The sequence below is a fragment of the Diceros bicornis genome, chromosome 39 (assembly GCF_020826845.1).
Source record: "Diceros bicornis minor isolate mBicDic1 chromosome 39, mDicBic1.mat.cur, whole genome shotgun sequence".
Lineage (NCBI taxonomy): Eukaryota > Metazoa > Chordata > Mammalia > Perissodactyla > Rhinocerotidae > Diceros > Diceros bicornis.
This window is the reverse complement of record NC_080778.1, coordinates 9,701,075-9,988,628: the sequence shown is the minus strand read 5'-3', so window position 1 is coordinate 9,988,628 and position 287,554 is coordinate 9,701,075. Positions and strand designations below refer to the sequence as shown.

The 287,554-nt window shown below is 45.8% G+C and overlaps 4 protein-coding genes across 5 annotated transcripts; 3 read left to right on the top strand and 1 right to left on the bottom strand.

Annotated features, from left to right (window-relative positions):
* Positions 1–16,033: 16,033 nt before the first annotated feature.
* MAS1 (MAS1 proto-oncogene, G protein-coupled receptor) lies at positions 16,034–17,008 on the top strand. Its single transcript, XM_058534304.1, has one exon. The coding sequence runs from the start codon at positions 16,034–16,036 to the stop codon at positions 17,006–17,008; it is 975 nt and encodes a 324-aa protein (XP_058390287.1).
* Positions 17,009–75,737: 58,729 nt separating this feature from the next.
* Positions 75,738–191,845, top strand: IGF2R (insulin like growth factor 2 receptor). The gene is made up of 48 exons (XM_058534045.1): positions 75,738–76,040; positions 96,352–96,491; positions 105,775–105,899; positions 107,459–107,557; positions 112,752–112,884; positions 115,461–115,590; positions 117,416–117,521; positions 120,494–120,656; positions 120,842–121,004; positions 121,856–121,959; positions 127,778–127,942; positions 130,035–130,175; positions 131,374–131,517; positions 132,597–132,734; positions 133,359–133,506; positions 134,041–134,218; positions 134,873–134,988; positions 135,462–135,630; positions 136,920–137,099; positions 140,208–140,309; positions 141,635–141,736; positions 143,173–143,368; positions 146,113–146,283; positions 146,884–147,027; positions 147,333–147,508; positions 147,794–147,881; positions 150,715–150,930; positions 151,702–151,832; positions 152,121–152,218; positions 163,511–163,647; positions 164,749–164,939; positions 166,562–166,688; positions 167,951–168,070; positions 168,397–168,653; positions 168,957–169,175; positions 170,737–170,886; positions 173,324–173,485; positions 174,765–174,972; positions 175,326–175,472; positions 176,511–176,745; positions 177,863–177,999; positions 180,705–180,819; positions 181,761–181,907; positions 182,581–182,768; positions 185,309–185,495; positions 187,938–188,090; positions 189,207–189,276; positions 190,033–191,845. Exons 1-48 carry the CDS (start codon positions 75,892–75,894, stop codon positions 190,447–190,449), a joined length of 7,482 nt encoding a protein of 2,493 aa, XP_058390028.1. The 5' UTR covers positions 75,738–75,891; the 3' UTR covers positions 190,450–191,845.
* A 9,135-nt stretch (positions 191,846–200,980) lies between these two features.
* SLC22A1 (solute carrier family 22 member 1) lies at positions 200,981–231,794 on the top strand. 2 transcript variants are annotated; one of them, XM_058534302.1, is made up of 11 exons: positions 200,981–201,432; positions 206,845–206,948; positions 209,103–209,257; positions 211,824–211,992; positions 213,249–213,363; positions 213,597–213,703; positions 216,997–217,211; positions 220,827–220,935; positions 227,729–227,841; positions 229,243–229,342; positions 231,462–231,572. In XM_058534302.1, exons 1-11 carry the CDS (start codon positions 201,022–201,024, stop codon positions 231,526–231,528), a joined length of 1,665 nt encoding a protein of 554 aa, XP_058390285.1. In that variant the 5' UTR covers positions 200,981–201,021; the 3' UTR covers positions 231,529–231,572. The 2 variants fall into 2 exon arrangements, with proteins under 2 accessions (XP_058390285.1, XP_058390284.1); XM_058534301.1 differs by lacking the exon at positions 227,729–227,841 and having other exon boundaries at positions 231,462–231,794.
* An 18,364-nt stretch (positions 231,795–250,158) lies between these two features.
* Positions 250,159–280,614, bottom strand: SLC22A2 (solute carrier family 22 member 2). Its single transcript, XM_058534300.1, has 11 exons — positions 280,204–280,614; positions 278,701–278,804; positions 273,290–273,444; positions 271,008–271,176; positions 266,482–266,596; positions 264,865–264,971; positions 263,332–263,546; positions 262,360–262,468; positions 261,700–261,812; positions 256,954–257,053; positions 250,159–250,225 (listed from the first exon to the last, which is right to left on the bottom strand). Exons 1-11 carry the CDS (start codon positions 280,612–280,614, stop codon positions 250,159–250,161), a joined length of 1,665 nt encoding a protein of 554 aa, XP_058390283.1.
* Between the last annotated feature and the right edge of the window lie 6,940 nt (positions 280,615–287,554).

Below are 287,554 nucleotides of genomic sequence, written 5' to 3'. Positions count from 1 at the left end.
TCACCTTGTGACTCTCATCAGTTTCCAAATTGGGCAACTTGTTGTTCTCTGCCGGTATGGACAGACTTCTCTGTTCTGTTAGGAGCTGGAAAAAGCAAATTGGTGAGGCTCTCTGTTCTGTTGACTTAAATAATGACGTTGGAGTCTTCCTTCCAGTTGGTCACTCTGCTCAGGGTTTCACAGCCCCCGTAGGGACGGGGTGAAACGTTCACAAAATCTGGACAGTCCCTGAGCTTCTGGGAAGCAGCAAATGTGGAGCAGAGGAGCAGAGCAGATCCTTCTGTCCTGTCTGTCCTCCTTCACTCCTCTTTTGCTTAGGGGGTCTCTTCTCTCCCGACCGTGACTTTGGAACCTTCTCAGGCAGCCTGTTACTTCTCTCCTTGTTGGATTTGCTTTTGTGTGTCTGATCCCCTTCTTTTCTGCCTTGCAGTTTGCTTTAGCCAGTCCTGGGTTTTTTTTTTTTTTTTTTTTTTTTTTTTCCAGTTTCTGATTATCCTTGGGGAAATGCAAGGTTCTTCAGGAGGCTGAACTTCTCCTCTCTTGGAACATCAAAACCAGGTAATGAAAACACACTTCCCACATGGCTTCCCAGAACTGAGTTCACCCGATTTTTTGACTTGCTGCTCAGCACCCGCCTACCCAGTAGATGCCCCGAGCCTCACCTTGTTTTGTCTGTGGCTTGACGGTCTTTAGGAGAAGTCCTCTGGTCTCCCCTTTCTTCTTCCCACCGGACGACAGAGCCACAGGTCTGGCTTCCCACAAGAGCAGTTGGGCTCGCCTTTGGTCTCGCTGCTTACGAAAACAGTCTGAGGAAAGTGTCATATATGGGTTCCTAAGCCTGCTTTCCCGCAGAATCTGCAATTGCCTTCTCGCCCTGTTTTGATCTAATCAGTCCTAGGGGTCCATTACGACTTTGACACAGTAGTGAGGGAATACTTTTGAAAAAGAAAAAATGCTGCCAGGAATGGGGGTGGGTCTTCACCACAGGGCTTGGCTAGTCAAACCATCCAGAATTCTCCTGCTTGGCCTTGGTGCCTTTACATTGGGTTTGTTGAAAAAGGGCCCAGGGGTTAGGGGAAACAGTAACCTGACTGCGTTCGTGAGAATTTGCATCTAACAGAAACAGCTGCTCCCAGGAATAGTCTCCAAACCAGGTTGAGAAGCAATGTGAGCATTGATGTCCCTCGACTCCTGGAACCCAGCTCCTGGGATCTCTCTCCTCCATCGCATCGCGCTTACGCAGTCAAATGGGCATGAGATTCTCTGAAGATGTGCTGTAGAAAGGGAGTGGAAATTTAATTATTGAGCAACATGGCCCTCCCTGTGCGAGTGTATACATACGTCTCATTTAACCATTGCAACTTTTTGCTATAACATGATTAGCTCCATTTTACAGGTGAGAAAACTGAGTCTTAAAGAGCTTGGCAGAGATCACATGGCTGGTTACAGGCTGAATCACGAATTTGAGCTTGTTCTATCTTCTGCTACACTGGTGATTTTGCCCTTTCATGTAGCATTTCTCAGGGTGATCTTTCTCCTTAGTCCTGGCTGACCCTAGTGGTCCAAGAGGGTCAACCACCTCTCATTATCACCAGCTTGTTCCCACTCTGGATCAGCGTGAAGGTTTTCACTTGAGTGTGTCACCGAATGATGCCATTTGAAGCACGGCTTCTGCTGATAAGCGTGGGACCATCTGCTTGGCACATCTCAAATATTTTCAGCAGTGGGAAAGCGGCTCTGATTTCTTCAGAGAAGGGAGGCTGCAGGCATCCTTGGAGGAGATGCTGGGACCAGAGACCCTGCAGGCTGGCGGGGCAGCGGAGCCCCAGGATGCGAAGGGGTTGCCTCCGTGCTGCCACTTCTGACCCTCCCTGACCGAATGGAGCTAGTGAGTCCGCATCTCACTTTTTCATTGTTCAGCTGCTCTTGACAACCAGAGTAAGATTTTCCCTCTTCAAAAAGCTATTCCCTGGGCAAATCTTTCTGTGCTGGTTGTTTTCACAGTGTGTTAGGTGTTTGGTGTGTGTTGGCAAATCCTCTGTCTCCTCCTGCCTTCGTTTTGGAAAATTTGCTTCTCTGCTGGGATAACTGTCTCCCCACATTGTTTTTCAACTTCAGGGTTGAAACTTCTGCATTAGCTTTTTCTTTTTGACTCATGACAGGGGGCAAGAATCTTAGGATCCATTCGTGGAGCTGATGGTGGATTTGGAGGTTTTCAAGGTTGTTTAACTAGATGTTATGAATGATAGAGGAGTCAAGGTTTTAAAAGATTGTTACCACGTTTGATTCCTCTGGGGAAATCACTGGGCTAGAAGCAGTGGGGTATGGCCAGAGGCGAGCTAGATTGATTTTTCTCTGCCTTGCCTTAGTGGGCACCAGCTTTAGTACTGGCTCCTGCTGCCAATAAAGTCAGATGTGCTACCCATGGGTGGGAAGGTGTCTATTAAGAGGAATCTCCAGCTCAGTCTTTTTTGTGAGGAAAATCAGCCCTGAGCTAACATCCATGCCAATCCTCCTCTTTTTGCTGAGGAAGACCGGCTCTGAGCTAACATCTATTGCCAATCCTCCTCCTTTTTTTTTCTCCCCAAAGCCCCAGTAGATAGTTGTGTGTCATAGTTGCACATCCTTCTAGTTGCTGTATATGCGATGCTGCCTCAGCACGGCCGGACAAGCAGTGCGTCGGTGCGCGTCCAGGACTCGGGATCCGAACCCGGGCCGCCAGTAGTGGAGTGCACACAACCAACCACTAAGCCACAGGGCCGGCCCCTCCTGCTCAGTCTTGATGTTTGATGTGAATGTCTTGACGATATTTCCCAGGCAGGTGGGTGAAGGTAAATTGGTAGGGGAATGTGTAGGATGTTGTTGGATTGCTGTGTAGACAGCAATGGGAAGGAGGTAACGAGCCTGCCTCTAGAGCAGAGTTTCTCAACCTTGGCACCAAGGACATTTTGGGCCAGATAAGTCTTTATTGTGGGGGCTGTTCTGTGCATTGTAGGATGTTCAGCAACATCCCTGGCCTCGACCCACTGGATGCCAATAGTGCCCTCCTCTCAGTCGTGACAACCAAAATCTCCAGATGTGCCAAATGTCCCCTTGGGGACAAAATCAGCACCCCCCTTTTGAGACCAGCATTCTAAGTTGATGCTGCTGTACACTTGGAAAAGGAGCAAGAGATTTCTGCTGCTCCACGCAGACGGCTCAGGTGTCCAGAAGCTGGGAATGAGGTGTTTAATACAAGGGCAGATGTCCCAGCCCTGCGCATTCCCATCAGATCCCTTACCTGCCACGGATAGTCCTTCTCACAGAGGGGTTTCTCTTTGTCCGGGTTACTGCACACACACAGAGAGAAGAGTGTGTCCTTTGCTCTGGAGCTGCACACCTGGAAGGTCCAGCCTAGGGTCAGACCTCTCTTTTGGGTTGCTTAGGAACAGGACAAGGTTTCTGATGGCCCACCCGGAAACCCTAGTTTTGTTGGCTTGTCTCTCCTCCCTCCCTTCCTTCCTTCTTTCCTTCCTTCCTTCCTGACTGGGAATCCAGGACCGTGAGAGGACTGTGGCCAACTGAGAATGTGAGAGGAGATGTTTGCTTCTCAGATCTCCAGAGAAACCTCTGGCAAGTATAACTGTATAGCATTGAAAACTCTCTGCCCTATCCCTCAATAAAGCTGCACACCCCACACCTCTGCTTTCTTTGATTCTCTTTGCTTTTCAGTCAGCGCTATTGTCCATGTGTTCCTCTCACTTTCATGGGAGGTAAATGCAGGCAGCAATTTTGAGTAGACCTGCAAAGCCCGCCTCCTTAAACATCTGTAGAGACCACCATGCTGGTGTTCCCTGCCTGCTGATTCATTAGCTCGGTTTAGCACTTCCACGAGACTGGTATTGGCAAAGTGTCTTTCAATCTCTAGCTTTCCTTACACCCCAGCCTTCCAGAAATACATTAAATTGGCAACTGTGCGAAGGCGCTGAGGTTCAGAGGGGCTAAGCTGCTTTGGGGAGGACTCGCATCTAGTGGTTAGTTTGATGGAAAGTGTGGCTCGGAGGCAAAGCAGCCTTAGGCACAGGCGGAATAGCCAGTCACCTCTGCAATGTAATTGGAACAATGTCAAACCTCTCTTCTCAAACATCTCCCTCTCTCTCTCTCTCTCTTTTTTTTGCTGAGGAATATTCACCCTGAGCTATTGCCAATCTTCCTCCTTTTTGGTTTGAGGAAGATTAGCCTTGAGCTAACATCTGTGCCAGTCTTCCACTATTTTGTACGTGGGTCGCAGCCACAGCATGGCTGACGAGTGGCGTATGTCTGCACCTGGGATCTGAACCCGCGAACCCGGGCCGCCGAAGTGCAGCAGGCAGAACCTGACGCCGCGGGGCTGGGCCCTCAAACGTCTCTGTTGCATTCAGATGTCATACTGCCTACAATTCTTTTCATTTTTGCAGGAAGGTGGTGAGTGTTTAGCATACCCTGTATATAGTCAGCCTGGCTGGCCAGGGCTAGTGTGAGGTGTTGGAGCCTGAGCAGGTGAGGAGCACCCATCTGGAGGCAGCCCAAGGGCTGGTGGCAGTGACATGGCAGGATGACGAGGGCATCTGCCTGGGGGGTAGAGGGGACCTGGTGCCTGGTTCACAGCTTCTGATGGGTGAGGAGTGTGTCCCAGGGCAGGGGGCAGTGGCAGTGATGGCCTCTCGTGAAATGAAAGACCCCAACAGAGTGAGGAGGGCATCTGTGCAGGGGTGGGGGACAGCAGTGGTAGATATAGGAGATTTTTTTATGCACAGGTGGGTTGATCAAATAAGTAAATATATCATGGGTAATGGGAGACAGGTTTCTCACCATCAGAGAAGGGAATTACAAATATGGAGAGGAAGAAAACTAAACTGAACTCAGTGGTGTTGGGTCAAAATTGGAAATATTGGTGTGAATTCATTGGTATTCAATATGTAAGAAAGATATAGAAATATAGATGTCAGTGTGTGTATGTACGACTGTGCATATGTATTAATATACATATATTCCTTAGCTCTGTCCACTGAGAGGGCCTGGGAGCAGTGACACCCCAATGGCGGTGGGCACACCCAGATATCTTGGCTTCTAAATACCCCTCTCTACTAAAAGGAACCAGGGCTCGTTGGAGAAATGGTTGATTCTAGGGACTGGGGCAGGGAACATACAAGATGAGTAGCGCCTGATAAAATATCCGGTCTTTTGGCTTGGAAGGCTGGGAATACTGGAGGAAGCATGGAACAGCAGGGAAGGTCTGATTTCTGTTTGGAGCATCAGCTGAGGCAGGTGTGCCACTATGAGAGGCCCAGCTGGAGATATCAGGGCTGCTGGTTAAGGGCCTGGTATTACGGGAGATGTCTGAGTTACAACCATGGATTTGGATATCATCTCTATGCAGCGATAGTTGAAATGAGGGGGTTGGAGGAGGCCACCCAGGAAGAGTCTATAGACTAAGAAGAGAGGAGGGCCAGGAATGGAGCCCTGAGGCCCAAAGGGCAGTGTAAGAAGAGATCCAGGGAAGGAGACAGAGAAGAAACTGCAGGAAGGCAGGAGGAGAGCCAGAGGGAGGAAAGCGTGTCTAGGCAATGGTGTCATCTCAGAGACCTCAGTGAGGAGGATGGAGTAGGATTCCACGGCACACTTTGTATGCGGTGTGTGGGGGGATGAGAACGAGGTCACATCTTACTCCCTTTCAGAGGACTTGTCTAAAAGGGTGATGCTGATGAATGGACCAGTTCTTTTATTATTTTTCAACAGAAATGTTTGTTGATAGTGGTGATGACTATGGATCATTTCATTTCACAGAAGAAAGTGGCATGAGAAGAAACTGAAAACAACTCATCACTGTTGGTTTTTATTGTTGTTATGGGTTTGGCACTGGGTAGATGGTGCCTTAATAAATAGAAATCCACCCTCTAATAAAGAATATCCTTTAATAAACAAAAAGCCCATCCTTTGAGGCTTTTAATAAGAGTCATTACTGACCATCAAGTTGATTGTGGTGATCGCTTCTGGTGACATTAAGGTGATTGTTAAATGTCCCAAAAGTTGTACTGGCCACATATCTGGGTGAGTGGACTTCACACATAAATGAACTGTTGACAAAGCACTGATGTTAGGAGTAGAAATAGTGCTCACTTGAACCTGGTCAGTCCAGGCTCTGGTCTGGCTTGGCTGCTAACTAAATATGTAATATTGGGCTAGTCGTGAGTCAGTTTGCTCAGCTGTAAAATAAAGGGTGGTTTGTGGGATCGACATAATTCCTTCCACTTCTAAACCTTAGTGATCAACAGAGGACAGGCAGATTTGTAACAGTAAGGGAGCGTTTTTAAAAAACTCCAAGCTGCATCCTCTTACATCTTCTATAACATACCCCAGTTTCTGGGGGAAAAGAATTTGTAACATATATGACAAAACGTTATATTTATATGATTCTTGCAACTCAATAAAAGAAATGGGCAAAGAACATGAAAAAATAATCCATCAAAGAAGAAATACGAGTGACTGTTAATATGAAAGAATATCTAAACTCATGAACAATCAAATAAATGCAAATTAAAAAAATATATCTTTTTAATCACCTATCGAATTTTGGAATTTTTAAAAATGGAGATGTGGGGGAAAAAAGCGTATATGTGCTGTGAAAAAAAGCATTCATATACTGTTGATGTCAGTATAAGTGGTACCGTTTTTTGGAAGACAATTTGTTAATACACTTTAAAATCTTGAAAAATATGAATACCCTTTGATCCAGCAATTCCACTTATAGAAATATGTCCTAGGGAACTAATTAAAGATGTGCATAAAATCTGCATCCAAGAAAGCTCATTACAGTGCTTTGTTTTTTTAAAAAGAAATGGTGAAAAATCAGAAGCATCCAGTATGTCCAAGGTTAGAGGATTATTAAAAATAAATTATGGTCCATCCAAAGAGTGCTTATTTTTTTTCAATTACTTTATTGAGATTATAATGGTTTATAACATTGTGCAATTTTAGGTGTACATTATTATTTATCAGTTTCTGTATAGACTGCATAGTGCTCACCAACAATAGTCTAATTTTCATCTGTCAGCATACATATATGCCCCTTTACCCCTTTCACCTACCCCTAGCCCCCTTCCCCTCTGGTAACCACTAATCTGTTCTCTTTATCCATGTGTTTGTTTATCTTCCACATATGCGTGAGATCATGTGGTGTTTGTCTTTTTCTGTCTGGATTATTTCGATTAATGTCATATCCTGAAAGTCCCTCCATGTTGTTGCAAGTGGGACAATTTTGTCTTTTTTTATGGCTGAGTAGTATTCCATTGTATATATATACCACATCTTCTTTATACATTCATCCATAGAAGGGCACTTGGGTTGCTTCCACATCTTGGCTATTGTGAATGATGCTGCAATTAACATAGGGGTGCATAAATCTCTTTGTATTGTTAATTTCAAGTTCTTTGGATAAATACCCAGTAGTGGGATAGCTGGATCGTATGGTATTTCTATTTTTAATTTTTTGAGGAATCTCCATATTATTTTCCGTAGAGGCTGCACCGGTTTGCCTTCCCACCAGCAATGTATCAGGGTTTCATTTTCTCTGCATCCTCTCCAACATTTGTTATTTTATTTTATTTGTTTTGGTGAGGAAGATTAGCCCTGAGCTAACATCTGTTGCCAATCCTCCTCCTTTTGCTGAGGAAGATTGGCCCTGAGCTAACATCTGTGCCCATCTTTCTCTGTTTTATGTGGGATGCTGCCACAGCATGGCTTGAGAAATGGTGTGTATGTCCGTGCCCGGGATCCGAACCTGTGAACCCTGGGCTGCTGAAGCAGAGTACGCAAACTTAACCACTACGCCATCGGGCCAACCCCAACATTTGTTATTTTTTGTCTTGTTAGTTATAGCCATTCTGATGAGTGTAAGGTGACATCTCATTGTAGTTTTGATTTGCATTTCCCTAATAATTAATGATGTTGAACATCTTTTCACGTGTCCATTGGCCATCTGTGTATCTTCAAAGAGTGCCTATTAAAGTCAAATTTTTAAAGTATATGCTGACAGAGAAAATGTTTACAGTATGATAGTGAGTGAAAAAAAGCAGGATACCGAAGCAGATTATAAAATGCAATCTCAATTTTAAGGAAGAGTGTGCATGTGATATATAGAAAAAAGACTACAAGGAAATAGCCCTGAAATGTTGCATCAGGTTAATTTTGAGTAGTGGCTTTATGTGTGATTTTTTCCCACTGAATTTTCTAAATTTTTTACAATGAACACGTATTGTTTTATAATTAGAAAAAAAGGGCACGAAAAGAATTTACAATCCCCCCGTTTTGTGTTATGATTAAACAGACTATAAGATGAGCCGGTTGGGGTGAGCGTCTTTCCAATGGACAAGCCCCTTGTGCACAGCAGGGCGGCTTAATCAGTACCCGAGGCTACTTCACTTCGCAGTGGACTCTGAATGCAGAGCGCACACAGCGACCCGGTCCTACAGTGGCAAAGTCATAATTAGAAATTAAACAAGTCTTTGGCGAAAAAAGTCCCCTATAATACTAGGGAATATTATGCCTTCAACTCCTCAAGTAGGAAGGATTAGAGGCAGACTAGGTTGGAAACATGTAACAGAGAGGCTATAAAAGGTAAGGTCTTAAAAATAGGATCAGGCCCCAGGGCGGAATGGGAAGCGCTCAGGAGTCAGAATCAGGAGCGCCCAGCTTCACAGCGCTTCCTCGAATTAGTCGTGAATGTGTGTATCTCGCAGTCTCTCCAGCTTTCATTTAGTGGTCTATAAAAGGAAGGGGGTTTGCTTAGACCATTGGTTTCCAGACTTTTTTTTAAAGTGAGAGACTGGCTCAGCTTTGAGTTTGAAGTCAGGGGACCTGGGTTCCTGCCCTGGGCAGCTCTGTGATCAGGATCTGTGTGGGCTTTCAGGCTCTGATGCCCGGCAGGGTCCAGGGAGCACCAGACAGGGTGAAGGATGAGTGGTGTGCGCCTGTGCAGCCGTGTGACGCAGCGGCTCTGAACGTGGCCTGCTTCTTAATCCTTAGTTTCTCCCCTAGAAAGTGGGGGCAATACACCCTCCTTATCAGCCTCCCAGTGATTGAAAGATACAAAGGTGGCATGAAGAGAAGACTCTTTGGACCCTAAAGTCCTGCACAGCAGCATTCTCACACGCCAACGTATTGCTTTCTCCCTGGGGACTCTAGGAAAGGAGAGGGAAGAGGCGATGAGAAGCTGCTTCTGTGACGCTGCCAATGGCGCTTCCCAATGATGATGATGGTACCTACTTGACTTTTTGTACTCTGTTCTCAACTGAGATTTCCCCTGCTGCATTGCTGTGTTACTGACCACTGCAGCAGCGTGGAGGGCTGTTAGGATGAGCTCCCTTCCACCCCAGACGGTCACTGCCAGCTAACGTGCAGCATTGCAAATACAATTGCTGTCTGAAAATGGAGCTGCATAAAAAAGATGATTTGCATGTCTGGACAGAGAGGCCACAGTGCTAGGACTGGGTTGACATGGAGACAATGACTTACCCACAGTGGTTAATCCTGCTTCCCCTCGTCCTCTCTGTTTTCTGAGAACCCAACCGTGTGTCAAGCCAAAACTAAATTATTCTGAGCTAGACTGTTCTGTCAGCTAGCAGCAATTACCCTTCTATTCCCCTCACCCTTCCCAAGCCCAAATATCCTAGTCATCCACCGATGGAGAGGAGTCATGTACAAAATGACCAAGGAGCCCGGGTTTGTGGAGTGGTGAATGTGTAGGACCAGCAGCATTCAAGGCACTTCTTGCCATAGCCTCTTTCACTGGAGGGGCTGAAATCCAGTTTGATCTGGTAAGATTGGGAATGCGATTTTTAGCAACGTGTTCATTTAAATGAAACCCCACTATAACAAAACGATTTGGAGAGTCATCGTTAGTTTTTGATGAGAGTTAGTTTGAATGGGATATTTATTTGCTTTCCAATCACATCATGATCAAAATATGCCTCATATGTGATTCGGGAGTTACGCTCTAACCATTCGAGAACTATTTTCATTAACTGTGATAGCCTGGGCTTGAGGTAGTGGTTTTCTTTTATGGGTAACCAGAGTGCATTCTCAGGACTATTGTGATGGGCTTTATTTTTTTAAATAATTCAATAAGTATTTATTGAATGCCCACGCCAAGTGCTGAAGATTCAGACATGAATAAGATAAAGTCTTGTCTTTGAGGAGTTTGCAGATTAGTAGGGGAGATATAATTTTAACTCTACAAGAAGGAACATGATGGCTATGGAGGTAATTAATGAATAACACCAGAGTGGGAGGAGGGCGTATTGGTAAAGGAAGGGATGGCAGTGTGAGAGGCTCGGAAGGATGGATTGGTGCAGGGAACAAGTTGAACAGGAGACGAGGGGACTCATCCCAAGAGTCTAGACCAGAGACATGGGAATAGAAGAGGAGCACATGGTCTAGGTGGCTTCTGCATTTGAAATTTACATTCAGGCAAATACACAGTAATGAATAATGTTCTAAAGATCTCATATGTGTGTGTTACTCTTTGTTTTATGAAGTTCTGCTTGTTAAAAAATGTAGGCCCTCGGGTGCAGGGAATACACAGATGAGTACATCTGGAATCTGCCCTGATGCATGTCACCCGATGCTTCATTCTCAATGGACCATGAACCGCTTTCTTTGTTCTCCGGCTCTCCCAACCGCTGCCCCTCCCATTCCTGATCTCAGTCACTAGTAGTTTCTCTACACAGCCTCATCAGATGGAAAACTCAGTCCCCTGACTCCTCCCTCTTCCTTCCCCTTCTTTGGTCACTGAGGCCTGACCAGTCTTCTCTGAAATATCTCTGGAATCTGTGCTCTCCTTCGGCCATTGTCCTAGTTGGTGTTTCTCACCTGGACTGTTTCTACAGCCCTGTTGGCTTCTTTGCTCCATCCGTTGTTCCCTTCCAGCCAGCCTTTAGACTCTGGCCAGAGTAACCTTTCCAAAACACAGTTCGAGTCATGTCCCAGCCCTGCGTGAAAACATTTAATGGCTCCCTAGAGCAAACGGCAGTGTTTTTCAAACCATGGTCCTGGACCCACCTGCATCAGAATCCCCTGGGCTAGGAAAATTCAGATTCCAGGGCTTTCTGAAACAGTGGGGCCCTGGAATTTGCCTTTTTAATAAGCGACCCCAGGTAATTTTTAGGCACTAAACTTGAATAAGCATAGCCTGTAAAAGAAGTCTGACGTTTAAGGAAGTATGGTAACCAGGTTTTCATGCTGAATTCAGTCCAGCCATTCATTTCTTTACAAAGTCCTTTCTCTGCCCAAGGTCCACCAGAATCCTCAAACCCCACCTGAACATCCTGTGCCCTCCTGCCTCCATGCCTCTATCCATCTGTTCTCTTTTCTTAAAATGCCTTTCTTCCCCTCCTCAGCTAACAAACTCCTACTGACCCTTCAATGCCCAGCCCTGTAAAGCCTTCCTTGAAACCCTGAGTCATTGCTTCCTGCTCTGTGCTTGCCCGGCTCACGGTTAAGGTCTCCTTTATTCCATTTCCCATATTGAATTAGATTTAGTTCTTTCTCCCTGTGCAGAGAACTGTGTCTTATCTATTTCCTTATCCATAACACTTAGGACAGTGGCTGAAACATGTTTGTTTGAAAATGGAGAGAAGGTGATATATCTGCAGAAAGTGAATTTGGTTACTTTGGTTTGACTCTAAAAGGAAAATACAATTTGATCTTAGGCGTCAAAACACCTTTCCTACCTGATTTTTGTGCGGAGTGCATGAGAGCTCTGTTGCACGTAATGAGAGGCGGAAACCTGAAGGAGGTTGTGGTTCAAGGGTGTGAGCAGAGTCAGAAAGATGTTCTTGTCAATTTTCTTAAAAATTCTGATTAGGTCCTGATTTTATTTCTAGTCTTTGGATTAGGTTTGTTATTAAAAGACGAAGACATTTGACTTCCTTGTATAAGGCATTTTGGTTTTCTGATGGCTCTAAACCTGAGCCATCCAGTGTGCTAGCTGCTACCCACAAAAGACTATTGAGCATGTGAGATGTGGCTGGTCTGAAGGAGATGAGCTCTAAGAGTAAAAGGCACCTTGGATTTTGAAGACTTGATGTGAAAAAAAATAACGTAAAATATATCATTTTTTATATTAATTACATGTTGCGGTGATATTTTGAACACATTGCGTTAAATAAAATGTTATTAAAACTCATTTCACCTATTTCTTTTTACTTTTTTATGTGTGGCTACTAGTAAAACTTAAATTACACCTGTGGCTCGTGTTATATTTCTATTGGATAGTGCTGGTCTAGACCCCGTTTACTCTCTATCTTTTTGTACTCCGGATTATTCTTTTTTCTTCTTCTTTCCCTAAAACACCACCACTACCAGCAGCAGCAGCAGCAGCAACAAAACGCCCAGCTCTGAGGCGCATGCCATCCAACTATGTCACCTACCACCCTCCTCTCTGTGACTATCTGCAGATCCCTCAGTCGCTTTCTCAAATCCCTGGAAGATTTTAGCCCTTGGCTCACAGTCACTATTTTCTAAGTCTATTCCTATCTCCAACACTACGTCCCAGTGATTTCAATGTCCATATAGATATTTCAGTGTCCATATAGGTACTCTTCCAGAGCCCTGGCCTCCAGGTCCTGGTCTCCCCTCACATGACCTTGTCCTCCACTGTCCCTCAGCCATTCATCCCCATGGCCATGCTCTACACTTGTCAATACAAATAACCCCAACACCACACGGCCATAATCTCAGTTCCAAGCATCGCATTCTCCAACCCCGCCCCCCACCACCACCATTTTCCAGTTTCTGCCTTTAGTTCCGGCACCTCAGCGGTTCTCGGACACCACTGAGATCTGCAATAGATGGCTCCTATCTCCTGCTCATTGTCCGTCACCTCCCCGAGACCTCACTTTTCTCCTAACTCTGTTGAATTCCATAGTATGTCGTCATAACCACTCCCTTCCATGGGCTTCAATTCCTTTGCCCCCCACTGTCCATTGCACAAGCCTGATAATAGCCAACCCTGGTTAAATCCAACCGTCTTCTTTCTCCGGGTTTGCACCCGGGCAGCTGAACCAGAGCTGGAGAAAAGCCCATGTCATGCTGAATTGTCTCTTTAAATTCATGAGCACCAGCCTGGGCAGGCTCTAAGGTTTGCCTGGCCATCCTGCTCTTTGTGTATTTCCCTAGTCCTTTCCCTCCTTCACTTGATTATTTCACACTTTCCCTCTCTCCTTAAACCCTCAACCTCTCCTTATTCTTAGCTGATGACCTTGCTCCTTACTTTGCTGAAAAAAGAGATACTGTACGTTCGGAAGAGAACTTCTTCTAACATCTAACACTCCCCTGTCACTCTACCCACCTGGCTGCATCTTTAACCAGATCCTCTGTCTTCCCTCTGTTCCCATGAATAAATTATGCTCCTACCTAAGGCCAGCAACTCCTCGGAGCTCTAGATCCCTACCCTCAGGTATCATCCATTGTTTCCTTTCTACCGGATAATTCTCATCAGTTTATCAACTCTCCCTCAACCCCACAGCCCTCTCCAGTTACTGCTCCATTTCTGCTTGAATTTACATTCAAGTTCCATGAGAAGGTTGTCTATACTCACTGTCTCCACTTACTCTCGTCCCATCCTCTCTGGAATCCACCTTGATTAATCAGGCTTTCATTTTCTCTACTCCACCAGAACTTCTCTCATCAAGGTCAACAATGACTCTCCTCTAATGGTCAATTTCCAGTTCTCACGTGACTGGAACTTGCTGTGATGTTAGCACAGTCGATCACACTCCCTTCTCCTTCAAACACTTTCTTTGCTTCCCAGATACCACTCTCTTAGTTGTCTCAGATCCTTGTTTCTCTTGTTTCTTTCTAACCTCTAAACTTTGAAATGTCCCAAGGCTCAGTCCTTGGACCCCTTCTCCTTTTTGATTACTCACATTTCATGGGTAATCTCATTTAGCCTCATGATTTTAAATTCCACCTGTTTGTATACAACACTCACATTTATATCCCCAGCCTACATCTGCCCCCCAACTCCTGACGCCCTACTAGACACCTCCATTTGGCTGTCACATAGGCTTCTTTAACTCCATATGCCCCTCCTAACCGGCTCCACCTGTGCCTTGTCCATTCAGAAAATGGCTAAAAACGTGTTCTCTCTTTCTACGATAACACATATCTTATCCATCAGCAAATCAAATTGTATCCAGAGTCTACCCACGTCTTACTGCCACCACCACACTCTGGTCCGTGACATGGTTCATGCTCTACTTTTCTCAGTGGCACTTATTATGATCTGACATCTATTTATTTGTTGTTGTTGTTATGTTATTTGGTTATTGACTGCCCCCCCCCAATGGCATATAAACTCTAAGAGGTTGGTGCTTTGTGTGTTTCTTTCATTGCTGTATCCCAGTGCTTAGAACAGTGCCTGGCATGGAGTTGGCACTGAATAAATATTTGATGGGTGATTTGGCGGAACATGGCTGTCTTACCTACAAACTTACAACAAACGCTGGTCTCTACAGCAGATCTTTGGTCGGCCATGCTGTGGTATTGTGAATTGCGGTTCTTGTGTTGGGCCCAGAGGGTATTGGGGCCTATATCTTCTGTGTAATTATGAAATGAAAGGAGACTCTGCCCCAGTGAAAACAATTTCCAGTATCTCGTCAGAACAGCTGAGGGAAGTGTTAGTGGGGAGACGGGGGTTCAGGACAGCGGAGGCAGGGACCTCTCCAGGCTCCTGGATCACACCACCGGGGAGGTAACTATCCTTTCACCAGTCCGCCTGCTAGCCCAGGTTTCAGGCACAGCTGTACTGAGTGAAAACCCTGGCCAATGCCAGGGTTCTGCTGACTCAATCCTGGAAACGTCTCATATCATCAGAGACATTCAAGCTCCACAAAATATCACATCTATGTACTGTTCTGCTTCAGGTGAGCTTGTGAGGAAAAGGCAGATATCTACCAATAGAAATATTGTTTTGGTCAGCTTCCTAAACGTTCATTATTTTTTGCACATGTAGGGGCCCTGTTCTGCAAGGACAAAGTTCAAAAAGCAAAGAACAATATTTTAACACCGAAAAAAAAAGTCTAAAGAAAAAAACAGCCAAGGCCAGTGGTGAAAGTGGCTTACGTCTGTTTGTTACATAACAGGAAGAGGGTGTGGGCTGTGCGTGTATTTATTTTGCAGTTTGTAACGTGTGAGGGAAAGTTTCTGAGAATCTTTGCTTTGCGGTCTCAAACGTTTAGCGTTTTTATTGATTTCAGGTTAATGCTTTGTTTAATGTCTGTCAATAGTGTTTTCCTGCCTAGTCTGGCCTATGGTATGTGGATGTGTAAATACCTCTTGTTAAGGCCCGCCATCTGTTGCAGAGTCTTGGTTTACACTGCACACCTAGTCTGAGTACGTGCCCAGCTTTGTCACAGGTATTGAGACTACATAAAATAAAGGCCTTCTAATTGTTCATACTTTCAAAAATATTGGTACACTATTGTACATAATTTTGCTAGCTATTCCCTCTCCTTTACTCATGGCTTATGGCACTTTATGCATTGAAAAACAACAACAACAAGATTGCCCAAACATGTATTCTGTCATGGCATTTTAACGCGATTAACCTTGTCCTTCAGGCCAGGAGATGGAGGCACAGGAGATGAAATGATTTTCAAAATGCCATTCTGAAATCTTGGGCCAGACCAGAAATGCACACCAGGAACTCAGACTCTCTGGCTTTGCCAGACCCCTTGTGGCACTGAAACACAAGCAAATAATAATACAGAAATAAGGGCAATTGGGAGATCAAAAAGTCATTAAATCAATTCTCTTTTCTGGTGAAATGTCTAATTTGATCATCATTAAAAAGAGAATTGTACGGTCTATTAAACTTTTTTTTTGTACAGCATGAAGGTTATGATCCATAGCGGAAATTCTCCCTTTTCCTCCACTTCATCAATTTTCATGGTTTTTTTTTTTTTAAACTTATTTACAGAAAATTACCCAAAGAGCCCCAGCCTGAGGCCTCCTCATGGATGAGTCAAATGCGACATCATTTGTTGAGGAGTCCACAAACGCCTCAACCAGCAGGAACACCTCCGTCGGAGACCCGCATCGGGAGATTCCCATCGTGCACTGGGTAATTATGAGCATCTCCCCACTGGGCTTTGTTGAAAACGGAATTCTCCTCTGGTTCCTCTGCTTCCGGATGAGAAGAAATCCCTTCACAGTCTACATCACCCACTTGTCTATTGCGGACATCTCTCTACTCTTCTGTATTTTTATCCTGTCTGTTGACTATGCTTTAGACTATGAGCTCTCTTCTGGCTATTACTACACAATTGTCACATTATCGGTGACATTTCTGTTTGGCTACAACACGGGCCTCTATCTGCTGACGGCCATTAGTGTGGAGAGGTGCCTGTCCGTCCTGTACCCCATCTGGTACCGATGTCATCGCCCCAAGCACCAGTCGGCATTCGTCTGCGCCCTCCTGTGGGCACTTTCTTGCTTAGTGACCACCATGGAATATGTCATGTGCATTGACAGTGAAGGTGAGAGTCACTCTCGAAGCGACTGCAGGGCGGTGATCATCTTCATAGCCGTTCTGAGCTTCCTGGTCTTCACTCCACTCATGGTGGTTTCCAGCACCATCCTGGTAGTCAAGATCCGAAAGAACACGTGGACAGCCCATTCCTCAAAGCTGTTCATGGTCATCATGGTCACCATCATCATCTTCCTCATTTTCGCCATGCCCATGAGACTCCTTTACCTGCTGTACTATGAGTATTGGTCAACATTCAAGAATTTGCACCACATTTCTCTTCTCTTCTCCACGATCAATAGCAGTGCCAACCCTTTTATTTACTTCTTTGTGGGCAGCAGTAAGAAGAAGCGATTCAAAGAGTCCTTAAAAGTGGTTCTGACCAGGGCTTTCAAAGATGAAATGCAACCCAGGCGCCAAGATGACAATGGTAATGCCGCCACAATTGAGACTGTCGTCTGAGGATGGTGGAGTGACATAGTGGACAAAAATGGTGGGACACAGATAATTTGTAGTTTGTGTTTGGAACACAACTTAAGTATCTCCTCAACATGATACAGAGGGACACCCCATCCTATATGCATGAGACACTAATTAATGATGAGGTTGTACTACTGTATTGTATCTTTTGGAAATGCCTGAATACGTGTTGGACCTCTACCATTTCTGTACCTATCAAAAACATTCTTTCTGTTCCTCCTCAGCTCTTCTGGCAGCATTTTCCCATGAACTATAAAAATTCCTCTGGCAGGAAGGTTTATAACTGTGTACAAGAAAAGGTAACAAAAGTATTTATTGGAACTAGAGGAGGCAGAGCAATGTAGCGGGAGGAACATGGACCTGGGAGTCAGGCGGACTCTGTCATTTGCTGCCTGTGCAACTTCAGGCAAGTGGTTTAACCTCTTGGAGCCTCATTTCCTCACTTATAAAATGGTGACAGTAATAGTCCATACCTCCCGGGCTTGTAGTGAGGATGAAATAGGAAGATAAGGGATGCAAAGCACCTGGCACATGTCAATGTTCAATAAACGTCTGTCTCTCCTCACTCCTTTAAGTGGAAGAAGAAATATATACTTCTCTTTTGTAAAGCACACACACACATACACACACACAGCTCTATCATGTACAAATAGTGTTATTATGTTTTTAAATGTAGAATGTAAATTTAGGAAGGTCTTTCTACTTGCAGCATGAAAGCTTTTCATGGCACATCACTTCTATTGAAAACATCCGCAGATGTTATAAAGTCCAACCAGCCACGTGTTACAGCACTATTTCAAGTTGTGAAAAGAAACGTTGGCCACCAGTAGAGGAGTTTCTCACAGCTTCCTTCCCTTTGTGGGAATCCTAGATGCCATGAAAGTCTGTTTTGAAATCCTTTGCTGGATATACATTTTCATGAACGGAATTTAATTCACAAGTTCATGAGGGTGATGGTGCTTTTGGAGCACCCCCTCCCCGCCCCGCCCAATGAAGTGGTGGGTTATTTATAGCCACCAAGTTCTCACCTGCAGCCAGATGTGGGTTTCTGCCCCTCTGGGCCTCCTCTCCTCCTGAGCATTTCTGTGTGTCATTCCCGGAAGGAGGCTCAGTGGCAGGGGCTGATGAGAGTGTGGCCACATCTTGGAGGGAACACGGACATTTCTCCCCAGACAGATCTTGGCAAGACGTTCTGAGCATCTTAGCGCTCTGCCGCTCACCTGCCATGACCTGTGTCTGTGTCTTTGGGCAGCTTGTCCTGGGTTTTAGCTGGGAAACACATCATGGCCTACTATATAGGCCTAAGTAGTATACTATAGTATACTACTATACTTAGTTTCCTTCTGCCCTGTCTAGACGTCCCCTAAAAATGGCAATGCTTCGTGTGGCTCTGTGGAGAGTCATATGTTCTCACCCATAAATGAGCCCATGAGTATTTATTTTAACTGTCTCTGAAGGGTCAGAGGAGCTGTGATGAAATGATTCTCTGTTGCCACCTGTTTCCTCTCCATCCTCTTCCTTTCAAAAGAAACAATTGCCTGCAGCCATGAGGGCAGCTTCGCTGGGGGTGATGTGCAAGTCTCTCCCACCCAGCCGAGCTCGGATGCAGGCGGCTTTTCAGTGGGTGATGGCCTCTGATTCACAAACCAGGCAGCTTGCTTTCAGGAGCCCAGATGGGTGTGGAGCAATGACATTTAGAATGATCTTGTTTTTGATTGAAAACAGAGCATCTTCATTGGGAAGGAACAGAATACGGAGATCAGAGTCTCTCCTCTGTTTACCATCATCTCTCCCGATGCTGCACTGGCCTCTGGGTTAGTGAAAAAGGGGTCAACCTTGTCTCGTTTCAAAGGGATCTTGGTCTCGAAGAGGTACTTAAAGACTCTTAGAAACAAGGAATTTTCACCCAAGGAATATGGTGAACTAATGGGAAGCCCTCATTTATTGCCTTTCTGCAGATGTAAGGGGGGCATTGAATGTGATAATGAATATAAAAATTCTTCTAACCTTTTAAAGAGTCATGGCTTGCAAAGAAGTAGGATTCAGAGTTTGGCAGTGTTGTAAGAACAAATTTCTCTCTTTATTCACCTAAACCCATCCCCCAAAGTGAACCATAAAGTTAAAATTAAAATGAGGGGCCGGCCCGGTGGCAAAGTGGTTAAGTTCGCGTGCTCTGCTTTGGTGGCCCAGGGTTTGAGGGTTCAGATCCCAGGCGCAGACCTACACACCGCTTATCAAGCCATGCTGTGGCAGACATCCCACATATAAAGTGGAGGAAGATGGGCACGGATGTTAGCCCAGGACCAATCTTCCTCAGCATAAAGAGGAGGATTGGCAACAGATGTAAGCTCAGAGCTAATCTTCCTCACCAAAAAAAAAAAAAAAGAAAGAAAAAGAAAACTGAGAAGATTTAAGTAAATATGCAAATATGGAGAGTAGACCAGATAATTTATACCCATTGGACATTTAGACAATTTGCCTAAGTCATCGTAGATTAGGAGGTGCCATTTCTGAGAATTCCCTGGGCATGGGGAGGAGGTTGTTCGGATATAATGCCCACCCTCGACGAAGGGGAAGGATTTGTAGTGTTCATGCTACAAATGCTCATGGGTGGTCTCTCTGCCAAACTGCAAGATGTGAACAAGGCCCGGATGAGCGAGTGGAAGCCCCTGTGGTCTAGAATAGGAGAAGGAAACAACACAGCTATCTACAGCTCCAAGCTGCGCTCACATCAATGTCAGGAGAGATAAACAAAGTGGTGTGGCAGCAAGGAGAAGGTGAAATCACATCTTTGGCAGTAAAAAGGAATGTTTCATGGAGGTGCCCTTTGGGTTGCTTGAAGGCAGACAGGATTTCAAAAGACTGAGGAGGGAGAGAATTCCAGGCCGAGGGCAAGCGTGAGTGAAGGCAAGGACATGCAGCTCAGGTGAAGCAAGTCCAGTCTCTCTCACTTCCTTGGATTGGCTGGAGAAGTGGTCCTTGGAGACTCAGGCCGGATCATCAGCCCCCTCCTCTCTCTTTGTTGCTATTGTCTTTGGCCTTCTGGCACCACCTTCTTCAAGTTCCTTGGAATTAGGCCCCCAGGCCTTCTCTCCACATCCACTCGCACCATCATCCAGCCATGCAGTGGGTGGCCATTCTAATTTCTTATCTCCACAAGTCCCCCACTGGCCTCCATCTCTGCGTCATCTCAAGTGACCCTCAGCTCCTCTCCTTTCTGAGCTACACTCTGAGCCTTATTGCAACTCAACCCAATCTACTTCTGAAAAGTAAAATCCCACAGTTCCGCCACCTGACCAGGCTCTCCTGTCCCTTACATCATTCACTTTCTTACTCCCACTAGCCATGGGTTTCTACACCACTGAGACCTCTTGTCTGCCCATTGAGTTCACAGGGTCTGCGAGTCCCCTTGGCGTCTTCTCTGTCCCTGTGCAAGCAGACCCCTGGTGTCCCTGGTCCAGTCACCCTCTCTGTGCTGTCCCTGCACCCCCCCTCCTGCTCTTCTGTCCTGGTTGCCTCTGCCCCAAACCACGCTGCCGAGCAGCGCAGAGAACTCCCACAGTAGTCAGATCAGGCTCCTGCAGAGTCATGGTCCTCACAGGCTGGTCCCTCCTCACAGCCCCACGAACCTCATCCCCCATCCTGTGGGCAGCTCTTCCAAACTCCCTCTCTCTCCTCCAACTCTCTGTCTGGCACCTTTTCCTGCACTGTCCCTCTCTCCTCACAACCTTGCTTCATAGGTCACTGAAAAAAACCAACAACTCTCAGATCCTCCCGACCATCTAGGGTGACCTCATCCACACCACTCATTCCTCCTGTTCTCCTGCCTGAAGATTTTTCTCCTCTTCCACATTTCCTGTCTACTGGCCTCCCAGACAAGAATCTTACTCCTGTAGTCGCAACCAAAGTTGTGTTTTTTTTTTTTTTTAAGTAAAAATCCAAGTCCTTACAGCGATCTACAAGGTTCTATGTGACCCGACCCTGTCTAACTCTCGGCCCCTCCTAACTCTCCAGGGTTAGTGTGGCTCCCTCCTCCAGCTACAGCCCCTTCCTTGCAATTCTTTGAAAGTGCCAAATACACTCCTACTCCTGGGCTTTTCACTGGGATGTTTCTTCTTCCTGGAATGCCTCCTCCAGGGTTCTGCTCACCGTCTCTCTTCCCTCGGGCTTCTGGTCAGATGTCACCTCAGGAGGGAGGCGCTCTCTGCCCACCCCACACCCAGTCACCACCCCTCCCTCATCCCCTCCCTGCTGGGCTCAGTTTGTCCTCAGCGCTCATCGCCATCATCGTGTTACACATCCCTCTGCTTGTTTGTCTGTCCTAGAGGATGGCTCCTGAAGGTCAGCGGCTTTCCTTTGTCACAACTATGGCCCCAGCCCCCGGAAGAGCAGGTGCTCCTTGTGCTGTGTGGTGGTGGTGCTGTGGCATAGGTGGTGGCTCCTATGCCCCCTCTCTGGGCAATTTCTTTTCCACATATACACAGGCTCAGCTTGCTCCCATCTTAACCTGGTCAAAAAACGAAAGCCATTCCCTGCAGTCCCGTTCAGCTCCTATCCCGTCTCTCCCTCCCTTTGCAGACAACCTTCTGGAAAGGCTCTTCCACACTCACTGTCCATTATGATTCACCCTTCACACCCAGCCAGCTGACTTGAGACCTCACCACCAGACTGACATTGGCTCAGCTACGAACGTGAGTGACTTCCACATTGCCACATCTGACAGGTTCTTTCTACCTATACCTTTTGGGGTATTTGACATGGCTGACCATACTCTTCTTGAAAATCTCTCTTTTCTTGAATTCTAGTTAGCCACTTTTCCTTTTGGCTCTCACTGTGAATCCCATTCTGCCTATTCGGAGTCTTCTCATCTCTTCCATTGTTCTTCCCTGCTCCTCCCCTAAATGGCCATGTTTCCCATGATTCGGTGGCTGGGCCTCTGCTCTCTCCTTCTGCACACTCTCCCTGAATACCCTGATCCATAATCGCTTATGTATTAATGACCCTCAAATCTACAGTGACCGACAGAATTCTTTGCTGGGCTCCAGTCCTGTATACCCAACCACCTAAGGGACATTTGGACCTGATGCCCTGCAAACACTTCGAATACAACCTGTCCAGTTCCCCCTACCCCCATTCCTCCCATATTTCTTTCTCAGTGGATGACACCACTAGTCATCGTGTCGCGCAGGCCATGCTATTCCCTTCACATAGATTGCCTTTCCCTTTTTTTCATCTAGCAAACTCCATTTATCCATCTACATCCAGCTCATGCAACCGCCTCTCAGGAGCGCCTGCCTGGAACCTGAGTTCCTGGAGGACCATTTCACACCTTCTCTTTCCCAGTCTTTCAACATCTCTTTCCTGCCCTCACTCTCAGCTGATGGTTTGCTTCCGTTTTCACAAGAAATAGAAGCAACCAGAAGAATCTTCCACACCTTATATCATCGTATCTGCTGATCTGGCTGCATCTCTCTGCACATAGGCTTCTCTCCTCTTTGCTCGGGGGGAGCCCACTGTGCCCACCCACACCCACACACAGCTCCCTTCTCCTATTGCCTGCCCAAGGCCATGGCTCCAGCAATTCTGCCCCCTTTACCCTGCATCGTCGATTTCAGTCCAGGCCAAGAGAGGACAGATTTTCAGGAGGCAGGATGGGGGACAGTTGGTGAACCTCATTGGCCTGGATTAGCCTGCCCCCTACCACGCATGCCAGTTGTTTCTCTGTAGACACTGCACTCACTGAGAGAACAAATGGAGAGCCCAACAGTCCACACCACTTCTCCCCTTCCCTGGGCCCTTTGTAGACGGACTCAGAATGATTAGTTTCCTTTATGGGCTTGTGTGAAGAGCACCTGTCAGATGCCTTATGGGGTTCCTACAATTTCAGCACTAGTGAAATAATTCCTTTAGGTTAAATTTTGACTTTTCACTCAACCCCTTGTACAACTACAAATCATCCCACCAAGTCATACATAACTCTTCCTGTGCTTTTCCCCATGGAGAGGAGCTTTCCCCCATGGAGAGGAGCATCACCAGACTAGACACCCAGATGTGAAGACTGCTGAATCAGGGGGTGGAGAGTGGGTGGTGGGGTATGGAAAGGAGGAGGCGGAACCATAAAGTACTTGATCACTTGATGCCACACACAGGAAGCTTCTTTTCTTTTTCTTTCACATTTGACTCCCTAACATTACAAGGTTGTGTGGGGAATCAAAATCCCCCAACATGAAAGCATTGATTACCAAATGTACCACTTATAAAATTGGTTCCCACCAAGCCTCCCTCTCTGCTTAGCACTAGAGTCTCTCTTTCCCTGCCTCACCAACATTTTTGTGGGTCAGTCTTGCAATGTTTGAAAATCGATGCAAACGCAATGCAAACTGACGGCAAATTTCAACTGGTGATCTTACAAAATATTCTGGATTCTGTGAAGTTGGTAAAAGAGGTGTTGAACTGCTGAAGTAACACTAAACTATTGACAAAAGAGCACGGGGCAGAGTTAGACCTGTTAGCAGCTGAATCAGAGGAAAATAAGCAAGGATGGTGATGAGATGAGAGCTCCCAAAAAGAAGAGTTTTAATATCAAATGTATAAGGAAGGCTCTTGGGAAAACTGAAGAAGTCCTCAGGTATTTTTGCAAACATTACCCATTTATTGATATTCAGCGAAATTAACAGTGAAGTAAAGGATGTCATATCATGGTATTACACAATTTTGACAGACAAAAGTATGCCAAAAATTAACTCTTTTCTTAAAAGAGTTGACTTTTCTTAAGACTTGACTTAAAACAATAAGGTATTGTCATTTCTCAAGGTTCTGTGGGTTGATTGAGCTCAGCTGGGTGCTATTCATTTGGGGTCTCTTATGGTCAGCTGCTGGCTGACACCACAGTGATCTGAAGGCTGGACTGGCCGGAACACCAAGATGGCGCACTCACATGGTTGATTGACCAGCGGCTGTGGGGTCAGCTGGAGAGGCCATCCAGAGTTCCTACCCACGGCCTCTTGATGTGGCTAGAGTTTCCTACTACATGGCAACTATGTTCTGAGAGGAACCCAACTGAGAATAAGCTTTTCCAGGAGGCCAAAAATCAACCATTGGTTTCTCATTTGTTTAAAAGAATTAGCATGTGGTTGAAATAGCAATAAGCTTTGATAAAGGCAAAAGAGAAAATTTTTTCATATTTTTAATTTTACTGTTCAAGATAATGTACTAAGCTTCTTTTTCTTCAGGATTTACTATGAAATTTTGATCCTAACTTTAACAAGATTCCCTTTTTTTTTTTTTTTGTGAGGAAGATCAGCCCTGAGCTAACATCCATGCCAATCCTCCTCTTTTTTGCTGAGGAAGACTGGCCCTGAGCTAACATCTATTGCCAATCCTCCTCCTGTTTTTCCCTTTTTCTCCCCAAGGCCCCAGTAGATAGTTGTATGTCATAGTTGCACATTCTCTCTAGTTGCTGTATGTGGGACACAGCCTCAGCATGGCCTGACAAGCGGTGCGTCGGTGAGCGCCCGGGATCCAAACCCGGGCTGCCAGTAGCTGAGCACGCACACTTAACTGCTAAGCCACGGGGCCGGCCCCAACAAGATTCCCTTTTAACAAACTTTTACTAAAACTAGTCATCCTTGGATAGGGAGATCCTCTTGCACTAGTTATGTTTTTAAATGTGTACATACGAATGTTAACACAAAGAGTTGAGTTGTCAAAGCAGATTCAATGTGAATTGTAGATCTTACCCAACAGAAAACTGAAGATTCAAATGATACGGGCAAGTGCAGGCATCTATGAAACATTTTTTTCTGGAGGAGCTCAAAAGGGAGATGCAGTTCCCCAAATGTCCCCTTCTCCTCCGTGAGAACATATTTTAGTTTCAGATTGACTGATGAGTTTTGAGCAATGTAGACAGATATATTGCTCTTGAAGGAAGGTATTTAGGTTTGAGGTCCCTCTGTTTTGTATTCTAATTACTCAGATAGAAAATGTGTATGTGACTACTTCCCCTTCTCCAGTCTTCTGTGCCCCATAAATCTATAAATTCCAAATTTATTTACAATATCCATCTTGACAGATCAGGTATATTCTGCTGAAAATAGGACTAATTCCCTGAGTAGAACACTTCTGCAAAGCAGCCTGACTGAGGTTAGCATCTTTGCAAGGAGCCCTGGTTGAGGTCATTCATTCCCCCAGGCACTCCCTGCAGGGAAGGACTGAGTTACCGGCTAACGCCCTCTTTCTAACACCTCCGCCGACACCAGACTGGAAGTGCTTGAGGCAGAGACCTCATCTTACAAGAAGGGAGAGTGAGAAGGATACTGCACTTGGAGTGAGAAGGCTAGAACTAAGAGCCTGACTTTCTACTTGCTAGCTGTGCAAGCGTCAACAAGTTAATCTCTCTGACCCTTGGCTATCTATATAATCGGTGACTTGGTTGGAGTTTCCCCCAAAGCAGATCCTGAGGCAAGGATTTGGTGCAAGTAATTTATACAAGAGGAGTGTAGAGGGAGTGGAAAATTCAGATAGGGAAGGGAGGAAGCCAACATAGGGAGAGTATGGGGGTCCAGGACAGTGGGGACCCTCTGAGAGATGCATGTAACCCACCACTGGACTGCCCTCCTGGAGGGGCAAAGGTGATGCTGAGCCACCACCTCCTGCCCCTCATAGGCAAGGGTCACTCTTAGAGCGACAATCTCTAGCTCTTCTGGGTGTGTCCTGTGCTCAGGTGCAGCACAGCCCATGGTGAGAACACCTCGAGGCAGAGTCGCTCAGGGAGCCATGGGCAGGTGCAGGATATGCCTGCAGGTGACCTCAGGGTGGCCTCGGGGCTGACTGACAGCATCTGCTCTAAGGGAATAAAAATAACCTGCCTCATAAAGTAGGTGTGCCAAGAAGCATCAAGTATGTGAAACTGTGTAAACTGGAAAACATCAATCAAAAGTCAGTTATTCGGGGCCGGCCCGGTGGCGCAAGCGGTTAAGTGCGCGCGCTCCGCTGCGGCGGCCCGGGGTTCGCTGGTTCGGATCCCGGGCGCGCACCAAAGTACTGCTTGGTAAGCCATGCTGTGGCGGCGTCCCATATAAAGTGGAGGAAGATAGGCACCGATGTTAGCCCAGGGCCGTCTTCCTCAGCAAAAAAAGAGGAGGATTGGCGGACGTTAGCTCAGGGCTGATCTCCTCACAAAAAAAAAAAAAAAAAAAAAAAAAAAAAAAAAAAGTCAGTTATTCGTTGAAGACATCATGCTAAGTGAAATAAGCCAGGCACAAAAGGACAAATACTGTACGATTCCACTGTACGATTCCTTGCTTTCAGTTCCTACAGTAGTCAAGTTCATAGAGACAGAGAGTGGGAGGGTGGTTGCCAGGGGCTGGGGGGAGGGGGAAACGGGGAGTTAGTGTTTATCGGACATAGAGTTTCAGTCTGGGAAGATGAAAATGTTCTGGAGATGGATGGTGGTGATGGGTGCACAACAATGTGAAGGTACTTAATGCCACTGAAGTATACACTTAAAAATGGTTAAAGTGGTAAATTTTATGTTATATGTATTTTTCACACAATAAAAACAATTAGTTCTTATTCTTTCAAGGCACTAGGCGTGCTTCTCAGCATGATTGACAGCGTCTGGCCCAGTGATGGGCACCGAGCCAATAGCATAGTTGATAAAGAATGAAGACAAACTTTCTCAGTCACTCCAGGGGGTGTAGAATGGGCATTATCTCCACTGAGAGCCCAAAGACATGAGGCCAATTAAACAATACATCACAGAACCTGTATTTTCAAATGAGTGCAGTCTCCTTTGAAGCAGCCCCACACCATCTCAGTGAAGCCCCTGCAGAGGGCTGGAGAGTAACCATTTCAGCTTTTCGGACCATATAGTCTGTGTTACAATGACTCAACTCTGCTGTTTTTGTGTGAAAGCAGCTGTAGAAATACGTAAATGAATGAGCATGGGTGTATGCCAATAAAACTTCATTTACAGATACTAAAAATTCAATCTCATGTAATTTTCACATCATAAAAACTTTCCGTTATTTTTCTTCAAACATTTAAAAATGTAAAAAATTATTCTTAGCTTGTAGCCACACCAAAACAAGCAGTGGCTGGGTTTGGTGGCACCTGTACTTTGCCACCCCTGGCCTAGAGTATTTTGGGAATCCCTCTTCTGGAATTGCCTTCAATGTGGCCACAACACACCCATTTACATGCCTGACCTCAGTGGTGACAAATCTTCATTGTTTCCTGGGGATTTCACATTGCATAAGGACCAGCAGACAGCCTGACTCAAATCTGATGGAGAGATTGGTGTAAAGCTGAGAAATTCTGTTTTTGGCAAATCATAAGGTGATACTAGAAATTGAGAGATTTTCTGTGGTAGCTAACTTGTGTGTAAAGATAATTCCATTTCTACGCTCTCAGGGACTATTTTCTTCAGTCATACTCAACTATATTGTCTGAATTCAGAGGGAATTATTGGAGTTTTTCAGAGACCAGGAATGAAGTGTTCATGCATAAGAATTCTTGTTAGATTTTTAGAAGGATAAAGATCTCACATATGGCTTTTGGGTACAGCATGAATAAACTCTAATTGCTAACACATGAAAAACCAGAACATTCCTAATATTGGGTTGATTAGCGCTTGCAAGCTTTGTACCATCACCGTCCTAAACAAGGAACATAAGCCTTGTTCCGAGTTGTGGGATAAATATTTCAGGATATTCTTAATGCAAAGGTCATCATCACACTGACTTATTGATGTATGCTTTTGATCAGAGTGTACCCTTTAGAACGGTTTGCTCTTAGTCAAATGTAGAAAGCCAAAAACATTCCTTAAAACACACAAAACAAAATAAAGTCACAATGAAACATCATTAAAAATCCTTCCACCTCATTAGCTCTGGTTGAGGATGCTTGAAGGTTTATGGGAAATCGAAGTGAGCTCGAGTGCTTCCTACCTTTCTTCTTCCAAGGAGACGGGAAATAGATGAGGCCCGAGGGGCAGAGGGGCCATTTCTCTTCCTGCAAATGACAAACCGACAGAGTGCGTGACAGCGCTGATTGTATTTTTGGAGGGCTAAGCACCCCAAATCTTCCCTTGTATCTCTATAAAGGCAAGACCAAGAACAAGAGCATTTCCTGGTTGAATTTCAAGTTTGAAGGGTCTTCTGTTAGACACACGAAGTAGGAAAACCAATGTTAGTTTTACATGGCCGTCAGCCTGGTGGCCCGGCTCAGGCCTCCACGTCCAGCCATTTTCTCTGGGCCTGCCCTTGAGGAAGGGGAGCACAGCGTCACAGCACCCTGTCCACGATGACCCTCGGAGGATTATCACTCTTAGACAGTCCCTGCTTGCTTTGACTTTTACTTACAGACCTTATTCTCAACTTTCAATCATTTTCCTTTTTCATCTTAAAGTTGGGTGAACTGAAATGAGAGAAGACGATGTCACTGAGGGCAAAGCATTGTTGAGGGCTACAGGCATAACAGAAAAGCTCTCTCCGGGTCCTTGCGCATCCCCTCTTGGCACAGATTGTGGCGCCGTGGAGACTGGAATGAAATTACAACACTGGGGAAGTAGACTGGGAGACACGATGAACCTGTGTCCTCTCTCTCGGGTTACAAGAGATGACCCTCAGTGGCCGGAGGTGCTCATCAGAGCTGGTCAGAGTTCAGCAAAGGGACCGTCAGGGCAGGACGTTGATGTCTTAGGAGCTTAGCAGTGTCTGTTGGATGACTGAGATCTCCACAGTTTTCTCAGGAGGTGTCCCCATAGGGGCCCAGCCCCCACCTCAGGCCACAGCCTGGGATGAGAACAGGGCTTGGCACAGAGAGAGATTTCCTGCTCTAAGTCAGAGGGGCCCCTGGACCGGTTCCTGGTCCACAAGGAGATGAGACTGAGAGGAAGCATTGAGGACATTTTCTAGTCATTTGACAGAATAATCTCATGTCTCTTGAATCTAATGATTGAAATATTAGACATATTTTGTATGACTTTGTTTTTTATTTCACTTTTCAAGTCTTTTTTTTTTTTTTTTTGGTGAGGAAGATTAGCCCTGGCTAACATCTGTGCCCGTCTTCCTCTATTTTGTATGTGGGACACCACCACAGCATGACTTGATTGAGCAGTGTGTAGGTCCGAGCTGGGGATCAGAACCTCTGAACCCCGGGCCGCCAAAGCAGAGTGAGTGAACTTAACCACTATGCCACCAGGCCAGCACCTCATTTATTTTTATTATATTTTGCAAAAGACACGGTCTGCTTTGGATTATTAAAAAAAAAAAAAGGAAGATGTCTCTTGTCACAGATTGTTGGGAAGCACTGCTGCAGGCCCTGTGAACATAGTCTCTATTTCTTCTCCTTTCTCTTTCTGGGGAGTTGTGCTTAACTGCAGAGGCAGGCTAGTGTGTTGTGTTGCACTGTGTAACGCTAGGTCTAAGGAAAAGCAGTCCTCAATAACCTAAAGGGCAGAAAGGGCTTGGGTTTTTATCGAGGAGGCTGAGTTGCTGCAGGAGGCAGAGTGTAGCCGGCTTGCTGTTGTTGACCTGCTGGTCCCTCCATCCCCTGGACACCGTCCAGAGGCTGAGCTGTTGTGGCCTGCTGCCTCTGCGTGCCACCACAATTGCATTCCAGTCATTCTGTGTCTATGCAAAGTCCTGGGCCAGAGTGCAGTTGGACACGCCAAGTTCGCACACTGCACGCATGTCCTGGCTGCTGCGGGACAGGAAGAGGGCACATCTGCCCCTCCCCTTCCCTTGTGAGACCTGGGCCCCTACATTCCACAAATGCTACACATAATGGGACACTAAAGGGACAAGTGCCCATTATGGTCCACGGCTTTGGCTGCCCCACATTCCATACATAGCCCTTTCCCCACTTGTAAGTGTCCCACGCCCTCCGCACCTGTCTCTGCCTCTCTCCCCAGCTCCAAGACTTTCCAGTTATCACATCCAGCTCGAGTCCAGGATGCTTGGGTGACGCCCTTTTCTCTTCCTTTTTCTTGCCCTGGAATCCTTCCTGTGGGTTTAGAGAGAAGCAATCAAACAGAAAACCCCCAAAAGAAGGAAATCCCAGGGTAGCAAATATTCACCATCTGGGTAATTAGCCTCTGAGAAATTGAGATATTTTTCATTCTGTTTACATTCTGTTGAACATCAATCTGCACACCTAAGATGATGCATCCTATGGTACAGTTTTTGCATGATCTATACATGAACCAGTCAATAAAAAATTATATATGACAGGCTATCTGAAATTTTTCAATTCCGTGATTTTTCACAAGAAACAAAGGGGACAAACTTCCTAATTGTTTCTAGAACCTTGGGGAGCTTTAAGTTTGTGTATGTGTGGGACTCCATGTGTTTTAAACAGAAGGGGGAGAGTTGATTTTGTGCGGTGAATTTTCCACATCTTTTATAGCAATGTTCTTTTCTGGAATGTGCGTGAGTTCAGAAGTAAGAACAACTGGGCTTAGCGTTGAGACTTTATTTGCATAAATAATGATACCTACCTCGTGAGAAGTAGAGAGTACGACTACTAACTCAAACAGCTATTTACTGTCTGCCAGACACTTTTCTTAGGGCTTTATGTGTATATCTCATTTAATACTTACAACCTTATAAGTCTGTGCTATTACTATCTCTGTTTTATAGACCAATATCCTTAAACTAGTCAATGGTAGAACAAAGAATTTCCAAGTGTGACAGTCTGCCTCCAGGACTTCTAGTCTTCATCTTACTCAAATGTCAGATTCTTTCCCTTATTGACCAAAGATCCTCTTTCACTCTTCATGCTGAAAAGGAAGTTGAGAAATTTATATGTCATGTGGATGACACGAGGAATCACTGGGGAAAGATTGAGATGTTCCTTCAAGCCTAATATCTTTTCACATCACTAATATCCTAACATCTTTCACAGAGATAAGTAGTGTGGAGTTTAGTTATTAAGAAAACTAAATCTTGATGTTCTGGCTCCTTAATTGTTCCCCTGTCTTCCTCCTCCAGCCCAGCTGCTGTGATTTGGCATGTTATGGTTAAACTGAATGGAAGAAAGGGACCTGGAGCAACTCCAGTGTTCTCATTTCAGGTTTTACCGGAAGGTTCTGCAGGAAGCTGCGCTGCCACTGTCTACAAACAAGACAAGAAGAACCTAGGTAGCAGAGAACTTAGCGCTGGGGCCCGGATACTGTTTCTAGGGAGTGTCTGGACATTCCTGCTTCGTGCGTGGGTCCTTGTCACCCTGTGGTTGTTCCTCCTGAAAGCGGATCCTGTGGACCTGTGCCTTGAAGGACGCCAACGACATAAATGTTTCAGTGCGGAACCTGGCAAGTTGGAGGGTACAGGATGGAAATAGAAGACAGATGGGACTGGAAACATGAAGGGCAGTTCTCAAGCATCCTGAGAAGAATAGGAGAGAAATTAGACGATAAGACATAAGGCGAAAGGACACGACAAAATACTCGAGCAATGAACTAAGAAGAATGAAATTGGTTTGAGAAAGGTAAGAATTAACAGTACACAAAATTATGAATAAAAAGTGCATTATGTAATAATTAGCAGGAATCTATATCTCCTTTCAGCAAAGAACTTAAATATTTTAAAATAAATAAAAAACCTTTATGCACCCTAACTCTGATACCAGCCCAACACAAGGTTGACATAAGGGAAGCCATATTATAGAAAGGAAGCCATATTGTAACTATGAATGACCTCTGATTAACTAACCCAGCTGGATATGCTCCGGCTCACATGTAGTCTAGGTGATTAACAACCACCGTCCAGGAGATATACATGCTCTGTAGATTTTACGGCCCCTGCTGCATATGTACTTCCCAGCTGTGATAAGACAATAATTTTGTTCTTTTGAATTCCTTAGGAATGTAACGACCCCCGGACAGAGATTCTATACTGGTATCCATCATCAATGACAGCTGAAAGGTCTGGTGTGGCGACTCCCAGTCTGGAATGCCAGGGGGTCAACATTCCTGACCCCTCCTCTATAGCCCACTAGCCCCATATAACTGCTCCAAGATTCTGTACCCTTTAAGATGGTTCTTTAGGACACTAGTCCACCATCTTCCAATCAGCTAGCTCATCACTTGATAAAAGTCCTTTTCTACCACCATCTTGCCTCTTGACGGACTGCCTTTTGTTTTACAGAGAGCAGATGGTGCCCTTTGTGCAATAACACCTCCTCTCCAATTTTTGGAGCCCTTTCATTTTCCAGAATGATCCAGGGCAGGCCCACCCATCCTTTTATCCTCAGCAGCAAGTCTCCAGTGAGGCCCCATCTTCAAGAGCTTTTGTCTCTCAGTAACTGTTAAATGAATGAACAAAGAAGGCTTTCAGATTAAAAAAACAAGTAACCTCCTTCCTCTCCTGTGTGCCAGATTCCGCTTTTGAAAATTCCTCCAAGGCAGCCATGACATCCACATTTAATCTACTTACACCTGCATCAACCACCATCCTACATTTTGTCTTTCTCACTCTCTTGCAGCTACCATTTTGTCCCCTGTGTAGGCTACATAATATATCATTCATTTTTGTGTGTTTTTGTATAATAATTGTGTCATAGTCTATGTAGTTTTCTGCCAATTGCTTTTCACTCAGCATTATGCTGAGAGATTCACCTATGCTGCTGTGTGTAGTGTGGTTCATATATTTTGAGTGCTGAAATATATTCCTCTAGGTAAATATTCTACGTTTTATTTATTCTCTTGTTAGTGGACTTTTTGTTTTTTTTAAACTGAAAACATTGCTGTTTAGAAACTTTTCTAAACATGTCTCCTTGTATGCTTGTGCAAGAATTTCTCTTGGGCATACCCTAGACGTAGGATTGCTGGGTCAGATTTACAAAACAATAGCGAAGTGTGTTCTGAAGTGGGGCAGGGCAGATGGAGTGAACCAATTCACACTCCTCCCACAATACACGAGTCCAGATGATCCACTCAGTTGGTACAGAGGATAAAGTTGATCCTCACTATACTTCTCAATGTTTGCCATTCTAGTGGGTGTTATGTGGTATATTGTTGTAGACTTAATTTGCACTTGCTGGATTACTAAAGCTGTTGAGCATCTTTTTGTGGTTACTGGTCATTTATGCTATACTGTATTGAATAGTGTCCTCTCCTCTCCTCAAATTCACGTTCACTCAGAATCTCAGAATGTGACCTTATTTGGAAATAAGGTCTTTGCAGATGTTATTAGTTAAGTTACGATGAGGTCATACTGGATTAGGGTAAGCCCTGAATCCTATGACTGGTGTCCTTATAAGAGGGCTGGATGAAGACAGACACATACAGAGGGAAGATGGCCATGGGAAGACAGAAACAGAAATTGGAGATGTGTCTACAAGCCAAGGAATGCCAAAGATTGCCAGCAACCATCAGAAGCTAGGAAGAGACGAGGAAGGATTCTTCTCTAGAGCCTTCCGAGGGACCATGGCCCTGCTGGCACCTTGAATTTTTTCCACTGGTCAAATTTTCAAAAATCCCTCTGGCAAGTCTTAATTACTTACATTGCCTTAAGTACTATAGCCTTATGTAAGTCTTTATATCTGGTAGGAACATTTCCTCACCATATTCATTTTATTTTGGGGTGATATAGCGAATGCTGCCTGTGCTCTGACCATATCCCTTTGAATTTCTTTATGTTCTTCATTTCACTACCAGTTTTCCCTGGGACCACTTCCTAATAAATCATTTTCACATGTAGCCCTGTGTATCTCTGTCTCAGGGTCCTCTGGGGAACTATTTTAAGACTTTGATATTCCACATACATTTTAGAATATCTTTTCAGGTTACATGAAAATCCTGAGATTTTGTTTGGAATCGTATAGAATATCTGATCAGTTTTGGGGGAGAATTATGCCCTTATGATGATACTGAGCAACGGGCTCACTCTGCTCACCACAGTCTGAGCTAATTAATCACAATGAGTTAGGGATCGAGAAAGGAAGTTTTAATTTGATTAGCTGGCATAATCAGGAAGATGGCGGATTAATGTCTCAAAAAAAATCTTCAAAAATTACAGAATCTTGAGGTAGTTATATAGGGAAAATGGAGGGGATTTTCTTCAGGCATGATGGACTCCAGGGTCTTTCATCGTTCCCTTCTTCTGTCAGTTGTGATGGATATCTCATAGGTGTGTTTCCCGCCGGTGGTCAGCCTGTTCCTGGAAAGAAACTCATGGAACAAACTTTTAATTTATCAGGCTATCAGGGAATACATATGTAAGCAGAGGCCATAAATCAGGAGAGCATGTGAATTTTTTAGAGTACGTGCAGAGCAGCGAGTAGTCACACAGAGGAGGGGCTGGGGCCATTTAGCGTAACAAGATGGCATCAATTATGCTCACTTACAGTGATATTAAATAGTTTTTACACATGAATATAAAATATTTTTTCATTTATAGGTCTTATTTAATAACTTTTAACAGAGTTTTTGTAGTTTTCTGAGTAAAGGTCTTGTACATATTTTATTAGATTTATTTCTAGGCACCCTATAGTTTTTGTTGCTATTGTAAATAGTGGGGATTTTTTTTGTTTTGTTTTAATTTTGCTTCCTAACTGTTGCTAGCGTATAGAAATGCAATAGATTTTTACTCTTGGTCCTATTTTCTTGGTATGCCACATAATTTGTGGCTGAATTGTACACGAGAAATGTGTGTCAGGAGCCCTTTGTCAGTCTAGTGAAGACTACAGACTCCTTCTTAGGAGAATATTTTTAGATGCAGATAACAAAATGCATGGGATTACAAAGAAGCCTTCCAATTATATTGGATTGCAACACAAAGAATCTGGGGTCCATAGACCCCACGTTAAGAACAGTGTAGAAGTTCTGGATGGTGTTATCTCCCCCAGAGAGGGTTGACTGCTAACTCTGGTGAGGCAGATAGAGTGGAGTTTGATCATCTGGGTTTTTTTTTGAGGAATATTGGCCCTGAGCTAACATCTGTTGCCAATCTCCCTCTTTTTTTCTTTTTTCTCCCCCAAAGCCCCAGTATATAGTTGTATATCCTAGCTGTAGGTCCTCCTAGTTCTTCTATGTGGGACACTGCCTCAGCATGACTTGATGAGTGGTGAGTAGATCTGCATCCGAGATCCGAGCCAGCGAACTCCGGGCCACCGAAACAGAATGTGCAAACTTAACCACTATGCCATGGGGATGGCCCCAAGTTTGATCATCTTGATACCATCATGGGCTGAGCTGATTTGAGACTGAACTGTAGTTTTGGAAGGCTTTGTCTTTCTCTGGTTTGCACTCCCCTGCAGGGTGCCCCCTCTAAGAGTCCCAAATAGGGACTTATTTTAGTGTTAGATAACTTGCAACAGAGAAAAATCCAATCACCCAGTATTTTAGGGAGTAATATATTTGGCAGAAGCAAATACATTTGTGCAGATAATAGCCTCAGACAGATTGTAGATATCAAGACATTTAATCACAGGGTTCTGACATTTAAGAACTCGGAGTTTGGAGCCGTGTTGGCTTCCAGAGATAGGCAGAGCTTAATAAGCCAAATAAATTACTCTTTCGTTTTCTGCTGAAAATGCTGTAAATAGCATTTTACAAGTCCTGTCTGTCATCTTTTTATGAGGAACATTAACTATTCCTCTAGCATAATAATTTTGTGAAGGAAAGAGTATTTCTCAATATATTTATTAATTACTAAATAACAAGACGAATGAAAGATCAAAGATCGATTGCCTTCTGTCCTTTCTTTTAGTGATCCAAAAATTTTTTAAAAATATTTTTAATGTACAGTTCTGACCTTTTAGTTAATTTCCATTTGATTTTGGCAACAGAAAGGGTTATATAATAGTGCAGCTTCCTTCCACCAAATAGAGATCTGAGTTTTAAAAAAGTCCAACTATTTAAATTTAGAAATATTCAATGTTTGGTTAAGAAGGAATTTTTTTAGGATTTTATTTTTTTAGAGTAGTTTTAAGTTCATGACAAATTGAGGGGAAGGTACAGAGGTTGCCCATAGGACTCCTGTCCCCTCACATGCACAGCCTCCCCTATTATCCACATCCCCCACTAGAGGACATGTTGGTTACAATTGATGAACCTACAATGACATGTCATAATCACCCAAAGTCCATAGTTTACATTACAGTTCAGTCTTGGTGTTGTCCACTCTATGGGTTTGGACAAATGTATAATGATATATATCCATCATTATAGAATCATTCAGAGTATTTTCACCACCCTAAAAATTCTCTGTGCTCCACCTCTTCATCCCTCTCCTCAACCCCTGGCAACCACTGAACTTTTTACTGTCTCCACAGTTTTGCCGTTTCCAGAATGTCATATAGGTGGAATCATCCAGTATGTGGCCTTATCAGATTGGCTTCTTTCACTTAGTAATGTGCATTTAAGTTTCCTCGAGGTCTTTTCATGGCTTGACAGCTCATTTCTTTTTAGTGCTGAATTATGTTACATTGTCTGGATGGACCACAGTTTATTTATCACCTACTGAAGGACATCTTGGTTGCTTCCAAGTTTTGGTAATTATGAATAAAGCTGTTATAAACATCCATGTGTAGGTTTTTGTGTGGATGTAAGTTTTCAACTCCTTTGGGTAAATACCAAGAAGCACAATTGCTGGATCATATGCTAAGAGTATGTTTAGCTCTGTAAGAAACTGCCAAACTGTCCTCCAAAGTGGTTGTACCGTTTTGCATCCCCACCAGCAATAAGTGAGAGTTCCCATTGCTCCACATCCTTGCCAGCATTTGGTGTTGTCAGTATTCTAGATTTTGGCCATTCTAATAGGCGTGTAGTGGTATCTTATTGCTTTAATTCGCATTTCCTTGATGACATATGATGTTGAGCATCTTTTCACATGCTTATTTGTCATCTGTATATTTTCTTTGGTAAGGTATCTGTTAAGGTCTTTGGCCCGTTTTTACATCAGGTTATTTGCTTTCTTATTGTTGCATATTGTGGATAACAGTCCTTTACCAGATGCGTCTTTTGCAAATATTTTCTCCCAGACTGTGGTTTGTCTTCTCATTCTCTTGACATTGTCTTTCACAGAACAGAAGTTTTTGTTTGTTTGTTTGTTTGTTTTTGGTGAGGAAGATTAACCCTGAGCTAACATCTGTTGCCAATCCTCCTCTTTTTGCTGAGAAAGATTGGCCCTGGGCTAACATCCGCGCCTATCTTCCTCTACTTTATATGTGGGACTCCTGCCACAGCATGGCTTGATAAGTGGTGTGTAGGCCTGCACCTGGGATCTGAACCTGTGAACCCCAGGCTGCCGAAGCGGAGCACACGAACTTAACCATACACCACTGGGCCGGCCCCAGAAGTTTTTAATTTTAATGAAGTCTGGTTTATCAGTTACTTCTTTCAGGAATTATGCAAGAATTTTTCCTTTTTGACATTTTTTTTTACAAACTTGTCTTGTTAAAAAAGAAACAACAATAACTACAGTACAATACTCCTCGTGTTATATTACTTCTATTGCTTAAGGTCGGCTGGAAGAAAAGACAATCCTCCATAGTATGTGGACTCTACCCTGTCTATTCAAATCAGTTCAAACATTGATTTAGCATCTTCTACACACCATGCACTATGTTAAACATAAATAATGTGGTCCTGGCTCAGAGATTCTGTATTTTGTACCCTGCTTGAGTGTAAGTAGCACAAGATTGCTCCATAGGCTAAATGTACCAACAAGTCAGGGATCAAAAACAAAGTAAAACAGAACATTTTTTAAATGAAACTTTCATTTCCGTAAACTTATTTAGCAGTTTGCATATGGAAAAATCTATAAATTATTTTTAATTTCAGCACACACATAAGTTTTGAGTTTTCTGGTTTATTTTTTTATTTTTTATTTTTTTGTGAGGAAAATCAGCCCTGAGCTAACATCCATGCTAATCCTCCTCTTTTTGCTGAGGAAGACCAGCTCTGAGCTAACATCTATTGCCAATCCTCCTCCTTTTTTTTCCCCAAAGCCCCAGTAGATAGTTGTATGCCATAGTTGCACATCCTTCTAGTTGCTGCATGTGGGACGCGGCCTCAGCATGGCCGGACAAGCGGTGTGTCGGTGCGCGCCCGGGATCGAAACCTGGGCCGCCAGTAGCTGAGCACGTGCACTTAACCGCTAAGCCACGGGGCCGGCCCGAGTTTTATGGTTTAGATTGTTCTTATTTTGAAGTTCATAGAGGGCAGATGATGGGCACCATAATCACTTCAGTCCTGGGGACCACTAAAGATCTGCGAGTCATTTGAGTTTAAGTTCTGACTTTGCAAACTTGGTTGAGAGAAGCTTAGAAGTTGGAGACAGGATACTTGCCTGCTTCTCCTCCCCAACACTCTCTCTCCCAGAATTCCTTGGACTAGGGAAAAGAAATTCAAGGAGCATGGAGACAGATTTGATGCAGAGAACATGGTGATTTGAAGGTGATCACACTCTTCCCGAGAGTTTGGACAGGGGTAGGAAGGGTCATGAGAAAGTTCTTCCATGATACAATGAGGATTATTATAGTCAGTTCAAGAGGTTTAAGGCTGATCAAAGAAGAGACAGGACCACGAGATGGCAGTGTTGCACAACAAGCTTTATTGTGTGGCACTTGGACAGGTTGCATTAGGAGGAGAGGTCCCTCACAGCAGGAGACCCTCTAGAGACAGTGGGCACTGGGCCACCACCTGGAAGGGGAAGAGGGTACAGGAACTCCCAGAGGAGAGGAGACTCAGAGGGGGTCTACGTGTCCAGGTGTTGTCACTCAGCAGCAGGATGGGAAGTCTCTGGGTTAGAGAGCTCCCAAGGGCAACAGCAGTTTGGGCTCTGTGATGGTTAATTTTATTTGTCCACTTGACAGGGCCATGGGGTGTCCAGATATTTGGTTAAACATGATTCTGGATGTGTCTATGAGGATGTTTCTGGATAAGATGAGCATTTTAACTGTTAGACTGAGTAAAGCAGATGCCATCCCAGTGTGGGTGGGCCTCCTCCAATCTATTGGAGGCCTGAATAGAACAAAAAGGCTAAGTAAGGGAGAATTTGTTCTCTCTGCCTGACTGCCTTCAAGCTGGGACATTGGTCTTATCCTGCCTTTGGACTTGGACTTGAACTGAAGCTTACATCAGCAGCTCTCCTGGGTCTCCAGCTTGCCAACTGCAAATCTTGGGACTTAGCTTCCATAACTGCATGAGCCAATTCCTTATAATAAATATATATATATATCTCCTATTGGTTCTGTTTCTCTGGAGAACCCTGACTAATACAGGGTCTTTTATAGTTACAGGGTTTGTCTTATCTATGGCTAGCAGATGTTAGGTGCAGTTTTGTGAGGAACGTAAAATGAGTAGTCTCTAAATGGCTAAAAAATATGTGTATTTGGACTATATGTAAAGCAACTGAACGTGCGAGAATTTGAGTTTTGTGCCAGTGCGCCTTGAGCTAATAGTCCTATCCTGCTGTGAAGAAGAAAACAATATAGGGACCATTGTAAGCCAATGCACAGGAACCATGTCTGGCCCATTTATATAACGACTATGGAGGAAAGAGGAAGGTCCCAAATTAGTAAACGTCTTAGTAGCTAACTGTGCTTTACCTAATTCTGGAGTCTTCTCTGTCAAGGGATGGCGATGAGCTGGGGGTCTTACATTTCATGTGAACTCTCTATCATCCTTGCTTGTCCACACCACACCAGCCTGGAGAAGGAAGCAAGGGCTCAAGTAACCATAGCAACAGTAACAAAAATAGGTGCATCTTCTCAGCCACCATCTATGTCCTTACTTTTCCTGGCAGAGTCCCAGGCGGTTCCACGTGCTCTCCTTGGCTGGCAGCCACGTGAGTCCATCTACTGCAGCCACTGGCGTGTTCGCTTAATAATGTTTTTTTTCTGATTAAAACATATTTAAAGCTTATTATACAGGATATGGGAAGTAGAAAAATTCAAAGAGGGAATTAAGTGACCCATACCAGAGATAACTACTAACATTTTTATGTACTTCCCCTTAGTTTTTTTAAAGGCATATTTATAAATATTTAACATCATTATTGTTTTGTATTCAGTTTTTTCACCTTAAATTAAATCATATGATTTTCCTGTGTCATTAAATATGTTTTAGAAGCATAATTTTTAATTCCAGAATAAAATTGCATGCCATGGTTGTAGCATAATTTGTCCAGTTGTTAGATATTCAGATTGGTTCCCACTTTGCCCATTGATAACAAGAGTGAGGACACTGGCTGCCCCCACTGACACTGCTCCAGATGAGGCTGGGAAGGGCTCTCTCCCTATCAGTCTTCATACTTTTAGGCATCAAAGAACATGAAAGTACTTTCTTGGTTTCTTTCTGTATCTCTGATCTTACAACATTTCATTAATCTCATTCTACCAAGAGGGTACCAGCCCTCTTCTGAGAAATGTTGAAGCTGCCAAAGCCAACAAACCAAACTGACTGGGAAAGAATAGAAGAGCTGGGCTGACTGGAGGTTGGCAGAGCTGGCAATTGAGGCACTACCTCAACAGGAACACTGTACTAACGCCTGGTTTGTATTCCATTCTAAGATGTGCTATGAATCTTTGAAAGTTATTCTTGATCTGAAAGGGCACTTCTCTGTCTGAGAAGGTCATGCCCTTCAATCAAGTGGATATCTTTGCAGAAGATATTCATATGGACCTAGAGGAGAAAGGCATGCCCCTGGGCTGGCTATACTTGAAACTGATCAGTGACTACGCAGTTCAGTGGCAGCTCCTGTAGCCAGTGGCCAGGCAGCCAAGGCAGGGGTTCAAAGACCCCAGTCCCCCATCATTTAGGGGGGTGAGTAGCTGCTTTACTTGCTAAGGCAGATCACATTCATCTTCTTTTGCTGCTTCAGGGCCCACTTTATCAGACCCAACCCAAACTCAGCGCCACCCACAGCATCTCAGTGGTTAGTTGGTTAGAAATGATGAGAGTCTGCGTGGCCAGCCCATGAGGACTCGTCCTGGTCAGTATCTCTGGGTTGGACAGCACTGAAAGCAGCTGCTGCTCTAGCATCAGATGTAGTTTTCCCAGCGTCACTGCAAGGAATAGAAATTTCCATTTGTAAAATGTATTGAACAGCAATCCGGAACTGCAACAAACCTTTCTCTGATTGAAAACTGCGGAAAAAAGAGAGATTGTCGTGAACTTAAAAGAAATTTTTGACACAATGGAAAAAAATGTTCGCATAAATTTGACTTGGAGGGAGTGCATCATTCTCTGAAAAAGCCCACAGATTGGCCTGATGCCAAAGATCCTGGTTTCACAGATGCTGGAAAGGAGATGCTCAGCCGCCCAACTCCTCCTCCCCTGTGGTCTCCTCAGAACGTTTTACAAAATCTGTGTCGCAGCATATCAGAACTCAAGCGTGATCTCCTTTTCTGGTGCGGTGTCCCTTTTTTCTCCTGGGGTTTGCCTGAAAGGAAACTCAGCACCAGGGTCTCAGATCTCTTGGTAAGCTTCAGTCCAGGACTGGCTAGCATCATTCCTACATTGGCATGATGCTCAGGTGCTTTATGCCTGATCATTCTATATCGGTTTCAGCGGGCCACCAAGAAGCCTTCTTTGCCAAATGATCAACAATGGCAATCTTCCTACTTCACCATGTAGACAGGCCTGGGTCGGGTGGAAAACCTGCAGGCTACAGGGCAGGAGCTGGGGGTGATCCGGAGAAGGCTACAGGTGCTCAGTGGATGCCAAAAAGGCAGGTGATCCAACAGAGGCAGCGCCGTGAAGAGGCCCAGGGAGCGCATGTGAAAGGGCCCAGGGAGGGGTCAGAATCCAGGAACCTGGGAGTCAGACAGAGGGGTCTCAGACCTAAAGAGGGTTGGGGAGACAGGGGTGGAGAGTGGGAAGGAGGAATGAGGGGGTGGGTCCCTGGGCTGTTTTGTCCCTTTCTTTGGGGACACTGCATTTATTTGAGAGACAGCAGAACGTGGTGATGATGGGGAAGCCGACGTTGGAGGCTTTGCCTGAGTCCGTGTTCTAGCTGTACTAGCCCACTAGCTAGTTCCTCCAAACGAGTGCCTTGCCCCCCGTGACGCAGCTTCCTTATCGAACAGCCGGGATGACTCGAATAGCGCTCATCTCCATGCAGTGGTGAGGATTCAGCGTTGCTCCATGTGAAGCACTCGGAATGTGGCGCACAGTAAGCTCTGCGTAGCCTCGTTATCATCGCTTCCAAGCCCGCGGGGCCTCCGCTGTGGGCGAGGGGAAGTGGTTATGGGCGCGGAAAGGGCCCAGACCCTCACCCACGCGTTTATTCAACACCTTGACACAGCTCTCCTGCACGTCGTCTTGCTTGCTCACCACGTGAGGTTGCAGGGCAGCAATTATTACTTTTATTCTACACAGGAGAAGCTGAGGCTCAGAGAGGGTAATGAAACCGGCAGTTAGCCATTGACGATTAAGTAGCTAGGAACTAAAGTTTTTTTCCTTTTTTGCAATTCCTGGTTATAGCTTTTAGCTGTTTACCCTCCCCTTGTTAACTGTGCTGCTTAGGCAATATGCTGTCTGACTCCCACTAGGTTCCTATAGGTAACATCTCCCTGGAGCCCGGGTTACCATGGTAATGGGTGTTTGAGCTGTTTTTCAGGAATTAGAGCCCCTTTTCCACTTCAGGCCTGTTGAGACCACCAACTCATCAACTGGGCCCGTGCACACGTCCGATAAGTGACCTTTTGAAGTCAAGAGGCTAAAAACTCCACCCTGGGGTCATGCTAATGCTGCCATTTTTTTTTTTTTTTTTTGTGAGGAAGATCAGCCCTGAGCTAACATCCATGCTAATCCTCCTCTTTTTGCTGAGGAAGACCTGCTCTGAGCTAACATCTATTGCCAATCCTCCTCCTTTTTTTCCCCCAAAGCCCCAGTAGATAGTTGTATGTCACAGTTGCACATCCTTCTAGTTGCTGTATGTGGGACGTGGCCTCAGCATGGCTGGAGAAACGGTGCGTCCGTGTGCGCCCGGGATCCGAACCCGGGCTGCCGGTAGCGGAGCTCGCGCACCTAACCACTAAGCCACCAGGCCGGCCCTAACGCTGCCATTTTGTGAACAGGCATCCCATGAAGAGGCATGGAGTCTGACTACCCTTGCACAGATCATCAATTACCTCACCTCTCCTCACCTCCAATCATCTGTCTCTACACTGCAGACCACCTTGCCCCCACCTCATAAATATCCCTGAGTCCCCATTATCAGGGAGACTTGAGACTTGTTCTCCCATTTTCCTCACTTGGCTGCCTTGTGATTAAACCCCCTCTCTGCTACAATCTCGTCTTCTCGGTGTTTGGCTTTCTGGGTGACAAGCAAAAACAGACCTGGTTCAGTAACAATAACTTGCTTTGAGTCACACAGCAAGACTTGGCTTTGTACTTAACTTTCTCTCTTCTATCTGCAACTTCCCTCCTCCCCTGCCCTCTTGACCCTCGTAGAACTGTAGCCATGCTTATGCCTAAGAGCACGCCTGATGAAATGAAAAGTAGAAGGCAATGCAGGAGGCAAATGCCAGAAGCTATTTTCCAAGGGTCTGACAAGCGCCGTGTTAGTTACTCGTCAGGGCCTCACTCCATGATGCAGCCACTCTGAGGGCACCAGGATAACTGTGAGGTCAATGAGCAGCTGTGTTCCTGTGACCTCAGGAAACCACTTTCACATCTCCTGCTGCCCTCTTGGAAGCTCCCGGAGCTCCTGGACCACAGGTGGGCTTGACAGAAATCACGTGATGAAGTAAGGAAGCCTGCAGGAGACCTCAGCTTGACTTATAGCGCTGAGCCTAGCAGGGCGCCCAGCACAAACCTGACCCCTCCAGCTACTTGTTTATTTATGCGTAAAAGAGGGCATTTAACTATATAAGCTCAAAGCTTTTTCCCAGTGAGAGAGCCTCCATTTCCACCTCTTTGTATGAAAAGACCCTTATGACTTTATAGCATAAAGAAGAGAAAGAGAGAGAGAGAAAGAGAGGACGGAAATAAAAACCAAAACTTAATTCTCCTTTTTCTTTCGTTAACAGGTTCATATTTGCTATTCTGTTGTTCTTGATTGTGGGAGTAATTCAAAGTCCCAAATATGCAAAAACCAGTTGGAAATGTTTTAAAAGGGCAGCCAAACAGGCATTTCTCTTCCAAATAACAAGTTTGATTCCACTGTTGGGTTTTTTTTAAACTTTTGTTTATCTCCACTAATTATTTAACTTGGATTTTAATGCTTTCTCACTGAATAAATATTCCTAAATAGGTTAAAAGAACGGAGAAATAAGATCATCCAAAAACACTGGTCATACAACGTACTCTACTGATGAGTCCTGGGTTGGGGATGAAGGAACTTTGTTTTGCTTCTGACCCTGCCATGGAGTGGTGCCTTTGGAAGCCATTTGCCTCCTTGCGCCTGTTTCTTCCTCTGTCAGATTAAGTGGGTTGGCCTCTCAGGTGGGCAATTATTATTTTGGGGATGTTTCTGTCTCTTTCTCGTCTGGGCACAGGACCCTGGGTTTCCTTTGGATAACCACGCCTCTTCCACCATCATGGGCCCCATGCCGCATGAAAGTCCTTGAGGAGACTTTCAATATCTGCCCTTCTTATCTTCAATTAAACCAGGGAAAATGACACGCACAATCAGGGTTGGGAGAAGGAGGAACAGATGGAAGGAAAGGTTTTTGCACCCAGAAAGGTGGGAGAAATCAAAATACACTCACTTCTGCAATACTGAGTATCTAAGGACCATCTCCCAGCTTGAAGAAATAAACAAATGCCCAATCAAACAGGAGCATCTGGAAGGTCGAGGTGTAACAGCTAGATTTTAGGTTAGCCTGAGGGAAGGCATTTTAGGGAAAGGAAGCAATATTGTAACTGTAATCATGACTCACCAGTCTCTGAGAATGCACTCTAGCCTGCACGTAGCCTAGATGATTAAGCACCTCTCACTTTTGCAAAATACATGATCTGCTAGTTCTATGACTCTTGCTCACGTATATCTCCCAGCTGTGATAAGGGCAACTTTGTTCTCTGAGTTCCCCAGGAACATGATGACCTCCAGAAAGAAAAACTCTGTTGTTACCCGTCACAAATGACAGAAGAAAGAGATAATGTGGCTCCTTGAAGTTCGTCACACTGTATGATTAACATCCCTAAACCCCTCCTTCCCTGCACATTTCCCCTATATAACTGCCTCAAGATTCTGTATGACTTTAAGATGGTTCTTTAGGACACTAGTCCACCATCTTCCGATTGTGCTAGCTGATCGCATAAACTTTCCTTTCTCAACCACCGACTTGTTTGCAATTGATTGGCACTGGATTGTGGCGAGCAGAATGAGCCCCTTTTTGCTTAGTTACAGAGGTTAATGGTCATTTTTCAGTTGGGAAGATAATAAACAAAGAGGATGATTACTTCTTAGAACTGCAGTGTTATTTTTCAGCAGTTTTAGTAAAACTTCCCTTTCCCTAACTTTTCTTTCAAATGGCTATTTAAAAATAACGTTTTAATTTTAGAATAGTTCTATGTTTACAGTTTGTGAAGATAGGACAGAGAGATTCCATATACGCTACTTCCCTAACTTTTTATTCAAACTTTCCAGTGCCTGGCTGCCAGGCTCGGAGAGATTGTCAGTATCGTGCCCCTTGTGTACACGGACAGCGGAGACAGCCTCTTCTGCTACTTCCTTTTTAGTATATAGCTGACTCACAATTTTTAAAGCAGAGGGATTGGGAGTGATGTTGGAAGAAGGAAGGGGAAGGAAAAGGAGTAGGTCCAGTAAATTCTTTAACGTTCTCAAATTTTATTTTAATGGTTAATTTCAGTCTCACTAGCTGCAAATCGTTACAGAAACTGCTAGCAAGTGTCCGACTGGATGACCCGTGCCACGAACACAAGCAGTCCTCCTTCCTACAGGAAGACACGTCTCCCTGCCCCTGGGAGTGGCCGCATGGGGCCGTGAGCAGCTTGGTTCGGGCGCTGGTTTGGGCAGTGAGGTGCAAATGGTGGATGTTTTCTGCAGAGTTTTTGTCATTTATATTCCCCATGCAGGCCCAGAATATTCTCTGCTGCAACCTGTGTGGCAACTGTTCTAACACCCATTGAGCGAAAAGTGAACATGCTGACCTCTGAGAAGAGCATGCAGAATTTTCCCTTGTCCTGGGAAGGGAAGAGGGAAATGCAGACTCTTCAGGATGGAATGAACCTCGGGGTTGTTGTGTTTTTTTTGCTAAGGAAGATTAGCCTTGAGCTAACATCTGTTGCCAATCTTCCTCTTTTTGCTTAAGGAAGATTCGCCCTGAGCTGACATCTGTGCCAATCTTCCTCTATTTTGTACGTGGGTCGCCGCCACAGCATGGCCACTGACAAGTGGTGCAGGTCCGTGCCTAGGAACTGAACATGGGCTGCTAAAGCGGAGCGCGCCAAACTTAACCACCAGGCCACAGGGCCAGACCCTCGGGGCCATTTCTTAAGCTTCTTATCACACTTTTAATTCCTCTACTGCAATCAAAACATTGGCATAAAGATAGACGAACAGATCAGTGGATCAGAAGAGAGAGTCCAGAAATAAACCCATGGATATGTGGACAACCGATCTTTGACAAAGGCGCAAAAGCAATGCAGTGGAGAAAGAACAGTCTTTTCAACACATGGTGCCAGGAAAATTGCATATCCACATGCAAAAAGATGAACTTGGATCCATAATGAACAATATACAAAAATTATCTCAAATTAGATCATAGACCTAGATGTAAAACCTAAAACTATAAAACTTCTAGAAGAAAGCAGAAGAGAAAATCTGTTACCTTGGGTTAGGCAAAAATGTCTTACCTACAACACCAAAAGCACAATTCATAAAATAACAAATTGATAAACCATACTTCATCTAAATTAAAAACTCTGCTCTTCAAAAGATTCTGTAAAGAGAATGAAAAGATAAACCATAGACAGGGAGGAAATCTTTGCAAAGCCTATGTCTGATAAGAACTTGCATTCAGAATATATAAAGAACTCTCAAAACTCAGCAATAAATAAACAACCCAATTTTCAAATGGGCAAAAGATTTGAACAGACACTTCATCAAAGACTATATAAGGATGGTAAATAATCACATGAAAAGATGCTCAGCATCACTAGACATTAGGAAAATGCAAACTAAGACCAGGAGGTAACACTACACGCCACTTAGAATGACTAAAATTAAAAAGACTAACCATATGAAGTGCTGGTGAGGATATGGAAAAAGTGGAACTCTCAGACACTGCTGGCAGAAATGTAAAATAGTGTGACCATTTTTGAAAACAGTTTAGTACTATCTTAAAAAGTTAGACATACACCTAGCATATGATCCATCCATCCCACTCCTAGGTATTTTTCTAGGAAAAAAGAAGATATATGTCCGAGGATATGTACACAGATGTTCATAGCAGACAGCCCAAATATCCATCAACAGGAGAAGGAATCAACAAACAGTGGTACATGGAATATTACTCAGCAATAAAAAGGAATGAATTATTGATATATGTAACAACATTGATGAATCTCAAAATCAGTATCCTGAGTGAAAGAATCCAGACAAGAAGGAGTACATACTGTATGATTCCATTTGTATTAAAACCTGGAAAATGCAAACCAGTCTCTAGTAACAGAAAGCAGGTCAGTGGTTGCTTGGGGGGAGCAGGGAGAGAGGGATTAAAGAGAGGCACAGGAAACTCCTTCTAGGAAGGGATGAGTATTTTCACTACCTTGACCAGGCTGATGCTTTCATGGGTGGATACGTATATCAAGACTAATCAAGTTGTCCACTTTAAATGGACATATTGTATGTCAATATGCAATTTATGGCATGCCAATGATACCTCAACAAAGCTATTTAAATTTTTAAAAATTCCTCTGCTGAACAACGCCCAGAGCTTTTCAGCAAAGTTCCCTTCATCAAAATCAGAGATGAGGCGGCGCCAAAAGCTGCAAACTGAAAGAGTTCTTTGTACCGAATGAGCAGATTCTCGAGCCACATGAGTTATCTGTGGCGGGATCAGTCAGAGGGACTGGGCGAGGGGATGGAGAAGAGCTGGGCTGGTGGGCACGTCAAGAGCCTTCACTTCATCTCTGAGCTGAGTGTCATCTGTGAGATGGTGGCCTTGGACAGGTTGATCTCTAATATCCGAGACTTCATGATATGGTGGAAATACCCTTCGATTCTCCATTGGACAAATCTGTATTTGAACTTTGACTCCACCACGCACTGGTCTTTGCGTTGTTGCCCTTGACCTCTTTGACCCTGGGCATCCTCAGGCAACACGGGGGTGGGGTGGGGATTATTAACCCCTGGCGGGCTGTGGGGAGGATTAATGCATTGATGTTGAAGAGCGCCTGGGCGGGAGCAGATAGTCAACATGTGCTTGTTTTCTTCCTTGCCCTTGTTCCACTGGATGTGAATCTCAGGCCACCAAGTCAGAGATGCAAGACGTCAGATTTTTTCTCTACTTTTCTGGGACTGAATTTAATTTCTTCTTGGAGCCATCAATCCACTGGAGAGTAGAAGTCAACCCATTTGGTTGGTGACTTTCCTCGAGTAACTTCTAAGTTGTGGAGGGTTTACGTGGGGCTGTGGTAGGGGTGGGGTCTGGGTCTTGCCCTTGCAGGGGTTGGCTCAGATGTCTTGACTGGCCTTTGAGGGCTGATCCACACGGCTCACAGTTGAGTTGTGCCTCGTGGGACCTAGCCTTCTGCAGGCCCCGCTCTCCTTGGCCTCCTCCACGCCCCATTCAGGGAGGCAGTTGGCCCGGAAGTTAGAGATATGGCCTGGAGACTGCTTGGATCTGAAGCCCGGCCCCACCGTTTCTTAGAAAGGGCAGAAACTTTGTTTTCATTTCTGAAAACAAAGGGGATTGAAATAATTTAGCTCATAGGATGGTTGTGAAAATCAAATGAGTCAGAACTTAAAACAGTGCCTGGAACTTGGCGAGTCTTGGATAAATGACATTTATTTTGTCATGCTGGAGTGTGGGGGCCCCGTCTGTCCTTGTATCTGGGCTCTTGGTCTCTCCAGGCTCCCCCAGGAAAGGTGGCACCTGGCCCCTCTGATCTTATCTCCCCCAAACGATCTGGGGGTTCCAAGGGATGGAGAGGGCAAGGCCCAGGACCCCATCACAATCTACTCACTTAAGGCTCCCCTCTCCAGAAAGGGTCCCTCTGGGAATTTGTATCCAGTCTTGGGGAGAAAGTGTAAGGGCAGAACGCCTTGCTGCTCCTCCTCGTGCTTTGTTCTAAAAAAATACATTCCAAAAAATACCTCCACCAGGGCCTTAAGTCTCAAAGACAAGCATGGGCTTCTTTGCTGTCTCCATTCTGCTTGATGTGGAGCATCAGTGATGAGCCACACATGCGGGTACCCCATGACTGAATGCGGGAGGCTCACGGGGACAGGGACATGCAGGGGGTACCCTTGGTTAACATCTCCAGATGTCAGCCTCTGCCTGGTTCTCTGGGGTCTAAGAGCAGGTGCTTGGTGCAGAGGGGAAGTTGCCAGTAGAAGCCACCCTGTCACCCTCGCCCCTACAAGTACTGAAGCTGGGATGGCTGCATTAGACTTCTCCCTGCAGGAGACCAGACCTGCGCGGTCAGAATCTCTGGCAGTGGGCTCAGGAGATGGGCATCACCTCTTATCTAATGCCCTTTGCAAAAGTCAGAGCTCAGCAGACAGAGGTGAGGATGCCCCAGGAGTAGAATCAGTTCCAACTCTATTTTCTTCTGGAGACATGTCTTGTTCTCTAAGGCAGCTTAACAGGTAAGCTAATGATGTTTTGGAAGATAACGCAAGCTGAGAAACATATACTGAGGAGCAATGCCATCCTGCCACCTTGTGGTAATATCATTCTGTGAACGCTCTTTGTAACTGTGGCCTGTAACCTAGAGACTATTAGGGAGCACTGATTTTCCTGAAAATGATCAGTGTGTAATCCTACACAATGTCTTATTAACTACCACTACACTCTCTACGAAAAACAGATTATTTAAATATAAAATGTATCATTAAGATCAACCTTTGAGGTATATGAGACTTAAAGTACTCATTCAACAAACGTTCATCTTCCTATATGCAAGGAGCAGCGCTAGGCTCTGGGGAAAAATATAAATATAGTCTCTGTCCTCAATGAGCTTAAAATATGCCAGAGGATAAGGACATTTTACATAAATATCTATATTACAAGGCAAAAAAAGTATGCGTCATACAAGGAGCTTTGGTTGAGCAGGGAAAGAAGTTGACGACGGCGTGGGAAACTGGGAAAGGTCAATGAGGGAGGTGGCATCTGAGCCCAGGGAGTCACCAAATATCTTTGAGTAAAGCAGGGACATGGAGGATCTGTGTGGTAGAGAGTTCATTTGACTAGTAGTGGCAAGCAGTGATCAGCAAAAACTTTTGATCGTGCGCCACTAAAAATCAAACAAAAACAGTGAGCGTGCATTCCACTAAAAGTATTTTATTTATAAATTATAAGCATTTACGGATATAGCATGTACGTTATAAGGCCTATATTAAAAGGAATAGACTAGAATAATAAAGAGAGTAGCCCTAGTACTTTCTTCTTGCTTCCCCTCAGACTGTCAGGCCCACCCCAGTTTGGACGTCGCTGGCGTAGACTGGTATGGATGGGAAGATGGAGCAAAGAGAATCAGAGAGACTCTTGCAGGCAAGAGGTGAGATGGACCTAAGTGAGCTGGAGACAGAACGTGAGAACAGGGACAGACCTTTAGAGACAGAACTAGAGAATTGCCAGGAGTGTAGGGAGAAAGAATTGTTAATGGTAATTCTGAGTTGTTTTGTTTTGAAATCACATGCTGTTGGCAAGATGGTGAATCCCTTACTGAAAGAAAGAATATAGAAGAAAAGGCAGGTTTCAGGAGAAGAAAATGAGCTTGTTTTGTACATGTTGAGTGCTAAGTACCAGTGAAATTTGTTTAGCTGTCCACAGGACTCTGGAAATTTCTTTTCGGAAGTCCAGAGTGGAGTAGTGTCATCTGATTCAGAGGTGATGGCCAACTGTAGGACGTATGAAGTTACCCAGGGAAAGACTGTAGAGTGAGAAGAAAACAGAGCCAGGGACAGACTCCCAAGGAAGCCAACTCCGAGGGGCAGATTCAGCACAAGTTCCCTGGGAAAGACTCGGAGACAGAGAATTGCCGGCAGGTGTGTTGGGAGGCGTCTCAGGATCAACACTTGTAGGGGAGTGAGGAAGGAGGATGGGGTGGAGGGAGAAGTTGAACAGTGATGTGGTTTCAACAGGTCTCAGCCAATCCCTCAGGAGCTCTGAATCGGGATGGCCCTTTGAGAGGTGTGTCGCGGTGTGCCGGCCTGGTTCCTACTGGCTCGTGGGAGTGGCTGCGTGCATCTCGTCCTGGCTCCTCACTCAGTGACAGCAGGTTGATCTTGAAATTGGCCACGGTGGAAGAATTTACACCACAGAAATCACCCAACGTTACAAATTTTCTTGCCAGCTCATCTCTTGGCACAAGGAGACCTGGTGGCCACTGTGGCCCCAGTGGAAGCCTTTCTTCTTTGGGAACTGGGCTTCACACTCTACAGATCCAAGATCCTCTGGGGCCCATTCATCCAACTTTTACCAAGTGTGTTCCGTGTGTAATGTTCTTCAGGCTGCAAGAAAATGAGTCTGACTTTCTGTTTGGAAGGGGTTGACCCATTAGCCCATGGTTTGGACTCAGAACAAGGACACAGCTGCCTCCCTGAGTGCTACCTTTGGTGAATGGAGATTGTCCTCTCTCACTAACAAGAGGAGGATCAAGAAGAAATGTGATTCCTTCTGTCCCAACAGGCCTGGTAGAGAGTAATTGGGCCACCTCCGTAACTAACATCGTATGCTTGTCAACGTTAGGGATGGGGCTTTTCAGCCTGTTTATTGTATAATACTTCCTTTTCCATTAGTTAGTAAAGCATATTCTCTTAAGTAAACTACGTCACAGATAATATCGCATTTTCGTCACAGACCTTCCCTGTTTATTATACACCCCCACCCTGTTTTAGAGTTTCTAGCCCTGATTTTTAGATAATTCAAGGTATCTCTATTTCTGGGGTATGAAATTCTCAACATGAAATTGATTTTAATTCACTTAAAATGCCACACTACACAATTATTAATGGTGGAGAAGCGTAGAAAGGGAAGAGGATTATTTTTAATTTTATTTATTTTTCTTCCCCCAAAGCCCCAGTAGATAGTTGTATGTCATAGCTGCACATCCTTCTAGTTGCTGTATGTGGGACGCAGCCTCAGCATGGCCAGAGAAGCAGTGTGTCGCTTCGCGCCCGGGATCCGAACCCAGGCCGCCAGCAGTGGAGCGTCCGCACTTAACCGCTAAGCCACGGGGCCGGCCCGGAAGAGGATTATTTGAACGAACAAGAGAATGACGTCATCATTCCTAAAATATTGAGAGTGATCCTAATAGGCTGGGTCTTATTCTTTAATTGCTCGGGGGGTGCTATTTTTAATTTTTTTGAGGAAGATTGGCCCCGAGCTAACATCTGCTGCCAGTCTTCCTCTTTTTCTTTTTTCTCCCCAAAGCCCCAGTACATAGTTGTATATCCTAGCTGTAGGTCCTTCTAATTCTTCCATGTGGGACACCGCCTCAGCATGGCTTGATGAGTGGTGAGTGGGTCTGTGACCAGGATTCGAACTGGTGAACCCTGGGCTGCCAAAGCAGAATGCAGGAACTTGACCGCTACGCCACTGGGCTGGCCCCAAGGGGATGTTATTTTTGCCTCTGTAACTAGGTTGTCAATTCTTTGATGCTTCTGACTTTCTGTGGTGTTTAGCCCAGCTGAGGAAAGCTAGAAGGCTGGTGATAGCAAATGGTGGATTGAATCACTTGATTCTTTTTTTAAAGAACAAAGTTTTTTTTCCTTCCCCACAGCCCCAGTACATAGTTGTGTATTCCGGTTGTAGGTCCTTCTAGTTCTTCTATGCGAGCTGCCGCCACAGCATGGCTACTGACAGATAAGTGGTGTGGTTCCACGCTAGGGAACCGAACCAGGGCTGCCAAAGCAGAGCGTGTGGAATTTTAACCAGTAGGCCACCAGGGCTGGTTCTGAATCACTTGATTCTTGCCAGAGAAGGATTCACCGAGCACTTCCTGGATGGACTTGATTTTCAGCTTCATATTGCATAGGCCATAACAGATTATTCTACTGTATGACCCAACCCTTTATGTTAGGCTGTTTTACCAAATGCCTAATCTAAAAGCTTCCTCTTGGCATTTATCCCTCTTTTCTCACTCTGTGCTCAGGAAAAATAAACATACTCACTTGAGAATGTTACTTTCCTGTTCATTTATTTTTCAACTATTTTATTGAACTCTTCTTATGTGCGCAGCATTGCATTAGTCACTCAGAGGCCATGGTGATGAATATATTCCTGGCTTAAAGGGGCTATGACTCCAACTGGTACAATACAAGGGTATTATCCAGAATAGGTATGTTGGAAAAACCTTTTCAACTCCATTCTGTAGGTGCCTGGTCTTTATTATTATTATTATTTAAACAGGTTATTGAGATACAATTCACATACTATACAATTCATCTATTTAAAGTGTACAATTCAATGGTTTTTTAGTATATTCACAGATATATGTAAACATCACCATAGTCAATTTTAGAACATTTTCCTCACCTCGAAAGAAACCCCATGCCTTTTAGCTACCATCCCCCTGTCCCCTCACCATTCCCCTCCCCATTCCTAAGCAACCACTAATCTACTTTCTCTATAGATTTCCCCTTTATGGATATTTCGTATAAATGGAATTATACAATATGTGTTTTTTTTTTGTCTGGCTTCCTTCACACTTAGCATGATGTTTTCAAGGTTCATCCACGTTGTAGCATGTATCAGTATTTCATTTGTTTTTATAGCCAAACAATATTCCATTGTATGGATATACCGCATTTTATTTACCCATTTGTTAGTTGATGGACATTTGGGTTCTTTCCACCATTTGGCTATTACGAGTAATGCTGCTATAAACACAAGTTTTTGTGTGGACATCTGTTGTCATTTCTCTTGAGTATGTACCTAGGAGTGAAATTGCTGGGTCATGTGGTAATCATTTGAGAAACTGCTGGACTGTTTTCCAAAGTGGCTGCACCAGTTTATATTTCCACCAGGAAGCGTATGAGGGTTCCAATTTCTCCACATCCTTGTCAATACTTCTTATTATGTCACTTTTTGATTTTAGCCATCTTATGAGCGTGAAGTGGTATCTTGTGGTTTTGGTTTGCATTTCCATAATGGTTAATGATATTGAGCATCTTTGCATGTGCTCATTGGCTATTTGTATATCTTCCCTAGAGAAATGTCTATTTAGGTCCTTTGCCCATTTTTTAATTGGGTTATTTGTCTTTTTATAAATGAGTTGTCAGAAGGTGCCTGGCCTTTAAGGGGAGCCAATCTTTAAAGCAGCCTACACCAGTCTGGGGTCACATGATACTTAGGAGTTTCACATATGTATCATGTTATTTTTAAACATTTCCAAAAAGTGTACATACACCAATCATGAGCTCTCATAGAGTAATTAAACTCTCAGTTTCCTTTCCTACAGTCAAAAATTATTACAACCCAGAGTGGTTACACGAGTTACGTCATTCTCATCAGGAGCTGATGGCATGGAGGGTCCGGAGTGAGATTGATGGCCCTGACACAGTGGACAAAGCCACACCTCAGGCAGCCGCAGTTCCTGAACTGGACATATCCAACATGCGTTTAGCCTCAGATAAGAATATAAAGTGACGCGCCAAATCTTAGCAGTGCTTACCATCATTTATTCATTCAGTGGACATTTTGTTGGTGGTGAACTACGAGAACAATTTGGGAAATAATTGACTTCATTTATCTCTTCTGCAAATGTGCACTTTCTTATTTGAAAAGAGATCAACTGTATTATTGTTACTCCTTAGCATTCTTCAAGCTTCCATTTTCCCAAACCATGTTATCATTTATTCTGCTCCCTCCAGGGTCTTCTTTAGCAAATCTGCGACTTGTATAAAGTATGAGGTTATTATTTGGACACATTGTTCTATTTGGAACTTCACTAATGGAGGACCCGACAACCACGGTTATTGAAGCTTTGCGAGCCCTCTTCCCATTGATATCCTCTGGTATCCTGCTTATACCCAACCCCCTCTGCCCCTAAATCATGGACACTACTTCCTTTTCTATTATGGAAGAATTTTAAAGCTGTAGTAAATGTTGTCCTCTCTGGATAGTTTTGTCTAGTATATGTGTGTGTTCCCACTCTCCTCTCTTGACCACAGTATTTGTTTTCTCTCCCATGTTGTCATGGTATGCTCCTTTTGCAAAGCCTTCTCTAAATCTGCCGAGCAGAGTGACTCATTTCTAACCTTGAACTTCCAGTGCACATTCTGGAGTCCTTAATTATGCTGCTTGGTTAATTTGTTTGCTTATTTATCCATTCATTCAACAAATATTTGGCAGGTGCCTACTATAGGCAGGTGCTATGCTAGGACTAGAGGTACCACTGTGAACACAACAGGCAAAATCCCTCCGCCTCCCCACATGCAGCTTATAGTCTAGTGGGTGCAACTTATCATAAATAAACAAGTGACAGTAATGTGTGAAAAGCTAAGTGAACAAGAAAAGAAAAGAGTGCTGAGATTGAAAATAGGAGGTAGAGAGAACAACTATTTAGATCAGTTGCAGCTGGCTTCACCAAATTTGAGAAGGCGCCAGATTCCTCTGCTGGTGTGGGAAAGTGTTCCTGGCAGAAGAAACTGTATACACATAAACCTTGAGTCAAGAAAGAACTTGGCGAGTGCGCCATTCACAAAGGAGACCAGCGGGACAAAAAGTAGTGAGAGAGGAGGAGGTGGAACCAGAGGAGGAACAGGTTCATGGTCTTGTGCGCCAGAGGCCAGAGCTTGGATTAATTCACAAGTGCAATGGGAAACCATTAGAACATTTTAGCAGGAGATTGCCATGACCCCATAAGAGGCATAAATTTCTCCATCCATAAACGCGGGTGTGCAGAAATGTGATTTGTCTAAAATTGAATTCAACTTAGCTGACAATTTTTTGTTTCTTCTGATGGAGGAGAACCTCATCTTGCCATAATTCATTCAGTTGCCTCTGGTTTACAACAGTCTCTTTCGGGAAACCTCTCAGTTAACTGGATTTCTCTCCAACTTCTCTCCCTTCTCCTTTCTCCCTATGTGGTGTCTGGGTTCAGGGGAGGCTCCCACACGGTCCTGGTGTGGAGAGGTGCTTTGTGGTCTGTGGCCATCTTGTTCTTGCTGGCCTCCAAGGAGATACACAGTCCCACAAAGCCACCAGAATTGGGCTGCCTTTTTTGGTCTCTGTCCCAATTGAGAGCCCCTATGGGACCCACCCTAACCTATTTTGGTCGTTTCTTTGCTGCCCCACCTGCGCCCTGTGAAGCTTCTCTCAGCCCACCTTCCTAAGCATCTCAGCATTGCTACCCACCACTCAGGCGCCCTGTGTGCACAGAAATTCTCTTTGGGGTTTGCAGCCTGGAGGTCTTCGCCCCGAGAGCCAGAAATTCTTCAGTGTACCTGGGGTTCTATCACACTTTCTGTGCTCTCCCATTCCAGCAGTCAGCTCAGGAGGTAGGGTGCTGGATCCCTTCTCAGGGACCACCCCCTCCCCAGCATCTAAATTATTAATGACTCTCAATTTCCTCTTTCTCACCTGCAGGTTGAGTTCTGCCTTTTGAGTGGCAGCTGGCTCTTGTGGGCTTCCACATGTTTCCCAATGTTAACAAACAAAATTCAACTGAGTAAGCTTTAAAGATCTTATTGGCTTTATTCAATGATTCATGAATGGGGCAGCATCCCATCTAGCAGATAGAAAGGAGCTCCGAGGAGCTGTACAAAATGAAAGACTTTTACAGGCAGAGGGGAGCAGGACAAGGAAGTCCTACTATCAAAAAGTGGATTGGCTGTGGCAAGGTCACTTCCTTTAGGGGACGAGAGGGGTCTATCGGGCAGATGACCTCATCAGTGCTGACCCAGTGATTGACTGGTTCAAGATTTCATTCCTGGGAGAGGCTGAAACTGTAATTAACCTAGGTATTAAGTCTCGGTTTGGGGATGTGGGGCTTAGCATAAGTGACTCCTTTTTGGGCCCATTGTCTCTCTCTCTCTCTCTCTTTTTTTTTTTTTGTGAGGAAGATCAGCCCTGAGCTAACATCTGCCCATCCTCCTCTTTTTGCTGAGGAAGACTGGCCCCGGGCTAACATCTGTGCCCATCTTCCTCCACTTTATATGGGACGCCGCCACAGCATGGCCGGAGAAGCGGTGTGTTGGTGCGCGCCTGGGATCCGAACCCGGCCTGCCAGCAGCAGAGCACGCACACTTAACTGCTACACCACCCGGCTGGCCCCCTGTTGTCTCTTTTTTAACACCGTTCTGAAGGCAGAGTTACTCCAGTCCTGGGAGTGTAATAGGGTCAGCATATTCCACGTGAGGGGTTAAAAATTGGTTCCACCAAAGCCCGCCTTGGTCAAAGGTGAGATTTCCCTTCATCCCTCCCAGACCCTGCCCTCAGGATGCTTATCCCACAAGCACCTCTGTCCTATGTTCTAGGGGACTTAGGAGCATGCTGGGCCCTCTGACAACGGATTGGGAAGTCTGGAGGCACAGATGCGAGTTGACTAAAACCAGCTACTTGGCAAGCAACAAGCAGGCTGGTGGTCCTCATCAAAGTGCAGCCGGGGGCCAGCCCGGTGGTGTAGTGGTTAAGTTCATGGGCTCTGCTTTGGTGGCCTAGAGTTCACGGGTTTGGATCCTGGGGTGTGGACTTATACACTGCTTGTCAAGCCATGCTGTGGAGGCGTCCCATGTACAAAATAGAGGAAGACTGGCACAGATGTCAGCTCAGGGCCAGTCTTCCTCACAAAAACAAAAAACAAAAAACAAAAAAAAAACAGGCAGCCAGAGGCTGGTCTCTCCACGCTTTTCAGACTCAAGGCTGCCTGAGGCCCACTCTAGGCTTTCTCCGTGTCTCTCTCTCTCTCTCTCTCTGTCTGTCTGTCTGTTACTCCCTTCTCTGAGCCAACCTCCCTTTTCTCTCCGCTTCCTCAGCTCCCAGCACATTTTATCTCAGCTCTGGGAGGCCCAAGCCTGCTCTGAAAATCTGCATCTGAATCTTTACGTCTGGCCCTGAGGCGGTGGATCCTGGGCCCAGCAGCCAAGTGTTTGCAAACTTTGTTCCTGCTCTGAAGTGGGTGACTCAGGCCCACGGGGCAGGAAGGAGAGGGCCCTGAGTTACTTGAGAAGGACTTTCAGGTGGGGGTGGGGTGGAGAGCTGAGAGGGAAGTTCACTGGCAAGTGCTTTGAAATCTGATTCTAGAGCATTCTAAACATTCTAAAACTTCCCAGTGCAAAGGACAGAGGAAGGCCAGTCTGGAGGCTAGAGCTGGTGGTGGCCGGGCCTGGAGGCGGCCCTGGGGACAAGAAAACATAAATATAATGATTTGTTTTGTATTTATAGACCTGGCTATATCGCGTGTGCCTCTGTGTTAGGGACCTTATTTCATTATTTCAAGGACCCTTGGGGACTAGCTCTGCATATTTGTGGAATTTATAAATTCTATTTCAGTCCATTAACCTTCTCCAATCCTTCAGGGTCATCTGGATTATATTCTCGTTCTGCCCAGGACTAGCCATTCCATATAAATTTTGATTAATGGCAATAACTCGCCAAAGAAAGCAGATGTCTTTTGTAAACACACTCAGGATCTATTTTGTCTCCTGAATAGCGGTCTCCCGAGGGAATACCTCCAGGAAGGGGCCTGTTTGTAAGTGATTAGACAGTTAACGAAGCCTGCACAATTCAAGGCAAATGTGCATTTGCTGTTAATTCTTGAAAGTGTCTACTTTCTGTCTTAAGCCTAAAGCCAGCAAGTCCCAGCGTTTGTTGGGGAAAATCAGTCCAATTAGCCTTGGCAGAGCCCCTGCAAGCTGTCTCCCTTATTTACCAAAAAGAAGAGATTTGCTGGAGGAATGCCCAGGTCAATGGGAGACACACCCCACGCACTTGTGCGCCTCTTGCCGAGATTTCCTGTCTCTTTGGTGGCAGAGCTGCCCCTGCTGTGTGAGCAATGGCCCCAGCTGCGGTGAGTCTGAGGGACAGGAAAACGTGAAGCAATAATCCAGATACAATTAGCCCATGCCACTCAGCCTTTGCTAACTGCTGTAACCACGACCCCTGTAGCATACTCTTGGGAAACAGAAAATCATTGTGAGAATTGCTCAACGGAGCTATTTCACAAACTCTAGAATAGAATCACTCAGAACAAAGCACAGCATTCAAGGTGGAACATCAAATGCGGAGTGAGGGGACAGCTAGAACAGCTGGTTTGCAGGGACCGTTTTCTGGAGGAGCAGCCTGTCGCTGTGGACATTTTTCTTAACCTAAAGGAAGATGGATTCTTCCATGAGAGTGTCTGCAGGCCTGGAGTGGGGGAAGGTGTTGGTCTTGCTTGCCAGGCAATTGTCATGTTAAATAACACTGGCTGGATGTATTTAATTAGACCCATCAGAAAAATGTATTCGAAAGTCAAAGGGCGTCCTCACCTCTGCTCACATGGCTTCATAACAAAGATCATGAAGATTGTGAGGTGACTTATGAATGAATGTGGGTGAGGTGATGTCACACAGGGCACTTGAAAAGTAAGCACAGAAACATCTAGTTATATCTACTAATATTTACCATATTCAAAACTAAAACAGATTTTTTTTCCCCCGAGGAAGATTTACCCTGAGCTAGCTTCTGTGCCAATCTTCCTCTATTTTGTATGTGTGTCACCGCCATAGCATGGCCACCGACAAGAGGTGTAGGTCTGTGCCCAGGAACCGAACCCGGGCCACTGAAGCAGAGCGCACCAAACTTAACCACTAGGCCATGGGGCTGGCCCCTAAAACAAGAAATTTTGAAAATGCTGGAATCCTGAAACCCTCATGCCGTGAGCTGACAAAGGTGACATCGTCACATCTCAGGTAGCCTCTGGAAAGCACTGCTGTGCACGTGTGAATGAGCGAAAAAGGCAAAGCATACTCTATTATTATAAAGATAGCTTAGACTTCACGGATACCTTGAAAAGGTCTCAGGCCTCTCAGGGGTTCCCAGACCACACTTCGAGAACTGCTGACATAGAGAAATGTAAATGGCTCCTGGGTCCTTGCGGGACTGGATGCCACTGAGGAACTGAATTCTGCACACAGGGGGCCACTCAGTTAGCGTTGTTTAGTTTTCAATCTACAGCCTAGAGAAAGATTTGCAGCAGAATGTGGAAAAGAAGAGGATTCCCATTTTACAGAGATTAAAAATATGTCCCCCAGAGCAGGTTTCCAGCAAGAAAGCAGCAAACTTGAATGTCAAGTTTACTTCCACTAATTCTTAGTCTACTTTTTTATGGGCATTCAACAAATGGTTTGGCCACTGATATTTAAAAACCGTTACCACACCTATATACCATTTATTGAGCACTTAACGTGTACGGAGCATGTGGAAGTTCTTTACCAAGTGCCCTCTCTGTGTTCAGGACAGTGCTAGGCACTTGACAGCCATCCATCATTATTCGTATTTTACAAGTTAGGAAATTACAGTTGAGGGAGGTTAAGTAAATCATCCAGAGGGCTCAGCTAGAATGTAGGAAAGCAGGGTTTCAAACCCAGGACACCTTTTTGAAAGCCCAAGTGCTTAATCACAAAACCATAGTGTATTGCATAAACACCCCTGTGCATTCAAGGGCCTATGGGAAAATGCTCACACGTCTAGACCCATGTCACCAGTCAATCTCTATTGCCATGTCGATTCAACATCCAATAGCGGAGTGTTTTTACATGCTTGGTATTCTACTAGACCCTGTGGAGGACACAAAAATCATATAAAATATATTGAGCCAGCCCTGATGGCCTAGTGGTTAAAGTTTGGTACCCTCTGCTTTGGTGGCCCAGGTTCAGTTCCCGGTCGTGGAACCACACCACTCGTCTGTCAGTAGGCATACTGTGGCGGCAGCTCACAGAAGAGCTAGAAGGACCTACAACTAGAATATACAACCACGTACTGGGGCTTTGGGGAGGAGAAAAAAAAAAGAGGAAGATTGGCAACAGTTGTTAGCTCAGGGCGACTCTTTACCAGAAAAAAAAAAATCACAAAAAATATAGCCCCTGCCTTTGAGTTTACCAAAATAAATGCACAAAAATGGAAAGTTAGCTAATGATACAAGTTAGTATATGGTAAATGCCAAACAAAAGGAGTGTCTTTGGCATTCAGAGCAGGGAGGCCACTGGGGCCCGAGGGGTCAACCGAGGCATCATGGAGAAAGAGGATTTTGTACTGGGCTTAGAGGAAAGATAGCTGGCTTCTAGGAAAAAAGAATGGAATTGGAATTAGAAACTAGCCTTAGCTGGAGTCCCAGTTCTGTCATCAATCAAATGTGTGAACTCGAGCCAGTACAGAACTTCCAGGGCACGAGGACAGCAGTGCAGCGGTGACATCTCCAGGCATGCTGGTGCCAGCTCTAGTTCACCAGTCTTACCGCTGGGCAGCTGGTTGTCCCTTTCCTCAGTCATGCCCAACATGCACATCCCCAGAGTCCTGCCACCCAACGTGGCACGTCCCTCCCTCGGAATTGGCCTCTCAGCCAGCAGCCCTGTGTAGACACGAGCTTCTGGCAGGCTCACACTTTCCATAGTTTTGAACTGAGTTGTCCTCCCCGAATCTCCCTTGAAATCTCACAGATCCGTACAACTCCAAGCTCCTCCATTTCCTTGTTCTACAACCTTGGGCAAGTTGCTTTAATCTCTTGTGAAGCTCAGTTTGCTCACGTGTAAAATGAAGATAACAATGCCTTACACGGTAGTTGTGAAGGTTAATGACTGTCAGTCATCCAGGACAAGACTTGGCACTTTGTAGGTTCCTGATAAATTAGAATGGCTCTTTATTATCCAACTCCGGTGTACTGTACCTACGACATAGTTGCAAGCAACACAAGCTGTGAAATGTTATATTGGATTAATTTATTTCTTTGTTTCAAATTTCAAATCATCATGGAACTGGGTCATCATGGAAAGATAAAAAAATACTGCTAGTTGTGCTAAACCTCCCCAGAGAGAGTGGGGAGAGAATGAAACTGCGAGCATTTCAACTTTACAAAGTACTCAGCACCTTTTGATTTTAATAAATAACCACAAATCCCTATTTGTACCTTTTGATGCTAGAGAATATTACTTATGAGGACTAGTAATTTCTAGGATGTAATGATTTAGTCAGGGGCAGAAGTTGAATAGTCAAAGAAGACCGATTTTTGACTCTAGTCCCATATTCCTCAAACTCAAGTTTCCCCATTGCTATTTTCCAGAAAAGGATGGAAAGAAGGAAGGGAGGGAGGGAAGCAGGGAGGGAGGGAGGGAAAGAGGAGGGAAGGACAGAAGAAAGGAGGGAGGAAGGGAGGGAGGAAGAAAGGAAGGAAGGAAGGGAGGGAGAGAGGGGGAAAGGAAGCGAGGGAGGAAAGGAAGGGAAGAAAGGAGGGAGTGAGGGAAGAAGGAAGGAAAGGACACTGCTTTCTAAGAACCTTCGCCTGCTCCTGTGGTGGTTGTTAGGATGCTCTACTTCGCCACTGTGACTTGCTAACAACTACTGTTGGTTTCTTTCCACCAAGTTTTTTCTTATGTCAGTCGGGAATCTCAAGCTAAGAGAAGGAAAAGATTGCAATTTTTTTTTTTAATTACTGAAGAGAGCTGAAGGATTTTCATTTGCAATGGAACATGGGCTTCAAAGGCATGTGTATAAAGTCAAGGCAACTGAGACCCAGTGATGATTTAGGGGAGGGGTTTTTGGTGATGATTTCAATATTACCAATATTCATATTGGCAGAGTTTTATTATTTGCATGCCCCGGTCACACACATTATCCCATTTAGGTCCCATAACTACCCTTTGAATGGGGTTTTCACTTAGAATGCCTTTAGCGGAGATAACAGATGACCCAATTCCTAGCTAATATAGAGAAGTTGGAAATTTTTTTGAGCTCACATGAAAAGAAGTCTGGAGAAAGGCTTCTCTCTCCCATCCATGTTGTCAAATTGTTCCCAAGGTTGGTGGGACAATCGCTAGTGGTAAATGTTTCCTTGTCCATCCCTGGGGTAGAGAGAGGCTGGCTTTGTGCAGCAGCATTTTCTTAAGAGCAAGGAGGCTGGTTTCCCAGAAGCCTCCAGTAACCCTCTCCTCATGTCTCATGGGCACAGAATGGCTTAGGCATGCGCGTTTCTGAATTAATACGGCCCAGGGGACAGACAGCTTAGATTGGCTTAGATTCCTCAGCTGGGATGTAATAGATATTGAACACTCAACCACAATGTCCTCTACATGTGTCCATTTTCTAGATCAGGGGTTGGCAGACTATAGCCCTTAGACCAAGTCTGGCTGACCGCCTGTTTTCGTAAACAAAGTTTTATTGGAATACAGCCACGCTCATTTGCTTGTGTAGATTTATAGCTGCTTTCATGTTACAAAAATAGGGCTGAATAGTTGTGACAGAGACCATGTGGTCCGCAAAGCCTAAAATATTTGCCATCTGGCCCTTACTAGAAAGTTTGTGGACCCTTGTTTTAGGTGAAGAAAGTGTGGTTGAATTAAATGACCTCCAAAATTGAAGAGCCAATAAGAGGCAGAGACTAGATTCTAATTCAGATGCCTGAAGCTGTCTCTGCTACCAGCCCTGCTGAGAGAATTTCTTGGGACACCCTTGCATTTTTTGTGTTGTTTGCCAATGCAGCCTTTTATACACAGCAACAGTGATATAGGCCTGCTGAAATAAACATGTCTATACCGACTCATTCAGTTCTTAGGAACAATGAATTCACATGCTTCTATAAATAAAGAGTAGGTGGGGGCATGAGAAAACTAATGGGATATTTTACAATTCATCATAATAAGTTTGACTCCTCATCAAAAAAATACACAAACACCAACTGGAGTAGGAATAAAAATTGTCAGTAACCATTGAGATAAAAGCAAAGATTTTCAAAAAATAACTTCACAGAGATGAAATGCTGATTTATGTTACTTTGATAAGTTTTATTCACAGAAAGTTAGCTTTTAAAATGAGGGAAGGGGCCAGCCCCATGGCCTAGTGGTTAAGTTTGGTGTGCTTCGCTTCGTGGCCTGGGTTCGGTTCCTGCGTGCGGACCTACACCACTTGTTGGCTGCCATGCAGTGGCGGCGACCCACATACAAAATAGAGGAAGACTGACATAGATGTTAGCTCAGGGCAAATCTTCCTCAAGTGAAAAGAGGAAGATTGGCAACAGATGTTAGCCCAGGGCAAGTCATCCTTAGCAAAAAAATAAAAAATAAATGAATAATAAATAAATAAAAATGAGGGAAAAAATTGTGAAATCAATGAATACAGTATTCACAAAAAAGATACACCTATGCTATCTGTTTTTCTTGTATTGTGCCTTTAATATCCCTCCCCACATTTACTTTTTCAGCCCCTCACATTCCCCTCTGACTTTCTGTAGTAGCCAATCTACTAGATGGCTCCATTCACCCTCAACTTTTGGTGTTCGTGCTTTTGTGTAGTTCCCACATAATGTAAGGGTTGGTCTGTGTGACTAAGAGAACGTGGCCAAAGTGAGGGTGTGCAGCTCTAAAGCTTTGTCATAGAAGGCATGGTAACTTCTACCTTGGTTTCTTGGATTGCTTGCTCCGGGGAAACCCAGTCACCATCCCATGTTCAAGCAGCCCTGTGGAGAGGTCCCCATGGAGAGGAACCGAGGGCTCCCACCGACAGCAACACCAACTTGCTAGCCACATGAATGAGCACCTTGGAAGTACATCCATCCCTGGTCAAATCTTCAGATGATTGCAACCTTGGCTCACATCCTACTGCAACCTTAGGAGAGACCCTGAGCCAGAACTGCCCTGCTGACCCACAGAAAGTGTGAGATAATAAATGCTTATTGCTACTTTAAGTTTTCAAGTTTTGGGGTAATTTCTTAAGGTGTAATAGATAAGTAATATACATTTCTTCCATATTAGATTAAAAAAATGGTGGTACAGTAGGCAGGAGGTCAGAAAGGATAGCGATGAAACAAAGGACAAAGAAGGAGGCTAAGTAAGAAGTCAAGGGCTGGCCCCATGGCCTAGTGGTTAAGTTAAGTGCACTCCACTTCAGTGGCCTGGGTTAGGTTCCCAGGCACAGACCTAGACCACTCGTCAGCGGCCATGTTGTGGCGGCAACCCACATGTAAAGTGGAGGAAGACTGGCACAGATGTTAGCTCAGGGCGAAACTTCCTCAGGAAAAAAAAAAAGAAGTCAAATGAAGGGAAAAAAAGAAGGTATCTCCAGATTTTTCAGAGTTGTGCAAGTTCACTATTCTGATACCAATAACAGTAGGTAGCTTTTCTGTGTGCCAGACACTGTGGTGGTATCTATAAGTACACTTTCTTTAAGGGACCGTGGGTTCTCGTTTCTTGGAGATTTTAAAACTTGATAGGGTAAGGGGAAAATGCTGAAAATATCTCTGTGTGTGTTATAGACATAAAAGAGATACTCTTTCTCATTTCCCTCTTTCATTTAGTTTTCCCACTCATTCAAAATATCTGCTCTGGGCACTGAGCTGTCACTGTTCTAGGCACTGGGATCTACCAGGAGCAAAACAGAGTCACAGAGCTGGTGTTCTAGGGGGACTTCCTCTTTTTCAGTGGATGGCATCACCAAATACCCAGTCATCCTACCAGAAACCTGGGAGTCATCCTAATGCTTCTCTTTTCCAACCTCCACAGTGAGTCCCCGGCAATTCCTGCTGTTCTGCATCCCCCTGCTGCTGTCTTCCTGTGAACGTCCATCCTTCTCACCTGGTAGATCTGTTTCCTGGGGCTGCTGTAATCAACTACCACACCACTACCTGGGTGGCTTAGAGTAACCAAAATTTATTGTCTCACAGTTCTGAAAGCCAGAAGTCCAAGATCAAGGTGTTGGCAGGGCCATGCTCCCTCTGAAGGCTCTTGGAAGGGTCTGTTCCAGGCCTCTCTCCTGGCTTCTGGTGGTTCCTTGACTTGTGGCAGCATCACTCCAATCTTCATATGGCGTTCTCCCTGTGTGCATGTCTGCCTCCTCACGTGATGTTCTTTTTATAAGGTATTAAGAAAGAGACAACAGGTCCCAAATGGAGTCACTTATGCTAAGCTCCATGTCACCAAACTGAGACTTAATTCCTAACTCGATTATAGTGTCAGCCTCTCCCAGGAATGGAATCTTAAACCAGTTAATCTGGAATTGCCTACTCCCCACTGGTGAGGTCATCTGCCCAATAGACCCCTGCCGTCCCCTAAAGGAGGGTGACCTTGCCACAATCAATCTGCCTTTTACTAGTATGACTTCCTTGTCCTGCTCCCCTCTGCCTGTAAGTCTTTCATTTTGTACAGATCCTTGGAGCTCCTTTCTATCTGCTAGATGGGATGCTGCCCAATTCATGAATCGTTGAATAAAGCAAGTAAGGTCTTTAAACTCTGCTCAGTTGAATTTTGTATTATAACAAAGGACACCTGTCATGTTGGATTAGGGGCCCACCCTACTGCAGAATGACCTCATCTTAACTAACTACATCTGCAACAACTCCGTTTCCAAACAAGGTCACATTCTGAGGGACTAAGGGTTGGGACTTTAACGTCTTTTTTGGTTACACAATTCAGCCCATAACACCTGGGTTATGTCACAGGCCTTCAACCAGGCTCCCTGCCTCAGGTAATCCCTCACACCTATCCTTCACTCAGTGGTCAGTGTGATCTGCCTAAAACGAAAATTGGATTATGTGGCAACCCAGCTAAAAATCCCCCTGAGTTTCCCCTCTCTTTGGCAAAGCATGAAGTTCTCCTCACTAGCCCCGTCCCCTCCACCCCTTCACTCTCACCTGTGTTCTGGCTACATCAGCTCAAATCATCTCCTTTGGGACTCCCTCTGATTCCTCCAGATTGAGTTAAACTTAGAGGAAATTCTCTGTCTCCCTTAGTTCCCTGCAGGTAATTACCTACCTACTTATCACACTGAGTAGTAAATCGTTTACTAAATCGTTTGCTTACTTGCCTCTCTTTTTAAATCTGTGAGTCCCTTGAGACAGGAACTGTGCCTTCTTTGTACTCCTAGTGCTGAGTATAGTATTAATTAAAAAATAAGTATTCCGGGGGCCGGCCCGGTGGCGCAAGCGGTTAAGTGCGCGCGCTCCGCTGCGGCGGCCCGGGGTTCGCTGGTTCGGATCCCGGGCGCGCACCGACGCACTGCTTGGTAAGCCATGCTGTGGCGGCGTCCCATATAAAGTGGAGGAAGATAGGCACCGACGTTAGCCCAGGGCCGTCTTCCTCAGCGAAAAAAAGAGGAGGATTGGCGGATGTTAGCTCAGGGCTGATCGCCTCACAAAAAAAAAAAAAAAAAAAAAAAAAAAAAAAAAAATAAGTATTCCATATATGTTTGTTGAATTAACTTTACTGTCTTCTCTTGGAATTATGCCTTTTTCAGAGAGTGAGGAGAGAAGAGAAAGATGCTGGTCCAATGGGTCACGTGGTTCCTGTGATCGTTTTATGAGAGGACTCACTCATACAGAGTCTTGGTAATACAGATCTAAGGGTTTATATTTATTCATGAGCTCCTTGACTCTCCTTGTAGAGGACATTACAAACTAAGGAAACCACAGTACATATCTTGAGTCAGATAATGGTTTGTTTACAAGGACACTGTCTGTTTTCCCATCCTCTCACTTACATGAGGTTATCTTGCTTCTTAGCAGAAGAACTTAAAGAATGGAGGTCTCTAATCTGAGGACTTTTCTTTCCAACCACCAACCTAAAAGTGATCTTTTTGCTGGAGTTGCTCACGACACAGCTGCCATCACTCATTTTCATATGTGCTTCTCATAATCTACTCCACAGAGTTCTCCAGAGGAACTTCACATGAACTTTCTCTTCCCTCTTGGTTCCTACGAATCCCTTCAGTTCTCTTTCTATGTGTCTGCTCCATTTCTGCCTTGTTTTCTCTTCTCCATAAATATGGTGCTCCCCAAGGGTGGCAAATTGCATTTTCCAAAGATGGCCACACCTTGATATTTATCCTATTCCACATTCTCTATATGCCTGACACTCTCCCGTTGACAGCTGGGGTCTAGGGTTCCTCCCCTTAAATGTGGGCAGGGACTAGTGACTGCCCTGAAAAATAGTGCACACCAAAATTGGTGTTATGTGACTTTCAAACTGAGTCCACCTCTCTCCCTCCTCTCTCTCTCTCTCTGCTTGATTTGGAGCCCAGCCACCATGTTTGAAAGGAGCTCAGGCCACATGTGGAGGCCACACGCAGGCATTCTGGCTCAGGTCTCAGCTGACAGCCAGCACCAACCCTCAGACATGGGGGTGAATGAGTGTTCTGATGACTCCGGTCCTGAACCTTTGAATCTTCTAGCTGAGGGCCAGAAGTCAAGGACTAGAAAGGAGCCATCCCTCCTGGGCCCTGTCTGAATTCCTGACCCACAGAAACTTGTGAGAATTAATGAGTGATGATTATTATTTTAAGTCGCTAAATTTGAGGGTCATCAATTACACTCCAATAGGTCACTAATGCACCAAGAATCTGTTTTCTCTTTTGTTCTCTCCCTGGGTGATTTTATTCACTTTGCTGATATCCAGTTATCCCTCTCATCACCAACTCTCCTGTCTTTGCAAGTGTCTCCCTCATAATCACTTCCAGCTCCAACTTCTTGTCCACGTTTAGGGTAGTACCACCAGTTGCCTACCAGGCATCACCTCCTGCATGGTCCTGAGACTTGCTATTGCACAGAAAGACACTTAGCATCTTTCTCCTCAAAGTCCTTTCTCTTCTTCTGTTCCCTCTTTTTGTTCTTGGCAGCACCAACCTTCCCATCCAAAAACTTTAAGTATCATTGATGCCTTCTTTTCTATCTGTCCTACCCAACCAGTTGCTAAGTGTTGCATTGAATCAGTTGGTATGCTTTTGGCTGCAAGTAAGGCAAAAGCCAACTAAACATGGTGTAGCAGTCTGGTTCCAATCAGGAGATGGAAACAGGGGATGTTTAATATAAAGAATTATTAACTATGACAAAAGAGCAACTATAAGATATAAGGAAACTCTATATGGTTCCCTAGGGCTGAGGGAGAGGACCCAGGAAGGACAGGCTTGGAAGGGGTCCAGATCTCATTGGAGAAGTGTGGTTCAGCTCACTAGATAGCACAGAAGTTCTCTGGAGTGGCCAGGCTGGAGCTGGTCTGCAGTAGGTCACCCTCCAGCAGGCAGGTAGGGGAGCAGGTGATCAGCAACCAGTGGTGTGGATGTGCTGGACACAGCAGGAGAATCTCTTCTCCTGCAGTGTCCCTCCAGAGTATGTTCTACCCAGAAAGCTTAGCATCACGCTCACTTTAAAGGAGAACTACTTTCAAGTATTCTTTTATCACAGAGCATATATTGAAAGGTGCATTTGGAGCTAAGAGGTAATAAATTATTAACTAACACACTTGGCTTAGGCAAATTTATTTATCGTGTCACAAAGCAAATGGTCAGATACTGGCCAGTTCTAGGGTTTTGGTGAAGTGGTCAACAATATCATCAAAGATCCTGATATTTTCCATCTTTCTCCCACTGTGTTGGCTGTATCTTCCCTCAGAGTTACAAGGGGCTATAGCAGCTGCAAGTGCCTTATACAGACAGTACTGCATCCAAAAACAGGAGAATTTCCTCCTTTGCATCGCTTTTTATTGGAGAGGAAAACGTTTTGCAGAAGGTCCCAAGAGACTTCCCATCAATTTCCATTGTCAGGATTCGGTCATATGCCCTCCTTCTGGTTGTAAGAATGGCTGGGAGGCAAGGGTCTCACATCTTTGGCCTCTTTACTGGGAGGTGGGCTTTGCCAGCAAAGAAGGGAATGCCTGCAGGAAGGCAGTCAACCATATCTGCCTCATTCCTCTATCCAGCTCCCCCTCCATTCCCACGGCCGCTACCCTAGGCGGTCACAAGGTACCCAGGAGCCCTATGTGGTCACAAGGCCTGAGTTAACCAATTTACTCTTAATTAGTTAATTAGTCAAGTTAATTAATTAATTGGTTAAGTTGATTAGTTAAGAATTAACTGTTGGCCAGGTGTTAACTAATTGGGAACTGGGTGTTCTTGGGGAAGAACAAAAGGCTTTCTGTTGTTTCTTTTGTCACCCTAATTCTGATACCGTTTTTTTTTTTTTTTTTTTTTTTTTGTGAGGGAGATCAGCTCTGAGCTAACACCCATGCTAATCCTCCTCTTTTTGCTGAGGAAGACCGGCTCTGAGCTAACATCCATTGCCAATCCTCCTCCTCCTTTTTTTTTCCCCCAAAGCCCCAGTAGATAGTTGTACGTCATAGTCGCACATCCTTCTAGTTGCTGTTATGTGGGACGCGGCCTCAGCATGGCCGGAGAAGCGGTGCGTTGGTGCGCACCCGGGATCCGAACCTGGGCCGCCATTAGTGGAGTGCGCGCACTTAACCGCTAAGCCACAGGGCTGGCTCTGATACTTTTATTAAAACAGTTTCTACTCCATTCTACAACCAGATGGATTTTCCTGAAGTGTAACTGTGAATATCTCTCTCTCAGGCTCTAAATCCCCCAGTGAAAAGGAAGTTTATAGTTAAAATCATGAGCTTTTAGAGCCAGCTCTGATGGCCTAGTGGTTAAACTTCAGTGTGCTCTGCTTCAGTGGTCTGGGCCCAGTTCCCGGGCATGGAACCACACCACCCGTCTGTCAGTAGCCATGCTGTGGCAGCAGCTCACGTACAAGAACTAGAAGGACTTACAACTAGAATATACAACTATGTACTGGGGCTTTGCGGAGGGAAAAGAAAATCGTGCCTTTTTGTACCAAATCATACAGTTCACATTGAAGCTCTGTCTCTTACTAATTGCATGACCTTGGGTGAGGTATTTAATTTCTTTATGCCTGACTTTCTCATCTTTTAAGTGAGAATAATCAAAGTACCTGTCTCATAGGTATCCTATGAAAAGTAAATGATATAATACAGGAATGGTTTTTGACACACAATGAGTCTTCAATAAGTATTATTTTGTCAGCTATTATTGTTTTGCACTTTATAGCCAATTAAATCTAAATTTCTTCGGTGGATCATTTAAGATCCTGCAGGAGCTGACCCCCATAAAATTTTTCCAAACATATTAAAATGGACTATCTCCCCTACTAAGCCATGATCTACTTGAAGGAAGATTATATTTTGTAAGGCCAGGATTTAGCATAATCTTTGGCCAAAGTAGTTTCTCTCTATTTCCATGTGTTTTTTACTCAAGCAAAAGGCCTTGTTCATGACACAGCTTCTGTCTTTTTCTACCTGTGACTTGCTCTTGCTGTTCTCCTGTCTGCAATGTCCTTTCTCTATATTCCCCTACCCCCACCTCATCCTTCCAGGCTCAACTCAAAAGCAATCTCTTCCATGATGGGGTCTCTTTCCCAGCTCTCATTTGAAAAATGTCAAACCTCTAGAAAAGTTGAAAGCATAGTACAGGAGTGCTGACATACTGCTCACCTACATTTAGCAGTTGTTAATATTTCTGACATCTGCTTTCTATATATGCATATATCCTTTTCTTTTCTGAACCATTTGAAAGTTGCCCACATCATGACATTTTACAGTCAGCACACATCACCTTAGAACAAGGATGTTCTCCTAGAAAATCACAATATCGTGATCTCACCCAAGGAATTTAACATTGATTCAATAATATTATTGACTATACTTTTTTTTTCTGGGCAAACAGATTACTTTATTTATCACTGTAGGAATCACAAAATGCCCAAAAGGAATGACAATGTGCCTTGGGAGTCTTTGAGTCGAATTATACTCTTCTCTGGGTGTTCAGAAAAGTTTCTGGAATTTTGTTGCACACTCTGCCTGAGTTTCAGAGAGAGCTCTGAGCACCATCAGTCTGATAGCTTGTGGATTGCATTCCAAATGGGGCACCCCAGTGGCTTTACTGGCAGCTACCATTGCTCTAGACACCAAGCAGGAACACCTGCAGCAGCAGCATATGTCTATCCTTGATGTGTCACCTGAGCTTGTGCTTCTGAAGCAGGGCCAAGTGTCAAGCGCAAGAAGATTGAGCCTTCACAATGATGTAGCGGTTGGAGCATCTGGATTCCGAGCCTGGGTCCATCCTATTATTGTGCAGTGTATCCGTGTTCTAGGACTGTTGTCACAAACTACCACTTTTAAGCGGTGTTTTAGGGGCCTTAAAACAACAGAAATTTATAGTCTCAGTTCTGGAGGCTAGAAGTCCAAAATCAAGGTGTTGGGAGGCCCATGCTCTCTCTGAAGGCTCTAGGGGAGAATTAGTTCCTTGCCTTTCTCCTAGCTCCTGGTATTACCGCCAATCGTTGGCGTTCCTTGGCTTGCAGATACATCACTCCTCCATTCTCATATGGCCGTCTTCTCCCTGTGTCTCTCTGTGTCTCTAGTCTACTTCATATAAGGACACTAGTCATACTGGATTGAGCCCACTGTAATCCAGTATGATCTGATGTTAACTAATTACATCTGCAAAGACTATATTTTCAAATAAGGTCACATTCTAAAGTAATGGAGGTTAGGACTTCAACATATCTTTTTAGGGACATAACTCAAGCCATAACATAGGGTCTTGGGCTAACATCTCTGAGTCTCTGTTTTCTCAAAGGTTTGCTGCAAAATTTAAATGAAATACAGGGGTGTTAACACCCTATTCCATTTGACTTTAGAGTTTCTAACATAAAATTTATATTCAGATTTTTCCAATTATACCCAAGTGTCCCTTATACATTCTTTTTTTTGGGTGCCAGGCTCCAATTAAGGGTCATGCATTGCATTTTGGTGTCTTGCCTCTTTGTTCTCCTTTAATCCAGGATGGTGGTTCTCAAACCTTCATGTGTATGAGAATCTCTCAGAGAGCTTGTTAAAACAATTTTCTGGGGCCCATCTCCAAAGATTTGGAGTCAGTAGGTGGGTGTGGAGCACATGAATTGGCATTTCTAACAAGCTGGCAGGTGATGCCAAAACTACTGGTCCAAGGACCACATGTTTGAGAACCACTGATCTCGAACAGAGATTGGTAAACATTTTCTGTAGAGGGTGAGATGGTAAAATACTTTAGGCATTGTGGGCTCTGTTGCAACTACTCGATTCTGCCACTGTAGGAAAGCAGCCACAGAATACATAAACAAATGGGTGCAGCTATGTTCCAATAAAACTTTATATATGAAACAGCTACCTGGCCAGAGTTGGCCATCAGCCTGTTGTTTGCTACCCTTATCTAGAACAGCACTCCTGCTTTTTTGGGGCGGGAGGGGTGGTCTTTCAGAGCATTGACATTTTTGAATTGTACAGTTCAGTTTTCTTGTAGAATGTTTCATAATATGGATTTGATTGTTTTATTCTTTTTTTCTTTTTAGTGAGGAAAATTGGCCCTCAGCTAACATTTGTTGCTAATCTTCCTCTACTATTTTGTATGTGGGACGCCACCACAGCATGGCTTGATGAGTGGTGTGTAGGCCTGCTTCCGGGATCTGAACCCATGAACCCCGGGCTGCCAAAGTGGAGCGTGCAAACTTAACCACTACACCACTGGGCTGGGCCCGATGATTGCTTTATTCTGATTAGATTTAGGTTAACATCTTGGCAAGAATACCACATAAGTGATATTGTGTCCTATAGGGGAAAATTGTGAAAGACTTTGAAATGGACCAAAATATTATTGGCTAGCTTCAATGGAAAGCTAGGCATTGCCTAGTGTACTCTTCTGGGTTATCTGATTCTATGTGGGTTTGTGCCTTTCATTTTCTTTGAGCTATTTTACAACTCTGTAAATTGTAGAATACTGATGGTAAGGCCTATGATTCTTGTCTTTAGAAATGCAAATTGTGTCCATCGGACATGCAGTTGATTTTTGACCTATGGATATTGAGCAATCTTCCCTCTATTAGGCAACTGACCTTGGGCATTCCTGACTGCCTACACACACCGTTGGATCCTCTTTGGATTCTCTTCTGAACCAGTTGTAACATGTTACTGGTTCTCTCATGAATTAAAGAGTTGTTACATCTTTGACACATACTTATTTGACATCTGCATCTGAGTCACGATTACATTCTCTTTTAAATATTATCCTTTTGCAGTATTTTTCATTGCATCGCTTCAGGAAGCAGAAAATGTTAGTTTTTCCAAATATCGGTGATACTAATTTTAATGACTTGATTAAGGTGGTTCTACCAGACCTTTCTATTGTAAGATATATTTTCTCTTTATTAGGCAAATATACTTTGAGACAAAGTGAATATTTTGGTTTGCAATAATGTCCTACCTTATAGTTTTAGTATCCACTGAAGATCTTTGCCTGTAACAATGATACAAGTGAAATTGCAAAATATGAACCCTTTCTTGATGCCCACAGTTGGACATCTGAGCACTCCCTTTGAGCCACTGCAACATTTTCTTTTCTTGGGTTGTATTACTCTTTGGCAGTATAGCAAAGTGGCTAAGCCACAGGCTCTGGGACTGTCTGACTTGGACGCAAACCCTGGTTTTTTCACTTACCAGCTGCATGCCCAGCAAGTCATTTAATCTCTCTGTGCTTCAGTTTCCTTATCTGTAAAATGGGTGCAATATAGATACTTCTCTTATAGGATTGTGTTAGGATTAAATGAGCTAAATCAAAGCACCAGAACGTTACCTGGCACATAATTACCTGCTCAATAAATGTTAGCTATTATTGAAGCATGATTATTTGTCTGCGTTTGTATCCCTGCTTTGCCATATCGCAAAGTGTCTTCAGGGAAGTTACTTAACATCTCTGTGCCTTCCTTCCTCATCTGTAACAAGGTTCCCGCCTCATAGGTTTCTGGATTCATGCTTGTTAAGTGCTAGCAGTGTCTGGTACGGAGTAAGCATTAAAAAAAGACAAGCTGTTACCACCATGATTATTCTGTATCTTTTTATTTGCTTTAAGAGAAGGTAAATTTTTTGACAAATCTGAGAAGATTTGTCTTCTTACTTCCACTGTGCCTAGCTCGGAGCCATTCACATAGTACGGCTTTAACAAAATACTTGAGTGGAAGAATTAATAAAGCTTTGTTGAGCGGCACTCGAGGGATAGTTAGACTTTCCGCCTCCTTTCTATTTCACGGTCCTGTATTCGTGCCTCCTTCCTTATTGCAGCAAGCCCACGCTTGGGAAAGAACATCCCACAGAAGGTTGTGAGAGGCCAAAAGTTGGAACCTCCCGCACAGGGCTCGGGGATTTGACTCGGCATGGCAGGAAAAGTGTGTCCCCATTCGCCACGGATCCAAAGCCACACACAGCTGTGCGGTGGCACTGACGGCTGGGCACTTAATCTAAGCCTTTTTATTTTCCCCTGTCTGTCGGTCAAGGGTGGGAAACGGTTACTCCAAGTTAGGAAGCGCACGCGTCTGGAGCCAGAGTGCGCGCCAGGGGAAACTGAGGCCGAGACCCCCTCACCTGCGCCCGCCGCGCCGCTTCCTGGTCGGCGCGTGCCGCGCTCACGTGACCGAGCTGGGCGGGGCCGGCGGGCGGGGATCACCTGAACAAGGGAGTCATGTGAGCGGGGCGGGGGAGGGGGCGGTGCCGGGCGCGGTCACGTGACGCGGTTCCGGGGCCGCCGCCGCCGAGCCCAGCCGAGCCGCGCGCCCCTGGGCACTCGCTCCGCTCGCGCTCCTGGTGCTGCTCCTGCCCCTCTCCGTCTCCGTCTCCGCCTCCGCCCTGGCGGCGCGACCACGTCCCGGGCGCGGCCCCCGGCGGCCGAGTGCCGCTGGTCCCGCGGCCGCGGTGCAGCCCGGGCCCGGCGCGATGGGAGCCGCCGCCGGCCGGAGCGCCCACCTGGGGCCCGCGCTCGCCGGCCGCCCGCCGCGCTCCCTGCTCCTGCTGCAGCTGCTGCTGCTCGTCTGGGCCCCGGGGGCCGCGCGGGCCCAGGGCTCCGAGTTCCCCGAGCTGTGCAGGTGGGTGGCCCGCCGGGGCGCAGGCTTCGCTCGCGGTGCCCCGGGCGCGCGCCGGGACTGGGTGGGGGCCGGGGGCGCTCGGGGAGGGGGCCGGGGTGCCCAAGTCTCCTCTAGACCGGGCTGGGGCTCCCCGCCCCCGAGGGAAAGTTGCCCGCGTGGTGCCCAAGGCTGAAAGACTAGGGGTGCTGCGCGCGGGCGGGGGGCGCGGGGGGCGCGACATCCTGGCGCTGGCCCCAGGAGGCCGCTGCCTGGCCACTTGTGGCTATCACTAAGTCCGAGGTGGCTTTGTGTCCGAGCGGCCGGCGGCCCGGAACCGTCCGGGGCACACACTGCGGGCAGCCTCCCGCCCAGCGCCTGCCCCCTCGCAGCGGTGCGCCTGCGAAAGTTGGAGGACGTAGGAACTACAGCTCCGCTTTGTTCCCGCTCCACGTTGTCCTCAAAGTTCCATTAGCGGGGCTTTGGAGAGGCCCCTGAGTGTGGAAAGACTCCCCCGCGCGAATGGCCTTGGAGTTAGGGGGGGGTTGGTTTCACTTGCTGGTTCATTTCCTCAGTGCGGTGTTCCATTTTCTCTTTATAGTAGTTTTTCTTCAGAAGGTGACTTTTGTTTTCTTTTTGATCAGGGGAGCGGGGGGTGGTCATCCTGTATTGGCTTTCACGACTTTATCCTTCACTTCTCCGAACCTAACTTCCTGTCTAGTTGCTCACATGATGTCGTTGTCTCCGGAGTGGATTATTCTCGTGGAGTCTTGCTCTGGGAACCATGACTGTATAATCGCTAGACCCATCGAGGGCTGTTGGTGTCCGGCCATGGCCAGGAGGCCCGGGGCTGGGGAACTGCCAATTCCGAGAATTTTCTGACCAACCTTCTCTGGACTGTTTTGAATGATGGAAAATCCAGCTTTTATTTATTTTTTAATCTTTGGTGGAAAGCAAGCAGGAGGAAGAGTTCTGAAAGAATAGTGAGCGATCAGCAGTTCTCCCTGGCACTAGCAAGTTACTTCTTAGAATGAAGTGAATTTGAGCCCACTTTGTGCTGATCTTTGAGTTTGTGGTGGAGTTTATGGGGTTCTTATTCCCTTCTATCAGAGATGGTCTTATTAGCACCCCTGAGTTCAGAATTTGCAGAAATTATCATTCTAAGAAGAATGAGGCAGAGCTTACAGTAAAACTCTTTGGAAAGGACTATATTCTTTATTTCTTTTCCCTTTTTTGGAAGGGAAGAGGGGGAGTTTGCTGTATGTTAGTTTATAGGCCAGTTAGCTGCCCTATGATACATAGTTACTCAAGTAATGAGCGTGGTACAGCAAGAAGGCAGGCAACTGATACAAGGTCAGGCTGCAACTGACATTTAAAGGAGGGAGTTTTGGAATAATGGCTGCTGTGACCAAACACATCCATAAGAAATGAACTTAGCTGGGCTGGTGGTGTGGAAGTCTTGGTCTTGTTAGCAAATTGGAATTTATTTCTTAGGAGTTAAAGTTCAAGTTGGCCTCAAGGGCAGACCCATATTCTGTGGCTGATGCTGGGGGCCCTTCCTTTTGTGTTAGGTTAGTCATCACTGCGTTTTGAACCTGCATTCATTGACCTCACCTCCAGGTGGAACACGGCCTCTTGGTCCAGTAGGAAATAGCCTTTGTATTTTTAAATACTCCTGCCCACAGTCACATGTGGACGTAACTTAGTGAATGCTGAAATGTTCTGAAGGGTGATATGCATTGTTAGTATGATAAATGTGCCCTCTGCATCTTTAGAATATTTTAAAGTTGGTACGTTTGGTTTGTCTGCCAGGTTTCCTTAGGACAGCAAACCGCGCATTCTCTGCAGAGGTGGGCTTGCTCGCGTTTGTTTCCCTTGTTACTGCTCTGTGGTTTCGCACTGAGACTTCTCCAGAGCTGTATTGAATCTACTTTAAACTCAATACCTGCAAAGTGAAGTTTTTCCTGTTCCTGTTTTCAATGGCTACTTGGCTTAAATACTTGTTAAAATTTTTGGGGGGAGGAAGGGTCAAAAATCTGTGTAGTACTTTTATAACACTCGCCAAAAGTTCCTTAACTCTAGTGGATATTTGAAGAATGGGAATGTGAGCTGATCATCTTTTTAATACCAAGTATCACCAAAGCAGGATGTGTTAAGCTGCCTTTTTACTCCATCCCTGGCCATCCATTTAGCTGAAATGTACATAACTCACCCCAGTCTCCACTATGAGTGTGGAAAGTAGACTTCTGCAAGTGTTACTGTGTGTGTGTGTGCAGCTTGGTCACATGGCTGCAGTCCTCGATAGACACAGGATCACAGTTCCAAATGTTTGTAAATTCCTTGTTTGTACTACGGAACACATTTTTCCATTGAAAACCATCTTGTTCCTTGTGGTTTGGTGCCTAGGGCAGAACCCAGATCCCTGTCATCCATCTCAACGGGTTTGGAGTGCCCAGGCATGGTACAGCTTCAACGAGACCCTTGTGGTCAATTCTCATCATCTCCAAAAAATGGAGTTGGGTTTCCAGGGAAACATCCCCTCCTCCCAAGCCCAGGTCTCTAAAGCCCCACAGGGTACATTACATCTACAGTCCCTTAGGACCAACCGGGGGAGTCAGGGGTGCGTGCAGGGCACCATGTGGGCCCTCGGGTGAGGGCAAAGCTTCAGGGCCAGCTGTGGCCCTGATGACTCGTGGAGTCAGGGTGGTGGGCAGGGGTGCAGTGCCTGGGGCAGTCAGTTATTGGGAGGGAGGAAGGCGAGTGGAGGAGCTCTCAGCAGCAGCTTTGATTACATCTGTGCACATGGAGAGAACAGGTCTCTGCCAGTCGCGCCCTGAAAAGCAGGGACAACAAAGGCAAGTTTCCCACAGTGTGTCTGGCTCTGCGCAGCGCTTTCAGTAAGTGCTTGTCCTGTGGAGACACTCAGTCACGTGTGTTCTAAGTGGGAGGATTGCTGCCCCAGGTGAGTCTCGTGCTGTGGGAGAAGTTGGGGAGCCTGAGTCACTCAGCTGTTTCTTGGGAGGTGGTGCGCTAGCAGAAAGAACTGGAGGCCACTGTGACCAGCTGTGGGACTGGCAGGTCCAGAGGTCCGAAGGGGTCTTGTGCTGGTGAGGGATGCCTGCAGGTCATTGGGGCAGGACCAGAGAGAGCAAGAGGAGAAGGGGCCCAGAGGAAGAGGGGGCAGAGGCTGGGCCACACAGAGTCACCAAAAGTGACCCAGATGCTCTCCACTAGTCAGTAGCTTTACTCATTACTGTATGATTTACACTTTGTAAAATGCCACCTCACGTATTTAATAGGTGAGTTTCCACCCTTTAGGTGTTAGCATCCTTAATTAGTGAGGTCGTAACAGTTTGTACTAGTTATAAAACAATGCATTGGGCTGGTTTGATTTAAGTAGTTAAGTAATTTAAAAGTTATTCCGAACAAATTTCCCCCTAGTTGTTTGGATATAAATGCTGGAAAGGCTGGAAAGGTTTTATTATGTTGTGGACAAGAGAATAACGAAGCCGGCTGGGAGTTAAGGTTGATTTAGTTGCTGTCTCTAAGGAGATTTTTTTTTCCTGCGATTTTTCTGAAGGAATGATGCTTATCTGCCTAATTTGGGCCACATGTTAAACCTGGACCACATCCATTTGTGTGTATGCATTTCTTGCAACAATAAGTGTGTGTAGATGCCCAAGATTCTTCATTATGGGTACATGAGATCTCATGCATTAATTCTTAGAGTAGCATCCTGACAAATTCCCAGGAAGTGAATTCCTAATTGGGCTTCACATCTTTTATCAGTGCTTCATAGAGGGATTTTTAAAAGGGAGGGTTGAGAAAAATAATTTAGATGTTCTCATCTTTGTTTTGATCTCGGCATATAAAACCGTATGGTACTAGGCAGAGAGAATTCAACAGGGCTAGTGGCAGAAAGTAGCTGATTACTTTGCAGTTACTGTTGTTTTTCTTCTTTTTCTGTTCTTTTTCCTTTGAATTGTCCCAGCCACGGAGACCTCTTGTTAATGCCTCCACTGGTCATGGATGTTGTATGAGGAGGGGAAGTAGCTGAAATTGGGTATACTTAGGAGTCCTCCTGTTTTCCTCAGCACTGACTCGTGACCAGGGAGGGACAGAGGCCTGAATTTATCCTTTATTCCTGGCAAGGTGACACAGAACTCATTTATTCTCCAAGTATTTCTTAAGCAGAGAAAAAAACTAGGAGGGATCAGAGCTGGAATGGAGATACCATAAACAGAACGCCACACTGGGTTCCTGGAAGACTGCTGGCCACGACTGCTCTCCCCAGGGAGCCAGCAACCATGAACACCCTCCTCTCCTTATTTTTGTTAATTTTTAAATAATGTGTAATCTCAGTTTTGATTTTCTCTTTGATTCAAGAGTAATCTAGACGTTACTAGTTTTTGGCTATTATGAATAAAGCTGTTGTGAATATTTATGTACAAGATTTTGTGTGGACATGTGCATTCCTTTTTTTCTTGGGTAGATAATGTAGGAGTGGGATTTCTCAATGGATCGTGAGTGTTTACCTTCATAGGAGCTGTCAGACTGAATTCCAGAGTGGTTGGCTATTTTGCATTCCCACCAGCAATATGTGAGAGTTCCAGTTGTTCTGCATCCTTGTTAACACTTGATCTTATCAGTCTTTTAAATTTTAGCCAATCTGGTGGGTTTGTAATGGTATCTCAGTGTTAAAAAATTTCTTTAAAGAGTTTTAAGAGTTTTTTATGTATTCTGGATACAAGTCCTTTCTTAGGTATGGGTAATGTGTATTATGAATATTTTTTCCCAGTCTTTGGCTTGCCGTTTCATTTTCTTAGTATATCCTTAGAAGAACAGATATTTTTTAATTTCAGTGAACTTTATCTTTTTTTTTTATGGTTTGTAGACTAAGAAATCTGTGCCTTCCCCAAGATTTCTTAGCCTCAGCCCTATTGATATTTGGGCTGGATAATTCTTTGTTGTGGAGACTGTCTTGTGCAGTGTAGGCTATTAAGCAGCATCCCTGGCCTCTGCCCATTAGATGCCAAGAGTAGCTGCCCCCCCCACCCTCGCCCCACTTGTGACAAACTGTCTCTAGGCATCTTAAATGACCCCTGCTGGGCAAAATTACCTCCAGTTGAGAACCACTCATCTACTCTAAGGTCAGACAGATTTTCTTCTGTGATTTTTTTCTAGAAGTGTTACAGTTTTAACTTTTATGTTTAGCCCTATGATCAATTTTTTGAGTTAATTTTTATGTATGATATGAGGAAAGGGTGAAAGTTAACTTTTTTCCATGACTGTATCTAGTTCTATTTGCTAATATTTTATGTAGAATGCTCACAGCTGTGAGATTGGGCTGTAATTTTCTTTGCTGTGCTGTTCTTGGCTGAGTTTAGTATGTTTGTCTGATGGAAAGAGCTAGTTAGCTTTTATTTTATTTACAGTATTTTATTTACAGTATTTTATATGCTGTGGAACAGTTTTGTATAAGATGGACATGTTTTCTTCCTTAAATTTCGGTAGAACTCACCAGTAAAACTATCTGGGCCTGATGCCATTAAGGAGATGGAGTATAGTGGAGGAGGTGTTTTGATTACCATTTGTTTTATCTACTTTATTTTTCTAGTCAGATTTTCTGCTTTTTCTTGAGCCAGTTTTGGTACTCTGTATTTTCCTAGAAAATTGTCATTTTAGTTATATATTCATATACACATATGTAGCATGCTACTCTTACACTTTTGAAAATACTCTATCTGTAAATTAAAAAAATTCCTGATATTTATTTGTGCATTTTTTCCTTAATCATATTTACTAAAGATTTGTCTACCTTTTCTAGTCTTTTCGAAAGAACTAGCATTTTGTCTTGTTTACCATTTCTATCACCATTTACTTTGGATTTTAGTAATTTCTGCCCTATCGCTAACTTTTACCTCATTTTCCTTTTCCAGTTTGAGTTGAAAGCTTAGATCTTTTATTTTAAATCATTTTATATAATTAAGAGATGAATTTAAAGCTGTATTTTTTTTGTCCTGAGGACCATACCACTCATAGGTTTTGATGTAAAGTTTTTATCCTTTAATTCTAAACATTTCCTTCTTGGACCCAAAAGTTCTAAATATTTCTGTTTCTTGGACCCACTAACTTTTAAAAATCTTTTTTCCCTGGGTAAATGGATTCCCCCCCCCCCCCCACCTTGTGGCCAGTAATTGTGGTGGAATTATTGACACTTCCTTTGTGGCCTAGCACCTAGTCAAGTAGGGAATGTTCTATATGTTTGGAAAAAATGTTCTCTTTTTGGGTCAAAGTTTCATTAATTGTGCTGTTCAGCTTTTCTTTACTGTGACTTATTCTTTGTCCTGCTTGATTTGTCTTTAATGCTTTGTATCTGGTTACCACTTTGGACAGGGTTCCAGAAGAATATCTCATCTCCTGTCCCGTAGGTTAGCGAGTCTCCTGTTGTTCTAAGCTCTTCAGCTTTTCTGTTGATTTTTTTTTTTTATTTCAACAAGGTCTCCAATTGATGTGTACAGTAGTGCCCCCTTATCTATGGAGGATACACTCCAAGACCCTCAATGGATGCCTGAAACGGCAGATAGTTTCCAACCCTATATAGACTGTTTTTTCCTATACATACATACCTATGATAAAGCTTAATTCATAAGTTAAGCACAGTAAAAGATTAACAACAATAACTTAGAATAAAATAGAATAATTATAACAATTTATTATAATAAAAATTACCATAGATCTTAGCAATCTCAGCATATGATTTTTTTTCTTATTAAGTTGAAAACTTTCACCTTTTCACTTAAAGTAAGCCCTTTACGGCTTCTCTCTGGCATATCCGAATTGCCAGCATCACTACTCTTGCGCTTTGGTGCCGTTATTAAGTAAAATAAGGGTCACTTGAACACAAGTGCTGTGGTACCATGACAGTCGATCTGATAACCGAGATGGCTGCTAAGTGACTAATGGTTGGGTAGTGTATACAGTGTGGATCCGCCGGACAAAGGGACTTGTTATGTCCCAGGTTGGACGGAGCGGGATGGCGTGAGATTTTGTCATGCTACTCAGAATGGCGCACAATTTAAAACTTAGGAATTGTTTATTTCTGGAATTTTCCACTTAATATTTTTGGACTGTGGTTGACCGCGGGTAACAGTAGAATTGTAGAAATTGTAGAAAGCGAAACCATGGATTAGGGGGGGACTGCTGTATTCACAGCTGCATGTTCTCTCTTCGTGCATGCCACCGCTTTCGTTACCCCTCGGAAGATGTCTCGTAAGGTTCTGCTCTGATTGCTCCGTTAATTCTCTTTCCTTGGGCCCAGTTTCTCTGTTGGGGTTTGTCATCTTGTTTTCACGGTGTTGGTGCCCTGCTGACGACTGGTGATTCCTGGCTGTACTCTTTGCAGTAAGGCTCCTGTTGGGCATCTGTGGCCTCTCCTCATGCAGCTGTGCAGGGCGGGGCTGGGAGCCGTTGTTGGCACTTGGCTGTCAATTGTTTTCGAGGAGATAAGGGCTGGGCAGGGCGTTCCTCTGGCTGGTGTGTCTCTGTGGCTGGTCTTGAGTCTTAGGTCCTTTTCCACCTGCCCCAGTGTCACCCCAGCCCTGTTCCTGCCAGGAGACAGCTGCTAAAACCATGTTGATGTCGATGGGCAGAGTGCAGTGTGTTCTGCCTGCAGCTGGAGACGGGAGAGCTGGATTATTGAGTTGGCTGTGGCAAATCACTTCTGTTCTCTGGATCTGTTTCCTCCTGAGAGAGATGGGAGTGAAGTTTGGAAGTCCCTGTCCTGGTTTTGAATCTGGACGCCTCCCTTTACTAGTTGTAAGGTCTCGGGCCATTTCCGGGTCCTGTGAGGTCTTAATTCCCTTTGGTGTCCTTTTGGTGCGACCCTGTTTTGAGGGTTGGTGTGAGGATTAGAATGTAGTTAAGTGCCTGGCCGGTCCTCATGCTCATAAATGGTGGTGGCAGTGACTGCTTTTATCTATAGGTTAGAGTTGCTCTGTTAGATGAGTGATATTTTTAGCCCATTGCTCTGCACCCCCGCCTTCTCCGTTAGTGCCTTGGGAGCATTTCTTCTTTACCTCTTGTATACATGGGCACTCCACCTAAGAGTCCTTTTGAGAAAGAAACCTTTACGTCATTTAAAAAAGTTTTACAACCACTGGACTCTGTGATTCTCAGGGTCCATTTTTGCATCCACAATTCTGTGGTTCTGAGGTATGTGTCCTTCAGGATTCCTTCAGTGCGAGTAGCAGAAAGTCCACCTCAAATTCCCTTAAACCAGGAGGAGCTGGATGGCCGGAGGTGTGGGATGTGGGCGGGTGCCAGGTGCCATATGTTGGGGCAGGCCCTGGGCCCTGGGCCCTTCTTGGCAGTTTTCTTGGCTTAACCTCCTTCCTGTGGTGACTGCAGCAGTTCCACATCCAGGGAGGAAGAGAGAGCCTCCTTGTGCATCTCCTGCAGGAGTCAAGAAGCCCCAGCTGACTTCTGCCTGGGGGTCAGTGGTCAGAAGGGGCTCCTGGGCGCACTTAGACCCCGCCCGGCTTCCCTGGAAGGAGGGAACGGGTGCTGGCCTGGATTCCAGGGCGTCTGTTGGAGGTGGGAACAGGGAAGGAGAACGCAAGCCCGTGGGATGGATGTAAAAGCACTTGGTAAACTCCACTTTGCTGTGCAACTTAGAAACCAGCTGCTGCTGGCTAGGTTTTGAGGTGCCCAAAGCAGTGTGTCATCTGCCTATTTCTGGCTCTGTGTTCACCAGCGCAGGGGGCAGGTCGGTGTGAATCCTCCACAGTGGGGGAAAATCCCAGTCCCTCTAGTTCCTGCGAACATGAAACTTGACCTTCACATCAGCTAGAGACCTTGGGTAGGATTTTTCTTTTTTTGTTTTATGGGCTCTTAGATCTCCTGGGGCAGCCGTCCTTCGGTAAACATATGGAGGGCAGCTTCCTCTGGGCCAGGGAGCAGATTCCTACAAGTATTACTGTTCACAGGGAGCGAGGAGAGTTGTAGGAAATCAGAGAGATTGTGAAAGTATTAATTTTCGTTTTGTTTTAGGATATGGAGGAAAAAATTAAGGAATGTGGAAACAGTGAAAAGTGGCCTTTGAAATTTTGTTGCCAGTGGGCGGCCTGGGAGGAAAGTTGAGGGGCTGTCTTCTTAACTGGAACCTTTGGGCTTTAAGGCCGAGAATATTCTTCACACATACGCGTGTGTTGTGTGATAAAATGTGCGAGTGCACGGAGACAGCTCATGCAGGAGTAGATTGACTGTTGGATTTTGATTGTGTGTAAAATTAATTTGTTGCCATCTGTAGGATCATCTCTAGTCTAAAACCAGTTCTACATTTTAAAACACTGTTTTGTACTAAAAACACAAAACTCCCCAAGCACTCCCTGCTTCTCGCCCCCGGGCTGCAAATAGCAGCGCAAACCACCAGAATGGAAGTGCTGAAGAAGTGGGTTCCTAGAAGTGACACCAGTGTCTCCAGTGAGTCATCCTTGTGGTTCCTCTGAGGCTTCTCCACCTGCTGTCCGCCACAGAAGTGTTACCACAACGGATAGCAGCAGCCTGGATCTCTCCTGTATCTTTAGAGTTGACCCTTTAGAGGAGGCAGTGTGGGTTGGGCACTGTGGTTGACACGCTGAGGCGGGGAAGAGGAGCTGCGGGCCGGGGCTGTTTTACGTAGGCTGCACTATCCCGGGGTCTTTCTGTTAGGTGACATTCAAGCCGACCATGAAGGAAGTGAGGGAGTGAACTATGCGTCTTTCGGGGGGAAGAGCATCAAATGGCTCTGGCAGGGAGCACGGCTGACATAGTTGGGAAATGGTGAAGGAGCCATTGTGACTGGAGCAGCATGAGAGACTGAGAGAATGGAAGGAGAGGACTGGAGAGAAGGCAGAGAATTATCTGGGGCCAGGTCCTATAGGCCATTGTAATGACTCCGGCTTTTATTCTGAGGGAGGTGGGAGCCCTGGGAGGATTTTGAGCAGAGGAGTGACATAGGGTGGGGGGTGGCCAAAAGGGGAAGCTGGGGTTTTTAATAGACCAGGTAAGAAGTGGTAACAGTTGGGACCAGGGTTGTAGCAATGGGTGTGGTGAAAAGTGGTCAGATCCTGGATATTCTGAATGTACAGCTGATAGGATTTGCTGATGATTGGATATGGGATGTGAGGAGAGAAAGAAGAGAAAGGATGACTCTTAGGTGTTTGGTCTGAGCAGTTGAAAGGATGGAGTTGCCGTTGTCAGAGATGGAGAGGGTTGTGGGAAATGTGAGTTTTGGGGGAAGAGGAGTTTGGCTTGGCCATGTTGATGTTGAGACGTCTACTGGACATCCAGGTGGGAGGTTGAGTGGGCAGTTAGAGCTGTGTCTTTGGGTTTAGGGCAGTGTCTTGGGCTGGGGAAATCAGTTTGGGAGCTGCCATCATATAGAGAAAACCACTGGATGACATATTGATGGAGGCAAAGTCTGAGGTACAGTCATGCATCGCTTAACGACAGGGATATGTTCTGAGAAATGTGTCATTAGGTGATTTTGTTGTTGTGTGAACATCACAGAGTGCACTTACGCAAACCTTGGTGGTGTAGCCTACTACACACCTAGGCTACCTGGTACTCATGTTATGGGACTACTGTCGTATATGCGGTCCATCATTGACTGAAGCATCGTTATTCGGCGCATGACTGTGCTCAGTTCTTAGAGGTCTGCTAGATGACAGGGAACAGCAGAGGAGGCTGACGAGGAGCTGCCAGGGAGCTGGGACAGGAACCAAGAGAGAGCGATGTGGGGGAAGCCCAGGGAAGAGCGTGCTGTAAGAAGAGAGTGGTCAGGTGCTGAGCACCCAGAAATGCGAACACCCAGAATTGACCAGTGGGTTTTGCAGTGCAGGGGTCTTTGGTGGCTGCGACACAGGTTTTGGTGGAGAGGTGGGAAAAGCCTGGTTGGATTCAAGGGAAAATGGGAGGATAGGATGTGGGGACAGCAGGTTTGGACCACCCTTACAAGAAGTTCACTGTAAGAGGGATCAGAGAAATGGGTGGGATGTGGAGACAAGGGAGTGTTGTAACAAGTGGGATATAGCACAAAAGGTTTGTATACCGAGGGGAATGGTCTAGCACAGGGAGAAAAATTGGTGATCCAGGGGGAAGGGAGAGAAGGAGGGAGAAGAGAGAGAGGAGACAAAAACAAGTAGGTGAGAAGGGCTGGGAGCCAGGGCACAGGGGGGAAGGCAGACTATGTGAGGACGATGCTACTAGGCTGGTAGGTTTGATGGAAACTTGGAAGTTTCTAGTTCAGCTTCCTCAGTGAATTAGGACTCAAGGTCTCTGCTAAGGGTAGTGACTTAGAACAGCTGCTTGTTCTCATCAGGTTACATTTTGGTTGGTGACGCCTTTACTGTGGCCATGTGGTGGAGATAACACAAGCTCTGGGGTGGAACAGGCCTCTTTCAAATGCTGACTTTGCCACTTGTTGAGGTTTTGACGGGAGGCAAGGTCAATGCCCTCAGTAGGCCATTGTTCCGTGTCCGTGAAGGAGGGCGCAGCACCTGCCTGGAGAGACTGGGCGGAGGTCGAGTGATGGTGTTCGCAGATTCGTGCAGCGAAAGTGTGGGGCGTAGAGTCACTCAACAAATGTTCCCCTTATTCTTCTTAAAAGCTTTTAAGGGTTAGGTAAGATAATGCTGTTCTTTTTAAATGAAGCCTTTTGTAAAGGTGATACTGACTTGGCACTAAAGGGGTATGCTGTGTGTTTGTTTCCTTTTCCCAGCTGGGTGTTAGGTTTTGCTGAGCCGGACGTGCCAGCCTGACATTTGACCCCAGCATCTTCAAAGCAGAGCCTTTTCTCCTGTGTCAGCCGCATTGGCCTGGTGAATATGCTAGTAGGATAGCGGCTTCATGAGCATCGTGAACTAGCCAGCTGAGTGCCCAGAAATAAGGAAGGCAGACCTTCCCCTGTAGGTAGGGCTCTGAGGGATGGGCACTGGGTCTGGGAAGGTTTTCTGGGATGTTGGTGACGGCCGACTAGGGGACTGAGCATTAAGATTTGAATTCTATGCTGAGGGCTGGGTTGACTTTAAAGGCAGTTGAATTCAGACATCCATATAATCAATCCAACCCTTCCTTATGCATATGAGGAATGAAGGATGAGAGCATTTAGATAATTACTCTGATTTAAATAAAAATTGTTACGGAGCAGGGTTTAGGGTTGAAATACTGGCCTGCATCCTGGTATCATGCAGTTGATCTGAGCAGAAATGCCACCGGTGTCGCAGAGGAAGGACAGGCCGGTCCTTTGTGGTAGCTGTATGTTGTGGCGGAGCGCTTGCTGATTTACTAAGAATTCCACACTTGGCATTTCAGTGAAACCTCTTTAGGAAGAGTGTGTCCTGTCCTTTTCCCCTTGCTACGCTGCCAGAAGTTCCAGATTCATCAGGCCTCTGTTCTGGTGGCAGCTGGTGGCCACATGGTGCAGGCTTGGGTTGGCCTGAAGTGGCTGGCCTGTCCTGCGAGAGCCCAGAAGGCAGCTGGTGTGTGCATGTGCGTGCGTGTGTGTGTCCCCGTGGCCTGAGCACCCCTGGCCTGTCCTGAGAGATCCCAGGAGGCAGCTGGTGTGTGTGTGCGTGTGTGTCCCGAGCCCCTGGTCTTTGTCTTGAACTCCCTCAGCCCTGTGGAGATGGCCCAAGACAAGGCCTGCCCCCTGCCTCCCTCTCTCCTCTCCAGTTCCTTGCCAGTGTCATGTGACATTCCTTTAGGCGGCCCCAAGCCAACTTACCTTTTTTTGTAAACTTAATTTTTAAGCCGTCTGAATCCTTCTATTGATCCAGATGAAAGCCTTAGATCATAGTCTCTCGAAAGCTCTGCTTTCCTGGTCTCGATTTTCCTCACAGTGACCTTGCAGGGGCTCAGTCGCGTAGACGAGGAAGTTGGGGCTCAGAGAGATTAAGCACGTCCCACACAGCTGGTCAGACCGGTGCGGGGTTCAGGGCCCGGTCTGGGGGTTCTTTCCACCGTTGCCATGGTGGCTTCCCGAGTGAAGCTCGCCTCTCTTTTACATTATCTCTGTCAGTCACTCCTGACGCTGGTTTTGAAAGCATCATTGGGCCCCCATGCCCACACCCTGGCGCCTTGGGCTCTGGTGCTGACTTAACAGCCTTGCTTCCAGCCGGATACCTCTCTAGCCAACTGGCTTCCTGCTCCCAGACCCTGTGTAACTACCAGGGAAAACCAAAGACTGATGTTTGGCACATCCTTGCTTTTTTTTTGCAGGCCCTGTATCTTGATCCACAGCTTTGTGGGTTTGCTAGAATAGGAAGTGAAGTACTTCCTATATGAGCTCTGGCTGTGCCGTGTCAGGCTCATGTGCTGCCCAGTCTTCATATCAGGGTGGGGATTTATCGTGCCACATCAGATTTTTCTCTTCTAGTGTCAGCAGCAGAAAGTTGTTGACAACAGTGGCTACATTATGCTTTGGACATTCTGCTGCAAATGTCCGTTTGGGAAACCCTGCCTCTTTCTATGCCCTCCTTTCTCCCTGTCCCTCTCAACCCCCTTCTTAGTTTAGGAGACTGTTCCAGACTTTTGAAGGTTAGTGGGCTGGGTGTGTGAGCTGAGAAACTATCTGATAATGATAAGGGGCAGTAGTGAGCCAAATGATTTCCTGAATGTTCTGTTGGAGGACTTGGATGCAGGCCAAATGCAGGAAAATCTTTTTGGATGTTCACGTTGGAAAGACTTTGCATTCCCCTTATCCCCAAAGTTTTGCTGCTCTCTCTAGATTCAGAAAAACATTCCTCTAGCCAGTGACCGTCTTTGTGAATTTAGCTCGTATATCACCAACTGGGTTTTTTTTTTTTTTAAAAGAAACCAAATTATAGATTCACACATGCTTATTAATTTCATTACTGGTTCCATTGTACCTCTACCCTGCTTTATATACCGATAATTGTAGGCCAGTAATAAAATGTTTAATAGCCACATGACCATTACCATAACCCCAGGACTCAGGGAGTGAGGGAACGAAGGTGTTTTTCGAAAGACTGTGGCTCTGTGACAGTCCACGAGGAAGGGACAGAATGAGAGTTCTTGGAACTGTTTTGTGTTGGAGGGAAGGAACTCAGCATTCTAAGATTTTTTTCTTTAGGGATTGGGCATACCATACATTTTATCATTGAATTTTATAGACTTTATTCTAGATGTTAGCTGTTTTAAGAATGAAAGAACCCCAAATTATATTTTGCAAGGTATTGCAGTTTTGTAGGTATTCAGTGATGACACATGAAAACTTGAGAGGTGTCACAGTAAGACATCAGTGTCAAATAGTTTAAAAATATTGTTTGGTTGTACCCCTCCAGCCTTTTCTTCTGACTTCTCTTTCTTCTGGACAGACATGGATACTTCATTCAGTGGAGATGGCTCTGTGTTTCTCTTCTCTAAGCTTCCTGAACTCGAGGCAGATTTGCTGCCCCTAGATTGGTTCAGCCCTGACCAGGATGGCTTCTGAACGTGGTGTTTGCTGGAGCAGTGTTGGGAAAGTAGAAACGCCTTCCTGTCTCTGCGTTGGTTGACAGTATGCCACTTGTGTGCTTCCTTCTCATTGGGAATCTACCATCACCTTTGAGGATATTATGAAACTTAAACCGAGTGAGGTTAAAATGGGACCTCTGTGCCGCTGAACAGCCGCAGACTGACTGCAGTAGTAGTACAAAATGGTTTCAGCAGAGGCCATGGGATTGTAGTCGGGGGCAGACAGTCTTAAGCTTTCTTTAACTAAGAGAACGACCCAGCCTGTGTGCTCAGCTTACACAGTGAAATTAATTGCCTGTGTCCAGGGCATATTGCAGTCACAGAATTCACCTTAAAATCAGAGATCTCTTAAAGTCATTTGCTTTGGGTGTGACTTCTCCTCTGCCCCATTCCCTGCTGGCTCTGATGGTTTGATTGTGGGATGTTCCCCAGTTACTGATGACACTCACTATGGGACTGTTGGTGGGGTTTTCGGAGGGCAGCTCTGTGGTAAGCTAAGGAGTCATTTTAAAGGAGAGTGAAGCTGAGATGAGGAGAATGGGATAGATGTGTTCCTTCTTAGTGGAATCCTCAACCAGCTTGGGTACAAAAGTGAGGCGAGTGCACCAGGGGGAAGGAGAGGGCTCGGAATTGATCCTCCTTTGGAAACCAGTCTGGTGAGGGAAGAGAGGCTGTAGTAGGCGCTGCCTTTGGTGTTTGGCAGTTCACGCGGTGCAAAACAGAAAGCAGAACTGGACAGAGGGTACAGAGCAGCAGAAGTTTAAAACTTGGGGAAGAAGTTGAGCTGGGAAGAGTAGATGATTGTTGATCAGCGTGACGCGGGGTAGCCCAGATTTTCAGAGAGTTCGCCGCTTCTCAGGGGCCACTGTCAGATGGACTCACTCTGGAAATCTTTATGCCAACCTGGAATCTGTGATTCTAGTGGCATTTATTGTGACAAGATTTAAACTCTAAAGTTTGGTGGGATGGTTTGCCAGGTTCAGTATTGTACCTCAAACTAAATATTTTCTGAAAAGGTAAAAAAACTTAAAAACATTGGTTCTATGCGAGGCAGTTGAAGCATTTGCCCTTGGGGCTCAGGCGGACCTGGGCGTACTCCAGGCCTTGTCATTTCATAACCGTGTGATGCTGGGCAGGGCCCTTGACCTGTCTGGGCCTTGGAATCTTTGACCTTCCAGCTGAGGAACTTGGGAGAGTGGAATAATGGCGTCCAGTGCTGGGGTCGCTTTGCCCCGTGGATGTCGGCACCTGTGGTGACAGTTGTGCTGTGATGTGTTCTTAGTCCCCTGGCCCGCTTTCCTCCTCCACCCGTCAGTCAATATTGATTCTGTGCCTGCCAGTCGTTGTTCTGGGAAGGAGGGCGTTCCTGTCCAGAGTAGCTGTAGTTGGAGACACCTAAGGAGATCTAGCCCCGAGTGTGGGAACTACCAGAAGAGCTGGCGTCAAGCTGTGGATGCAGGGGGGACAAGCCCCCGCGGTCCAGGGGACTTAACTCGTGTTCGTGTGTATCTAGAGTTGTCAGGTTGGCTTTGAAATGAACTTGGATTTTTTGAGAGTGGGAGAGGGACATTTTGCACTCTGGAAAATGAGGTAGAATGGCAAGAATTTTGCTTGCATTTGCTAATTTTCAAAGCCAGGATTCTTGCACAGATGGTTTTGTGTCCAGAAGAGCAGTTCTAACCGGGCTTAGCCTGCCTCCTTCGAGGATATTAACTGAATTTCGCAAGGCTGGGACAGTGGGCAGGGCTTCTGGGTGATGTTTCCCATCGACCAGCAGCTGCTGCTTTGGACCTTTGTGGTTTTCCCTGCCCCACCTCCCTGCATCCTGTTGTTTCCCTCAGATGAGCTGGAGTATGGCATAGAGCCATAGTGACTTTTAGAAGACGTGGAGTGTTAGAGGTTCAAGCAAATGCCCACTGAGTGTACATACTTCTCCTGCTGCAGGAGATGCTGGTAGAGCACATATATTTAAAAACATTTTTGTGTATGTGTATGAGTGAGGACTACGTTTCCACACAGCTTGCAAATATTTTCTTCCAGAGGTTTTGTTTCTTGCTAAAAAATTTTAAATTTTGATATTACAGCTTAGTTTTCTCTTTGATCTAATCTGTTGGTCTCATTTTTTTCCTATCAGTTTTTTTTTTCTCAAGTCTTTACTGGTATAAGCTCAAACAGCTTGGTCTTGAATGTAGACTTTTTTGTGAATCTCAGCCAAATGGTCTTACTTGGCTGTGAAATAAGTCATACTGTTGGGTTTCCTAGTTTTTGCTGTACATGTTCACTTCAGGTAGAGAATTTTCTGGTGGACAAACTTGGACAAAAGTTTATTATTCCTCGAAGATATCATTAAATTTTATTGCGTCTGTAGTACTTTTATTGCTTCTGAAACCATTCTCTGGTTCTAGAATATGATCATGGTGCTTTTAAACTTCAGCATAAATTTAAAGAATGGTTTCAGCCTAGGCCATTCTGGTGGTTTGGCCTTTCATGTGGCAAAGAGTCTAGAATCATCTAGTTTCAAACACATGATTTTTTTAAAAAGCGCTTTCAGATATTTATATGACTTTCAAGTTTGTTGTGAAATAGTCTTTAAAAAATATTTCCTGCTCGTGGAAGCATATCTAAATGACAGTTTAACTAGAGTGCATACCGAAATACATAATAGTTTTTGAAGTATGCTCCAGGAGTTTTCACATAGATTGTTTCAACTGAATGATTATTCCTGAGCTCCTAATGATACAGGGCGCCAGGCATGTTCATCTGTTTTAAAGCAGACATACATCTGTTGGAATCAGAATGTGTTAAGTGCTGATGGCCTGCAGATGCCTGGGTGGTGTAGTTTAGAGACATGCCGTGGCCATTCTTTCATTTTTAAGTGATATGACTAAGGGCTCTTCACCCAAGTGCTGTAGGTTGAGTATGTGAGGGGCATGGGAGGCGCCAGCCTGAAGGGAGCTGCCCTGTGATACGTGGTTAGATCAGCCCCCTGAAAAAAGCCAGCACTCAAGTCCTGTCAGAGGATCCTCCCTACTCCCATCACCACTGATCATTTTGAGAAATCTTGACAAAGCAAATATGAAATGCAAATAGAGAAAAGAAATAACATCAAATAGAGCAACATTTTTCTTTTTAGAGACCCTGATTTCCAGATAATCAGGACAACATCCCCCGTTTTACTCTTTTTCATCTCTTTTCTGCTCTCCAAACACACACTCTTTTCATTTACCTTATTTAAATATCACCTTTGCAAAAACCGTGGATTTCTGTTTTTAAGAAAGGCATAGCATTGTAGGTCCTATGCGATTTCTTTAGTTCTTTAGAGTTGATTCCTCCTGGTTGACTCATTCTAAAATGATACCTTTATGTACCTCTCTCGTATACTTAGGATTGTGAAACACTTTAATGATGCCACTGCCAAGGTTTTAAATTTGATGTTTAGTATCCTGGAAAAACTTAGTCATGGCTCCTGAATAAGACATTAGTGTTATTCCTTAATTAACCATAATTAATAGAAAAGTTTTACTAATACTTTGCAAATAAAAACACTTGATATTTTATTTGTTTGTTTGTTTTTTTTGTGAGGAAGATCAGCCCTGAGCTAACATCAATGCCAATCCTCCTCTTTTTGCTGAGGAACACCGGCCGTGAGCTAACATCTATTGCCAATCCTCCTCCTTTTTTTCCTCTTTTCTCCCCAAAGCCCCAGTAGATAGTTGTATGTCATAGTTGCACATCCTTCTAGTTGCTGTATGTGGGACGTTGCCTCAGCATGGCTGGACAAGCGGTGCGTCAGTGCCCGCCCAGGATCCGAACCCGGGCCGCCAGTAGCGGAGCGCACACACTTAACTGCTAAGCCACGGGGCCAGCCCCACACTTAATATTTTAAAGAAAGATGCATAGTGTCTTCAAATGGCCTTCCTTTGCGTCAAGTACGAAATCAAAACTGCTTCCTTTAATCTGCAAGGCCCCTGTGTGGCCAGGTGTCCCCAGCGCCTTGCCCTCACTTGCCGCTGCTCTCCTCGTCCACCTCGCTCCCACATCGCCCTCCTTTCCTTCCCACCAGTGTGCTGAGTTCATTCCAGCCTCAAGACCTCCCAGTGGCTAGTCTGTGTGCTGGAATATTCTTCCCACCATATCGCCCTCTAGGTTGCCCCTTTTTGTCATTCAAGTCCCAGGGCAAAGATCAGCTCAGAAGACTTCCCAGTCTAAGTAGCTATTTGGTTGTTTCCTATGACATTATGCTATTTTGTTTTTGTCAGAGCTCACAGATACTAGTAGGTGGAATTATTTTGTGAATTTGTTTACCTGTTTCTTTTTGTCCTCCCCTGGAATATACACTCCAGGAGGGCGGGGACTTCTTGTCTCTTTTGATCATTGCTGTACTTGTTGCTGCCTCTACTGATGACTTTCTCATGCCTGGTAATACTCGGGTTATTTTCTTGTGCCTGACTTAAGTTAGGAGACAACTCTGAGGTGTCACTGACCGAGAAGCTGAGTTCACTGTAACTGCTTTCGAGCCTGGCGACACCCCAAGCTGGGCGCTCACCAAGCACACTGGCCTGTTTTTCAGGTTTCTAGCAGTTCAGTGGCTGTAAGAACTTCCAGGGGACGCCAACCTGCCTGAATGCTGACGTGTGTTTGTGTCCCTTGGCTTGTTAGCAGGTGAATCTGATCGGTCCCAGACCTAGGTTCAGGAGAATGCTGCGCTCCTTGCCTACCAACAGCCCCGTTGTTGGGGTTCCTCCATTGCTGGACGGGGCAGTGGGGAGACTGCTTCTAGCAGGGAGAAGTGTGTTGCCTGGGTTTTGTGCCAAGTCATTGCCCTGCTGTCCTGCTGCCTGGTGGACGGGGAGCTCTGGGATGTGGACTGCTGCTTCCATGAGGGAGTGCTTTCTGTCATCAGGGTGGTGCTGCTCTGGGTAGGTAAACTCCTGATGCACACAAGTGGTCTCAGGGCCTAGCGACCTCGAGGTCTCACCCCCAGGCCCTCCACAACTCCTGGGTAGGCCGAGCCTAAGCAATTCTGATTTAGTCTATCTCCCTTTCATCAGTGCTGTGGCATTAATACAGTACCTTTGCATTTTGCAGGGGACTTTTTAGTCGGTTTCCTCATTCCTTGTCTCCACCCTGGCTGAGGACATTATCCCCCTTTTACAAAGTGGACAAAACACTGTCTCTGGGAAGAGTGGAGAACTGAGAATAATTGTTTTGACAAAACTGACAAACCATTGTTTTGTCCCAAGGATGCAGACTGGTTCATTAACAATTACCCACTGATGCAGTGGGTCCACCTAAAGTCAGTTTTGTCTGATTTTGAATCAGATCATTGCCCCATTACACAACTTCACCTTATCAGTTCAGATCTGAACTCTAGCTGTAAAAGGTAAAACCAGAAGTAGAACTGTCTTTCATGCCATAACTAGTTTTTAAGTAAAATAAAGTTAAAAACAGTCCTGTGGCTTTTCAGCATTCCACTGTGATTGGAGAGGTTACTATCTTACATTCAACATGATTCTGGAGCAGTTACTTCTCTGAGTTGATATTCTTAAATTAATGGTAGAGTTTTAAGTATTTTGATGATCCTAGAGTCCTGAGGCGGCTTCAGAGTGGGTTGAACCAGAGCGAGATGGTATTTAGTGGTTTCTGCCCTGGCTTCTGTTCAACTTCACATAGTTTGACTTGAGTATTTTTGGCTAATGAAAGTGGGTCTTCTAGGCTGTGGTCATCTTAAGCAAATGTGGCTTGAATGTAAAACTAGAGAGAAGTTTAATTATTGGCAGATCAGTGACAGTGACAAATTATTTTTCTTCCTTTCTAGTTACACGTGGGAAGCTGTTGATACCAAGAATAACGTGCTTTATAAAATCAGCATCTGTGGAAATGTGGGTATCACCGAGTGTGGGCCGTCGAGTGCTGTTTGTATGCACGACTTGAAGAAAAACAGCTATCATTCCGTGGGTGAGTAAAACTGCCCTTAAATTACTGAATGAACAGAATGATCCCAAGTTTGCAGAAGGACTCTATGTATATATAGCTATCTACACGATTATATATGCTTATAATATATAATATACATTTTATGTTTTATAAGTTAAAAGTGGTAACAATTTAAATGTCCACTGTGAGATTAAATTAGGTTACTTCCATCTAGTGGATACAATATGGTTGATCATTTTGAAGAATTATGCACCTGTGTATTTATTGCTAGAGAAGGATGTTTCCCATATAGCTCTGCCTTCTCATGTTTTTCTTAAACCCTGTCTTTACTCTTCTCCCTCCTTTACCACTTTTCCTCTAGTGCCCAGCCCCCTTCCCTTCCTTGTATCTTTCTGCTTCTTCTGTGGTGGTTTGATTCTTAGGCAGTCTGTATCACTTTAGGTCAGAGATGGTCGTTGGTGTTAGGCTTACAGTAAAATTAAATGGCCCTAAATAGCCAATCCCAGAGAAAAAAGTGCAGACCTTTCTTTCCTAAGGCTCATTTCATTTCCCCAAATGCCTTCCCTTTGGGTCGTGATCCCATTCCTCTGGTGAAGATGACGAGTCCAAGTGGACTGACCGCTCTACTAGGTTACATGGAGTGGGAGAGGGGCAAGGGAGAGACGTAGGGCAGATGTAAAAGCAGCTGACGTCGTCCTGGGATTTGGTGTTGCGAATATCTGTGGTGACCTTTGACTAGGACACTTTGAATGGTGAGGTCTGATGGTGAGGGACAGTCATGAAACAGAGACAGCACGTGACAGGGGACGGTGTGGTAGCGAGAAGCGGATACTAGGGAGGTTTTTGGAATTGGGAGAGGCCGGCTTACTGTGGTAGCTCCGTCTGTCATTTCAAATGGAAATTCCTAAACGCAGTGAAAAGGGCTTTTTAGAAAGTAATGTTTAGAGTAGGAGAGTAAGGTTCGTGACGTCTGCCGGTTGAGGCCCAACTCCTGTTTGGTTTTCCCCTCTCCCAACATGGAGACTGTCTAGACTGAAAACACTGGTGACAGGGATTTGAGGCCCAGGATAGAGATGTGAGAAGGACCAGGTGGTTCTGAACTCTTGGGTCAGACAAGTTTTATTATTTTGTGATATCCTTAAAAAACTTGCAAATGACATTGCCTGTTTCCTGGTTTCCATCTTTTGACGATTCATGGAGAGAGGCTGTACGTGGGCCTTCTAGCCAGCGTGACTCAGGTTTGCAGAAAGAGGAAAAGTAGTTTCCTCTTGACTTTGTTATAATACTTGACTGTAGTATTTTTGGCTAATGAAAGTGTGTCTTCTAGTTTGTGGTAGTTTAATGTAACAGACAGAGACCAGGTGCAGACAAGTTACTAGGAGGATGATTTGTGGGCTGGGCGTGGCTGGACAGAATTTGAGAATGACCAAGTTAGGTAGGCTCTGAAAGCCAGGCAGGAGAGTTATTTTCCGAGGTAGGTAGTAGATCTATTGTAGATTCTTTGTGATGGTAAACGGGGCGGTGATGTGATAACATGCTTTATCTTTAGAAAGTGTCTTTAGAAAGCTGGGCCTTTTAGAAAGCTGGATGAAATAGGAGAGGTTGGTTAAAGGGGAGAGGCCAAAGGTAACTAGTGACTTAAAAGCTGAGTTATAAGTTAAGTTGACGGTGATATAAACCAGCAGTTTCCGATCTCATTTGACTCCCAGACACACGACAGATGCTTCTCCCGGGGCCTCACACTCCCAAAGGGAGAGAATGGGGCCATTGATGTGCACTTGCAGCACCAGCAGGTGCTGCCCTGTCCTTCAGCTCAGGAGCAAAATATGTGAGTGAGTAAGAGTGACGTTAGTGTTCGCACAGAGATAATCGCGAATCAGACCTAATCTGGCTAATATGTTATACAGTATTTCTATTGTATAATTTATTATTATAAATCTAGTTTTATAACTAAATAATAACTAAATTTGTCATGCACTTATGTGCCAGGCGTTATGTTTTGAAGTAAAATGTCTCATTGAATTCATTCAGCAACTTTTTGAGGTAGGTGATTTCATTTCCCTCGTTTTATAAACGGAGAAACCCAAGCACGGAATGGATAAGCCGCTTGCCAGAGGTGGTACGGTTGTGGGTTTGGATGCTGGCAGGCCAGCTCCAGAGCCTGTGAGCTGATTCCAGGCTGTGTTGTCCTGTGAGTCACAGGGTCACATCATATGGTTGTAGAGCTAAGATGGCAAGTCTGAACTCCTGGCTCCAAAAGGACAACTGAGAAACTAACTTCTTATGAACGTGCTAGAAAGGAAAAATGTGAATTTTGAAAACAGCTACAAAATCTGGAGCTCCCCATAGATCACAGGAAGAGAAGAGCTAGTACAGCAGTAGATCCAAATATATATGAAAACTTAACGTATAACCAAAAATTGGGTACAATTAAGCTCTTTGTCTGTTAGGAAACAGCGTTAGACTTCTCCTTCAAAGTAATTTTAGTTAAAAGTAAAAAGACAATAGAACATGGGGAAAAAACCTAGTAAAATAGAAATATAATCTAGAGGAGGTAAGAGCTTCTCTTAATAAATGATAAGAAAGACAACCCAGGAAAAAAAGGGCGAAGTCTAAGAATGGGCAATTCACAAAAGAAGAAATTTGGATGGTCAATACCACTTCATTAGTAAGCCAGGTGTGAATGCGAATCAAAGCAGTAATGAAATCTCATTTTTCCTCAAATTGTCAGAGGTTTAAATGGTTGAATCATAGAGTGCTGGCAAGGAGCCTAGAAACGGGCACGTTCACATATTGCTATGGGAAGATGGTTGTCTGTAACCCTTTTGGGAAGATAATTGTTGATGTGAGTTTCATACTGCCCATAAGGGCAGCTTTTGTCCTTAGAAATGAATATTAAGACTTCAACTTTGGTTTAAACAATATTACATTATTTTTGATTTAAAAAATCATCCAATCAGTTCTTCCTTAGGCAAATGATATTGTTAGGTATATAAATCTAGCAGACTTCTGCACTCCTTTTTATGGGACCTGTGAACAACATTGGTTCTATCTACAACCTAGTTGAATCATCTATACCACATTTTAAAATGATTTATGCATTTTAGAAGTTTTATTTCCTTTTAAAGTACTTCAGGTGTCTGATCTGACAATTAAAACTTTAAGTAGTAATAATAATTCTTATAAATTTAATAGTTTAAGCTTAGAAATATGATAAACCTGACGTTCTCTTAGATGTTCTAATGCTGTGTCACAGGTCTAAATCAATTGCTCAGTTATAACCTTTGAATTGCAGTTATAACATTAAACATTGCAAGGATGTAAAAATACCGAATATGTTCACGTTCCTCCTAACATCCCAAATGTTAATACTATGGTTTTAAAGTAATCTTTCTGAGGGTTAAAGCTACATATCCACTTCAGGAAGCCTGTTACCAGCCCATTTAACTGATGTAATGTACCCATCAGGGAAGTGTTGATTGAGGTTACTTACCACCAGCGCCTGGGATTCTGACTGCTTCTTATTGGTGGCCTGCGTAGGGTGCAGTGAATCCGATTGTAGCCGTTGTGTCAAGTGACTTCCTTTACTCTGAGGAGCCTGGCTTCTGACTCCAGGCGATATTCGTGTTCTCTGGTTCTTGTGTGCGCTCACAGAAATCTACAACAGCCATCCAGGTTGATCAGTGGGTTGAATTTTGCATCTCTGACTATTACGATGTGAAAATATCTTTTCCTCTTAAGCCCTGTATTCTTTCATTTTCTTAAAACCGTATAGTTCTACTGGATATTTAAGATGAAATCTGGTTGAGTTTTAGATATAATTCGTGTTTTTGTCTCATTTATGGTGTCTTCTGATAGTCTGGCAATATCTGTGAAATTTTAAAACATATATTCCCATAACCTACTTTTGTAAATCTTGCCAGTAGAGGACTTAGTACCGTATATAGATTTTTGTACAATTTTTTTTGGTAGCATTGTTAATTATGACAGATAGGCTGGAACAGCCTAAATGTATGGGTATGGTTCAATAAATTCTAGTATATTTTATTCTGATTTACTTGGTTAGATGACATCTTCAAAGAAAGATGTATAAATTATATTTTAAAACAGTCAACATTTAATATTCATTTATTTGTTTATAACAAATATTTGAATGAATCAGTCACTGAAACAGACAAAAACCCCTTTTCTCACGGGGCTTGCATCCTAATGAGTGGAGAGACAGAAGCAAACACTGGCTAAACAGTATGTTCCCATGTGATGAATGCTGTGAAAAAGAGAAGGAAGGAGAGTCCGGAGTGCTGGGGGGATCTCAGGAGAGTACGTGTTCAGGAATATTAATAGGGTTAAGTGTTGCTGAGAAATTGACATTTAAGCAAAGACTTGGAGCTGAGGGAGTGAGTCACATGGCTCTCTGGGGGAACAGCCAGCACAGGGGACAAGGGGCAGTATCTGAGGGGGTAATCAGTGGTAGCAAGAATAGAAATCTCTTTTTAAAGAGTGTTAATATAAAGAGGAGCAGAAATACGAGGCAATAGCTGGAGGGAAAAATAGGTAGAGAGGATTCTCTTGTAAATTGGTGAAATAACGTGCACAGTACGCGTTGAAGGACACGATACAATAAAGAAGGGAAAGTGGATAGCGAGTGGGACCGAGACGTGCTGGAGCACGTCTGTGACTAGCACGGAGAGGGCTGTCTGCCTGTCTGGCAGGCTCTGATCGATGTGTTGGGGAGGCCTGGCGGCCGCGCGAGGGGCCCAGAGGCCGCCTGCGGAGTTGGGATGGCCAGGCCGTGCAGCCTCAGCGAGGCCGAGTTGCGAGCTCGGCTGGGCTCGGCCGCGGACGCCGAGGGTTGCAGGCGAGGCCTGGCAGGCCCGGAGCGCGGCCTGGTCTGGCGGGCTCTGGTGAGCGCTGCCTGGCGCGCAGGGTCTGCAGGACCCTGCGCGGCCTGGCCTGGAGAGCGTGGCCGGGTCTGGCGGGTACGGGCGAGCGTGGCCTGGCGGGCCTGGCGCGCAGGGTCTGGAGGACCCGACGCGGCCTGGCCTGGAGAGCGTGGCCGGGTCTGGCGGGGACGGGCGAGCGTGGCCGGGTGGGCCCTCGGGTGCGCAGGGTCGGGAGGACCTGGCGCGGCCTGGGCTGCGGAGCGTGGCTGGGTCTGGCGGGTCCGGGCGAGCGCGGCCTGGTCTGGCGGGCCCGGGCGAGCGCGGCCTGGAGGGCCCGGCCTGGCGAGCGCTGTCTGGCGGGCCCAGCGCGTGGTCTGGCGGACCCGGCGCGGTCTGGCGGACCCGGCCTGGAGAGCGCCGTCTGGCGGACCCGCCACGGCCTGGCGGGCCCGGCCAGCGCGGTTTGGTCTGGCGGGCCCAGGCGAGCGCGGCCCGGTCTGGCGGGCTCGGCCTGGAGACCGCGGTCCAGTGGGCCTGTCGTGCGCAGCCTGGCCTGGAGGACCGGGCCTGGAGAGCGCGGCCTGGAGGACCCGGCGCGGTCTAGTCTCGTGGGGTCTCGCCAGTGCGGTCTGGTCTGGTGGGCCCGGGCGAGCTCGGCCTGGTCTGGCGGAGCCGCCCTGGAGAGCGCGGTCTGGAGGACCCGGCACGGTCTGGCGGGCCCTGGCGAGCGCGGCCTGGCGGGCCTGGTACGCAGGGTCTGAAGGACCCGGCGCGGCCTGGCCTGGAGAGGGCGGCCTGGTCTGGCGGACCCGGCCTGGAGAGCGCCGTCTGGTGGGCCCGGCGCTCGGGGTCTGGGTTGGAGGACCCGGCCTGGAGAGCGCGGTCTGGAGGACCTGGCGCGTGCGGCCCGGCGCGCGCCGGAGGACCCGGCGCGATCTGGCGGGCCCGGCGAGCGCGGCCTGGTCTGGCGGGCCCAGCGAGCGCGGCCTGGTCTGGCCGACTCGGCCTGGAGAGCGCGGTCTGGAGGCCCTGGCGCGCGCGGTCTGGCGGGCCTGGCGCGGTCCGGCGGGCCCAGCGCGCGGTCTGGAGGACCCAGCGCGCGGTCTGGCGGGCCCAGCGCGCGGTCTGGCGGACCCAGTGCGGTCTGGCGGACCCGGCCTGGAGAGCGCGGTCTGGAGGACCCGGGGTGGCCGGGCGGGCCTGGGCGAGCGCGGCCTGGTCTGGTGGACCCGGCCTGGAGACCGCGGTCTGGCGGGCCTGGCGCGCGCAGCCTGGTCTGGAGGACCCGGCCTGGAGAGCGCGGCCTGGAGGACCCGGCGCGGTCTGGTCTGGTGGGGCCCCGCCAGGGCGGTCTGGTCTGGCGGACCCGGCCTGGAGAGCGTGGTCTGGCGGGCCCGGCGCGCGGTCTGGAGGACCCGGCGCGGTCTGGCGGGCCCGGCGAGCGCGGCCCAGCCCATTTGGCGCCGTCCTCGGGAGCTGGCCGTGGGCCTGGCGTGCTGGCCGCCGCCCCGCAGTCCTCGCCCGGCTCTCGTCTGGGGAGGACGGCCAGGCTGGCCGGTTGCCGCGGTTGTCTGCCGCGGTTCGCTGCGGCCTCTCCCCGAATGCCCGGGGCGGCAGCCGCTCGCGGCTGCGGGGTGGATCGGGCAGAGGAAGAAGGCGAGGTGGACGGGCGGGCGCGATGCCGATGAGGCCTGGCGCTGAGGGATGCCAGTGCCCCGCGTAGCGGCGGCCAGGGCCTTCCTCGTTTCCTTTGCAGGGCGGGCCTAGCAGTTACGGGGAGCCCCCGGCAGCTCTGGGCACAGGGCCGGAAGGGGCCGCCGTGTGGGGGGACAGGAGACGTGGGGGAGGGTCTTCAAGGTGGGGGGCCGCGGCCCGGGAGCGCCCCCTTCTGGCCGCAGCGCGCGCCGCTTCCCGCCCGCCCTCCGTGTCTCCTGGAGCGCAGCGCTGCAGGGGCGCAGAGGCCCCGCCCCGTCTCCCGGCCCGGACACACCCGCTGTGGGCGGGGCCAGAGCTCTGTCCGCCGGACGCTGTCCTTGGTCCCGGAGCCTCGGCAGGGCTTCTGCACCCTCTTGGCCGAGAAAAAGATTTTCGAACAGACCCCTGGAGTTTGAGGCAGAGAAGGATGATTCCTGCAGACCTGTGCACTTAGGCAGGCAGGAGAAAGAACCGCGTACTGTCAGCCCGGTGCTGTGGGCGCAGCTCTGAAACCTGTTACCTCATCCCCATTGGCATCTTAATTCCCACCCCTCTCCACTTTTTTCTTTTTTTTCTGTTTTTTTGTTTTAAAGATTTCAGGTGTTTGTATCAAATTGGACCAGTTATAATTCTGAGTTCATGATATGCACTCATCACTAATCCATGGGCTAACCTTTTTCTTTTTGTTTTTTAATTAGTCGTTTTGGATAATGTAATGAACACCATCTCTAACAAAATCTAGGAACCTGACAGTAACTACTATCTGTGTGTTCCCCCATCCCTCTGTCTCTCTTCATTGGAAGTGATCATTAGCCCACATCCTGTATTTAAATTTTCTCCCTCTGTCTCTGTTTCTGTCTTAAAAGTCTGTGTGTGTATGCGATGTTTTTTAACAGAAAATGTATATCACGCTATGTGTAAGTTTTTGGGACGTAAGTGGTAACAGCAATATTATACTGCTAAAAGTCAACCGAATTGTTATCTTTCGCTGTGGTTTATTTCTTCTAACTCATAATATTGTGGGGATCTACCAAAGTTAACTGATTCCCTCTTCTGTTGCTGGGCGTTGGGGTTGTATCCAGGTTTTTCTAGTGTGAAGAACACGACATGTTCACGTTCTTTCACATGTTTTTTGTTATATGTATATGTGCAAGGTTTTCTGTATGTAAGAGTTGGATAGCTAGGTCATAGGGTACGTGAATGTTCAATTTTAGGACGTGTGCCATGCTGACTTCGGTAGTGGTTGTACCAGTTCACGCTCCACCAGCAACACAGGAGAGCTCTGGACCATCTCTCCTCCAACACTTGGTATTTAATTTTTGTCAATGGAGTGGCTGTAATTGGTGTGTCATGTGGTTTTGATTTGCAATTCCTTGATTACCAGTGATGTTGAACATCTTTTCATATCTTTATCAACATATGTCTTTCTTCTACTTGTGAAATCGTGTCTTGTCCATTTTATATTGGGTTGTCTATTGCATGTGACCTATTCTTTCTCTCTAGAAGCTTTAGAATTTTCTTTTTGCCTTTGATATTAAAATTCACCACAACGTGACTAGGTGTGGGTTTCTCCTTCTCTCTCCTTTTTGTGTGCTCTCTGTCAGAGGTCATTTATTTTCATTTATTTCCTAGAATTATAAAAAAATTTTTTTTTGTTTTTTTGTGTGTGTGTGTATATTCTTGATGCCAGTTCTTTGCCAGCTCTGTGTATCTCCAGGTTTATAACTTGTTTCTGTTTTCCTTAAGGTATTTTTTGATGACTGTAAACTTTTAAATTTAGTAAATGAAATTTATTGGGTTTCTTTTGTAGTTAATGCTTTTGAGTCTTAAGAAATATTTTCCCACATTAAGATCTAAAAGATAATTATATTTTCTACTAAGAGTTTTGAAGTTTGGTTTTTGATGTTTACATCTTTAATCTGTTTAGAGTTGATTTTTGTATACAGTGGTAGGTAGGGATCCAATTTTATCTTTTTTCCATAAGGATTGCCATTTTGTTTTCAGTTCCATTTATCAAACAGTCTCTTGTTTGTCCACTGAACTGATACATTACCTCTGTCATACTTCAAAGTTTGATTCACACGAATGTCCCTTGGTCTGTATTTTAGTCTGTTTGTCAGTTTTTCTGTTGGTATGCCAACTACCATCATGTTGATACTGTATAAACTTTTGTTCTGGACTATTACAATATCTTAGGCAAACTGAGACGTGATCACCTACTTTTGGGCCGTTGTAAAAATTTTGATTTCATAGCGTGTATGATATTTCAGCAGCCAAGTTGTATATTCTGATTTATTTTTTGAAGATTTCCCCGGTGCAAGATGCACGGGGAAAGGGATGGTGAGGGACGAGACAAGAGTGGAGACAAGGGGACCAATTAGGAGGCTATTGCCAGAGTACAGGTGAGAGATGATAGTGGTTTTAGTAGTAACAGAGATGGGGAGATGTGGACGGATTTGAGATGGAGGTTGAACCAAGAGAACTTTCTGATGTATTGAATGTAGTAGATGAGAGAAAGATGGGACTCTGTAATGTGTTGGAGGCTTGACCAGCTAGGCAGATGAGGATGCCATTCCAGAGATGGAGAATTCTGGGGAAGGGACAGTTTGTAAGTTTATAAGCTTTCAGATGAATTATAGCACCACTTTTAATTTGCTTATGCTTGGAAATAGCTTTACGATTATGAATGTTCTATAGCTTGTTTATGCTTTTTCCTCTCCAAATAGGTGACTCTGGTTTGAAAAACGCAACCAGATCTCTTCTGGAATTCAACACAATGGCGAGCTGTGAGCCGAAAAGCACGAATCACCACTTCCAGAGTAGCATCACCTTCCTATGTGGGAAGACCTTGGTGAGTCCACACAGAGTCACTTTATCATCTTTTCTTTTGTTAACAATGTTTGCCCCTTGGGCATTCTTGCTGTAAGTGGTATTCCAGGAACAACAACTGAGCAGAATTAAAAACACAAACAAGCAGAAACCCAACCAAGTCACCATTGGCATTAAGAATCAATAAGTAAACAAATCCTAAGCCTATAGTTATAACGCTAAGTGGAACTTGACCCACATCCTATGTAAAACTACAATTCAAGGTGATTAGTGTGTTTCAACTCAGAGCACTGTTTAATGTTTATGTTGCAGGCATAATTTTTTTCTTTCTAAAACCTCTTCTCCCAGCATTTTATTTTGATAGTTTTTAGAGCAATGTGTTTATTTTTTAATGTTTTTCTTTCCTCATTTACGTTAAGTTGGAGAGACCAACATCTATCTAGGAGAAGCCTTGGCCAGTGGATAATGGGGTTCCTAACCTTTTAGGGTATCACTAGTGTTGAAAGGGGACATACTTATTTAAAGCATGATGCTTGTTCTTACTCTCTGCATATTTATGTGACTTTTTGGTTTTAATCTTTAGTATTTAGAAAGGGACTTCCAGTAAATAATTGCTAGCTTTTAGGAAAAGCAGTTTGTGTACAAATCCTATAAATATTCTCAAACCAGAGAAAGAACCTAAGTGTTTAGAAAAATCAGGTTGAGTGAAACTCACGTGGCTACCAGACTCCTTTAAAATGTGATTTTAGAATTTGGTGCTGTGACTACTGCATCTTCAGGCCGGTAATGTCTCATCTGAAGAACTTAAAAAATAGAGCTTATATTGTTAATTTTAGACCAGCCCATCAATTGCACTATCGTCCATGTTGAAACTTTGGGGAAAAAATCTGTCTGCAGCAGTATGAAATGTGGAGATCTGTGTTACAGAATAAGCCAGCTGCTGTTTTAATTTTAACTAATTTCCTCCAAGGATTCTGTGTTCACCGCACGAGAACCAGAATTTCGAGGAACCTCTTAGATTTGCACATGGGCGTGTAGAGGTAAATTCCTGCCGTGTCATGTGTCACCCAGCAATGCTGTGGTGACCAGTTTGGAGTCAGCCCTGGTCGCAGTGTGTCGGGAGGGGCTGCCCTCGTGTGTGGGGGCGTCTGGAGCAAGGCTGGTGTACAAACTCGGCCGGGACCAGATGGGCCTCCTCCCTCGGCTTACAGGATGCATGAGGTCACATTTTCTGGCTTTGGTTTGTTGGCATTGGTTAGAGAACATTTGGAGTTTGAGACTGCAAGGAGACTGAGGATTACGTCCCATGAATTTACTGTACTTGCATAGTTGGGGCAGTGGAACAGTTGGGGACCCATTATGCCAGAATTCCAACGTGATTTCACGAAGCTTTTGTCTCAGAATTTTTGGGTTTGGGAACTTCCTGATGACCTCGTTTAACTAAAACAGTTGCGTTGCCCACCCCCCTCCTCACCCTGCTTTGCTACTTTAAAATTTTTCGTTAAGCTTTACTGTTTTAACTTTAAAAAAGAAAACTTTACAGTATGCAGCGTGGTAACTTATTTTTATTGTTTTGAATAGGGAACTCCTGAATTTGTAACTGCAGCAGACTGTGTGCATTACTTCGAGTGGAGGACTACTGCAGCCTGCAAGAAAGACATCTTTAAAGCTAATAAAGAGGTGACAAGGGGACTTCACGGTTACAGGCTTGCGAAGTGCATCCTGGGACCCTTAAGATTTGAAATACTGGCACAGATCTTTTGGAGTGGAAACGTTTTTCAGTTTTCAAACTCCATTTGCGCAGAGATACCACGTGATTTAATTGTTGAAATCATGTTGGGTGGTTCTTATTTTTAGGACAGGGCATTTAAAATATCGCAGGACGTGATTGGAAGTAGGATGGCTCACCAATCTAAGGCAAATTACTTCTTGGTTTCTGGTGCTGTGTAACTCAGTAACTAATGACTGTGGTCGAGCTTGGGTTTAGATTATTCATTACCTGCAGGTGCCATCTGCTCAGCCATGGGCTGGCTTCTGGATCCAGGCCAACTGTCCCTAAGCCCTTCACCTCTCTGCCTGCTGACCTCAGAGACCAGATAACTGTTATCGTTACTTTCACTCTTTCTCTGACATTGGGTCAAGTCATTCTTGGCAATTTAATGCAGCATCCTCTTCCCTTGCTTTGAGACTCTGAGGCTGGCTCTGCCACATGGCTTTCCCCGGCAATGGAGGGGAGCAGACAGCGGTTCCCTCAAACACCTCTCCCCTCCCACCACCCTGGGTCTGAAAGATGGTTTCCTGTGCTCACCTAGACTACAGTCTCTGTGGATTGGTTCTTCTCACTGTTCCCACCACCCTGGGTCTGAAAGATGGTTTCCTGTGCTCACCTAGACTACAGTCTCTGTGGATTGGTTCTTCTCACTGTTCCCACCACCCTGGGTCTGAAAGATGGTTTCCTGTGCTCACCTAGACTACAGTCTCTGTGGATTGGTTCTTCTCACTGTTCTCCATTAGGTTTCTGTTCTGAAGAGTTGAGTTGAAACACTCTCTTAGGCGCTAGGAACTGACAAAAGGGAGTAATCAGTCATTTTCAACTGACGACCTAATACCATGCCGTTTAAGAAGGGCAAAAGAGATGTTTGTTTTTAAAAAATAAAACCAAATCAAGTTCTGAATAATAAACTAGCACTGATTTTTCAAATATGACAATCTGTAAAAGAAGACAGTTTGATACGGAGATGGAAGAGGCAAAATGCATGAAGAGAGCACGAGGAATGCTCAGTGAGAAAAAAGGTCCAAGTGTGGAAGGAGTTAGGCCTACTACAACGACACTGATATTTAGGAGATAGTGTCTAATTTAAATTTTAAAACTTGGGTTCAACTGTTTGCCAGGACACAGTGAGTGGCAAGAAAAGCATCTCAGAACCGCAGAGGGGTGGCCTTCTGGAGACCCCAGACCTCTGCAGGCCTCACGCCTGTTCCCGTGGGCCCTGATTCTTCAACCCGAGACTGATACCCATTTTTCCTGTTTTAACTGAGCATCCTCTTCTTTTGCTTTGCTGACCTGATAGTTGTGTCTCCTGCCACCTATGGAAAAATTGCTTTCATAAATAAATAAATAGCCACTTGTTTCTGTTTTCTTTGTGTTTTGGGTCAGAAGTCACAAAGTACAGCCTGTGGGCCAAATCCTGCCCCTGGCCGGTGTTTGTGCAGCCTTAAGAACGGGTTTTACATTTTTACAGGATTGTCCAAAAGCAAAGAATACACAGCAGAGACCTATGTAACTCACAAAGCCTAAAATATTTACTCACTGACCCTTTACAGAACAAGTGTGCCGACCCCTGTTCTAAATTGTTTTTTGGGGTGGGAGTGAGGAGGTATAGTCTCTGTTTTTGTCAAAATGGTGACGTTTAATGTCTCTTAGGAGCTGATGTAGAGGTGCATGAGAAATGCTGCATTGTGTTCTCAATGCTCATCTCTTGAGATCTGGTTGACAGCTGGGCTTTATTCGTTCAGTTTTCATTTATTGAGGGCCTCTTGTGGGCTAAACAGTAGGAATGTGATTACATTTTGAAAGGATTCTTGCTTTCAGCAAGCCCGTAAACTAACGATATGGAGGGCATATCCATATTCAGGATCTGAATTTATTTCTGCTTTAGGTACAGATAAATTAGACAGGAAGAACTGAAAAGCATGATGGCTTCTGAAAAAGCAGAGCTGTCACCGTTGGCAAATCATAATAAGGCATATTCCCTTTTCTCTGTCTTCAGTAGGATCTGATCACATGGTATAACTTCAAAAATGAAATGCTTTTTGTACTTGCAAACACTCACCATTTCTTAAAAAAAGAAAAATCCAGATTTGATTTAGTATCAGTGTGGTCTTGATTTCCACATCTTACTGATGTCTCCTCCTTTCTTTTGTTTTGCTTTGTTGGAGTTAGAATGATTTGATGGGCAAAGATCACGGTAGCTCCAAACAGTGCCTTTTAAAACTACCAGTATAATGCTTGTTGGGTGGATTCTGACAGGGTTATTTAGATAATAATTTCTTTAAAACTTTGTGGACATACGTCCCCTACCATAGCACTTTTGGGAACACAGAAAATTCGGAACTGGCATGCTAGTGGTCTTAGCAAAGTGACATAGATATGGTTGATATCCATACACTGTTAACAAGGTTGACTCAGTGTGTGGTGTGTGAGGCTGGCGGGGCCCTCTGTCCCTGGCGACCTCATCCCTGCTCTTATGAATGTCTTCATTGCTTGGCTCAGTGGAGCAGGAAGCAGAACTTTCCCCAGGAGCCTTGACTGTTTTTCCGATGTACGCTCCAGTTCTGTGAGGCACTGTGCTGGGCGTGTCTTCTGTTTCTTCCTGGGGTAGAGAGAGGCCAGAAGTTGCTAACTGCATTGAGCTGTGGGGCTTGCTTACTGAAACCCCTCAGGCCTTTCGGTGAAGCTGAGCTAGTTTCAGAATTACAGTTCTTTCGGCCGTGGCCCCCATCCCTTCCTGCCCTCTGCCAGCTTGCTCCCTTTCCTTCACAGGCTCTCATTTTGTAGCTGGAGAGTTGCTGCTCGTCTCCTGTTCTAACCCGTCAGCCGAATTGCTCCCTGCCTCGAGTTAATGTATTATCTTGCTGGAGGATGGCAAGCTTTAGATATGCAGGGTTGTGGACACTGTGGTGACTTTTCAGTGGACCCTAATCACAGTCTGCAGTTACAGCTTTCTTTCGTTTTAATGGCCTTTCTGCGGATGTAGCGTTAGGCATGGCTGAAGGTGCCAGCCTCCTCAGTTAGCGGGCTCTCTGATCAGCGTTGGAGGCCATGGGAGACTTTGCTTTAAGGATCTGGCTGAAATGAGTCATGTGTCCCCTGGGGCTGTGAGGAGGTGCAAGCTGTTTGATTTAATCTGTTGGCTCTCCATGAAGTCTCTGAAAGCAGGCCTGGGGAAAAGGGCTAGTGGGTCAGAGCATTCCTGCAGGGTGAGAGCATCTTTCCAAGAAACGTTTCAAAGCTAAATATTAAGCAGTTAACTTTTGTAAGTAGACCTACCAGTCTAAATGGCAAAATTTTAGGAAAATTGTCCATAGAAAGTGATGAAACCAACTACTTTGAAATGATTGCAGAGAACATGAATTTTTAGAATATTCCTTGGCAGGGGCGATTAAAAGGATACCAGTGTTTTATTTTGGAATTAAGACTTACAGGAGTGTTTCAAAGAAAGACATAGCAGTAGACGGTGTTAACTAGGTGACCAGGGCCTTTTTACTCTTGGACACATCTCTTGGGCTTGGACGCTTTGCCTTCACAGATAGGCAGAGCTTTTAAAGCACGAGGTCATGCCAACTGTAATGGGTTCCTTGACATTTTAAACATAAGAGGCCGTTAGTTCATAGAGGTGAGAGGGTGGTCATAAGTTAGAATCCAGTTAAGGGTGGATTAGATGCCCAGAGGAGAGACTTCTCTTTGTATGTTACTGAGCAGGTGTTTCATGAGCCCCTGTTAGGTTCTAGGCATTGTCCCAAGACTTGCTTAGGGCCACAGCGGTGACAGAGCCCCTGTCCTCAGGGAGTGTATACTCAAGTCAGCAGGTGGCGGTGCCTGGTAAGACACCTCAGTGCTATGAAGACAAAGGAGGCAGGGGAAGGCACAGAGAGAGGTGGAGAGCACTATTTTAGATGAAAATGTTAGAAAAGGCCTCACTGAGCAGGTGATGTTTCATCTGAGACCTGGGTGAGGTGAGAGGGAGCCACGTGGATATCAGGGAAACATTCCAGATGGAGGGAGCATCCAGTTCCACAGGGCTGGGCTGCACCTAGAGGCTGCATGGCTGGGTGGAGTGGTCCATGAGGTCGGAGACCGCGGAGGAGCTGGCATTCTATTCTCAGTTGATGGGAAGCTGTGGGGGGATTTGAGCTGGGAGTGATGTGATCTTATGTAATTTTAAAAGAGTTGATCTGGTGGTTGTGGAGACGTGGGCTGGGGGTGTAGGGGGCATGTAAGCTGGAACCAGGGGACCAGTTAAAAGAGATTGTCGCAGGCAAAGATTACGGCAGTTTGGACCATGGTGGTAATCGTGGAGGTGGTGAGAAGTTGATTGATCCAGGATTCGGTTTGAAGGTAGACCCAACAGGACTTGCTAATGGTTTGGGTATGGAGTGTCCGGCGTCCAGGATGACCTTAAGGTCATGCCTGAGCAACTGGCTGAATGATTGGTCTGTAGTGAGATGGGGAGCACAAGGGTTAAGAGCAGGTTTTGGAGGATAAATTAAAGCGTGTTTTAAATATGTTAAATTTGAGATGCTTTTATGTATCCAAGTGACGGTGGTAAATAACAACAACAAATAACACTTGTGTCAACTTACCAGGAACTGCACCAAGAGCTTTATAAATATATTAACTCGTTCAGTCCTTATAACAACAGTATGAAGTAATTACTAATATTATTCCCATTAGACATATGAGGAAACTGAGGCACAGAGGTTAGATTGGCTCATGGACATATTAAGGGTCTCACCAGAGTTTGGACCCAAGCATTTTGTCTCCAGAGTCTGTTCATAGACACAGTTCTTCTGTGGTTGGCTGTGAAGTCTGGAGTTGAGGGAAGAGGTCACGACTAGGGACATGCATTTGGGAATCATTGGCAGGTATTTAAGGTCATGCACGAGATCACCAAGGGAATGAGTGTAGACAGGGAAGACTGAAACACTTGTCAGCCTTTGCTTTGCTGCTTCTGTCATCAGGGCCATCACTGCCTGATAGAGACCCTAAGGAATGGAGACCAAGGTTATATGGCATTGGTCATAGGCTTTGCTGAGCCACTAGCCCCAAGAAGGTGTGTGTGGAAGACTCACTTTTTCTCTTCCTCTCTTCCAGGTGCCATGCTACGCATTTGATGAAGAGTTGAAGAAGCATGATTTAAACCCACTGATCAAGATAAGCGGCGGTTACTTGGTGGATGACTCTGACCCCGACACTTCTCTCTTCATCAACGTTTGTAGAGACATAGGTCTGAATCTTTGTGGGCGTGGGGGTGGTGGTGTGAAGGATTTCCTAGGAGACTTCAGTATCTTTGCCCTCCCACCGTATTCCTATTTGAAGATGCATGTCACTGATGAGGCCCTCAAAGAAAGCTTTTGTCATGAAAGATATTCTCTATGCACATCCCGACCCCTTGGCCCCCAGTCAATTCTGATCCCATCGCAAATTCCGTCCGAACTATTGGTCCGTCCCACTGTGTTCTCTCTGCCAGATACTTTGGGTTTCAAGATTCTGCAGTAAATCTGACTCCCCATGAGATGGAGAGGAGAATGGGTTGATTGGGTGTGCTGGGTTGCTGAGATCTGCTGGAGCAGAATGGAGTCAGAGTTCCTGGAGGGGCCGTGGTCAGGAAGGTCGCTCTTGCTGGCTGTGTGTACCTACGTCTCTTGGCTTTGCAGGCTGGGTGGAAGGGAGAAAGGGATGACCAAAGGCCTCGGGCACTTGGCCATGATGCATATTTCAAGCCGGGCTGACTTCTTGCCTGGCTTTCTCTGTAGGTGCCAGAACTGGTGCAGGAACCTTGGGTGTCTTTGCTAAATTAACTGAAGGCTGTAAATGGTCTTTATCTAAAAAGGGTCACAAGAAGTTTTACTACGCCTTTGCATGTTCTATCAGTGATTTCTAAAATCTAGCTTGATGTTCCCTCCAAGGGCTATGAGTTGTTAGTCCCGGCGGCCAGGACTTGTCTTTCTGCTGTGGTAGCAGTGAAAATCATGAGTAAATTTTGCCTGGAATTAACTAATAAAGTGATCATTTTTAGTGTTTTCCTACATTCCTTTTTCTCACGTAGTACAGAGGACTTTGGCCTTAGAAAAGTTTGGAAAAAATTTTAAATATAAAATCAATACATGGGTAGTAGGCACATGAATGTTAATTTATAATTATTCTTTAAATGGTATGTCTATATTATATACCATTTTTGTTTATTATTTCTAAACAGTTTTAAAAAGTGAATATACCACATACATGGCTCACCAAAAGCGACCAGTGATAGTTTTAGATTTTTTGTGTCAGTTAAAGTCATTCTTTTGTTCTCCAAGGACAGCTTTTAATGTTCTTTTGGAAAAAGGCAGATAGACAAAGTCTTTGTGTTAAATGAGTCTGTGACTCAAATTTGAGTATCAAGTTGAAGAGTTATAGATTTTTGAATTCTGAAATAATATGCCATTTTAGGTTTGGAAAACCTTTAGATTTCTTAGTCTTTTTATCATTTTGAGGATTATCCTAATTCACTGGATATATTCTTATAAAAGTTTTTTCTATCCAGTTTACTGTCAGTTTAAGTTGAACTTCAGTGACTTTGAGTCACACCAAAGGTGCCCCAGTTTTTGCCCAGACATTCTGCATCCCCAGGACATTGCCCCAGACCTCAAACTGTGTTTGAAAGTGACCCTCAAAACCTTAGAAATTGTAGATTCACTGCTGTATGCTTAACTCCTTGCACACCCAGGGGTACTTGCCTTACACTTTTTCTTTGGTACATCGAGCAGTCTGTCTAGTGTTGTGTCACTGTGAGAGCAGGGGCCCATGATACCCCACATTCTCCATGGGGCCTAAAACTGCTCATTAGGGAGATTTCGCTGTACAGGCTTGAGACCTAAAGGTTGTCTTTTCTTTTCATCAGCTGGTGCCTCCTCTCAGCAGCCAGGAGAAGATATGGTCACCCTACCCCCTTGGGTTGATAAAGCTTTAATTAAAGCCCAAGCTGAGTGATATTTACTCATTTGTGGGGGAGCTGTTTTTTGAACCCCTGTTGTGTGGTAGGCACTGAATGACGGCATTGACCACACAGAAGTTCCCTTTCTCCTGGAGCTTATAGTCAAGTGGAAGGAGATGCATAGTAAATAAGTAAACCTTATAATGTGTAAGATAGATGATGATAAAAGGGACGCATTGTAAGGGACACTCAGCTGTAATTGTCATGGCTGTTGCTGCTGGCAGTCCAGAAGGTCTGGGTGTTCTTTTCTTTAATCCTCCCCCAACCCTGTGAGGTAGGGCACTGGCGATTGGATAGTTCTGTAGCTAGGCCAAAGTTATACAGATCGTAAGTAGTGGATCTAAGATCTGAACCCAGAAGGTCTGTGGGTTCTTTCCACTAATCTACTCATCTTCCCACTAACCCACGGAAAGCCTGCATTTCTAGTCCATTTGTAGCTTGAAAGGGGATAATGCTAAAGTTAGTGTGTCTCTAGGAGAGAGGGGGGATGTTCCTGAACTACGAATAACACGATAGTCCCTGTTTATTGGTACCTCTTGTATACCAGGTGCAGAGTGAGCGCCATACATTCCTTCTCCCAGCAGCCCTGCAGGGCGGGTGGGCCTATACTCATTCCACTCATTCAGAGAGGTCACCAGCTTGCGCAAGGTCACGGAATGGGATGTGATCCTAGCTCTTTTTTCTTTGCAATCTTCTACTACCTTATGTTACTTACGGAGGCTTTCAAGAATTCAATCGTTTTTTTAAAGGGACCTGAGCCTAAGGTTGAGTGTGCTTGCCACTCCTGACGCGTAGTCTGATTCAGTGTCATGCGTAACGTTTTACAGACTCGCTACGGGACTCAAATCTGCAGCTGCGTGCCTGCCCCACCGGCGCCGCCGCCTGCCTGGTGAGAGGCGACCAGGCGTTCGATGTTGGCCAGCCCAAGGAGGGCCTGAAGCTCGTGAGCAAGGACAGGTCGGTCTGCCGTTGGTGTTTGTAATCCTCAGCAGGAGCCTGGCTTTGCAGGGAGTTGCAAGAACATCCCTTTTCAACAGGGCCTGAGATAGTCCCTGCAAAATGACCATTTCATGTCTGCTTGTAAAGTCATTAGTCATTGCTGTGAGTCACAGAGGCTGGTTTGCTTGTTGCCTTTCTAACCACTTGTCTCTGCGAGCGGTAAAAATGTGTATCATGATCCAGCCGTATCCATACGTGTATTCAGGTCATGAAATAATGCCTACCCTGAGGTGTGTTCTGACATTTTCTGTGCCACGTCACGCCTGCAGTTGATTTTGTGTCCGTAATTTTCTGTTCTTTGAAAACACCGTGCCGGAGGGCGAGAGGCAGGAGGGGCATTTTGCTGGCATCCTTCCAGGGCACTGAGTTTGCTTCCTGCCTGGGGCATGGTGGGCACCCTAGTTCCCAGGGTGGGGGGCGGTTTGTGTCTCGTAATAAGCTGTGCTGTCTACGCACGCTTTTCTCCTGCCTTTGTACCCTGTCTTGGCAGAGAGATGTTTTTCTCCATTGTGTCATGCATGACCCCATCCTGAACTTGCATCAAGAATTTTGATTTTCTCCCCGTTCCAAGGGGCTTTGGTAGATGCCTCGTTGCGTCTTGCTCTAGTCTGGAACTAGTGGTGTGTCAGGGCGTGCAATTATACAAGACCAGCGCTCTAACCACTGGGCTACAGAGCCCACTTAGGGCATGCCATTATAGATCGCACTTCTGTCCACAGGAAACACTGGAGCATAACCTTGGTGTAAAAATGTGTGGGACATGTCCATATGTGTGTCTGTGTTAGTTTGCCAGGGCTGCTGTAACAAAGTACCACAAACAGAGTGGCTTCAACCACAGAAATGTATTTCCTCTCAGCTCTGGAGGCCAGAAGGCCAAGGTGTCGGTTGGCAGGGTTGGTTTCTTCTGAGCCTCTCTCCTCTCTCCTTGATGTGTAGACGGCCATCTTCTCCCTGTGTCCTTTCCTCTGTGTGTCCATGTCCTGGTCTCCTCTTAGAAGACCAGTCGAATCTGATTGGCGGCCACCGTAATGACATCATTTTAACTTAGTCATGTCTTTAAAGACCCTCCCTCCAAATACAGTCACATGTTGGGGTGCTGGGGGTTGGGCCTTCAACATATGAATTTCGGGGGGACACAATTCAGCCTGTAACATTGTGTTAAGAGACAGATGGGTGATTCTTCATCCCACGAGGGCTAGAGAGGACTCCGACCGTCCTCAGAGAGAAGGAAGGTTGCCTGTTGTTGGTTCTGCGGCCGGCGCCCCAGGAGCGGTAGGCACATCCCGCAGCGAGGCTGGCACGCCCGCCGGTGGCTCCGGGCTCTTCCCCACTGTGGGAGGCTGTGGCGGCCGCGCGCCCGGCCGTCTTCAGGTTAAGAACAGAAAACATCTTTGACTCGCACTTGGAAGTTGTTGTTAGAGAGGAAGTGGTCGTGCAGCCTGGGGCAGAAACCCGCTTTGCCTGCGCGGCTGGGTTTGTTTTGTTTTGTTAGATCATTTGTCGTTTTTGTTTGTTTTACTCAAACAGCTCTTCTTAGTCTTTCAGTTTACTTGTTCGTTTTATTTGTTTATTTTAACAAGAAATAGCGCTCCTTGAAATCTACTTTAAATTTTGTTTTCAAATGGAAATGAGAGTTATTTTGTACTGTGGCTTCTTTTATATTTTAATATCTCTTCTCTCCCCCCTTACCCCCAAATGAGTGTGCTGAACGCTCAGGGCAGCAGGTTAATTTGAATGTAATTTATACGTATGTGACGCTCTTTTCTTAATATGTGCCGTCCAGGCTTGTTCTGAGTTATGTGAAAGAAGAGGCAGCCAAGCCAGACTTCTGTGACGGTCACAGCCCGGCGGTGACGATCACATTTGTCTGCCCGTCGGAGCGCAGAGAGGTGAGTGGCCTGACTTAGGATGACTCCCCAGTGGCTTGCGTGAGCTTGGCTACCTGAGTGTCAGCATGAATCTGGGGTCGAGGCCTGGGGTTGGGGCTGGGTGGAGGGTCTGGGTGCAGGAATGGGGGAGCAATAGAAAGATGCATCGGTGGAATATCCGGGAAGACCTGCCTCCTGGGGTAGACTCTGCTGCCCGCGTGGGTGAGTCTCTAGAGGGGAGAACAGCTTGGTGTTTGCTTTTTCTCAACCACCCGGAGAGGCCTTTACACATGTTAATGTAGGATGGTGTTTTGTTCTCGCATCGCGTGAGATGATTTTAGTGGTTCATGGAGAGATTTTTAAAATTTTTGTAGTTATGCTGATTTGCATGAGTATTTGAAAAACCATACGCCTAATCCCCGACCTGTGCTTTCATGGCTATTATTTCTTAGTATGAAGCAAGGTAAAAATAGCTAATGGTTTATAGAAACATAGTGAGAAATGAGTAGCACAGGTGGCATGCAGACCTGGCAGAAGTTGTGTGGGCCAGCAGCTGAAGTTTGGAGGGTACTGATGTAGGGGAATGATGGCCAGAAGGAAGGTTCCTGCAGTCTTACAGCGGAGCACTTCATCCCCTCCCTGCCTGCCTAACCCCCTTCTGACACTCGCAGGCAGATTGATTGTTCTGTTCTCTGGCTGTTTACTGGGTTCTCGTACAGTTGTAAATTCCTTAAGGAGAGGGCCTGAGTCCAGCTCGTCCTTGGGCCGTGTGCCCAGCAGTGCTACACGTGTCCCCAAAGTCTAAGTGCTTTAGCAGATGTGGGGTGCTAATGGAAGGGGGACATCCCCTACACAGGAAGGGTAGGGCTTTCCTCTAATTTACTTCTGCCTTCTTGTTAACAGAATGAAGTAGGAGGAGCTGCATTCTTTTGCCAGGGAACCATCCTCCCCCTCCCCACAAACAAACGTGGAATTTCCTCTGCCTTGGGCTGGCGGCTGGCCTTTTCTGTGTGTGCGGGATATGGAGTCAAAAGTGCAGGCCAGGCTGGCTTTCCAGTTTACGTTCCCAGACTTCCAGGGCCACGTGGTGGCAGCTTAATGAAGACCAGACTGTCCCACCAGTAGTCGACGTTGGTTCTGAATGTGATGTTGAGGAATATTTATTTATACTTTCCATTGTGCCTACGGATGGGAATTGAATCTTTTAAGCCTGATGAGGCATTCTAAGCTGGCGGTGGTGTTAAGTGTTTTTCTTTCTTATTTGTTCTGCATTCAGTAAGAATCACTTTATACTCTCACAGTGAAGAGAATTGGGACTTTCCCTCCTTTCTTCTCCGTGGGATACGAGACACTTAGTGGTATTAGATGGGGAGGCTGATTTGTTTTTAGCAGAGCTGGAGGTTCGTTTCCAGCTTCACTGTCACTGGGTAGAACTTGGGTTACCCATGATACCTTAATACTTGAAGGTTTATGTAAGCATTTATGCTGGCTCATCGAATGCTTTTAGGAGCTGGGATTTTAGTAGACATTCATCTTGTCCTTTTAAAAAAGATCCTTTTAAAAAAGCTTTATTGAGTTTATATGCTATAAAATTCACCTGTTTTTTTTTTGCTGAGGAAGGGTTGCCCTGAGCTAACATCTATTGCCAATCTTCCTCTTTTTGCTTGAGGAATATTCGCCCTGAGCTAACATCTGTGCCAGTCTTCCTCTATTTTGTACGTGGGTCACTGCCACAGCATGGCCTGATGAGTGGTGTAGGTCCATGTGTGGGCTGCTGAAGTGGAGTGCGCTGAACTTGACCACTAGGTCATGGGGCCAGCTCTAAAATTCACCTGTTTTAAGTATAATTTATTGGTGGTTAGTATATTAACAGAATTATGCAACCATTGCCACAATCTCACATTGGGACATTTCCACCCCCTTCCTCCTCCAAAGAAAACTTGTGCCTGGTTGTAGTCACTCCCATTCCTACCCCCGCCCTGGCCACCACTAGTCTACTTTCTGTCTCTACAGACTTGCCTTTTCTGGACATCTCATAGATGTGAATCATACACTGTGTGGCCTTTTGTGTCCGACTTCTCCCACTTAGTGTTTGGCACCAAATCACTATATGTCAGACTGCCCTGAGCGGAGTGGTTAAAGCATTGATTTTGAGTCAGCCAGACAGGGCTGGACTTGTAACTCTGTGGCTTAGTAGTCATGTGACCTGTTTGTAAACCCGGCGCTTAGTACTGTGCCTGGCACGTTGCAGGCGCTCGGGAAACAGTTGCACCAAACTGGAGTGATGGTCTAGAAGGGGCCCACCCATTCCTGATACTAAGACCAGTAAGATGTTTCTCCCAAGGATGATTAAAAAGACGACCCTGCCCTCCAGTGAGCAGTGACCTCAGCATCCTTCCCAGTTCACACCACAGAGGAGCGTCAGAACTCATCTTTGTTAGAGTAGTTCTCTGACGGCAAAGTGACAGAATCCAAGCTTGTGGTGGGTGGTGCCTCAGCTTTACCCAGGGGCAGGAGCAGATTTGAGTCCAGCTGAGGTGGTGCCCAAGACCCCTTTGATGATCTTAGGAAAGCAGTTGGGGACCATTTCCCCAGACGCGCACATGCACGGTGAAATCCACTCAGCTTTGGGGGTTCACGTGGCCAAGGCTCAGTAGCACCTCTGATCAAAAGGAGTGATGGACCACACACCCGTCACACGTCATGACTGCTTGTCACGGTCGTGCTTGTCAGGTGACATTGAGTTCAGGGCGAGCTCACTGGCTCAAGCTTTGAATGTGACTCTTGAAAGTGACCGGAAAGGTTGCAAGTAAATGGAGTTGTGATAAGTCAGACCATGGAAGCATGTTAGGGGAAAACACAATTCTACAACGGGAACAGAAAAATGTAGAAACCCAACAGCATACCTTTGAGCTTTCCAGAAGCAGGGAAAATCTGCGTTTGAGATGCATTTCAGAAAATGAATTTTGCTCCTTTCACACCTTTCCTATTAGGGCACCATTCCCAAGCTCACAGCTAAATCCAACTGCCGCTACGAAGTCGAGTGGATCACTGAGTATGCCTGCCACAGAGATTATCTGGAAAGTAGAAACTGCGCTCTGAGCAACGAGCAGCATGACATCGCCATTGACCTCCAGCCGCTCAGCCTGGGCCCAGGTGAGTGGGTGCCACAGAAATAAGGAAGTGGGGGCGGGAACAAGAGTGCCGGGACCACATTAACCCCTGCAGCTGGGGTGGGTGTTTCAGAAATACAGGTTTAGGTTCGGCTGACTTAATGCTGTAACTTTGTAACACCTGTAGACGTTAACAAAGCCTCTTCTTATTTATTCTCCTTTCTTTAGCTGCATATACTTCAGATGGACAGGAATATACTTTTTATTTGAGTATCTGTGGAGAAGCTGAAGTGCAGGTCTGTAATAAGAAAGGAGCTACAGTTTGCCAAGAGAAAAAGTCCGGCTCCCCTCAAGTTAAAGTGGCAGGAAGATACCAGAATCAAACCCTCCGGTGTGTAAACCGCCTTCTTGTGATTTTCGAGTGCATTTGTGTATATTCTTGTGAGACGTAACTGACCCCTCTCCTCGTTTTCCTCCTTCCGTTTTCCACACAGCACGGGAAAATCAGTTAAGCCAGCGTCCCTTCCTATTTGACTTCGGCAAGTTGCCACTTGTCACTAAACAGTTGGCTGTTTTCCCTGGCTTTACGATAAGAATGCTTCTGTTAAAACTGTTCACTTTGTACTCTGTTGTTTGTCAGGAACCGTACTATAGGAAGTTGGTTTGCAGTTGATACAGCTTTTGTATTTTAAAATTTATGTTTCCGAGGAGTTTTGATTTTTCTCTGGCAGCTTGAGAATCTGAAACGCCGTTAGCATTACATAAAAGTTTTAAACAGCTAAAAAAAATGCATTCGGTGTAGTTCTTGCAACCCTTAGCTTGGTAATTAGCTTCACAAAAGCATTATGAAAATGTAGTTCTCTGAAAATAAGTGTTGTCCAGGATGGCTTGGGTAAGATGTGTGTATGACAGTTGCTGGACAAACTGTGTGCTTTTTGGGCACTCTTAGGCATTATTTATTTTGTACAAAATTCAACAATGAGAGCAGAAGAGTCTTCATGCTCACGACAAAACCTTCAGCGCTTTCTTTCAGCTCGTTATTACTTTAAAGTGAGAGGACGACAAGCTGGTCCATTTGGACGTCGTTTCCTTTATACATTTTTCCCCCGCTGGTGAGAGAGCTTGCTGTTTTATGTCAGTCCTGGTTGGTTGATGGTATGCAAAAGGCTTAATGTAGAAATGTTTAAAAATACACGTTTCTGTCTTAGTTCTAATGTGTGTATGCATATTACAAATATCTAGATACTCCGACGGAGACCTCACCTTGATATATTTTGGAGGCGATGAATGCAGCTCCGGCTTTCAACGGATGAGCGTCATCAACTTTGAGTGCAATAAAACCGCAGGTGAGTGTTCCCTGGGGTTCAGTCCACACTCTTCGTATCGATGGGCGCGTGTGCTCTTGGAAGTGGAATGCTGAATGGAGCAGTCAGACGTCCTCCTGCGGACATGGCCCTCTCCAGTCCCCAGACCAGGTTTTTCTTTTGCAGCGACTAGGAGTACCCCCACCCCCACCCGCCAATGACACATACATCCTGTTTCCATTTTCCTCTGCGCTCTGTTTGTTTTGGGAAGGGGCCCAACACTGGGCTTGCTGGGAAAGGCTTTCTGTCTTGAGTTCTGTCTCACACCAGAGCGCGTACAGATCCAGCAAGGTGGGTTACTCACTGACTTCGAATGGGTTGTCACTAATCAGCTCCTCTTTTATGAAGTAAATTTCAAGATAACTGTTTTTGCCAATAGTGGTCCTGTGGTAGAGGCTGGATTTTGGGATCGCAAAAGGTCACAGGGCAAGTTTAAGTGGAACATTTGGTTTTTCTGAGTGATTAGAAGCTTCCTTGAAGTCATGATGGCACTGGCATTTCAAGAAGCCGTGCTGCTTTTCGTGTCTTGAAGATCCTGGACACAGTTTGCATCTGTAGAGAGGTGATGGGATCCCATCACCATCAGAGAGCCGTCCTGTCCATGGACCTCCCAGCTGTGACCCCAGGCGCCCCACATGCTGACCAAGCCTCAGCACAGAGCTCTCGTCCTGGAGCCGGCTGGTTCCAGCCCCATCTGTGTGCGGCCAGCACAAGCACACACAGCTGCCCTACCCCTGAGGGTCTCCCTGGCCCTTCATTCTGTTTGTTTTGTGTGTTTCTATGGCAGAGCTTTTGACCAATTGGTCATGGGACAGGTTCCTACATGATTCACCGCAGGGTCTGGGGGAGGCAGCTGTGCATGACGTGGACTGGGCTCCAGAAGCTTGTTCTGTGATGGTGAAGGAGGTAGGAGGGGTTGTGATCAATACCGAGCTCTATAAACTGCCTAGAGAGCAGGCAAAGAAGGAGCCTAGGGTGAAGCCGACAGCAAGGCTTTATGTCAGAGCCCCCGTTTGCTCCTCTTGTCGCGTCTGCGCTTGCTTTACTGCGGTCCACGGGCTCCCTTGTTGTCCGTCAGCCCCCTCCCTCCTCCACACGCCCTCGCTTACACTGGAATCTGTTTGCTGGCCCTTTTGATAAGTTTCATGTTCTCAGCTGATTCGTCCAACACACATTTTATTAGTACTGATTTGCTCAGACCCTACGAGGCCTGAGCATGCTGTGATGACTGAGGGCTGTCAAGGCTTTTACAGACTAGAAGCAGAGAGAAAAGGAAAGTGATGATGGTAGGGCTGGGTAATGCTGGCTGGACGAGAGCTACCGGTAAGGACTGTCAGCCGGTGCTTTGTCAGGAGGGAGGCACCGAGGTCAGTGGTCTGGGTGGCCATGAGGATCAAGGCAGTTGGGAAAATAGGAGTGCTGCTTGAGTGAGCCCTACAGGGGGAGTAGGAGTGAGCCAGGTGCAGAAGTGGGGTGGCTGTGGGGACCGGGCTTAAGGGAACAGCTCATGCAAAGGCAGGAATTTGGGTAGCTGTGAGCAGGTCAGAGCTATGTATTCAGGACGTGGCTAAAGATGCCTCTAAAAAGGAGAGTGGAGCAGCATCAAGAAAAGCTTGTATGTCCTGCAAAGGAGTCGGACTTTTTCTAGAAATCACTGTGAAGTGCCAAGGACTTTAAGCCAGGGGGTGACATGAATCTGATTTGGGTGTGGCCTTTGGATTCATCTCCTGTCTGGTTTGAGTGCCCTGCTGCCCCCACTCCCAGATTCTCCATCTTTCTTCCATCAGCCTTACCTCCTCCAAGCTTTTAGGAGACCTTCTCTCGGTTATACTCTGAGTCTCTGGGAAATGCAGCCTGCTTCTTATCCCACGTCCCCAGATCTTCTGGTGGGGCTGGACGGGGCTGCCTGTCCACTCCCCAGCCGGGTCTCCTGGACTCCTCTGCTGGTTGGGCTGCTCTGCTGTCGGGAGACTTCTGTGGGCCAAGTCTCCCTGTGACCTTGTCATTACCTCTCTGGCCCTGTTCTGTTCTGGGCTTTTTATAAATGACTTGGCTGAGGTCTTTGAGAGTGCGCTGATCTCATTTGGGCTCACTGGGAAGAATAGAATAATGATCCAGAAAGATCCCAGCAGATGAGGACGAGATGGAGAAGGGTGTGTAGTCAGGGCCTCAGGGAAGAGGTGTGGGCATCTGAGAGTTGTGCTTGGAGGCTAAAGCCCAAGTGAGCTGAGGCTTGAAAGAAATACTAGAGGCCATTGTTGTTCCTCTTTTACTATTTACTATAAAATTTTTTCGAACATATAAGTAGAAAGAAGATTATAATGAAAATTTATATGCCCGCCACTCAGGTTCAGCAGTCGTTAATGTTTTGCCAAATTTGCTACATATAAACCATATGTCACTGATGGATCATAACGTTACGCTCCACCCCAACTCCACGAGAGGGCATTCCTTCCCGCGACCTCAGAGTCGTCGTCAGACCTGACCAAATTAACAACGATGCCCTCATGCCAAAGACTGTCTTACTAGGCTGATTTTGTTATGATTATGACAAGGAGACCAGACAGAGAGATGTTAGATGTTTTCTGGGAAATTTCGAGCCTGTTCTCAGGCTGGAGTTGGATTATAAAATATGTAAGACTCCTTCCAGCTCTGTGATTCAGAGCAAAGTGTATGTACTACACCATGTATGCTATATGTACTATATATACTAATATACTGTGTATTACATGTGCTATATAATTGTATGTATTATAAAATTGTTTCATTATTGCTTTGTTCGATTTTAAATTGAGTTTTTAGAGTAAACCCTTTGGTGGATTCTGTTCATTGGGTAAACGTAATAATGTGTTTTTGCGTGTGAATAGGTGTTACTTGGCTGTGTACTGTAATAAAATGTGGTTTATAGTTTAACTTGGATTTCCAGGAAGGGAAATTTATTTATGCTTATGAATCTCAGGTCCATGCATTTTCAAGACACAGAGGTGCATAAATTTATTCTTTTAGCTATAATATTTTTTTAACCATTTGTTTCAATAACTTACATATAGTTTGCAGTAATGTGATACCTTATTAATGGTGATCCTGTCAAATAAGGACATTAGATCATTTTTTGGGCAGAATGATGTATTAGGATAGGCTAGTACAAAACTATCCACAAATTTAAGGGGCTCATTACATTAAAGGTTTATTTCCTTTAGTTCAGTGCAGGTAGGTCACTGAAGGGCTAGAGGTGGGGGCTCTGCCCAAGTGGTCGTTCAGGGACCTTTGCACTTTCCATCTTGTGTTGCTGCCACCTGTAGACTAGGCTTCCAAGGACTCTGCAGAATGGGAACTGCAATTTTCTTTTTTTTGGTGAGGAAGATTATCCCTGAGCTAACATCTGTTGCCAATTCTCCTCTTTTTGCTGAGGAAGATTGGCCCTGGGCTACCATCCGTGCCCATCTTCCTCTATTTTGTATGGGACGCCTGCCACAGCATGGCTTGATAAGTGATGCGTGGGTCTGCTCCCAGGATCCGAGCCTGCGAACCTCGGGCCGCCAAAGCAGAGCACGCGAACTTAACCGCTATGCCACCGGGCCGGCCCTGCAATTTTTTTTAATGGGCCAGAACTAAGTGGTATGGCCCAACCTCAAAGGCAGGGAGACTGGGAAATGTAGCTTAGCTGTGCATCTAGAGGGAAAATTTAAACCAGTTTGGTGAGTAGGTAGCATTGTCTTTGCTGCAGAGCAGTGGAGGAACGGGTGCTGCTGCCTGCTACTTAGGCAGAGAGCTCCTTGGTTCCAGTGGAAAATTCCACTTTCCCTTCAGCTGGTTGTGGAATCCAAATACCATGAGGCCCTGTAAAGTGGTGTGCTGGGGAATGAACCGTGGAGGCTGGAGAGCCAGGATGGCGCTTTCAGGCTTGTTTGATTGATGGAGAGGTTGCGGAAAGCTTATACTAATCATTCTGATGGATGGAAACTGTAGGAGGCCCCAGGAATAGGAGTCCGGAAGGCAGAGCCCATTGTGTTTAAAAACAAATAAACAAATGTGGTTTGCTAGAGGGGGGTCATAGCTTACTGTTCTCCTAAAGTTCTTTGAGGAATTAAATAAGAATACAGGTAAGCTGCATGCCAGTGGTTTTTTAAAATCCACTCTCCCTGCAGGTCATTTGTCAATTTCAGATGCAAAACCCAACCAAAGTAGGGATGGGTGCTAGAACCATTCCTATGGTTATGAATTTAATTATTTAATCTTTTGTAAACTTATCTGGTAAAAGAAAAACACAGTGAATGCTTCAATTTTACGGAAACACAGACATTTCCAAATACTGAAATATGAATCCAGTAGGAGTAAACTTTATGTAAATCATGTGGGTGGAGTGAAAAGAGGGAAATAAGCTTCATTGCTCAGCCGATAGTACATGGGCAGGGCGCGGTGGTCCCAGCTAGAGCGGGTGGGCTCTGCATTGGGAGCACTGCTTAAGAAAGAAAAACCCACAGTAGTATAGAGTATTGCCTTATGGTTATGAGCCTGGCTTTGGGGCCAGACTAAGTTTGATTCCTGGCTTCTCTGCTTTCTAGCTATGAAATCATAGGCAAATTATTTAGCCCCCCATAATCTACAAAATAGGGCTAAAATTGTACCTGTGCCATAGGATTTTTAGGATCTAATACGCCCATGTATATCAAGTCCTTAACCCAGAGCCTGTTTTCTGCAGCCAGCCCTCATGGCACTTAGGTGGTTGGTTAATGCCAGGCTCAGACAGTGCTCGGCACAGGTTTGCTGCTGTTGCTGGTATTATAATGTTTATAATATTAACGATTTCATAGAAATTGCAATTGAAGCATCATTTGCCCTTGGTACAAAATATTATTTCCCTTTGCTTTAGAACATTGTGCACTTTAGGGCACCAAACATCAAGAGAGGCAAATCATGTAGGAAGTCCAGAGGAGAATTATTAAACCATCAAGGGATGGAAAACAGAGCTTTGTGCCAGCGGTCCATCAGCTTGGAACGGCGAGGGGATAGTATTTCTAGTAAGGGAAAAATCAACAAAGTTCGCTGAATCCCAGGCTGCATCGGCTACGGAAGTGGCCCATGAATAGCTGGCTTCCAGACCAGAGCCGAGCTGTCAGGGCTCACGGTTGGGAAACCTGTGGGGCTCCTGCGAGGCGGTGGGCGAGGAGGCTGTTGATTTGAGTCAAGTGTTCGAGACACATGTACTGATGAAGTCCCGAGGACTGAGGATGCTGGCACCATCTGGATATGTGCCTCTAACTTTGCGAGGGTACACAGATGGCAGCACGCTTCCAGTGGAGTGACTGTAGACGTTATCACTCTCCCTTTCATTGTAGGGATGAGTCCCAGGGAACTGACGTTGCTCACTATCGTGTCATCAAGCCAATGGGACTCCTGTAACTAGAGCTCTGGTATGAGCCAGAGAATGTTCATGAGCCTGTTGGAGGCTGACCACAGCCCGGAGCTGCAGAGCCCTGCCTGGTGGCTCACACGTTCCTCGTTAGCACTCCTTTCATGTCCCTGTTGAACATGTTGTAAACAGCCTGATGGCCGATTGAGACCAGCCACCCAAGATGAAAGGGACGTAGGACTGCCATTGAGGGATTTATGTTTGTCTGAAATTCAGTAGAAGCCACTCTCACCTCTGACCCCTCTCGTCTCTGGGGTTTGGGACTTTAGTTTGTTTAATTGTACAGTTAGCATTGCTGTCCTATTTGTTATTTCTTCCCTTGCTCCTTGGACATTCCTAGGTTTCGGTCACATAAGGGAGTGTTATTTTCCTTTTCAAATTGCACAGGTAACGATGGGAAAGGAGCTCCTGTCTTCACGGGGGAGGCTGATTGCACCTACTTCTTCACGTGGGACACGAAGTATGCCTGTGTGAAGGAGAAGGAGGACCTCCTGTGCAGCGTCAGCGACGGGAAGAAGCGGTACGACCTGTCTGCCCTGGCTCGGCACTCAGGTAGGGCTCTCCTGCCCTCGCATGGCTCAGTCATGTGCTCACGGGAACATTCTCTTGCCTCTCTCCTGGTGAATGCGTTTGGAGATGCTGTTGCTATTTTCTTTAATTGTATCGCGGCCTTTCCCCCCCTTCTCATTTGTCAATATGAATTATTAGAAATGACACTGAATTAGGAGGCAAAATATCTGACTTTCAGGTCGACATTACCATTTTCTGGTTGGGACACTTGAGCTAATCTTATCATAGTTTAGTGAAAACTGCCAAGTGTCTCCTGTGTGCCAGGCCTTGTGCTTTGTGATTAGAAACTTTTTTTTTTTTTTTAAATTTAAACTCGTGTTGCTAGGAGAGTAGGTCTTTTAAGAACTTTTAAGTTCTCATCTCACACACACAAAAATTTGTCACTGTGTATGGTGATGGATGTTAACTAAACTTACTGTGGTAATCATTTTGCAAAATATACATATATCCAGTCGTTATAGTGTACATCTAAAACTAATACAATGTATATGTCAGTTATATCTCAATAAAAAATATTTAAACTCTTACAACAGCCTTCAAGTAGGCAGTGCTCCCACTTAACACATGGGCTGTCAGGCCTGGAGGATTAAACATTTGTTGTGGAGGTTGGTGGGCTGTTTGTGCCCTTTGACCCCTTGCTTTCTCCTTTTGTCTCCTGGCCTCTTTTCCCATCTCTAAAATGGGATCAGCATTACCTGTCCAGCCTCAGATTCTTTTGTGAGGCTGCAAGGAGAATGGATGTGGGAGCCCTTGGGATGTGCAGCGCTGAGTTAGCGTGAGGTGGGGTTGTCAGCGAGGCCTGGCTCACGGTGAGGACCAGCGCAGGTGAATGTGTTCATTACCCAGCAAGTGCTTGCTCAGCATGTGTGATGTGGCGGCGCTGGACCAGGTGCTGGGCACACAGTGCTGACGAGCCTGCCCCTGCCCCATGGGCCTTAAGGTTCAGCAGGGGCCAGAGAAGACTGAGTAGTAAGAATGGGGGCTTCCAATAGGGATAACCCAATCTAGTCGGGAAGTTTCTAGTTTTACCCTTTTAGCAGCCCTGGAATTGGGTATATATAGAAGCGAGTTGCATCTGTGGAGTGGAGATAATACCTAACGCAGAGAGAATGCCTTGCCTAAAGTCACAGAATTGCCAGCTGCCATAGGAACGGGTTGCTCATGTGTTTTGAGTCCCATCTGGTCTGGAAAGCACAATATTAGGAGGAGGAATTTCTCTTCTGTGGAGTGTTTGAGAGCTTTCCTTTGAACCCGGGACCTCCGTTATAAATGCTCTGGATGAATGAGTTGCCTCGGAAGTCAGTGTTTGTGTTTCGGTAGTTTGGCACCCTTCAAGCTGCTGGGAATGGAGCCATGGTTCAGTTCTGGTGCCTGTGTGCTCCTGAAGAGATTGGTTTCTGCACAATGGGAAGAGCTCTACCTCTGAGCGGAGGCTGGTTTGAGGACTGTGTGGCTGCATCCAGCTGTGTTGACTTGAGCAAGGTGCCTCCCTTCTCAGGCCCCGGTTTTCTCGCAGTAAACCAAGTGGTGGTGTTAGATCCCTTTAGTCAACATTTTTTTCCCCTAAGCTTTTAAGTACAAGACACAACCTAGTATCCGGTGGCACCAGCACTCACTTGGCTTGGGTGGAAGGGTGGTAGGTTTCTCTTCGCCGCACAGGCCTTCTCGGTGGTCTGAAGAAGGTGCATTACTGATGGCGTGACGTTCTGCTGGGTACTAAGGCACGGGCTGCTCTCCTGATTTGCTGCGTCCTTTTCTGATCGTGTACTTTGGGGCTTGGGAGAATTCTGCTGTTTAATTCTCTGCCCCTGCTCCGTTAGCCTACTCTTCTGAGGAGGTATTGGGCATGGTTTGTTTTTGTCACGTAGAGCAGAAGCCTCAGAATCCCGGTGAGTTTCTGTGCCTTCAGGCTGCTTGGGTCCAGAAACGTGAGTGTCTGAGGTTCAGCGACCACATGCTTATTAGTGAGCTTTGGGTTTTTACCTTTGGCTTAATCAGAATTTATGGTGTGACTCACGGAGAAATAATCACTGCCTTTGGCTAAAAGAAGATTTTTTTTTTTTTTTTGTTACAGAACCGGAACAGAATTGGGAAGCCGTGGATGGCAGCCAGAGGGAAACAGAAAAGAGGCATTTCTTCATTAATATCTGCCACAGAGTGCTGCAGGAAGGCAAGGCGAGAGGCTGTCCTGAAGACGCAGCCGTGTGCTCTGTGGGTGAGTTGTGAGAGTCTAGGTGATGGTCTTCCTGAAGGCAGGCAGAACCTGGCTGCATCCAGGTGGGAGTGAATTACAGAATCTTTCTGCGGTTCATCTAAGCCTTCTCTCTCTGGGTTCAGTATGTAAAGAATGCTAAAGAAAAAAATGTGACGACTCAAAAGTAGGTAACTGCATGGTGCTCTCTGGAAACTGTAGAACCTCAGGTGTCCTGAAGTTGGTCAGACCCCTCCGATGTTGGTTCACGCCATGACTGGTAACAGAAAGAACCGTGTTGGAAAATACTTGATTATCTTTTTACTTTGTAACTTGAAGAATAACATTGCTAGTACTTGTATAAAATGGATTCTGATTTTTTAACAAGTTTACCGCCTAAAATTGTCCAAAAGTTATGGCTTAAAGCAAGTGGAGTCTTGTATTGTAGCCTTTGTTTAAGAGTCTTTGTATGCCTTAGGTACCTTTTCTGTAATTGTGCTGGTCTTGTGGCTGTCCTGCAGAAACTTCTCAATCTGATATAGAGAGTTAGCATGTCAACTGTTTGTCACTTAAGACTCATTTCAAAAATGACAGGCTGTGAGAGTCATTAGGATGTGTTAGAAACATTATATAATGAGCTGTGAACCCAGGTTGGATTGTAGGAGTTACCCCCGTCTTCAGAATTCATGGTGTGTCTATGCATGTCCATGCCTTCATTTAAGAAGGATTTGGAACAGAGTTTTAGTATTTTATAGTAAAAAGCTACTGAACCAAGACTTAAATGGTCACCTCCTTGGCTTGCTGAACAGGTTTAGTTAGTTTCTGCTTTGGTCATGGGACAAACTCTAGCCCCTGGCTGTGCTTTCAAAAGACCTTGCGTCTCAGGGGAGCTGGGGCCCCGAAAATGGGGCACAGTGTTACTTTATGGGATGGCATGATGTACGTGCATGCCTTTTTGCCTCTCGTGCCCGTAGAGGACGTTGTTTTTCATTCTCATGCTTTCCTGCTAAGCCTGGAGGTGGCTTTCGAGTGTGGCTGCCACTGCCTGGTCAAACTTGTCACTAAAGAAAAACCCTCTGACAATCAGGGCCAGGCTAGGTGGGCCGGGGAAGGGACCACGGCACACCTGCTGGGTCTTGGCTGATTTTTCATACCTCCTCGTCTGCATCATCATCATTTTTAGTCGTGTCTTCTGTTTTTCCCCTTTCTTTCTCTTTTCCAGATAAGAGTGGAAGTAAAAATCTGGGCAAATTCGTTTCTTCTCCCACAAAAGAGAAAGGAAACATTCAGCTCTCTTATTCAGATGGTGATGTTTGTGGTCCTGACAAGAAAATAAAAACTAACATCACACTTGTGTGCAAGCCAGGTAAAAAAATCTAAAAAAAAAAGAAAAAGATGAAATATGTTAGTGGCTTTTGCCAGAGGACTTCATCATTTCTGTTTCTCATGGCCACTGCCAAGATGATGAGGTGGAAAGTGGTGGTGCCGAGCTCAGGTTCCAGGTTTTTTTTAGCGGTGGTCAATTGGATTTGATCCCCCGGCCCTACCCAAAACCAGGCCAGAAATGGAGAAACCACGTGGCGTCTGAGGGAGTCATGTAATTTTCCAGATGAGTTACGGGTCTCCACACGGCTTCCTCTTCCTCAGCACTGATACAGAGTGATCGTGCAGGCTGCTGAACTTCCTCCAAAGAGGGAAAGTCATAAAAGGTTTAAAGATGTCTGTGATCTCGTCATTGAACACAATGCTCCTCTTCGCTTACCTTTATTTATAGGTTTACATTGTTTTCACAGGGTTGAAATCTGTTTATGTTCACATATTTTTATGGTCCTCAAAACATCGTATTTTGTAAATACTCTTCTGCGTTTCAGTTGTACTTATAATTTTTAGGGACTTCCTGGTTGATAATGGCTTGGTTTTACTATTTTAAACATTTCCCTTTTGGATTGATTGCCTGTTTCCAGTTTGTAAGTGTGCTGTCTCCACCTCCCATTGAAATATTTCCTTTGGGTAAATTCCCAGCTGTGGGATAGATCAAGGGCTAGGACTATTTTTTTTTTTTGTTGGATTGTGGTAAAATATACACAATATAAAATTTACCAGTTTTAAGAAATTGTAGTAAAATACACATAACATGAAATTCACCATTTTAACTCTTTTTCAGTGTGCAGTCAGTGGCGTTAAGTACATTTACATTGTTGTGCAACCATCACCACCATCTGTCTCCAGGACTTTTTCATCATCCCCAACTGAAATCTGTGCCCACTAAACACTCCCCCTTTCCCTCCCCCAGCCCCCGGCAGCCCCCTTTTTTTCTGCCTCTAAGTTTGACTACTCTAGGAACCTCATATAAGTGGAATCACATAGTATTTGTTAGGATTATTTGTAGAAAAAGGGAAGGTTTTCGAGAACTGTTAGTGATAGATCTTTCTTTCCCCTTGACAGGTGATCTAGAAAGTCCTCCGGTGTTGCGAACCTCTGGGGATAACGGTTGTTTCTACGAGTTTGAGTGGCACACGGCCGCTGCCTGCGTGCTGTCTAGGACGGAGGGTGACAACTGCACAGTCTTTGATTCCCAGGCAGGTGTGTGTCTCAGCAGCACCTTGCTCGTTTAGTGTTACCTGGAACTGCTTGGATTTTCATTTTTTTCTTCAATATTTTCTATGTGTGTTTTAGAGATAGCCTGCTTTAGAATTATATAAATACTGTTTGACCAAAATTCTGAAAATCTGATGTTTGAGGCTCGAGAGAATGAAAAACCTATCTTAAGTTGATGGTTGAGGTAGGTCTGCTGAATGCAAAACCTGAAGGTCACAAGGAAATAAATTATGTTTAAAAAGCCTTTTCACATGAGTTTCTGGCCAAGAAACCCACTCTAGGGAGACTTTTCAAGAAGGTCATCGTATTGTGGTCATGCCGCTTTGAAGATACTGGTTGTTTATTTGACCCGTAATTATGGGCTTTGAATGGGTTTTTAAGTTAACGCAGTAAAACGGGAAAGGTGGTGGTGAATCTGTCTCCCAGGGAAACGTGAGTAAGTGTAGTTCTGGGGGCGGAAGGGAAAGGCATCTTTTCTGCCTTTTCGTGTCTCCCTGCCGTGGGGCAGTTTCTGGAAGAATCTCTCTCCTTGAAGCGGCAAGTGGAGGTCACCCTTCTTGACTGTTCTGACTGACCTTCCATACTTGGATTGTTTTCACTCTTTCTTAGGGTTTTCTTTTGATTTGTCACCTCTCACAAAGAAAAATGGCAGCTATAAAGTTGAGACAGAGAAGTATGACTTTTACATCAATGTTTGTGGTGCAGTCTCTGGGCCCTCCTGTCAGCCAGATGCAGGATCCTGTCAGGTGGCAAAAAGGCAAGTAATGATTTTCAGTTATGGGTTTTTCCTTGGGTATCTTGTGCTAACAGATATTTCATTCAGGAATAGGGGTGTTCCCTGCTGTCGTCATTGTTTTACGACGAGCATTTAAACACCCAACAGACTGGCCTAAAAACTGGAGGATGCTGGGAGTTTAATTTCCCAGAGGAGCAGGCCAGACCCTTGGCAAAGAAGCGTGGATTTACAGAATGCCTTATTTCTGTGTAGTTTGTTCTCAGTGTTAGAGATTTATGTGTATTTTTCTCTATTCAGTGCAGTATTACTTCAAATGAAGTGAGTTGTTACTTGAACCAGCTGTGCCAAGAGTGGGTTGGGGACTGGGGTGGGACCACGTTGCCCCCCAGCCCCCTGCCCTTGGGAATCCTCATTCGGGATCAGGGTGATCAGCAACCCTGGGTCCTGGTCACTGTCCCTCCACCACTGCTCGGTAGCCCATCCTTCAGTGTTGCGGCATTACAGCACTTCTGGACTTGGCATCTTTTCTGAGAGACATTTGTTTGTTTATTTCAGTGATAAGAAGTCCTGGAACTTGGGACTGAGTAATGCTAAGCTTTCATATTACGATGGGATGATCCAGTTGAACTACAGAGACGGTACGCCCTATAATAATGAAAAGCACACACCCAGGGCTACACTGATCACCTTTCTGTGTGACCGAGATGCTGGAGTGGGTGTCCCCGAGTATCAGGTAGGAACTGTGCCGTGTGTACATGGGTGTGCCTCTCACTGACGAGGGCAGAGAGGGAGGGAACATCAGTCTCATAGAGGCAGAAAGAAGAAAAAGTGGTTACGGGAGTGCTCGTGGCTTTTCCGAGTGAGACGAGGCTCTAATCGTAGGTGAGAATACGAGCTGGGGTTCGCTGGAGCTACATCGTCCGTCAGGTTGTCTGGCTCCCCGAGACTTAACCAGGAGGCTTCGTGGGCCCTTTATTTACGAGCAGAGCTTTTATTAGTCTGGTTTCCTGGCCACATCATCATCTCCTGTGATTTTAATCTTTTTCGATTTCCCAGGGTACATAGGTGGTATTCATTTTCTGAGCTGTTTATTCAGTGGGCCATACACCTCAATGATAGCCCGCAGCCCTGTTGGTTTGTGGTATAAAACACACAAAAGCATCCAAAAAATCCCTCATTCTTGCTTAGCAAGAATTTAGATTTCCATCTAAATTTATTACCGAGCACTATTCTTTTTGATAAAATGAAAGGAGATGGGAAAAGTAAATTTTCTTTTATACAGTTTTTATTTGCAAAAAATGCCCGTCATTCTTTTAATGCTGGCTTTGTGCAACATTTCTCTTTCTTTTTGCTGTCCCTCTTGTTTCTGTCCTTGTCATGCGATTAGGAAGAAGATAACTCTACCTACAACTTCCGGTGGTACACCAGGTACGCCTGCCCGGAGGAGCCTCTGGAGTGCGTGGTGACCGACCCCTCCACGCTGGAGCAGTACGATCTGTCCAGGTGAGGCAGGGTCAGCCTGCCCTCGGCCTCGGCCCGGGTCCACTGTCATGCTGAGGTCGTTCAGGCCTTGCTGGTGAGCATGGAACTGAGCCAGTGAGCACGGAACTGAGCCAGTGAGTCATGTTCTGGGGTGCAGGACTGAGACGGGGAATTTCAAGCAGAATGGACTCTAATAATAGTCTGGTGGTCTGTGATATCAACCAGTCTTTGCCACAGTGAAGCTTCAGTCTTCAGCTGCTTCATTTCAAACAGTGCTGTCAATACAGAGGTGGGAGAGCAGTTCAAGGTCTGCTGAACACTGAGTTTAGTGAAGGTTAAGTGTCCTTGTGGGCATCATGAGTCATGGCGAGCCCACTTCTGTTGTTTGATTGGTAGGGCGGGTTTCATTGTACGTTTCTCTAACTACTTAGAGATGTATTGTCAGACTGAAGTCTGTGAGCATGAAAAGCATCCATTTTGCCTTGAAATTTCAGGCTAGCAAAATCGGAAGGTGGTCTTGGAGGGAACTGGTATGCCCTGGACAACGCAGGAGACCGAAGCACGTGGAGGAAATATTATATAAACGTGTGTCGGCCTCTGAACCCTGTGCCGGGCTGTGATCGATACGCATCGGCTTGCCAGATGAAATATGACAACCGTGAAGTGAGTCTGCCTCCCCCGCATGGCTCCTTCTTCCTGAGCACGTGACATAGTGGGTGGAGGGGGTTATTTTGGGACTCCCAGATCAAAGTAGGCCTGGCTGCTGAAGCGAAGCCCTCGGTGTAATCTCATCTGCCCCCCCACAGATGCGATTATTCTGGAGTCAGTGTTCAGATTTAAAACTTAAAAACATGCCTTGGTGCTGGTGACCTTCAGTCACAGCACAGGGCAGAGGAAGCTCCAAACCGTGTGTCTAGCCTAAATTCAGAAGCGGCTTTGAGTGATCAGCAGACATCTGTAAAGAATAGCTTTTGCTTCCAAAAACTCTTGCTTCTGGCTAATTAGGGGGAAACCGGCTTGGGAGAGTCACTCTTGGTGAACTAGAGCCACATGTTGGCTCTCACGCGGGCGCCAAGCTGCGCTTCATCATCCCGTCGCACACTGTTACTGCCAGAACTTTGGTGTGTTTTCTTGTGCTCGTTGTATGCGCTGAATCCTAAAATAAAGATGTATGTGTGCGTCTTTAAAAATAGCATGTGGGGAGCATGCTTTTCCTGGCGTGTGTTACATGGCGGCTTGGGGTGTTGTAAAGAAGGCTGGCGGCGCACCCTGGTGGTGAAGAGTTAGGTTCCGTGTTGTGCGTATGGACACACGTATGTGTGTGTGTTCTTTGTTGGAGCGAATGCCTCAAAGTACAGTCAGTCCTCATTCACAGATTCTGTATTTGGGAACTCACCTGCTCGCTAACATTTATTGTAACTCCAAATCAGTACTTGCAGCGCTTTCACAGGCATTTGTGGATGTGTGCCAAGTGGCCCAATATGGATGGTCCCCTCTAAGGCAGAACAGGGTGACACTCTGCGTTCTTGTCTAAGCTCCCCTACTGAGATGACCAGAGGATGGAGGAGACGTGAGGGGGCAGGGCCAGAAGCTCCTGGCTCTGGGTCAGGTGGACCGGGTTGGGATCCCCACTCTGGTGCCTGTTATTAGCGAGGTGGCCTCGAACAAGTCACTTAGCACGCCTGAACCTCATTTTCTGTTTTGTAACATAAAGAAAATAGAATCTACCAGCATGAGTTGTTTTTAGGGTTTAAGATCATAATCTATGTGAGATGTGTACACATAGGTGTCTATTTCCCTAGGAATGATGGTTCTGTGATTGCTAATTCAGTGTTCGTGGCAACTTTATAGACCATAAGTACTTCAAGTAATGAGAATCAACGGTATCAGTGATGAAGGTATGAGTTGTTTTCTCATTGGAGGGAAAACCTAACGGACACGTGTGTTTGCAGGGGTCATTTTCTGAGATTGTCTCCATCAGTAACTTGGGAGTCGCCAAGACGGGCCCCACGGTGGAGGACAGCGGCAGCCTCCTGTTAGAGTACGTGGACGGCTCAGCCTGCACCACCAGCGATGGGAGACAGACCAACTACACCACCAGGATCCATCTCGTCTGTTCCAGGGGCAGCCTGGTAAGGCGCTGCTTGTCGCCGACGGCCTGGGTTGTTCTGGGTTCTTTGTGACTGAGTACCACCTGCCATGTCTCCCTCCTGATGGAGATGAATGAGTCTGGGGGTGGGTGGAGGGATTAGGTTGCTCTTAATTCTTTAGGTCCGCGTGATATAACGTGAGGAGACAAGACGTGTGGCAGTGGTGCTCTTGTGGCTGTGCTCTCTGAGGTGTAAGCCTCATCTCTTTCTGCCGGGGTGTGACATACACTGTGTGGTGGTCTGTAGACGAGAGTTTTCTCTCTGAGTGGCATAGACTCTGACCTGCCTGTTAGTTCTTGGTGACTTGGTGATCTGAGGATCACGGCAGCAGAACCGGTCTTAGAGATGGTTTGGTCCAAACCCCAAAGTTCACAGATGAGGAAACAGAGGCTCGGTGCAGCTTAGGCCTGTGGACAAACACTGAGGGATAGATGTGTGTCTCAGTGGCAAAACAGGAATGCGACATGAAGGCCGGGCAATAGAAGGTGATGGGGATTGCTTTTGGCCCGGAGTTCCTTAGCTGGGGCAGAATACAAAAGAAAACTCCCAATAAAAGTGCTTTGGGGTCATTCTGTGTGGTCCCAATTGCTTTTTTTTTAAAAAAAAATTATGGTAAAAAATATATAACATAAAATATAGCATTTTAACCATTTTTAGGTATACAGTTTAGCAGTGGTATTCAGTACATTCACAATGGTGTGCACCTATCGCCGGTATCCGTTTCCAGAACTTTATCATGCTAAACCCAATTACTTTTTTACCTAGAATTTTATGTTTATACCTGAGTCATGTGTTTTATGAATAATTGCCAAACTATTAGATAAATGCAAAGTGCAGATACTGTTATTTGTGTTTATTATCCAATCAATTCTTTAAAAGTCCACTTTTTTTTTTGACGAAGATTGACCCTGAGGTAACATCTGTTGCCAGTCCTCATCCTTTTTTCCTTTTTTCTCCCCAAAGCCCTAGTGAATAGTTGTATGTAATAGTTATCCATGCTTCTAGTTGCTCCATGTGGGACGCTGCCTCAGCATGGCTTGATGAGTGGTGTATAGGTCCGTGCCCAGGGTCCGAACCCTGGGCAAACCCCAGGCCGCCGAAGCAGAGTGCGCAAACTTAACTGCTACACCACTGGGCTGGCCCCTAAAAGTCCACTTTTTAAGGTCTGTTACAGCTTTCTCTAGCTTCTTTGAAATGAACTAGCAAAATGCGTTCACCTCTTTCACCAATCCAGTGGACTTTGTCATGTACATGCCAGTCGTCGTGCAGACCCCAAGTTCTCTATGTTGTTTGCCAACACATGATTTTTTCCAAGAGATAATTTCTTTACAGTTCAAGAAGGTCTCTCCGATAAGAGAATGAAATTACTAGCTGGCTGAACGTGGGTGGGTCTGTGTTGTGCAAGGAAGGGTTTTATAACTGAGGCTATAAACAAACACTTCTTGATTAGTCTGAGCTTGACTTTCCCGTTTTCTTCCCTCAGTCACAGAGAGGAATCCTGGTTGCCCAGCCCGGCCCTTGGCACGTCTGGGCACGTCTTGCATCCCCTCCTTGGAGCCTGGCCCATGGCCTCCCCTTCCCCTCTCTGGTTTCTGGTTGCCATGGAGATACTGGACAATGCCAGGAAGTTCGCTTGGAGCTTTAGTTTTTCAGCTTTCCTGTAACACCTTGTTTGGACAATGTCTTTTAGTTTTCAGAGCAATTTCACATCGTCACGTATCTCTCAGCCCTTGTGCAGGGCCTGGTCAAATACTGTGGACCCAGCAGATTCTCAGTGAATAACGAAGGTCATGTCCGCAGTGGGTTCTGTGAGTCACGGTGGATTAGAGCTGTTACTTTAAGCATCCACCTTGTGAGGCAGAAGTGACAGGCATGTGTTGATTTTTGCTGTTGGAGACCCTGAGGCTGAGAGGGTGGGGTCTAGGTCAGAGGGCACCTGGTGGGTAAGGTGTGGGCTTGGGTTCATGTGACTGTCATTTCTTTCGCCTGTGAGCCGAGAGAGGCGGCTTAACTTCCCTGTGCCTCAGTTTCCTCATCTGGTTATAGATGGTGGGTAATTACAGAACCTGGTTCGTGGGGTCATTGTGAGGCTCAGTTGAGAAACGCTAATAAAACTCTTAGTGCCGTGCCTGGTGTGTGATAAACGCCCTCCAGATCTGAGCTGCTGTGACTGTGGTGAGGCGGTGCTCTCACAGAAGGGGGTATGGCGCATGTTTTGGGCACTTTTTATGGAAACATACCCAGAAAAGTGCACAGATGGTGAGTTACTAACAGCTGGGTGAATTTTCACAGATTGAACACACCTGTGTAACCAGACCCCCCCCCCCCCCCCCCCGCCCCAATCCAGAAACAGAACACTAGCAGCACCCAGAAGCCCCTCTGTGCCCCCTTCTGGTCACGTCTCAACTCCTGTCCTGACCTCTAACCCCATAGATCAGTTTTGCCTATTTTTTTTTTCCTTTGGTGAGGAAGATTGGCCCTGAGCTAATCCGTTGTCAATCCTCCTCTTTTTGCTGAGGAAGACTGGCCCTGGGCTAACATCTGTGCCTGTCTTCCTCTACTTTATATGTGGGACGCCGCTACAGCATGGCTTGATGAGCGCTGCATAGGTCCGTGCCTAGGATCTGAACCTAGGAACCCCAGGCCGCTGAAGTGGAACGTGTGAACTTAACCACTACGCCACCACGCAGGCCCTTAGTTTTGCCTATTTTTGAGCTCACATAGATGAGATCATACGTGCTGTAGTCCTTTGTGTCTGGCTTCTTGCGTTCTTCACTCTTGGTGTGGAGCGTTTCCAAAAGCATGGATGTGGACTCCAACCTAGGTTTGCATCCAAGTCTCCCGTTTACTGCTGGTGTGATCTCAGGTGCATTTCTTAGCATCCAAGCATGAGAGGTAATATCTCCTTGATAGGAATAATGAGAACATTAAGTTATAATTAGATAATGCACGTTAAGCCCCCAGCCTGTCCCTGGCACATAGTAAACACTGAGTAGGTTTGGCTGTTTTTATGTATGAGGCCAGAATTCTTTTGGTTAGATCAAGTTCCATTTTCTCGTATTGACTGTTACCCTGGCTTTGACTTTTCAGAGTACCCATCCCATATTCTCTCTCAGTTGGGAGTGTGTGGTCACTATCCTGTGGAATACAGAGGCTGCCTGTCCCATCCAGATAATGACAGACTCAGACCAGGTACGTGTGCTGTCCCGGGCCTCTCGCCCAGCTGCCCCAGGTGTCCGGCTCTGCACTCAGCCCTTCTCTCGTGCTTCTGAATCTGTTACCAGTGTCACCATTGCCTCTTGCATTCCTCTCCCCCAGCCCTGGCTCCTGGATCCTGGGACAAGAACCAGGACCCTTAGTTGAATGCCAGATGGCTATAGATTCCTTCCTTTTTCTCCATCCCACTGTTCTTTTATCGTGGCTGTGGCACCCCAGTGGGCTCTGGGACTTCTCCATTGCTGCAGAGAGCTGATTGGTTAATATATCACTCTAACACCTAAAACATTTCAGTCCCCATCATCTGTAGGATACAGCCGATCTGTTGTAATGTGTCGTCATCTATAGGATACAGCCCTCATGATTTAATGTGATGTTGTCTACAGGATACAGCCTATATGTTTTAAAATGATAGTCAAGGTTTTAATGCTCCGATTCCAGCCACATTCCTACTGTCTCCCCTCCCTCAGCTGTGTACCCACCGCAGTCCTAGGCTCCCCCCGCTCTCTGCCCTTGGTACACGCTCTTGCTGTCGGGTGAGCCATCTCCTGCAGGGTGTAGCAGCAAGCCGCTTGTTGTTTTCATAGCACTGGGTGTTTTCTTTATGATGGGACGAATTCCCCTTCCTCCCTTTATTAAGTCTCTGCTAGGTGCAGACCCTTTGACGGGAGACCAGGCTCACCCACAGGGTCCTGGACTCATGGGTGCTCGGGGAGGTTGGGGATGTTACGGTGCCGTACCCCATCCACGGTCAGTACTTTCTAGGGTGTGGCTGGTGCTCCATTCCCTGCATATGGTGGATGGGGCAGAACAAAGATCCAGGTGTGGTGGGAGGGGAGGGTTTGTTACTTCTCCTAGAAGAGGAGACGAGACAGTGAGGTACTCTGTCATTCCTCCCATCGTTGCCTTTAGGTGAATAATTGAGGCAGAGAACGGAACATTTAAACCAACTTCTTCAAGTTGTTTTTTTATAAAAAGTTATGTTATGAGTCTCTCATGATTCCTAACTTTTCCCTTGGGGTTGACAGTGGTCGTCTTATTCAGGTAAATAGAGTAGCCGTAAGAGCTTGCAGGGGAGTTTAATATCTCTGAGCCAGTGTGACACTGGGGCACACTTCAGGTGCTGTGCTGTGTCTGAAGGGGCTGGTGAGTACACAGGGCTGCTTTTCTGAGGGTTTAATGTCAGTGGAGAAGCACATGGGTTTGTGAAGCCCATACGTGCAGGTTTTGGAAGTGCCCTGTGTGCGCCATGTTCTCATGGAGTTGGTTGAACGTGTCTCTGTCCCCTCTTGTTCCTGCAGGCCTGCTCCATCAGGGATCCTAACAGTGGGTTTGTGTTTGATCTTAACCCCCTGAACAAGTCCCAAGGATACATGGTCTCAGGCGTTGGGAAGACTTTTGTGGTAAGAGTTACAGGGTGGATTCCAGTTTGCTTTGACACAATGAGGACAGAGTGTGTTCAAGTCACCTGCAGCTGGTGGCTGGGGAGGCTGGTGTCCTCAGGAATTGCCCAGGGTGCTGTGATGGCAGCAGCTCTCACCCAGGAGGAGACAAGAGAATCCAGATTTAAGGGGGAAATGAGGTAAAACCATCACTCCCGTCCTGGTACAGTGCAGACATGAGGGAGTTGTTCTTCAGAAAACAAATTATTCCGAATCTGTTGCTGTGTGTCTAGAGTGGTGATCCCAGGTCAGCAGCACCAGCATCACCTGAGAACTCCGTAAGGAACATGCTAGAAGCGATGAACCCTGTAGAGAACAGGCTAGAAAAGATGGAACCTGTAGAGAACATGCTAGAAGCAGGCAGAGAGGCTCTGCCTTGTGCCCTGGCAAGGGTGTTAGGAGGTGGCAGGTGCACATCATGGCTCTCAGTTGCAGACAACAGGGACAGACTCTGGATAACAAAGTAGAAGTGGGGTTGATTAGAAGGGCATCTGGGCTCCTGGGAGACAGGGCATAGCCAGCGTGCTGCCATCTGCTTAGGACACCACTACCCACCAGCCAACTGCAGTCATGCACAGCATAACGACCTTTCAGTCAAGGACGGACCGCATATATGATGGTGGTCCCATAGGTTAGTACCACAGAGCCTAGGTGTGTATTGGCCACACCGTCTAGGTTTGTGTTAAGTACACTGTATGTTCGCACAATAATGAAATCACCTAACGACGCATTTCTCAGAACGTATCCCCATCGTTAAGCGACACATGACTATACTTGGCATTGTACTAACTGGCCATTTCTTAAGTAGGAAACTTTGATCTTTAAGAAAAACACTTTCTGTACTTAGTCCTTAGTTTTGTATACATTGTCCATGAATACTTAACAGGTACAGAGAGGTCTTTCTTTTCTGCGTCTTCATACCGAAGAGCATAGTCTAGTTAATTTTCACAACTACAGTGAACTTAACTGAATTTAAATGGAATGATATCAACATCTTTAAGAAGTATAAGGGTATCACATATTTACTTTTAACATGACTTCAGCTATCTATACTTTCTCTAATATAATTGAAAACACTATAAAATTTTCGCTTATATCTATTCTCCCTGTTATATATGGCGCGTTATTATATGCAATATATGTCCTGCATTTAGAGATGCGAGGCTATATAAATAAACATGTGTAACGAGCCTTAGAGGCAATTTATAGGCATTGCCATTTGGAATTTAATTTTTGCCTTGTGATCTAACTTTAGGGTTTAACCGCCCAAAGAGGGAAAGTTGATAACTTGAATAATAAATAACAACTGTTTGGCCTGGCAGTGTTTGAGGGCCCTTGTTTGTGGTGAGTTCTGCAGCCTGAGTTGGTTTGTATGGTTCTCACTGTCTGGCCTGCAGTTTAACGTGTGTGGCACGATGCCAGTCTGTGGGACCTTAGATGGAAAACCGGCTTCTGGCTGTGAAGCAGAAACCCAGACAGAAGAGCCCGAGAATGTGAAGCCAGAAAGGCTGGTTGGATTGGAGAAAAGCCTCCAGCTGTCCACCGAGGGCTTTATAACTCTGACCTACAAAGGGCCTCCTACCTCTGCCAAAGGTGAGCTCAGACCATGTTGTTTTTGCAGCTAACAACTGTCCGTAGATCTTTCTGAATATGTAACATAAGGGCAAAGTCCTCTTGCTGCCCTCCCACCACTGGGCCACAGGGGCACCACACTTACACATCCTCTGGTTGGGTTCTCCCAGGTCCCTTACATCAGGCACCTCCAGTTGTGCCTCTGACGTGGAATGTGTTCACTCCTTATCGTGTTTCAGGTACTGAAGAAGTGATGGGTGAAGATAATAAAACTTTTGTTTTTTCCTAAATTTCTCTCTCTCCTCCATTCTTCCACTTAATTTTCATTGTATCTTTAAATACAATTTTGCTGTGTTAGATTTGTTAACATTTCTACTCTTTTCTGCAGCCATGTTGTGGCGACAGAAACTTAGTCGCCATTTTTGGTATCAGAAAGTGTGAGGCCAAGTCCGAGACCTTTGGGATGACCATGGTGGGGTACAGTGACAGCCATTGTGTATCGAGCACTTCCTGTGTGCCGGTCCTGTGTTAAAATGCTGTCTATGCGTTAGCTGGTTGATCCTCACACCAGCCCTGTGCTTCTTACTCCTCATTTGTACTCAGGCCTTTCTGCTTAACCACCTCCTCACTTTACAGGTGACGAGGCCCTGAACATCCCTGTTCCCTGGACAAAGCCAGTAGCTCATTGGTGGGCAGAGCCAGGGTTAGGATCTGGGTCTCTTGCCCCTATTCCTGGCTCTGCCAGTTAATGCATGTCCGTTTTGCAGGTGGGGAACCTGAGGCCCACAGAGGCGCTGTGATTTGCCCAGGGTCACACAGCTAGTAATCAGCAGGGCTGAGATTTGAGTCCATGTCTGTCTGACTTCTAAACCTGTTCTCTTCCCCATCACACTGTGGAAAACTCGGGAGGAGGCAGTGATGTGATGTGGTTGCCCAGAATACTAATGCCATCTTAGACGATGGCAGTAGAAGTTAGTGTCTGGAAGGGAGAGGGTGATGGCTCTGCTCTCCTGGGTTTGTGACAGTCTGCAGTCATCGGTGAATTTTGTGTTTCACAAAATCTGTTTGCCTCAAGCTAACAGATACTAAAACTTGTAGCACACCAGGAAGAGACCTATTAGGACAGCAAAGAATAATTTCAGGATTCCTAGGAAGGGCGGTTTAAGATTTGGGAATCTTTTTAACTTCAACGACATGAAACATGGGTCTAGGGACTGCTGTCAGATCTTGGAAGGGTTGTCCTTCAGAAAAGGAATTAGGCTTATTCTGTATCATTTGCTGGGGAGGATTTGGACCAAAGACTGAAGTTACAGGGAGAAATTTTGGGTGGTCAAAGGAGAACATTTTAGTAGAGCTGGGTGCTGGTAATCCTTTGCTTTACAGATAGAGAGTTCTTCAACTCTTGATCGTAGAGTGAGCACTCGTTCACTTGAGTATCCAAAAAATAACATGCTTCCTTCTTTTTAATAATTCTTTTGCTCTTCAGTTTCAGAGCACTGTTTGAAAATGAGATAGATTAGGCATTTGTATATGATTTCTTTTTCTTGCTCTAATTTGGAAAATAATCCTCTGTTTCTTACAGGGTTACCGATGTAGTCGTGTGGTTAACGACCACTAACATTTACTCACTGCTGGGTTTGCATCCAGGCGCCAGCGCTCTGGGGGGCTCAGCCCATTTATGTAACCAGCTCTTAAACCTGTGTTACCCTAGGCTTGCACTTAACTTCTCTTTGCTTCAGTTTTCTCCTATATTAAATGGAGGTGATACCATGACCTCTCACCTCCGTGGACTACTGTGGGGGTCAATGCATTGATGACTGTGGGGTTCTTTGCTCAGTGCAGCCTCTGGCCCTGCACACCACCGTGGGCCCCCTTGCTGCAGGAGCCTTCTTGTTGGTCGTCCAGCTTTTGCCCTCGACCCCTCCCCAGCCCCCCAAATGGTCTGTGTTCAGCACAGCAGTCAGATGATATTTTCAGTGTTAGATCATGTCACTCCCAGCTCAGACCCTCCAGGGCGCCACCTGCACCCAGAGTAGAAGCCAGCCCCCTCACAGTGGCCGAGGGACACTTGCCACTTCTCTCTGACGGGATCACCATGCACTCTCTTGCTCAGTCCTGCTCACCTCCTGTTTCTGAAACCATTAGGCGCACTCTTTTCCTTCGTCAGATGTCAGCTCTGATGTCACCTTCTCAGTGAGCCCAGCCACCACATTTAAACTCATCACACTTTGTCTCCACCACCTTTAGGGTTCTTACGTCCCATCACTGCTGCGTTTTCTTCCTTTGGTAGCTTCTCGCCGCCTGACGTGCCACAGACTGTGTTTAATTTGCTTTCTCTTGGGGGTGCTAGACTGGAAAGTCAGCTCCCGGGAGGGTGAGGGTTTTCTTCTGTTTCTTTCTCCCCTGTGTGTAGTAGGAACTTAGTAAATACTGTTGAATAAACCAGTAAAGGAGAGTTACATTGTTTTCTAATGTTTGCATTGACGAACAGATGTATTTTCGGGACTGTAAGAATGCCAAGACATAGGTTCATGGTGTAAAAGCGTTGCTGTGTGGGTCACTATGGCAATGAACGTGGCCACTTTGTAGTTCAGATCCGATCCTTTGAAGCAGACTCAGCGCTGCAAGGTAATTGCTTGAGAGGGCGGCATGAGGCTTGTTTGGGGGGAAGGGGGAGCGCGTCGTCCGGCTGCTGTACTGTGCTACGGGGTGCGCTGTGCTGTGATCGCTGCTGTTGCTTAAAATCTGGCCTTCTTGTTCCCCAGGGACTGCTGATGCTTTCATCATCCGCTTCGTTTGCAATGATGACCTTTACCCAGGAACCCCCAAATTCCTGCATCAAGACATTGACTCTGGCCTGAAGCTCCGAAACACTTACTTTGAGTTTGAAACTGCGTTGGCCTGCGTACCTTCTCCAGTGGATTGCCAAGTCACGGGTATGGCCGAGAGGACAAGGAGTTAAGAGGCCCGTGTGTGTGCATGAGTGTATATGCATGTGTATGTGCATGTCTGTGTGGGGTGTATGTGTGTGTTTTATTTTACAGGAAGCATGACGCTTGTGTTATATAATTTCTTTGGTGCCTAGAGTTGTAATATTTCTCTTGAAGAGAATTTGGATATATAATTAATGGTTTTAAGCTTTATTTTGGAATCAGAAGCTGCTTAAGAACAGAAAACTCAAGGGAAAAAATAAAATACTGTCAGAGCTTCTTATTTGAGGCAGGAAAAAAGAAAAAGATGTTAAAGCTCTGTAAAGTGTACCCCAGATGCTGAACAGTGTCCCCAGAACCCCTCATTCTCGGTGGGTTGGTCCCGCACCTCCACATCAAGGGTGTGTCATTGGGAAGGGTGGTTTCGAGGATCAGAGCGAGTGTATGTTTCTGTAGGAAAAGCCTCTTGGCTTCCTGTGAATCTCCCTATTTTTCTGTTATGAATGTCAAGTTGGCACATCATCAGTCTTCAGTCAGGGTTGAAAGGTGGTGCCCCAAAGCTAACAAGAAAGTAGGAGTATCCAACATGGTTCCATTGTGTTTCAGACCTCGCTGGAAATGAGTATGATCTGAGTGGCTTAAGCAAAGTCAAGAAGCCTTGGACTGCTGTCGACACCTTGGCTGATGGAAAAAAAAGAACTTTCTATCTGAGTGTCTGCAATCCTCTCCCTTATATTCCTGGGTGCCGTGGTGAGTTTAGGGTTTTTTTTTTTTTTTAATAATTTTATGTATTTATTTTTTCCCCCAAAGCCCCAGTAGATAGCTGTATGTCATAGTTGCACATCCTTCTAGTTGCTGTACGTGGGACGTGGCCTCAGCATGGCTGGAGAAGTGGTGCGTCGGTGTGCACCCGGGATCCGAACCCGGGGCCTCCAGCAGCGGAGCGCGCACTTAACCGCTAAGCCACGGGGCTGGCCCGAGTTTAGGGGTTTTGACTCAAGTTCCCTCTGCCGCTCCTCCCATCCCCCCACCAACAGATTTCCTGTCTCTTTCAGGCAGTGCAGTGGGATCTTGCCTGGTGTCAGAAGATAACAACTTTAACCTGGGCGTGGTGCAGATCAGTCCTCAAGTTGCAGCTAACGGGTCCCTGAGCATTGTCTATGTCAATGGTGACAAGTGTGGAAACCAGCGCTTCTCCACCAGGATAACACTTGAGTGTGCTCAGATATCAGTGCGTGTGCCAACGCATGATGAATGTCTTGTCTGTCAGCCTTTCCATCTCCCATGTCCGTTTAGTCTCTGTATCTTCTGTCTAATTCAGAACTTGCCTGTATTTTTATGAGGTTTAGGCCTTCAGTAGGGTTTGACTAGAATGTAGTGTTTCCCCCAGGGTTTTACATGTTTATATAACTTCACATGGAGGTTAAAAGTTGGGTATTAATTGTGGCTATCTTTTGACTGATTTTTCTTTTTTTTTTAAATAAATCAAAAAATAAGCTGTTGGTTTCTATTATAGGGATCACCAACATTCCAGCTTCAGGATAATTGTGAATACGTGTTTGTCTGGAGAACGGTGGAAGCCTGTCCCATCGTCAGAGTGGAAGGTAAGGGCCCAGCTCACGAATGGTTGTAAACGTATGAAGTATCACACATCCTAAACTGCATCTTAGATACGAAATCTTGTAATAACGGCCACCTGCGTGATCATGAAATGCTTGTTAGTGGATGGATAATTTTTTATCCAGGAGTTCTGTTACTCCACTACATTGCTAACTTTACCAGTAACGTTTTCTTCACGGACCTGGATTGGTGGGTTATTAGCTTCTCACACTTGAAAACATTAACTTGGGATTTTGTTTTGTTTTGTTAGATTAAGCAGATCTTTATCCTGTGACGTAGGCTTTTCTAGAAAGCTGTTTCCCAGGCAGTTTGTATTACATATGCGGGCATACCTCAGAGATATTGTGGGTTCAGTTCCAGACCACCTTAATAAAGCAGCTTACACAAATTTTTTGGTGTCCCAGTACATATAAAAGTTATGTTTACACTATACTGTAGTCTTTTAAGTGTGCAACGGCATTTTGTCTAAAAAAATAACGTACGTACCCTAATTAAAAAATATTGCTAAAAAATGCTAACTATCATCTGAGCCTTCAGCAAGTTGTAATCTTTTTGCTGGTGGAGGATCTTGCCTAGATGTTGATGGCTGCTGACTGACCAGGCAGGTGGTTGCTGAGGGTTGGGGTGGCTGTGGCAATTTCTAAAAATAAGCCAGCAATGAAGTTTGCTGCATCGATTGACTCTTCCTTTCACAGACGATTTCTCTGTAGCATGTGATGCTGTTTGATAGCGTTTTACCCACAATAGTACTTCTTTCAAAACTGGAGTCGGTCCTCCAGTTTTGCTGTTACTGCTTTGTCAACTAAATTTATACTCTTTATCCTTTGTTGTCATTTCAACAGTCTTCACAGCATCTTCCTCAGGAGTGGATTCCATCTGAAGAAACCACTTTCTTTGCTCATCCATGAGAAACAACTCCTCACCTGTTAAAGTTTTATCATGAGATTGCAGCAATTCAGTCACATCTTTAGGCTTTACTTCAAATTCTAGTTTTCTTGCTATTTCTGCCACATCTGCAGTTAGTTCCTCCAGTGAAGTCTTGGACTCCTCATTCCTGAGGGTTGGAATCAGCTTCTTCCAAACTCCTGTTAATGTTGATATTTTGACCTCTTCCCATGAATCTTAAATGTTCATAGTGGCATCTAGAATGCTGAATCCTTTCCAGAGGGTTTTCAATTGACTTTGCCCAGATCCATCAGAGGAATCACTATCTATGGCAGCTATAGCCTTATGAAATGTATTTCTTAAGTAATAAGACTTAAAAGTTGAAATTACTTTTGGATCCATGGACTGCAGATTGGATGTTGTGTTAGCAGCAACGAAAACAACATGAATCTCGTACCTGTCCATCAGAGCTTTTGGGTGACCAGGTGCATTGTCAGTGAGCAGTAATATTTTGAAAGGAATCTTTTTTCCTGAGCAGTAGGTCTCAACAGTGGGCTTAAAAAATTCAGTAAACCACGTTGTGAAGAGATGTGCTGTCATCCAGGCTTTGTTCCATTTATAGAGCACAGGCAGAGTAGATTTAGCATAATTCTTAAGGGCTCTAGGATTTTTGGAGTGGTAAACGAGCATTGGCTTCAACATTAGCCCCTAACAAGAGAGTCAGCCTGTCCTTTGAAGCTGGCCGTTGACTTCTCCTCTCTCGCTATGGAAGTCCTAGATAGCATCTTCTTCTGATATAAGGCTGTTTTGTCTATATTGAAAATCTGTTGTTTAGTGTCATTAATTAGTGTCATTAACGTTCGTTAATGATCTTAGCTAAATCTTCCGGATAACTAGCTGCAGCTTCTACATCAGCACTTGCTGCTTCACCTTGTACTTTTATGTTATGGAGAATGGCTTGTTTCCTTAAACCTCATGAACCAACCTCTGCTAGCTTCAGACTTTTCTTCTGCAGCTTTCTCACCTCTCTCAGCCTTCACAGAGTTGAAGAGAGTTAAGGTCTTGCTCTGGATTAGGCTTTGGCTTAAAGGAATGTTGTGCCTGGTTTAATCTTCTATCCAGACGCTAAAACTTTCTCCATGTCAGCAATAAGGCTGTTTCTCTATCTTGTCATTCATGTGTTCACTAGAGTAGCACTTGTAATTTCCTTCAAGAACTTCTCCTTTGCATTCACAACTTGGCTAACTGTTTGGTGCAGGAGACCTAGCTCTTGGCTTATCTTGACTTTCAACATGCCTTCCTCACTAAGCCTAATCATTTCCAGCTTTTGATTTCAAGTGAGAGATGTGTGACTCTTCCTTTCACTTTAACTCTTAGAGACCATTGTCACTAAGTGGCCTACTTGGCCTAATTTCAATACTGTTGTGTCTCAGGGAAGAGGGAGGCCTGAGGAGAGGGAGAAAGATGGGGTCAGTGGAGTAGTCAGAACACACCGAACATTTATTGATGAAGTCTCCTGTCTTATCTGGCCATGGTTCATGGCCCAGCAAAACAATTACAGTAGTACATCAAAGATCACTGATCACAGATCACCATAACAAATATAATAATAATGAAAATGTTTGAAATATTGTGAGAATTACCAAAATGTGACACAGACACAAAGTGAGCAAATGCTGTTGGGAAAATGGTGCCAATAGACTTGCTCGATATGGGGTTGCCACAAACCTTCAATTTGTAAAAAACACAATATCTGTGAAGTGCAGTAAAACAAAGTGTGCCTGTACAAACAAAACGAGATAATGTTGAAATGATGTTTAATGCCTATTTTGAGACAGGACTTACCTGATTAAAAATTGTGAAACTTTTTGCCTGCAGATGTGAATGAGTGTGTAATGGCACTTGCCCTTCACTTCTCGTGTGTTCTTGCAGGAGACAACTGTGAGGTGAAGGACCCAAGGCATGGCCACTTATACGACCTGAAGCCTCTTGCCCTGAATGACACCATCGTGAGTGCCGGCGAATACACTTATTATTTCCGGGTCTGTGGAAGGCTGTCCTCAGGTATCTGCTCAACCAGCGACAGGTCCAAGGTGATCTCATCGTGTCAGGAAAAGCGGGGATCCCAGGGATTTCAGAAAGTGGCAGGTACCATGGTTTTTTCTTCTACTCTTGTTGCAAAAGAATGGGATTACGTGTTTGGGATGTTATGCTAAAGATGACATCTTTTTTGAGTAGGAAGAGTGACGGCTGTGTTCTGGTGAAGTAGCGTATTCATGATGGTTCTGATTTTGATTTTCTTAATCAGAACACATACTGACGAATGTTGTTGGAGTTTATTTCATTCTTATTTAGCAGTACTGGTTAATGATTCTAAGATCCTATTTCTTTTCTTTATGACAACACTGGGACACACTGAACTAGCCAGTAATGGACGTTCTGAGGTAGTACTTTCTAGAATTGAGTCCAAGGGGACACATTTAGTGTAGGGTTTGGCTGTAAAGCTTATAAAGGGCAGGCTGTTGGTCGTCATACTGTCTCAACAGCTGGGCAAAGTAATAAGTTTAGGAACATTTCAAAAATAAGCTGAAGGAGCTGTGGTGGTGAGTCTGGGCAGCCCTCGGGGGCCGTGTTGTGGAAGTGACATCCACTTAGCTGATCAGGCTGAGGAACGTCTGCATGTCATGGTGCCCGTGGTTAGTCTGTAACATCGCCACCTTGGATGGGAGGAGGCCTGGTTTGACTCTTCCTACAGTGTAATATGACAGGGAGTGGGTGGTCCAGTGCTGGTAGGCGAGACATACTTGATCTTCTAACTGTTTATTCAGGATGCGGGACGTGACGTGTCTGCTATGATGAGCGTGGCGACCTGGGGGCTTCCTGAACCGATCCTTGTTTGATTAGCTTCTTCTTGAACAGGTCTCCTTACTCAGAAGGTGACTTATGAGAATGGGCTGTTGAAAATGAACTACACTGGGGGGGACACCTGCCATAAGGTGTACCAGCGCTCCACAACCATCTTCTTCTCCTGTGACCGCAGCACGCAGAAGGTGAGTGTGCGCAGAGCTGCGGGGAAGTCTGTGTGGCGGTGCGGGGCGCTGCTTCACCCTCCTCCTGCTGCCTTGTCTTTATAGGATGAATCTGTTCTCGAGCCTCGTAAAATCTCCTGATGAACTTAGTTTAGATACATTATTTATAGAAAATATGTTGAAACCTTGATTAATTTGTATAGATTTTAATGAACATAACCATCCTTTACTATTTTCATCCTTAAAACTCAAAGTATAAACGAATGGAAGTCTCCCATTTTATGTATGTGTCTCTCTGAACTTTTCTAGCCAGTATTTCTCAGGGAGACTTCGGATTGCTCCTACTTGTTCGAGTGGCGAACCCAGTATGCCTGCCCACCTTTTGACCTGACCGAATGTTCATTCAAGTAAGTCGAGGCCTATGTTGATGCTTGTAGACAGTCAGATTAACTTGATACGATTGTGCTTTAGTCGTTCATGGTCTGGGGGACTGAGGATTAGATCAGTCAAGTGATTTCTCTAAGCCTTAGTTCCTTAAAAATGAGGAGTCAGATTAGGTTAGCACCCAAATCCTTGCTGTGATTATTGTGCGTCAGGATGCATACGGGGAAGGGATTGGAGTCAAAACAAAACCTTGCATGATTCACAGGTGTAAGTGGAGTAGTGACCAGGTCACCTGACCTCTGACCCTCCCGCGAACACTGCTTGTCTGGGGACACGACGATGAAGGAGGCATGGAGAGGGCAATGGCAGAGATGCACGGGCTGGGGTGTCAGAGAGAGCACGGGGGGATGACACCCAACCTGCAGGTTCTTGGTGGCCGTCACTGGCTCTTGATCTCCGTTACCTGAGGCTCAAATATGCTTTTGAAGTCGGGTGCTTGGCAGCTCCTGAGATGAGGTGGAGGTTTTCATTGTGTGTGAATTTCAACAGTCACCCTTGAAACTGTTAGAAAGTAGTCATCTTGGGTCCTGACCCTGGAGATTTTGGTTTTGTAGGTCTACAGTTCTGAATATTTAAGGGACATGTTGACAGTTCTACTGTGTGAGAACCCACTCTGAAAAGAATCACTGAGTTATAGCATCCTATCCTGGGGAAAAATTGAGTCATTTCCGTGTTTCCTTCCATCCTTTATTCTGTTTTGTTTTCTTCTTTTATTTAGGTAAAATAATACATTTTTGAGGTTTTAGTAAAGTATGGAAATGCATACATTTTAGTCATCTATGTTTAGTAACTTTAAATCCTAATTTAAATTTAGTAATGTTACCTTTTCCAGTTAATGCTTCATAAGCATTTTCATGTGAAACAAATTCACTTCTCATTTCTAATGAATGTGAGCTGTTTTTCCAAGTAGACATCCCTGATTTACTTAGCCATTCTCTTACTGTCATTTGAGACTATCTTCAGCTTTCTGATATTTGTGTACAAGGAGTGTTAGTTTGATATTCTCTGCACGTAAAGCTTTTTTCCCCAAAATATTTTTATGTCAAGGGAAAATTGAATTATCGGTTAAAATGAAAGCTTATACATGTATGTTGTAATAAATTCACAAGAGTACAAAAATGTATCAAATGAAGTAAGCTTCCCCTACTCCCATCCTCTCACCTCAGTCTCATTCTGCCTTTTACCATATCTTCTTGTGGTTCTTTCTGGAGCCTTCCATGACTCTAAATGATACATATACACCTGTTTGTCAATCTCAAATGGTAACTATTGATCTTTGTCTTAAAAGATGAGAAATGTAATTCACATGTGCTCTTCTCCTCTCTACCCTGCTCCACCTTTGTTAGTTCCATTTTTATTTCTTCTAATGGCCACCTCTAGAATATTAGATACTACGCTCCAAGCTCTATTTCTTGTTCCATCACCTTTAGACAACGTCTCTTTACTTCCTGCAGTGTAAGATGAGGGCCTCAGATGCTGCCTCCCCCCGATTCTCCTTCTCCTCGGCTTCTACTCCCCCCTGCTGTTCCTCCCGCCCGCTGCTCCTCCCTTCCTGCCTCTCCTCCGCACTCTGCTTCTCCTCTCCCTCTGCTTCTCACTGCTGCCACCTTAATGTCAACAAACTGTTGCTGGCACATTGTCAAGGTTTAGAACATTTATATTCTGTTTGGTAACTCTAACGGTCTTCCTAATTTTATTCGCAGAGTGATTCTAAAGAATTAAACACTAATAAGCAGCATTTACAATATTGCATAAGTGTCATTTACTGAAAACTCACAAGGTATGATGGGCCTGCTCTTTCGGTTATCTTTCGTTCCCTGAATTATAATTCATTTTCTTTTAATGGGTGCCTTAAACATGCATTCTTGATTTAACAAAAAGCTAAAGTTACTGAGGAGCTCTGCCCATCTCTCCAACAATGAAGTAAGGTGGCACGTGTTAGCGTTGGACACTGTGTCCCCATCTCCATGGGACTGTTGTCTAGTGTTTCAATTCTGACTTGTTTTCTTACCTCTCAAAGAAGTCATGATTGTGGTTTTTTAAAAAATAATCATCAGTTGCTTGACTGTATAAATTTTGTTTTATGAAAAGAAAGAGAAATAAATATTAGTTTCTTTGACTTACTCTTCTTTTCGCATCTTATTCCTTCCTTTTGACATAATTTTCCTTCTTTAAGTGCTTGGTTTAGTAGAATGCTACTCATAGTGCTGGTTTGCAAACTACTTGCTACTGGTCTCTGATGAAATAAGCAACAGAATGTAAACCAGCAGTGTCGCCTTGCACACTGTCAATGAAGGAACCAGTGTATCAATTCATTGGTTTATCTTCTGGCTTCTTACACATTTCTCACTGGTCCTGGGATACAAACCACACTTTTTTTTTTTTTTTTTGTGAGGAAGACCGGCCCTGAGCTAGCATCCGATGCCAATCTTCCTCTTTTTTGCTGAGGAAGGTTGGCCATGGGCTAACATCTGTGCCTGTCTTCCTCTGCTTTACATGGGACGCCGCCACAGCATGGCTTAACAAGTGGTGTGTCAGTGCGCACCCGGGATCCGAACCTGTGAACACTGGGCCACTGAAGCGGAGCACGCGCACTCAACTGCTGCGCCACGGGGCTGGCCCCCAAACTGCACTTTTGAGTAACACTGCTTGGTAGTTCTAACAGAGAGTCTGCAGAATTAAAATCTTGGTTTTATTTGGAAAGGCTTAATTTTATCCTCACTAGCTGGGTACAGAATTCTAGATTAACAGTTTTTTGTCAGCGCTTTGGAGGTAATCCAGCATCTCCTGGTGCATCTTATTGCTTGTTAAGAGTCCACCCTCTGTCAGCCAGCTTTTCTCTCTCTCTCTCTACTTTTTTTCTTGTGTTTGTTCTGCAGTCTCAGTATGATTTGTTTAGGTGTGGTTTTATTATTATTTATGTTGTTTGGAAGTTGGTGCTTTCTAAAACTGAAGATGCGTGTTGGTTATTTATTTTGGAATATTTGCAATTATTATATCTTTGAATGTTGCCTCTAACCTATTCTGTCTCTTTTCTTTTGGAACTTCTATTAATCATGTCTTACACCTTCCCATTCTTCCTACTATGTCTTTTAATATCTTTTTCATCTGTTTCTGTACTTTTTTTTGTTTAATTTCCTTAAACCTATTTTCCAATTTACTGATTCTCGTATCAGCTGATTTTAATTTGCTGTTTGGACTGTTTGTTGCCTTTTTAATTTTTGTGACTGTACTTTTCATTCTAGGAGTTCTATTTGCTACTCTTTCTCCCCACCTCAGCTTTATTGAGGTATAATTAACAAATAAAAAAATTTATATATCTAAGGTGTACAACTTGATGTTTTACTCTATGTATACATTGTGAAATGATCACCACAATCAAGCTAATTAACATATCCATCACCTCATATAGTTACCATTTTTATATGTGTAGTAAGAACATTTAAGATCTACCTTCTTAGCAGATTTTTAAAATTATTTTATTGAGGTCACATTGGTTTATGACATTATGTAATTTCAGGTGTACATTACTATATATCAGTTTCTGTATAGACTACATCATACTCAGCACCAGTAGCCTAGTTTTTAATCTGTCACCATACATATGTGCCCTCTTAACTCCTTTTGCTCACTCTCCCCACCGCCTTCCCTCTGGTAACCACTAATCTGTTCTCTTTATCCATGTGTTTATCTTCCACATATGAGTGAAATCATATGGTGTTTGTCTTTCTGTCTGGCTTATTTCGCTTAACATCATACTTTCAGGGTCCATCCATGTCGTTGCAAATGGAATGATTGTCTTTTTTATGGCTGAATAGTATTCCATTGTATATATATGCCACATCTTTATCAATTCATTAGTTGATGGGCACTTGGATTGCTTCCACGTCTTGGCTATTGTGAATAATTCTACAGTGAATATAGGGGTGCATATATCTCTTTTGTACTGTTGATTTCATGTTCTGTGGATAAATACCCAGAAGTGGGATAGCAGGATTATATGGTATTTCTATTTTTAATTTTTTGAGCAGTCTCCTTAACTGTTTTCCGTAGTGGCTGCACCAATTTGCATTCCCATCAGCAGTGTATGAGGATTCCCTTTTCTCCACATCCTCTCCAACACTTATTATTTCTCGTCTTGTTAATTATAGCCATTATGATGAGTGTGTGAGGTGATATCTTATTGTAGTTTTGATTTGCATTTCCCTAATAATTAGTGATGTTGAACATCTTTTCATGTTCCTGTTGGCCATCTGTATATCTTCTTTGGAAAAATATCTGTTCATATCCTCTGTCCATTTTTTGATTGGGTTGTTTGTTTTTTGTCATTGAGTTGTATGAGTTCTGTATGTCTTTTGGAAATTAACCCCTTTTCGGATGTATGATTTGCAAATATTTTCTCCCAGTTGGTGGGTTGTCTTCATTTTGTTCATGGTTCCTTTGCCTTGCAGAAGGTTTTTAGTCTGATGTAGTCCCATTTGTTTATTTTTTCTTTTGTTTCCCTTGCTGGAGTAGACATGGTATTCGACAACATGCTAAGACAGATGTCAGAGTGTACTGCCTATATTTTCTTCAAGGAGTTTTATGGTTTCAGGTTTTACATTCAAGTCATTAATCCATTTGGAGTTAATTTTTGTGTATGGTGTAAGATAATGGTCTACTTTCATCCTTTTGCATGTGGCTGTCCAGTTTTCCCAGCACCATTTATTGAAGAGACTTTCTTTTTTCCATTGTATGTTCTTGGCTCCTTTGTCAAAGATTAGCTGTCCATAGATGTGTGGTTTTATTTCTGGGCTTTCAGTTCTGTTCCAGTGATCTGTGTGTCTATTTTTGTGCCAGTACCATGCTGTTTTGATTACTATAGCTTTGTAGTCATGTTTTGAAGTCAGGAATTGTGATGCCCCCAGCTTTGTTCTTGTTTCTCAGGATTGCTTTGGGTATTCGGGGACTTTTTTGTTGTTTCATATAAATTTTAGGATTTCTTTGTTCTACTTCCATGAAGAATGTCATTGGGATTCTGATTGGGATTGCATTGAATCTGTAGATTGCTTTAGGTAATGTGGACATTTTAACTATGTTTATTCTTCCAATGCGTGAGCATGGAATATCTTTCCATTTCTCTGTGCTGTCTTTGATTTCTTTCAATAACGTCTTATAGTTTTCAGTGTATAGGTCTTTCACCTCCTTGGTTAAGTTTATTCCTAGATATTTTGTTCTTTTTGTTGTGATTGTAAATGGGATTGTATTCTTGATTTCTCTTTCTGCTAGTTTGTTATTAGTGTATAGAAATGCAACTGCTTTTTGTAAGTTGATTTTGTACCCTGCAACTTTGCTGTAGTTGTTGATTATTGCTAATAGTTTCCTGGTGGATTCTTTAGGGTTTTCTGTTTATAGAATCACATCATCCACAAACAGAGTTTTACTTCTTCCTTTCCAATTTGGATCTTTTTCATTTCTTTTCGTTGCTTAGTTGCTCTGGCCAAAACATCCAGTACTATATTGAATAGGAGTGGTGAGAGTGGGCACCCTTGTTTTGTTCCTGCTCTCAGAGGGATGGCTTTCAGTTTTTCACTGTTAAGTATGATGTTGGCTGTGGGTTTGTCATATGTGGCCTTTATTATGTTGAGGTACTTTCTTTCTTTACCCATTTTATTGAGAGTTTTTATCATAAATGGATGTTGGATCTTGTCAAATGCTTTCTCTGCATCTATTGAGATGATCATGTGATTTTTATTCCTCATTTTGTTAATGTGGTGTATCATGTTGGTTGATTTGTAGGTGTTGAACCATCTCTATCTGCGTCCCTGGTGTAAATCCCACTTGATCATGGTGTATGATCCTTTTAATATATTGCTGTATTTGATTTGCCAATATTTGTTGAGGATTTTGGATCTATGTTCATCAGTGATATCAGCCTGTAATTTTCCTTCTTTATGTTGTCCTTGTCTGGTTTTGATAGCAGGGTAATGTTGGCCTCGTAGAATGACTTAGGAAGCATTCCATCTTCTTCAGTTTTTTGGAATCATTTGAGATGGATAGGTATTAAATCTTCTTTGAATGTTTGGTAAAATTCTCCAGAGAAGCCATCTGGGCCTGGACTTTTGTTTTTTGGGAGGTTTTTGATTACTGTTTCAATCTGTTTACTTGTGATTTGTCTATTCAGATTCTCTGTTTCTTCTTGATTTGGTTTTGGGAGATTGTATGAGTCTAAGAATTTATCCATTTCTTCTAGGTTATCCAATTTGTTGGCATATAGTTTTTCATAGTATTCTCTTATAATCCTTGGTATTTCTGTGGTATCTGTTGTAATTTCTCCTCTTTCATTTTTAATTTTATTTATTTGAGGCTTCTCTCTTTTTTTTTCTTAGTGAGTCTGGCTAAGGATTTGTCAATTTTGTTTATCTTCTCAAAGAACCATCTGTTAGTTTCATTGATTCTTTCTGTTGTTTTTTTAGTGTCTATTTCATTTATTTCTGCTCTCATTTTTATTATTTCCCTCCTTCTGCTTTGGGCTTTGTTCTTCTTTTTCCAGTTCTATTAGGTGTAGTTTAAGATTGCTTATTTGAGATTTTTCTTTTTTGTTGAGGTAGGCCTGTATTGCTATAAATTTCCCTCTGAACACTGCTTTTGCTGCATCCCATAAGAGTTAGTATGTTGTCTTTTCATTTTCATTTGTCTCTGGGTATTTTTTGATTTCTTGTTTGATTTCTTCATTGATCCCAATGGTTGTTCAGTAGCGTGTTGTTTAGTCTCCACATATTTGTGACTTTCCAAGCCCTTTTCTTGTAGTTGATTTCTAGTTTCATAGCATTGTGGTTGGAAAAGATGCTTGATATGATTTCAGTCTTCTTAAATTTATTGAGGCTTGCCTTGTTTCCCAACATATGATCTGTCTTTGAGAATGTTCCATGTGCATTTGAGAAGAATGTGTATTTTGCTGTTTTGGGGTACAATGTTCTATATATATCGATTAAGTCCATCTGGTCTAGTATTTCATTTAAGACCACTGTTTCTTTATTGACTTTCCGTCTGGATGATCTGTCCATTGATGTAAATGGGGTATTGAGGTCCCTTACTATTATTGTATTGCTGTTAATTTCTCCCTTTAGGTCTGTTAATAGTTGCTTTATATACTTTGGTGCTCCTGTGTTAAGTGCATATACGTTCATAAGTGTTATGTCCTCTTGGTGGAATGTCCCTCTTATCATTATATACTGCACCTCTTTGTCTCTCATTGTCTTTTTTATCTTGAAGTCTGCTTTGTCTGATATAAGTTTGGCAGCACTTGCTTCCTTTTGCTTGCTGTTTGCTTAGAATATCGTCTCCCATCCCTTGACCCTGAGCCTGTGTTTGTCTTTAGAGCTGAGAGTTGTGTTTCCTGGAGGCAACATATCATTGTCTCTTGTTTGTTAATCCATGCAGCCCCTCTCTGTCTTTTGATTGGAGAATTCAATCCATTTACATTTAGAGTGATTATTGATATATGAGTGCTTAATACTACCATTTTATGTCTTGTTTTCTGGTTGTTCTATATTTCCATTGTTTCTTTTGTTTTGTACTTCTGACTACCATTTCAGTTTGGTGGTTTTCCATTATGGTTTTCTCAGTTTTCTCTTTATTTATGATTTCTTGCTCTGCTCTAATTTTTTTAGTGGTTACTATGAGGTTTGTATAAAAGATTTCATAGTTGAGATAGTCTGTTTTCTAATAGCTTGTTATCTCCATTAGCCTAAGCAGGTTCTACTGGTATCTTCTTCCCCTTCTGAGTCATTGTTGTCACAAATTGTTCTTTTCTGTGTGGTGAGTTTGTGACTAAATTGAAGTGTTTGTAGTTATTTTTGATGCTTTCCTTCCGTTTGTTTTTTATGTCATAATTGTTTACTAACCTAATCTGATATAGAGCTGCAATTTTCTGATTCTATCTGTCTCTTTATCTCATTGCTCAAAGTATTGTAAACCTTTGCTTTTTAGTTTCAGATGGGAGGGCTCCTTTCAATGTTTCTTGTAAGGCAGGCCTAGTGGTGATGAACTCTCTCAGCTTTTGTTTATCTGGGAAAGCTTTTATTTCTCCTTCATATCTGAAGGATAGTTTTGCTGGATAGAGTATTCTTGGCTGAAAGATTTTGTCTTTCAGTATTTTGAATATATCATTCCATCCTCTCCTAGCCTGTAAGGTTTCTGCTGAGAAATTCACTGAAAGCATGTTAGAGATTCCTTTGTAGGTTATTTTCTTCTGCCTTGCTGCCCTTAACATTTTTTGTCATTGAGTTTTACCAGTTTTACTAGTATATGCCTTGGAGAAGGTCTTTTAGCATTGATGTAATTAGGAGTTCTATTCGTTTCATGTAGTTGTAAGTCGAGTTCCTTCCCCAGGTTTGGGAAGTTCTCAGCTATTATTTCTTTGAACAAGCTCTCTACTCCTTTCTCCCTCTGTTCTCCCTCTGGAATACCTATAATCCTCATATTGCTTTTCCTAATTGAGTCAGATATTTCTCAGAGAATGTCTTCATTTCTTTTTAGTCTTAGTTCTCTCTCCTCCATCTAAAGCGTTTCTATATTTCTGTCCTGTAAATTTCTAATTCTCTCTTCCATAATGTCAGCTCTATTTTATGGATTCTTGATTATTTTTTATCTCATTAATTGTGTTCATTTCCAGAATTTCTGTTTGGTTTTTTTTAAGAGCTTCAATCTCTTTGGTGAAGTATTCCTTCTGCTCACTAATTTTATTCCTGAGCTCATTGAACTGTCTTTCTGAGTTTTCTTGTAACTTGTTGAGTTTCTTTATGACAGCTATTTTGAATTCTCTGTCATTTAGGTTGTAAATTTCTGTGAGTTCAGGATTTCTGGAGACTTGTCATTTTCGTTTTGCTCTGAAGGGTTACTGTAGTTATTCATGGTGTTTGATGAACTGATCCTTTGCTGGCGCATTTGTGGTAGTATCAGGTCACAGATTCCACCTGCCACCACTGGGGGGCTGGCGGGGGCAAGAGCTGTGTTTTCTGATCCTGCCCTGTCTGCTGGAAGTTGTTCCACTAGGGCTCCCTTGTGTTTGCGTGCTGGCCGCAGCCACTTGGCAGGTCACACTCGCACACGCAGGCAGGGCCTCTGTGTTCTGCTGGGCAGGTTGCTGTGGTGCAGGGCCACTGTGCTCAGCAGGGGACTGGCTGACTGGTGTGCTAGGCAGAAGGGGAGGGGTGCTTTCTTTCACACATGGGCCAGCTCTGTGCTCATGGGAGGCTCTGCTAAGCTGCTGCGCTTGGTGGGGGCTCCTTCATGGGGGCTGAGCAGTGCTACTCAGTGGGGAGCGTTCCCATGGGCAGGGCTGCTGCTGCACAGTGGGCACTCCTGTGGCTACCACTCTGAACGCATTTGTGCACAGGCCAGCTTGCCCCCGCCTCCTCTTACAGTTGCACTGGCTGCTGTGTGAGGAATCGCGACCTAGATCGCTGCCACTGGGGTGGGGGAGGGGGTCTGCGTCCGCTCACCTAGTTCCACTGCTTCCTGGGGATCCAGTCCCCTCACCTTCAGATTTATGGCTGCGTGGATCTCTCAGGTGTTCTATGGTGCCTGTGTAGGGAATCTTCTGTTGGTTAATGAATGTCATTTAGTTGTAACTTAGAGGGGAGAGAGAAAGGGAACAGTTCACTCTGCCATAATGCTGACGTCGCTGTTGCTCATTCTTAATTTATCACCCCCCCCTTTCCTCTCGAATGTCATATACTTTTATTATAGTTTTAATTCCTTTTTTTAGGTCTTTAATCACTTTACATAAGTTTCTATCAGATATTCCTTATCTGAAGTTTTTGAGGATCTGATTCTGCAAACACCTGCATTTCCCACAGATTCCAGTATCTGTTAATAACCTTGTCTTTTGTTCCTTTCTCTCTCACATCCCATTATGGTCCATCAACCCTCAAAATGTCTAGATTTCTCTCTTCTAGAAGCAGTGCACCACCCTCGTTCAAGCTGTCTTCCTCTTGCACCTGTGTAACTGCAGTAGCCTCTCAGTGGTCTCCTGCTCCTGTCCCTGACACTCATTGGATTAGTCCAGCACAACGATTAGAGTGATCTTGTTAAAATTGTCAGGTCAGGCCACTGTTTTGCTGAAACCCTTGAATGCAGTGATTCCCCTTTCTCATTTGGAATTACAAGCTAAAGTTGTTACTGTGAGCTAAAAGACTCCACCTGATGTTACACCTGTATCATCTCTACCTTCATCCCTGCTTCCCCCGTTTCACTCCCTCACATTCGCTCTGCTCCCACCTCTCGGGGCCCTTTGCTCTTGCTACTCCCTCTGCCTGTGCTGTTCCTTACCTGCCTGTGCTGTTCCTTACGTGGTGCCTGGGTGTCTAGCTATTCCATGTCTTTCAGAGTTTACTCAGACGTCACCTCAATTAGGTCTTCTCTGAACGCTCTGTCTAAAATCTCAACTCTCCCACCTCCCCCAAACTTCATATCCTCCTTTCCTGCCTTTTTTCATCCTCAGCTCTAATTGCCGTCTGATAGACTGTACATTTTTAAACATTTATCCTGATTATGGTCTTTTTCTTCCACTAGTAACTTCTGTAAACTTCGTAAGATGGGTGATTTTTATCCATTTCGTTCTTGCAATACCCTCAGCTCAGCACGTATTTTTTTAGATGAATGAGTGATTTTTGTCCTCCTCTGATATGTTAAGACTTCCTAATGAAGTGGCATCTGTGACTGTTCATTGGTCTTCTTTTGGACCGGGCGCTCCACGGGGACAGGATGTTTGTCTTTCTCACCATGAACACTGTACCTGGTCTGGGGTTGGTTTTCAGTAACTGTGCGTATTCAGGATTTGAGTAGTAAGCAAACCTCTAGCCTGAGCAGAAGGGTCAATTCAAGCACGTTTTGGTTTTAGTGACCATTGGTGGCCCCAGGTTTTGACAGTAGGTGGTGGTCTGTGCTGTGGGTGCTCCATGTGTCTTAGCTGTAAATTCTTGTCTTCTCGCTGGCCTGAGCATGCAGCGCACTTACTTTTCAGACCTGGTGTTTGCTTTTTTTTGTTAATATATAATTTTGTTGAACTAAGTCTTAAAGTTTCCTCAAGTTGTTGCTGATTCTGACCGGAAGTGGGAGAGGGTTCATCTAAAGTCTGTTCCCGGCTGAGATCTGATTCCTAGGATGTCAGGGATAGACTGTGCCTTAGATACTTGCACCGTTCCACATCGAGTGCTACGTCTTCAGTTAGAATACAATTGAACCTAACTGCAATGTTCTCTTTCCTTCAGAGATGGGGCTGGCAACAACTTTGACCTCTCATCCCTGTCGAGGTACAGTGACAACTGGGAAGCGGTCACGAGGACAGGGGCCACTGAGCACTACCTCATCAACGTTTGCAAGTCTCTGTCTCCACAGCCTGGCTCGGGTGAGAGAGGGCACTACTGGCTTGTAGTGAATTTATGGGGGTAGATCAAGTAGGAATGGGATTCTTGGAAGGTGCATTCCTCTCTGACACGTGAATGGTTTGGTCAAGAAGTGGCAGGAGGAATTACTTCAGGGTCTTAATGACCGATCCCTGGTGTGGTGCAGGAGAAATCAGTGCAGAAGGCTCTGCTGGGAACATGATAACCTTTTTTGAACATGAGGAGATGGTGGTAGGTAGAGATAATCATGGTGGCAGATAATTCTTCTCAGCAGGGTAGGTGATACAGGGTGTGAAATGGAGATCTGGGAACATGCCCTCTGTACGTAGTGGGAGTAAGTGGGTGGGGGGTCCTTTTATGATGCAGGGGCCAACTCACCCAAGCCCTGAGTGCCAGTGATGAGACTAGAATTCACTTGTGCACGTGGGACCAGGAGCAATATACAGTGATCTTGGTGCCACCCATGGCCTCTTGGAATCCTAAAGATAAAACTTGTCCTGTTTTCCTGTACTTTTATACAGCCCCACCCACATCTTATATGGCTCAACTCAAAGTGGGCACTGTTTTTTTAACTACAGAGAATGGTTTTCATCCTCTTTGTGGTTTGAGGCCATTGGGCCCACTTCCCCTTGCTCTGTGTGCTGGGCAGATTAGGTGGCACTGTGGTTCTTAATCCATGAAGGGGGACTAATTCTTTACCCACAGCAGATGGCACGGACATTTCGGAGACTGGGAAATGAGCGGAGTTCTTGGTGACTTCTTGAATGAAGATAGCACATGAATGTAGCCTTTTAAAATGTTCTGTTGGCTTACTCTGGGTATTTCAGCTGTATCATATGTGGGGTTCAGAAATAATTCAGGCTCTTACACCTTGGATTCTCCCCATACTCCATGCCTACCCCCAATCATCTATGGTAAAACAGCATTGAATTGAGTGAGAACTCATGTGGTGTCATTGTCATCTGACTTATTTGAAAGAAATAGCTGATATCTTGGAGTGATTGTTAGAATCAGTATGTAGTGTGTCTGACATCACTTGCCAGATAAATTCTAGACTGGAAAATCACTGAAGGTAACTCTTAATTGTACCCGTGGTGTTGCAGAGCCGTGCCCTCTGGAAGCAGCCGCGTGTCTGCTGAGTGGCTCCAAGCGCGTGAACCTTGGCAGGGTGAGGGATGGTCCCCAGTGGAGAGATGGTGCAACTGTCCTGAAGTACGTCGATGGTGACATGTGTCCAGACCAGATCCGGAAAAAGTCCACCACCATCCGATTCACCTGCAGTGAGAGCCAAGTTGTAAGTGACATCGCTTTCTCGGCCTCGGATGCAGCTTTGGGGACAGTACGAATCCAAGGGAGTGAGACTGACGTCTTGTCTCCCTTGGGGTGTGAGTTGAGGAGCTCCGGATGACCCGGCTTCACAAAGGGTGAGAGAGCAGCATCTCCTCGGCCCTGTGGGCCGTGGAGTACCTTCTTTGGCTCCTGGGGATGCTGACCTGGCAGCTCTAGTTTCAAAATTAGTTGGTTCTCTTTAAAGTTTGACTCAGATCCCCCAAAGGCTGCAGAGAAAACTAATATTTGACAACATGCCCTTTTTCTTCACGGAGGCAACTTGAGAAACACAGAAGGTTGGACAGACCTGATTCAAAGGTAGCTCTTCCGCTTCCTAGCTGTGTGACTTGGTTAAATGCTTAACCACTCTAAACTGTTCACTCGTTAGTAACACGCGATATACCGATCCTGCCGAGCTGTTGTGAGGTTGAGAGAGAAGAGGTGTCATTTCTGGTGTCTGGTGGGTGTGAGTAAATGGTTGCTAGTCCCATCTCTGTGACCTGTGATGTGATTCTTTCCCCTAATGGGTTGGTATGTGCAGTTAAGCAGGTGTGGACTGAATTAATGATTGCTCTGGACTGTTTTTCACTACAGAAACATCTCCGCATGTGGGGTTAAGGTGTCAGATTAGGGTTATAGCTAAATTTGGGAAAAAGATCACACTGGACTGGCCCACTCCGTGTTAAGATGGATTGTCCACTCTCTCCAGCTGTGTTCGGCCCCAGTGGTAGGAGGAGCCCAATACGAGGCAGGCTGGGGAGCCTGAGGCCTGCCCTCTGACGGCAGTAGCCGCTGAGGTTGCTTTTCAGGGAGACTGTGCAGTGGCTTAGCCTAGACCTGTGAGCTGCTGGGGTCTGGAAACCTGGGCTGCAGTAAGACTTCCTCAAATGTGTAACTGAGCAGAGAGGCTCATGGCAGAGCAAGAAAGAGCTGACCGACACGTGGAAGGGAAAGTGAGGATAGTGCGTGAGGGGCTCTGCACGTGGGTGCCCAGGAGGCTGGACTACAGTGTGGGCTTGTCGGGGCCGGGCAGTGAGGCCGTGGGGGCTTTATCTGGGAAGGCGTGGACTGCAGGAGGAATCTGACCAGTTCTGTGGTGGACGAGAAGCGTTTGAGATGTCTGGAGCAGGCCTTAGCCAGTGCCCGGGGAGGGATTGGTGGTCTTCGTGACCACTTCTCTTGGCGGGTCTTCTTGTTTTGTCCATGACAACAGATTTTGGTTCATTTGTTTTTTCAGAATGTTATCAGTTATATTTACTCATTTGTGCCTCACAGTAGCCCTTTGGGCATCCTTTGCCTACCCTGTCTGCAACCCTGTCTCATGCCTTAGCTGTAGGAAAACCCCCCTGGTCCCCCAAGCGGATTCTGGCTCTCACTTCCCTGTATGAGTGAAGCCCCCAGTGATATCTCAGGAACAAATCCTCACCCTTTGCTTTTCCTCACTCTGCTCCTCATCCCATAAACACGCTAAGACGGAAATGTCACATGCGTGTGGTGTGTGGCAAAGAAGTTCCCACTTGATGCAAGTTACATGATTATGACATCGAACGTGTGCCCTATCAGCAACCATCTGTCCTCTGCTTGTAGAACTCCAGGCCCATGTTCATCAGTGCCGTGGAGGACTGCGAGTACACCTTCTCCTGGCCCACCACAGCCGCCTGTCCCGTGAGGAGGAATGTGCACGACAACTGCCAAGTCACCAACCCTGCCACAGGTGAGACACTGCCAGTCACCACCCCCCTCACCCCCACAGTGAGGGACACCTCCAGTCACCACCTCCCTCACCCCCCACAGTGAGAGACACCACCAGTCACCACCCCTTCACCCCCACAATGAGGGACACTGCCAGTCACCACCCCCCACCCCCACAGTGAGGGACACCGCCACTCACCACCCCCTCACCCCCACAGTGAGGGACACTGCCAGTCACCACCCCCCTCACCCCCACAGTGAGGGACACCGCCAGTCACCATTCCTCCACCCCCACAGTGAGGGACACCGTCAGTCACCACCCCCCTCACCCCCACAGTGAGGGACACCGCCAGTCACCACCCCCCCCACCCCCACAGTGAGGGACACCGCCAGTCACCACCCCCTCACCCCCACAGTGAGGGACACCGCCACTCACCACCCCCTCACCCCCACAGTGAGGGACACTGCCAGTCACCATCCCCCTCACCCCCACAGTGAGGGACACCGTCAGTCACCCCCCCACCCCCATAGTGAGGGACACTGATAGTCACCTGCCCCCCTTCCCCCCCTGCCTCCCTCGTGCCAAATGCACACACAGAGGACAGAATGCTGCTGCCTAGGGGTGCCCTGGTGCCCCAGCTTCACACTGGGTCCCTCACTGTGTGTTGGGGGTGGTGGTGACTTGGGAGTGTCTCACTCCCAATGTGAATGTTTGACGTTTTCTCTGGGATTTGCCCACTCGTGTTGACGAGTATTTCTCCTTAAGTGGAGAAGAAACTGCCCATCTCCCTGAAAGCTGTGCTCCCTGTAGCTCCTGTTCCTGAGGTTGCCAGTCCCACCAGCTCTGGCCTAGTAGAGCTGGTTAGAGTCAGTCTCCTTGTTCCTTTTCAGAGTTAACATGGGGGCAGCTAGGAGACTCTGAATCTCTGCACTGGGGACCCAGAAAGGCACAGGTGGCAGTTGGAGGAATGCTATGGGGCCCTCCCGATTCCCACCGGAATTCCAGTGGCTGCTGTGGCCCAGCCCCAGGAGGAGGAGGAGGATGCTATGAGCTGCTATCTTCTGGGGAAAGATGGGCCATATCATAAATTTCGGGACTGATGGCCTCATGATACAGACAGGCTGGTTGGGAGCATTTTTAGGGCCCTGTCAGTGAAAGGGGCAGTGACTTGGGGTGAGAGGTCAGAAGTCCTGATGGCAGCAGGATCCATGTGTTGAGTGTGTTGGTGATGGGCCTCCCGAGTCTGAGCCTCCTGTGGTCACCGTGTCCCCCTCCTCTTGCAGGACACCTGTTTGATCTGAGCTCTTTAAGTGGCAGAGCTGGCCACACTGCAGCCTACAGTGAGAAGGGACTCGTCTTCATCAGCATCTGTGGGGAGAATGAAAACTGCTCCCCTGGCGTGGGTAAGGGCTGCGACTTTCACCTGTAGTCTGCCTCTCTGTCCCTAGGGTCGTCCTTGGCCTCCATGTTCCTATGGTAGAAGAGATGAGCAGCAGTGAAGCTCAAACGCCTTCATTTCCTGCAGCAGTCAGCTTATATGGGGGGAAGTACGTGGCCCCGTGATGAATTATTAGATGTATGACACTTGCTAAAACCACATGGGATACTCAGAATTATGAGTATTAGCTGTGAATATGAAAGTCTGGATTTGTGGAAAGTTCTCATGAGAAAATTGGTCATTTGAGTTCATAATTGTGTGTTTTTTCCTCCCCCTTCACATTTGGTACAGGGGCCTGCTTTGGGCAGACCAGGATCAGTGTGGGCAAGGCAAACAAGAGGCTGACCTACGTGGATCAGGTCTTGCAGCTGGAGTATGAGGACGGATCCCCTTGTCCTTCCAAATCCGGCCTGACCTACAAGAGTGTGATCAGCTTTGTGTGTAGGCCTGAGGCCAGGCCCACCAACAGGCCCATGCTCATCTCCCTCGACAAGCAGACGTGCACGCTCTTCTTCTCCTGGCACACGCCTCTGGCCTGCGAGCAGGTGGTGAGTCTGGGGCTGGGCACATGTGACATCTGAGAAACCCACAGCCCAGATGCACCCAGGTTCCATCACCAGTTTTATTGATGTTCACGTGGTTGCCAGCAGATACCCAGTGTATCTCATCCACTCCTGATGGTCTCAATAATAATTGGTTCAAAGTGCCCAAGGTTATATAACCGAGTATATGGGGACATTAAGCCACGCTTAGTGCTTTTTTTTGCTCAGCTTTTCAATTCTTGTGGGTAACTGAATGGTGATTAGGAATATTTTATTGTAGACTCCAATGAGGTCTTTCCTATTTAATAGACGGAATGTTCCGTAAGAAACGGAAGCTCCATTATTGACTTGTCTCCCCTCATCCACCGCACTGGGGGTTACGAAGCATATGATGAGAGCGAGGATGACGACTCTGACACCAACCCCGACTTCTACATCAATATCTGCCAGCCACTAAATCCTATGCACGGGGTGCCTTGTCCTGCCGGAGCCGCTGTGTGCAAAGTTCCCGTCGATGGTGCCCCTATAGTAAGTATGGGAAATCCAAGGGTGGAAACAATTTTTGCAAGATTTTTAACACTGACCTTCATGTTGTGTTTCTTGCTTTCAATGGAGAGAGTTACTCAAGCAGAGAGAATGGAGAAATGAGCTGGGACTGTGTAGGTTCTGGGTTCAGTAGAAGAAGATTAATGTAAGGATTTGTGCGTTGAGCCATCAGCTGATAATGGTGGCCAGGGGGTCTTTGAGCTGTGGAAGAAAATGTGAACATGTGTACAGATATATTCTTTTGTACCATGTTGGGAGTCTCAAGGTCAAGAAATTTTTATGTAAAGTCTCAAGAAACGACATTGGCAAAGCTTGATGTCCTTGTTTGAAATGCATGTCTTATGTAATTAAAATGCTTCTGAGATGTTGGCACTTTCTTTGGTAAATGAGTTATAATTAAGGGCAATAGCTAAATATTCTGCCTGGAAAGTTTGGTTTTATACTAGTATTTTTTAGAATAGATCTGGATCTTTAAAAATTGTTTTCATGAGTTATCTCCATGTTTTGTCAAATCCTTGGTATGTTTTATTATTTGACATGCATCTCAAAAGTGGCCTATTTTTATATTTCTATCTGTATGTTTTGAATAGTGATATCTAGGTATTTAGATGTCTTTTTAAAAGATGGACAATATCTGTGGCATTGAGAAACACTGGGAGTGGGTAGGGGTATTGGCCATGATATAAATTTAACAAAGCCATGGGTACGTGAGAAATGGTGAGCCTGGATAAAGCAACTCTTAGTTGGAAGCATGTTTGTATCATCCTTTCCAGCAGTGCAGGTTGGGATCCTTGATGTGAGTCACTTTCTGAGAGGTCTGATCTGCTGTATTTTCCTGCTTGACTACTCTTTTTTAGATTTTAAAAATTATAGTAAGTTTTCTGATTGGACAGTGTCGTTGCGGTCTGAACATGCCCCACCGTGGTGAATAAAGAGTGTTGTGGCTTCATTCACACACACGCACTCATCACGCATATACTGTTCACCTTTCTTTCAGTCATCTGTTTATTTACTCATAGATACTTACTGAGCAGCCAGTGTTTGTCAGGGGCTGTGCTAAGCAATAAAGGTGATGGTAAGTGACAAAGCCCTGTGCCCTCCCCGAGGGTGTACCAAAGGGCACTGCTGTATAAACAGACCATCCCAGTGCAGTGCTCGGCATGAGGAGATGGCTCAGTACTGGGGCTGATGTGTGGGTTCCTGCCTTCCGGCCGTCAGGTGATAGAAGTCTTTGCAGTGTTCTTGATATGACTGGAGAGAGAAATTTCTATTGCCTGGAATCTTTGAAAATTGACTCTGGGTAGAAATAGAACCAGTGTTACTAACTGTAGGATCAAAGCTGATAACCACTGAACTCAGAGGTTTCTGCGTAGCATCTGAATGTTAGAACTTCTCGAGTGAGGTGCTGTTAACCCAGTTTCTTTAGATGCTACTCATTTTCAAAATGGATAAGGTCATTTTTGCAATTGTTATTAGCTCTTATTCCACAAACCTGGGGAACAGTGAATTTCCTGACGTATTTTTTGCTTTTTTCTTCGTGTAGGATATTGGCCGAGTCGCAGGACCTCCAATCCTCAATCCCATAGCCAATGAAGTTTACTTGAATTTTGAAAGTAGTACTCCTTGCTTAGCAGACAGGCATTTCAACTACACATCGCTGATCGCATTTCACTGTAAGAGAGGTGTGAGCATGGTAAGTGTGCCGCCTGTTTACAATCTAGAGGCTACAGTAAGGATTAGCGAGCCAGAGGCTGGAAACCCATAAAGCATGTTTCCAGTCTAAGGTTGCCTGTATACGAAATGTCTACCTTGGATCATACGGTACATCAGTGGTGCATCTGAGTAGCTTAAAACCAGTAACTTAGCAATGCATAAGGTCACCATGAGTTAACAGGGCAGATTTTGCATGTAGGGACTCACTATAATTTAAAAACATGAAAGACTTGAGTATAGAAGTGGCATTCAGCTTTGCCTACCAATGTATAAAAGTGTCATAATTTCGTTTTTCTTTTTTAACTATGACATTGCTGATTTTGTTCTTATTGGGAAGTTAGACTTTTAGCAGCTGTAATCATTCAAGATATAATCTAAAATTCAAGAGTTAGCAAACACAACAAGACCTCTGGAATCAAAATACAACAAATCATACATTTTACTTCTAAGGAGGGTATTGACTTCTGTTTTCTTTGCATTTTAAAAATAGTACTGGCTTCAGTTTTAACAATAATAATGAGGACTGTTTTGTCATAAAGAGTTTCTGCATGTGTTTTCACTTGACCTGTCTCTGTGAACTGGAGATAAATTGGTAGATTATGGCTGCCATTTCACAGTGATTCAGAACGGCTGGGTGACATGCCTGATGTCATGTAGCTCTGCAGTGGCTCTGGGCCCCTGCCTGCTGCTCGGATGGAGAGCTCTTTGCTCCAAGCAGCCCGGCTCCACAACCCCTTATCTGTGCTTCTGAGGTCCATAAAACTCTGATAATTTACAGTTCTTTGACATGAATGAACTGAGGCTACTTATGGTCCAGATTTGTCCTAATGGGAATATTCATACATCTTGCTGCAGAAATATTAATGTGCTTGATTACAGGACTCTGTGTGTGTGTGTCTGTGTGTGGGTGTGTGTGTTAGTTATGTATTAGAAATATATATCCCCAATTGCCTCTTAAAATCCTGAAGATGATGAATTCTAAGGCTCATCTGGCCCTAGGAGTTCAGATAATGGATTATGGTTCTGTAATGTGTCTTGTAATTTCAGTAAGAGGACTTCCTCAATTCTTGACCTGTAGTAGGAAAAGGAGCCATGGCTGCCAGGTATGGGTGTGTTGACAGTGGCAGGAAGTGACCTGGCAGCTGCCTGACAAGGAGGGACAGTACAGTAATTGAGAGAGGGGGCAAGACCAAACCATTGCTGTCTGGGGCCTCTCTATATAGAGACCCAAAGCACTGCAAAGCCCTGGGGCGTGTCCCTCTTCACTAACTGTTGGGCGGAAAGATAATTGTGAGTTATCAAGGCAAGGCGGAGTGTGGTCAGTCAGCTCCTTTTGTCTCCTTATACACCATCTGCACGTTGATGTGGGTGTGTCTGCACACGCATCTATAGGCGCCCACCCTATAAAGCAGCATGGCTTAATCTGTAGAAAGGCTTCCATTTGCGGTAATGTTCCATTCTTAAAAGGAGATTATCTTTTAAAGATCCTGCACCTGTGAGGAACGCTTGGACCGCATAAAGAAGGTGGGACTGCTTATCTATAAAACTGCTGGCAGGTCTTCAGGGTGGGTGTACACTGGACTTGCTGATTCTCAGAGCAGCTGCTTGTTGCGAGTGATCAGCATTTATTTGTTTTTAGAAACGAGGGCTCTCCCGCTGAATGTGGATTCCAGTTTTGGAAAAATGTTAAAGAGATTTTCTTCCCCTGTGATTTTTGTCTTCGGTGGAAATACTTTTTCCACTTGAGTTTCTAGGAACAAAAGATCCTCAGCAGCCGCTAAAAATGAAATACCTGACCAGCTGCCTCATTTGTTTTTGTGGTCGTTGTTGAGCGAGGGAGGGAGTAAATGCATTGGTTCAGGATACTTGGCCTGTGGAATGTCTGGCTGTGTGGTGTGTCACCCTTATTGTAAATCTCCTCAGTTTCTAGAAATGGCGGAGTGGAGATGTCGCTTATGAGCATACTGGAGCACTTGCCTCCCTCCTGGGTGATGACAAGCTTTCATTTTCGCACACCTCTCTGTCATGACATTTGAAGACCTCTCCTTTTCTTCCTTTGAGCTGGTAGCACAGAGCATTGAGACTGTCTGTCTCTTTAAGTACTGGGCGATGGCCTGGAGTCCCCGAGGGGTTCCGGGTGTGCAGGCAAGGCTGCCTGCCAGTGCCGTAAGGGCAATATTGGTTCCTTGCAGCTGGTAATGACAACTGCCCCTCCCTTTTGGAGACAGGCTGCTGTGGGTCACCCAGAGCGCCTGGCCGTCTGCGCGCCTGTGTCCACAGACACTCTTTCCCAGGGGTAGTAACGATGCTCGCAGTCCCAGGGGCAGGTGTCTCTGGCGCTTGCTGGGGCTGAAGAGCGGTGCGAGGATGCTGTACCCAACCCACGTTTCCGAGACCTGTGCTCTTCTTCAAAACAGGGAACCCCTAAGCTACTGAGGACCAGCGAATGTGACTTTGTGTTCGAGTGGGAGACCCCGCTTGTCTGTCCTGATGAAGTGAGAACAGAGGGCTGCTCCCTGACGGATGAACAGCTGTACTACAGCTTCAACTTGTCCAGCCTTTCCAAGAGCACCTTCAAGGTAATGCCACTCACCTGGAGCCCGGGGATCTCAGGACGCAGTGGCCTCAGTTCTTTCTGATAGCCTCTTGTGTTTTAGGTAACATGGCATTTGTGACTGCTGGAGGATATGTGGTCACCGAGACAGTGCATGGCGGGGTGGTGGTCTTAGCCCCCGTCCTGGGTACACAGGGTCAGCCTCTCAGGGGCGGGTTCTGGACTGCGTGGCTGACCAGTCACAGCTGGCACTTGAGTTGTGCCTCACGGTTCAGTGTTTCGTTCCTTACGGCTTCATGAGGATTAAATGACCCAGTGAGGTCAGCAGGGGGACCCTTCACATTGCGGATGGAGAATAGGAGGTGCTTCGGGGACACATACGTGACCATGTACCCATGAGGGGCAGGGCCAGGTCGAGTGCGGCTGGCAGAGGCCACATGGAATTCCCCCTTTGTCTCCAGCCTGGCTTTGGGTAAAGAGGTGGCTATTTCACTGGCCACAGAGGCAATGGGTGGAGGGAGCTAGGAGATTCCCCTGGCTTGAGATGCATTTGGTCCTATCTTGCTCTCCCGGCCTGCGTGTCGTGGACTGTTTGTTATGTTGATGAGGCTGTGGTCAGCTTGGGTCACTGGTGATCAGGGTGCCTTAGACCTCTAGGCCTGTGATCTAGATGTTACCAAATCACATGGCTGTGGACCATGCCCATGAGATCCCAGCCCCTCCCTGGGGACGGCAGCTGGTGAGTGGTGAGCTCTGAATCATGTGCCCGGATGCCAGTGCCCTGAATCCTGTAATGGAGACCTTGCCCGGGCACAGGCCCTCCTGACAGGTGCACGGCAGGTGTGAGCCTGCAGAGGGCGGAGTGGCGAGGAAGGGAAGGTGCACATTTATTTACGGAGCATCCACTCTGTGCTTGTTAACTCAGTCCTCACCACTCCTCACATTACAGGTGGGGAGACGTGGGCTTTACGAAGAGGGTGAGCTGCCTGAGGTCTCTCGGCTGGCTCGTTACCCCAGCCCGGCTGCAGAGGACTGCCAGCACTGAGTCTGCCACCAAAAGGGGGCAGGAGAAAGAAGGAGGCTGGGCCTGGGGGTGGAGGGAGGTGTGGATCCTTCAGTGGCCAGAGGGAGATGCCCAGACAGCAGGCAGGGCATTGGCCCCCTGAGGAAGGCTGGGGCTCGAGGGAAGGGAGGTGAACGCTGAGGTTCCATGCACAGCACGCGGGGTGAGCCCCACTCCCTGCCCTGATCGCCCTGTCCGCCTGAAGACGCATTCACAGCCATGCATGATCCCATCTGTCTAGGTGACTCGAGACTCGCGCACTTACAGTGTGGGGGTGTGCACCGCCGCGGCAGGCCTGGACCAAGGAGGCTGTAAGGACGGAGGTGTCTGTCTGCTGTCCGGGAGCAAGGGGGCATCTTTTGGACGGCTGGCATCGATGACACTGGACTACAGGCACCAGGACGAAGCTGTCATTTTAAGTTACGCCAACGGAGATAATTGCCCTCCAGGTAAATCTTTGCATGGGGCGAGTCTTACATTCCTGGTAAACATGAAATTAGACCTGGCAGCGGGAGAAAACTGGGGAATGAAGCTCCACATCTTGTGAGTGCTGAGAACTTGGATTGGACCATGGGACGTTACGTCCTGACAGCCCTGAGTGCACGTGGTCAGGCCTTGAAACACACTCTGGCCTGTGAACTGCTTGTCACGTTGTGGCCGAGAGGCCTGGTGGTCCCCAAGGTGGCTTAAGGTGACTGCTTCCATAGGGGATCCTCGTTGGGCGATCCTAAGTGATTGCACGTGGCAAGCACAGTCAGTGTCGTTTTGGCAATCTGGGTTATGCAGATCTTCTTTTTTCCAGAAACTGATGAAGGTGAACCCTGTGTGTTCCCCTTCATATTCAATGGGAAGAGCTATGAGGATTGTGTCGTGGAGAGCAGGGCGAAGCTGTGGTGCTCTACAACTGCAAACTACGACAGAGACCACGAGTGGGGATTTTGTACATACCGTAAGTGGGAGAGCTCCGTGTCTGGGCACAGACTGGTGCGGTAGACCAGCGTACGCTCAAGCCTTGCTTCATAGGAAGCTCAGATGTTTGTGGCGCTCCCAGTTAATGGCAATATTTCTGTTGTGTATAATTTTTTATTTTCAGGGCTATTTTCTATAAAGAAAGGACATTTTTAATCGCGTCATGGGATGTATTGAGTAACCATATACATAGACCACAGCAGAGCTGGGTTGAGATGCAAACCCTGGGTAGTCACCCACGTCCACTCACTAGCTCGAGGGACCTGTGTCCACATAGCAGTTGTCAGCAGTGGTGATTCACATTCATGCCTCAGCAAAATTGATACCCGTTGTGGGTCTGCAGGGTGGCGAGTGAGTCATCAGGAGTAGCAGTGGTTTCGTTCATTGACTTTCTGCTCTGGGGTGGGCACGGGGCAGGGGCTGGGGGTCTCATGGTGAGCCAGACTTTGTGCCCTTGCTCCTGTGATGCTTAGAGACCAGTGACATGAGCACATCCTACTAAAGTGCGTCGCGCAGACAGATGTGAGTTCCTAAGGAAAGTGAGGTGAGATAAACGCATGAAACATTATTTAATTTTTGCAAATGATCAGGGAACAAAATGATATATATTAGTGAATTACAAATGCTAAATTTACAGGGGACTACTATCATTTTGTTTTGAGGCTTATTCTGACAGGACCTTTCTCCTGGTCTGTTGGATGACACATTTTTGGATAATTACAGGTGTCTTACTGTTTCTCTTTTTATTTTTTGTTACCATTTGTACATTAGTCAAATATTGAATACCTGTCTACAAGGAATTGGGCTAGTGCTGCGGGGTTAAGAAGTGCAGTAAGAGACCCTGTGCCTTGAGCGAACTTGGTCTATTTAGGGTTAAGATAATGCGTGAATGAAACCAAAGGAGGTCCAGCGTGGAGCGGTGGGCAGGGTTAGTAAGACCTGAGCATAGGGAGCGGAGTTTAAGAAAACCGTGAGACACAGGCTGTGGTCTGACAGTTTTTCTACTCGCTGCTGCCAGCAAACGCCGCCCGGACGTCTACCATCATCTTTAAGTGCGACGAAGATGCTGACATCGGGAGACCACAGGTCTTGAGTGAAGTTCGTGGGTGTGAGGTGACATTTGAGTGGAAAACAAAAGTCGTCTGCCCTCCGAAGAAGATGGAGTGCAAGTTCATCCAGAAGCACAAGACCTATGACCTCCGGCTGCTCTCCTCCCTCACCGGGTCCTGGTTCTTTGTCCAGGAAGGAGCCTCGTGAGTACCCTTCGCCGCTCGCCCGCGACGTGGTGCTCTCAGCGTGCAGGAACTTGACACCCTTGACGGTAGTGGGCCCATCGTGGTCCACCTCGATTCTAAGGGCGGGACCGCCGTGTGAATCTGATGCTCACGGTGGCTTGAATGCCTCTCTGCTCCTGGGAGCAGCCCAGAGGTGTCAGCCTGTGCATGGTAGGCAATTTTGAAGGCAGAGATGAACAGAAATCGGGCTTCAGAACCAAGAAGCTGGTTGTCAGCTGTTGGTCTGATCATTTAGTCCCGATTTGATTTATATTTGTGAATGGCAGCCATCCATGGCTGGGTTTACGGAGCTGTTAATTTCTCAGCTCTTGGGCATGAACTCCTTAGGCTGTACTGGCCCGAGGTTCCTTAATTGTACCGACTGCTCCACGTGTGGAACGCTTGCTCTCTGCCAGGTGTGCTTAATCTGTCAGTCCTCACCGCAGAGGGGAGCATGGACTTGGAGGACCTAAGTAACCTTAAGTAAGGTGAACAGCTCACCAAGATTTGAGCCACTGCCTGTCCCAACTCGAAAGCCCTTTTTCTAAACCACACGGCGTCTCAGGATTTGCTCCGAGTGCCTGGTTGACGTCCTCCCTTCTTCTGTAATCGGCCCCTCTTTGCCCTTCCTTTCTTTCTTTTTTTTTTTGTGAGGAAGATCAGTCCTGAGCTAACATCCATGCTAATCCTCCTCTTTTTGCTGAGGAAGACCGGCTCTGAGCTAACGTCTATTGCCAATCCTCCTTTTTCCCCCAAAGCCCCAGTAGATAGTTGTATGTCATAGCTGCACATCCTTCTAGTTGCTGTATGTGGGACGCGGCCTCAGCATGGCGGGAGAAGCGGTGCGTCAGTGCACGCCCGGGATCTGAACCCGGGCCGCCAGCAGCGGAGCGTGAGCACTTAACCACTAAGCCACGGGGCCGTCCCCCCTTTCTTTCTTTGAAAATCTCTCAGTGCTGTGTTCAGAGGTGCCGTGGGACCCTTGGATTTCAGAACGATTACTTCTTGTGAAGTAACGGACAGAGCTGCACCTGAGGGTGTCAGGGCGGAGACTGAGATTGGCTCCCTCTCCCCCATTCCTGTGCATCTTTTATAGGTACTATATCAACCTGTGTCAGAAAATATACAAGGGGCCCCTCCACTGCTCTGACAGAGCCAGCGTTTGTAGAAGGAGCGCATCTGGCGAGGTCCAGGTCTTGGGGCTTGTCCACACGCAGAGGCTGGATGTCTCAGGTAAGGCCTCGGGGCCCTGTCACACGTGGTTATTGGGGCTGCGTCTGAGTTGGGAAGGTGAGGGCATCCTCCTGTGACTGGGAGGGGTCAACACAGGCTGGTTGAAACTTCCAGATACTATTCCTGTGACTGTTTCTCAGGCATTTGGGCAACTCCGGGAATATTAGAATAGTACTCCTTCATGTTCTCTGGGACGCCAGGTCCTAGTGTGTGTGCAGAAGGCTCAGCTCACTCGGGAATGTGCTTCCACCCAGGAGGAGTCAGGGTGTCAAAGGTTCCTCTGAATCCTGGCTCTGGCTGTGGGCTGAGCGCCTGAGCCTGCATATACATACGTGAGTGTTTATTCGGGAAAGCCAAACTATTACACGAGAACTTGGTAGAGAGAATTCAGGGATCCATTGTTGTAATGTCTTAATTTGGAAAATAATAATGAAACTCTTTTTAATAGTGTTAATAGAAAATTCATCTTGCGTTTGGTTGTTGAGTGAAGGAGTCTACCTCTCATTATTTAAAGGAGGAGGGTAGGACTTTTGTAGTTTAGGAACAATTGGGCTATGTTAGGGGGCCAGTAAGGAAAAGACATACACCTTTGCCTGTTAGACTAGAGTGGAGTCCCCGAGTTGTCCTGGTTAAACCATAGGGTCACTTAAGTCGCGCTTAGCAGAGCTCGACCTGTTGACATGGAGAAAGGAAATTCTGAGGGAACCGCTGCCCCTCTTGACAAAAATCAGATTCTGCAGGTTGGTTGTGCGGGAGAGTCGCCCCACAGACGGGAGCGGCCGGACCTCTCAGCCCGTGATTTGCCCTCCTTTGGAGATTCTGAGTTGTTGCCACCATTTCCACATGGCACACAAAGGGCCGGGGGTTGAGGAGGTCTCTCTCCTGCAGTCTCAGAGTTATGTGTGGGTGTTTGACCAGTCCTGCCCTCGGTTTCCCACAGCCAGCTGAGAGAGTGGCTAGAATGGTTAAGGCTTCACTGGAAGTGTAGCAGTAATCTCTCAGTCCCCAACACACTGGGTGGGTTCTTACTCTGGGGCCCCAACAGGACAGCTGTCTAAGGACAACCAGTGTCCCCACGGTTCATTTAAGGGGGATGCACCCATATGGGGGTGGAGAAACAGATTCTTTGTTCCGAGAACTACCTTTTACAACAGGTGTGCTCTCTATATGTGTAATGCTCAGCAGCTTTGTGGGTGGGTGTTCAAGTCCATTTCACAGATGGGGCAGCTGAGGCATGGAAGGTTGAGTGTATTGCCCAATGAGTCTGGGGCGTCCACATTTTTGAGGCCTCCACTTGTTTGGTTACATACCACAGCAGTTTAAGAATTTCTTTCTTTTTTTTTTTTTTTTTTGTGAGGAAGATCAGCCCTGAGCTAACATCCATGCTAATCCTCCTCTTTTTGCTGAGGAAGACCAGCTCTGAGCTAACATCTATTGCCAATCCTCCTCCCCTTGCCCCCACCAAAGCCCCAGTAGATAGTTGTATGTTATAGTTGCACATCCTTCTAGTTGCTGTATGTGGGACGCGACCTCAGCATGGCCGGAGAAGCGGTGTGTCTGTGCACGCCCGGATCCGAACCCGGTCCGCCAGTAGCGGAGTGGGCACACTTAACCGCTAAGCCGCGGGGCCAGCCCAGAATTTCTCTTTAAAGCTGTGGAACTCTTGAAAATTGTATACAGAACCCCAATATTGAAAACAGATTCACCCTGCCCAGCTTTGAATTTGGGCGAGCGGAGGCTGGTCCTCACCTCTTACCTGCGGTGAGCCGTCCCCGTCCCTCGGCTGTGTCCCGTGGAGAACACGTGGGAAGCTGCTGTGGCAGTCCTGTTGTTTCCTCTGCAGCCCCTGCTTCGGGCGCACGTGTGTGAGAGTCGGGGGCTGGAGAATGCATGCCCGTCCTGGGGACCTGCCCTGTGCCCCCAGAGCCATTATCTCTCTGCTGAGCCAGGCTGGTCTCAGTCCACCCCCAGGGCGCTCCAGGCAGCCACTCACAGTAGCTTGGCACCAGCATGAGAGTTGACCTGGTCGCCACGCTGTGAGATTTGCAGCTAAAAGCGTGTGCTCACTTGCCTCGCAGACCCTGCGAGTTAGGGTCTTCAGCTGTTCCTTTTACCATGTCATTTTCAGAAGCGGAAAGAGCTCGACGTAGAGCCAGGAGACCCGAGAAAACCAGAATTGTTCTGTCTCTGGCCTTTTGCTTTGTAGGGTGGAGGTCTAGGACCTGCCCTGTTATTACTGGGAGCTCAGATGAGGGGACAGGTCGGGAAGGCACCTAAAGTGACAACAGAAATTGTACAAAAGTGGAGCAGGGGTGACAGCTGCCGTGAACTGAGGTCCTGTTGTAGGCACACATCGTGAGGGCATTTTCTATACACCATACACCTAGGAAGCCTGCACACTTGGGTGGTATTCCTGTTGCACACGTGAGGAGGCCGAGGCTCAGAAGGTCAGCGGTGTGGAGTCATGAACCTCGTGAGCTGGGCGGTTGGGATTTGAACTCGAGTCTTGCTCTTTTGGTGCAAGTAGTGGTGCGGGCCGGGAGGCGGTCACTGAGCTTGGGAGGTGCTGATAACCCGGGCGATAAGTCTTCAGAGAGCCAAACATTTGTTCTGGCCTGGTCCTTAATATAGATTTTGACTTCTGACGTCAGAGGTTTTTATAATGCACCAGAAATAACGTCAGTTCCATTATTTGTGTGTTTCAGGTGATAGAGTCATTGTAACTTACTCAAAAGGTTATCGGTGTGGTGAGAATAAGACTGCGTCTGCCGTCATAGAGTTGACCTGTGCGAAGACGGTGGGCAGACCTGCGTTTGAGAGGTGAGAGCACTGGGGTCTCAGAGGGGGACGATGGAGAGTGCCGGGAGCTTCCGCCCCGTGGTTTTCACTTGTGGGTTGGGGACTATGTGCAGGGGAGAGAGTGTTTGGGTTGTCACACTAGGGAGAGGTCTGGCTGCTGGCCTGGGGTCGGGGCCAGGGCTGCCGATTGTCTTGAAGTGCAGGGCTGTGCTGCACAAGGAGGAATTCCGTGCTGGGACGCACTATTCTACCACTCTGTGAAGCAGTGTGTCACTGGCCTCCATCTTGGAATGACATGTAGAACAAAAGGCTGTTGAAGTGGCCTGTCTGGGACCCACGAACTGGATGCTCTTGGATTATACTAGAAGTCTCCAGGCAACTCCATATCTGGTGTTAGGGGGAGTTTGGCCAACAGAGGGAGGATATGAGCTGCTGTTGTGGACCAACTGGTTCTTTCCAGAAGCTGGGCTTGGAAAAAGGGAGACCCAGGAATTGTCCAAGGATTTAATCAATTTATGAGTCTGAAAATAAGATAAAATTGTGAAATAAAAATTCACTTGTAAAATGAAAATTCAAAAATCTAGGAGCAAATTTTTCCAGCTTTTAACTGTTGCGGAGGTTCTGCATTTTAAGAAAATCTGTATTGAATACGTGCCTACTTTTTCACGTTGTGGATGTGCTAGCCAGTCACCTTCCCTGTCATGGTGTTGAGAAAAGTGAATAAAATAGCCGGCTTAGCCCAGAGCTGCCTACCCATCACGAGGGGTGGGGAGGGCTCAGTGCTGGGGGGCTCCCGGGGAGGCCTCGGAACCCAGAACTGGCTGGAGCCCTGAGAGCCCGCGAGCGTCTGCAGTCTTCAGGGCGCCTAAGGCTTCATGTGCTAGTCACCACCGCGCAGTCCCGAGCCTGGCGGGCATGACCGCCGTCTGTCATCACTGCCATCCGCTCTGGCCTCCTTCCAGGTTTGACATCGACAGCTGCACCTACCACTTCAGCTGGGACTCACGGGCGGCGTGTGCTGTGAGGCCTCAGGAGGTGCAGGTGGTGAACGGGACCATCACCAACCCTGTAACCGGCAAGAACTTCAGCCTCGGGGATATTTATTTTAAGTAAGTGAAAGTGTCCTTTGAGAACTGAAACGTATTCAGAATTAAGCCAGCGGTTCATACCTTTCCCTGGTGGGTGCGATGCAGGATAAATAGGCCCGTGTGTCTTAGCTACTGTTTCTAGGGAGTCGCCATATTTTGCTTAAATGGAGGGAAAGCATTACCCAAGTGTTACGTTTTCACACCAAAGATGGGGAATTCTCTTGAGTGTAAAAATAAAGTCACGTCCCCTCTTCTTCCTCCTCCCTGCCCCCCACCTTCATGATAAGCCCAGGGGTCAAAGCTGAAACCTTCTGAAACAGTTTTTGATCAGGACTCTTCTGGGCTTACCAATTTGTGGGGAAAAAAGTCGGTTTCTCAGCAGCGTCACTGAGGTGGTTCCTGGGGTCTAGTGGCCGTGCCCGGGGCAGGGTGAGGTGGGAGTGGTGCCGGACACAGCCTTGGAGAAAGGCTCACTGAAGCTCAGCACGTGGGCGGGGCAGGGGTAATAAGACAATGCAGGTGGAAGTCGGTGCCCCCAGAATCTCTGTGGGCTCGTGGAAGCACCGCCCAGGCTAGGAAGGCAGGAGAGAGGCGGCGTCCTGCAGCCCTGCTGGTGTCCCCAGGACTCTGGGTCTGGAATAAATGGCTCTCTTGAAGAACTGCCAGAGTCACTTGATCTTTTCTGTCTCTTCAGGCTCTTCAGTGCCTCTGGGGACATGAGAACGAACGGGGACAAGTACCTGTATGAAATCCAGCTCTCCTCCATCACAAGCTCCACAAACCCTGCGTGCTCCGGGGCCAACATATGCCAGGTTAAACCGAATGACCAGCACTTCAGTAGGAAAGTCGGGACTTCTGATAAAACCAAATACTACGTTCAAGGTAATTGCTCTCGGTTAATGGTCCATGTTTCACTTCCTCGGAGGAAGAGCTTTAAAATTCTCGTGAACAGCCCTCTCCAGTTGAAATCTTAGATAAACTTTGAAACAAAAGCCCTCATCTGACTCTGTCCTGATATGCAGTCATCAAAATGGACTGAACGGTGTGTGTAAGCCTTGAACATTTCACTGCAGGCGAATTTACCTCAGTTAACGGACAAACGAGAAACCAAACCTGGTCTAAACCAGAGGTGGTGAGCTGGGGGTGGAGGTAGAAATTTCCTTTGATCTGCTTTCAGTTATGATACTTCTTTATTGTGAAACTTCAGAAATTACTATAGAAGGGTAAGAGGTTTATGTTTGTCAGAAAGACGAAAAGAAAAGAGAGAGAGACCTGGCCTGAGCATTAGACGTGGGCGTGGAGGAAGCACGATACTGTGCTGATGGAGGCGGTGTCGTTTGTTCCTTGTTGACCATTTAAGATGTTTCCAGGAGGTAGCTCATGGGTTTTTGGTTTTAACAACTAGTCTTTTGCTGTACACCTTTTCATGATTTGATTTTTAAACCAAGTCAACATACTAGCTTTTTAAAAAGTTAAAGTGTGTTTTAAAAAACCAGCCGACTCTGATGTAAAGGGCTACGGAGAGATTCCAAGACGAGGAGAAGCGGCTCCTGCCCGCATCGTGGTGGCTGGAGACGTGCATGTTTCCATGCTCAGGTGCTGCCCAGTTATTGCAGTTAGCAGTGCCTGACAGGCCAGCAGAGAGACTCGCCAGGCAAGCCTGACTCACTGGCGTGATTCCATCTTGTGAACTAAGTCCCTGTAGTTCTCCATTCTTTTCCAGTAATTCTGAGTCAGATGCCGGAATTGTGCATGGGCTGGCTTGGGCCTTTGCTGTGCTTGGTAAATGTTGACTGACTGCAAGACTGCTTTGAAAGCCTTCAAGGCTCCCTGTTAATGCAGAGAAGGAAAGTCTAACCTCTTTTGAACACAGCCTGGAAAATTTTGACTGATCCCACGTACCAATAGGAGCTGCTTCTATTGGTAGAAGACCAACAGAAGTCTTAGAGGCTGCTGGTGCTACAAATGCACCCAGATTCAGCCATCCCATTATTCACGAGTTCCCACAGTTGTCATACCATCTTTCTACGTGCATTCCCTGTGCTGGAATGCCACGTCCCACCCCACCTTCCTCATCCCTTAAACCCTAGCCCGTGTGTCCCGTTCTTGGCAAAGCCCACCTCTCCTCAACCCCAGGGTCACTGCCTCCCTCTGTGTCTGCAGCGGTGGTCAAGCTCCACACCACAGCCCTGGTCAAGTCGTCTAGTTACTAGTGGAAGAGCCTTGACGTTCATAAGGCATGTGTCTGGTAGGCTCCCTGCAGTCCCCAAATGTCATAACGTGTGTGTGTGCCTTTGTGTATTCGTGGTTGATAAAATCCCTTTTGGACCTTTTCACTTTCTTTGTTCACCAGCACTAGAAAGTAGGTTTAGTTTTAAGACTGCTTTTCACCTTTCGTGAAGAAATGCAGTTTAAATCTCTTCATGAGTTTTTTCACTCATTTGAGGGGGCAGGAACAGGAAACCACAAAGCCCTGTCTCTAGCTGAGACACAGAGCAGCCATCTTGGCTCCCTCACTAGCACGTCAATTTGCACCCGCACGCCAGCCTTGTGGGACAGTCCGTTCAGGTCGTGCCTCAGCCAGTTCCAGGTGAGGACATGTGGGGCCTTCCTGAGCCCAGCCTGCCCAGCCCAGGTCTCAGGGCTCCCCTGTTTGTGGCCTCACACACTAAACCCCCTGGTGCTCCAGTGGTGGCTGACTGTGAGGTGTGTGAGCCATCTACCAAGTTGGGAGGGGGCAGAGTCTGCACCAGGCTCCCTCACTTCTGAAACCAACTGCAGGTTCGAGGGGCTCTCATCACCACAATCAGGTTGAGTAATTCACTAGAAGGAGCTGTTATAGTCACGGTTGCAGTTTATACAGTGAAAGGATATGGATTACAATCAGCCGTGGGAGGAAGCCCAGAGGATGGAGTCCGGGAGGAAGGCACACGCTTCTGTTGTTCTCTCTCCGTGGATCAGGATGTGTTAGGTTCCCAGCATCAATGTGTGACAACACGCACGGAGTATCACTAACCAGGAAGCTCACTGGCAACTCAGTGTCCAGGGGTTTTGTTGGGGTTCCATTGTGGGCTTGATTGGTTGGTTGGTTGGTTGGTTGGTTGGCTGGTTGGTTGGTTGCCCACACAGTCTATCTCATTCTCCGGGTGGGCTTATACCATGTGGCCAGCCCCCGCTCCAAATCATATTGTTAGCATTGGGCAAGATTCCAGTCTTTCTCACATGCTGAATTAGGGCAGGGGCTCCATGATACATGTCCAGCCTGTGAAGAAGAGCGCATGTGGACACTTGATGAAGGACTCTTATGTCTGCTTTTAAGTCTATGCAGACTTTTCACAGACTATGAAAAGTTTAACTCTGCCTGTTACTGAAACGTCAATGGTAATAGTGCTCTGGTTGTGTCTATGCCTTCCTTTTGACAGATGGCGATCTAGATGTGGTGTTTGCCTCGTCCTCTAAGTGTGGAAAAGATAAGACAAAGTCTGTCTCTTCTACCATCTTCTTCCACTGTGATCCTTTGGTGAAGGAGGGCATCCCTGAATTCAGTCACGAGACTGCTGACTGCCAGTACCTCTTCTCCTGGTACACCTCTGCCGTGTGTCCTCTGAGGTAAGTGTGGTGGCCTGCCGTTGGCACGAGCTTGCTGTCAGTCACTTTCCTCTTTGTATGAGCACTTACAACTGTACCCCTACCCCCTCTCTCAAAACTTAGCCCAAGCGTGAGTTCGTATGTGTGTTTTTTTCTTCCCGGTGTTTTATTGTGGCATCTTCAAACATGCACAAAAGACAGAGAAAGAGATAGAGGTAAACCCCACACAGCCAGTGTCCTTGGCCTTCACGCTTGGCCAGCATCGCCAACACCCACCACTCCCAGTAGCATTGGCCGTCTGCCCTCGTGTGCACTGCGGGCTGTGAGCACCTCTCACACTTTACTTCCACGTGTGTTCCCAGCCGATGCTTCCCCTCATTGGCTCTGGAACCAGGGGCCGTGTCTCATCTTTGTGTTCCCAGTACGTCTTTTCTTTGTGTTCTAGTACAAATTATTATATGGTAAACTGCACTTTAACTTGAGTGAAGTATTTTCTATGCTTGAATGAGTGAACAACTTGTTCTACAGATCTGGAAATCACTGTTGGCCAGGTTTTCATGGGAAGTCACGGGAATACGTTTCTGCTCTGAGGGCTTTCTGGCGAAGGAGGGGCCGTTGTGGCCTCCGTGTGGCTTTGGGGAACCTGCCTCTTCCCATGCCCCATGGCCTTTGTTCCTTGGCCCAGCTATGTTGTCGTGTGTAAAGAACCTTGTCCAGAACAGAATGTTCTAAGTTGTTTTCCTCTTGGATTTATTTTCCTCCTATTTCGTCCAGGCCATCATCTTATAGAAGCTTTTCATTGTCTGTCCTAAGATCAGGAGAAAAATGAGTTCTTGCCATATAATTTTTTCCTGCATCTCCTGAGAAAGGGATCTTGTAGTCTGCAGAAAACAATGGTAGGGACAATGAGGGGAGATTCCAGGTCACATCTTTTAGATCTTAAATCAGTTTTCTCTTTTACTTTCTGTGGGTGCTAGCCCAGCAGAAAAAAACAAAAGTCAGGTTTGTCCTGAATTTTCCAGGAACACTGACGTAAGGCAATTCTCAACAAATTTCTAAACATTGGTGCCGTGTAAATGACATAGACAATGCAATTAAGAGCTGATAACAAGAAATTAACTGAAAAGTAGAAAAACATTTGGAGACTAAAACATACTTCTAAATAATTCATGGTTCCCAGAAGAAACCAAAAGTAGAAATCAGAACACACTTGGAACTGAATGATCACGAACAGATCATCTACATCCATGCTGGGGTGCATCTGCCGTGTGTCTGTGTTCCCTGAACTGGTTCTGACTCAGCCAGTTTCTGGCTTTGAGGGCAGAGTCTGCCGAGCTCTCAAACATGTCTGTCATGATGTGGTGTCCCCACCTGAGCAGGCGGTGACAAATGTGTCCAAGCTGGAACTGAGTGCTGAGTTCTTCTTGATGTTTTTGAACCAGATTCTTTGGCTTAAGCTGAATTTTGACTCAGAGCTGTTACCCCTATGTGGTCAAGCCGTTGGTTGCCCTCTGACCCAGTTATTTCAGTTAAATACTTTTCTGAATTAACAGCCGGCATCCGCGGTGTCCACCTTCATTACGTGTGTGGCCTGTTGAATTTCCCTCTTGTAACCAAGCAGTCCGGATATTTCTGTTCTCTGCCTCTCGGGGCCAGGGGTAATTTGTGTTACGTGCTTCTGTTGCTGTTGGTGAGTGGCTCGGACTGACTGAGGGCCAGAAAGATCATCAGAGAGATCGTAAGTGTCATCATTATACGAACATGTAATTATCTGAGCAGAAAGGGAAGTCAGTTGAGGTGTTTCTAATTTTTATCAGTTATTATCATTACTTTCCTTGAGTGTTTAATGTCGTGGAGATGTAATTGCTTTTTCCTGTACCTGAGTGGGCATTGTGAATTCTTAGCTGATTGTATAGCTGCTGTGTTCGTCACTAGCCCTGCCTCCTGGGACTTAACAGGCCTCGATAGACAGTGACTTGACAGGGTGTCTGTTCCCTCAACCCCTGTGAAACATGGAGGCCGTGCCCCAACGTGAGATGTTGGGAAGGAGAAGCTGCTGTCCGGGCTGTGCTCACTATTTCTTCCCAGAGAAGACAGCTGCGGGCTGAGAGACAAGTGCGGCCAGCTTGTCCCTCAGTGTCTTTGCTGCAGGAGCACCTCTGTCCCTGGAGAGCCCTTTAGTGGGATAAGCAAGGATGGGGGAGGAGGCTGTGTTCCTCAAGCTCGACTCTTCTCCTTTCCTTAATAACTGTTCTTGTAGCTTGAGGCAGTGCCTTCTGACGTGTTTTCCAACACTCCCGCCTAAACTCATCATCAGAAGAGCTTGTCCGTTGCTCTTCTCCACGTCTGGTGGATCTCATGTTATCGTGTGGAGTTTGCAAAGTCAGAGCCATTCCCCGAGTTGGGGATTGCTGGGGTTGTCACTCTGGCGGCATGGTACTGAGTGATGTGGCTTCCTTCCAGGGTGGGCTTCGACAGCGAGAGTGCCGAAGGGGAGAAGCCAGAGCACAAGGGGCTCTCGGAGAGAAGCCAGGCCGTCGGGGCGGTCCTCAGCCTGCTGCTGGTGGCGCTCACTGCCTGTCTGCTGACCCTGCTGCTCTATAAAAAGGAGCGACGGTAAGGAGAGGGAAGCATGTGGGCCGCATGGCCAGTGGTTCAAAATGAAACCTGGGCTTGTCTTGTTTTATTTTTTGAGCCTAACAGCAGCCAAAGTCCTGAAGTTCTAAGTTGAAACTCTTTGGAGATGTCTCCAAAGTTGTGTTTTGTAAATGAGTGCTTTTCTATGACGGAGTGTCTGTCCCGTCTGACCAGAGCCATAGAACCTGTCCCAGGGACACAAGTCAGGCCTGGTGCTCATGTCACACAGCAGATGCTCTTCGGGCTGTCAGCCTGGCCCGCCCGTTTCTGGGACGTTGGTGTCTGGATGTGTCCAAAGATGGACAGAAAATTAAACACTCCCTTCCATGAGCAGACGTCCTTCTGATCTGCCCTTCTCCCCTGTCCCCCGTCCTCCCATCATAAAAATGAGCATTTCTTTGGCACCTGCTCTGTGCCAGGTACAACACCATCCTCTTGGCTCCCCTTTGCTGGGTGAAGGGGCTCGTCACTTATCAGGTGTGGCTGTCCAGTGGATTTTCATGTCATGCGTGAAGGAGGCACAGAGCCTGAGAGCCCTGTGGGTGGTGGCCCAGGGGCGGAGGAGCAGGCCAGCTCTGGTGCTCCCCGCAGTCTCTCTTGTCTACCAGGCAAGCCATAACCGAGTGAGAGTGGGGGTCGAGAAGTACTGACTACGGCCATCCCTGACCTGGAGAGGCCGTCAGTGGGATGTAGGATTGGGCAGAAGGTCTGGGTGTGAGCCGGCCTTGGGTTAGTCACGTGGCACACGTAATCTCAGCGCAGCCTTGGAGTAGCGGGAGAGTGTGGTCCCATCACATCCACACATGAAAAAGTGGAAGCACAGATCTTCGATAACTTGCTCTAGCCCTTACTAAACCACAAAGAGGTGGAGCAGGATTTGAGTCCACTTCTGTCTGATTCCAAAGTGTTCTTCTCGCTGAACTGGTTCATAACCCTGCTGTGGTGGGTTGAGCATGCCTGTGCCCTGGGGGGGTGTGCTTGTGGGGGGTGCATCCTTCTCTGTTGGCCGCTCCAGGTGGCAGAGCTGGGGCGCAGCTGGCTGGGCGGGACTTGGGCCCTGTGGTTCCACCTGAAGTACCTGTGGTCTCCTTCCAGGGAGACAGTGATGAGCAAGCTCACCAATTGCTGTAGGAGAGGAGCCGACGTGTCCTACAAGTACTCAAAGGTAATTCCTGCCCCCCCTCCCCCACGTCGAGCATCTCATATTGTTACAGTGTCAGTCAGGGATGGTAAGACAGGCGTCATCACAGGCAACCTGAAAGAGAAGAGGGAAAACTTTCCCCGTTGCTTTTAACGCCAAAACACTTTTTGTCTTTTTTTCCAAGTTTTTCTCATCGTGGTTGCAGCTGATTTCCTTTGAGCGTTTAAGGTTTAGGTTACTTTGACTGTTTTGGCTGTTCCAAAAAAATATAGAATCATGAAAATTTTTGTGCATCTGGCACATATTTGGGTGATTTCCTTCAGATAAATTTCCAGAGAAGAGGCATTATTTGGGCCAAAGGGCATAAATATGCTTGTGGCTCTTGATACATACTGCCAAATGGCTGTCTAGAAGGCTTATCTCAGACTCATCCATGCGTCCTTCGTGTGGCTTCTCTTATTCACCACACGTCCCCTCCCTGCCACACAAGGGCACCTGGCTCTTAATGAGAAGCCGGAGGAGCCCGTCTCCGAGCACTGCCAGCTTGTCGCTGGCCTGCTTTCCTGTCACCTGTGACACTGTCTGCCTTGGTTGGGTCTTAGCAGGAGCCAGCGGTTGCCAGTCCTGGCTTCCTCTGCCTGGTGGGGGACTCAGGAACGTGGTGGCTCTGGAGGGTAGGGAAGATGGTCCCCGACTCGGGGTGGGTCATGGAAGGAGGGTCACGGAGGAGCAGAACAGGGTCTCTGATGGGCTCCACGGTCTCTGCTTGGTCCCTGGCAGGTAAACAAGGAGGAGGAGGTGGATGAGCATGAAACAGAGTGGCTGATGGAAGAGGTCCAGTTGCCGACCCCAAGGCCCGGGAAGGAAGGGCAGGAGAACGGCCATATTACCACCAAGTCCGTGAAAGCCGAAGCCCTCACGTCCCTGCACGGGGACGACCAGGACAGCGAGGATGAGGTCCTGACCATCCCGGAGGTGAAGGTCCACTCGAGCAGAGGGACTGGGGCAGAGAGCGCACAGCAGATGAGAAGCCCACCGAGGAAGGCGCTCTGGGAGAGAGCGGACGACAGGGTGGGGCTGGTGAGCGGGGAGAAGGCCAGGCGGGGGAAGCCCAAGAATGCACAGCAAAAGGCCGTGAACTCTGGCAACCTGGCGTCCTTCCACGACGACAGTGACGAGGACCTCTTACACGTCTAACTCCCAGTGCCTACAGGGGTACGTGGGTCTGCACAGCCAGGCACCTCCAACCAAATAAGACTTCAGCTCAATGATGCTTCTATCATTTTTGCCTTTAACAAAAACTGTTTCAAAAGGGAGAGCTTTTGTGAGGGGGAGAGGGTGAGGAGGTCAGGTGCGCTCGTCCGTGATCGTTTATATCATTGGGATGAGGCATCACTCCAGTGGCCAAAGGCCATGCCTGGGCCCCGGCTATTGTCCCAAGTCCTCATTTAAAAGCACGGCTACCGAGCGCTTCATAACATGTGCCCGGGCCAGACGCATCTCCGAACAGAGGGCTGTATTTGAAAGACACCCTTGCTGCTTTAGGCCCTGTAGGGTATTTGACCATTATATTTTAGCATTTAATTCTCTCCTCCTATTTATTGACTTTGACAATTACTCAGGTTTGCGAAAAAGGAAAAAAACAAAACCCAGCAGTTTTCTTCCTGCCGGCGGGGGGTAATGTACTGGTTCATCCATTGTCAGAAGGGGAAGCTGTCGGCGTCGGATGGTTTCACATGAGATCTTGAACTGGTCAATAATGTAGCCTCTGAGTTAGAATGCTCCATTCTCTTTCCCTCTCTGCTTCCTGTTTCTTAAGGGAACACGCATGTGCACGCACACACACGTGCAGGGTCCCTGAGTGCCTAGACGTGGAGGGTTCACCTGTTCTATGCCTTTAGTCAGTAATTGCTGCAGTTTCTTGCATGCCATCTTCCATCCTAGGTGCACAGAGCACACTTATCAGTATTTCTTTCGCCAGCTGGTGAATTCAGCCAACTCACCCAAAGATTGATTTTTGTGTGTGTGTATGAGAATGGAGTTGAGATGTCAGAGAAGATAGCTTTTCTCCAGTTTCGGGATATAGGTCTCCCCTCTTCAGGTTCTCATGATACCACCTTTACTGTGCTTATTTTTTTAAGAAAAAAAGTGTTTATCAACCATTTGACCTATAAGAAGCCTTAATTTGCACAGTGCGTGACTCACGGAAATTGCGTGAAAGTTGATGGGCCAGAATCTCGCCCCTAACGTTGCACTTGGATTCCGGCTCTGGGAGGTGCCGAGGTCGGCCTCTCAGTGCTGCAGGCCGGAGGGCAGCACTGCTGGCCCTCCCTGCCTCTTGGCTCCTTTCTTGAAGTGTTTGATGAATGACTTTTCTCACGTTATGGAATTGTACATAGACTCAGTGGTATTCATATACTGAAAAGCGAACCGCTCTACAGAATTCCTTGGTTTGTACTCAGTTTGGCTGGCTTATTTGATTTCCACATGAGTGTATTTTTAAAAATTGATTTCTTTCCTCATTTTTTCCAATCAAATTTACTGTAATATAAAGTATTCAACAATTTCAATAAAAGATAAATTATTAACTGGGTGTTACTACTTTTTCTCCTTGATAGTGAAAAGCCTCTGAGCTGGTTGCCAGTCTGCCTGCGGTCTGTCCTTCCTGTGAAGTTACAGAGATGTTGAGGTTTTCCTGCGGTGTCCCAGCTGACCCGTCACGAGCAGCCCTTCCCTTTTCTCTCTCTGTCTTTCCCGTATGTAGGTGTAAGTCCAGGTCCTCCTCGCCTTCATCTTGATCTGATTTCTTCCCTCTTTCCGAGAAAGCAGACCTCAGGGCATTCCCTGTTTGCCGTAACAGCCACCGTGGGGTGCAGATTCCGAGGACACCAGAGAGCGTCATGGTAGGCAGCCCAGCCGAACATGGGGGTGTTTTCTTGTGCACAAATTCAGTCTTCCTTCTGAAATTACTGAGTAGTACGGGAGCATCCTAGGTGTAACGTGGAAGCAGACAAAGTGGAAAGTGACTGTAGCGTCAGAACCAGCCTTCTGGGAGCGGGCATCCTTCCCGTCTCTCCTTCTCTAATTACCAACCGGAGTGATTTTTTTTTTTTTTTTAAGGACTTTACAACGTCTCTCCTGAGGCAGTCACTCCAGGGTCTTATAAAGGTGTATGTGATGACCCAGGAGTCGCTGGTCCTCGGACATTGTGTCCATGGGCTGTTCTTCGAGCCACCCCTTCCCACTAAGACCTTCCCTCTCAGGATGGGCACTTGCAGGGACCCGCTGGCCCTGTTGGTAAACTTGATGGGGGGAAGGTTCTTCGTCTGCACCCCGGGCTGCCTGCCTGTGTGCACAGCTCATGGGCAGCCCGCAGAGGGCCAGAGGAGTGACCGCTGCATGTATGAGGGCATCTGCTTGAGTAGAGTAATAGATAATCCAGATACTCTTCACTCCTCAGCCCCTGAAAACAGACTAACCGTCCTTGCTAGCTCTTGTCGTAGGTAGTTTTAGGAAAACACGCCCTGACAGCAAGTAGGAATTAGAGTCTTTTCAGAGAAATGATTTCATTGATGAGCAACCCTGATACTTTGTATCCTTTTAACCACTTTTTCTATGCCCTTTTTTTGAGACTGTCCATTCAATGGCAGAGAAGTGAGTAAGTGGGGCCTAGGGACGGTATAGGCAAACCCCGTGCTAAGGAGATCCACGATAAAGAGGAAACCTGGGTCTTACATGAACGTTTTAAAAGCATTCGAAACCAGTTCTTCACCAACCACTAAAATAACACATTGCACGTGACGAGTCCTTTAGGAAGATTGACAGCCACTTGGGCATTTAAAAAAATACTTTGCGGGCCGGCCCCGTGGCTTAGTGGTTAAGTGCGCGCGCTCCGATGCTGGCGGCCCGGGTTCAGATCCCGGGCGCGCGCCGAGGCACCACTTCTCTGTCCATCCTGAGGCTGAGTCCCACATGCAGCAACTAGAAGGATGTGCATCTATGACATACGACTATCTACTGGGGCTTTGGGGGAAAAAATAAATAAATAAAGTCTTTAAATAAATAAATAAATAAATACTTTGCGATAGTCCGATCCTTTGTACGAGTTAAAGACTAATGGGCACGTACGTCTTATGTCTCTTCTTGGGGATCAGGTCACGAGGGGATAGCGTGTTGGGGGCAGGTGGTATGGACGAGGTTAGATTTAAATAAATCCACCAGCTTCTGAAGAATACCTACAACTCAGTGACATGTACACAACACAGTTTCTTAATTCTCCAGCTGTACTTCATTGACTGGGGTTAGCCTTTCACGCCCTCAAGGTAAACTTACTCTGCATCCTGGGAGAGCTGGGCTGCTGTGGCTGCTGCACTGCTGAGGGCGCTGGGCTGGGCGGCCTGGCCAGGTGGTCCTGCCTCCCCTGTCCGAGTCTGGGCAGGCTGAAGTGTCAGCATTCTGGGCAGAAGGGTGATGCTGTGCAGGCCCAGAGGCAAGACAGCCGTGTTGAGTTTGGGGACAGAGTGGCTGGGGGACAGGAGAGGTAAGGCTGAAGCCGGCCTCGAAGTTGAAGTGTCTGGGTTTGCTTTAAGCGCCGCAGAGTAGAAGAAAGAGAGAAATGAAGACACTTCAACACCCAGAGGGCAGCGCTGGGTGGGCTGCCCTGGCTGTGCAGACACTGGAAGCCTCAGGCTCTCAGCCTGGAAGGAAGTGCTGTCCTGGAGGAATTATAAGGTGTTCTCCTTAAAGATGCTATCTCCAAATAAGGTCACATTCTGAGGCACTGGGATTAGGGCTTAAACATCGGAATTTGAGGAGGGGACACAGTTCAGCCCATAATGGGTAGAAACGCTGTCCCGAGGGACTGCAATGCACCCGGGAGGTGGAGGACACAGACGCTTTTTGAGCTGGCTTTTAGGGACCCCTGAACATCCCTTAAGGAGACCCTTTCCGTGCGTGCACGCACACATGCGTGCACACACAGTGCTAGTGTGTCCGTAAAAATGGATTCATTCATACATTTAAGAACTCTTTATTGACTGCCTTCTATCTGCTGGGCACAGTGGAGCTTGGAGGTTGTGAGCAAAATAGAGTGTTTCTAAGGCCTATGATCCTGAGTCCCTTCTCTTAACTGTCTTTTCTGTGTGGGGTTTTCACCAGGGACCAGCCTGGGAAATGCATTTATTCCAAGATGGGGAGTTAGTGCACATCTGGGAGGACACTAGCCATTGAAATCTCTTCCCCCTGGTGTCGTAACAATGGCTGCAGATTTGCCCTGAACTCTCACCCTGAGCCAGGGCCTGAGCTTTAAGTCCTTCATCTGCCCATGGGGTCCACACATCACCTGCTTTGGTATGGCCCACACGCTAAGAATGGGCTTTACATTTTTAAAGGGCTGGAAAAAATTGAAGAATATTACACGACACATGAAAATCAGGTGAAATTAAAATTTCGATGTCCCGAAATGAAGCTTATTGGAAGCCCCCGTGCTCATTCACTTACGTCTCATCTAGGGCTGCTTTCGCACTGGGACTGCGGAGTTGAACAGTTGGGTCAGAGACCATATGGCCCACAAAGGCCCCAAAGCCTGAAACACTTACCACCTGGCCCTTTACAGAAAAGCTTGCCACCCCTAGATCTTGCGTACTTCGCCCAACCACGCCACGAAGGAGGAGCAGTTGTTGGCTCATTTTGCAGTCGAGAGCATTGCACGCAGCTTGGTACTGAGGGAGGCGGATTTGAAAGGGCTCGCTGATTCCAAAGCGCCTCACCCATATGCTGTCCACGTGCTCTTTGGGCATCTCCAGCGTCACAGCAGCCTCCAGACTTGTCCTCTGTCTGTTAAGGGCAAGCCCATCCTTTCAGATGCTCAGGCCGAAAGCCCTGGAGTCTCTGGCCTCCTCTCTCTGGCTCTCACACCCCCATCCAGTCTGTTAGCACATCCCTTCATCTCTGCCTTCAAATGACATCCAGAGTTTGCTTCTTTCCACCACCACTGCTGCCACTTGGCCCCAGCCACCTGTGCCCCGGCCACCTGGCCCCAGCCACCTGCACCCAGGCTGAGCGACTGCCCCAGCCTCCTGGTAGCCCTTTGCCTTTGCTGCCTGCGCCAGTTTTCAACACAGCGGCGGCTCAATCCTTTCAAACCTGAGCCACATCACTCCGCTCCCGGCTGACTGTCTCCCGTGGCTCCCCTGGCCTTCAGAGCAAAGCCCTAGTCCTGGCAGGGCTGCAGGGCCTTGTGACCAGGCCCATTGTCCCTCTGATGTGTATCATTTTGGCCTTTTCGCTGGCTCTCTGGCAGCCACACTGGCATCCTCGCTAGTCCTACATAGTTCAAAGTAGGTCCCGCCCAGGCCTCTGCTCTCGCTGTTCCCTCTCTCGGCAACACTCTTCCTCCTGCCTCCCCCAGGGCTCAATGTCACCTCCAAGAGGCCCTCCTGACCACGCACTTTAAGATCCAAGCCCCCGCCTTCCTATCTCCCTTCCCTGTTAATATTTCCTCCGTAGCACCTGCCAGCTGAGTCTTCATATTTATTTTCCAATTATGGATCTCTGCTCTGAGACGTTTGTTTCTCTGTTCACTGCTGTGTGCTCAGTGCCAAGAGCAGAGCCTGGCAGACAGTAGGCTCTGCGTGTTTGTGCAATGAATGAGTGCACGGGGTCCTCTGTGGGGACAGGGTGGCTGGGAAGCTGAGGGCCGAGCAGGTTCTCTTGGGCAAGGCTTCGACACTGACGTCTTGAGGACCTGAGCCCAGGCTACCTGGGTCCTAGAATGTTCCCTCCCATTTGGGACTGGAACTGAGAGCTGGAGACCCAGGTGACGGCCCTGGCTCCTGCCTAACTGTGGCGTGCTGGGCGAGCCCGTGTTCCCGGGACCTCCAGCCCCAGTGGTGACCTCTGTGAGCACTGGGCCCTCTGAGCTCTGAAGGTGGGGACAGTAAGTAGGGATTTAATGTGTGGCTTCATTTCATATGTGTGCTGGAACAGATAGGCACAAGAAGATTGTCATGGGCAAGCGAGGCAGACTCAGGCCATTGGGTCAGACTGTCCCAATGTCTGGAGAGGGAAAGAGGAGGCAGAGGGCCCCCCTGCCTTGTCCTCTGACAGAGGCCCGGGAGGGAGTGTCCTGCTCGTCTGCCTTCTGCATCAGTGGGTTTTTTTTTTTCTTTTGTGAGGAAGATCAGCCCTGAGCTAACATCCATGCCTATCCTCCTCTTTTTTTTGCTGAGGAAGACTGGCCCTGGGCTAACATCCGTGCCCATCTTCCTCCACTTTATATGGGATGCTGCCACAGCATGGCCGGAGAAGCGGTGCGTCAGTGCGCACCCGGGATCCGAACCTGGGCAGCCAGCAGCGGAGCGCGCGCACTTAACCGCTAAGCCACGGGGCCGGCCCCATCAGTGGGGTTTTGGTGTGGGGAAAGCAGAGTCATCAGAGCCAGTTCCTGACATCGAGGAGGAGCCTGGGGTGTGGGGAACAGTCTGTGCCCATAAGAAAGGCTGTGCCTTTGATGACCCGGCCAAGAGCCTCGCCATGGGTTCCCATGCTGTTTCCTCGCTTCTGGGTGCTTCCACACGCCTCATCCTAGTTCATCACCTGTCCCGTGATGGCCTCAACAGAAGGGTGATGTCTGGAGAAGCTGCTGGGGGTTAGGGCTGTGAGGAGAGGTCTACCCCACCACAGCAGTCCCCTCCTGATGGCACAGAGAGGGAAACAGCAAACCCCGGGGCCTGGTGAGGAGGCCCACAGCCCAGGACAGCCACGGGGCCTGAGCCCAGCCCGGGGAGGAGGGGTGCCCAGCAGCAGGAGCTTCCACCCTGGGCAGCGGCCGCCTCGGACCCCGGATCACTGGCGGGCAGCAGGCAATTCTGTTTGTCCATAGCTCTTCGGGCAGGGAGTGGTCAGCCCAGTCGTGCTGAAAGTCACTTCATTGTGAGGTTCACCTGGACTCTGTGCAGTGCCTGGGGAGCCCCCAGGGGCGGGGTTTCGCACAAAAATCTGGGTTCACCCCTGAAGCTGTCTCTTCCTTCTCTGTTTCCTAAAAGTGAGCCCAGCAGCCCAGCCCCAGGTCCCGCTCCTGTGGTTGGTTTTACCCACCCCCGCATCTCCTCACTGGCCTCAGGAAGTACCAAGGCAGGGTGGGGGTGGGGGGTGAACTGACCTGGAACAAATGAAACGTATCAGCATGAAATCTGCGTGTAACTGGGCATTGGGCCAGTTGAATTGCTGCACAGGGAGTTCCGGAAAATGGGTCACTAGCGATAGGGCTTTCAGGGAATTAACTTCTTGAGAAATGGAGAGAGCCAGTTGCATGACTGCAGACAGGGGACTGAGCTCTCAGGCCTTGGCTTCTTGTCCCTAACATATAGGTGACTCAGGGGTTCTTGCAAGGATCACATGAGACAGTGAGTAGTGTGCTCAGCGAGGTACCTGGCCCATCATCCTAGATGCTCAGCAGGACCGTGGCACTGGGCCTTTCCCAGTTGGCCTCTGTCGCAGTCCTCAGTCGCTTCTCTCTTTTGCAATTTTGGTTACCCGGGATGTCCCAGCCACCCCTACGTGGAACCAGGGGCTGAGAGATGGGGGAAACGGAGTGATGCAGGGGTGAGGTTAGGGCCTCCCTGATCTCTGGTCCAAGCGAAAGAAAGAGTGCTCAGCCAGCTGAGAAGCAGGGAAGGGCAACTCCCACCCGGAGCCTGGTGGCTGCTCTCTCCACAGAAAGAGAGAGCGGTGGGCGTCAGGCCTGGCCTGGCCTGGAATGGCGGCTGGGGAGGTGGGGACAGGGAGGGCCCTGCTTTCTCCCCAGGATGTGTTGAAAGCATGACCTTCGAACCCTGGCTGCTTCCCAAGCAGAGGACTCATGTCAGGGGATCCAGCACATTCGGGGCCGGTTGTGCTAGAAAAAGCCAGTAGTCTTCCTCTTGTGTGTCTCCCTTACTACTCACATGGAAGACTTCACTTCTGGTCACCAAATGTGTGGACTTTCCCCCCACACCAAGCAATTCTCTGTGACACCTGCTGGGTGTCCTTCAATTTAACTCAATTCTGACACTGTCTACCTGGAGATAGTACCAGATCCTACAGGTTAAGGGCTCAGTCCCACGAGACTGCCCCACACTTCGGATGCCAATCACAAGTAGTGGGTCCCCAGGTTACCCACAATTCTGTCTGACTTGGCTACAAATAGGGGTTCCCATGACCTCCTCTCCCTTGGATTCAGTCATTTGCCGGAAGAGCTCACAGAACTCAGGGAAACACTTACTTACATTGACCAGTTTATTAAAGGATGTGCTGAAGGACACAGATGAACAGCCAGATGAAGGGATATGCAGGGTGAGGTCTGGGAGGGTCCCAAGTGCAGGAGCTTCTGTCCCTGTGGAGGTGGGAAGGTGGGATGGGTTACCCTCCCAGGACGTGGATGTGTTCACCAACCTGGAAGCTCCCCGAACCCCATGCTATTGGGATGTTTATGGAGGCTTCATCGTGTAGGCATCACTGATCGTTAACTCAATTTGCAGCCCTTCTCCCTTCTCCAGAGAATGGGGGACGGGGCTGAAAATTCTAGGCTTCTTATCATGGCTTGGTCTTTCCAGTGACCAGCCCCCATCCAGGAGCGATCCAGGAGCCCACCCAGAGTTGCCTCATTAGGACAAAAGATACTCCTATCACCAGGAAATTACAAGGGTTTTAGGAGCTCCTGCCAGGAACCAGGGGCAGCCACGGGTGCTGAGACCTGCTTTTGGGGCTGTTTGCCCCTGGCCCTCTTCCTTCCCTCCCTCCCAGACTGAGTCCTGACACTTCTGGAGAAGAAGACACGTCGAGAAGGGGCTTGCAGAGCTGCAGCCCCCTGAGGTGAGTTGTGATTTCCACACAACCAGCCGGTGCCCCGCTGGGCTTGCAGCCAGCTCCCAGTGCCCACGGAGCAGAGGTGAGAGTCCCAGCATCAGAAGGGCCAACTTGGCACCTGTGCATCTGTTTATCTCCTGTGTGCACAACTCGTGCCCTTAGTGTCACGAGTTCTCCTAGGGCTGAACTGGGGCAGGGGTGGTGCAGGCAGGGCGTTTCTGCCTGGTGGCACTTTGAAGTCATCTATCGGCAACTGTGGCCAGGGCCTGCGGGGTCCCACCCCTGTGCCGAGACAGGCCCCGTGGCCTGGTTTCCTGGGACTCAGGTTGCTCCACAAGCAGCTAGGAGCCTGCCCAGGGAGGTAATGATGCTAGGTGATGTCCCACGTGGGTCCTGGAAAACCTGGCCATCCTAAGTTGGGGGGAGGACGTGGGGAGATGGGTCCTGGGTCAGACTCGCGCCCCCCAGGCTGGAGGACTGGTTAACTGGACACCCAGAGGCTGCTTTCCAGTGCAGCCCATGGTGCTGGGCTGCTGACTGCAGTATGCAGGTCCCGGCTCTGCTGCTCACTTTTGGGTGACTTTGGGCAAGTCACCTCACCATTCTCAGCCTCGAGTCCCTCGTAGTGTAATGCGGGAACAAGATGAGAGAGTCTCCTCCTGTGTTTCTGGGGTGGAGGCTGGGGACCAGATGCCACCTCCCGGCTCTGTCCCCTGGTGAGCAGGCCTCATGCTCTGTGTTTCCCTGGAGTGACTCAGGAAGGAGGCCTGGGGACTGGGGAACCCGGCTACCACAGGCTGCCCGTCTGCCCCCACCCGCAGTACAGCCACGGGGCAGGCGTGTGGGCTGCCGAGCCTCAGAGCCCAGCACAGGTGTCCCGGAGGGGCTGTTGTTGGGTGTGTGTGGAGCATGGTGAGCAGCCGAGGGGCTTGTGGACAGGGCTGCCCTCAGGCCCACACAGAGCAGGGCTGCGCTCACCCCTCCGGGCCTTTCAAGTCCCTGCTGCTCCCAGGAGCCAGTGCTATTGCTTCTGTCTATCGCTGTGTAGCCACATTGTCACTAACTCAGCTGCATAAAGCCACACACACTTGTCTCCCAGTTTCTGGAGGTGTAGGAGGGAGGCTGCAGCATAGCGGGATGCTCTGCAGTGGATGTTCATCTGGGGAGAGGTCCCCTTCCAGCTCATGTGGTTGCTGCGGTTGTAGGACTGAGGGTGTCAGGTCCTTGCTGCCTGTCAGCCAGGGGCGCCCTCAGCACCTTGCCATGGGGGCCTCCCCCACAGAGCTGCTTCCTTCCTCAAAGCCAGCAAGGGGGAGAGGGAGTCCCAGCAGACGGCCATCACAACCTTATATGATGGAATCACGGGAGTGGCATCGCCACATTTGCTGTATTCCATTGGGGACACGCCAGTCTCAGGTCCCTGCGTGCTCAAGGGTGCAAACGCCAGGAGGCAGTGGGACGCGGGGCCGACTAGTTAAAGGAATGTGAGCTGCAGGGTTTCACTGACCCTGTAGCCGTACCTAGCAGTCGGTTTGCTGTCTTTGCTTTATCTGGATTATAAAAAATGTTTTAAATAGGTGAACTCTTAGGAAGTGCCCTAAAGAGACTGTGGGAGGTTTCGAGGTGCCCCACACTCTCTCCTCTCGTTCTGATTCCAGAGAATGAGGACCTGAGCTGAAGGTGATTTGCTCTCTTGCCAAGCAAACAATTTGGCCATCATCCTCTGCCTTCCACCCTCGCCCTGAACCGGCACTGGGGGGTAAAAGATTATTTCTGCTTGGTCAGCTTCCAGGTGATCATGCTTGGACAGCAACTTGATTTCAGACCAGCCTATTGCAGAGAAAGCCACATAAAACATTGACCCCAGCCAGCCGCTGCAGCCCGAAGCAGTCTGGTCAAGGCGATGACAGTGCTGGCCCAGCCATGCCCACCGTGGATGATGTTCTGGACAAGGTCGGGGAGTTTGGCTGGTTCCAGAAGCAAGTCTTCCTGATCCTATGCCTGATCTCAGCTGCCTTTGCCCCCATCTACGTGGGCATCGTCTTCCTGGCCTTCACCCCGGACCACCGCTGCCTGAGCCCCGGGGTGGCCGAGCTGAGCCGGCGATGTGGCTGGAGCCTGGCCGAGGAGCTGAACTACACGGTGCCGGGCCCGGGTCCGGCGGGCGACGCCTTCCCCCGCCAGTGCCGCCGCTACGAGGTGGACTGGAACCAGAGCGCCCTCGGCTGCGAGGACCCGCTGGCCGGCCTGGCCACCAACAGGAGCCACCTGCCGCTGGGCCCCTGTCAGCACGGCTGGGTGTACGACACGCCCGGCTCCTCCATCGTGACCGAGGTTAGAGCAGGCTCTGTGTTTTGGGGAACGTGTGGGTTTCAGGGGCAGGGAAGAAATTTAAAACAAATCCTATGAGGTTCAGTTTCACATCAGGAGGGGAGTTAGCTTCACTGAGCACTTAGCACGCATCCTGGGCGTTCTGCATTCTTCCCTTGTTTAATCTCCACAGACTCTGGGTGTTGGAGGAGGAAGCCGAGGGTCAGAGAGACCATCGCAAGCCAGGCTGAGCCAGTTTGTTTGGACGTGGGTCTATGGGACGGGGGTTCCTCTTCTTCCTGAACCACTAGCTTCTCCAAGAGCCTACAGAGTTCACTTGGGGTACAGCTTCCCCACTATTAGAATTGTGGGTCCCTTCCCTTCACTCAAGAGTCATGGACACATGACAGCTGAACAGTGGCCGCTGAGGAGGTGAGGGCAGCCTGGCTTTGAAGTCAGACTGAAACCCAGCCATGCCCCGAATGAGCTGAGCATCACTGAGTAGATTACTGTCTCTCTGAGCCTTAGTTGCCTCATCAGTAAACCAGGGATGATGATGACATGCCTCACAGGATTGTGAAATTTAGTGGAGGACTGTCCAAGTGCTGACCAAACATGAACTGAGTTACGCTAGGTGGTCCCGTTGGTGGCCTTTGGGACAGGGTGGCAGTGTCAAAGGGCCTTGCTTGGACAGATGAATGCGTTATTTGAGCATTTTGCTTTGAGACTATTTTAGTAAAAAGACACCAGACTTTTTTCCCTCATGGACCCTTTGAAAGTCTCCAGTGTGACAGGCGTGGGCACTTGGAAACTGGCATCGAGGTCAGCTGGCGAAGCCACGGCCCGAACCTGTGCAGAGGATCTGTGTTAGCAACGCTCGGGCTGGGCGAGGGCGCTGCTTGCCTGGAACAGGAGGTAGCTTAGTGGCTCAGCGTCCAACATTTGAGGCTGTCACAGCAGGAAAGCGCAGTGTCCTCTCCTCCTGTCCAATCAGCACACTCTCCAGGAGGAGAGGACAGAGCAGTGAGGCCCCCCCAGAGAAGCAGGAGCTGGTGCCACTTGCTTTATGTGCCATCATGTGAACATCTGGTCTCCAAGGCGTCCTCCAGCGACAGATGACCAATCAGATGACTCGCCTCCCAGGGATCCTGAACTGTCCAATATTCTTGCTGGGAATCTAGAAGCTGACCAAGACGGGGAAGCATTTGTTCTCTGTGACCGAGACATACTCTGCTTGTACAGGATCAGACGCAATCATTCAAGCATTCACTCCTCCGTCAGTTCATTCAATAAACGTGTTCTGAGCTCTTCCTCTGTTCTAGCACTGGACGTGATTCTGGGAGGGAGACAGAGAAGGAAGCTATGAGGTTCCCTCAAGGGGTCTGCAGTCTCCAGCGAGTGGGAGGAGAGGGGGTGGTGAGACTAAGACCAGCACCCAAGACCACACGTGGGCAAATGCAGAGGAGTCAGCAGGCTCTCAGAAGGGGATCTTAGCTGCTGAGCTGAGCAGGGCTCTTTTGGAAGGAGGTGGCATTTGAATGGAGCCTCGGGTGGTATTTTGAGGAGCAAGGACAGGGAACAGGATGGGGAGGGAAAGCTGGAGCCAAAGCTCAGGGAGAGGGCGTGTGTGCTAGTTTAGGGAGCAATGAGTTGTTAAATTTGTTCAAATTCAGGGTCCTGTACGGGAGTCGTCGGAGAGAAAAGTAGTGATGTCTCACTTCTGGGCCAGAGCACAGAGTCCTTATACAAGATCCCCAGATAAAATGTAGGATGCCCAGTAAAATTTGAATTTCAGATAAATGACGAACCATTTTTTTAGGATAATTATGTCCCAGACAGTGTGTAATCTTTGATACTGATAACTGAGGCTGAGAATACAAATATTGCATGGGGCATACTTATCCTAGAAAAAAAATGTCGTTTATCTGACGTTCAAGTTCAACTGGACACCTTGTTTTTTTTGCTGAGGAAGATTAGCCCTGAGCTAACATCTGTGCCAATCTTCCTCTATTTTGTATGTGCCTCACTGCCACGGCATGGCCACAAACAAGTGGTGTATGCCCATGCCCAGGAACCGAACCCAGGCCGCCAAAGCGGAGGGAGCCGAACTTAACCACTAGGCCACTGGGCCAGCCCCTGGACACCTTCTATTTTTTTTATGCTAAATCTGGCAACCCTGCCTTCATGCCAGATGAGGGAGTTTGGTCTTGTTTAGGCAGAAGAGCAAGATGATCCTAGCTGGACCTTGGAAATGGTTGGACAGAGGGTGGTGGCAAGGTGGGGCTTCCCCAGAGGTAGGGAGAGCTTGAGGCTGACAAATGAGCGCCTGTGAGAAATGTCAACCATCATAGTTGTCACAGGAGCAAAAGGAAGAACCAATTTAAGAGACATGGGCTTGGCATGGGTGGGGGAGAGGGAGGGACCCAATTTGCCTGAGGGTTCTGGCTGGGGGGCGATGGGCGAACAGAGCTCCTGACAGCTGAGGCTGGAACACAGAAGTAGTGGTTTGGGCAGGTGGAGGAGGCTGGCGAGGTGGTGGCCTAGGCCGGGGCAGCAGACATGGTGGGGAGGGGACAGATGCAAGAGGACCGACTGGCTATCTTGGCTGATAGGGAGTGGACTTCCTGGTGACCCAGGATCTGAATGTGGTTGAGGGCTGAGAGAATCCTGGAGCCGTTGTTCACAGTGAGTGAGGAGGAGGTGGTGTAGGAGAAAGAGCTCATTTTGGGACATGCCGAGTTCAGAGGGCGGTGGGAGTCGTTGGGGATATTACAGGTGGTGAGACGCATGGGGCCTCTAGGGCAGGAGAAATTGGCTCCTGGAAGGAGTGGGCTCACTTTAATTCTCCCTTCTGATTGCTTCAAAACTGCCCTTGCCTCCACTCCTCATCCTAAGCTTATTTGGGGGGAATTCACCTTAGTTATTCATTTCTGCAGAAGTAATCTTTAACTTAGCCTTGCCTTGGACATTGGAGCTTGCTTAAGGGAGGCTGATAAGCCAACTTGTTTAAACACCCAGCTCCACTCCCCTCCAAGCCGGGGACAGGGGTCAGGGGTCTGTTGGGGAAGAAACGTGCGTGTCCCCTGACTTCTGACTCCCCCTGTCGGGATGCCCTGTCCTCTCAGCCGCAGCCTCAGCCACAGCCCCACACCAGGCCAGGGGGCCACTGTCTTCCCCTGACAGTGAACATGAAAGTTCTCAGACTGAGGTGACAGAGGTGCTTATGTTTCCAAACTTGCCTGATCCTGGGGATCAGCTGGACTCTGATCCGTGACCTGCTGAGGCAGGATCCATAGGAATCTGTATTCTAACAAGGAACCTGGGAGATTCTTGTGACCAGACGAGCTTGGTGAACATTGTCCAAGACACAAGGCCCTGGCCCTGGTGAGAGCCCAGCAGGAGCAGTGAGCGGGCCTAGGGCCCCATCCATGGGGTGGGGGTGGGGGCAGTGGTCGGGCGTGAGTTTGGGAGCGCAGGGGCATGACAGGTTTACACGCCTTGCAGTGAGCCTAGACAGAGCTCCTCAGTGTAGCCTGGGCCAGAGATCTCAGAGGGGGCGGTGTAGGCAGGTAAGGCCAGACGCCCATTCCTCTAGCTCTGTGAGAGCTCTGGCTTCACACAGGACAAGATGGCACCCGGGGTGTTCCAGGAAGGGCAGCAGGGACATCTAGAGACACTGATGGCAAAGATTAGAACAAAAGTCAAAAAACCTGTGGCTTTAGTGAAACCTAATATCACAGAACGTCGTCTTGGGCAATGTAGGTGGAGGCTGCAAAGAGACAGTTGGGCGGTTGGAGCTGCAGACTCCAGGACAGCCAGATAACACCCAGGAGTGGTCTGTCCTGGGTGCGCTAATGGCTGGGCCCCTGGAGGCTGGTAAACCAAAGAACCACAGGAGAAGCTCCATGGGGAGCTTTCAGCTGAATTTTGAAGGGAATAAACATTGGCTTAGTAGCGACAATGGGAGGGATGCTGAGTGGTAGCTTGTCAAGCCTCCCAGAGCTGAGCTACTCATGGGGGCAGACAGTGGGATCCGGGCATAAGACAGAAAATAGGACAGCTCATTCTTAGTTTCTGAAAGTCAGGTGGTAACATGGAGTTTTACCTATATTTTATTTTAAAAAGTGCTCGTGTCATGGAAGACGGAACCCCAGGCTGGCTGAGCACGGAGCCCTGGGGATCTTAATGATTGACCCCTGGGGCTGGGACAAGGTCATGGCTCAGACTGGCAACTTTAGAGATTTGAATGGTGGGTAATAAAACCTCCATTTAAAAAGTTAAATGATTTCTTATTTACCCAAACCGTTTTCACAAGATTTCTCCCCTTCAATGCTCACAGTAGCTCTGTGAGTGTGACAGGACAGACAATACACCTGTTTCAGACTGGGACACTGAGGCCCTCAGTTGCTAAGTGACTGCCCTGCCACCACATCCCACAGTGTCATCTGGTAGGGTGGAGCCATGAATCCCAAGGAAATAGAGCGGTGCAAGGAGACAGGGGGAGGAAGGAAGGAAGGACGTGTCTCTGGACACCACCCAGAAAGGGCTGTGCCAGGCCTGGGGAGGGGTGAGGGCCCCTTCAGACCCTCTGGTCTCCCTGGAGCTCCATCTTTCCTTCTGTCCTCTCTGCGCACTAAAGAGGAAGTGGTGATGCTCCTGCATTCTGGCCTTCCGCCAGGCTCAGTCATGTGCCAGCATCACCCACGTCTGTGCCGGGTACGGGGGGACTTCCCCTAAGCTCTAAACCTAAAATAAAGCCCTTCCCCAGGCAGGGCTCCTGCTTCCGCCTCTGCCTCTCCCCCTCTGCCCTCTGCTCTCCTGGCTCTTGGCGCATCGGATCCTCCAAGTCCGCTGCTCTCCCTCGGTCCTGAGGTCCCGCTGCACACCGCGCTAGAGCACGTGCTGTTCCCAAGAAGGCCCACCTTCTCGCCTCTGTGTCTTTGCTCAGCTCTTCTCACATTGGCCACACGCAGCTCCGTCAGTTGAGACAGAATTTACATAATTATTGGTGGAATGTACATAATTAAATATGTACTTAATTACGGGCTTTTGACCCCTTCTGGAAGACATATATTTATTTTGCTACATTTCTGTTTTTAGAAAATTACTTGGCTGTATTTCTTCTTAGTAAACCTATCTATTAGCCATGTTGTCTTTGATAAGCGACTATCAATGGCAAAGCGCATGACAACAGCCTCTTCAATGAATAAACAGTGAGGGTAAAGCAAAGATATTAGACATAGAATGATATTGACTGAGATTCACCAGAAGCTGTGAATTTGTCTTATGCAAATGTGGTAAGAGAGAAGGATGAGACACCCAGGATGCTGCATTTTGTGTTCTGCATTTACTTAGTTCAAAGAGAGGATGGAAGGTGTAGTTTGACTTACAAACGGTCTTGTGTTTCCTGCCCCTCCAACCCCGGTGTGACCGCAGTTCAACCTGGTGTGTGATGACTCCTGGAAGGTGGACCTCTTTCAGTCCTGTGTGAATGTGGGCTTCTTCCTGGGCTCTCTGGGCATCGGCTACATTGCAGACAGGTAGGTAAAGGCCAATCTGACTAACCTAGTGTCAACCCCATGAGGAGAATGGATTTTAGGGGACAGTGATGGAAGACTATGGCCCGCTGGAATCTCTTATAGAAGTTGATGGAGTCAAGACATGTAGCTAGTGCTCTGGACAACTGTGGGGCAGCAAGACTGGGAAAGGTGGGGACTTAGGAGGGATTTCAGAGGTCAAAACTGCATGCAGCCTGTAGGGTTGGGGTAGGGGCTGAGGGAAAGAGGGATAAAGCCCTGGTTTGTGCTTCAAGCAGATGGGTGGAAGCGGGGCCATCTTTGAGATGGGACAGAGTGGGTTAGGAACAGACTGTGCTGCAGCTCTTTGTGGGGTGAAGGGGGTGGAAGCAATCAACAGTTCTATCTTAGAAGTGTTGCGATTGGAGATGTGTTCAGAGCAGCCTGTGACACACAGGAAAGATGTCAAGTAGCTAGTAGGATATATGAGTTGCACTCAGAAGAGAGATTTGGGCTGGGGTTAACTATTTGGGATTTATCCCCTGTAATTGTTATTTAAAGCTATGAACTATGTTTGAGAGAAGCTGGAAGAGACTATATTGAGAGAAGTTTAACATGTAGACGTTGGTCAGTGTGATGCCATAAAGAAGGAGAGGAGACTGGTCCAAGGACGAGGAGTGGTCAAAATCCACGGACGTGGTGGCCACGAGTACCCATGGCAAGGACGTGTCAGTGGAAGGTTGAAGAAAAATGAGAGATGAGGAAGTGGAGTTCGTGTGTGTGGACAACTCTTTAAAAGGAGTTGGGTGTTGGGACCGGCCCCGTGGCTTAGCAGTTAAGTGCGCGTGCTCCGCTACTGGCGGCCCGGGTTTGGATCCCGGGTGCGCACCGACGCACCGCTTTTCCGGCCATGCTTAGGCCGCGTCCCACATACAGCAACTAGAAGGATGTGCAACTATGACATACAACTATCTACTGGGGCTTTGGGGAGAAAAAGGGAAAAAAAGGAGGAGGATTGGCAATAGATGTTAGCTCAGGGCTGGTCTTCCTCAGCAAAAAGAGGAGGATTGGCATGGATGTTAGCTCAGGGTTGATCTTCCTTACAAAAAAACAAAAAACAAAAAAACAAAAACGGCTAAAAAAACAAAAAAAAAGGAGTTGGATGTAAAGGCCAGCTGAAGTGGGGATGAACTGGAGAGACGGAGGGTCCAAGATGAGGATGACCTCAGCGTGGAGGGAGTGAGGGACCAAGGGGGCATATGCAGGGGGCTGGGCCCGAGAGCAGAGGGTGAAGGGCCTTTGGCAGGAGATGCAGGACAAAAGGTGGAGGAGATGGATGCTGATGCTGTTAGGTCTGAACATTCTGGGGTGAGAAGATGTGGGTTTCTGACGAGAAGTTTCCATATTGAGTAAAGGATGAGGAAATTTGTTGGCTGGCGTGGGGTGGCGCTGGGAAGGGGCAGGAGGTTTGAGGCCAGAAGACATGGAGTAGAGAAATGAAGTAGACATGTTGGAGTCTAGGAAGGAGGATGGCAGCAAAGCAGAGGGTTTGTTGGACCAGGGAGAGATCCCAGGTGTGGGGCGAGGTCACTGGGACCGAATATGAGGGTGGTCCCTTGCTTCCTTGCCTTCCTACCAGAGAATGTGGGATAAGATTTAAAAGATGGAGTCAATAAAGTACGATACTTGAGTGAGACTTTAGCAAGTAATTTGCCCATTTCTTTCATGAAAAAAGGAAAGGAAAAAGATTCCTTGATAGTTATACTATTAGAACTGAATATTTTTCCAGAAAAATTTTTATGATCACGGATAAGACTACATGGGGGGAAAAGCCTGGTTTCTGGTGCACGCTGTTAAATCTTGTTAATAATACAGCCTGTTAAAAACAAAGATAAGGAGAGGAGGCAAATGTGAGAACTGGGAGAGTCGCTGAAGGAGGCCACCCACCCTTGGCTGAGACGCCATGTTGCTGGGAGCCATCAGGATTCCCCTCTGGAGTGTCGTAATTAACCTTGCAAGGTCGGGCCTTGTGGAGGGGCAGTGATGTCCGACAGACCCCACAGTCCCTCAGGAAAGCAGTGACTTGTCCCCTGACTGGAACCCTTGCTGTCTCATTGTGCCCATCTGACCCCACATACTCAGCCCCCCGCCTCACCTCCTGTCTCCCTGCCTCTGAAGGTTTGGCCGTAAAGTATGTCTCCTGGCCACCACCCTCATCAGCGCCATCTCGGGCGTCCTCACGGCCATCGCGCCAGACTACACATCCCTGCTGTTCTTCCGCCTGCTGCAGGGGCTGGTCAGCAAGGGCAACTGGGCCGCTGGCTACACCCTGAGTGAGTACCCACTGGCCCCAGGCGTCCACAAGCCTAAGGAACCACGGAGTCAGGCAGTGGCATAGAATGGGGTGGAAGGCGTCTAGAGAAATTGTGGCAACTCTAATTGTGTTTACTGTCTGTGGTGTGGAGACGGCCTCCTTTTCTTTCTTTGTTTTTTTTTTTGGTCTGAGAGACACTTGAATGACTACTTGAACAGATAAGTGTTTCCACATCAACTAATCTATTTGGGAACAAAAAGATCACATGTCCATGTGTTTACAGCAGTGGGGGGAGCAGGCAGGGGAGAGTATTCTAACATTTTAAATGTGAAAGAACCAGCATCTCCCAAAAGGAACACATCCAACTCACCTGGTTTGAAGGACACTCAAGAGTTAGGAGAAAAGGCATAAGAAGAAATAACAGAAGAGATAAACATCATGATTTAAAAAAATGAAGTGTAAACCAACACAAGTAATTCTATATACTAACTTGTTTTTCTTTCAAATTTTGCATGAAGGGTAAGAATAGGAAATGGAAAATACTTTCTTGGAGGAAAGTAATATAAAAGAGTCATCTGTGCTTTCCTCAGCCAGTGGATGGGGCACATCAGATACCAGTGAGGTTAATCCACGTTTTTTGCTCATTTGTGGAGAACAGAAAGATCCTTGTCTTGGCATCTCTGAAAACTCTGTCCTGTGACCTGGCCTTCTGAGAAATAGCTCATGAGGGCCAAGAGAAATCCTGTTCCTCCCTTGAGAAACCATGAACACGTTGGTTAAGTTTAGTGAGTTCCACACGTATTTATCAAGAGTCTTGTCATCTGTATGCTAAATATGCATTATTTGGCACACGGTTAAAAGGATTATCTTGGGGTCAAGTCCACGCCCCACAGTGACCAGCTGTGTGATCTTGGGCAAGTTCATAATCTCTCTGTGCCTCCATATCCTCAAAGTGGGGATGCTCATGCCATAAGGAGGTGGTGAAATGCACTGAGTCTACCTTAGAGCAATGCCTGCCCCGAAATCGTCCCTGCAGCATTGCTGCTGCTGTGTGGCGGGCATGTGTGACAGGGCTGTGGGCACCACGATAGAAAAGGTGCCCTTCCTCCCTTCAGGGAGCTCAAAGGCTAGAGAGAGAGGCAGACAGACACCAAAGGGGGGATTATGTGATGGAGTGAGAGCTACAGCAACGTACGTTCCTCCCATGGCTTCCCCACCTGCTTACAGGTCACACACTCCCTGCTCCTCTGCTGGCGGCTCCTTCTCAGTCTCCTTTATTGGCTCCTCCTCTTCTCCTCGACCCCTCAACGTGGCAGGACCCACGACTTTGCCCTCCCCCATCCCCAAACCTGTTCCACCTGCAGCCTGCCCCCTACCCCCCGGTCTGCAAAGTGCTCTCAGTCCAGACGCCCAGGCCACAGTCTCGCGGTCAGCGTGGCCTCCGCTTTCCCTTATAGCCCATCTCCACCCATCAGGGAGTCTGCTGTCGGCTTTACTTTCAAAATACATCCAGAACCCCGCCCATCTCACTCCTCTGCTGCTCTCACGGGGTCCAAGCCTCCACCGTCGCTTCACCTCCACGTTGGTCTCCCTGCGGCACCCGCCGTCAGCGGCAGAGTGAGCCTTAAAACAGACACGGGATCAGGCCACTCCTCTGCTGCAGGGGCTCTCCGTTTCAGGCAGTAAGAGTCAATGTTCTCCTCACGCCCTAGAAGGAGGGCCTCGCCCACTATCCTGCTGAACTCAGCTCCCAGTCACCTTCCTTCTCACGAGACCCCTCCAGCCACATGATCCATCATCTCCTTATGGTTCTTCAACCGCACCTCAGGGCTACCGCACTGTTGTTCCCTCTGCCTGGAACTCTTGTCCCCCGTTACCTGCGGCTGACTCTTTCATCTCCTTTAGGTCTTTCTCACATTTCATCCATGAGGTCTACCCCACCACTCCCTGAAAAATGGCAACTCCTCCACCCTCGACTGTCCTGATTCCCCTTCTGCCATTTAACTTCTGTTCCTCCACAGCACGACCTGGCATATAACCTGCTCCTTTGTGGTGGGTGTCGTCTGCCGTCTCCCACGAAAATGTGAGGTCGCAAGGGCAGGACTGAGTTCACGATACTCCCAAACACCCAGAAGAGTGCCAGGTCCCCCGCAGGCACTCAAAGATACTTGTTAGTTAATGTGCTCTCCTGGGGTCGTGGAAAACATTCTAGCTCAGTCTGAGCTCAGAGGAGGAAGGCTCTAGGGAGGAGAGCCCTGTAGACTGAAGCATGAAGAGCAGAACTGTAGACTGCAAGGGAAGAGATTAACAAAAAGGATGGCTAGAGAAAAAACGGGGACAAGACAGCAGGGTGTATGTTGGGGAGACTTGAGCCGAGTTTTATCAGCCTGACACGGGAAAGAAGGTAGGACTGAGCCTGGTTATCATTTGGGGGCAGAGAAATGGAGGCCACACAGAGAGGAGGCTGGGAGCAGGTGGTGGACGCAAGGCTCGGGGGCTCGCGAGGAGAAAAGGAAGGGACTGGGGATGCGAGCGCCTGGCTTCACCTTCTAGGAGCCTGCGTCGTGACATGTCTCTTGTTTCAGTCACAGAATTTGTGGGCCCGGGCTACAGAAGAACGGTGGCGATCCTCTACCAGGTGGCCTTCACGGTGGGGCTGGTGCTGCTCTCCGGGCTGGCCTATGTCCTTCCTCACTGGCGGTGGCTGCAGCTGACTGTCTCTCTGCCCACCTTCCTCTTCCTGCTCTACTACTGGTACTGCGTCCACCCCTTGTCCTCTCCCGGGACCACGAGCCGTTAACCGAGGACCGCGTGCTCACCTTGGCCCGTATTCCAAACGGCCGTGGTGGCCACAAGCACAGGCACGGGCATGCTCCCGACACCCAGTGTGCCATTTGGGGTCTTCTAATGTTATAGGGTGGCTCCCAGTGGGGACCTACCCTCAAACAGAGCCTCTGTAAATTTGCATCCCCTTACATAGAGGCGTGTGACGCTACGAGTCAGACAAAAATCCATCTTGCCACAGAGATGGCATTTGCTCTTTGTTGAATGAATGAATGGATGAATGAAATGTTCTTGGCGAATGTGCACATTAAGCCGTTATGAGAAAAACCAGTCCAGATGAGGTGTTAATCTGATTAGCTGTCAGCACTCAGCCGGCCCTGAAGGGAGAGGCAACAGGACAGACGAGTTTTTATTGTGGGAGAGGGAAGAGGGAGCAGCAGAGGGGGCTGTGGAGAGAAACATCTCATCCACGCACCTTTTGTCACATTTTGCTGAGGGTGAATCTTATCTGTGGGTGACACTGAAGTAAACCCGATCTCTCTAAACGAAGGCTGGCCTCTAAGTGTTGTGCATTTATGGTCTGGAAGAGCCTGCTCTCTACTTGTCAGGGTGAAACAAGGGGCTGTCCAGTGTGAAAGGACCCCCTGGCTGAGTCTTGATGGTTGGGCAGGATGGGACTACCCCATGCGTTTTCAGAAGACCTTATGCCAGAGATTTCCAATCTTTGAGTTGTCACATCCTTGCCCCATTTGAAATCGACAGCATGGTGTCTACTTGATGTTAAAGGAAAGTGAATACAGCTTATTTTGTTTGGGAAATATTTTGAGACTTGTTCAACAGCCGTGGTATTGCATGGAGACATCCTGCTGTAATGCAAGGTTGGGGGGAGACTGTGGAGCATCTATGGTGTGCAAGAAATTTCCCAGGGCCACAAGGGCTGCCAGCTTCCAGGAGAGAATGGGACCCCTGCTCCGTGGAATGAAGGCTACATAGGAAGCAATGGCTCCCTTTTGGTCTGTAAGTCTTAGCAGGTGGCACTGAGAGTATGAGTGACCGACAGAGTTCATGGGCCACCCAGGCCAGCACACGATGACCCCAGAGCCTGGTCCACTAGCTGCTTGAGGAATTACAGTCCCAACGTGAGGAAGGCAGGCGTCGCTCTGATCAGGGCTTAACATCAGACGAGCTCTGGGGAAAGGCCAAGTCGTAATGCTCTGTGTCTGCAGGTGTGTGCCCGAGTCTCCCCGATGGCTGTTATCGCAAAAGAGGGACACTCAAGCAATAAAAATAATGGACCATATCGCCCAGAAGAACAGGAAACTGTCTCCTGCTGATCTAAAGGTGACAAGCTAGCAAGCGGTTTCTAGTGTCACTGAACTGTGGGTTGGGTTTATGACTTAGAAAATGCCTCTGGGGCTGCCTCGAGAAGCAAGGGGCGCTGGTGGAATTTGGGGTGATGGGTGCAGGGTGCAGCCATGGTGATGGCCGACCTCAGCATGTGTGGTGGGCTCTGAGGGCTCTTTCTGTTCCTGGCGGCTTAAATGTGGCTGATGCTCTGACTCCCTCCCTCCTAGATGCTCTCTCTCGAAGAGGATATCACTGAGAAGCTGAGCCCTTCATTCGCAGACTTGTTCCGCACGCCGCGCCTGAGGAAGAACACCTTCATCCTCATGTACTTGTGGTAAGGGGCCTTTCCTACGCCTCCCCAGACGGAATCAGTGTGCTGGCCCGCACGCTGGGGTACCAGGTAAAGACAGGGGGACAATGCATGTGGAAAAAGAGAAGCATGAGAGGGAATGTTAAACCAGTTTTCGAATGGTCAAAGAGCACTCAGAAAGACCTCCTTATTTCTCCCTTGAGGACTGGTTAATGGGGCAAAGGCCTCATTTTAGGAAGAAGTGTGTGTTACACAACAGAGGTCAACAGTAAGATGATCGAAATACGACGAAGGGTTCCCAAGGCTGTCTCAAATGCCACGCGTCTCGTCTTTTGAGAATAGCCAAGTCTTGACTTAGCATCAGAAGACGGATGAGATTTCAGTGGCTCTTGGTGCTTCCAAGGAGGAAGATTCCTTCCTCATATCTTAGAACTTCATAGACCTTGCCCAAGAGTGTCTGTGCTTTTATCATCCACAGATTAGGAAACTCACGTACACATATGGATTCACCCATGTACCCCTTGCCCACCCCAGGGCTCTGCATCTCCCTCCCAGGTTGCTATCTCAAGGAGGCGTCCCCCACCCCATTTCCTCAGAGGACATTATATCAGTTCCCCAACATCAGGGCTTTCTCCTCAAAGTGAAGGGGGTTCTTTAATTACTCCCCAACAGCTAGGGCTGAGTAGCTGGACTCTGGGCTCCCCCTTCAGCTGGAGCTGCTCTGCACCAGTATTGTTTACACTTCCATGTAAGGTTCTATGGGAACTGAGAGTTTGAACGAATAGGGTGGTGCCTGGCACATAGCAGCCCCTCAGTAAATATTTGCTGAGGGTTGAATGAATAACCACTGTTCCTCAGAATCCATCCTAAGTTCTTCAGACAGCAGCCGGGCTCTCCATGCCCTCTCCTTGGCTCACCAATCACCCCGTGTCTCCAAGCTTGCTCCCGGGGTCCTGCGCCCAGCCACGTGAGGGGCCCCGGAGCCTTTGCAAACACCCAGTGCCTGGTGCGTTTCTATTGATACTCAGTATTCGGTTCAGCAACGGCTCTTCTGAGTAGAGGCCCGGGACCACTGAGGATAGGAGAATTGCTCCCTCTCCATCCTCTAATGCCCTCCTCCCAAGGTGGTGCTCTTGACTCCGCTGCTCTCTTACACCCTGCCACCCAATCCTTTGGTAAATTCTGCTCTATCTTGAAAATATATTCAGAATCTGCCATTTCTCATCACCTGCACTCTTGGCTCCCTGTCTGAGCAGCATAATCTCCAGCCCATGCTATTGCAGCAGGCTCCTAGCTGGTCTGTCTTCTCCCCTCCTGTCCCCTCTTAGGCTCTGCTCACGAAGTGGGCAAAGCATCCTTTTAAAGCGTAACAGACCAGGTCGCTCCCCTGTTCACAACCTCCCCCCTCCTAATCCACTGAGAATAAAACCAAATCTCTTTCCGTGGCGTACAAAGGCCTCCCCCGATCTGGCCCTGGACACCTTCTCCCACCTCCTTCTTTCTTACAGTGACGCAGGATGCGTGCCCACCACTTCCTGGCCGTGTGACTTTCAGGAACCTTCATAATGTCTCTGTGACTCAGTTTCCTCATCAGCAAATGGGAGTAATGAGAGTCCCTATCTCACAGGGATGTTGGGAGAATTAATGAGATCGTGTGTGTAAAGAGCTTAGAACCATGTCCGACAAACGCCGGAAATGATCGTACCACCACCAGTTATTCTAACATGTACATGCAATTCATGGGTTCTGTCAGAAGATGGCAGCCCTGCACATTTGTTAACTGTTGGACAGGAAAAGCAAGGTTCTCCATTCCTTTCTCGGAAATCAATCTCTTTATCAGTAATATGTGACTGTTCCCATTCAACTGGCTCACCAGTATGCAGGGGGCACCCAGCTTATCTAGACCCGCTGAGCTGAAGCCAGCGCCTGCCTTTCTGTGGTCTTGACCCTTTTCTGTGGTCTTGACCCTTTTCTCTGGTCGGGAATGATTTGGGACTAGATAAAACAGCATCCCAATGCTTCTCTGGGTGCAGCTGTATCAGACGAGGGGGTATTTTAATGAAAAACATCAGCTGTGACCTCAGTTTGGGAGCTGATAGGCAATTTGCATGCTGGGATAAGACCGCTATTTCTTATCAACCAAAATCTCTTCTCACAGTGTAAATACTGGGATAATCATTAAATGTTTCTAGCCTCCAAAATTATATAGTTTTGCCAAAAATGACACATGGGACTCTCTAAATTCTCCCTTGAGTGAGAGCAACTTAGCTGGCCCCCATCGGTCTGTTATCTGTGACGTTGCTGGTCTTTCCTTGATAGGGATGGAGGGGTTTGTGGCCGGATACAGGGTGGAAGAGAGTCAGGGAACAGTGTTGTTAGGGACAGCGCGATGTGGAGGAGGGAGCAACGCGAGGCTGGGAAGGCTTGGCCGGGTCTCTGCTCTGCTGTGCTCCAGACACTTGACCTTGGAAAGGTGATGGTTTTTAACAGGATGATGGTGATGATGACAACAAAAACCCATGTTTACCAGGCGCTTACTCTGTGGCAGGAGCTATACTAAGCACTTATTGTGGGAGAGGGAGGAGGGGGCAGCAGAGGGGGCTGTGGAGAGAAATATCTCAGTCACACACCTTTTGTCACTGTTTGCTGAGGGCAGATCTTATCTGTGGGAGACACTGAAGTAGACCCGATCTCTCTAAACGAAGGCTGGCCTACATGAGTTGTACATTTATGATCAGGAAGAGCCTGCTGTCTCCTTGCCAGAGTGAAGCAAGGGGCTGTCCAGTGTGAAAGGACCCTCTGGGGGCATCTCGTTGGTCGGGCAGGGTGGGACTATGCCTGTGCATTTTCGGAAGACCTTATTCCATTTACTGATGAGGGAATTGAGGCACAGAGAGGTTAGCTAAGTTACTTAAGGCCACACAGCTCATACAGCAGTCTGATTCCCGAACCTGCCCTTCCCCTCGTGGGCCTGTTGGAGCATCAGATAGGTAGAGCATGTGCGGGGCTCAGCGCAGGGCCAGGCACCTGGGTCTGCAGTGAACAGGGGCAGTCATCGTCAGCGTTCTCTAGGACACGTGGGTATATCCTGTAAGCCACACTCTCACATAAATCGTAAAGGAGATTTTCACCGAGGGCCCCTCCCGGACACCCTTCCTGATTTTTATCCCCACCTCTCATGTTGCTCCAGGACATTCTAAATCGAGTGACTCCTATTTCTCCCCAGCTTGTAAGGTCCTTTGTCCTCCCCGCCAGAACCCTGGCTCTCTCCTCCTCCACGGAGCTTGCCTCTGACCCGGTTTCTCCTCTTTGCTCAGGTTCACCAGCTCTGTGCTCTATCAGGGCCTCATCATGCACGTGGGCGCCACCGGCGGGAACCTCTACCTGGATTTCTTTTACTCTGCTCTGGTGGAATTCCCAGCGGCCTTCGCCATCCTCGTCACCATCGACCGCGTCGGCCGCATCTACCCATTGGCCGTGTCAAATCTGGTGGCGGGGACAGCCTGCTTCGTCATGATTTTTATCTCACATGGTGAGTTTTCATCATCTTCCAGGGAACCAGATCGTGGGAAGAGTGTTTTAACTCGTTGATAAGCCCCTGGAACAAGAACAAGGACAAAGACAGAGTATTACCTTAGCCTGCAACTGTTTTTCCTTCTTAAATTTTAAATAGAGGTCTAACATACATGTAATGGGAAAATTATAAGTGTAGAAACCAATGGATTTTTACATATGTATGTACCTGGGTACCATGACCTAGATAAAGACAGGACATTTCCAATACCTCAGAAGGTTCCCCCATGCTCCTTGACAATTCATACTCACCACCCCCTACCAAGATCACCACTGCTCTGGTCTCTGTCATCATAGATTAGTTTTGACTGTTCTCGAACTTCATACAAATGGAACCACACTGAATGCACTTTTCCTATTTCCTCTCTTCATCCGCTCATCATTACATCTCTGAGATTCACCCATGTTGAGAGTGTAGTTCATACTTTTTCATTATTGTGTAGCATTCCATTGTATGAATTCCATACTATTGATCCATTCCACTATTGATTGACACTTGCATGGTTTACAGTGTCTGCCTATTGGGATTAAAGCTGCAGAGAACATTCCGAGCATGTCTTTTTGTGGACACTCATTTCCCTGTGGTACAAGTCTGCAAGTGCATTTGCTGGGTCCGAGGGCAGCATATATTTAGTTTTAGTAGACACAGCCAAATAGCTTTCCAAAATGCTTGGGCCAATTTACACTCCCACTGGCGATGCACGAGCCTTCCGATTGTTCCACATCCTCACCAACACGTGGTACTGCTGGGCTTTTTCATACAGCCATTTTGGTGGATGTGTACTTCAGCCCATAATTCTTACAAGCCAAGATAAGCCAAAGCAGAACAATTGTAGCCACTTTTAATTTGAGTCCCTAAATTGCCTTTCACATTTGTGCCTTTTGGAAATGTTGTTAAATAAATACCGAGGCGGATTTGCTATTTTCTGTTTTTATTGCTTGTGCTCTGCCCTTGCTGGTTTAATGAGTTATGTTGGCTTTGGTGCAGGGTATTGTGGGAAATGTCTCATACAATCCGTATTCTCAAGAACCGTGCTGTGTAGGTCAGGCTGGAAATAGACACAGGTGGGAAAAGAAAGCTCCGTTTTCTTCTCTCTCCTTGTGTGGGGAGAGAACAAGAGACAGGAAAGTGGGCAGAGTGCATCTGAAATTGATTTTGCCCATTTTCTTTCCCACCTCCCTATTTCTGGAATCCCAGTAAGATGTAACGAATGGGCAGATTTTTTTTTTTTTTTTTTTTTGCAGGGAAAGATTCACCCTAAGTTAACATCTGCCTCCTTTTTTCCTCCCCCACAAAGCCTCAGTACGTAGTTGTGTATTATTGTAAGTCCTTCTGGTTCTTCCATGTGAGCTGTAGCCACAGCATGGCTACTGACAGACCAGTGGTGTAGTTCCACTCTTAGGAACCGAACCTTGGCTGCCAAAGCGGAGCGCACCAAACTTTAACCACGAGGCCATTAGGGCTGGCTCTGGGCAGATTTTTCTTTTTTTAAAGTAACAGCACTGAGTGCCGAGAAGGAGCCTGAGGTCTGATCAATTATCTCAGGTTTGAGCCCAAATTATCACTTGGGCAGGGCTCAGGCATCATGCCCTCTGCTCTCGCCCCCCCCCACCTGGGCAGGGCCCAGACGTTATGCCCTCTGGTCCTGCCCCCGGACCCTCCTCACAGCTTCCACCCTCTCCACTTGCCTCTACTTGGTCATTATCACGTTAGGTGACAAACATTCATTCCTTCCTCCAGGAAATAGTTCAAGTATCTTCTATATGGCCAGCAGGCGTCCAGGCCCTAGGATCTCAGCAGTGAGCAAAGCAGAGAAAGTTCCTGCTTCGTGGAGCTTACATTCTAGAGGGAGAAGAGAAAGGTGAAGAGGGAAGGACAGTTAATTCTTTGTGCTGTGGTCCGGGCAGCCTTAGGAGACCTGAATGTAGGGGGAAGGAACTCGGTAAACATCTGGGGAAGGAGCTTTCCAGGCAGGAAACAGCAAGTGTGAGGACCCTGAGGAGGGGAGAGCTGGGTGTTGGAGGAGCAGCAGGAATCCTCGTGACCAGAACTGGGTGAGCAGGGGTAAGAGCGGTTGGAGTGAGGTCAGGAGTTGGCAGGGGACAGCTGTGGCTTATATGCCGAGCGTGGCAGGAAACCCCTGTGGCTGTGAGCAGGGAAGTGACGTCACCTGACTGCAGTTCTGACGGTCCCTCTGGGGCTGTAGAGAGTGGTCGCTGGGTGCCTGTGGGGAGCAATGGCAGTTCTCTGAGGGAGATGCTGCGCATGTCCAGTAGAGCATCTCACCAGATTAAAGACCCCAGAATTTGCAAGCAAGGCCCTCCCTGTAGGTATCAAGTGAGCTCTTTGTCTGTTATCTTTTGGAAGCTGGTGGGGGTGTCGTCCTTATCTGAAGGCTTGGCTTGTGTTCTCCACCAGGCAGAGAGCAGCACGAGGCTGGGAGAGGCTGCATTGGACCTGGGGGGCAAGCTCATTCCTAAGGCCACTGTGTCCCCTCTCCTTTGAGCCTCACACTGGCTGAGTGAAATGAAGCATGTCCTCCATGAGTAGCCAGGATCTGGGGACAAGGGTCAAGATGACATGTCTGTGACCCCAGAGGCTTTATTAGTGAGGTGGCATGTCACAGGAGCCACTACATTTTAGTGTTTGGGGTAATCCAGGTGAAATGGATAATGGTGCCCAATTCTTTGATCAGTCCCCAAAAGGAAGAGGGCTTCCCGGACCTTCACATAATCAAGAACTCATAGCCATGGGGCCAGCCCCCTAGGCTAGTGGTTAAGTTTGGTGCACTCTGCTTCGACTGCCTGGGTTCAGTTCCCAGGCACAGACCTACACCACTCATCAGCAGCCATGCTGTGGCGGCGACCCACATACACCATAGAGGAAGATTGGCACAGATGTTAGCTCAGGGTGAATCTTCCTCAGCAAAAAAAATAAATAAATAAAAGAACTCATAGCCATCTGCTAGGATGAGACAAGGGTTTGCTTCCCTCATGCTCGCTCTCTGAGACATTACGAAAGATGTTTGGTTAAAAAATGTGTTTGGAAATGAACATTAGATTGAGGATGAGAAATCTGGTCTCAGTTCCAGGACTACTGTCTACTGACTGAGGACCTACTGTGTTTCAGGCACTGTGTGGGCAATGACACTATTGCATGATAATTAAAAAGCCACATTTATGGAGTGGTCATGGTGGACATTTGACATATATTATCTCGAAATCTCACAACAACCCATAAGCTGGGTATAATTATTCCCATTTTACAGTTGAGGAAACTGAGGCACAAAGAAATAAACAGCTTCCTTAAGTCACGCAGCTGACAGGAGGCAGAGCTGAGATTCAAAAAGCACACTCTTTCCTCTGCACTGTGGAGTCTTCCCTCACGTGTCATCATCCTGAAATCTCTCAGGACTCAGTTTACTTATCCCAAAATGAAAGGCTTAGATAAGACAATCTTCCTGGTCCTTCCACCTCTAAGGTGTAAGCTTCCTAACGGGGCTTCTCGAGAGAGGTCACTCCCTGGGCACAGTTGCCACTCGCCTTCCACACCTTCTCTGCATTTCCCCTCCAGATATACACTGGCTGAACGTCGCAGTAGCTTGCGTTGGCCGGATGGGAATCACCATTGCGTTCCAAATGGTGTGTCTGGTGAATGCAGAACTGTATCCGACTTTCATCAGGTAAGTAGCCATGGGACTAGCTGTGCACTGGCCAGGCTCCCTGGGGACCAGCATTTCCATGACAGTCCCTCAAGGTGCCCCCAGGGCTGACCAGTTTGGACATTGAGATGGGAGTTGGGCATCAAAGAGATGGTCAATGCCTGATTACAGCAGAGGACATGAAATGGGAAGGTTCAGCTGACCAAGGGTCACGCTGTGCTCTGGACAGAGAACAGAGGAGAGAGCGCTGGACAGGGAGGGGAGGCTTACGAGCGGTATACACTTCAGCAGCTCCATTGACACCTCGGGACATAACTTGCTTAAACAGCAGTTCATATTTGTTTAGTGATGTACAAAGTATTTCCAGACACGCGGTGGGGATAAGATCGTTGTTATCCCCATTTTACACACGAGGAAGCTGAACTGTGGAAAGAGAAAGAGACCTCCCAAGAGTCAGCCAGCTAGAAAGTGGCAGGGCGTCCTTCTGACCTTGACGCTGCTGCTTTTCCTGTGACGACACAATACTTCGTAACAGCACTGGGAGACTTATTGCTTAAAGTCGAGTTTATTGATGTAGGATTTTCTTAGAGCAAAATTCACTCTAAAATGCACATTTTGATGACTTTTGATTATATGTGCATCTAGTAACCGCCACCACATTCAATATGGAGAGGTTTCCATCACCTCCAAACATTTCCTCGTCTCTCTTTGTAGGTCAATCTCCTCCCCTCTCCAACTCCAGCCCTGGCAACCACTGATCTGGTTTCTCTCCCTATGGTTTTACCTTTTCCAGAATGTTCTGTAAAAGTAATAATATGGCAGGTAGCCTTCTATGTCTGGCCTCTTTCACTTAGCATAATAGGATCCATCCACATTGCTGCGTGTATCAAGGCTTCGTTCCTTCTAGCTGCCAAGTGGTATTCCAGCGTGTGGACGATGCACCATGATTTGTTTGTCCTTTTCCCAGTTCGTGGACATTTGAACTGTTTCCAGTTTGGGGTGATTATGATACAGCTGCTAATAAACATTCACGTACCGGTCTTTCATTTCTCTTGGGTAAAAACTTAGGAGTGTGTCATATGGTAAGCATGTGTTTAAATTTATGAGAAACTATGGAAATGATTTGCAAAGTGGCTGCACCATTTTATATTCCGCCAGCCACGTGTGAGGGATCTGGTTGTTCTATACCCTCATCAGCGCTTGGTATTGTCAGTTTAAAAAAAATTTTTAAGTCATTCTTGGAGGTGGTGGTATTATTGTGACTTTAATTTACATTTTCCTAATTACTAACAATGTTGAGTATCTTTGTGTGTACTTATTGCCATCTATATCTTAGAAGACTTAGTTTAAATGAAAATTATTTTTATTATAAAAGTAATTAACTACTTTAAAGTTTTAATTCTGACCTTTGTCAGAATTTGACGTATGTCCTTAAACTCCTCTTTTCCTCTCTATAAACTATTTCCTCTCCCCATGTCATCAGACCAAGGGTTTCTAAGAACTATTCCAGCTCCCCAGTCTCCTCTTACACCTGCGCAGCTCTCTGAGCCTCTCTGTAAGCCAGAAGACACAAGGATGACTCTGATTCACTCTTTTCTCTTTCCCACCTGACTTTTATTAATAGACCCTGTCTTACACTCTTGTTTGTAAAAGGTTGTTGGACTACGTACAAAGAGATGAAGGCAAATTAAAGAGAAAGTCTACCTTTGGCAGTCCTGAGCCCAGAGTCTAATAGCCAGGCCAAACATTTCCATTGTCCTGGCCACCAGACCCAGGGGACTGATTCAAAACGTTAACTGTCAAAGGTCCTGAGTGCCTGGTCCCATGTTGGGGAAGGACAAGTAACCCGTCCCCGAAGAACCCTTGTCAATCGTGGAGAGAAGCTGCTGGATGAGGATGCTCAGTAACTAGGAAGGGAAGCCAGATGTTCAGAAACAACTTTAAACTTGATACCCAGACACACAAAAGGAAGACAGTCATGAAAGTTCTGGTACTTTCAATCTATGCAATCAAATCTAAATTGCTAAAAAAAAAAAAAAGAAAAGGATTATTCTGTTACTTTATTACTTTATAAGCACTTCAAACTCCAATAGTTACTATTTAAACCATTTTGACCCTGCTTCTTATGCACAGGAGACTTTAGGATTGAACAGCATCCTCCTTCTACCTGTCTGCAGCACATATTGTCAAGAACATTCGGCATCAGTATGCACTGCCTTGTGTTGAAAGTGTCTTTCCATTTTTACCTCCTCACTATATTATGAGCTCCTTGAAAGCAGGAACTGCGTATCCTACTCCTCTCTACCTCCTGAAACTATTCTATAGCTGTGCTAACTAGTCACTTAGCGATTGTAGAATGACTGAGTGAAGTGCTGCAGATACGTAAATTTTAAATAAAGGACCCAGTTCCTTACTTCTTCTAGCTTCTGTGTGCTTATCACAATTTCTTCTTTTTTAAGACTTATTTTCTTAAAATAGTAAAAAATAATGGTGTCTTTTCTTTCTCCTCTTGGAAATCACACCAAAGCTAGTAGAAGAACAAAAAGAAAAAACCTGCAAATGCCATCTTTGAAACTAAGATGACCCTGAAAGACAATATGTAGGAAGGGCTGCCTAATGCAATGAGGTATAAGAGGGTCTAGAAGATTCCAGGGAGGCACACTTATGACAACAAATTTTAGACAAGACCAGCAGTTTTCCAAAGTAGGAAACGTACCTTGAAGGGTACAACCCACGATCTCTTGATTGGAGTAACAGGATGGATGTAGGGGCTGGAGGCGTAAGCTTCCTTGCCTGCGTCATGTAGCTGGAGGTGAAGCAGAGAGAGCAAAGCTGTGAGAGAACATTCAGGAAACTTTGAGATAGCAGGGTGCTGTGTGGCAGGTAAAGGAGAGAAACCTCACATGGTGAGGAGTTCTGAAGCCCTGAAGATTGGGAGTAAGAGAGACCAAAGCATCTGATCACATACAACCCGGGTCACAAAGAGAATTTCTACTAGCCTAGCATGTGGCCTGGTCCCTCCCCACCAATCCATCTGAAACGGCTGATACAGGAAGAAACCGCAGTGTTAAAAAGTGCATAATAAACAAAAAAGTAACTCGCCCAGGAGCTATACAAATCTATCATGAAGTAAAAGGGGAAAAGGAACAGGAAAATCAAATGGGAAATGAAGAATTCTCACCAGAAAAATATTGTCACAGAACAGATGAAAAGTGTAACCAAATATACTACAATCAAATGCAAAATATTAATGAATCAGTTATCTCTATAAAATCAGAGTTTAAAGCAGAGATATACATTCTTGGGAAAATGTGCGACAAGACAATAGAAGAAGTTGAAGCCAGCTCAGGAAAGAAATAAAGAAGAAAAATGAAAACATTTGAGAAATGAAAACCAATTTGAAAGCAGTACACAGGAGAATTGATACAGTAAGGGAAGGCAAGACAGGGCTAAGAACTGCAAAATAAGAGCCAGCCCTGATGGCCTAGTGGTTAAAGTTTGGCATGCTCTGCTTTGGTGGCCCGGGTTTGATTCCTGGGCACAGAACCACACCACTTGTCTGTCAGTAGCCATGCTGTGGTGGTGGCTCACAGAGGAGAACTAGAAGGACTTGCAACTGGAATATACAACTATGTACTGGGGATCTGAGGAGGAAAAAAAAAAAGAGGAAGATTGGCAACAGATGTTAGCTTAGGGTGAATCTTTCCCAGGTAAAAAAAAAAAAAAAAAAAGAATTGCAAAATAAAATTGAAATAAGCAAAGACTTTAAAAGGCTTAGAAGTTATGTGTGTGTATGTATATATCTCAAAGAAGATAACTGAAATAATGAAACAAAAAGACTTTTAAGAAACCTCTGGAAATAAAAGAATGCTTGAATCTATGCTTTGATAGGGGCACACTGTGTAACAGGAAAAACTGACCCAGAATGAACAATACTAAAGAATATTGTAGTTAAGTGACTATACTTCAGAGAGAAAGACTCATCAGGCACTCAAGATGAAAGTTTATGTCACATGTATAGGGAGAAACTCCAATTGATAGCATTTGATGAAGACAGTGAAACAATGACCTACAATGACCTCAAGGGAAGAAAGTGTAACCCAATGAATTTTATCCAGTCAAACCCTCATTCCTATATAAAAACAGCAGCAAATCATTTAGAAATATCTCAAAGAATGTGGTTCCTATGAACCGTTTCCAAAAAAGCTATTAGAGAAGAAACTCAGTAAACACAATAATAAATGGAGTAATTTGTCAGAATTTATTGGTGGTGATCACTGAATGTGACATTAAAATGAATGTGGTTTTGGCTACAGAACAGACTGTAAATGTCATAAATCTGAATATAAAGAAATGCTATAACTAATGAAGATTGGAAAGGGAAGGGAGAGAGAATGTTGGAGGTAGTGTAATACACTGATTTCCTCAATACACTGTCTCCAGCTTGCAAAAAAAATGTATCATTAAAATCTTATAAATTAAGTAGTATTAATAGGTATATTTTAAGATATAAAGGTAAACACTAAAAATAATGATATAAGTAACTAAAATCAATGCATGGAGAGGAATGGTTTGAGTCAGAAGTAGAAATATATTAATTTTATAATTGTTCACAATAGGAAGTTAATCAATACTGTCTAGAAAAATAGAGCATTAAGTGTACTAAGTAAAGTTATAAAGGTAATCATTTGAATAAAAATACAAACCTTCCAAATTATCAGAAAAAAATATACATAACCAACACATATTGAAAGATAAAAGACACTAGAAACAATAAAAACCATGACATAAAAGCTAATGACAGAATTAAGACCAAACATTTCTGACACAAATAAATGTGAAGAGGCTCAACTCCTCTACTGAAAACAAACAAACAAACAAAAACAGAAGACTCGGTTGTAAATATTTTAGGCTTTGTGGGCCACATGTGGTCTCTGTTGCATATTCTTTTCTTTTCTTCTTCTTCTTTTTTTTTTTTTTTAACTCTTTAAATATGTAAAAACCATTCTTAAGTTAAAGGCAATAACAATGCTGGATTTGGTCCATGGGCTATAGTGTGTTGACCCCTGATTGAAAGCAAAAATAACATCGTGTTGTGGGATTTATAACTTAGGTAGAAGTAAAATTGTGCAAAGGCTTGGAGGAGAGAAATGCAAGTGTACCGTTGTAAGGTTCATATACAATCCATGAAGTGGAATAATATCACGTGAAGGTAGACTGTGCTGAGTTAAAGATGTGTACTGTACCTAAAGCAAAAAATAAAAAACAAAATAAAGAGTTTTAGCTAGTAAGCCAACAAAGAAGATAAAACAGAATCATTTAAAATACTCAAGTCGTAAGAAGGCAGAAAAAGAGGAAAAGGGTAACAAGGAAGAGATGGAACAAAAAGAAAACAAATAGCAAGATGATAGATTTAAACCCAACCATGTCAGTAATCACAAGAAATATAAATGGTCTAAACACCTAGTTAAAAGGCAGAGATTGTCAGATTGGACAAACAAGTGAGACCCAACTGTATGCTGTCTACAAGAAACTTACTTTAAATTTAACGGCAGAGATAGTTTAAAAGTAAAAGGATGGAAAAAGATGTTATAAACAGAGATAGTGTAAGAGTAAAAGAATGGAAAAAGATATTCCATGTGAACACTAATCAAAAGAAAGCTGGGGTGGCCATATTCATATAAGACAGAGTAGATTTCAGGGGCAGGCCCCGTGGCTTAGCGGTTAAGTGCACGCACTCCGCTACTGGTGGCCCTAGTTTGGATCTCGGGCGCGCACCAACACACTGCTTCTCCGGCCATGCTGAGGCAGCGTCCCACATACAGCAACTAGAAAGATGTGCAACTATGACATACAACTATGTACTGGGGCTTTGGGGAAAAAAAGGAGGAGGATTGGCAATAGATGTTAGCTCAGAGCTGGTCTTCATCAGCAAAAAGAGGAGGATTGGCATGGATGTTAGCTCAGGGCTGATCTTCCTCACACAAAAAAAAATTAGAAAAAAAAAAGACAGAGTAGATTTCAGAGCAAAGACTATCACTAGGAATGAAAAGGGTCATTTCAAATAGTTTCTCTCTGTTTCCCCTCTAGCTTTTTTTGTCCTCCATTTCTTAATACCGTCTCTCTACCGTTCCCTGTCTCTCCATGTGAAAGAAAAAACTCTACTCACACCAACTAATTCTTCAATTCTCCAAACACCAACTGGGTGTCCCATAATTCAGTTCTGACATTAACTACCTGGAATTAGTGCAGACCCCACAGGTTAAGGGTGAAGTCCCACAAGACTGCCCCCAATTCAGACACCAATTGTAAGCCCTGTATTGTCCCCCTGTACTTCTGATCAACTGGCTATAAATCAAAATTCCCATGACCTCCTCCTTGAGTTTATTAATTTGCTATAATGGCTCATAGAACTCAGGGAAATACTTACATTTACTGGTTTATTATAAAGGGTATAATAAAGGATATAAATGAACAGCCAGATGAAGAGGTACACAGGGTGAGATCTGAAAGGGTCCCGAGCACAGGAGCTTGTGTCCCTGTGGAGTTGGGGTGTGCCACCCTCCTGGCACATGGATGTATTCACCAACTTAGAAGCTCTCTGAATCCCATAGTTTAGAGTTTTTGTGGAGGCTGCATTATGTACGCATGGTTGATTAAATCACTCGCCACTGGTGAGTAACTCCGTCTCCAGCCCCTCTCCCCTCCCTGAAACTTGGGGTGGGCACTGTGTTTGGATCTAACTAGGATCAGGTTAACATTTGGAAAATTGAATCACAGAAATGTCATCTTTTTGTTCTCCTTATTTTATCAGGAACCTTGGAGTGATGGTGTGTTCCTCCCTGTGTGATCTGGGTGGGATCATTGCCCCCTTCCTGGTCTTCAGGCTGATGGAGGTTTGGCAAGGCTTGCCACTCACGTTGTTTGGTAAGACTCCATGGGACATTTATTATTCCTTCTTTCCAACCTAATCACTCAGTAACTATTTGATGAATGAGTGATATCCCTCAGTGAGTTTCCTGAAGGCGAGGAGGGTATCTGCTCTTCTGTGGTCTCTTGGCTCACTCTGTCGTGCTTCATGGGAAAGATAAGATGCTATCCCTAGAAGGTGAGCCAGAGGTTTAAGTCCTGTGGCTCCAGAGTCCAATAATTCATCCTACAGGACAGAATCTGAGAGAACTTTTGACCCAGCCTCCTGCTTTCTTATATATTTGACTCTCAATTTTTGTGCATTTAATATGTAATTGCTGGAGGTTTGAAGATGCTAAGTTATCATCCCTCTTCTGCTTCTGGATCTTAAGAATTGAGAACAGATGATGCAGGAGACAAATGGGAATCAAAGTTTAGTATCAGCTTTGTTACTGATAAAGTTGGATTAGAGAAGGAGGAGGGGACTCTTCCTTCTCTCCCCAAACCTAGACCTTGGGACTTCTAAGACCCTGCTTACCACTTGGGGGAAGGCAAAATGACTGTCCACCGTGCAAAGAGCTGCCATGCCTGGGCCCAGGCGAATCCATGAGGGGGAGGGAGGAAGAGAGAGAGAGACAGAGAAGAGAGTGAGAGGGAGGAAGAGAGAGGGAGAGAGAGTGGGAGAGTAACAAGAGAGGCACACACTGCCCACACATATTACCTATGCTCCATGTCATAGATATATAATATAATATTAATATATAGTAACTATAATATACACTATATATAAAATAATACATAATGTTATTTTATATATTATAATATATAGTATATATAATATATAGTATTATGATAATTATACTATATAATATACTATATATGCTAAATAATATATACGTAGATTATAATAATAGTATATATAATAATAGTAATATGTAGTAACTATAATTATATTATCACATATATAGTAACTATAATATATAAAAATAATATATAATATAATCACATATATTTTATATATTATATATTATATAATATGTATATTATATAATATGTATAGTAACTATATTTATTGTTACTATATGTAAATACTATATTGTATTATATAGTATTATAGATATAGTAATTAGTCGAAATCGAGTTTCGCACTGTTCTTGAGGTACTCGAATCATTAAATCCCCTAACACTTCAACAGCAGTTACTGTGGAACTTCATCTTTGCAGAGAAGTGAAATGCAGGCAAGGTCCCCTTCTCTGACTCTGGCATTCGCCCGGTCACTACCGCTTCGGGGTGGGGCTGCTCCCGACCGGGGCTGCCCGTGCCGCAGGGTGCGGGCCGCTGCTTAGCCGGCGCCGCGGGCGCCGTGAGCGGCAGCGGGGGCTGCGCCGTGACGCCCCGCGCGCTCTGTCTGTCTCGCAGCGGCGATCGGCCTGGTTGCCGGGGCAGCGACGCTGCTTCTTCCCGAGACCAAGGGGGCGGCGTTGCCGGAGACCATCGAGGACGCGGAGAGCTTCCGGAGGTGAGTCCCGGGTGCTCGGGGACGCGCGCGCGCGTCCGACCTGGCCTCCGGAGTCGTCAACGCGCTGCATCTCCTGGATCTTGAAGATTCGGGAGCGCTTTCCAGGCCTCGTCTCCTGTGTGACTCCCGGAGCCGCCGCACGGTAGCCGCTGGCCTCCTCGGGAAAGGACGGAGAGCAGGCACGCGCCTCCGGTTGGCGGTCGCTGTTCTCCCCCGCCGCGCCGAGGACCGTTCGTCTGTGGTGCTGACTGTAGGGGCACCAAGATCCCGGCTCAGCCCGAGTCAATGGCTCTGAGCTGGGAGCTTCTTTAAATCAGCCGTCTGTCCTTTTAGCAATTGTTGGCTCAGATTCCTTGGTGACTTTCTTCATGAGGAATGACTTCAAACATTCATTCTCGTGACAGGGACAACTGCTTTAATGGGGTCTCAGATTCTCCTCTTAAAGCAATAAAACAGGGGAAGAAGAAACAGTGCTGGATGAGGTGATCTCTCAGGCCCCTGCCCAAGCGCGGTCTGTGGATCCCGTAGTAAGGACACACGTGTCCCTGTGAAGTAGAGAGAAGAGTCTGTGGGGTCATAAAGACCTGTGTTCACATCCCGGCATCGTCACCTACTTGGGCACGTGACTTTGGGCGTGTCATTGAACGCTACAGAAACTTTATTTCTGTGCCTGAAAAATAGCCACAAATAACGCTTAATTTAGAGGGTTGCTGTGAAAATTCAATGAGCTAAAGTAGGCAACGGTGGCTAATCAATTGCCCGGCACATGGCAGGTGCTCACAGATTTTCCCCAGGCTTCTTGCATATTGTGTGATTTCCTCAGTGGTCCTCAAACTTAGTATGCAGAAGAATCACAAAGGGAGCTTACAAAAATGCAGCTTCCTGGGCCTTCTAGGTTTTCAACTTAGTAAATGAATAGCTGAACCCAGGAATCTGTGCTTTTAATAAGCTCTGCTCACGATGTTGGTTCAGGCGCTCTATAAACCTCACTTTGGGAAATTCTGCGGTTCTCGGTACTGATAAGGGACACTCTATTTTAACTATTAACACATTTTGTAGTTGCTGACAATATGCTTCTTTTTGGTCCCAAGTGGTAGAATATATAGCTAATGTTGATTACCTGATTTTCAAATGTTTCATTATAATTTGTTGATAGACACGTTATCATCTTTTGGGATGTTCGCTTTATCCCTTCACTCTGTCATCATAACATTTCCTGCCCTGCCAGAGGAGGCCGGCTGCTCCTGCTCTGAGCCCACACCTCCCTATACATCCTCTGTTCTCAATAATACTCCTCACAATTCGTAATAATTGCTTTTTTCATTAGCTGTCTTCTCCACTATACTAATTCCATACGCAGTAGGCACAGTCTATTGCCAGAGAGATCATTTCAATTACTCCTTCCCTACTTTCCAGGGAAAACATCAGGGAATGAGAGTGATAGTAACACTAGCTAACATTTATGGAGTGCTCACAGCAGGTCGACTTCACTGAAAGCTTCATGTGCATCCTCACCCCATCCTCTCAAAACCTTGTGAGGCAGCTACTATTGTTATCATACCTGTTCTACAGATGACGGAAATAATGACAGGTACCCCAGATGCAAAACGAAATGTGGCCTACAATGTGACGGAGTTAGGTAGCAACATAATAGATGCTCTACTTCGAAGGTGGGCAGACTCTTTCCATAAGGCGCCAAAGTAAATATTTCAGGCTTGGGGCCATACGGTCTTCGTCGCCACTACTCAGCTCAACAGCATGCAAGTAGCCATAGACAACACATCAACGAATAGGTGTCAGTAAAGCTTTATCTATGGACATTGAAATCTGAATTTTATCTAATTTTCAAGTGTCAAGAAATAATATTTTCATTTTGATTTTTAAAACTATTTAAAAATGTAGGAAACCATTCTTAGCTCACAGGCCATAGAGAAATGGGCTGCAAGCCGGAACTGGCCGACAGGCCATGGTTTGCTGACTCCTTTTCTTCCTCGCTTGGTATCCTTGTTCTCTTTTTATTTTGAGACTTATTCCCGCGTACAACTTTGCAACAGTTTCTTAATTGAGACGTTGATGGTTTATTTTTTTTAACTTTAATTTTTATTTCTGGTTGTCACAGAAAAGCAAAGCCCAAAGAAAAGACGATTTACCTTCAGGTCCAAACATCAGAATCCCAAGGAACCTGAGAGAGATGCTTCCCTGGGGACCAAGTGGCAGAGATGAAAACGGAGTTCTCATCTGGAGAAACGCTCAGAAGCCCTTATTTCTCCGTACTCTTCCTCATACTTGCTTGCCCCCAAATCAATATTAGTCTTAAAGAACACTAAATATGCTTTCTTTTATTTTATTTTCTTTCTTTTAAGTCTCCCCAAGCCCTGGCTATCTTTTATCTACTTGTCCTTTCTAGTGAGAACTGTTGGTGGTTATCAGGTACTTAAATTAAGTTTGTTGAAGATCCAATAGAATTAAAATATTGCTATAAATGAGGCCTCTGTAACTGGTTTTCTGGAATAAGTATTGTTTTATTCACTTTCTGAAAGAAAAGGTCTTTGTATTTGTAGGTATCCATGTTGGAAAAAGTATTTCAAAATGTAGATTTGGGGGAGGGCACTTGGTCTATAAATATGGTGACTCTTCTAGCAAACTATATCCCATTCACATTTACATATACATGATGGAACAAAAAACATGACCTTCACTCGAAGGCCAGAAGTACTAGATGGCCTTTCTAGGGAAGAAGTTTTGGCCACCTATGTTCCAGGAATATTTGATTCTATTTTACTCTTGGTTTTGGTTCTTGGTGATTCTAGAAGATAAACTCATAGGCCAACAATGAAATACCATGGTAAATGTATCAAAAAGAGTTCGGTTTACTACAAGTTATGTGCTTCTTGAACCCTTTTGTTACTGGGGTTTTTTTGTTACACAAAAAAACTTCATTTTAAAATTTCTTTATCTGTAGAACAAACCACAAAGACAACATAGTAGCCAGCCTTCAGAGGACCTTGGAAAAAAAGTTTCTAATGCAAATTGGAGGCATGATGAAATACATGTGGTTGTATTATACACACTTTCGGCCTGATCTGGCCTCAGGGACTTGAGATCATGGTGTTCAGTCCTGAGCAGCGCATTGATCTCCCTTTGAGAATGGCCATGGTCTGCTTGGAAATCTGAAACTTTGCCCTTGGCAAAAAAAAAAAAAAAAGAAAAAAGGCCTTGTCTTCCTAACTCTATTTTAAAACACATCTGGCTACATGCAGGGGACCAGTGCTTCATTTCGGCTTCTCCAGAGCAAAGCTCTTACCCTGTATCTTATACTTTCTGACCATGGTGATTATACCCTTTCTTGGTAAAAAATATGTAAATTGCAGGCTCTGAATCATTTTTTTCAAATCTGTATTAAAAATGTTCTCTCTCATCTTCCTTAGAATCTTTTGGCAAAACTTCTGAGGAAGACTTTAAACAAAGAGGGATCGTCGTTAAAAACAACAGCAATAGCCCCCGCCACCCCCCCGCTTTCTCGATGCTCTAGGACATGTCTGAACAAACTGGACACGCGCTGTTCTTGTAGGAGAAAGCGCAGCCGGTGTTTGCTTAAAGAGCACAGCGGTTTGCCACCAATCTCAGTGCCTTTGACAGTGAAGAAGGGCTTGTGTCTATGGATGAGGGAGCAGCCCCCGCTGGGGTCTGTTTACCTGCTCTCCCGAGGGAGGAGGGTCAGTCCAGGTGACCAGTTTTAAGGTGGAGCCTGACTGAAGAAAGCGTATTTGAATGTTGCCCAAGGTGTCAGGGAGGTGACACTGGCCTCCTTTCCTTCCTTCCTTCCTTGCTGTGGCTACGATGGAGCCAGAGTCAATCCAGATAGAGTTGGGGTGGGGGAGTCCGTCGGGCAGTGTGAAGGCAGAAATAAATTGGTCACAGAGACAGATGGCATTTAAATACTTGGAAAGCCTGGGAGGTGTGACACAGGCATCGAAATGTGAGAAGCTCCTGGGACGGGCGTGGCAGCGAGGCGCCAAGGGTCTTGAAAATATTTCTAATTTCACTCCGTAGCTGAGGCTGTCTCTGCTATCGCTCTGCCTGCTTCCAGAGCCTGTGGGACCATCTCGTGTGCACTTCAGGCATCTGGATTTTAGTCTCCCATACATAATTTGCTAAAGAAAAAATTTAAGATTAGAAGAAGGGTTGCCAGGGCTAGACCTAGGGACAAGAAAAATTTCAAATTCAGGAAGAGTGGGGAAATGTTTTCACCAAAGAGCAAGGACTGTCAGAGATGTCTAAGGTGATATTAAAAAGACAAAGATGCCTAAATATGGAGGGTTTGCCATGGCTAAGCAAAGACAATTTCAACATCATAAAAATACTAATTATAGTCAATTGGAACAAGTTGATACTATAAAAAGAGTCATAATTCCATGATAATACTCAAAAGGAACAAATAATAGGAACTGTGCCAAAAAAGAGATCACATGAGTTTCTAATAAAGTTTATGAAACGTTCTGTTAATTGTTCAATGCAACTAATGTGATTCCTCAAGGTTAGATTAACACCCAGGTTAACAGTATAAATAAGAAACAGATGTAGGGAGGAAATGAAGCATGTTTAAAATATTTAATGTCTATGGTTTGATCATTTTAAATTAAAATATGTTGGCCGGGGGCCGGCCCGGTGGCGCAAGTGGTTAAGTGCACTCACTCCGCTGCGGTGGTCCGGGGTTCGCCGGTTCGGATCCCGGGTGCACACCAATGCACCGCTTGTCAAGCCATGCTGTGGCGGCATCCCATACAAAGCAGAGGAAGATGGGCATGGATGTTAGCCCAGGGCCAGTCTTCCTCAGCAAAAAGAGGAGGATTGGCAGATGTTAGCTCAGGGCTGAGCCTCCTCACACACACACAAAAAAATGTTGGCCATCCAGAATTAAAGAGACCTAGAAACCAAGGTCAAATCTTTCGGGGGCTCAATCCAAGTTGAAGAATAGAGAATGTAGACCTGCTTGGTTCACACGGGAAAGGATGGCCTGTCAGAGATGGAGGCCTGGCAGAGGGGAGAGGAGGCCCATGGGCATTGCCTCAATTGTGACTCCCAATGCCAGCTCCCAATGCTGCCATGGGCTTGACTGCCCAATGAGCCAAATCATTGTGCCTTGGGCAGAAATAGTCACAGAATTGTTTATACCCTTGAAAGATTAAAAAAATAATAAAAATGACATTTTGCATTGATACAACTTCTTTTTTTTTTTTTTTATCTTGCCCACCTTGCTCATGTTTATTGGGTGGATATATACAACACTTCTATTCCAAAGACATTACCGAGGTAACATTTAGCAGCTCTTCTGTCTCAATGTACTGTACCAAAAATTATAAACATATTAAAATTTAATACAATGTTTTACCTTGAGGCTGAGTTCGGTAGGTAAAACTCAAACAAGAAAATACTTCAAAGTAAACTTGAAATAAATAGCTTTCCATAAATCATACACTACATACATGCTGTATCATTTTTCTTTTTTTTGTCTTTTACACTGTATTTTATTTTTTTTGATACAACTTCTTAATTCATACCGAAAAATTGAAAATTATGAGAAAGTTCCTTCCCACCTTGTCTATCATTCTTTTAAGAGTAATTATGATCAAACCTTCAAACACCACTGTAGATCCCAAGCCAGGACCATGAAAAACTCTGAAATTCTCTCAGGCCCAGGCTCTCCCCATGTCCTCCCACTATGTGGAGAGGCTCAGGGAGGGCGAGCACAGGTGCTGGTCAGTGTTGGGGCCCAGGGCAGGCCACCCCAAAATATCCCACAGTGGTATATTGGTTATTTTGAATTACAGTTACTTGAGAAGCAAAAAGAGCATTCTGACCCTCCTGTCTCTGTCCCCCCAAAAGTAGGAAATACATCTCCCTGTGAGAGATGCTCCCCCTGCATCCTTATCACCAGAGCTAGGAATTCAGGGCCGAGAAGCCTGCATAAGCAAACCTTGCTAATTTACTACCTCAAGCCTAAACTCTGATTAAATTCCTCACTAATTACACACCTCAGATCTGTCGTTCCTCACAAATTTATTGTTTCTTTGTGTAAAAGGTATGTGTACCACCTGCTTTGCTCTCTCTCTGAGCCTTGTTTCTCTATGATCTCCAACCCATACATATTCACCTGGGGTTTTCTCCAGTTAATCTGGTCTTTGGTCAATTTTATTGTTAGTCCAGCTATAAGAACACAAGAAGCACAGAAAGGGGATTTTCCCCACCCCAACATCAGCCAGTGAATGGGTCACAGCCCAGAGAGACCTGGTGAAGCCCGCCTTCACGGGACTGTGTGGCACACCACTGAGGAAGAAGTCCAAATGGTTGCCTGATTATTGAATTGGAAGGTAATAACCAGACATATGCACTTAGAACAATATGAATTCTTGTTTTCTAACAAAATTTGAGAGAATCATTCAATAATTATCCACTGATTACAATTAGCCAAAAGCCTAATGAAAAGACACAAATCTTCTAAATATCTGTGGCTGGTGGCAGAGGGGAAAAATAAAGTGAAGAACCCATGACTCAAACTAAGGGCATGGAGAAATATTACCTGGGGATTTGGGAAATAAAACTTATGACCCATCATCACCTGAAATTGGGAGGTTCTAGAATTTTCCTTTTCCAGTGTGGTCCCCATGGACCAGCTGCTCCTGACATGGTTGCTGTTGTTCAAAGCTGGAGACACAATCTGCTGTGTCTGGACCAGACTGTCGGTGTTCCAGGGCCCAAACCAAAGGCTGCTCTCTTGGGACAAGAAAGACAGATTTCTGGGACAAATGAGAGTCGGGCAAAATCTCGTTCTGTGTCGGCTTTGTTCTAAAGGACAGTTGTGCAATGTTGGACCACCCCTATCTGTGGGAAAAGGTTGGATAATTCTAACTTTTGGTGCAGGAATCTGGTTAGTTTAGTTAAAGTAGTATATTTTCTGCCAGTACTTCTGTGAGAGCCACTGCACAGAAGGATGCAGAGACACCAATTAACGGTAGGTTAAAGGAAAATGGTGCACTTGGTAATGACAAAACATCAACACCATAGAAATACAGTGCATGAATTAACGATCCATCTGAGACCAGTGAATGGTGGTCTCCTGATGGGGACAGTGAAAAATGCTCTTGCCTGGATATTGTTGGATCATTACAGGATTAATCATCACTGTTGGGCTGCACAACCAGACCCCCCCCCCCCAAGACTTTTATTTTGGGTAAATAAAGGCAAAAATCAAGGGATACTATGCCTCAATAAGTCTCTTACCTGCTTCCATCCGTTGAACAATCCATCAACCCAACCATCCACCATTAATACATTTAGCAGTCGTTGCTTAACCATCTATTATGTGCCAGACACAGTTTTAGGTACTGGGGTCCAGTTAGAGAAGAAGATAGGAAGAGCTCTTGCTGTCATAGAACTTAAATTCTAGTTGGGGAAGACAGACTAAAAACAAATAAACAAATGGTTGCAGAAATTTCAGAAGGAAATAGTCACACAGGGTGATGGAATGCAGAAAGATTCAAATGCATCCCCACAGGGCTAATTTAGTTTCAGTAATTGCGTAATAATTTTTCCTTTTTTCTCAAATAAAGGATATTAATACATTTATACCAAGGTTCCTGAATGAGTGTATAATCCCTTTTTTTCTACTGAGGAAGGATTAATAATATGCGTAAATCCTTTTATTTGATGTTCTTTTCTTAGGCATCTTTCTGGCTCCTGGTTACAACGCCCCCTTCTGAAATCTATTTAGGGAGAGATTTGTGTCTTAGTTTAAGGCTCTGATCTTGTCCAGTAAGATTTATTGACATTAAACTCCAGGGAGGCTGTGAGTGAATTTCTTTATCAAGCTACAACTTCTGCCTCCTTAACTTTCTTTTTTTTTTAAATTTAATTTTATTTAGTTTTTCCCCCAAAGCCCCAGTAGATAGTTGTATGTCATAGCTGCACATCCTCCTAGTTGCTGTATGTGGGACGCGGCCTCAGCATGGCTGGAGAAGTGGTGCGTTGGTGCGCGCCCGGGATCCGAACCTGGGCCGCCAGTAGCGGAGCGCGGGCGCTCAACCGCTAAGCCACAGGGCCGGCCCTCTGCCTCCTTAACTTTCAATTGCCAGAGTGGAATGGCCCCCAAATTCCCAAATTTCAGCTAAGCAGTGGGCACACTCTTCTATTTGTCTGCCTCTAATGGGAACAACAGCTCAGGGCCCCACACCTGCTCAGAGTCTTGTAATTTTCCGATCCCCACGCAGAAGGCTGAAAGCAACACAAGTAATATTGAGATATTGTTTGGGCATTGCCTTTAACGAGGAAAAACGAATAGGTGAAATCCTTTAACCAACATCAGACTCTCCGTGCCAGGACATTTCCGTCTCATTGTGAGCAAAAGAATCTAAGAGCAGTATGGCCAGAGATGAGTGGCAAACCCAATTTGCAGCAAATCTAAACTGTTCTAATATCCACTTATCTGTACCCCAAACCTTTGAAGAGTGACCCACATATTCTCCATGTGTGTGTGACTATGTGGTGGCCTTTCCACATAATAGCAAGAAACACACTCTAGGAAACTATCTCATCTATTCACTCTGGAAAAAATGCAGATTTCATGTGTGAAAAAGAAATGAGCATAGAAAACATAACGAAACATTAAAAAGATTTAGGAGTTCCAGACAAAGTGACGAACCTGGGATATCATAGCAAATGTTTCCTTTCAAAAGAGTTCCCCCACCCAAAAAGAAGCAAACTTAAGAAAATCTTTAATTTATGTTCTCTCCAAGTTTCTAGAAGACAATGAAGTCATGCAAAGGGAAAACATTTGTTAATAGATATATTACTTTTAGAAGGAAAAAAAAAATCTGGAAAAGCCACAGAGGCAACAAAGAACAGATTGAGTATTATAGAAACCCAAATTAATGAATTAGAGGATGAGCTTGAGAAATTCTGCTAGAATGTGGAGAAAAGATGAATAGGATAAGTAAAAAGATGAAAGACAAGGGAAGCAGAGACAGCAGATGTGATATGCGTATGTGGAGGGGTAATATTTGATATTAAACTTCCTTATGTTTTACCCTCTTCTTCAGGCCCTTGCCTGAGTTCTACATAAAGTGGAGGAGTAGTTGGTCCAGGAATGGAATCAGGGAGAAGCAGGGAGTGTGGGACGAGAGAGGTGAGCAGGGAAGGAGCAGAGCCGTATGAGGATGCATTATTTTGGTGATATCCAGAGATAGTTGATCAAGGCCCAAGACCTCCTAATTTCATCATACCAAAGTCACCCCTCAAGCATGCAGGCAGCCCTGAACACCCCTAGAAGGTGGGGCATGCCGTCAATACGTTCCAATTTAAATCCAATACATTCTGGTTGAATTATTTAACTGTGGGAAATAAGACTGAAATATTAGAAAATGATAGAGGTCAACATTTATGCAATTTTGGTTTGGGCAAGACCTTCTAAACATAATACTAATTAAGAAACCATAAAGGAAAATATATATAGATTTGCCCTCTTAAATTTCAAAAATATTTCCATATGTGAAAAATACCAAATAAGAAACTAAAAGGCCATGACTAGCTTCAAGAAACAACTTGAGAATTACATGCCAGTCAAAGGGTTAATGTTTTTAACATATAAAAGTTTCTTACCTATTAAGAAGGAAAAATGGAATATCCCAAAAGGAAAATGGGCAAAGAACAGAAATAGTCACTTCATAATAAAAAGAAAATTGCCGATAGACAACTTCATGTTCAACCACACTTCTCAAAGAAATGCAGATAAAATAGGCATGAGATGCTATCTTTTGCTGATCAACTTTGTAAAACCATGTGTGTGAGTGGTGCTTGTGTGTATGTGTGTCTGAGAGAGAGAGAGAACCGTGTGTAGCAATGAAGATATGGAAACGCAACTCTCTCCAGGAGTGCGTTGGTGGAATTAATTTGTCACTCATTCCGAAGGACAATTTGATGTTTATAACAAAAGTCTTAAAATATGCATCACATAGCTAGTTGACGGAAAAATGCCTCTAATCTCCATACTATCCATGTTCTTACCACCTCTCTTTCCTGCCTCAGAAATTGACTGCAATTGCAGACACAGAGTAACTGCGGTCAAGACAATTCAAGTCTCTCAGCCTTCCTACCTTCTTTCTGACACTGTCTTACTCTACATCTTCTACTTTCTTATCCGCCACAGCACAGTGACTTACCTAGGTCGTTCCAGAACCCCGTTTCATCAGTTTAATGGGACTTCATTTCATTAGGGACACTTGGCCTTTGTCAGTCCCTGCTCCTCTGGGATGCTTTAGAAAGAACCGCTCCACTGGTTAAGTTCGCCGAGTTCCGGAGCCAAATTTAGAAGAAAGGATGGGAATCTCCTTAGAGTTTCCCTCTGTCCTCTCATTAAGTTAATTACTACCCCTGCTGTGCCTCACACTGGACAGCATCCTCTTGTTCAGCTGAGATAATGATGTGTCCATGTCTGACCTTGGGTGGTCATTTCCTATTTAGGAAAATTGGAGACAGCCAGGCTTGGCTTCGGAGGCAGCCCATGAAAGTGCCAGTAGCTGGTTTCCTTTGAAGACCCAGACATGGACATTTTCCTGGCCTCCCAACTCACCGTGGCTAAAAGAAAAGTGACCTACTTTGTCGGCTGTGAGAAAATATTTTTGTGCATTTTGTACCAACTCATGTTGATAAGGGCCCTAAACAGAGAGCCTGTGGGAATGGGTGGAATGTGGGGACTCTCTTTCCCAGTTAAGGTCTGAGTGTGAGGATTCCAGCCAGGGGACAAAGGACACGGGACATGGGGTTTATGGGGAACGTTTCCCAGGGTGGGAACAGCCTCTGAGACAAGAGTCAACCAACATCATAGTTATATCTGATCTTTGGTGCTCAGAGTCCAAAAGGTTTTTGTACAAGGATCATTGTAAGACACACATATACACGGATAAATACTGTAAAATAACATTAGAATGAGTGTGATTCTATGGGTATGAATAGAGAAAAAATATTAGAAAAATTTTTGTAAAGTTCTCTGCCTTTTCTGGAGTGTGTTTCTTGATGATACAGAAAGATTCTGTATAAGATCCATGGCTATTAAATGGAATCGCCATCATCTCAGTTGTATACACAAAAATGTGTCCATCTAGAAACTGGAACCCTTGTGCACTATTGGTGGGAATATGAAATAGTGCAGCTGCTGTGGAAAACAGTGTGGTGGGTCCTCAAAAAATTAAAAACAGAGTTACTGTGTGATCCAGCAATTCCACTTCTGGGTATATACACAAAAGAATTGAAAGCAGGGTCTTGAAGAGATATTTGTGCACCCACGTTCACAGCACCTTTATTCACAATAGCTAAAAGCGGAAGCAACTCAAGTGTCCACTGATGGATGAACGGATAAGCAGAATGTAGTATATGTATCCAGCGAAATATTACTCAGCCCTAAAAAGAAAGGAAATTCTGACATTTCGATGACAACATGGATGAACCCTGAGGACGTTGTACTAAGTGAAATAAGCCAATCACAAAATGACAAATACTGTGTGATTCTACTTACATGAGGTACCTAGAGTAGACAAATTCATAGATGCAGAAAGTAGAAGGGTGGTTACCAGGGGCTGGAAGGAGGGGTGAAAGGGGAGTTAATGTTTAATAGGTACAGAGTCTCAGCTTGGGAAGATGAAAAAGTCCTGGAGACGTGTGGTGGTGATGATTGCACAACAATGTGAATGTACTTAGGGGCACTGAACTTAAAAAAGGCTGTGGGCCGGCCCTGTGGCTTAGCTGTTAAGTGCTCGCGCTCCGCTACTGGCGCCCGGGTTCGGATCCAGGCGCGCACCCACGCACTGCTCGTCTGGTCATGCTGAGGCCGTGTCCCACATACAGCAACTAGAAGGATGTGCAACTATGACATACAACTATCTACTGGGGCTTTGAGGAAAAAAAGGAGGAGGACTGGCAATAGATGTTAGCTCAGAGCCGGTCTTCCTCAGCAAAAAAAAAAAAAAGAGGCTAAGATGGTAAACGTTATGTGTATTTTACCACAATTAAAAAAAAAATGTTCAGTAAATACACCACAGCGCTCAGGTGAGTTTTCTCCATGCGTGGCAAAATAGTCTCAAGTAGCAGAGCTAGGTTTTTTCCCACACATTGGACTTCCATCTGGTGATTTCGCATTCACCCTGCAGATCTCAGCGGAAGTCCTCCTTGACTCCCAGACAAGGTCAGGCCTCCCGTGACACTTGCTTCTCCTTCTGGGCTGCCGTTCATTAAGCACGTTCTCTGCCTCAGTCGATGTGCTAGATGAGTGTACTCAATTCACCATTTTCACCTGGAACTGTAACTCCTTGTTCAATGTTTTCTCTTCTGCTACAGCATGAATTCCATGATCCAGGACTAGCATCTCCTTCTTCCATATTGAGTCTCTGTGCCCAGTACAGAACTTGCATACGGTAGACACTCAATAAATATTGGTCAAATAAGTACTCCTGTGAATGTCAATAAAATGTTTACTTTTGCTTCTACCCCATAGATTTTAATACTTTCTTCTGGTACCTTGTGATTGGCAAAACCTTTTCAATAACACCTACAGACAGCATTGAGAGTAGTTGTTCTAAAACTGGAAGCTCTTAAAATTATTCATGGCAAATCCCATTTAGCCGCTCTTGGTACTGCCGGAAGCCCCAACATGCGTCGCTAGTAGGTTCTGATGTTTTGTTTTGTTTTTTGGTAAGGAAGATTGGCCGTGAGCTAACATCTGTGCCAGCTTTCCTCTCTTTTGTATGTGGGACGCCACCACAGCATGGCTTGATGAGTGGTGTGTAGGTCCACACCCAGGATCCAAACCCACAAACCCCAGGCCACCAAAGTGGAGCACCCGAACTTAACCACTATGCCCCTGGGCCGGCCCCAGTTCTGATGTTTTTAAGCATTGGCTCTGCTGTGTTTCTTCAGGCTTCCCAGGAGCTAAATAAGTAGAAAATGACCATACATGTCCTTCCAGATGCTTTCCTTCTCCCAGAAGAGGAAAGGCTCAAACCTTGGATTGCATGACGGCTTAGGTAGGTTGTCTTGATTCAGGTTGATCTCCAGAGGGTGCCATGGAGTCTGGGGTCACCAGGGGTCTGTGGGTCAACCTGTGTTTCTTCCTATGCATTTCTTTTACTTTACTTTTGTAGCTGCTCTATCTGATCTCATTCTGAAGACAGCTTACTCTCATAGCCACGAACTAGCCCTGCAGTGCATCAAACATTTAAGGAAGTTTATCTTATTGTGGCTTTAACCCCAGAATCAGCTGTCAGAATATTTATTAGTTTAGTTAATCACAGCTGGCCATTTCAAACCTTGCTGGCTAATGCTTGCTGTTTTACAGTTTCTGAGGTTAGTGAGAAACATTCTCCCCTCTTATTTCATCTCATTGACGTGGCTAGGTTGCAACATATGCAAGTGAGTGTTCCTTTCCATTCTAAATATGACAACTTTTGTTTTTTAAATGTATGTCAAAGAAAAAAGGTATATCATTCGAAGTCACATTTTCAAGTAGTTATTACCAGATTTTTATTATCATCATCTGGTTTGAAAGACTAAAAACAAATAGTCCATTTAATCCAACTGCTTTCCAATTTTTAAGGATTATTGGGTCAACTGAATTAACATTGTTTGCTAACACGTCAAAAGAGCTTGAATCTTCAATAACCAAAGAAACTTCAAGTGCACCCATGTGTTTCTTTTTCCAGATAAACATTTATTAAGTTACTATAGTTTATTTGCTTTCATAGAATAGAAACTTGCAAGATCTTTCCTTGGCTCCAAACTGGCTTGATTAGTAATTAAATTGTATCTTATCCTGACTAGGAAAGTACATTTTCCTTTAAGGAAATGGAATGGTAGTTATTTGCTACAATTACTGGATCAAATACAGTCAAGAAAGACTTGGAATTATGTATAAAAACAATTACACATAAGCTACAAAGTGTATAACCTGAAAAATAGTGCTTCGGGGATTTAAAACCCCAAGGGATGAATTACAACAAAAAGATAAATTTTTTAAATCATAGAGATATTGAATTAAAAACCAAATCTTTTTCTTTTAAGTGTTTTATATTTTTCTGAGCATAAATAAATGATGCACAGGAAGACTTCCAATTCTGGCTGTCTGGAATAGAGAAATAGAAAAAGAACCACAGGATAAACCCAAAGTAAGAAAAATGGAGAGAAAGATAAGAGCAGAAAATAATGAAATATAAAACACAGATGAAGAGAAAGTAGAGATGCATATACACACACACGTGTGTGTATGCGTCTGTGTGTATGTGTATTTGTGACAAACATTAAAAGGAAGGAAATGAGATAAACACAATCTGGAATAGTTGTTACACTTGGTGTGATGGAGGCTGGACCAGGGATGTTTTAAGGAAGGAAATCTTTATTGGTGACCCATGTAAAATACGTGTGATTTCATATGCATCAAATGTTGTCAAAACAAATATTTTTTAATAAATACATGCATTACAGAAAATTGGAGAAATGCCAAAATCATGAAGAAGAAAACTAAAAATTACCCCTACTTTCAATCTTAACTCTATTCTGCTTTTAACCAGTTTGGATGAAACGGTTTCTGAAATGTCTCATTATTTTTTTCTTGCTTTCTGAAAGAGTACTTTTAATATACTCGAACCTGTTTTAATGATTTCTGGTTATTTTGTGTACAAAAATTATTGTATCATGCTCTAAGATACTCATGGCCCCAGGACTGATAGAGTTGCCCCTGAATATTTGCCCCCGTATGAAATGTCCCCAGGCTGATGGGCATTTGGGATTAGTTTCTAGTTTGTTTTGTGTTTCATTGTTATGGGGTAATTCTCATTGCTCTATTCTTCTTAAATTGCTCATTTAGGAGGAAGATAGGCACAGATATTAGCCCAGGGCCAGTCTTCCTCAGCAAAAAGAGGAAGATTGGCATGGATGTTAGCTCAGGGCTGATCTTCCTCACACACACACACAAATTCCTCTTTTAACCTCTGGCTCCATATCTAATCAACTAACTTTTTTTTTCATCCCTAAATCTCTGTCTCATCTATCCCCTTCTCACGACCCAGCACTTGGCTGCTCCACACCTCCTGCTGCCCTTCCTGGATCTCCCTTCCCAACTCTCTTCCCACAACGTCAAGGCCCTGCACCCCTGGCTGCTCTCTCTGCCTTCCCCTCCTGCATGCACCCCGACCTCAACCACACAGGGTATTCCTCCCCAGACCTGCTGCTGTCTCTGCATAGAACACACTTTCTCCTTCGTCTGCCTGGCAAATCCTGCTGATTCCTAGGATTGTAACTAAGTGTCAGCTCCCTGGGGACACCTTTCCCCAGTCGGCAAGCAGGAGCCAGCTCTGACTTTGTGAGCCCTGGCACTTCCTTCCTGTTTGTTCCCAGGCGCGCTTTCCACACTTTGCTGTCCTTACTTGGTTTCTTCCTCTAAACCCCCATGGCAACAAAACCCATATCCATCCCGTTCATCTTGTCCCAATGCCTCGTGCAATGCAGGCATTATTATCCAGTAGCCAGTCTCACTGGCTAGAGAGGGTCCCGCACACTTCTGACACTGTGTTTGGCGCCCTGATTAGAGGGACAAGGCACACACACACAGTTCCAGTCACAGCGCCGTAGTCTGTTATGTTCGAACTGTGACCCCCGCTAGGTTGTGAGCTCCAGGGGCTCATGGACTGGGCTTTACTCCTCCTGGTGTCCCTGATTTTGACCTGACATGAAAATGGTCACTTAACATACATTTTTTGGGTAAATATCTTGTGACATTCCACAAGTTTTCCTAGGACTGACAGATGGCTTAGAAAATGTGGGGGCACCATACAAATACAGGCTTTTTCAGAATTCTTCTTCTGATCAAGATCTAAAGATAATAAACATTTTAGTCATTGGCAGTAAAATCCCAGTGAGAAATGCTGCCAATAAGAAATCCTCAGGACATCTAAGTGGCCATGTCAGGAGCTGGGAGGAGAGTTCTGAGCTAGAGTCATTGACTTAGGAGTCCTAGCCCGGGGCCCAGTGTTCAGAGCCATTGCTTTTTAGGGGCCCCTGGGCACACGAGAGCTTAATGATTGAAGGCCCAATGCGCTGGGAAGTAGACCACTAGTTCCCAACACAGCCTGACTGGGTTCCAGGATTAATGTCCCCCACATGGTGCTCCGTAGCAGAGTTCTAAGATTCGGGGTCATGGAGCACATATCTTTCAATGAGGGGGCAGAGGGCAGATTGCTTGACATCAAAGGGCCTTGAATTAGCCAAGGTGCGTGGGCATGCGGAGGGAGGAGAGGCAGCCCAGCCCAAGGACAAGGGAACTTGAAGGGTGCAGGCCTCAATTTTCCAGGACCAGTCTTGACAGAGGTGGTGTCCTTGTGTGCTAGGAAGGAAAAGCATTCCTGGCCCAAGATTTGTTATATCCTAGGCTAGGCAGGGAAGACGGAGAGTGAGGGAACATTGACATCATACAAACCCGAAAATTACAGCAGCCAGAGAGGTGATGGGTGAGTACATCTCTTCTTCCACATCTTCCTGCCTTGAAGAAATTGTCGCCAGAGACATCTAAACATAAACTTGAGCCCAAGGCCCATTTGTCTGAGGACATAAAGTAGAGTCAGACTGTTTTGGAAAAGATGTCTTTGCCAAATCACTTGTGATTCCAGAACTTAATGGGGCTCACTCAGACACATAGTTTCAGAGTCCTTGTTAATCATGGATCATGTGCTAAAATCTGCCAAACAAGGAGAGGGGAAGAGGGTTTTATTCTTGGGGTTAGGTCAGGGTGGTGTTGTATACACATGGTCCTATGCATTGAGGCTTGCATAAGAGAAGTAAAGAAAAGTCTATGTTTGTTTGAAATATCAGCCTTGGGTTCAGGAGAGGCTCACAAAACCTGTACATAACTGACTTGCAGGATTACCTCTCTGCAACGGTTAATTTCATGTGTCAACTTGACTGGCGCCAGGGGTGCCCAGATTAAACATAATTTCTGGGTGTGTCTGTGAGGATGAGATTAGCATTCAAATATGTGGTCTCAGCAAAGTAGATTGCCCCTTCCCCAATGTGGGGGGGCATCATCCAATCCATTGAGGGCCTGAATAGACCAAAAAGCGGAGGAAGGGAGGATTCATTCCCTGCCTGCCATCCCCCTTCCTGCCTGCCTGTTGAACTGGGACATGTGTCTTCTGCTCTTGGACTGGGAGTCACACCACTGGCTCCCCTGATTCTCAGGACTTCAGACTTGGACTGAATGACACCATTGGCTTTCCCGGGTCTCTAGCTTGCAGATGGCAGATGGTAGGACTTCTCAGCTGCCATAATCACGTAAGCCAAAATGTCCTTTAATGTACATTGATCTCCTATTGCTTCTGTTTCTCTGGAGAATCCTGACTAATATACCTGCCTTCTGTAACCAGCTGATGAACCCTCAGCTCCTGCTAGGTGGCCACATTCTAGCGTGCTCCCCATCCGCATCTGCTAGTTGAGTTATAGGCTGACTCAGAGTCAGTTAGCTTTGCTCTCAAATCTGCTTTTTCTTGGTGAACTTGATATTGTAATTACCTAACTTGATGACATTATGTAACCCGATGAAATCTGAATGTAAAAATGAGTCACATTTTTATTGTAATTTAATTAAGGTAAATTAAATGCTTTTTGATAGTCAATAAAAATGAGTCACTAAGAATCTTGTCTAAATGTGGGAAGTCAAATGTAAAATAAAAAGTCCTGTAAGAATCTGGGATTTTGGATTCAGATTGTTTCCAAGTATTTAGAGTTCTGGCTCTACTTTAAAGAAACCACAATTGCAATATAAACACTGCATTACGAACGTGGTTTATGCAAGAGAGAGCACACAGAATTCCTACCAGGAGACCTATACTTGAAGAAAAGATCTTTGTCCTTCAACGAAGACAAATAAATATATATTTTTTTGTTTTAGGTTAAATTAATATTCTTTTTGACAAATTGGGCACTAGGTAACAGGGATTCTACTGGGCGTATTTTGAACAATCTGGAGAGAATGGGCTGCCGCCCTTCCATTCACAAGTCACCTCTCAGAGTCTGCATGGCCAGCCCCTTTTTCTCAAGAGGGTTGGGGCCTGCTGGGACCACCACACCCTGAACACACTCCGAGGCTGTTGGGTCCCTGGAGATGGGCAGCCCAGCCACCTCAGGGCTGTAGGGATGGATCCACGTGGAGGCCACGTCCACAGAGCACTGAGCACAGCCCACACACAAAGGTGCTCTGTAAATGTTAGCTGTTCTTGTTTCCAGATTGCCACCTTTTTATCTGACCACTTGCCTGTTGCCTGTCTACAAAAAAATGCTGTTTAGTTCCAGGCACACAGAAAAAGAAACGCAGATTTTAGAAGTTTAATAGTATTGCCTTCTCTGTGCTCTTATAGTTTTTTATTCCTATGTTCCTTCAGGTTCACAGAGATGGAACTTTATTTCTCCCCTTGAGACATGCTGGAAGCTACTCTAGGCGTATCTGGGGCAATAACGGGGCAGGGGAGATCGTGAGAAATGCTGTCATCCCCTCTTAAGGTTACTAAGATGAGGTCATTAAAAGTGTTCAAGCAAGGGAAGATTATTTTTTTCAAAAAGAAAGAGAGGGGCTGCTTCCTTTGGCCAAGGAGGTTCAGGGGATTTGGAGGGTCAAGATTTCCAGATTCATTTGAGTTCACCCAGCGTCTCCATTCCAGTTCTGAGGGGTCCATTCCTTCCCACTCATTGTATAACTTTCATTTAAGAGCCATGGCTAGGCCGTGAATTCAACCTATGATGTAATTCTGTAACCTGTAGGATCAAATTTTGAGTCTGCTTTTCAGCCTTGCTGCCACAAAGCTCAAGAATTTCTTTTAACACCATTCTAGGGAGCTCTCAGCTTCTCTGGCAAAGCCTCGACTTGATATTTTAAAGCCCTAACTTTTATTTTCTTTTTGTAATTTTTCCAGTGGAGTCAGAAGCAGCCAGCCCTGCCCCAGAGCTTTTGTGGTCAGAATTCCCATTGTAGTGATAAAAGTCAACAGTCCCTTGGCCTTCCAAAGTCTTGCTTTGATTAGGGACTTCGGTTCAGGTAATCACAGCCATAAGTTAAGTAACTGCTTTGCCACTGCACACCATGGATAGATACCATCAGTATCCCACTTTCCCTTGACAATAATGTGACCAATATGTTCAACCCCAGTCATATCATTTAACAAACCACAGTTTCCCAAAGTTGGGCATCTATTTCCTGGGTGTCGTCTACTCATGGTCCCAACTAGAGTATTAATCTGTGTTTAATTAGCAAAACAGAAGCCCCGGTAGGTATTTCAAGAAAAAGCAATTTAATACAGACACTTGTTTACAAAACTGTTGGCAGAGAAAAACGGAGACAGGTGTGCTAGAGAGAAGAGGGTGTTTACACAAAGATCAGGGAGTGGAGATCGCTCTTGGCCGGAGCCCAAAGGCCTCTTTTTGCCATGAAGTTGACGAGGCACTTCTGCTGCCGCTGTCGTTGTTAGAATTACACTAGTGCCACTGAGCAGGGACCAGCGGCCTCCATCCCTCTGTTTTGGATGGCCAGACTCCTTCATGATACAGGGGAAAAAGGCTTCTGTCTTGCTCCTGCCTCCTGTCTGGCAGTGCTACCCATTGGGAAAGCCTTGTAGGAAGCCAGGGGCACACGGCCAGGGACATGGAGTTTGCAGTTTTCAACTCCTGTTGTTACTAAAGGGAACCAACTTTTTTTTGGCCAGGAAAGATTCTCCCTAAGCTAACATCTGTTGCCAATCTTTCTCTCTCTCTCTCTTTTTGTCTTTCTTCCCAAAGCCCCAGTACATACTTGTATATTCTAGTTGTAGGTCCTTCTAGTTCTTCTACGTGAGCCGCCACCACAACACGGCTACAGACAGACAAGCGGTGTGGTTCTGCAACCGGGAACCAAACCCAGACTGCTGAAGTGGAGCTCACCAAAATTTAACCATCAGGGCTGGTTCTTGTGGTACTTAGCTTTTAAAAATCTATTTACTATATTACTTTGGTAAAATATTAATATAAGTTTTTAAATCCAGAAATTTAGAGATATTTGTACCAGACTGAAACATGATCACCTGTGGTTTAATAATGCCAACTTCAAGACAGCTCTTTATCAAACTCTTCTCAAGATATTTTGTAAAAAGCACACATTTATGCTTATCCAGTCTAAATATAGATGACTTAGTGATTTCCAGTTGTATTCCTGATTCTTTTAGTTTAGATTCCCTTAAAGTCTAACTCCAATAATAATCAATGTATTTTAAAATTTATTCACATGTAACACTGAAAGGTCCATTTAAAGGTCTTGACATACATTCTGGACAACTTGATATTGCTTTGGATATGACATTTCTTTAAGAAAACAGGTTCTCTAATCCCAACTTTATTGTTTTTCAGATCTTTTCTATTATGTTTCCCTGGCCCATAATTCCCCTATATGTTTTGGTTTGATAACATTGTGGAGAAAGGAATAACATAAAGAAATACAAAGATGAAAAAAATTCCCAGCAAACCAATGGCCGTTGTCCTGGGAATGCTGGGAATAGAGTGAGCTGGAGCAGCTTGGCAGGATCTGGTCCCATGGGTAGATTTTAATACAGTTGTACAACAAACTCCATTTGGCCACAGATCTAGGTTAATAGGGTTCAAAGGGAAGTCAGGTTGAATTGTATGGGCTTTGTGATGAGTGGAGAAATCCCTGATTATGGCCTCGGATGATCAAAGCAAGGCCATAGCAGGAATAATTGTTCTTCTTAGTTTACAGGAACATCTAGTTTCTTGACTTGGACGTAAATCATGTTTTCTTTCTTTTTTCTTGGTCTGCAATAATAAAACAAAAATGGAGAGGGGAGAAAGAAATTATGAAGAGGCTGAAAATCAAAATAAAGTGGATAATAAATAAATGGAACAACAAATGGGTATGAGCCTTGTCCAGAATCAGTCTTGTTCTGAGTGGTGATTCTCAAAAAGAAAATGGACAGAGCTTGGTGAATAACTAATGTGGATGGAATGGTTCCTAAAAGTCTCCTCTAGGAGTGGGACTGGCTTCAGTTCCTTATTTAAGGTGCTCCACGCTTCTCCGTAACAGAGAATGTGGGAAATGTCTAAATTTAATCTTATATCAGTTAAAAATGATGATGGCAAGATCTAGACACTGTTATCATCAGTTCTGCAAAGAGAATTTTAGAAATTATTTTTACCAAAGTTCATTTGCTTTTCAACAGTTGGACAAGTGAAAAATCGATTCAAAAATTTGATCATATTGCAAGTTTTCTCAATCATCTTGTCTTTATGAATGTCAGGATGTTACTGACACTCGTTGTAGAAACGCCACTTTCTTCACTGTGTGGTTCCCAGTCATGTCTTCTTGACATACTCCTGTCGATAGTAATATTGACATCTGGTGTGGGGCTACTCCTGGGTCCCCCAGCTCTTCATAGAATTCCCCCGACCTGAAGGTGTTTAGTCCTGTCTCAGTTTCTAGACCAATCTGAGATGGGGAGAGTAGCAGAAGCTCACCCGAATTACTCAGTGGTGCTGGAGCCCTCACAGACTCCAGACATAGCAGCTCAAGCAAATCTGCTGAGCTGGCAGGGTCTCTCTGCCAACAATAAGAGTAACAGCAACAACAGCAGCAGGAACAACAGCAACCACAACAATAGCAACAATAACAGCAGCAGCAGCAGCAGCAGCAACAACAACAACAGTAGGAACAACAACAGCAGCAGCAACCACAGTATAGCAACAACAACAATAACAGGGACGACAATAGTAACAGCAGCAGCAACAACAGTGACAACAGCAGTGACAACAACAGCAGTGACAGCAGCAACAACAGCAACAACAACAGTAGCAGCAACAACAACAGCTGTGACAGCAGCAACAACAGAAGCAGCAACAACAACAGCAGTGAGAGCCCGAACAACAGCAGCAACAGCAGCAGCAGCAACATCAATAACAGGAACAAGAACAACAGCAATAGTAGCAGCAACAACAACAATAACAACAGGAGCAACAATAATAGTATCAGCAGCAGCAACAATAGCAGTGACAGCAGGAACAATAGCAACAACAATGACAGTAGCAGCAGCAACAACAGTAGGAACAACAACAATAACATCAGCAGCAGCAACAACAACAGGGATAACAATAGTAACAGCAGCAGCAACAACAGTAACAACAGCAGTGACAGCAGCAGGAACAACAGCAGCAACAACAACAGTAGCAGCAGCAACAACAACAGCAGTGACAGCAGCAAGAACAACAGTAGTGACAGCAGCAACAACAGTAGCAGCAGCAACAACAGCAGTGACAGCAGCGACAACAGTAGTGACAGCAGCAACAACAGCAACAACAGTAGTAGCAGCAGCAACAACAGCAGTGACAGCAACAAGAACAACGGTAGCAGCAGCAACAGCAACAGTTGTGACAGCAGCAACAACAGCAGCGACAGCAGCAACAATAGTAGCAGCAGCAACAACAGCAGTAACAGCAGCAAGAACAACAGTAGTGACAGCAGCAACAACAACAGTAGCAGCAGCAACAACAACAGTTGTGACAGCAACAACAACAGCAGTGACAGCAGCACCAACAGCAGTGACAGCAGCAGGAACAACAACAGCAAGAACAACAGTAGCAGCAACAACAACAGCAGTGACAGCAGCAAGAACAACAGTAGTGACGTCAGCAACAACAATAACAACAGTAGCAGAAGCAACAACAACAGCAGTGACAGCAGCAACAACAATGGTAGCAGCAGCAACAACAACAGTTGTGACAGCAGCAACAACAGCAGCAACAGCAGCAGGAACAACAACAGCAACAACAACGGTAGCAGCAGCAACAACGATAGCAGTGATAGCAGTAACAACAACAGTAGCAGCAGCAACAACAACTGTTGTGACAGCATCAACAACAGCAGTGACAGCAGCAGGAACAACAGCAACAACAGTAGCAGCAGCAACAACAATATCAGTGACAGCAGCAACAGCAGCAGGAAAAACAACAGCAACAACAACAGGAACAGCAACAACAACACTAGCAGCATCAGCGATAACAACAGTAACAACAGCAGCAACAACAACAGTGACAGCAATAGCAGCAGCAGCAGCAACACCAGCAGGAACAACAATAGCAACAACAGCATCAACAATAGTAACAGCAGCAGCAGCAGCAACAACAGTAGGAACAACAACAACAGCAGCAGCAACAATAAAAATAGCAACAACAGCAGCAACAATAGCATCAACAACAATAGCAACAACAACAGCAGCAGGAACAACAGCAACCACAACAATAGCAACAATAACAACAGCAGCAGCAGCAACAACAGCAACAGCAGCAACAACAACAACAGTAGGAACAACAACAGCAGCAGCAACAACAGTAACAACAGCAGTGACAACAACAGCAGTGACAGCAGCAACAACAGCAACAACAACAGTAGCAGCAACAACAACAGCTGTGACAGCAGCAACAACAACAGCTGTGACAGTAGCAGCAGCAACAACAATTGTTGTGACAGCAGCAACAACAGCAGTGACAGCAGCAGGAACAACAGCAACAACAGTAGCAGCAGCAACAACAATCTCAGTGACAGCAGCAAGAACAACAGCAGCAGGAAAAACAACAGCAACAACAACAGGAACAGCAACAACAACACTAGCAGCATCAGCAATAACAACAGTAACAACAGCAGCAACAACAACAGTGACAGCAACAGCAGCAGCAGCAACAGCAGCAGGAACAACAATAGCAACAACAGCATCAACAACAGTAACAACAGCAGCAGCAGCAACAACAACACTAGCAGCATCAGCAATAACAACAGTAACAACAGCAACAGCAGCAGCAGCAGCAACAGCAGCAGGAACAACAATAGCAATAACAGCATCAACAATAGTAACAACAGCAGGAGCAGCAACAACAGTAGGAACAACAACAACAGCAGCAGCAACAACAAAAACAGCAACAATAGCATCAACAACAATAGCAACAGCAACAGCAGCAGCAACAGCAGCAGCAACAGCAGCAGCAACAACAATAGCAACAACAGCACTAGCAACAACAGCACTAGCAACAACAGCAGCAAAAACAATAGCAGCACCAACAGCAGCAGCCACAGCAGCCACACTGACTAAATGCAGCCCTGCCCTGGGCCCCTCACCTCCATCATCCCACCGTGAACCCAGCCCTGTGAGGTGAGACACCAGCATGGGTCCCGGACTCTTCCTGCCAGGACTAGAACCTTGGCTTTGTCATTTACTGGCCCTGTGACTTTGGGCAAGTCCTTTCATCTCTCTTGCCTGGGTTTTTTCCAGTTGTCAAGTGGAGTTAACCATAACACCCGCTCCACAGGGCTGTTGCGAAGATTAAATGAGGGAATCCATGAGGAGGGCTTGGAAAGCACTAGTGGGAAGCTCTTAGTACATGTTAACTGTTGTAACCCCATTTTACAGAAAAGGAAACAGGCTGAAGAGGTGAACATGAGTAAGTCAAAGGCTGTCTTTGTAACTAGGATGGGCTCAGGGCCTGTAGGAACCGAGACTTGGGGGTGGAGGGCGGCTCCCGCCCTACCCTGTTCTTGCCGGCTCTCCCTCAGTGTCTGGACACTCCACCTGGGTCAGCTCTTCTGAGTGAGCCATCCTGCCTGCCTGACCCCAGGTGCCAGGTGAGGTCTGCCCTCCTGCTCCCGGACAGGCAGGCTGCCCTCCTCATCTTTCTCTGCAGGTGGACCTTGGCCCAGCTCTGCCTCAGTCCTCACCATCCCACACACTCTGCAATTCCCCCGGCTTCACACAGAAATGTCTTCTGTCTTGAAAGGTGAACTGGGTTACATAATACAGAAAAAAGAGAAGTGCAAATCTTCCTAGAAGTATTTGTAGATCCCATAAATAGAAAGTATATAAAATATCAACAACAATAAACTTTTAAATATCTCTTTAGCCTACTTCTCACCAGCCCAAAGAAAATAAACAACTCTTACAAATATAGGTACATGTGTATATCACTGAGCTGCACTTCCCTATCTCAAAACCATTCAGAACATATTTTAAAATTTGATGTCCAATAAATCATCTAGGTACATATTTTCCTGTTTTATAGAACAGCTATGAAAACTTCTATGCATAATAACAGCAGTTATTGGACATTTACAAAGCTCCCGGCACTTTACACGCATCATCTCATTTAATCATTACAAAAATCCAATGGGTAAGAACTCTTGTCCCCATTTACAGATGAAGAAACTGAGACTTAGAGGAGGTAAGGCCACACCATGTACTACTGCCTTCTTGACACTGGAGCGGGCTGGGGAAAGCCCAGAGAAACCTCAATTTGGGATGCTGTCGAAGGAACCCAGCCTTTATTCCACAACTATTTGGCGAGCACCTGCTCTGGGTGTGCCGGGAACTGTGCCAAGCTCTCGGGATACGACAGTAGACGGGATGTAGTCGCTGTCCTCCTGGGGCTGGGAAGTAGGGGGGTGGTGCTCGTCTGCATGGGAAGCTCCATGGAGATAGGGGTGCAGGCAGATGGTTGGTCTGGATCTCAGACTCAAACGTCTACATGCACCAGGCAGATGATATAAGTGTTCTAGGCACAAGGTACTAGGGAATGGGGAGACTGTGACCTACTCCAGTGGGCACGCCCTTCCAAAAGCCGAGCCATCGCTCAGCCCCTGCAAATTGTCAAAAGAGGAAATGCCTGCTCAGTGTTACCAAATCCTCCAACTTCTTTTAACAGATCCTGGAAATCCAGTTTATGTGGAATTTCCCACTTTACAAAATATCGTGTGGGCCAGGCAAATGTCTTAAGAGCCTGGTGTCCTGCGGGCTGCCAGTGTGTGACCTCTGGCTGAATTCAAGGCTTCTTGCAACTCTAAGCTTCAAGTTCTAGGAAAAACCTCAGGCCACTGCAATTCTTTTTTTTTTTTTTTTCTTATGAGGAAAATCAGCCCTGTGCTAACATCTGCCAATCCTCCTCTTTTTTGCTGAGGAAGACTGGCCCTGGGCTAACAGTCGTGCCCATCTTCCTCCACTTTATATGGGACGCTGCCACAGCGTGGCTTGCCAAGCGGTCTGTTGGTGCGTGCTGGGGATCCGAACCAGCGAACCCTGGGCTACCGCAGCGGAGCATGCGCACTTAACTGCTTGCACCATGGGGCCGGCCCCCATTGCAATTCTTGCAGCAACATTTGTTCAAGTACTGACTATGTTAAATGTGAAGGTTTTGTAGAAGATAAAATTCAGTTCATTTCTTGGCACCAATGGGCCAAAAATGGAGTATGGATAAAACAAATAAAAATATCTAAGCATACCATATAAATGAACTTGTGGGGAGTGTCATATATGTTTCTCTATGTTTAGATTTTTTTTAGTTTACTTTTTGAATAGGTTCATATGGTTCAAAATTCAGGAAGCAAAAAAAGGTATGCATTGAAAAGTCTCCTTCCTACCTATATCTCATAGCCACTCAATTCTATAGACAACCAATGTCATGGTTCTTGCATGTTCTTCCAGAAACATAAGTAAATGTGCATATATATTTAATATATATAGTACACAAATGGTAGAAAATATACTTTTCTATGTTTTGCTCTTTTTTCACTAATAATATAGCTAGGCGAATTTTCCTATCAGTGTACATAAAGCTACCTCATTCTTTTTAATGGCTGTATAGTATTTTATTGAATGACGTATCATAGTGTATATAACTGGTCTCCCAACTAATGGGCATTTAGGTTGTTTCCAACCTTTTGTTACATAAAAAATTTCTTTAATGAATAATCTTTTACATGTGTCATTTTGCACGCATAAATTCCTCGAATTGTGGAATTGCTAGGTAAAAGGATATGCACGTTTGTAATTTTGATACTATTGTCATATTGCCCATCATAGGGGTTTAGATTTGGACTCCTACGGGCAATGTAGGACACTGACTGTTCCCCACATTCACTCCCAGCATAGTATGTTACCAAGCGGTTTGATCTTCGACCATCCAAGTGGATATTAGTGCGGTGTTAATTTGCACTCCACTTATTATGAAGGATGTACAGGATATTTTCGTATATTTTAGAGCTGTTTTCATTTTCTTTTCCCTGAATTATCTGTTCAAGTCCTTTGCCCATTTTTTCTATTGGGTAGTTGCTCTTACAGATTTGTTAGAACTCTTTATATATTGGAGATATTAGCCCTTTGTGGAGAAAAATATTTTCTCTATGTTTATTATTATTTTTTTAGCTTATGGTAGTTTTCCAATGCAGAATTTTACATTTTTTTGAAGATGAACTTTTTGATTTTTTTTATGGGTCCTAGATTTTTTGTCCTATTTACGAAGACCTTCCCTGCCATGAAAATATGAAGGTGTTCTCCTATAGTATCTTCATTATTTCACTGTTTCTTTTTCTGTACTTTTGGTCTTTAATTAGTTTGAATTGATCTCAATGTATGGTGTGAGGTACAGATTCAAACTCATCTTTCTTTCCAAGTGGCTACAGCGTTGGCCCAAAACGTGTATTCAAGAGTTCATTAGGAATGTCAACTCCCTACCTCTGCATGTTTTCAGCTTCATCAATGGTCTCAGGCAAAGTCTTCCCTTTGGTCTCTGGCAGCAACAGCACCAGTCCTCCAGCGATCAGGCCAACCACGGCTGAAAGCCAAAGATATGCAAATCACATTAAGAACTGAGACATGCAGGCTCTATAATTAGAGCTCCTCTTCTTTCTTTTTAAAAAAAATGTTGGTGATTTCCTCTCCTTACAGATTCCTTTGCCATCTCTGACTGCCCTATTCTCCATCATAAATATTTTGCCAACTCCAAACTCTGTTGGGTTACAGTTCCTTATAGGGAAATGAAATACTTAACATTTTGAGTCAAGGTTATTCTAGGTTAGAGGACATTGCCACAATATTAAGATACTTTGGAGTTAGAAAATAACTCTGAAAAAAAAAAATCAGCTCTAAGAAAAGGAAGAACATAACCCTGCCAATATAAAGCACTTAGTAATGAAAATGGCAGAAACTTGGATCATTACTAGCAAATAAAAGTAATGAATCATGTATTACTGCATAACAACACTAAAAAGTAAAGCCAGGCCTTTTAGTTCTAATTCAGGTGTTCGATAAGTTCTCCTTGTTTCTTTTTTCTTTGCCTCCAGCTGTAATCTCTTGCTTATGCTGGGGGTAATAGTGTTTTTGTTTCTTTAAATTCCTGTTGAAGTTTTGGGATTTTAAGATTACATTTTTACATGTTTTTCTGTAATAGAATGCACAAGTGGGATGTGGGTTCTTCACTGGTTTTGGGGTTTCAAAAAAATGCATGCTGGACTCCATTTTTGTGTCCTTAGAAAATGACAGAAACATGGTGTAGTGGTTGAGTTCAGCGCGTCCTGCTTCAGTGGCCTGGGTTCCTGGGTTCGGATCCCAGGTGCAGACCTACACTACTCGTCAGCCATGCTGTGGTGGCAACTCACATACAAAGTGGAGGAGGATGGGCACAGATGTTAGCTCAGGGCAAATCTTCCTCAAGCGAAAAAAAGACAGAAACAGAGGCCACAGAGCGCAGTGGTTCAGGGTACTGGCTGTAGCTCTGGGCACCTGGGTTCCAATCTTGACCCCTGCTTTCTGGCCTTAGAGCCCCAGGGGGTTCTACAATCTCCTTGATGCTCCAGACTCCCCTATATAAAGTGGGGTGATATACCCACCTCACAGACTTGTTCTGAGGCTAAAATGAACTCATATTTGTTAAGCGCTTAGAACTACCTGCCACATGGTATAAACTAAACAGCTAACCTCTCAAAATCTTCCAAATCTCTGAAGATTCACTTGGTTGTAACTCATGCAAACAATAAACATACTTAGTTGGCTTTGATTCTCGGAAGTGTGTGAATTAGGAAGACAATATAACAGCTTAATCAAATTGGCATCCATTTAGCATTACATATGTGCAAAGATAGGCCTAATTAACCAGGATATTCCCTATCAATTTTTCCAGTGATCTTTGAATCAGGATTTTCCAGTGTGTTGGTTTGTTGATTTTCAGGCTTCTAGATCATGGTTTCTGGCTATTTCAAGACCACAGTCAGCACACCATTATTGTGTGGGAAACAAAAGGGAAAGAAGTTAAAGTGCAAAACTATTACTTTTGCTTCCTGCTAGCTACTCAGATTAATGGCTGGTGAGGAAAGAAGAAGAAAGAACTCTGGCACAACAACAGACACACAGATCAATGGAATAGAATCGAAATCCCAGAAATAAACCCACACATCTATGGACAGCTAATCTTTGACAAAGGAGCCTAGAACATACAATGGGGAAAAGAAAGTCTCTTCAACAAATGGTGTTGGGAAAACTGGATAGCCATATGCAAAAAAATGAAAGTAGACCCTTACCTTACACCATACACAAAAATTAACTCCAAATGGATTAAAGACTTGAATGTAAGACCTGAAACTATGAAACTTCTAGAAGAAAACATAGGCAGTACGCTCTTCGACATCGGTCTTAGCAACATCTTCTCAAACACCACTTCTGACCGGGCAAGAGAAACAATAGAAAAAATAAACAAATGGGACTACATCAAACTAAAAATCTTCTGCACAGCAAAGGAAACCATCAACAAAACAAAAAGACAACCTAACAATTGGGAGAAGATATTTGCAAACCATACTTCTGATAAGGGCTTAATCTCCAAAATATATGAAGAACTCATGCATCTTACCAACAAAAAAACTACCAACCCAATTAAAAAATGGGCAAAGGACCTGAACAGACATTTCTCCAAAGAAGATATACAGATGGCCAACAGACACATGAAAAGATGTTCAAAATCATTAACTACCAGGGAAATGCAAATCAAAACTACAATGAGATATCACCTGACGCCCGTCAGAATGGCTATAATTAACAAGACAGGAAACAACATGTGTTGGAGAGGATGTGGAGAGAAGGGAACTCTCATACACTGCTGGTGGGAGTGCAAACTGGTGCAGCCACTATGGAAAACAGTATGGAGATTCCTCAAAAAATCAAGGATAGAACTACCATATGATCCAGCCATCCCACTGCTGGGTATTTATCCAAAAAACTTGAAAACACCAATTTGTAAAGGTACATGCACCCATGTGTTCATTGCAGCGTTATTCACAATAGCCAAGACTTGGAAGCAACCTAAGTGCCCATCAAGGGACGAATGGATAAAGAAGCTGTGGTATATATACACAATGGAATACTACTCAGCCATAAGAAACGATGAAATCCAGCCATTTGTGACATCATGGATGGACATTGAGGGTATAATGCAAAGTGAAATAAGTCAGAGGGAGAGGGTCAAATACCGCATGATTTCCTTCATTAAGTAGTAGATAATAACAACAATAAACAAACACATAGGGACAGAGATTGGATTGGTGGTTACCAGAGGGGAAGGGGGGAAGGAGGAAGGTGAAAGGGATAATTCGGTACATGTGTGTGGTGATGGGTTGTAATTAGTATTTTGGTGGTGAACATGATGTAATCTATGCGGAAATAGAAGTACAATGATGTACACCTGAAATTTTTACAATGTTATAAACCAATGTTACTGCAATAAACAAAAAATTAAAAATAAATAAATTTAAAAAAAAAGATGAAAGAACTAGCAAAAATAAAATTGAGAATTGTCTTTGAGTTTACTCTAAATGTTGAAATGCAGTTAAAATCCTTTATCTTTTCTAGGGAAGGCAAGGTCTGAGGGAGGGTCAACAATGGTTCCTCTGGGTCCGGACTTTGCACTGCTTTGTTTAATAGCACTTAGAGAAACAAGTAGATACTTGTTCTTGACCCAGAAATGTCCCACTGACCCATTGAGCACTCACTGCCCACGTAAGGGAGTGGCCCAGATTGAGGCATCTCTAACTTCCTCCCTGGAAGGAAGGAGTTCAGAGGGTGTAATGGCACTTCCCAGAGATGGAAAGGGGGCTCTGGGAACAGGTCCCTCAGCCAGTGTTGGGGGAGGAAGGAATCTGGGGCACGTATGTCCCATAAGCAGTGCCAGCCTCCCTGTGGCCAAATCATGGTTATCTCAGGATAAAGAGCTTGTGTTCTATCAACTTTGGCCATCTTGTTGTTATTCAGTTGGAACGTGGAGGAATTCATTGGGTCTGTTTCGAGGGTGAGTTCTATCCACGGTTTGGGACTTTTGCTGGCAGATATACAGTGGAAAATTTTCCCTCTCACAAATCCCTTGAGAAAGAGGAATGAGCAGAGTTACTTGTGGGTGGCAATGCACAGCGTTAGGAGAAAAGCGATGGGGTGCTCCCCTGGTGTGCATCTAAGGGGTCTTGTCTTCCCTCCCCCAAATTAAGCGGGTGCTGTATGCCCATGGAAAAGTGTTACATTTTTGCCAAATTAAAAGCAGCTCAGAATGGATCTTAAAGGAAACTGAAATGGGTGCATTGAGGCATTCCGGCTGACATGAGAAGGTGAATGTTGTGTGTGTGAACCTGGAGACCTGTCTGTGTGGACACGTAGAAGAGGAGAATCTGTTCCATAGTCTACTGCTTGGGGACAGAGCCATGGACATTGAATGAATGGAAGTGCCCAGCATTCTCTGTCCCCTTTCACGGTCTGCAGACTTGTGTTTAACATACACCTCTGTGTGTTAATTGTTGATAGTTAGATTTGTCCCTGTCACCTTCTATCATGCAGGCTGGTTGGGCATGGAGAGGACTCTGTGTTGGTACATTCCTGCTTGCCCCAACTCCACGGGCAGCGTCAGAAGGGAAGTGCTGTGCCAATGCTCCTTAAATCCAATTTAATCTGAAGAAGGGGTGACAACACCAACACAAGTGTTCCATTATGCTGATGCATTTTCTTTGCCTTGGTCTTTCTCTAACCTGGGCTTTGAAATGCCCTTTGCAAAATTTTAACCGCCTTTCCTTGAAGCAATGAAGTGAATGGTTTGTATTTTTCCACATCTGGGCATAGAGGGGGCAGAAAGAGTGAGCTCTTCAACAAAGAGACCCAAGGAGGGGTGGAAATCAGTGAGGAGAGAGGGGCATTCTTCAGGGAAGCTTCCTTCCACCTCACTGTTTCTTGACTTTGTACCTCTAAGGGTATGAGTCCTAGTGGGTTCCCGTATAGAGTCTTAGAAGGTACTAACAGCATTATGAATACTAGTCTTACTCCCACTAACTAGTACTAATTGCTAGTCATATTGACTAGTTACTAATAGGCATGATGCCTATTTTGAGGTAGAAAAGGGAGGTCCCTAGAAAAACAGGTTTTCATTCAAAGACATCTCTGAGGATTTCTTACCAAAGACCACCAGTGGGAGCTCTTGCCAGATGTTGGTGAGTCGGTAGACCAGGAACGGAGTGACGATGCCACCGATGTCACACATGGAGGAGCAGACGAGGACACCAAGATTCCTGAAGTGCAGGAAACTGATTTAACTTTTTGACTTATCACGATACAATGGTTATCTCCCACCTTACCCCCAAATAAATACTTCCCCAAATCATCAAAATGCCTGTGAACTGGAAAAAAGTGTTCATGTTATTTTAATGCACATAAATGATACATGGCACATAATCCCATTCATACTCTGTTGTTCTTGTTTTATATTAGCTTTCTTGAAGATTTTTAATTGGGAGTGGTGATTTTTACTTTTTGCTTTGATCATCTGGCTTCCCTGAGCTGTTGCTATAGTCCTGTTTGTGCTGTTCCCCATCACTTTCTCCTGTGGCCATTTGGTAATCCCTCTCTTGCGATTCGATATCTTCTGTTCTCCCCACATAGTTTCTGTAGTTTAAAGTCTATAAGTGTGAGATGTGAACCTGTTACTGCCTTGAAATGTTCTCATCTTCTCTTACCCTGTGTTTTGAAGCGTAAGGGGTCCTCTGCTGGCACCTGTGGTAGTTCTAGCCAGTAAGCAAATGTCCTGACCACTCTTCATGCTGAGCAAAATGTGCTCACCTGATGAATGTGGGGTACAGTTCCACGTTGACAAGGCAAACCATTTCATAGGCCATCGTAATCCCCATTCTACCCAAGCACGCGACTGTAACTCTGAGCCATTGTAGATCTGAGGGGAAAAAACACACCACTTACACATACTACTCCACGTGATCCCTAGTCTTCAAACAGTGCTCCAGAGTGGGATTTGCAAGGGGAAAGTCCACATTCCAGAATGGGACAAGAATGCAAAATTTGTTCTTCTATAGACTCGAGACAACATCAGCAAATTCTCCACGTCTGTCTGTTTCAACTTTAGACACGGTCCTAACACTCTCTTAACTTGAGACCTCAGTCATTAATGACAACAGAATTATACTGGTTTCCAAAGCTGAGCCAACTGTAGTCTAGAGAGGTCACCCCAAAGAAATGCAAAATGTGAGCAATATTCTAAATAATTGCTAAAAACTGAAGGATTCAAACGATGCTCCATTCCGTCACACAGGCTTTTGCTCTCCTTTGCTGAGAAAACATTTTAAAAGGAAAGAAAGGAACTGAATAATTATTCATTGGTGGCATTTTCTTAAGTTTTCTCATTTATTCTGCAGTGCGATGCAGGGAGGTCAAGGGTGCCTAAATAATATCTGGAACATGCTGGAATAAGACTTAACCCTGGGCCTGCTCTACCCCAAAGCCCCTGCTGTCTGCTCTGGGCCAGCTTGAGGGTCTGTAGTGTGGATCTCACTGCCTCTCCTGTTGTAGTACATCAGGCAACCATTCAGTGTGATTATGTTACATCAGGCAACCATGAGGTGTCACTGTTCTTAAAGGCAGGGTGGCCATATGGGTTTGCTCAGGAAGGTCCTAGAGATTGCATTCATCCTTTTCAAGTTGATTTGGATGATAAATTACATGTTCTTCCTATCAAAGGGCTGTGACACTCCCTCTTCTCAGGGCCTTGGAAGACAAGTGCCAGCTTGGCCTGAAACTTACCAGCCGGGATAAAAACCGAGGCTAGACACGCTGCTCCTGCCACCATATTTGATGCAGCCCAAGGATAACGGCGACCAATGCGGTCAATGGTGAGGATGATGATGAAGGCAGCTGGGAACTCAACCAGGGCAGAGTAGAAGAAATCCAGGTAGATATTGCTCCCTGCAAGGCCCATGTGCATGATGAGGCCCTGGTAGAGAACAGAGCTCGTGAACCTGAGCAAAGAGGAGAGCTTAGGTCAAGCCAAGCACCAAAAGGAAGTCAGGGAAAGGGAGAGGCTTCTGGAAAAATAAGAGTTGACTGTAGATCACTTTTCTTTGCCATCTTCTTATTGCTATTCCCTCCATTCCATTGTTTTTACCCTATCTGACCCAATGCCATGGCTGGCTGTGACATCAGAACCAGGAAAGGGGAAGAAATTAGGATAGTGTTCCCTGGCCAAATTGAAAGGCAAGAAAAAAATGTCTTACTAGAGTGATTTATCTAGTAAAACGATATGAGGTTATTAGTGGTTGTTAATTATTTGTCTCTTTGTGGTCTTCTAATGCAGTTGAGATCAAAAAGATTGACTACTTAATTCAGATTTTGAGAAACTGGAAGACCAAATGGATACAGCCTCCCTTCTTGATGATTTATCTTCTGGACTGATACAAACATTTTCATGATGTTTCTAGTTTTGTGGGCTAAAAGTGTCCATTGTCTGTAATGGAAAATATGAGGATAATTGGCAAGAGTCACAATTTTTCAGAAAAGGAAAGAAGGAAGATGAGGCCAAATTTCATTGCTGCATTTTACACGCAATATTGTGAATGTTGCTAAGTTAATTCCTGATGAGCTTTGCTTTTGTCAGTGGTTATAAATCTTCATTTGGCTGGTGTGAGTCATCCCAATGCTGCATGCTGCAAGGAAAGCGTCTTGCACTAAGGAAAGCTTGGTGCAGAGGGAACAGCTCAAAGCTCTGAGAGCAACCTGCAGACAGGGAAACAGGCTTAAGTTACTGGATTCTGGAGCCCGTGGATTATTCTTGTGGTTCACTCTTGTTCGGAAGTTAATTTTTTTCCTCTGGGTAGAAAAGAAAAAGAAAGGGCCTTTTCCTTGTCAGCCCTGTATGATCAGGAGAGATCTACACTCATTATTGATTAATCTATGCCAATAGTTTTCCATTTTGGCCAAATATTAGAATAACTTAGAGAAATTTAAAAGTATTGGTTCTTGGGCCCTTCCCTTGACCAATCAAATCAGTATCCTTGTGGGGGAGGAGTCTGGCCTTGGTGTTTTACAATCTCCCAAGAGATTCTAGGGTGAAGCCAAGGTTGAGAATGTTCTGATCGATGCTTTGGGACTGTGAGCTGATTTCAACATCTGCCTGAGAAAAATGTTATCAGGAAAACCTGCTATAAAGGAGCCACCTTGCCATCCACCATCGATGCTAATACTGGAACTAGGCTGTGTGAAAGTACTCTTGTTCCCATAATGCGGATGCTTAGGATTAAAAGAATTTGGAGGGATTTTAAAGTGAAAAATATTCCTTACCAGTTGTACATCAAGATCAAAGTGTGTTTCCTTATCTGAGGGGTTCTGACCAAGTCCAGAAATGAAGGGTTCAACTTCTCCCCAACTTCCTCATCAGGTCTGAGGCTCTAAGAATAGAAACAATAGGAATGGCTTTAGTGTTTTAAGTGATCGTGTCCCAGGGTCATACAGGGAACAGCGATAGTACCTTATACTTGCTTATCATGTGCCCAGGACTTGGCTAAGCCCTTCACACACATCAGCTCAGTTAATCTTTACAAGTCTCCGAGAAGTTAGGGTCTGTGTTTTTCACCCCATTTCACAGAAGAGGAAGCTGGGCTACAGAGAAGTTAGGTAACTCATGCACACATATAAAGGGATACTATTGGTAAAGCACAATGGGGTAAAATTGAGGCCCAGCCCAGTGGGGTTGAAACGCCCTCTCTGATGCGGACTCATTTGTCACCCATCGGTCAGGAGGCTCTGCTCTGGGACCTTGGCACTTGGACCAGCTTGACATCACCTTGAACTCGTTAGAATGAAAGATCTCGGGCCCCAGCCCACACAGACTGAATCCGAATCTGCATTTTCACAAGGTTCCCAGGTGAGTCCTGTGCATAGATATTAACATTTGAGAAGCCCTGCTCTCCAAGAGAATAGTAGGTGATGGAGTTGAGATTCAATCTCCAGGATTCTGACTCTCTCCTAAAGCAACATATGATGGTGCATGAAAGACACACCCCAAAAGTGAAGCCACCTCCAGCAAGACCAGCAAGGACCAGACTTATCGTCGCTACATGAACTCTGAACTTGGGTGAGGCGATGCCTCATGCATGCGTTATTCTCTGGAAACTCTCTGAAAGGACCTAAAACCTAAAAATCAGTGCCATGCCAGTCATTAGCGGAAAAGAATATGTATTCCAACCACCCAGAAACCAGAGAGGAAGGGAAGAGAAAAGGCCTCTGTGCCCAAAAATCCTCATTCTAAATGTCATGTAAATCTCAAATTCTTACAGGTTACTTATCCTAGATCCTCATTCAGAAATGATTTACTCTTATTTCAACATAATTTTCTAATTAGCTTGATGTTCTCTTTTCCAGCCCCCATCAGATGAAAAGGTTTCAGTTAAAGGTGCTGAGGTCTACTAAGGGCAGAACCCTAAATACAGAGAAAATGGATTCCTCAGTAATTTGTTCTATTCAAGAAGGCAGGAGATTGCATAAAATGTTTTGGGACATTTTCTATCCAAAATTTTTTAAAATCTAAGAAATTATTTGCGTGTGAAGAACTGTTTTACTGATCTGGGCATCTTCCCTCGGGAAAACCTCCTTCCCTGAGGATGCTGAGGGACACACGGGTGAACAAGTCATCAGGTACTAAGGCAGGAGTGGTCAGCACAGCCTTGCGTTTCCCAAGATAGAAGCTCCTCATTTGACTTTCAAATGGTTCTTGGTTTTCTTTTAGTTTTGTATTTTCTGTCTAAAACATTCAACTAGGGAACCATGAATCTTAGCACAACAGAAATGTCCTGCTACACATGGCAGGCCCCTTCTGGGGCGCCCCATTGAGACAGTGCGCGGTTTTCCCAAATCCTGCTTTTCACTGCCCTTTGATTTAATACTTCAGCACTGGCTCACCTGAAGAGAGGGAGGCAGAGATTTTCTGTTTTTCTTTGCGATGTGCTTAATGATCCTCAGGGCTTTAGCATTTTTGTTCTGGGAGATCAACCACCTCGGAGACTCAGGTATGCACCTAGGATACAGTGTGTTATCGGTGCTGTTAAGAGGAGGGGAAAGTCTTACTGAACCCCCTTCCCGCTGGTGGTCATAATCAGATTTCTGTGAGGGATATTACACAGTGAGTTTTGGTTGGATCTACAAAGGAAATAAAATTGTGCAGAGGTCGCACAACAAAGGAATCATCAACAAAATGAAAAGGCAACCTCCTGAATAGGAGAAAATATTTGCAAATTATATATCTGATAAGTGGTTAATATCCAAAATCTATACAGAACTCATACAACTCGATAGCAAAAAAACAAACAATTTGATTTAACTATGGGCAGAGGATCTGAATAGACATTTTTCCAAAGAAGACATACAGATGACACACAGGTCATGGAAAGATACTCAACATCACTAATCATCAGGGAAATGCAAATCAAAACCACAGTGAGATATCACCCCACACCTGTTAGAATGGCTATTATCAAAAAGACAAGAAGTAACAAGTGTTGGCGAGGATGTGGAGAAACAGGAACGCTTGTGCACTGTTGATGGGAATGAAAATTGGTGCAGCCACTATGGAAAACAGTATGGAGGTTCCTCAAAAAATTAAAAATAGAACTATTATATGATCCAACAATTCCATTTCTGGCTATTTATCCAAAGAAAGCAAAAACACTAACTTGAGAAGATGTATGCACCCTCATGTTCATAGCAGCATTATTTACAATAGCCAAGACATGGAAGCAACCTAAGTGTCCATCAATAGATGAACGGATAAGAAATTTGGAATATTATTCAGTCATAAGAAAGAATGAAATCTTGCCATTTGTGACAAAATGGAAGGGCCTGGAGGGCATTATGCTAAGTGAAATAAGTCAAACAGAGAAAGACAGATATCGTATGATCCCATTTATATGTGGAATCTCAAAAAACACAAAACAAAAACCAAAGCTCATAGATATAGAGAACAGATTGGTGGTTGCCAGAGGCAGGCGGTTGGGGGTGGGCAAAATGCGTGAAACTGGTCAAAAGGTACAAACACCCAGGTGTAGAATGAATAAGTCATGGGGATGTAATGTAGAGCATGGTGATTATAGTTAATAACACTGTATTGCACATGTGAAAGTTGCTAAGGGAGTAGATCTTAAAAGTCCTCATCACAAGAAAAAACTTTTTGTAAAATTCTGCAGGGTACATGTTTCTTTCCCCCTTCAAATGCTGACTTCTACTCAGCCTTGTGCAGGGAGCCTTTGGGTCCCCTCTTCAGAGAGTTCCCAGTGGAACCATGGGAAGTAAACTGCAAATCCAGGTGCAGCTGAATATCCAGCTCTGTGCCACAGGGAGGAGAGGCATGTCAGCTGGGGTGGGCTCCAGGCTTTGCAAAGGGGGTGAGAACTGACAGATGTGTGGAGGTGTAGAGGTGGGAGGGTGCAGACCATCATGGGGGAAAGCAATTCCGAGAGCTGAGTTCCCGAAGGAATGAGATAAGAGTTTGAGGTCAGATGGTGGGAGAACCTAAAAGCCAGACTGTACAGATTGAGCTTGACCTAGCAGGACACAGGGAGCCCCTGTACATCCTTAAGCAGCATGATAGGCACTTGGATCCGTGTCTGCAGAGTACTCTGAGCAGCTCATTCAGGGCAGATGGGAGGAGGAGTGACTGTGAGGAAGGAGGTGGCAGGACTCTCTGGTGGTAGTTCTGGCTTAGAATCAGGAAAGTCCCAGTGGGGGTCATCACTCTGGGAAAGAAGGATTGCTCTGAGAGGTGGGGCCCAAAAGGAACTCAGGATGGATGTTTTTGTGGGAGTGCAATGGAGAGAGGAGTCCAGGACAATTTCTCGCTTAAGATTCCACATCAGGAACAGAAGCATAGTGTGCTCAGCGGTGGTCAATCCACAGCTCACAGCTCGGATCCTCTCCTCTGTGATGCTGCAGGGCAATTTTTCTAGATCATACTTGGTGCTCGTGTTCAGCTCTGTCTACCCACACTTCAGGAAGCAGAGTCAGTTGGGACAACTATTACCTGAGCTGAAGGGCCAAGAAGGTGAAGAACTTGGGAACCAGGCCAGAGAAGGTAGGACCCAGAAGTGGTAAGCCTACAGGTGAAAAGTCTGATGCACTCTGAGAGGCATATCCAAATAGTTAAATACTTGCCTGGTAGAATAGAAATTAAAGTAATTTTTTGAAGTTCTAAATTTAGAATTAGGAACACTGGGTAAATTTGATGGGAATATAAATTCTGGCTCAATGAAATGTCTCTGGAACACAAGCTTTGGTGTCTACGGTAGTGGCTTACTTGATGATGAAGTAAGCGTTATCCATGACACTGTTCAAGCAAAGGCTGGATAATCACCCAGTTGCTATGGGACTCCAGTCCTGGAAAGGAAGCTGGGCCAGAGGACCCCTAATGTTATCTGACCTCAAAGAGTTGACAGCCCACTGGGACAGACAGTAGGGTCATGCGATGTCAAGTCAACAATTGATCCCAACAAGCAGTGAGATGTGATGGTTACAGAGATGTGTGTACAATGCTACCTAGCAGGGCAGAGCAGCCCACCTGGCAGGCTGATCAGGAATAGCTTCAGGGAAGGTGAGGCTTGCACGGGTTCCCTCCTCCTGTGACTTCCACACCCCTCCTCCTCTGTAACTCCTCCTTTCTCACTCATGGTGCCACCTCACTCTTCTTCAGTCCTGGCTCTTCTTCCCCAGTTTGGCTTTCCAAAATTGGTGTTTTCTCGTGTTCTGCCCTATCTCCTTCCTCTCCCAGCTCTGTTCATTTTCTCCGAGTGATCTCATCCCTCTCCATAGCTACAACAAAGAGGTGAATTTCACTTGAATTCCTGATCCCTCAGTTTAATTGCCTGTGGAGGTCTGCATGTTGATGTCCTTCCAACACCTCAAATTCCTTATGCCCAAATCTCACCTCATCATCTTTCCTTCCAAACCCACTCCTTCTTCTGTGTTCCTTATCTCCCTGAGTGACAGCTCCATCAATAGGCAGATGCACAAGCCTAAACTCCAAGTGTCATCCACTCGGCACCTCCTATCTCTAAACCTCCACCTTTAGTCTATCACCAAGCTCTGTCATTGCCACCTTATTAAATTGTTTATAATTTTTTCCTCTTCACACCCACAACTGCTGTCTTAATTCAGGCCCTTGTCCTCTCTTGCAAGGACAATGGCAAGTCTCTTACCTGATCTCCTTGCCTCCATTCTTCCCCAAAACACCTGTTTTCTATTCTGTATCTTGAGTGATCTTTTGAAAGTATAGTCCCATCATGGAGCTTGTAGAATTGTAATTAAATTAAATTTGATTCTATTGAGTGAAAGTGGCAAGAAAAGGTGCATCAGAGGAGGTCAGAGCCTGGATGATAGGTGGGCCTCTTCTGTCACGCTAAAGCATTAGGTCTTTCTTCCGAGGGGAACAGAACTATTGAAAGACTTTTAAGCAGGAGAGTAACAGAGTGGAACTAGATTTTTGAAATATAATGTGAAGCGTGGATTAGAGGATGATGACGCAAATGTCAAAGAGACCAGTTATGAGTCTATCGTAGCAGTCCAGGCAAGAAATCATGAATTCCCAAGGGGAAAGGATAAAAAGGAGTGGATTCAGAGACATAAAGGAGGTAGAAGGGATATAGGGAGGGAGCTAAGGTCCTTCTCAGAGTTTTACTGGCTTTTGGAGGAGAAACAGGCTTCCAGGGAAGGTCGAGATGTTTAATTCTTAGACAAGACAACTATAAGATGAACAGGTGGATATGTCCAGGAACTAAATAAGTGAGTTTGTTGCATGGGAGAGAGATTTGGTCAATAAATCCAGCATCCCTCTTGCTTTATTTCAGATTACCTCGCATTAGGGGTTTCTGATAGTTTCTGCTGTGTTTACTGTTTTCCATGTTTCTCTTGGGCAGGAGAGACAAACATATTTCATGTGCCCTGGTAACTCTGATTGATTGGTCTGTCTAGGGTGCCACATTGGCCATATCTGGGATAAAGACTGCTGGGATTGATTGGGGATGTCTGCTTTGGGCACGGATGTGGGGAAGTGGTGACACAAGTGTCACGCTCCACCTTCTCCATCCTAAAGTTTCTTCTGAGGAGGGACAGAACAAAAACAATAATATTGTCAATCTCTTTAAAGGGTACCACAGCCACTAGAAGCTAATTTAAACACCACATAAATAATGTGAAAATGTAAGATTCAAGTCATAAGATTCTTAAACCCAAAGTGAAAGGACATTTGATTTCCAGAACGGGAGACAGATCGAAGCTCATACATTTTATTCCTGAAACCTGGACCTGGGCTTCCTGTGAAACAGGCCTGGAGAGTGAAGGAAACCTTACAATTCAGAAGGACACTGTGTGCTAGGGAAGGCAGCCTTTTTAGCAAAATAAAATATTTCAGTTTATCTCCTTTTTGTGCCAAATGGACTTACCAATAATAGAACAAGAAGCAGAAGTTGGGCAGAGTAACCGTGAACTGCAGCCATCTCCAGTGAGGAAGCATGTACGCCACCCCAGCAAGCGCCAGGAGCCCAAAGGTGAAGGCAACTTGGTAAAAAATCCCCACTGTTCTCCGATAGCTCAGCCCGACAAATTCTGTAACTGCAGAGAGAACCCAAATGGTCAACGTAAGTCAGGACAACAGTGAGTTGGCTGTCCCATTATGGGAAAACTAGAATGCCAGCCTCAAAAAAAGTAGTCCAAATTCTAGAATTTTCTCTACAGCTCTCTGAAAATTTAAAAATGTTCCTTGGGGCCTATTTTGTTATAATTATTGCTGTTGTGTTAATTAATGTAAAATCTTATAAGCCCACATTAGATAGGGTGAAAGGCGTGCCAACATAAGCGAAATATTTGATTCATAGAATAATTTCAAGGACAAATGCAATGATATTTCAGATCCATGCAAAACTTTGATCTAGTGTAATAAGGCAGTGATAATTTAAGACCTGAATACATGAATCAAACATTGACTTTAGATTGTAGATGACTTTTATGTAAATGAATACCTCAATATAACTGTTCTCTTCCATAAGTTAAACGTTTTCTTGGCAAACCTGTTAATGTGCATAAAATGGCTTGGAAACCTAGCAATGAGTTTCCAAGCTGACTGGAGTCAGCTAGTAGTGGCTTGCAAGAACTGATTTTTACATTTTCAAGAATTTTGCAAGCTGGTTGTTAAACCCATTGGCGTCTTAAAATCAGTCATGGTGGGAGTATTTGCAACTTAGAAATTGGAAAACACTATAAGTCAAGGCTTTTTATTTTCCAAGACCCAGTTTATTGGCATACCACTGCACATGGTATAATAATCAGCTTTATCCCATCCCATGACTTCATCATGACAGATGCATAAAGTCTGTGGTACATGGATGTAGGGAATAGTCATTTTTATATTACAAACATACTAGAATTGAAGTTCCAGATCTTCCATGAGCCACAGAGTTTTTGCTTTAACTGTTTGGTAATCATGTGAAGGACTTCAACTATTTATAAACCAAATAGGAACGCTCTCTAGAAATATTTCTATAAATTACTGCGAATTATCCAAAAGTATTTTAAAATAGAGTTAAACAAAATTATGTAAGTGCTCAATAAATAGAAAAGTCTGTCTTTCGAAGTGATTGGGGTCATGGACGAGGTCTGATGGGGGTGGGCTAGAAAGGGGTTGAGTGGCAAGGTGTACCTCAATGACATTCAGAGGGACTGGAGAAGAAATTAATGGGAGGAGGTTGAAATGAACTGTTGCTGAAATTTAAATTTATACAATTAAATTCTACATATTTCTACATATTATGTGTTCTAGGAACCAAATCACTGATCGAATAACTGCATACATTAATTCCTTTGTTGACCAAACATAGATTAGGTGTCTACCATGACAGGTACCTAGTAGTATTAAGCACCATCTCCTCTTCATCTCACAGCATTCCCCAAATTAACCTTACCAGGTAAAATTTTAAGCACACATATTCTAGTTCTCGCATGTGTAATGAGAGCTTTGTTATTATTATTTTAATTTCAAAATGTCCATTTCCCTTTGTATGGATGCTATTTGAATGTACCCAAAGAGAAAGCATTGATGGAGTTAATTCCCGCGAACTGATTATGGTGGTAATTTTTCTTGATATTGCTTTAAAGATACCATGCTGTTAGAATGCATATATTCTCCTATACTCCATGGAGCTTAAGCACAACTCAGGCTACTAAGGAGCAGGATGTAAATGATATTCCTGGTCCTACAAATGGCTTGCCGAGGATCCTGCATTAACCACAGGACTTGTGCTCTCAGTTTCCTTGTACATAAATTGAGGATAACTGTGGTTTACTAGAATGGATTCATGCAAAGTAATAAAGTCCCTTATAAATCTAACATATCTCTCATCATTGAATTTTCTTTATATATAGGCTTGGTAGGCTAGATTCTCTCTCTGTGTAACACCCCAGGGTACAGACAACAAAAAATTCCGAGAGTTATATAAGAATCTGGATAGCATGATGTTTACCCTCATTTCTGCCTTCATTGTTTTCTTTATAGGAGGAATGCAGAATGAGTTGATTGAAAAGATTTTAGAAATTCTTTTGACAAAGAAAAAGAAATCTCTCAACATTGCCTTGAAGCTGAGTCCACGTTTCTGCACAGCTACCCTCACCTAACTGTGTTTTGGCAGTAATGTCCCTTTGTTCTCACAGCTGCAATCACAAGCATTCTTACTCAGGATGTAGGCTATTAACCAGCCTGCCTTGCTGACCAGTCCTTGGATCAAGCGAAAAATTAACATCCATGTGTAGGTTGGGGAAATGGCCATGAGAACTCCGGATGTAGCATTTATGAGGATTGTAATCAAGAGGCAGAGCTTACGGCCAAATCTGAAAGGAGAAAAACAACGAGAGGGAATAGAATTAGATTAGATTCATGAAGGCTGTAGAAAATTCATGGAAGTTACGGAAACCTAAACTAAAGTGCAGGTCAACTCTGAATTATGGAAATTCAGGAGGCATGGACTGATACCTATCAAGAGAATCTCTGACTCCAGGGCAGTTCTGTTTAGGGCTTTTCATCAGAGCACTATGTATAAATTTCAAGCACAATGAGCCCCATTCACTCCAGGGCTACAGTACCTTCTCAGTCCCACACTGTGGAGGGTATTCAGGGAGAGGGTGATTCTTCCAGGCCACCCAGTGCTGAATGCCCTGGGGGCCTGTCTAGGTCTTCCATCATCATATGAGCTGGAGCCTTTGCACTAACAGCCTCAACCAACTGCCCACCCAAGAGTTTTTGCTTTAGAAAAAACAAAATTCAGTGTTTCACGTACTCCCCCATCCATTTTCAACTCTGCTTTTGGACATTGTGGGATTTGCGTGTCCTCATGGAAATGGTCTTTTGTGTCGAGCTGTTGTCACTTCATATGTTGCCATCTCATAGGGCCTTTGTTATGGAGTACCCTGGCAGGATAGCTTCCACACATTTTATTTGAGGGACTTCGGTTTCATCAGTTTAGGGACCTGGAGAGTGCCTCAGTGCACAGAGTGGAGGATAACTTGCAAACCTGGGTTTTCCCTTGGCCTTACTGCTTGCTGAGGTTGGGTGAGTTATTCAACCTTTCTCAATTTCTTCATCTGGAAAAGACCTATTTGACCCAGTGGACAGAGGATTAAGTGAGATATTCATGTAAAGAGCTTGGCACATAGCCCTTCCCTCCCTCGCTCCCTTCCTCCCTTCCTTCTGCTTGCAAAGCTGGCTCTCAGGAAGTTTACTTGTGGCTCAGAATTCTTGTTTTCACATTTTCATCATATCCTCCTGGTTTGAAGATGCCCTAAACAGCTGTCAGTGGATATTTAAAAAATTCTTCATAGAAAGCAATGTTTATTTAATCTTTGTTTATCCACTTCAAACTGAATAGTCCTTCGTGCTTTATGGCATCAGCATCGCACATTCAATGGTGGCTGGACGTTTTTAAATTGCTGCTCGTCTTATTAGGCAACTGTGTTCCAGTGCCCATTTCAATACTAACTGACCAATTGAAAATACCTGCAACATCATTAATAATCATTTGGGAATATTAATGCTTTAAATCTGAAATTTAAAGATCAAGCAGTCTCATTAGTAATTAATGTAAACCACTAAACTCCTTAAGACCCTGTTTTGCCCATGTCATTTTTTCATTCTCACTCAGTGGTTCTCCATTGTAACTATATATCCCTTGGCCTTTTATTGAAAGCCTTCCAAAGGCATCTCTCAACATGTTTTAGCCTTTCTTTCCACATTCTCCTACCCAAACCCCTCCTTTACCCTCAAAGAGTTTATAAACCTGTGCTCAAGTGATAATTCCCCAACTTCCAAAGTTGACTTGGGCATACTGTAAACACCACAGTCATGCTCCTGTAGATGGACAAAATCCTGGGGCAGATGAGAGGGAATGTTCACCATTTGAAACTCAGAGCATGAAAAACCTTCAGAAAACCAAATCCATAATGCAGAAAAACTTAATTGGAGGACACGTCCCAAATGAGGACTCAATGCTATTTAAAAAACAAGGCAGGGCTAGAAGACATTTTGGAGACCTGGGATAGTGGTTTGAGACTATTCCCTGCCCCACCCCATAGTACCACTTAAGTGGTTAAATGAAAAACAAAGAGATAAAACAGGGGAGAGGTGTGGGCTCCAGGACCACTGGCTTCCTAAATCCTTTAGCTACTGGTTACTCAGAATGTGGCCCAAGGCTGTCAACACCACCTAGGAGTGGTAGACACAGACTCTCAAGCCCACTCCAGACCCACCGGATCAGAATCCGACTTCTAGCAAGATCCCCAGGTGGTTTATATGCACATTGACATTTGAGAAGCACTGCTTTCATTTCACTGAAGCTGTGTTCTCATCTCCAAATTGGAGATAATAAAATCTCCTTTTAAAGGCTATGATCCTAAATGGAATATAACACACGAGGATGCTCAATACAGTGACTGGCGTAGCATAGGGAGTGAATACCTTGTTTTGGAAAATTCCACACAGTTGGATAAGTGTGACTGCGACCCCCTAGGACTTTGAATCTGCTTTGATCTAGTTCCATCGTGAAATATAGACAGTGGGGTGCTGGCTCTTGAGAGTTGAATCGTAGGCTTTCAGAAAATTTTCGAGCTAATTGTTAAGCATAGCCATTATTAAAAATTAAATTATACACTTACAATTAAGTAAAGTGTATTAAAAACAAGTGTAATAAATATGCAAAACATCACTTCCTAATTATTTTACTGTGTTGGGCTATTATCTATGCTCATGAAGTTATTTACGTCTATCTGTTGTATGTGTATGGTAGAAATACCATAAAATGGTGTATATTTCTAGCCAACTCTATTCAGTGACGTCATTTTGGTAGCTTGAAATGGACCACTGTGGGAGTATTTACGCCACAGAAATCAGCAAATGCTACAACTTGGGGCTTTTTCCCTCAGACCACCAGCTGTTAAACATTTACAAGCATGTCACTAAATATAGCACTTATAATTATTGAATCTTAGAGTAAAAAACCTGGTATTGGTGAGAGATTACCTTTTTTGTGTCAGGTGATACTCAAGATCATTCTTGAGGAGGTTTGGATGCTGAAATAAATTAGCATCTTATAAAAGGTTTATTTTCAACTTCTCTAATCATGTTTTTCTCCCTCTCCTCTCCTTCTCCTCCCTCCCTCCCTCCCCCCGGCCCCCCTCCTTCCCTTCCTTCCTTCCTTCCTTCCTTCCTTCCCTCCTTCCCTCCTTCCTCCCTCCCCCCCCCCCTTTCCTCGCTTCCTTGCTTCCTTCTTTCCATTTGCAAAGCTGACCTTCAGAAAGTTGACTTGGTTTCAGACTCAGTATTCTCATTTATGACCTTTACATAATATCCTCCTGGATTTCTTCTAAAAGATACCCTAATCAGCTGTTAGGTCATATTTTTAAAATTCTTCATAGAAGACAATCTATTTTATTTAATGTTGGTTTAATCTGTAGCATAATATGGGTTTCCATAAGATTCTTGTCCCATTGTATAAAATCTGAAAATTGTTCAGAAATAGGCATTAAGTATGTAAAAGATAAATTGTCTTTTTTCTCACTCTATCGTGGTTATCTTATTGCACTGTCTTACATGCACAGACAAATAGAACAGAAAGAAGGGGCAACAACCAACAAAACTTCAGACAGTTTAAGAACAAGAGATAGAGGTATGTACACAGTTTTGGGGGGAAGAATAATGAGTAATCAACTTTGCACAGGAGATGTCAACAATAGGAACAAAGTAATGAGGTCATCTAAGAAGGTGGATAATTGACTGGGGATTATACCTCAGGAATGCACTGTCAGGAGAACATTATAACCCATCTCCTACTCTTTGAGTGGGATGAGAATAATTAACTCATTTATTTAACCAGCTGCGAGGCTCAGTCACCTATTTACTCACTTCTGTCCTGGCAAGTTGAGTGTTAGTATCTGCACCTTACAGTGAAGGAGGGAGTGAGAGGGAGCAAGGAACCAGCAGGGCCAGACGGCCACACACTGGACTCTGGACTTCCCCTTGTCACTGTGTCTCCTGACTACCTAAGCAGTCATATCCAAGCCACTGTCCTCAGACATTTGGCAATAAAAATAAAAGCATATGACCTTCCTCTTCATCTCATAAGCCTCCCACACAAAGTCCCAGAAAAAGCCTTTGAAGGAAGGCTGAGCAGACAGTTCTAGAAGTGATGTGATGGATGGAGCTGCCTTGTGGGCCAGCACCTCAGCTGTCATTCTCCCTCCCTCCTGCTGCCAGTGGGCCCCAGGCTGTGAAAGTGCAGATGTCCCTGGGAGGTGTGATAGATTAAGCCATTTTACTAATCTCTAACACATTTGCAAGTTTTAATCCAGCCTGATAATATAATATAATCAGAAAAATAATCCATTTATCTTTAATATTATACTTACAGGATTGGGTTTATCTGTATCATAGATATAGTTGGGGAGGGCAATAAGCATAAAGTATATTTACCATTTATTTCAGAATTAAATATATATATTTATATTTTATAATAAATTATAAATATTAAAATAAATTATAATAGATTATCTATATATTTAGTATATAGTTATAGGTCACTATCTCACTAGGTGATGGATGATTAAAGAGAATGATACCGTCCAAAATGCTGAGCACAGTGGCTGGCACGTGGAAATACTCAATCAACTGTCAGCATTATGAGTATTAAATAATTAGCCCTGATGGCCAAGTTCTCTAAAGTGCTTATCATGTGTAAAGCAAATTTTTCGGTTCCTTTCCCTTTTGAGGACTCCTAAAAACATCTAATTGGTCATCAACAGAGTAAAGATGCATGTTATAAGGAACTTTCAGTGTAGCAAATCTGAGATTACAAAATGATGGATAAATAAAAGGCATCGGGGTAGCTGGGATTAGCATGAGTCACGGAAAACTAGCCACAGAAGACACGGACCCATCTGGAGGATCATTTGCTGTACATTCTTTGTGGAGGGGTCTTTCCTCATCCCTCTCCAGGGACACTGACATTATGGAAGTGGATTTTTACCTCCCTCAGTGTAGACAGACCCTGTTTCCCTTCCACCAAATTATATCCTAAATTCCATACATATAATTACACCTGGCCCCAGGGCCCCGATTCTGGAATTCTGCAATCCTACAGGCTAAGGTAAGGAGAGCAGTAAGAGAGTCTGGGCTGGCTCTTGGTATAGGAGAGGCAGGCAGAGGATAGGAGAGAGCTCAGTGGCCGCGAAGGCTCATGACCACATGGATGGATGGCAATGAGGCCAAAGAATGAACTGGGAATTACAAAAGAGATCAAATCATCTACTACTGTGTCTTCTCACCCTAAGCTTCTGGATAGCCCACAAGGAAGACTGCTGACTAATGTTGAAACATCCCTCTATGGCCCCAGAGATTTAGAAAATAAGGACATCGATCATGATTCTCGAAACAGCAGCAGAACTCGATGATTGCCAAGACAACCCTAGGAAATCAGGCCAGGAAATTGTGGCCTGTGTGCTTTGGGAAACGATGATATTCAAGCAGGGGCAGGTGAATCCAAGTGCTTTCCGAACCTGCGGACTGTTTAAATTCCACCATCTTTTTCGTGCTGCACCTACCTGTCTGCTATGTAGCCGATACTCATTGAACCGATGAAAAATCCGAAATTCACAGCTGACTGAAACAGGTCCAGCATCCAGGAGTTGGCACACACTAGGTTAAACTGCCGTAAGGGCGAGAGGTGTCCCGAGTGAGGAGAGAAAGAAAATAAAATCCTGTTAGACATAACTCCATCCAGGGAACGCATTAAATATTCCTTGCATTGAACTGATGTGGCTGAATGGCAATAGACCAACTTTCTTGCTCGTATTAATTTTCTTTACACAACCAAAAGATTTGTCCTGCAATCTCTTTAGCATTCTGTCTGGCAGTATGTCATTAGGCGGCTAAATCAGCTGAAATTGGGTAATTACTCCATTTCTGCACAAACCATTTTTTCTAACTTTAATACACAGAGGCAAATAGGTGTGTGAACAGGATACAAATGCTGCCCCGAGGAAGCTGGGCTGGTCATCGTCTCTTTGCTGTCTCCTTAATAGCAGGAGCATCTTGCTAAAGGCTGTTACATTTGCTCCCATTTGGAACAAGAGGCCGTGTTGAAGGAGAAACAGGTGCCGGCCTGGAAGTCAGCAGATCCGGTTTCTAGGCTCACTGTTAATTCTCTCTGTGGCCTTTGGCAAAATTTTTCGCAGCTCTGGACCTCGGTTTTCTCATTTCTGAATGAAGGGATGAGATTAGCCATGCTATAAAGCCTCTTAAAGTTGTATGGTATTCAATCTATGCTCCTCCTTTATGTGACTATTAAACCACTTTAGACTCTTGAAAAAGGCTCCTCTGACTGAGCGTCTGTTCATACGGAACATCTTCGCCTTATCCGAGCAGCCCTCCTAAACCAAGCTAGGCAACCGGCTGCCTCCATATTTTCAGAAGAATTTCATCCCTCCATTTTGCTTTGCCGCCAATGAAAGCAAGTCTCCATTTTTTTTTTGTTTTCTATTTATTGAAATGAGGCTTCACCATGAGATGTTAATGTTGACTGTAGTTTTTAATAAAATAATAGTACCATAGCATAAGCTCCAACCCCAAATGGTTTTATATAGACATTTTGAGCAAATTAAAGAGAAAAAAATAGCCATCAAGAGAAAAGTTCATCGTATTACAGTAAGGCACCGTTTGGGTGAATTCCATGAGCTTTCAGGTGTCCATTCGTGTGGTGGAAGGATGGAGGGGGCACAGGACTTCCAGAAAAAGAGGAGGCTTGAAAACGACCCTTCCCAGCATTAGTTCCAAGAATTCTGATATGCTTTTGCTTGTTTCTTAGCGCTGAGACTTGCATACCTGAGAATCATTATTGTCAGAATTTGATAAAGTTTTAACCAGTCCATTCATACTCCATACAAACAAGAGGCTACATGTTTTTGTTGGAAACTAAGATTTTATAAGATACTTTGAGTTCAAAGAGCATGCCTGGGCACAGTATAAAAACCAGGCCTTACTGGCTTCTTCCTTAAGAAAAGCTGCACCATTTGCTTTTTGGATGTCTAGGTCTTGTGCTCACTTACCTCGGTCACGATGGAGGAGCCGGGCGTGTCGTACACCCAGCCGTGCTGACAGGGGCCCAGCGGCAGGTGGCTCCTGTTGGTGGCCAGGCCGGCCAGCGGGTCCTCGCAGCCGAGGGCGCTCTGGTTCCAGTCCACCTCGTAGCGGCGGCACCGGCGGGGGAAGGCGTCGCCCGCCGGCACCGGGCCCGGCACCGTGTAGTTCAGCTCCTCGGCCAGGCTCCAGCCGCATCGCCGGCTCAGCTCAGCCACCCCGGGGCTCAGGCACCGGTGGTCCGGGATGAAGCCCAGGAAGACGATGCCCAAGTAGATGGGGGTGAACGCTGCAGAGAGCAGAGCTAAGAGGAAAAATGTTTGTTTCTGGAAAAAGTTAAATTCTCCTATGTGCTCTAGAATGTCATCGACTGTTGGCATTATTACTGGAGGCAGGAGCAATCTTGATGCTTTTCCCTGCACTGCTACAAATGTGGCTGAGAGAGGCTGCAGCCAGCTCAGAGCAACTCTTGACCAAAAGTCAAAAGGTGAGAGTGAATTTACTTTAGAAAGCAAGCAGCCTTTGGTCCAGACCTTTCCTCAGTCAGGCTAACTTCCAGCTGTGCACTCCTCCCACGGGTGTGTGTCCTGCTGTTCTCCCAAAATGCCCCGAGCAAGTAACAGGGCGAGATGTTGTGTTCATTGTAACATCACTCTGCCCAAGTTTGTCGATACCTCATACCAGCACCACAAACAATCCTTCCTCTGTACCCCACAGGCGAGAAATCCAAGAGCTTTCGCATGTCACAGATCTGTTAATCTTTCTCTAGTAAACTAAGTTTCCAGCAAATTAATATATTCATATCTCACCCACAGAGTCAAGCTTGTTTCTCGAAGGTGCTACAGAGAATGCACACGCACTTGGCTTCGCTCGCCGGGTATAATGTGAATCACGGTCGTGGGGCAGAGCTGCTGTCTGGATTGAAGGCGGTTTGCAAATCCCGTCACTGGGCTTGTTCTACAAACAGCAGCAAGTACACCCTGGATACAAGCTATGGCTGCTTGTTTTGATTTTTTTCCGGATTTTAGAATTCTCCTTTTTAAAGAACGCCAATCTGGCATTCTTGCCTTTCAACCCTGAAGTGTCCTTCCCTTGATGCATTTGTAAGGAAAGAATGAAATGTTCGCTGCACACATCGGTCAAGTGGAAGGCAGGCAGCAATGTTTTCATTCTGCTGTCTTTCTGTCCTAGATATTTCTGGCTGTGGTTGGGCTGCCTCTTTCAGATGGTGTTGGGGGTATTCAGACACAAGAGAAACAGGCAAACTGTCTTTCCTGGTGGTCGAGAGGATCCCTACTCGAGTGGGAAGCTGCCACGTAGGGAAGGTGACCTGTTGATATTTCTGTGTAATAAAATGCCAGACGTTCAACCCAGTTTTCTTTCTTCTTTTTTCTCTGTTAAATAGTTAGTGGGTATAATAGCACGGGTCTAACAGTAATGAGTCCTCCTCCCTACTGCTGCAAGCTTCCTGTTTTCTTTAAAAAGCAAAAATTAGGGCACCTGTCGGGACCCCGTCAACCTCTTCTGAGCCTTCGTCTGCCTCACAGAGATGCTCTGCTCGGCGGCGTCAGGACGGCAGGCCGTCTGCCACGCCGGCCCCAGTTTGCCATCAGCTAAAGTGATTGGGTTCAAACTCTACAGAACCAAAAGTGTTGGGGAGTATTTATGGCATGAAAGTTATAGTTACAAAGCTCATCCATGCAATTATACCCACTGACTATTCAATAGGAAAAAACAAAACAGAACAAACGAGAACTGGATTAAATTTCTGGTTGTATTGTGACTGGCCAGGCCCAGGCATGGCAGGCCACAGTGAACAGCGGTCTTGGCTTCTGAGGTAATGAACCATCACAGACTGAAAACGCCAGACTCCCAGGAAGCTGTGACTTGTTCTGGAGCCATCTTGGATCTTGGATCTTGGAAGGATTTGTGGAGCGATGAGGCCATGGTCGGGTGTGGCCAGGAATCTGCAGACACATTCCCGTTCTTGGCTCAGGAGCTCTCCAGATCCAGAGATATTTTTCAAATAAAATGAAAAATCATTAATAAGATAAAAGGCAGATAAATAATGCCAACCAGCAAAAAGATAAGGCAATGTCAAGCAAGAAGAATATCCCTTAATTTCCGCTTCTAGGAAAATGGAGCCGATGTACTTTTTCTTATTCTTCCCACCGAGTACGACTCAACACCCTGGACCCTACACGTAAAACAGTCATAGGAAGACGAGCAGTGGAGAGAAGGCAGGCTGGCTAGGGACCTCTGGGCCCAAAGAGCGACATAGTGGTGAGTTTTCTCCCCGGGTTTTCTTTCTGCCTCACGTAACCTAGCCTGGGTGCTGGAGAGGCTGGCGAGCCGGAGACACGAATGGGCACAGACACCAAAAACCCCCACAAAAGCTTGCTTTCTCTAGATTACCAGGTATAAGTTTTTCAATGACCCCTATGGACATCTCATTCCCCCACTCCTCCTTTTTTTTCTTGTGAGGAAGATCAGCCCTGAGCTAACATCCATGCCAATTCTCCTCTTTTTGCTGAGGAAGACTGGCCCTTGGCTAACATCCGTGTCCATCTTCCTCCACTTTATATGGGACGCTGGCACAGCATGGCCTGAGAAGCGGTGCGTCGGTGGGTGCCCGGGATCCGAACCCGGGCCGCCAGCAGTGGAGCGCGTGCACTTAACCGCTAAGCCACGGGGCCGGCCCCTCATTCCTCTTTTCTTTTAAGTTTTCTGGTCAGTTTCTTGTTAGTCCCAAACCGTGCATGTCTCTTAAAATAATCTTAAAAGAATGCCAGAACTCCATGAGATGTAACACTGGTTTAAAAGTTGCTGTCTGCAATTCTGCTGTGTGATTTAGACATCTGAACAAGTGTGCTGAGCACCAAAGACATTGTTCCCCAGTTGGGAACAATCCACAGGGACCAGCTGTCACCTAGTCCAAACTCTGTCAAATGTGTGGATCCCTTGACAAGATCCTCCACACACAGCCACTCAACCTCAGAGGCTGCCAGCTTCACTGCCCAACATTTCTAACTGATGGAAAAATTCCATCTTCTGTAACGCCAGTGCCTGTCCACGTGCTGTTTCTGCTTGCTGGACCTAGTTCTCCCTTCCAGAACTACCAGAACCAAGACTCCTTTCTCTTCGACGTGACATCCATCACATGATAGAGATTTATAGCGTTACTATGGCTGACTTCGGGAGACTGAGGCTTCTCCTAAGAGTCAAACATGACCCGCTGTGGCTTTGGTCTTAGCACCACAACCTCTACTTCCAGCCTTTTCTCTGACCCCAGGCACCGATGACAGAAACCAGAGGAGGATAGGCAGAGTGCCATGCCTGTGGAAGAGAGCATGGCACTCAGGGAGGAGGGAGGAGAGAAGGAAGCTCGCATCTGCAGAGCATGCGCTCTGTTCCAGGCTGCGTCCGTGTGACGTCTCTCCTGTAACCTGTAGAACATCCGTGGGTGGTGGATGTGAGCGCTCCTGTTTATGGATGAGGACACCGAGGATCAGAGCCATTTAGGGACTTCTTCAGTATCAGCCAGCTAGTTAAGGATGAGTCAGAACCTGAGGCAAGTGTGTCCCCACAATTCCCCTGCCTTCTGTCATTCACTGGAAGTGCTTCGGGAGTGGGCTAGTTAAAAAGTGACCACAGTCATAAAACTGGGCTCAAATCCCAGGGACCCAGGGGTGGTCCTGACCACCTCTTTCTAGGAAATTTGACAAACATCTGCACCCTGGATTTGACTCATTGACATGGTCCATTTCAAGACACCAGATCTTCATGTCATGAGCAAGAGGGACCAGGTGAGAGGTAAAAAGAGTGTCGTTTGCCAGGGAGAAATGATGCTGAAATTCACGACGAATTACTTACAGTAAACGATCAGATAAGGAGAAAGTAAGACCTCAGATCACTTACAGCAATTGGTTTGCCCAGTCATTCAACACTTTTCCATTGACGTACTAGCACAGGAGCAAAGCCCACAGCATGGCTGCCATAACATCCATCCTCCTTGGGTGACAGACTAGACTCTACAGCAAAGCCACACAGGCAGTGAGCAGCTCGAGGGAAGAAACCACAGAGGGAGGGGAACTTAGTGATGGAGCTAACTCAGTGCTTGGAATTTGAATCTGGTCTTTCGTGCACTTGTCATTTGCTCTGTGGGGGGTGCTTACATATGCAGAAGCATGACAAGAGGATAATCCAATCCAATGCTGAATGCTCACTTAATCCATATAATCATATGATTCAGTGCAATTAACGTCGGAAGTATTTCTCAATCTTTTATCAGGTTCCTTTGTAATGTAAATAAACATTGTCCCCAGGATGTGTCTTCTGGTGGCACTGAGGAAAGCCAGTTGTTCCCAGACTTTCTCAGCTCCCCCCATCACAGGAAGCACTTCAGGTGGGCAATTAGAACTGATGAATCCTACCCAGTGACAAGCCAGGCATCAGGTACTTGGAGGACGACAGGGCAGAAGCATGTGATCCATCAGCAAACGAGAGGAGGTTTTGTGGCCAAGTGTTATGCAGGATGATGTCTGACATAACACATAGACATCTGACGTGGAGACAAAGCACAGTGCAGCCTCAAGTTAGTGCTGCCCCTTGGGTAAGCTTAAGTCTCAATTACCTGAGACAAGGTAATTGAAAGCAGATTGTTTCTCAGTGATGCATGTTGTGTGTTCTCTAGGAGGCTCAGAGGGATAATGGCAGCAGACCAGGCAGGACAAGGAAGGGAGAGTCCACACAGCCGGACTGTGGTCCAGCCTCGCCCTAGAGCATCCACGTCACTGGGCAGGCTCCTAACTTCTCTTATAAATTGGCGACTATACCCAAGACAGAGAGCGGATAAGCAGGGCACCCAGCCTAGTGGCTCATTACAGTCAGTAGTCATCAACAAGACATTCTTCACTCCCTCCTTCTCTTTCTGCCTTCTTTCCTTCCTCCCTGTCCCCTACCTCATCTTGCCCTTGTCATTGTCTTCTTCAGTTCGCTCCTGCCCATCTGCATCACTGCCAGGTGGTTGGGCATAGGGTCTTGTGGTTGGCTATAGCGGCAGGAGATGTGCCCTGACCCAGAATCATGGACTCGTAGAACCTCCTGGATGGAAGGGACCTCAGAGGACATCAGAACAGCACCATCTGATGCTTAAATCCTCAACAACATCTGGCCCAAATAGTTACACACAAATGCTTCCTGTGTCAGGTGAGCCCACTCCATTGTTGGACATCACTGCTTGCTGGAAAGAGCCTCCTCATATTGGGTCAGGAATCATCGTCCAGAATTTTCCACACATTTGGACATTATTCTCCCTTTTGGAGTGAGATAGGTTAAGTTAAAACTTTCCTACCCAGAACTTCAGATATTTGAAGATGGCTTTCTTTGACTTTAGACTCTTCTCTTTTCCACAGTAAATATCCCCAGCTCCCATATAGCAGATTTTCTATTCTCCTCACCCCAGGGACAGCCCTGAAGTGAGATCTGATTTATCCCTTCCCTCACCGTGGCGAGTCCAGGACCCGGCTCCCCACTGGGGTGGGGTCTGCCCAGTGCGCTGCAGAGCTGGGCGGTTACCTTCTCAAGCAGAGATGAGGTTGACACCAGCAGAGGAGGCAACTCCTTGGTCAACCCAATGCAACTACCTTCCCCTGGAGGGAGGGCTACAGGAAGATTGATCAGAACGCTCCTTGGGCTTCCCTCATCAACAGAATCTCTTGTTTTTCTTTACTGGTTCTGTTTTCCCTACAAAATGATGATTCTGTGCTTATTTCTTTTAAGTCAGGTAGTTGGAGTCAGACCAGCGGAGATCAGAGGCCTCCATTAGGAGGAGGAGGCATGAGGGCTGCACGCTGTTGGTTCAGGGTCCCTCCCTCCAGGTAGCACCTCTCTCTTCTCTTAGACTCTCAGCCTACACTAGAAGTCTAGAACTTCTAGAAGTCACAAAGGCCTGGACTCTGTGCTTTAAAATATAAGACACAGCCTAACACCAAACCACAAAGGCAACCCAGCAGTCTTCACAGGCTTAATTTGAAGAGCTGTAGGGAAAATCATTTTTTAAAAGACCCAGACAGTTAACTACTAAGTTTCTTTCATCACAGACAACACTGTCTTTAAAGACTGTATTAATCCTCATGTAAAATTAAGTGCAGAGTATGCAGTTTGCCCTTGGGCTTCCAAGTCAGGTTGAACGTACAGCTCAGAGGGGTGTGCAGGCCTTCAGAGCTGTTTGATTTGGCAGCTCAGGACATTCACAGTTTCGTTTGCCAAAGCAAACACCTTATTAATATCTGAACACAGTTACAACTTTCTTGGGCATTTAACCTCTCCAGAAACCCAAGAGTGTGTCAACTTGATTGGACTGCTTTCTTCAAAGAGATAGTGAATCCAATCAAGCTAGAAGGAATACCCTTCAAATGTTACATGGAATACTATTGGAGAATGAGAAGAGAAAAATCTTTTCTTTAAGATTTTCATTTCCCTAATTCTCAGCTTTTACTGTTTTTTTAAAGTTTGGATTAATGACCAATTTTCTCCTTGACCAAGTTATTATTTCTTAAGACTGTTTATCCAGAGCACTGAGGATAACAGTGCCTGGAACCTTCTCATCTGCTTATGATATGGGGATCTGGACACATGTGTGTGTGCCAGAGTCAAAGGGAATATATAACCCTAATGTCAATTAATCTCAAGCTGACTTCAGAAAACAAAAACAGAAAAAACAGGTGCCAGACACAGATCTTTTAATTCACAGCCAGGCTGTAAGCCTCACCACTGGAACTGTAGTGCCTGAGGTCAAAGAATCTGGAGAGAGAGGAAGGGCCCACTATACTTTTGTTTTTTTATGACTTCAGCTGGAAGCAGGGGTGCAGTGGATGAAAGAGAAGGGCACCTCCTTGGAAAAGTTGCTGATTCCAGATCAAGGGGAGGAAATTAACACGATGAGCTGAGACAGCCTGTTGGTCTAGAAAACAAGAAAGCTGAGACTAGCGGTCATGCCAAAAGGACACAGGGGTCACTTGAAGATGCTCTCATGGCCTAAAATGGGACAATCTGGGCATCAAAAAGAATAATAACTGCACTGGATTGAAACACACGAGGCATATCTTAAAAATCTATGAGTTGATAATGATTTCTTTTTAATCCCATGAAATAATGAATCTAGGCATCAATCTTCAATAGACGCCAAATTTATCAGGTGAGATGATGGTGAGGAATCTCGTGTTGGAGGGGTCAGGCTGACACCACCTAAAGCCATGGACCAATTTGAACATCACTAAAGTGGGACAACCTGACTTTATGGGCCACATGTCGTAATGC

Bases quoted from the DNA above. Each gene is read 5' to 3' on its own strand.
- SLC22A2 (XM_058534300.1), bottom strand. From the start codon at position 280,614: ATGCCAACAGTCGATGACATTCTAGAGCACATAGGAGAATTTAACTTT. The intron at 266,597-271,007 runs GTAAGTCCATTT...ACTGTATCCTAG, and splicing joins TGCTTCTTGTTCTATTATTG to GTGCATACCTGAGTCTCCGA. The intron at 264,972-266,481 runs GTGAGCCAGTGC...TTCTATTCTTAG, and splicing joins CTCTGCCTCCCTCTCTTCAG to AGCCTCAGACCTGATGAGGA.
- MAS1 (XM_058534304.1), top strand. From the start codon at position 16,034: ATGGATGAGTCAAATGCGACATCATTTGTTGAGGAGTCCACAAACGCC.
- SLC22A1 (XM_058534301.1), top strand. From the start codon at position 201,022: ATGCCCACCGTGGATGATGTTCTGGACAAGGTCGGGGAGTTTGGCTGG. The intron at 209,258-211,823 runs GTGAGTACCCAC...CTCTTGTTTCAG, and splicing joins GGCCGCTGGCTACACCCTGA to TCACAGAATTTGTGGGCCCG. The intron at 229,343-231,461 runs GTGAGTCCCGGG...TGGTTGTCACAG, and splicing joins GACGCGGAGAGCTTCCGGAG to AAAAGCAAAGCCCAAAGAAA.
- IGF2R (XM_058534045.1), top strand. From the start codon at position 75,892: ATGGGAGCCGCCGCCGGCCGGAGCGCCCACCTGGGGCCCGCGCTCGCC. The intron at 151,833-152,120 runs GTGAGTGTGCGC...GAACTTTTCTAG, and splicing joins GTGACCGCAGCACGCAGAAG to CCAGTATTTCTCAGGGAGAC. The intron at 164,940-166,561 runs GTAAGTGACATC...CTCTGCTTGTAG, and splicing joins CCTGCAGTGAGAGCCAAGTT to AACTCCAGGCCCATGTTCAT.